Here is a 288,358-nt window from a genome sequence, read left to right on the forward strand (position 1 = left end):
TTCTGTCTCCCTTTCTGATATTTCCCACACATTTCTTCCCCCTTCCCTTATATTCCCTTTCACTATTATTTATATTCCCCAAATGAATGAGAACATATAATGTTTGTCCTTCTCCGACTGGCTTACTTCACTCAGCATAATACCCTCCAGTTCCATCCACGTTGAAGCAAATGGTGGGTATTTGTCATTTCTAATAGCTGAGTAATATTCCATTGTATACATAAACCACATCTTCTTTATCCATTCATCTTTCGTTGGACACCTTTCGAGGACATCTTTCGAGGTTGTGGAGAAAAGGGAACCCTCATACACTGTTGGTGGGAATGTGAACTGGTGCAGCCACTCTGGAAAACTGTGTGGAGGTTCCTCAAACAGTTAAAAATATATCTGCCCTACGACCCAGCAATTGCACTGCTGGGGATTTACCCCAAAGAAAATAAATATTTAATTTTAGAAACAATTTATAGAATTATAGAATGTCACAGCTGGAAATAACCTGTGAGATCATCCAGCTTGACTCTGTCACTTTACATAAAGGGAAACTGAGATCCCTGGCAGGTAGAATGAGGCTATCTGGCCATTGGGTAGAAATTTATTCATCATTTGGGAGGTTGGAAATACATTAATGTTCTATGAGTCTACTATCTATTCAGTAATGACTGCAATCATAATAATTGATATTCAAATACTTAGCAATAAAACTAGGTGCTGTAGTTTTTAAATAGGAAGTCTTTGTAACTTAAAAATGTAAAAATTATATAAAAACATATTTACAGAAAAATTGCCTATAAATCATAATTACATATATTGTATTTTAGTCTCTGAATTCTATTATAAACCCAGAACATCATTTCCATTAAAAACTTTAACATACGCAGTAAATTCTTCTAAAGGGCACATCTCAATAAAATGATTTCTGATGAAAATCTGCTCTGATTTTCTTTGGAATTATATTACTGCATACATTATATATATAATAAACTATATATAATATTATATATATTTATATATAATATAAATACATATAATAGTTACATATATAACTATTATATATTACATATATTATAACTATATATAACTAATATTTATATATAATATAAATACATATAATAGTTTCAGACCAGCTAAGCAGATTAATTTCCAAAATAGTCTCTAGAAATTATAGCATATTATTCTTTTGATATCACAGTCATCTCCTTATAGAATTGATAACCTAAGACTTCTTTCTGATGGCTCGTCATTGTCACACTCCATATGTTGGTTAATGGACTCATTTGAGGGGAATTGTGAATAAAATGGTATTGATTTAGCTAAGGAACATTACAATGGAATATTACACAGCCATAAAAAGGATGAGATCTTGTTATTTGTGACAACATGGATGAACCTAAGGGTATTATGCTAAGTGAAATAAGTCAGACTGAAAGAAAGAAATACCATATGATTTCACTCATATGTAGAATCTTAAAAAAAATGAATAGACAAACAAACAAAAAGCACAATCAGACCTGTGAAAAGAACAAACTAATGGTTGTCGGGGGGAATGAGCAAAATTTGGGAAGGGGAGAGAGAGATACAGGTTTCCAGTTATTGAATGAACAAATCATGGGAATAAAAGGCACAGCATAAGGGGAAAAAAGGAATAACATTTAGCAAAGGTTTCATGCTTTGTAAACACAGTATCATGTATCCCTAATTGTTTACTAACTAAGGCTATTTAAGCTGGAGCTTCATACCTTCCTACTGAGGAAATTAAAGGAATTCTGAAGTCTTTTTTTAAGATTTTATTTTTTTACTTATTTTATTTTTTTGTATTTTTTATTGGAGGTCAGTTTGCCAACATATAGCATAACATCCAGTGCTCATCCCATCTTTTTTAAAAAAGATTTTATTTATTTGAAAGAAAGGGGGAGGAGCAGAGGGAGAGGGACAAGCAGACTCTGTGCTGAGCATGGAGCCAGGTGCAGGTCCAATCCCATGACCCTGAGATCATGAGCAAAATTAAGAGTCAGATGCTTAATCAACTGATCCAACCAGGCACCCCTTGAACTCTTATAAATTGAATATTCAGTATTTATCTGTTCTTAAATTCATAGTTTTGTCCACAGTTGAATCTCACTAATTTGTGTTAATGGGGAAGTAGTTAAGTCTGAAATGTAGATAGGCACTGACTAATAGAACTTCCTATAATGATGAAAATAATTTTCCATGATGTCCAATATGATAACTACTATCCACATGTGACTTACATAGCACTTGAAATATGGCTAGTGTGATTGAGTAATTGAATTATTAGTTTTATTTACTTTAATAATTTAAATAGCAACATTTGACTAATGGCTACCATTTTGGGCAGCTCAGATAGAAACTATCAAAAGGTTAATTTGGTGATATTCAAGAAATAAGTATATAACTGTAAAGATTCATCCTATTAGACACATTTGCCTGAGTTGATAAGCATTTGTAATTAGTATGCTGTTTGTTTTGACATAAATAATTTTAGGCTAGTTTCTTATGTGAGTGAAACAAATCAAAATTGAGAAAGTGTTTATTTTCTTGATACATCCTTTTTTATAATGTGGGGAGAAATCCATCACCCTACACTCTATTAGTGCAGCTACATATTCTAAATTTATTAGTGTAGATATATTGTTTTCTCACAAGGACTAACAATAGAGAGGCACACAGTGATACAATTTTTTTTATTAAACATAAGGTATAATAATAATTTCAACATCAAAATAGAACAAAACCTACCAATCAAAATACTAGACCTCAAAATATTTAGTTCCTATGATAGAGTCTTAACTACATACCTGGTGTAACCATTTCTGTGACTAGGAAAAGGGATCTTAGAATTAAGTTAATCAGTGCCTAAACATTATCTGTGGTTTTTTACTGAGGTGCCATTTTCATTTAGGAAGCATAATAATGACCTTAATATGAATATGTAGGTTTCATCCATGAAAATATTGGTTTTTACAGTCTCTAAAGATCCATTAGAACTGGTTTGTAGGGGGACCTGGGTGGCTTTGTGGTTGAGTGTCTGCCTTTGGCTCAGGTTGTGATCCTGGGGTCCTGGGATCTAGTTCCACATCAGGGTCCTTGCAGGGAACCTGCTTCTCCCTCTGCCTACATTTCTGTCTCTCTCTGTGTCTCTCATGAATAAATGAATAAAATCTTTAAAAAACAACTGGTTTGTAAAGCAGGCCCTACATTTTCATTGAAAACTCTCAAAAAGAATGGTTATTTGTCGCTATATTCCTAAAATCAAAAGAGAATCTTTTTTCATTTACTGTTGGCTTCTAATCATGTGAAAAAGGAAACATTACCATTCTGTCCTAAACATTGGGCCACAATTAAGGCAAAATAGGTTTAGATCCTCAGTGTACTCAGGTTGTAAACAGTAGCCTGACATCAACTGAAAACAAGGAAATAGGGTGTAGGTTGGATTATTCCTACAGTGTAACAAGTGTAGTAGTCATGTATGATGTGGACATTAAAAGACCATGTTAAAACAACTTTACCAAAAAACCAAAACAGTTATCAGAAATGAAAAGTGAATTATCAAGTTTTAAAATGTTCAAGAGCTTTGGGAAGTGTGTATTTGTCATTATGTTTAATTTGCACATACTTCACTGAGGAAAAAGCCAGGGGAGCTAGGCTGAGAACACAGCTGTACAGGCAGCTCAACTAATTGCCTCTCCATCCTCAACCTCATTTATCTTCATTTCTTCCCAATTATATCAAATTATCAATAGTCTCTGTTGTATCAGTCTTAATCCCCTTTATTCAGGCAGCATTAGATAGTGGCAGATGAATTCTTGGAGGCAGTCAGAGTAAATAACCATGAAATGCCACCTCTGGCAGATGGCATTGCTCACAAGAAATGTGACAAAACATTAGGAATTTATAACTGGGCATTGGTATGAGGATGCAAGCTGTTAATATTTTTTTAAAGATATCAAGGTGGTACATGGTAAAAATGTACTGCATATTTCAAAGAAAAAATACAAAGGTGTAGGTGTTCATATCTCAAAAGATTAATACATTTTTAGATGGTATGTTCCCATTGAACACTGTAACCATGATATCCTTTCATGCCATATTTTATGATAATAAATGGCCTATTTTCATATGAAGCAAGGAATACACATTCTGCATTTAAAGATAGAATATCATTTATTTTTCTTTCTTATCAACAGACTGTGCAATATTTATTGTGTCTATTTCCAAATTGAAAATATGCTTTAAAATTGTAAAAAAAAGAAATGTCAATAAGAAAACAGTGTTTGGAAACATTTAAATTCTTTATTTGGAAAAGTAAGACAGAATAAAAATCATATTTGTGTCGTTTACAAAATAGAAGTAATAGAAATCTAAAGCGTTTCTCTTCAACAAATGTGTTGATTTGCCAAAATAATTACATAACACATTGTTTTTATGAATTTAATCTTCAGAATCATATGATCTTTAGATGTTATTACAAAGATGCAACAGTTGAAATAATAACGATCTTTAAAATGAAATATAAAATAATAAAATAGGACACTTATTGTATCTTATTATCAAGTCAAAGATCTTTTAGTAAGAGCTAGTGGATTTATATTTGACCTTTTCTATGACACAACCCTGGTTAGGGAGTGGGTGTCTCTGACATATTAACACTAGATGCTAAATTCAATGGAATGATGAAAAATTGGAATGATGACCCCTTTCTTCAGTGACAGAGAAGGGGTAAAGGGGACAAAACTATGAAGCTGCCTGCTTCCATGGCATCCCAAGGTACCAAATCTCTAAGCCCTTTTATCTTCTCCTTTTTAGGCTACTCTTGGGTAACTGTATCTTACATCGTCGTCTGTCTCCTGCATTGTCTTATCCAAGTTAAATCTCAGAAATATTCTTTCTCATCTCAGTTTCTTCAGTAGTTTAAATTTTGCATATTTTCTGTATAAAATGTATCTAAGCTGCATGAAGTAAACATGTATGAATTGAGTTGTTAATTGAGCTCAGAAAATAATAATTTCTAGCTTTTTTTCCCCCATACTTACTCTTGAGGCTTCTTAATTCGAAACCGAAATTTCAAGGCTACTTTTATATTGTGCAGCATTAGGTTGGGACAGTTTAGGAAATTTTCATGAAATCATAGGCTAAGTTGTCCCCACACTGATGTATCAACTGTTCATCTCACTTTTATTTAGAGTTTGAATCCGTGCTGTTTTTTTGCTCTACAACCTGGACAAAACATATTATTACCATTGACAACTTAATGCAAAAACATATTATAGACAAATCCAAACTTTTAAGATGTCTATGGTATTGTAATGTCAATAGCTCTAGAGCTACTAATATTTTATAACACTTTGAAAAGTTACTTTTAAAATGTAACATACTTTGCTTTCAGTGTGAGGCATAGGTGATATTATTTTTTCTAAATGTATTTATTATGTCAGATTGTCAACCTTGGAAACAAAAGTTTGTAAATTGGCCAAAAGTACCAGACATCTTTTGCTATTTTTGCTTCACTGCCAGTGCTAAAAAGCTGAGGTGTGTGGTGTGTCAGTGCATATTTAACTTTTCATTCTTACAGGAATGAGTCTGAGCTTAATGGTGTTTATGTGTTGGGATATAGTAGACTGAGAACAATAAATATATTATAAATAATAAATTGAATTATGCAACTGAATGGGCAAAATAGACTCATTTGTTTAAATTCTATTCCTCTTTTATTAGCATATCATATATACCATGAAGAGGCAAATTTAAATAATTCAATAATGTAAAAATTCAATTTTTATAAATTTTTAAAAAATTTTTTATTTATTTATGATAGTCACACACAGAGAGAGAGAGAGAGAGAGAGGCAGAGACACAGGCAGAGGGAGAAGCAAGCTCCATGCACCGGGAGCCCGACGTGGGATTCGATCCAGGGTCTCCCGGATCGCGCCCTGGGCCAAAGGCAGGCGCTAAACCGCTGCGCCACCCAGGGATCCCATAAAAATTCAATTTTTAATTAAAAATTTCAAACATTAAATTGTATTATTTTTAATATTAATTTTGCACCTCCATATTTGCTGAATTTTGAAAATGAATATTGAAACATAACCAAGAGGTTCTTAAACTTTTATAACTATTGCACTGCTCTTGACAAAATAAAACTTGTTAAAGATAACCAAGGATCATCTCATTGCAGAATATATAATCATATTTTGAAACATTTGCCTAATATGTATAAATGTGTGTATATGTATGTGTATTAAAAATTGCAGCTAAATGATTAACACATTAAGTATTTTTACACAATATTTTATTTCTTTCTTTGAAAAATGTATTCAAAGGAATAATCTGGAGTCAAACTATCAGACAATTTTTTTTTACCTTCCTGCCTATGGTGCATTGAATGGAAATTTGGAAAGCAAATAAATAATGCTTCTCCTTGATCACTAAAAAAATTAGGATATCTGAACTGCATTCACCACTATTTTCATTTAAAAAATCTTAGTGGCTTTTCCAACAAGTAAATTTATTTTATTTATTTAATTCATTATGACTTGATTTTAAAATGGTATTTCTTTATCTAGGACTCGGCTCACAGACAGTTGAAATCATGTGTTTCACACTCATAAATCTGTATGTATGTCTGACTCCATTCCATCATGCTTAATATGATTTTCTTGAATTTGTTTCTTTACGATATGGTAAGCATATAATATCAAAAGAATGCCACTATGAAAAGTATGTGCTCTTTTTTCCCCCATCTATCTATATCACTATATACTTCTCTCGACTTAAGGTATTTCTATTGTATTTTGAATTAGATATATTTTCATAACTTTAAGCCCATGGCTTTTGGCATCTTTTTCTGAAGATGCTTTCTCAGTTTTCTTCACAAAGTGTCTCATTTTGCTCCTCAGAGTCTAAACAGTATCATGCACATTCACAGTCAAAGCTTCAGTTAAAAGTATTAGTGTCAATATGCCTTGTATAAACACTATTGATAATAGTAGCTTGATGTGTGTGTTCTAGAGTCTGTTTTGATTCAACTCCTTACTGGCTGTGTGAGCTTGGACAAATTAATCTTTTTGAGTTAAGGTTTTTTTCTATAAAGTGTAACTGATTATAGTACCTACCATATAGGGCTGTTGTAAGGATTAGATGAATAGTTTCTGGAACATATCAAGTGCTCAATGTGCTTTGAACATTTTTCTGGAACAATTTAGGGTCTCAATAAATATGATTCCCATTGATATTAGATTTATATAATTTTTTCTAAGTAGTGACTCACAACGACTAATTGTAGTTTTAATTACTCAACATAGTTGAGTAAATAAATTGCATTTATTAACCGCTTTGATACCATCAGCAGTAAGTCATAAGTCCTTTCATATTAGAAGTGAAAGACTCATTCCATATATCCATAGGCACACTGAATGCAGGCCTAGTAAAATTTTCTTGTCAATTCTATAATTGTTACATGTTGTTTTGTTAATTGTTATATATTGTTATTGTTATTTTCATTCTATAATTATTTATTTCCATCTTCTGTACCATTTCCTTCTTTTTTTCCTTTTCATTTTTTAAAAGTTATGTTGCTCTACACTCTCTTTTATTCCATCTAAAGTTGTTTGATTTATTTAATGCTTTAGCTTAACAAAATATATGTCTCTTTCCCTTTGTATATTATGCTAGGCTCCTGCCTTATATTTCAATTCATTAACTTTTCCTCAGCTTTATAGATTTTAATGAATTTGAGTCTTCAGCTAAAAACATTAAAATGTAATCTGTCTCTCTAAAATAAATAAATGAGGGGCAAATGGGTGACTCAGTGGTTGAGTGTGTCTTTGGCTCAGATCGTGATCCCGGGGTCCTGGGATTGAGTTTCACATCTTCTTCTGCCTATGTCTCTGCCTCTCTATGTGTGTCTCTCATGAATATATAAATAAATAAATAAATAAATAAATAAATAAATAATCTTTGAAAATAAAAATCTTTTTTAAAAAAATGGGGCTCCTAGGTGACTTAGTCAGTTAAGCATCTGACTTTGGCTTAGGTCATGATCTCAGGATCCCAGGATCCAGCACCATGTGGAGCCCCTGGTGGAGCCCCATCAGGCTCCATACTCAGTGGGGAATTGCTTCTCCCTCTGCCCTGCCCATTGTTCTGCCCCCTTCTCATGTTCTCTCTCTCAAATAAATGAAAAATCTTTTATAAAATAAAATAAAATGTAATCTTGTTTCTCTAGTGTAGATTTTGGTCTTTATTTGAGTAAAATGACTTTTTTTTCTCCTGAAGTTCTCTTTTCCTCTGTATTTTGCACTTTCACATTGTCTGCTTCTTTCTTCTATATTTTATTATATCTTGCATTTGTTTTAGAGTGACATAAATTTTTTTTGAAAAAAGTTGTAATCCATTTTCTCTACCAAATTTCTTCTCATTTTAGTATGTATTCCATCTTATTAAATATGTTGCTTTTTCTGATGGTTCTTCTTTTGAGAAATACTAAGATTAATACCTACTGTATGCCAGCCAAATTCAATCTCCTTTGTACAGGGAGAAAGAGAAAAAAGAATCATCTCTTTTTGCTTTACCAAGAGGATATCAACATACATTGTTGTTTAGATCTCATGTACCCTCTTTAATACACAGTTTTTTTAAATGAAAAAAAATACATATATACACTTTCTGAAATGCCCAATATTTTTGTACCTTCTTTTATCTGCTTCTGAAATGAAGTTTGATTTAGCTAATATATCTTTCAAGAAAAAAATGTAATACACATTTCAATATTCAAAGGAGCTGGCTGGCACCATTTCCCTCCATCATCCCTCAGCATAAACACAGAACCAACTTCAGTAAAAAGCACATCCCTGACCCTGGCTGCTTAACCAGCTTACACCAGGTGCAACACCTCTGCACTCTGTTGGTATTGCCCTTCTCAGTCAAGTATGTCTCAGTCCCAACACAGTGGGCCCTTTCCCCAGAAGACAGCAGAAACCCCTGTCCACACCACTTCCCCCAACCAGAGACTTATGCAAGGCTTCATTTCTAGTGGAATTAACACCAGGTTTTATTTAACAAGCACACCAGAGCGCACTTAGTTAAAACTTGCAACACTCTGGCCAAGGACCAAACACTGCCCATGACAGACAAGGAGATCCTCTGCAGGCAACAGGCCTGAATGACAGAGCAACTTAAACACAGAAGCAGAGTGCATGCAGCACACACAAGAGACACTCCCTGAAGTGCCAGATCCTGGACACTATATGACGTTTTCTTCATAAAGCCATTACTCTCAGGAGCAGGAAACATAACAGGCTTTCTAACACAGAGAAGACAGAGACTTAGACAAAATACCAACATAGGGGAATTCATCCCAGAATGAAACAACAAGATAAGGTCATGGCCATAGATCTAAACAATACATATATACCTAATATGTCTGATGGATAATTTAAAGGTGTAATCATAAGGACACTCATTCAGCTTTAGAAAAGAATGGGAAACTTCAGGGAGGCCCTTACTACAGAAAGAAAAGAGCTAAAAAAACAATCATTCAGAAATGAAAATTGCAATAACTGAGATTAGAAACAGACTGTATACAATGAACACAAGGATGGAAGAAGCAGAGGAATGAATAAGTGATATAGAAGACAAAATAAATGAAAATAATGAAGCCAAACAAAAGAGAAAGAAGAATTATGACTCACAAGAATAGATTTAGGGAGCTCAGTGACTCCTTCAAATGTAATAACATTCATATTTTAGGAGTCCCAGAAAAAAGATAAAGAATAGGGGGCAGAAAATTATTTGAGGGCATAGTAACTGAAATCTTCCTTAATCTGGGGAAGAAAACAGATATTCACATCCAAGAAGCAGAGAACTACCATTAAAATCAATAAAAGCAGGCCAACACCAAGATATATTGTAATTAAATTAGCAAAATACAGTAATAAAAAATTCTAAAAAGTAAGACAAAAGAAGTCCCTAACTATAAGAAAAGACCCATCAGGACAGCTGCAGATCTCTCAACAGAAATGTGGCAGGTCAGAAAGACTGGCATGATATATTCATATGCTGAATAGGAAGAATCTGCAGCCAAGAATACTCTACTCAGCAAGGCTATCATTCACAATTGAAGGAAAGATAAACAATTTCCCAGACAAACAAAAACTAAAGGAGTTTGTGACCACTAAAACATCCCTGCGAAAAATATTAAAGGGGACTCTGAGTTGAAAGGAAAGATCTAAAGTGAAAAAGAAAAGAACAGAGAAAATCTCCAGAAACAATGACAAAACAAGTAATAAAATGGCACTAAAGACATATCTATCAATAATTACTCTGAATGTGAATGGACTAAACGGTCTGATCAAAAGAAAGAGGGTGTCAGAATGGATAAAAAATAAGACTCACTTATATTCTGCCTATAAGAGACACTTTCTAAACATAAACACACCTGCAAATTGAAAGCGAGGAGATGGAAAACATATATCAGGCAAATGTACTTCAATAGAGAGGTGGAGTAGCCATATTTATATGAGACAAAGTAGATTTTAAACTGAAGACTGTAACAAGAGATGAAGAAGAATACCATATTATAATTAAATGGACTATCCAACAAGAAGATCTAACAATTGTAAGTATTTATGCCCCCAATATAGAAGCACCCAAATATAAAACAATTAATAGTAAACATAAAGAAACTCATTGACAATAATACAACAATAGTATGAGACTTTGATTTTACATCAATGGACAAATCGTCTAAGCAGAAAATCAGAAAGGAAACAATGGCTTTGAATGATGCTCTAGATCAATTGGACATAACAGATATATTCAGAACATTCCATCCTAGAATAGCAGAATACACATTCTTTTCAAGTGCACATGGGATATTCTCTGTAATAGATCATATTCTAGATCACAAATCAGGCTTCATCAATAAGAAAAGTATTGAGATAATACCATGCTTATTTTCTGAACACATTATGAAACTTGAATTCAAGCACAAGAAAAAATTTGAAAAGACCAGAAATACATCGAGGCTAAACAACATGCTAATAAACAATAAGTGGGTCAACCAGGAAATCAAGGAGGAAATTAAAAAAATACATGTAACATATTAAAATGAAAATGCAATATTTTTAAAAACTTTGGGAAGCAGCAAAAGTAGTCCTAAGAAGGAAGTATATAGTAATACAGACCTAAGTGAAGAAGCAAGGCAAACCTCAAAAAAAAAACCCTAACCTTACACTTAAACGAACTAGAGAAAGAACAACAAATGAAACTTAAAGCCAGTAGTAGAAGTAACAACTAACAATAAGAGAATATTATGAAAAACTATATGCCAACAAACTGAAAAACCTGGAAAAAATGGATAAATTCCTAGAAATATATAAACTACCAAAAGTGAAACAGGAAGAAATAGAAAACTTCAATAGACTGGAAACCAGCAAAGAAATTGAGTCAGTAATAAAAATCTCTCAACAAACCAAATTGCAGGGCCACATGGCTACCCAGGGGAATTCTACCAAACATTTAAAGAGTTAATACCTATTCTTCTCAAACTATTCCAAAAAACAGAAATGGTAGGAAAACTCCCAAAATAGTTCTATGAGGCCACCATTACCCTGATACCAAAACAAGACAAGAACTCCACTAAAAAAGAGAACTGCAGGCCAATATCCCTGATAAAATGGATGCAAAAGTTCTCAATAAAATACTAGCAAAATGAATACAATAATACATTCAAAGAATCATTGATCATGATCAAGTGCGATTTATTCCTAGGCTACCAGGGTGGTTCACTACTCACAAATCAATTAATATGAGGGGATAGGTAACTGCTTGATGGGCATTAAGGAGAACATTTGATGTAATGAACACTGGTTGTTATATGTAACTGATGAATCACTGAATTCTACCACTGAAACTAATAATACACTATATGCTAATTACATTAAATTTAAATATAATTTTTTAAAGTGCAAGAACCATAATATCCTCTCAATAGATGCAGAAAAAGCATTTGACAAAGTCAAAGTCTAGAACAAGACAGTGATGTCCACTGTCACCATTGGTATTTAACATAGTACTGGAAGTCCTAGCCACAGCAATAAAACAATAGGAAAAATAAAAGGCAACCAAATCAGTATGGAGAAAGTCATACTTTCATTATTTGCATATCACATTGTATTCTATGTAGAATACCCAAAAGACTCCACCAAAAATTTGCTAAAACTGATACACGAATCAAATAAAGTCTCAGAATATGGGATCCAATGTACAGAGATATGTGGCATTTCTATACCCAATAATGAAGCAGGAGAAAAATAAATCAAGCAATCCATATTTACAATTGTCTAAAAAAAAAAAAAAAACAGAAGATACCTAAGAATAAAACTAACTAAAGAGGTAAAAGATCTGTATTCTGAAAAATATGAAACACTGATGAAAGACATAGAAGATGACACAAAAATGAAAAAATATTCCATGGTCATGGTTTGAAAGAACAAATTTTGTTAAAATGTCTACATTAGGCAAAGCAATCTACACATTCAAAGCAATCCCTATCAAAATACCACCAACATTTCTCACAGAGCTATAACAAATAATCCTAAAATTTGTATGGGATCCCAAAATACCATGAATAGCCAAAGCAATCTTCAAAAAGTAAAGCAAAGATGAATGTGTCACAATTCTGGACATCAAGCCATATTAAAAAGCTATAGTGATCAAAAGATTATGGTACTGGCACAAAAATAAACACACAGACCATAGAACAGAATACTAACCACAACTGTATGGTCAATTAATCTCCAAAAACACAGGAAAGAATATCCTATTGAAAAAAGACAAGCTCTTCAGCAAATGGTGTTAGGAAAACTGGACAGTCACATGTAAAAGAATGAAACTGGACTACTTTCTTACATCACAAACAAAAATAAATTCACAATGGATGAAAACACTAAATCTGAGACAGGAAACCATTAATACAAGAGAAGAATACAGCCAGTCACCTCTTTGACATTGGCTGTAGCAACTTCTTACTAGATATGTCTCCTGAGGCAAGGAAAACAACAGCAAAAATAAATTCTGGGACTCCATCAAAATAAAATCTCCTGCACAATGAAGACAACAATCAACAAAAACTTAAACCTATGGAACAGGAGAAGATATTTGCAAATTATATATCTGAAAAAGGGTTAGAATCCAAAATCTAGAAAGTATTTATAAAACTCTACATCCCAAAATCAAATAATCCAGTTAAGAAATCTGCAGAAGGCATGAATTTTTATGGAGAATACATCTAGATATCCAACAGAAACACGAAAGGATACTCAGCATCATTCACTATGAGGGAAATACATATCAAAACTGCTATGAGATATCACCTCGGAGCAGTCAAAATACCTAAAAGAATAACACAAGAAACCATAGGTGCTGGTGAGGATGAGGAGAATGGAAATCTTCTTACACTGTTGTTGGAAGTGCAGACTGGTGTAACCACTCTGGGGAAAAGTATAGAGATTACTCAAAAAATTAAAAATAGGCCTTCCTTAGGATCCAGCAATGGCACTACTAGGTATTTACCCAAAATATACAAAAATACTAGTTACTTCAAGGGGATACATGTACCCCAGAGTGTATAGTAGCACTATCAAAAATTGCTAAATGTCCATCAACTGATGAATAAAGAAGATATGGTTTACATATACAATGGAATATCACTCAGCCATCAAAAATGATGAAATCTTGCCATTTGAAAAGATGTGTATAGAGCTAGAGGGTATTATGTTAAGTGAAATACGTCAGAGAAAGACAAATACCATATGATTTTACTCATCTAAAATTTAAGAAATAAAACAGATGAACATAGAGGAACGGAAATAAAGAGAAGGAATTAAACCATAAAAGACTCTTAATTATAGAGATCATACTGAGGATTGATGGAGAAAGGTGAGGAGGGGATGGGCTATATGGGTGATAGTATTTGTTGAGTTGAGCACTGGGTGTTAATGTAAGTGATGAAAGACTAAACTCTACTCCTGAAATCAATTTTATTTTATATGATAAGTAACTAGAACTTAAATAAAACTCGAAATGAAAAAAAAGACAAATTCCATGATTACACTCATTTGTGAAATTTAAATAACAAAAAAGATAGGCAAACCAAGAAACAGGCTATTAACTATAGAGAACAAACTGATGGTTACCAGAGGAGAGGTGGGTGGGGAAATAGGTTAAATAGGTGATGGGTATTAAGGGGGCATTTGTGATGAACACCAGGTGTTGCATATAACTGTTAAATCATTAAATTCTACACCTGAAAATAACATTAGACTCTATGTTGACTACCTGGAATTTAATTAAAAATTTGGAAGAAACAAAAAAGTGGGCAGAAGACCTGAATCAACATTTTCCAAAGAAGACATACAGATGGCCAACAGACACATGAAAAGATGCTTGACATTACTAATCATCAGGGAAATGCAGATCAAAACCTCAATGAGATATCAGGTCAGACCTGTTAGAATGGCGATAATCAGAAAGATAAGAAATCACAGGTATTGGTAAAGTTGGTAAGAAAAAGAAACCCTCCTACAATGTTGATGAGAATACAGGCTGATATAGCCACTACAGTAAACAGTATGAGGTTCCTCCAAACATTAAAAATAGAAACACTATATGATTTAAGAATTCCACTTGTGGGCCTTTCTGCCCCTGGATGCTGCCGAGTAAGCATCATTAAAGTCTCCCGTCCCACCGCTGTCATGTCTAAGAGTCTCCCAAAGAGCCTGAGCAGATGCGGAAGCTCTTCATTGGAGGTTTGAGCTTTGAAAGAACCGATGAGCGTCTGAGTCTGAGAACCGATGAGAGTCAACCATTTTGAGCAATGGGGGACACTTACGGACTGTGTGGTAATGAGAGACCCCAACACCAAGCGCTCCAGAGGCTTTGGGTTCATCACGTAGGCCACCGTGGAGGAGGTGGACGCAGCCATGAACGCTCGTTGCACAAGGTGGACAGAAGAGTCATGGAACCAAAGAGGGCTGTCTCCCAAGAAGATTCTCAAAGACCTGGTGCCCACTTAACTGTGAAAAAGATTTTTGTTGGTGGCATTAAAAAAGACTGAAGAACATCATCTAAGATTATTTTGAACAGTATGGGAAAATTGAAGTGATTGAGATCATGACTGACCGAGGCAAAAAGAGAGGTTTTGCTTTTGTGACCTTTGAAGACCATGACTCTGTAGACAAGATTGTCATTCAAAAACACCATACTGTGAATGGCCACAACTGTGAAGTAAGGAAAGCCCTATCGAAGCAAGAGATGGCTAGTGCTTCATCCAGCCAAAGAGGCCGAAGTGGTTCTGGAAACTTTTATGGTGTTCATGGAGGTGGTTTTGATGAGAATGACAACTTTGGTCGTGGAGGGAACTTCAGTTGTCGAGGTGGCTTTGGTGGCAGTCGAGGTGGTGGTGGATACCGTGGCAGTGGGGATGGCTATAATGGAATTGGTAATGATGGAAGCAACTTTGGATGAGGCGGAAGCTACAACGATTTTGGCAATTACAACAATTAATCCTCAAATTTTGGACCCATGAAAGGAGGAAATTTTGGAGGCAGAAGCTCTGGCCCCTATGGTGGTGGAGGCCAATACTTTGCCAAACCAAGAAACCAAGGTGCCTATGGCAGTTCCAGCAGCAGCAGCAGCTATGGCAGTGGCAGAAGGTTTTAATTACTGCCAGAAAACAAAGCTTACCAGGAGAGGAGAGCCAGAGAAGTGACAGGGAAGCTACAGGTTACAACATATTTGTGAACTCAGCCAAGCACAGTGGTGGCAGGGCCTAGCTGCTACAAAGAAGACATGATTTAGACAATACTCATGTGTATGGGCAAAAACACGAGGACTGTATTTGTGACTAATTGTATAACAGATTATTTTAGTTTCTGTTCTGTGGAAAGTGTAAAGCATTCCAACAAAGGGTTTTAATGTATATTTTCTTTTTGCACCCAAGCTGTAGATTGCAAAATGTAATAGTCTGATCATAATGCTGAATAAATGTATCTTAAAAAAAAAAAAGAATTCCACTCTTGGGAACTAGGGGCAAGAAGGTGGAAGAGTAGGGTCCCCAAGTCACCTGTCCCCACCAAATTACCTAGATAACTTTCAAATCATCCTGAAAACCTATGAATTAGGTCTGAGATTTAAAGAGAGAACAGCTGGAATGCTACAGTGAGAAGAGTTTGTACTTCTATCAAGGTAGGAAGATGGAGGAAAAAAATAAAGAAATAAAAAAGCATCCAAGGGGAAGGAGCTGGGCTAAGGTCCCACCGCGAGTGCCCCCAGGACAGGAAAGCCCAGGCCCTGAGAAGCAGGAGCTTTACCAATCTTCCCAGACAGAAAGGCACTCACAGGGAGTAGGAGCTGGATCAGGAGGGGCAGGGATGCCCTCAGGCTCCCAGGGGCACTAACAGAGGAACTGCCCCCCGGGGGAGAGCCCACCACACCGGCAGCCGAGCTCCCTAAAGAGCTGAAGTGCATGCCAGAAAGGGGCAAGGGAACAAGCAGCTCTATTGCGGCTCGGCAGCGGTTCCCCGTGGCTGAGCTCCTTAAAGGGTTGGAGCGCACCCATCGGGGCCCTGGGAGCCGCTCGGTTGCCGGCTCAGGCGCTCCCTGAGACCGTGATTCCAGCAGAGCAGGCCCCGGAGCCAGGGCACGGGGGGACACAGCCCAGGTTCTGGCACTCCCCCCCGGACAGGCAGAGGCCAGGAGGGCACAGGAGCAAGGACGCTCCTGCCGCCAGCGGCCCCGAGCTATGCAGATCGGCACCCCCCGCCCCCGGAGCATCCAGGTCCCTGTGGCCTGGAAGCTGCAGTAGTTACTGCGGGAGCTGACTCTAGAGCTGGAGAGCTGGCCACCGCCACTGTTGTTCCTCGTCCTGGTGTCCCCTGGTACCTGGGATTGAGCAGGGGCCTCACAGGATAAATAGCTCCCACTGAGTGATGCACCTGGCAGGGGGCTGGGCAGTTCCCCACGTACACACATTCGAGAACCAGCACAGCAGGCCCCTGCCCCAGAAGACCAGCCGGAAGGACAGGGTAAAAGCAAGTTATTGACCAAGCAGCACTGGAAAGTTCCAGGGGAAGTGGAAGGGTTTACAGTATATAGAATCAGAGGATACTCCCCTTGTTTTTTGTTTTCTGTTTGTTTGCCCCCCACCTTTTTCTCTCCTTTTTCCAGTACAACTATTTTTTGGGCACTTGGCACTGAGCAAAATGACTAGAAGGAAAAACTCACTACAAAAGAAAGAATTAGAAACAGTCCTCTCTCCCACAGAGTTACAGAATTTGGATTACAATTCAAATCAGAAAGCCATTTCAGAAGCACAATTATAAAGCTACTGCTGGCTCTAGAAAAAAGCATAAAGGATTCAAGAGACTTCATGACTGAAGAATTTAGATATAATCAGGCCTAAATTAAAAATCAATTAAATGAGATGCAATCCAAACTGGAGGTCCTAACGATGAGAGTTAATGAGGTAGAAGAACAAGTGAGTGACATAGAAGACAAGTTGATGGAAAGGAAGGAAACTGAGGAAAAAAGAGAAAAACAATTAAGGGATCATGAGGATAGGTTAAGGGAAATAAATGACAGTCTCAGAAGGAAAATCTATGTTTAATTGGAGTTCCTGAGGGCGCTGAAAGGGACAGATCCAGAAAGTGTATTTGAAGAAATCAGAGCTGAGAACTTCCCTAACTTGGGAAGAGAAACAGGCATTCAGATACAAGAGATAGAGAGATCCCCCCTAAAATCAATAAAAACTGCTCAACACCTCAACATTTAATAGGGAAGCTTGCAAATTCCAACGATAAAGAGAAGATCCTTAAAGCAGCAAGAGGCAAGAAATCTCTAAACTTTATGAGGAGAAGTATTAGGTTAACAGCAGACCTCTTCACAGAGACCTGGCAGGCCAGAAAGGGCTGGCAGGATATATTCAGGGTCCTAAATGAGAAGAACACGCAGCCAAGAATACTTTATCCAGCAAGGCTCTCATTCAGAATAGAAGGAGAGATAAAGAGCTTCCAACATAGGCAGAAACTAAGAATATGTGACCACCAAACCAGCTCCCCAAGAAATATTAAGGGGGACTCTGTAAGAGAAAGATGAAGACCAAGGAAACAATCCACAAAAGAGGGACTGAAGAGGTATCATGATGACACTAAACTCATATCTTTCAATAGTAACTCTGAACGAAAATGGGCTTAATGATCTCATCAAACAGCTCAGGGTTTCAGACTGGATAAAAAAGCAAGACCCATCTATTTGCTGTCTACAACAGACTCATTTTAGACAGAAGGACACCTCCTGCCTGAAAATAAAAGGTTGGAGAACAATTTACCAATCAAATGATCCTCAAAAGAAAGCAGGGGTGGCCATCCTTATATCAGATAAATTAAAGTTTATCCCAAGGACTGTAGTCAGAGATGAAGAAGGACACTATATCATACTTAAAGGATCTATCCAACAAAAGTACCTAAAAATCATCAATATTTATGCCCCAAATGTGGGAGCTCACAAATATATCAATCAATTAATAACCAAAGTTAAGACATACTAAGATAATAACACACTACACTTGGTGACTTGAATGTAGTGCTTTCTACAATCAACAAGTCTTCTTAGCACAACATCTCCAAAGAAACAAGAGCTTTAAATGATACACTGGACCAGATGGATTTCACAGATATATACAGAACTTTACATCCAAACGCAACTGAATACACATTTTTCTCAAGTGCACCTGGAACTTTCTCCAGAATAGACCACATACTGGGTCAGAAAGCAGGTCTTAACTGATACCAAAAGATTGGGATCGTCCCCTGCATATTTTCAGACCTTTGAAACTAGAACTAAATCACAAGAAGAAGTTGGAAGGATTTCAAACACATGGAGGTTAAGGACCATCCTGCTAAAAGATGAAGGGGTCAACCAGGAAATTGGAGAAGAATTAAAAAGATTCATGGAAACTAATGAGAATGAAGATACAACCATTCAAAATCTTGGAGATACAGCAAAAGCAGTCCTGAGGGGGAAATACATCGCAATACAAGCATCCATCCAGAAACTGGAAAGAACTCAAATACAAAAGCTAACCTTGCAACTAAAGGGGCTGGAGAAAAAACAGAAAATACATCCTATACCCAGCAGAAGAAGAGAATTAATAAAGATTCCAGCAGAACTCAATGAAATAGAGACCAGAAGAACTGTGGAACAGATAAACAAAACCAGGAGTTTGTTCTTTGAAAGAATTAATAAGATAGATAAACCATTAGCCGGCCTTATTAAAAAGGAGAGAGAAAAGACTCAACTTAATAAAATTATGAATGAGAAAGGAGAGATCACCACCAATACCAAGGAAATACAAACGATTTTAAAAACTTATTATGAGCAGCTATACGCCAATAAATTAGGCAATCTAGAAGAAATGGAAACATTATTGGAAAACCACAAACTACCAAAACTGGAACAGGAAGAAAGAAAACCTGAACAGGCCGATAATCAGGGAGGAAACTGAAGCAGTCATCAAAAACCTCCAAGACACAAAAGTCCAGGGCCAGATGGCTTCCCAGAGGAATTCTATCAAAGGTTTAAAGAAGATACCATACCTATTCTACTAAAGCTGTTCAGAAAGATAGAAAGAGATGGAATACTTTCAAACTCATTCTATGAGGTCAGCATCACCTTAATTCCAAAGCCAGACAAAGACCCCACCAAAAAAGAGAATTATAGACCAATATCCCTGATGAACATGGATGCAAAAATTGTCAACAAGATACTAGCGGATCCAACAATACAGTAAGAAGATTATTCACCATGACCAAGTGGGATTTATCCCCAGGATGCAAGGCTGGTACAACACTCCTAGAGCAATAACCGTGATTGATCATATCAGCAAGCAGAAAAGGAACCATATGGTCCTCTCAATAGATGCAGAGAAAGCATTTGACAAAACACAGCATCCATTTCTGATCAAAACTCTTCAGAGTGTAGAGATGGAAGGAACATTCCTCAGCATCTTAAAAGCCATCTATGGAAAGCCCACAGCAAATATCATTCTCAATGGGGAAACACTGGGAGCCTTTCCCCTAAGATCAGGAACAAGACAAGTATGTCCACTCTCACCACTGCTATTCAACATAGTACTAGAAGTCCTAGCTTCAGCGATCAGGTAACAAAAAGAAATAAAAGGTATTCAAATTGGCAAAGAAGAAGTCAAACTCCCCCTTCCCAATTGACATGATACTGTTCGTAGAAAACCCAAAAGACTCCACTCTAAAATTGCTAGAACTCATACAGCAATTTGGCAGTGTGGCAGGATACAAAATCAATGCCCAGAGGTCAGTGGCATTTCTATACACTAACAATGAGACTGAAGAAAGAGAAATTAAGGAGTCAATCCCATTTACAGTTACACCCAAAAGCGTAAGATAACTAGGAATAAACCTAACCAAAGAGGTAAAGGATCTATACCCTCAAAACTACAGAACATTTCTGAAAGAAATTGAGGAAGACACAAAGACATGGAAAAATACTCCATGTTCATGCATTGGAAGAATTAAAATTGTGAGAATGTCGATGTTACCCATGGCAATGTACACATTTAATGCAACCCCTATCTAAAATACCACGGACTTTCTTCAGAGAGTTGGAACAAGTAATCTTAAGATTTGTGTGGAATCAGAAAAGACCCCGACTACCCAGGGGAATAATAAAAAAGAAAACCATATCTGGGGGCATCACAATGCCAGATTTCAGGTTGTAATACATTGCTCTGGTCATCAAGACAGTGTGATACTGGCACAAAAACAGACACATAGATCAATGGAAGAGAATAGAGACTCCAGAAGTGGACCTTCAGCTTTATGGTCAACTAATATTCGACAAAGCAGGAAAGACTATACTGGAAAAAAGACAGTCTCTTCAATAAATGGTGCTGGGAAAATTGGACATCCACATGCAGAAGAATGAAACTAGACCATTCTCTTACACCATATTCAAAGATAAACTCAAAATGGATGAAAGATCTAAATGGGAGACAAGATTCCATCAAAATCCTAGAGGAGAACACGGGCAACACCATTTTTGAACTTCGCCAGAGCAACTTCTTGCAAGATACATCCATAAAGGCAAGAGAAACAAAAGCAAAATGAATTATTGGGACTTCATCATGATAAGAAGCTTCTGCACAGCAAAAGAAACAGTCAACGAAACTAAAAGACAACCTATAGAATGGGAGAAGATATTTGCAAATGACCTATCAGATAAAGGGTTAGTATCCAAGATGTATAAAGAACTAATTAAACTCAACAGTAAAGAAACAAACAATCCAATCATGAAATGGGCAAAAGACATGAATAGAAGTTTCACAGAGGAAGACAGAGACATGGCCAATAAGCACATGAGAACATGCTCCGCATCACTGGCCATCAGGGAAATGCAAATCAAAACCACAATGAGATACCACCTCACCCCAGTGAGAATGGGGAAAATTAACAAGACAGGAAACAAATGTTGGAGAGGATGTGGAGAAAGGGGAAACCTCCTGTGGGAATGTGAACTGGTACAGCCACTCTGGAAAACTGTGTGGAGGTTTCCTCAAAGAGTTAAAAGTAGATTTGCCCTATGACTCAGCTATTGCACTGCTGGGGATTTTCCCCAAAGATACAGATGCAGTGAAACGCCAAGACACCTACCCCCGATGTTTATAGCAGCAATGTCCACAGTAGCCAAACTGTGGAAGGTGCCTCGGTGTCCATCGAAAGCTGAATGGATAAGGAAGATGTGGTCTATGTATACATTGGAATATTACTCAGCCATTAGAAATGACAAATACCCACCATTTGCTTAGACGTCGAGGGACTTGGAGGCTGTTATGCTGAGTTAAATAAGTCAATCGGAAAAGGACAAACATTATATGGTCTCATTCATTTGGGGGATATAAAAATTAGTGAAAGGGAAAGGAGAAAAAATGTTTGAAAATATCAGTGAGACCCCTAACTCTGGGAAATGAACAAGGGGTAGTGGAAGGGGAGGTGGGCAGGATGTTGGGGTGACTGGGTGATGGGCAGTGTGGGGGGCACTTGGTGGGACTTGGTGGGATGAGTAGTGGGTGTTATGCTATATGTTGGCAAATTGAACTCAAAAAAAAAAAAGAAAAAAAGAAAAAAAACTTGAACTCCAAAAAAAAAAAAAAAAAAAGAATTACTCTCGTGTATTTATGGAAAGAAAATGAAAATGCTAATTTGAAAAGATTAGAATTGCCAATGGCTAGCCACTTACTTTTCTGTGAGCTCCCATTTTTCCTTGCCATACCTTTGGTATTTGAGTGGTGTGCATATCGGTGATGATCCATATCTTAGATATTACTGAAACATAATATCGTACTTACTCTTTAGTTAAGATAAAAATAAAAATTGAAATTTTAATATTTTGCTTTATCTTCATAAATTATTTTTTATATTTTTTGAGATATGCATACCTCAGAGACCTTAAGGTATATTTCACAAATGTGTATGTCACAGGTTATGAATTCTAGTACTTATCTCTTTAAAATAAATACTTAGCAGTTTTTCTCAGCTGTTGTTCAGTATTTTAGAAATATAACAGAAAAATGGAAAAGGCAGATGTTGGTATTAAATGATCATTTATTGCAAGTGACTTGGTAACACAGTGTCATTTATACAGACCACATGCTATTAAGGTTAAAAAAGGAACCCAAATTCAAATAAGAAAGTATAGTTAACACCTTAAACTTGTGTTAGTTTTTAAGGATCCTTCAACTTGTACTACTTACGTGAGCAAGAAATGAATACAAATTTCAAAATACTATCTTGTCACACACATAAAAAAAGTTCTGAACTAATCATGATGCCCAGTGTATATGAAATTGAAGAATTTTTTTTGAATTTGGCTTCAGAAAACACAAAATTATACCAGAATATAAAAGGACAATCTGAAAATCTGTGGGGTTCATATGAGAGTGATTAAGATAAGCCTATCATTTTGAATTACAAAATAATATCACACAAAATGGTATTATTTTCTTCCTATGTCTATAGCAAAATTCCTTTTAACCAGGGTCTTTTTCAAGTTATACAAATGAACAGTTTGCAAGAGTTTCTCCAACCCTCTCATCATAATCAGCAGGTCATGTGGGAGAACACTGTGGCTTCATTATATGTGATTTAATTCCCTATATATCTGAACTAATCTTTGAAACTCAATAACACAGTGGATGTTCAGGTTTTAGCCACTGTGCTTTAAATGGCACACAGGGAATATGTACATCTTGTAGTATCTTCATTTAGAAACAAATGTATTGGGACTATGTTTGAGTATTATATTTATTTAGTGAAACATGTCAGCCTAATTCTTTGAATGATGTATAATACATGTGCAACTTCTGTGAGTAAGCCTGTGGTGAATATTTAATTTTTAATTATTTAAGTTTATTTTTAAAGTAATAGTTTCCCATGAAATCCAGATATAAACTTATTCAGTAACTATTAATTTTTTAAGCTTTTGGACCTGACTCCATATTCTTTAGGATGATGATGAGAAAAGAGTAGAGATGTTCATTTTTCTTAGCGTAATTCAGATACATTGAAACAGCAGTTGTAGACCTTGCTGGTCCATACTCACTCTCCTCTGCTAATGTTTATTGTATGTAAACTTCAATGTGGCCATTGAACAAATATATGGCTTTCTTGCTTTGTGGATACTGCTCTGCTCAGTTTTTTCTTCTGCTTTACCAATTTCACTTTCTAATACTTTCTCTTATTTATTTTTGTTTTTGATAGCTTACATTGGCAGCAGTGACAAGGGTCACTTTGAGAAGATTCTTGAAGTAGACAATTCACTTAAGAGGCTCTTAAGATAGTAAAGGAAGAGAGTAAGGAGGGTCCAAATGAAAGTTGTGGCAGTGGGAATGGAAAGATAACCAATGCAAGTTTGATATCAGGAACTTTGCTACTTTAGCAGCGACTGAAGAGATAGAGAGATGGTAATGATACGTATTAAACAGAGATCTTTGAGGGCAAAGACTGTTATCTCTGTATTCTCAGTAACTGAGAATAGCACCTGACACATATTAGGAACTCAAACTTTCCAATTAAAACAATTAAATTGTGCAAATGCCAGATAGAATCAAGGAGTGACATCTCTTTCATTGAATTTAATATTGACAATTAGATATGTTGAAGATATTTGGATACTCTGTGTATTAAACTGTTTTGTAGAAACTAACCAGTGACTCCTTGTCCTTTAGACTAGCACTAACGTAATTTTCTGCAATGAAGGAAATGACCAATATCTACCCTCCCCAGTATGGAAGTCATTCGCCAAGTACCATTTGAGCACTTGAAGTATAATTGAGGAGCTGGATTTATTTTACTTTTTCATTTTAATTTATTTAAATTAAAATTTAAATAGATGTGAAATGTATCTACTATATTGGAGAGTGCAATCATAGAGGTCCGTCAATGAGTGTTCATTGTAACTCTGAGAAAACTTGAAACTTCTAGCCTATAGCCTTAGAATGTGGCTGTTCCTATAGAAGTACTTCAAAGCAAAAGAGAAGACAGACTGATAAAAAGACCTCTTCAACATTTTTACTGAATATTTGTTATCTATTCTATCTATTCTATAACTGTCTTTCAAAATTCCAGATGCAGTGCATGTATTGCAGTAACAATCTGGTCCAATATACAAAGTCGCTAATTATTTGATTTTTGAATGCATATATGAAAATCAAAAAAGGGGCACCTGGGTGGCTCAGTTGGTTAAATGTCTGCCTTTGGCTTGGGTCATGATCCCAAGATTCTTGGATTGAGTTCTTCACTGGGTTCTCTCTCTCTCTCTCTCTCATGCTTTCTCTTTCTTTCTCTCTCTCTCAAATAAATGAAATATTTTTTAAAAAGAAAACCAAATAAAAGCATAATATGAGAAAGTTTGTAGAATATGACACCTCTTCACATATTCTAGTTTCCCATTAATAAATTCAATTTTGGAATGTTTTAAACTCTGAATTAGGGTCTGTCTCTGTATCTATCTATCTATCTATCTATCTATCTATCTATATGTATGTATGCAGACACACACATATACATATATCCTATCATTATTTAGAGAAAATAATGATGCTTTTACTGGTTTAATTATGACTTAATTTTGTTTTGTGTTTTTTTGTTTTTGTTTTTGCTTTTTACTACTAAGAGATACATACTGTTTCAATTCATGAAGCAATGTGCTTTCGGCTAGAACTCTAGCTAATCAAAATAGTCTATGAACGAGAAAAACAACTTGACTTAGATAATATGATACATAGACTTTGACTTCTTTCCATTTGGCTGCGTGTTCTGTGCCTTATGTATATAAGATTACTCAAAACATGATCAATTTAGGTCCATATTTTCAAATAATCTGAGTTATTTATTTTTTGTGGCTACAGAAATCTGAAACTAAGGACACTTGGTTATAAACAGTTATGTTTTTCATATCCAACCTCATAGTTTTAGTTTTATGAATTATAATTTCTCATTATATATGTCTTTTGCATTTCTTCTTTCTAAATCTATAGTAGCAACTCCTACTATATTTTACCTCTCAAATTTCTTTTTTTAAATTAATTTATTTATTTGAGAGAGAAAGAAAGAGAAAGAGAGAGAGGAAAGAGGTCATGGGGAAAAATAGACTCCCTGCCCAGCAGGAAGCCAGATGTGGAACTCAGTCCTGGGACTCCAGGATCATGACCTGAGCAGAAGGCAGACACTTAACCAACTAAGCCACCCAGGTGCCCACCTCTTAAATTTTAAAAGACAAATTCAACTTGAGTCAGAAGCAGAGATCCTTTTTAAATGTGAAACCTTTGCATATGATTCACTTAAACCTAGTAGTCTTAGAAAATCCAACCCACAGGGATCCCTGGGTGGCATAGCGGTTTAGCACCTGCCTTTGACCCAGGGCGTGATCTTGGAGACTCGGGATCGAATCCCACGTCGGGCTCCCAGTGCATGGAGCCTGCTTCTCCCTCTGCCTGTGTCTCTGCCTCTCTCTCTCTGTGTGACTATCATAAATAAATAAAAATTAAAAAAAAATCCAACCCACAGAAAAAGTAGCCTATGATTTTATAGATAATTACTAACACATAAATGGGGGATGATGAATACTGATTACTAAATTATGTAGATAACCTTCACTGTGATTTCAGTCAATGCTTTATTTGCACTTTTTACTCATTCTTAATAGCAAAGCACATTAAGAAAGTGAGGACCAGTGTTCTGATAAAATTAGAGTGCTAAGGTTAATAGTGATATTTGGTATTTTTATTTAGAACCTTAATGTTGTATTTCTTTTGCATACATTTGAATTACTTTTAGGTTTTGACTTGTAGTCCTATGATAATTTGTTTGAAACACATAATATTTTCCATTACTTTTCATGAACCTGGCTATAATAAGTATTCTGTTTTTAGATGTGTTGCAGAATGGAGCTTGGAAGAGTAATAGACAAAATTGTGGTGAATTAAAGTACTACATTGTCTTCATATGCTCCTGCTCCCTTTTCTAAATTATTACTTTCAAGTAAATCAATATAAAAGTCCTTTCAATCTCTGAAATTTTATGTGTCTATTATAAAGTCCCCACGACTCAGAGGTTTGTGCCCTCTGGCCACTTTGCCCACAAGAAAAAGCAGCAAAAATGAACAATCCTCTGGGAACCCTAATATTTAAAAAAATTTTTTTTAGATTTTATTTATTAATTCATGAGAGACACACAGAGAGAGGCAGAGACATAGGCATAGAGAGAAGCAGGCTCCCTGCAGGGAGCCTTATGTGGGACTTGATCTCAGGACCCCAGGATCATGACCTGAGGCACAGACAGACATTCAACCACTGAGCCACCCTGGTGTCGTTTAAAATGGGTTTTAAAGAACAACATTTAAAATTGCAGACTTAGGGGTTTCTAACTAAGGCAAGGAAAGGTTGACAAATGTTTTGTCAAATTAACATTTCCCCATAGCTCATCACTTTATTATTCTTACAGTGATTCTCATTATTATTACTAGGCGGGGGATTATAAACATGTAATTCCTTCTAGTTTTCACATCGAAAAGGCTGGGATTTAATTAATTAACTATAGGGACACCTGGAGGCTCAGTGGTTGAACATCTGCCTTTGGCTCAGGGCATGATCCTGAAGTCCCAGAATGGAGTCTCACATCGGGCTCCCTGCATGGAGCCTGCTTCTCCCTCTGCCTATGTCTCTGCCTCTCTCTCTGTGTCTCTCATGAATGAATGAATAAATAAATAAATAAATAAATAAATAAATAAATAAATAGTTAACTAATTATAGTATTAACACTGTAACAGTCTCAATTTCATAGCTTTCAGTTTTACTACACTTTGAGCTGCAAAAGTGATAAGTAGTTGACACAGAAACACTGAAATAATTTATTCAATTCATGAGGAATTACTGCACATTCCTTTTAAAAACGTTTTTAATTCCAGATGGTTATTATACTATGTTATATTAGCTTCAGGTGTATGATAGAGTGAATCAAAAATTCATGTATTACCTGGTGCTCATCATGACAAATGCACTCCTTAATCCCCATCACCTATTTAATCCTCCCCCACAACCCTCCACTCTGGTAATGATCTGTTTGTTCTCTACAATTAAGAGTTTGTTTCTTGATTACTATTTTTTCCCTTTTCATTTGTTAACTAAATTACACAAGTGAAATCATATGGTACTTGTCTTTCTCTGACTAATTTTGCTTAGCATAATACCCTCTAGCCCCATCCATGTTGCTGCAAATGGCAAGATTTCATTCTTTTTATGGCTGAGTAATATTATATATATATATGTGTGTGTATATATATATACATATATATATAGTGTGTGTATATATATATATAGGGTGTGTGTGTATATATACATATATACATATATACACACACACACATATATCACATATTCTTTATCCATTCATCAATCAGTGGACAATGGACACTTGGGCTGCTTCCATAATTTGGCTTTGTAAATAATCCCACTATAAATTTAAACATGTATCCCTATGAATTATTGTTTTTGTATTCTTTGGGTAAATACCTGGTAGTCCAATTGCTGGATGTTAGGGTAGTTCAATGCTTAACTTTGTGAGGAACTTCCCTACTGTCTTCCAGAGTGGCTGCACCAGTTTGCATTCCTGCCAATAGTGCATGAGGATTCCTTTTTTTTCACATACTCACCAATATCTGCTGTTTCTTGTGTTGTTAAACTTAGACATTCTGACAAATGGTGAAGTGATATCACATTTTGGTTTTGATTTGCATTTCCTTGATGATAAGTGATGATGAGCATCTTTTCATATCTGTTGGCCATATAGATGTCTTCTGTGGAGAAATGTCTGTTCATGTCTTCTACCCATTTTTAATTGGGTTATTTATTTTTGAATTTTGGGTTTTATAAATTCTATGTTTTTTGGTTATTAACCACTTATCAGATATGTCATTTGCACATATCTTCTCCCATTCTGTAAGTTTCATTTTATTTTTGCTGATTCATTCCTTTGTTGTGCAGAACCTTTTTCTTTTGAAGTTTCAATAGTTTATTTTTACTTTTGTTTCTGTTGCCTAAGGAAACATACCTAGAAAGAAGTTGCTAAGGCCAATGTCAAAGAATTTACCACTTGTGTTCTTTTCTAGGATTTTTATGGTTTCAGGTCTCAAAATTCAGATATTTAATCTATTTTGAATTTATTTTTGTGCATGGTGTAAGAAAGTAGCCCAGTTTTGTTCTTTTGCATGTGGCCGTCCTGATTTCCCAACACCATTTGTTGAAAAGACATTCTTTTTCCCATTGGATATTCTTTCCTGCTTTGTCCAAGATTAATTGACAATACATTATGGGCTCATTTCTGGATTTTCTAGTCTGGTCTATTGATCTACCTGTCTGTTTTTTTTTCAAATACTGATTTGATTACTATATCTTGGTAATATAACTTGAAGTCCAGAATTGTAATGCTTCTAGTTATGCTTTACTTTTTCAAGATTGCTTTGGCTATTCAGAGTCTTTTGTGGTCCCATATAAATTTTAGAGTTGTTTATTATACCTCTGTGAGAAATGATTTTGGTATTTTGATAGGATTTGAGAAGAATGTGTAGATTGCTTTGAGTAGTATAGACATTTTAACATTTGTTCTTTAATCCATGAGCATGGAGTGTCTATTTCTTGTGTCATTTTCAACTTCTTTCATCAGTGTTTTATGGTTTTCAGTGTGTAAGATTTTACCTCTTTTGTACATTTTCATATGTGTACAGGTATTTCACCTCTTTTGTTGTGTTTCACCCTTTTGTTACATTTATTCCTTATTATTTTCAGTACAATTGCAAATGAGATTGTTTTCTTAATTTCTCTATCAGCTGCTTCATTATTGGCATATGAAAATGCAACAGATTTCTGTGCATTGATTTTGTATCCTGTGACTTTACTGAATCCATTTATTTGTTCTAGTAGTGTTTTGGTGGAGTCTTTTGAGATTTCTATATACAGTATCCTGTCATTGGTGAATAGCAAAATTTTTACCCCTTCCTTGCGGATTTGGTTGCCAGCTATTTATTTATTTATTTATTTACTCAATTACTTACTTATTTATTTATTTTTCTGGATTGCTGTGACTAGCACTTCAAGTTCTATGTGGAATGCAAATGGGAAAAGTGGTTTCTGACCAAAGGGAGAAAGCTCTTAGTTTTTCCCCATTTAGAATTATACTAGCTGTGGGATTATCATATATAGTCTTTATTATGTTGAGGTATGTTCCTTCTACATCTACTTTTTTGTGGGTTTTTATCATGAATGTTTGTTGTACTTTATCAAATGTTTTTTTCTGTATCTACTGAAATGATCATGTGGTTCTTACCCTTTCTCTTATTGTTGAGATGAATAACATTGATTGATTTGTGAGTATTGAATCACCATTGCAACCCTAGAATAAATCCCACTTGATTGTGGTGAATGGTTCTTTTAATGTATGATTGAATTTGGTTTGCTAGTGCTTTTTTTCATGTTGCTAGTACCTTGTAAAGGAGTTTTGCATCTATGTTCATCAGGTATATTGGCCTGTAGTTCACTTTTTTATGATATATTTATCTGGTTTTGATATTGGGATAATGTTGGTCTCATAGAATGAATTTGGAATTTTTGCTTCCTTTTCTATTTTTGGAATAGTTTGAGAAGTATAGGTATTACTCCTCTTTAATCTTTTTGTAGAATTCACCTGTGAAGCCATCTGATCATGGACTTTTGTTGGTAGTTTTTTGATTACTGATTTAATTTCTTTGCTAGTTTTCAGTCCGTTCATATTTTCTATTTCTTCCTGTTTCAATGTTGGTAATATATGTGTTTCTAGGAGTTTATACATTTCTTGTAGATTGTACAATTTGTTGACAGAGTTTTTCATAATACTCTCTTCAAATTGTTAGTATTTCTGTGGGGTTGGCTGTTATTTCTTCTCATTAGTGATTTTATTTATTTGAGCCCTTTCTCCTTATTTTTTAAAGTCTGGATAATGATTTATCATTTTCATTGGTTTTATTTTTAAAGAACCAGCTCCCAGTTTCTTTGATCATCAATTTTTTTTAAGTTTCTATATCATTTATTTCTGCTTTAATCTATTATTTCCTTTCTTCTGCTGGTTTTACATTTTGTTTGTTGTTTTTCTAGTTCTTTTAGGCATAAGATCAGGTTGTTTATTTGAGATTTTTCTGTCTTCCTTAGTTGGCCTATATTGCTATAAACATCCCTCTTAGAAGCACTTTTGCTCCATCCTAGAAGTTTTGGACCATTGTGGTTTCATTTTCATTTGTTTCCGCGTCTTTTTAAAAAATATTTTATTTATTTATTCATGAAAGACACACATAGAGAGGCAGAGACATAGGCAGAGGCAGAAGCAGACTCCATAAAAGAAGCCCAATACGGGACTCAATCCCAGGACCCTTGGATCATGACCTAAACCAAAGGCAGATGCATAACCACTGAGCCACCTAGATGTCCCTATTTCCATGCCTTTTTAAAAGTTTTCTTCTTTTGTTTCCTGGTTGACTTATTCATTATTTAGTAGCCTATTATTTAACCTCCATGTATTTGTGTTCTTTCCAGATTTTTTTTTTTTTTTGTGGTTGACATGAAGTTTCATAGCATTGTGGTCAGAAAAGTCATATGGTATGATTTCAATCATCTTAAATGTGTTGAGGCTTGTTTTGTGGCCAACATGTGATCTATTCTGGAGAAGATTCCATGTGCACTTGAAAAACTGTATATTCTGCTGTTTTAGGAGTGAATGCTCTGAATATATGTGTTCAATCCATCTGTCCAGTGCCATTTTTCTTTGTTAATTTTCTATTTTTAAAAAAGATTTTATTTATTTATTCATGAAAGACACACAGAGAGAGGCAGAGACTCCCCTGTGGGGAAACCGATGTGGGACATGATCCTGGATCCCAGGATCACGACCTAAGCCAAAGGCAGACACTCAATGGCTGAGCCATGCAGTCATCCCGTTAATTTTCTATTTGGATGCTCTGTCCATTGATATAAGTGGGGGGTTAAAGTCCCATAGTATTATTGTTTTATTATTGATTAGTTCCTATATTTTTATTATTAACTCTTATGCATTTGGTTGCTGCTATGTGGGTGCATAAATATTTACAATTATTATATTTTCTTGTTGGATTGTCCCCTTCATTATTTTACAGTGTTCTTTGTCTTTTATTACAGTCTTTGTTTTTACATCTGAAATGAGTCTCTTGTAAGCAGCACATAGATCCATTCTGACACTCTACATCTTTTGATTAGAGCATTTATCCCATTTATATTCAAGTAATTATTAATAGATACATGTTTATAGTCTTTTTATTATTTGTTTTTTCTTGTTTCTGAAGATTTTCTCTGATCCTTTCTTCTGTTTCATGGTTTGCTGATTTTCTTTTGTGATATATTAGTATTCCTTTCTCCTTATTCCTTGAATGTTTATTAGTGGTTTTTGCTATATGGTTACCACTAGGTTTGTATATAACCTCTTCTATATATAGTAGTCTATATTAAGTTGATGGTCATTCAAGTTTGAACCCATTCTTTACCCCTCTCCTCCTCATGTTTTAGGTATATGTTCTTATACTCTATCTATTTTTATTTTTTGAGTTCCTTACCTGATTTTTTTACATAAATATTCATTTTTACTACTTTTGTGTTTCCTACTTTTACACTATCACTTTTGATCTCTCCTTTCCACTCAGTCCCCTTTAATATTTCTTGCAGGGCTGGTTTAGTACTCATGAACTCCTTCACTTTTTGTTTGTCTGAGAAACTCTATCTCTCCTTCTGTTCTGAATGATAACCTTACTGTATAGAGTATTCCTAGCTGCAGATTATTCCCATTCAGCACGTTGAATATATCATGCCACTCCCTTCTGGCTTGCCAAGTTTCTGCTGAAAAATCTCCTGCCAGCCTTATGTGTGTTCCCTTATAAATTATTGTATTCTTTCGTCTTGCTACTTTTAATTTTTTTCTTTATCACTATATTTTCCCAATTTAATTACAGTATGCCTTGGTGTGTAGTCTGCTTTTGTTGATTTTCATGGGAGTTCTCTGCCTTTTGATTCTGGATGTCTGATTCCTTCCCCAGATTAGGGAAGTTTTCAGCTATTATTTCTTCAAATAAATTTTCTGCTAGCTTTTCTCTCTTCTTCTGGTGCTCCTATAATATGAATGTTATTTTGTTTGATGGAGTCACTGAGTTCCTCAGTCTATTCTCATTTTGTATAATTTTTTATCTCTTTTGTTCAGCTTGATTACTTTCTATTGCTCTGACTCTATGTCATTAATTCATTCCTCTCCTTCCAGCCTGCTGTTCATTCCAGGAAATGTGTTTCTCATTTTGTTTATTGAGCCCTTTATCTCTCATGTTATTATCAGTCTCTATGTTAAGGTCTCACTCTTTCATGTTAATGTCTTCCATTCCTTTCTCAAATTCACTGGGTATCTTTACAATCATTACTTTAAATTTTCAAACATGTTATTTATATCTGTTTCACTTAGTTATCTGGCCATATCTTATCTTGTTCTTTCATGGGGCTAAATTTCTCTGTCCCTTCATTTTGTTTGCTTCTCTGTTTCTCTGTGTTAAGAAAGGCAGTTATGTCTTCTGCTCTTGAAAGTAGAGACTTTATGAGGAAAATATCCCGGAATGCCCTGCAGTGCAGTGTCCCCTGGTCACCAGAATTTTGCACTTTAAGAAAGTATCCTATGCATGCTGTTTATGTCCTGCTCTTGTGTCTGAGTCATTTTTCCTTCCAGTGAAATCATCTACACTGGCTTTATGCCTATTGTGGGCTGCCATTTCTATCTGCAGTGTTATTGGGACCTAGGAAGGCCAGCTTTGAGAAGGCATGCCTGCTAGGGAACCTGAAATTGAGTTTTGAGGCAGCCTTGTTAACAAAAATTTATGCTGAGCTATTAGTCCTCTGCTGGATCTCCCCTAGCAATGTGACTGCCGAAGTCTGCACACCAGTGTGGCTGTGGGTGTATTAAGTGAACTTGGTAATGGCTGGATGTAGCTGGGCATGGCACAGCGATATGGGTTGATGCTGCAAGTTGACTTGGCATAGCACATTGTGGCAGCTGTGCACCTAGCAGATGCGTGTGGTGCATATGCATCTTAACAAAATTTTTTGTGAGCCCAGAGCAGGCTTTGAATGGATGAGTTCTCAAGAGAATTTCTGGGCATGGTGTACTGCTTGTATATTAGGTAGAAAGTTTCTATACTGCCTAGGCTCCCACAGTTGGGCTTTATTTATGCTTGGAGGCAGGTGAGGTGAATGGCATCTGCCAGGTCCCTCATTTTCAAAGAAGTCCCCCAACACACTCGAAAATCTGTATGAACATATCTGTCTCCCATTTGTCTTCAGTATTGTGTAAATTGCTTTTTTAATTGTTGCCTTTTTTGCAGACTGCTATGTCTGTAGGGGTGGTGACCTGCTATCATTCATCCTCCCAGGTAACCCAATGCTGAGTAGCTGACTTTGAAATCTCCAGGACTCAAGTCATACTGGTTATACAAACTCAGGGGATATAGCCCTTCTGGTTTTCAAATCCAAATGTTATGGGGATTAATCTTCCCCTTGTGAACTACCTGGTATGAGGGCTCATTTCTCTACCTTCTCCCTGCATACGTCTCCCTCCCTTTTGCAGGCAGTCTTTCTGACTGACCTACACTTTCAGATGCAACTTCTTCTCTGTATTTAGTTGTGTACATTGTTCTGTCAGTCTTTGAATTTCTCTTTGGTTTATTGACTTGGATGTGGAAGATATATAGTTGTAAACATGGGACTGTGTTAGCTCAGGATCCTCCTACTCTTCCATCTTCCCACTATCACATCAGATTTCCTGCACTTTCTACATTATCTTTCTCTACTTAAGACTGTTTTGGTTTAGGTTTATAATTAACATAAATCTTCTAGAAGTAAAAATGAAGGCTTTGATGAGGTTTCTCTATCTTCCCTAAGCCATGGCCTACTTGGTTTCTTAGACATCCTTTGTTGAAATGCTATCCAAAAAAAAAAAAAAAAGAAATGCTATCCAGTTTTTCTCTTCACCAGAGCAATTACTTCACAAAGCTAGTATGATCTGGTTCAGTAAAGGGTGCATACTCTAGTGTTATGGGCTGAATTATGTCTCTCTCTAACATCCATATGTTGAAGCACTAACTCTCCATACCTCAAATTGTGATTTGGAGATAGCATCTTTTAAAAATGTGTTTAAGTAAAAATAAGGTCATTAGAGTAGGCCTTAATACAATATGACTGGGGACCTTATAAGAAGTGAAATCTTGACATACAAAGAGATTCCAGAGATGTGTACATACAGAGGAAAGACCATGTAATGACACAGAGAGAAGGAGGCTAACTGCAAGCCAAGAAGAGAGGCCTCAGGAGAATCTAAACCTGCTGACATTTTGATCTTGGACTTCTAGCCTCCAAAACTGTGTGAAAATAAGTTTTTCTTATTTAACTGCCCATTCTCTGTTGTCTTAGTCCTTTTGGACTTTCATAATAAAAATACCATAGAGTGGCAGATTCAGTATATGTCGAGTACCTATTTTCTGGTTCATAGATAGCCATATCCTCACTATGTCCTTCCATGGCATAAGGGGTCTCAGGAGTTCTTTGGGGTCTATTTTAAAAAGGCATTTATCCCATTCATGACCTCTTAAAGGCTTGACCTACAAATACTGTTACATTGGAGATTAAGATTTAACATATGAGGGGTACCTCGGTGGCTCAGTTGATTGTGTTGACTTTTTATTTTTGCTCAGGTTATGATATCAGGGTCATGAGACAGAACTCCATGTTGGGCATAGAGCCTGCTTAAGATTCTCTCTCTCTGTCTCTCTCTCTCTGTCTCTCTTTCACTCTTCCTCTCTCCCCTGCTCATGCATACTCCTTCTATCTTAAAAAAACATATGAATTTTGAGAAACACAGTATTCAATCTATAATATATCATATTTTGTTATTACACCCATAGAACACTAATATATTTAGAGATAGATAGATAGATAGATAGATAGATGATAGATAGATAGATAATAGATAGGTAGATAGATAGATAGATAGATAGATAGATAGATAGATAGATAGAAAAAGGCAAGTGGATATCCAAGTCCTCCACACAGTGTTAAAACAATTTTAGCCCTAGATTAGATAGGTAAAAATATTTTTTTTTAACTTTAAGGGCAGTGTATGTTAAAATCAGATGTAATAAATTAGAAAAGAGGGGGGAAGACAAAGGACAAAACAGATTCTGAATTAAAGAGACCAAACTGATGGTTACCAGAGGGGACACAAGAGGGGAATGGGGGAAATAAGGGATGAGGATTAAATAGTGCACTTATCATAATGAAACTAAAATAAAATAAATGGTATATCAGGTATTATTTTAATGTTTTATACATCACATACTTCAAATTATCAAGGGTGTCCCTCATTCCTTGGTAACTTGCTTCATATATAGTTGCCTTCAGGGCACACGAAAATTACATTATGAGTATACTCAGTGAACCTAGAAATAGCTGGTAACCACTCTCTATCATTTTTAACACAGTAGTTAAAAGAAAGAGTTATTGGAAAACATTAATCTAAAACTCTCAACGGAGTATACACAAATACCTTGGAATCCCTAATAAGGTTTTTAAAAATATTTCTATTCAAGTTTATTTGAAATATGCACTCATTATAAATCTACTTCTTAATTCCCATCACTTATTTAACCCATGCCTCCATCTACTTCCATCCGGTAACCACCAATTTGTTGTCTATAAATAAGAATCTCTATATTGGTCTGTCTCTCTCTCCCTTTCTCCCTTTGCTCATTTGTTTCTTAAATTCCACATATGAGTGAAATCATATGGTATTTGTCTTTCTCTGACTCATTTTGCTTAACATTATACTCTCTAGCTCTATCCATGTCATGGCAAATGGCAAGATTTCATTTCTTTTGATGGCTGAATAATATTCCATGGTATGTTTATACCACATTTTCTTTATCCATTCATCAGTCAAAGACACATAGGCTGTTTCCATAATTTGGTGATTGTGTGTGGATAAAACTTCTATGAACATCAGGTACATGTATCACTTTGAAATATTATTTTTGTATTATTTGGGGGTAAATACCCAGTAGTGTGGTTCATGGATTATAGGGTAGTTCTAAATTTCATTTTTTGAGGAAATTTCATACTGTTTTCCCCAGTGGCTGCACCAGTTTACATTCCTACCAACAGTGCAAGAGGATACCTTTTTGTCCATACTCTTACCCACACTTGAGGTTTCCTGTGTTTCATATTGTAGCCATTCTGACAGATATGTAGTGATATTTCATTGTGGTTTTGATTTGCATTCCCCTGATGATGAATGATGTTAAACATATTTTCATGTGTCTGTTGGCCATCTGGATGTCTTCTTTAGAGAAATGTCTATTCATGTCTTTTACCCATTTTTTAATTGCAGTATTTGTTTTTTAGGTATTCAGTTGTAACATACCATTTAATATTACATGTGGATTAAAGATTTTTAGTTTATAAAAATATTGACATGTTAGCCTTAATACTGCTGTGTGCTGTTGCTGCTGTGATTGTACAATACCACAGTAATATCAATGATATAAATTAGTGCCTTCTAAATGAACCTTTCTTGGTCAATGTTTTACCCATTATTATATAATGTACAGTTCTGGAATGGTAAGGTAATTCATATCTTGGACATAGTGTTAAAATGATGGTGTGGTTCTGTTTTTGCTCAGCAATTGATCTTTCAAATTTTTCCATTTTCTAGTATTAATCATGTTTATTGGCCCAATATTACTATCAAGAATTGTTCAGTGTTGCAATGTGATTTCTGTAGTTGCATATTAAAATCTCTTCCTTCATCTCACCATTCCTGTTCATTACAGCATAACAGTTTCTTATTGATTTTAATTGGAATTTCATATTTGTTAATGCAAAATTATGTCAATGTATCAACCATAAATTATTTCCCTGCTCCTAGGCAGTCACTATACAACAGCAAACATCTGGATGAAAAGAGAGAATAATTGGTGTAATCATAGGAGGGTGGTTTTCAATGAATATACCAAGCTTCAGCATGGTCAAGAGAATGCTTTCTGGCTCATTAAGCCAGTCTATGATATTCAATCTTATTTCCTACCTTCTAAGCTTCCATGCATGTAAACTGAATGGCTTATATAAAAACCAGAACAATTAATTACTTATTTCTTTCACATTTGATTGGAAAATTTTTATTCATATAGGCAGGGTCAGGTACCCCTTAGGCTTTATAAAGGCTGCTAGAGAATCTGATGTTTTCTGTTTGGTTTGTTGGTTGGGGTTTCTCTTTGTTTTTGTGTGTTTGTTTGTTTTGGTCTAGTATTCCTCTAGTTGGAAATTGGCCAAGACTCACTTTAGAATTAAAGATTGACTTCAGCTACAACGGGACTTGAGTCCCAAGGAGGAGATAGATTCCCAGAGCTGGAGTAAGAGTAGATGAATGCAGGGGTGCCTGGGCGGCTCAGTCAGTGAAGCATCTGCCTTCAGCTCAGGTCATGATCAGGGTCCTGGGATCAAGTGCCTGCAATAGGCTCCCTGCTTCATAGGGAGTCTGCTTTTCCCTCTCCATCTGCCTGCCCACTGCATGTTCTCACTCTGTGTCTCAAATAAATAAAAAATATTTAAAATTTTTTTTTATTTTAAAAAAATAAATAAAAAGATGAATGAATAGAAAGGTTAAAAAAGAAACCTATCAGAGATTCTAGGAGTACTTGGCTTAAAAAAATTTTAAATCTTTAGAAAGAATACCAATTGGCCCTGAAAGCAATTCCATAAAAAGTCTAGAACCTTACAAATGGCTTTTGTAAATGTGGTGGATAAAAGCAAAAGTATAAAGAAAATGTTCAATCTTTTTGGCCCAGAAATTCCACTCCTAGGAATTAATTGTTTCTAAGAAAAAATTCAAATGAATGTTGTTGATACTGTTGATTCAGAATAGTGACAAGTTTAGAGCAAAATCAAAATCCAATATTTAGTAAACTATGAGTACAATAACTCAGTAGACTACTTTGTAGCCTATACATATTATTTTATAAATGTGATACCTGAAGCAACATGGTAAAGTGTTTCAAAAGTAATAATTGGTATCCATATGAACAAAGCACTAAAAAAAGTGAAAATATTTACGACGTTGAATATTAAGAATATGAGCATGAGGGACGCCTGGGTGGCTCAGTGGTTAAGTATCTGCCTTTGGCTCAGGGCATGATCCTGGAGTCCTTGGATTGAGTGCCACATCGGGCTCCCTGCATAGAGCCTGTTTCTCCCTCTGCCTATGTCTCTGCCTCTATCTCTCTCTGTGTCTCTCATGAATAAATAAATAAAGTCTTTGAAAAAAAGAATAGGAGCATGTGATTTTTATCTTTTTGTATAAATGATTAAATGCACACATTTTACAAAGTGTCCAAGATTCTCATACCCACACCTCTTCACAAAACAGAGTCAGTGTTTTAGGCAATATATGGGATAGAGAAATTCAAGTGGAGACAGTAATGACACTGTTCCAGAAAGGGAATGGGAACAGAACTACTGACCTCTGAATGAGTGAACCACTTTACGCAAACAAACGGGGCAGCCCACACAACTATTTTCTTTTCTTTTTCCCCCCAATTTTATTTAAATTATAGACAGTTAAGTTATAGTGTAATACTGGTTTCAGGAGTAGAAGTTAGTGATTCATCAATTACATATAACACCTAGCTCATCACAACTCATGCCCTACTTTATGCCCATCACCCACCCATTTCATTCAATCAACCTTCAGTTTTTTCCTCTGTCATTAAGAATCTCTTATGGTTTGTTCCCCTCCCCTCTCTCCTCTTCCCCTCTTCCTATATGTTCATCTGTTTTCTTTGACTGAATTGTTTGCTTAGTATAATATACTCTAGCTCAATAAATGTCATTGCAAATGGCAAGATTTCATTCTTTTTGGTGGCTGAGGGATATTCCATAATATATATATATATATATATATATATATATATATATATATATATCCCGCATCTCCTTTTTCCATTCATCAGTCAGTGGACATTTGGGCTCTTTCCATAATTTGGCTATTGTTGATAGGGCTGCTATAAACATTGTCTTGCATGTGCCCCTTTGAGTTATTTTTGAATCCTTTGGATTACTATCTAGTAGTGAAATTGCTGGATCATAAGTTAGTTCTATTTTTAACTTTTTAAGAACCTCCATACTGTTTTCCAGAACTGGCTGCAACAGTTTGCGTTCCCACCAATAGTGTAAGAGGGTTTCCCCTTTCTCTGCATCCTTGACAACATTTGTTGTTTCCTGACTTGTTAATTTTAGCCATTCTGACACTGTGTAATGTGATATCTCAATGTTGTTTTGATTTGTATTTCCTTGATGATGAGTGAGGCCGAGCATTTTTTCATGTGTCTGTTAGCCATCAGTATGACTTCTTTGGAGAAATGTCTATACATGTCTTCTGTCCACTTCTTAACTGGATTATTTATTTTTGAGGTATTGACTTTGATACGTTCTTTACAGATTTTGGATACTAGCCATTGATCAGATATGTCATTCACAAATATTGTCTCCTATTTTGTAGGTTATCTTTTAGTTTTGTTTATTGTTTCCTTTGTTATGCAAAATATATTTATTTTGGCAACGGGTTTGCCACCAGAACACAGGTGTCATGAAAACCACCACTAAACTTAAACCAAAATGGGAAGGGAAAAGACTCACATCAACATCGTCATCATTGGACACGTAGATTTAGGCAAGTCTACCACTACTGGCCATCTGATCTACAAATGTGGTGGGATCGACAAAAGAACTATCAAAAAATTTGAGAAGGAGGCTGCTGAGATGGGAAAAGGCTCCTTCAAGTATGCCTGGGTCTTGGATAAACTGAAAGCTGAACGTGAACATGGTATCACCATTGATATCTCCCTGTGGAAATTCGAGACCAGCAAGTATTATGTGACCATCATTGATGCCCCAGGGCACTTTATCAAAAACATGATTACAGACACATCTCAGGTTGACTGTGCTGTCCTTATTGTTGCTGCTGGTGTTGGTGAATTTGAAGCAGGTATCTCCAAGAATGGGCAGACCCGTGAGCATGCCCTTCTGGCTGACACACTGAGGGTAAAACAACTGATTGTTGGTGTTAACAAAATGGATTCCACTGAACCACCCTACAGCCAGAAGAGATATGAGGAAATCATTAAGGAAGTCAGCATGTACATTAAGAAAATTGGCTACAACCCTGACACAGTAGCATTTGTGCCAATTTCTGGTTGGAATGGTGACAACATGCTGGAGCCAAGTGCTAACCTGCCTTGGTTCAAGGGATGGAAAGTCACCCGTAAAGATGGGAACCCACACTGCCTGAAGCTCTGGATTGCATTCTGCCACCAACTCGTCCAACTGATAAGCCCTTGCATCTGCCTCTCCAGGATGTCTACAAAATTGGTGGTATTGGTACTGTCCCAGTGGGTCGAGTGGAGACTGGTGTTCTTAAGCCTGGCATGGTGGTCACCTTTGCTCCAGTCAATGTTACAACTGAAGTAAAGTCTGTTGAAATGCACCATGAAGCTTTGAGTGAGGCTCTTCCTGGGGACAATGTGGGCTTCAATGTCAAGAATGTATCTGTCAAAGATGTTCATCATGGCAACGTGGCTGGTGACAGCAAAAATGACCCACCAATGGAAGCAGCTGGCTTCATGGCTTAGGTGATTTTCCTGAACCATCCAGGCCAAATCAGTGCTGGATCTGCACCTGTGCTGGATTGTCACACAGCTCACATTGCTTGCAAGTTTGCTGAGCTGAAGAAGATACGTCGTTATGGAAAAAAGCTGGAAGATGGTCCCAAGTTCTTGAAATCTGGGGATGCTGCCATTGTTGATATAGTTCCTGGCAAACTCATGTGTGTTGAGAGCTTCTCTGACTATCCTCCTCTGGGCCATTTTGCTGTTTGTGACATGAGACAGACAGTTGCTGTGGGTGTCATCAAAGCAGTGGACAAGAAGGCAGCTGGAGCTGGCAAAGTCACCAAGTCTGCCCAGAAAGCTCAGAAGGCTAAATGAATATTATCCCCAATACCTGCCACCCCAGTCTTAATCAGTGGTGGAAGAATGGTCTCAGAACTGTTTGTGTCAATTGGCCATTTAAGTTTAATAGTAAAAGACTGGTTACTGATAACAATGCATCGTAAAACCTTCAGAAGGGAAGAATGTTTTGTGGACCATTTGGGTTTTTTTGTGCGTGTGTAGCAGTTTTAAGTTATTAGTTTTTAAAGTCAGTACTTTTTAATGGAAACAACTTGACCAAAAATCTGTCACAGAATTTTGAGACCCATTAAAACAAAAGTTTAATGAGAAAAAAATCTATTTATTTTGATAATGTCCAAATAGTTCATCTTTGCTTAACTTCTATGACGTGTCTAGTAAGACATTATTACAGCCCATGTCAAATGGGTTGATGCCTATGCTCTCCTCTAGGATTTTGATGTATCCCTGTTTCACATTTAGGTCTTTCATCCATAGTGAATTTATTTTATTTATTTATATTTATAAAAAATATATATTATATTTATAATATTTATTTATTGTGTAAAAAAGTGGTCCAGTTTCATCCTTTTGCATGAGGCTCTCCACTATTCTCAAGACCATTTGTTGAGGAGACTGTTATTATCCTCTTCGATATTCTTTCCTGCTTTGTCAAATGAGTTAGTCATATAGTTGTGGATCCACTTCTGGGTTCTCTATTCTGTCCTATTGATCTATGTGTCTGTTTTTGTTCAAGTACCATACTCTCTTCACAACTACAGCTTTGTAATATAGCTTGAAATCCAAATTGTGTTGCCTCCAGTTTTGCTCTTCTTTCCCAGATCTGCTTTGGCTATTTGGGGATTTTTGTGGTTTCATACACATTTTAAGATTCTTTGTTCTAGCTCTGTAAAAAATGCTGGTGGTATTTTCAAAGTGATTGCAATCAGTGTGTTGATTGCTTTGGGTAGTATACACATTTTTACAGTATTTGCTCCTCCAATTTATGAACATGGAACTTTTCCCATTTCTTTGTGTCCTCTTCAATATCTTTCATAAGTGTTATATAATTTTTAGGGTACAGATACTTTATTTTATTAGGTTTATTCTTTTGGTGTAATTGTAAATGGGATCAATTCTTTTATTTCTTTTTTTTACCCTGATGCTTCATTAGAGTATAGAAATGCAACAGATTTCTACATATTGATTTTATATTTTGTGACTTTACTGAATTCACATTTCCATTCTAGCAATTTTTTGGTAGAGTCTTTTGGGTTTTCTATATAGAGTATCATTTCATCTGCAAATAGTAGAAGTTTAACTTTTTCCTCACTGATTTGGATATCTTTTATTTCTCTCTGTTGTCTGATTCTTGACGCTAAGATTTCTAGTACTGTACTAAATAGCAATGGTAAAGGGGACATCCTCTTTTGTTCCTGACCAAAGAGGAAAAGCTTTCAGTTTCCTCCATTGAGGATAATATTATCTGTGGGTTTCTTGTACATGGCTGTTATGACGTTGAAGTATTTTTCCATCTATACCTACTTTGGTGAGGATTTTTATCAAGAATGAATATTGTAATCTGTGGAATGCTTTTTCTGTATCTATTGACAGTATCCTATGATTCTTATTTATGTATTTATTCTTAAGGATTTTTATATATTTATTTGAGAGAGAGAGCGCATAAAGGGGAGGGGCAGAGGAAGAGGGAGAAGCAGACTCTTCCCTGAGCAGGGAGCCTGAAGTGGGGCTTGAACCCAGGACCCAGGGATCATGACCTGAGCTGAAGATAGATGCTTAACTGACTGAGCCACTCAGGCACTGAGAACATCATATGATTCTTATCCTTTCTTGTATTAATGTGGCATATCACACTGATTGATTTGTGAATATTGAACCACTCTTGCAGACCAAGAATAAATCCCAATTAATCATGCTGAATAATTATTTTACTGTACTTTTGGATTCAATTTGTTAGAATCTTGAGAATTTTTGTGTCCATGTTCATCAGGTATGTTGGCCTATAATTTTTCTTTTTTTATAGCGTCTTTGTCTTGTTTTAGAATCAAGATATTGCTGACCTTCTTTAATAAGTTTGGAAGTTTTCCTTCCATTTCTATATTTTGGAACACTTTGTAAAGGTATTAACTCTTCTTTAAATGTCTGGTAGAATTCTCCTGGGAAGCCATCTGGCCCTGGACTTTTGCTTGTTGGGAGATTTTTAGTTGCTGATTCAATTCTTTGCTTGTTAAGGATCTGATGAAAATTTCTATTTCTTCTTGTATGTTTTCAGAAATATGCCCATTTCTTCCAGATTGTCCAGTTTTTTGGCATATATTTTTTCATAATTTTTGCTTTTAATTGTTTGTATTTCAGTGGTATTGGTTGTGCTCTCTCCTTTTTCCTCATGATTTGTTTATTTGGTTCTTTTTTCTCTTTGCTTTTTGCTAAGTCTGGCTAGGATGTTATCAATTTTATTAATTTTTTGAAGAACAAGATCTTAATTTCATTGCTCTTTTATACTGTTTTGTTTCTCTATTGTTTCTTTATGCTCTACTGTTTATTATTTTCCTTCTTGCTGGCTTTAGGCTTTACTTACTCTTCCTTTTCTAGTTCCTTTAGGTGTAAGATTAGGTTGTGCATTGGAGACTTTTTAATTTCTTCAGGTAGGCCTTTTTTTGCTCTTTATTTCCCCTCTTAGGATCTACTTTCCTGCTTCCAAATGTTTTGGACACTCATGTTTCCATTTTCATTTGTTTCCATGTATTTTTTTTTATTTCTTTAATTTCCTGGTTAATCAATTCACTCACTTTTTTAAAAAAATATTTTTTTTTATTTATTTGAGAGAAAGAGCATGAAGAGAGGTAGAGGGAGAAGCAGGCTCCCCGCTGAGCCAGGAGCCCTATGTGGGGCTCCATCCCAGGATTCTAGGATCATTACCTGAGCCAAAGGCAGACACTTAACTGACTGAGCCACCCAAGGGCCTCTAATGCATTCATTCTTTAGAAGGATATTCTTCAACATGTGCTTGTGGCCTCTCCAAATGTTTTCTTGTGATTGACTTCCAGTTTTATAGCATTGTGGTCTGAAAATATTAATGGTATGATCTCAGTCTTTTTACACTGGTTGAGACCTGATTTGTGACCCAGTATGTGATCTGGAAATTATTCCATGTACACTCTAAAAGAATGTGTATTCTGCCGCTTTAGGATGAAATGTTCTGAAAATATCTGTTAAGTCCATATTGTCCAGCGTGTCATTTAAAGCCATTGTTTTTGTTAAATCTTGTGGATAGACTGGTTTATTATGACATAGCCCTTTTTCTTGTTTTGATACAGTCTTTGGTTTAAAATCTAATTGGTCTGATATAAGTATGGCTCCTCCAGCTTTCTTTTGATCTCTGTTAGCATGATGTATGGTTCTCCACCCTCTCACACTCAATCTGGAGGTGTCCTTAGGTTTAAAGAATGTCCTTTAAGCAACATATGGATGAAGCTTGTTTTTTTTGTTGTTTTGTTTTGTTTTGTTTTGGTTTGGTTTATTGTTGTTTGTTTTACCATTCTGATTACCCTACATCATTGATTTTTTATTTATTTATTTATTTATTTATTTATTTATTTATTTATTTTACCCTACGTCTTTTAGGCGAGATTGGGTGCGTTCAGGGTGGTATGGCCGTAGACCCCTACGTCTTTTAATTGGAGAATTTAGTCTATTTATATTCAGAGTAATCACTGATAGATATGAATTTGGTGCCATTGTATTACATAGAAAGTCACTATTCTTGCATATTGTTTGTGTTCCTTTATAGTCTTTGCTGCTTTTGACCTCTTTTTCCTGCTCAGAGGGTCTCCTTTAATATATCTTGTAGATTTGATTTAATGCTTATAAACTCCTTAAATTTTTGTCTGAGAAACTCTTTATCTCTCCTATTCTGAATGACAGCCTTGTTGGATAAAGTATTCCTGATTACATATTTTTGCCATTCTGCACATTAAATATACCATGCAACTCTCTTCTGGCCTGCCATGTTTCTGTGGACAGATGTGTTGTGAACAAGATATGTCTTCCCTTGTATGTTAAGGACTTTTTTTCCCCTTGATACTTTCAGCATTCTTTCCTTGTCTGTGTATCTTGTATATTTGACTGTCTTGGTGATGGTCAGCTTTTGTTGAATTCTCTGTGCTTCTTGGATTTTGCTATCTGTTTCCTTTCCCAGATTAGGCAACTTTTTGTCTATATTTTGCTTAAATTAAACTTCACCCCCACTTTTTTTTCCCCTTCTTCTGGGACTCTTATGATATGAATGTTAGTATGCTTTAAGAAGTCACTGAGTTCCATAAGTCCACATTTGTGATCCAATTACTTTTCTTCCCTCTTCTTTTTACCTTTATTATTTTCCATAATTTTATATTCTAAATCAGTGATCTTTTTCCTCTGCTTCTTCAATCCTCACAGTCATGGCATCCAGTAGGGTTTGCATCTCAGTTATAGCATTTTTAATTTTGACCTGACTAGTTTTCAAGGTTTTTTTTTAATTTTTTTAATTTTTATTTTTTTATTGGAGTTCAATTTGCCAACATATAGCATAACACCCACTGCTCATCCTGCCAAGTGCCCCCACAGTGCCCATCACCCAGTCACCCCAACTCCCCGCCCACTTCCCCTTCCACTACCCCTTGTTCATTTCCCAGAGTTAGGTGTCTCTCATGTTTTGTCACCCTCACTGATATTTTCACTCATTTTCTCTCCTTTCCCTTTACTCCCTTTCACTAATTTTTATATTCCCCAAATGAATGAGACCATGTAATGTTTGTCCTTTTCCAATTGACTTATTTCACTCAGCACAATACCCTCCAGGTCCCTCCACATCGAAGCAAATAGTGGGTATTTGTCATTTCTAATGGCTGAGTAATATTCCATTGTATACATAGACCACATCTTCTTTATCCATTCATCTTTCGACGGACACCGAGGCTCCTTCCACAGTTTGGATATTATGGACGTTGCTGCTAGAAACATGTTTTTTTTTTTTTTAATCTCTGCAGTAAGAGATTCTTTAGTGTCTTCTATGCTTTTCTCATACCCAGCTAGTATCCTTTTAATTGTTTTAACATCTGTTTCATACATCTTATATCTGTATTGAATAAATTCCTGGCCATCACTTCCTCTTCTTTCTTTTAAGGTGAATTCCTACATCTTGTCATTTTGTCTAGGTCACTGTTTTTGTTTGTTTGTCTGTTTGTGATTGTTAGGAAAGCATTTTATAGTCTTGCTCCTGAGAGTAATGGCTATATTAAGAAGAGATCTGCAAAAGTGGGGAGGGGTCTTATATGCGCTCTGCTATTGTTTTTTGGTTGCTCCTATTCTCAGGTCAGTCCTCTGCAGAGTTTCTACTTGCCTGTAGAGAGGGGTGTTTGGACCTTGTCCACTGTGTGGCAAGTTTTGACTAGTGTGTTTTGTCTTCAATAAAAGAATCCAGATCAAAAAGGAAGCTATATATTATTTCCTGTAGAGCTGGAGCTTTGTAGCACTCTATGATCAGTAGCCTTGGGGCATGTGAGGGATTTGATCTTCTGGGGAAAGGGTCTGCTGGGCCAATTTTCAGACCAATTTGCCTTAGTAAACATGCACTTGTAGGATATAGGTTGGGGGGAGCTTAATGTAAGCAGCAGCAGTCTCCATTGCAGGGTGCTGTGTTTCTCACTGAAGTTGGTCTGTGCTGCAGTGCAGAGGGTGGGAATGTCATTGCTCCTCTGTCTCCTTCCCGGAGTAAGGAGTTTGAATCCATCACTCATCAGGAAGCGCTCACAGAAGAGTAAACAAGCACCCCTCCTGTGTCCCCAGCTTCCATCAGATCCCTGTCTTCACCTTTTCTGTGTCTGAGTTGTCTGCCTGCCAGGCAGCATAGTATTCCTGTGTTTTATCTCAGGCACGCAGATGGGTTTCAAAACTCCAAATTTTAGGGACTCACATGGTGCAGACCTGCAGTGATCCTCTAGGGCAGAGTCACTGCACTTTCCCCATTTGCTAGTTTGTCCCAGTAAAGCAGTTGCATGCAGTGGTTGGGAGTTTATGGTAAATTATAGCAAAAAGCTGGCACCAAAGTTTGCTGTCCCCAGCCAGTGTCTTTGTTCCTATGCTAGGGAACAGGGCAGCACATTGTCACCACCAGTTCTTTTATCCCCAGAAAGGCCATGCCACCTGGCCCAAATACACTCCAAGAAGGGAAACTCTCTCTCTCGATATAATCCAGGGAATCCTCAGACCACATTTCCCACTCCCATGTGTCTGCCCTCCTTCTTCACAGCAGCATCACTAAACCTACCAAGCAGGACCCTGGCGATGTCACAGACTTCTAAAGTTTCAGACTTTGTGCTCCATTGCTTGTAGTAATTTGCAGTTGTCATACCCTTGCCTTTTCCTAGCCATTGTTTTGGGGGAAGTTTTTCTTGTGTAATCCTCTGCCTGCTGCTTCTCTCTCCTCCTCTCTCTTCACTCTATCTTCTCTCCTCTCTGTAATCATAGCTCCGTGCCTTCTGTAGCACCTGCAATTCTTTTCTCCCCAAAATCAACTCTCTGCATCTCCTACCTTCCATGAAATGGTCATTTTTCTACCTATAGATGTCCAGTTTTGTTCTCTCAGTCCTCAGATGGATGTTTTTGTTGTTAAGAATGATTTGATATTTAACTAGCTGTGTTTGAAGGGTGAGGCAAGCTTAGGGTCCCCTACTCTTCCACCATTTTAACTCAATCCCTAACCATTTTTTTCTTTTTTCTTTTTTTTTTTTGGCAGTTTTATACCTTTATTTGACAATCAGCGATTAGTTCTCATCCACATTAACGGTCTGTAGATTTTTGAAAGTGGTGACAGGTATGTAGGTAACCAGCATGTAGAGCTTGTTTGGTGAATCTTCATCCTCGTTAACGTTTTCTGGACAACTGCACATGGATACAGTATGGAACATTCCTTATTCCTTTGGTCCAGACAGCTTTGTTGAGCCTGGCATTAATGCGCACATCTGGAGTTCCCATCTCCATCGTGGCAAATTTCCGGATCTCTTTGAGTGCCCGAGGATCACACTTCGTGAAATCTACTCCATGGATACATTTGTTAATGTTGATGGTGTATTCTATGGTCACTACCTCCTTGATGGCAGAACGGCCCTTCTTCTTCTTGCCACCCTTCTTTGCAGGAGCCATTCTGGCAGGCCCTAGTTGGAAAGCCCATTTTCTTTTCTAAAGCCAGATTGTTTGCTATTGCAGTGATTGGAAATCAATCCCTTACCCTTCTTTTTTGAAACATTCTCCTTAAAAGGATGTCCTAGAGATAATTCTGTGGTTGTTTTGTGTATGGTTTTAAGCAGTGGTTCTGTCTTCACAGTATTCTAAGTCCTAGATGAAATAGCTGTCATCGTAGATCATTATGGTAATATAGTAGTCTGCACCTATACACTCTTTACGTCATTCTCTAGTATGGAAGATCAAAATAAAGTAGAATTTCAAATTGGGGGCCATGGCTTTATGTTTTATCCTATTTTGTACAAAATCCTGCTATGTATGAAGAGCTTATCCTTTGCAGGACTGGATCTGAGAACAAAATAGCTGATCATTTCCTTTCTTATCCCGTATTTTTCCATATTATTATGTTCTTATGTGTGCTCTTTTTGAGTAAAGAAAACTGTTCTTCATTAAAACCTAGCATATGTATGTTAAAGCATCAAAATGGGAGACAGTAATGGTTAGTTAATGGCCTACCACAAACTTTCAAAAGCTATCCATTATGACTCCTGACTTATTTAGACTACCTGTAACTATATCATTATTGAGAGTTGTTTATTCTTCTCAGAAGCAGCTTAAGTACAAGGCTATTGAAAGTTTTTGGAATGATTATAAAATTGAGTTACCTATGTTTAATAATAATTTTCTAAGAAGTAAGATTAATAATTTCAACCCTAAAAAGGAATTTTCGAAAAGTCTTCTCATAGAAAGTTGCCAAATTGCAATCTGTTCATACAAATGTTTTTCAGGTGGAAGTGAATCCTCCTGGGATAAGGATAAGATGCAATCTTCTCTTGCTGCTCCTGGACCCCAACATGGACTTGCTCATACATCCCTGGCTAACCAGCCAAGCTTTGGGGGTGCTCCTGCCCTCAATCCACTGCAGCAGAACCACTTACTGACCAATAGTATGTATGCTGTCCTTTCAAAAATTGGTGTGTTGAGAAAAATACCACACAAGACCCACTGGATAACTTGGGCTATAGGGATAATGTATTTTTCTTCCATAGCTTTAATAGTTTGAAATCAGAAGGATAGATTGAAAGGGATTCATCTGAAAGTGTAAAGTTCATAGAGTAAAGACAGATTGAGAGGGCATGTAGCAAATTAAAGATCCATAGGAGTCTATGTAACAGAGTAATTAAGAAAGATGTCTGTAGTCACATAAACTTGAGTTTGAAATCCACATCGTTTGAATTCCATATAACTGTTGACCTTGGAGAATGCACCTAAATTTTTGAAGTCTCAGTGTCCACAACTACAAAGTAGGAACAAAAATATACCTATTAAGTAAGGTTATTATGAGAGTTAAAAATAATAAAAGAAAAGCTATTAGTGACTTGCATATAGTAAGTACTGTATGAATTAGAAGAATTACTGATACTCAGTAATCAAACTTCAGGAATGTGTACAAATTCAGGTGTAGATGATTTTTTTGTTGTTGTTTTTAGGAACTGCAATAACTCAGAAGTCTTTCTGCAGGAAATTGTGTCTTATATACATTACTTGACTAAAACCCTATTTTTTCTTTTTTTAAAGATTTTATTTATTTATTCATGAGAGACAGAGAGAGGCAGAGACATAGGCAGAGGGAGAAGCAGGTTCCATGCAGAGAGCCTGATGTGGGACTCCATCCAGGCATTCTGGGTGGGATCACTCCCTGAGCCAAAGACAGATGCCCAAGTGCTGAGCCACCTAGAAGTCCCTCTTATTTTTTTTAAACCTACTTTTCTCCTAAGCAGAAATCTGAGAGAAAACTTCAATTACTCCTTTCCTTGAGATTTTCATTCCCTCACTAAACCCTAGGATTAAAATAACGGAACAGTCAAATTCTGAGGTATCTTAATATGATGTTTTAAATATTAATTAAATTAATCAGTTTTAAGCATATAAAATAAGTTATGGTATCTTTAAAATTATTACAAACTCAAGTGTGAAGTGTCTTATAAAATAGGAATGTTAAGCAACGGCCAATAAATAATGGCAAGAAATTTATGAATATTATGTTATAAGAAGACAAAAAAGGACTGATTATGGTAGACTTACTTCTTAAAGTAAGAGAACTTAGAAGACTTCTGGTTTCTGATTGGACATGTAAAGAGGTTTGAAGTTGTCACTCTTCCTCAAAGCAAGAGCAACAATTCGTTTAAATCAATCAGAGATAGGCAGATACAGAGAATCAGAGCTTATAGGGAGCAGAAGCCACAGCTGGAGTCAGGTAGAAACCTTTAAATTTCTGGAGATTCAGTGAGGACCTAGCTTGAGAGATAAAAACCACTGGGGGCCAATTCTTAGTGGGTCCCTGCACTTTCATGAGTCTTAAACTTCAGCAGCCCCTTAAGGTTCTCTGGATGAAAATCTGAGAAACTTCCCCTCTTGTCTCTGGCTGGGGGGCAAGAAAAGTACCCATTTCAAAATATTCCCAGAGTGTTCTATTCTTAACAAAGGCCTGCTCTCAAAGGAAACTATTTTACCAGAGTTAAACAATTTATTTTACCAGAGCCTAACTGATGTGGGGGAAAGGATATATTAAAATCCAACACCCTGTAGCCATTGATGTGAGGTTAGGGAGATGCACATCTCCAGCCCCTTTAACATTTCCTGTGGGGAAAGAGAAATATTCAGCTCTATCCCCCTCTATCTTTCTTCTCTCACTTGAGGGAAAAAGCTAAAATTACTTGTGAAGATCATAGCTCAAGGACACATGCTCACTAAGAGACTGAAATCTAATTATATGTTTCTCCTTCTTACTCATTTTCCCACCACCATAATAGGTTTTTTTTTTTATAAGAACCGGGATTACAAATGAAAAAATTAGTCTTCAGACCCAATTGAATTTGGCTTCTTTAGGGTACACCAAAGATAACTCCATCACTAATACAACAGCTACAGCAAACAGTAAATTTAACCTAATGCCCTGACAGATAAAAATAAAGCCTCCTACGTAAAGCCTGTTTACCTCAGTTGCCTTCAGCCAATGCACCATTTCGGCTTTAAAGCAAAAATTGCAAGGCATGAAAAAGAAAAAAAAAAAACAGTCTAAAGATATGAAGCAAACATCACAATAAGAATTAGATATAACACATATTTTAGAATTATCAGACCTCAATTTAAAATAACTGTAGTTAATATACTGAGAGAGTGGAAAACATACAAGAACACATGGAAATATTAACACCGAAATAATTATACTTGAGAAAAAATAATATGTGGGAAATAGAGGCAGAGAGACGAATTTTTTTGTATATTTTTATTGGAGTTTGATTTGCAAACATATAACATAACACCCAGTGCTCATCCCGTCAAGTGACCCCTTCACTGCCCATCACCCAGTCACTCCATCTCGCTGCCCACCTCCCCTGCCATTACCCCTTGTTCATTTCCCAGAGTTAGGAGTCTCTCATGCTCTGTCATCCTCTCTGATATTTCCCACTCATTTTCTTTCCTTTCCCCTATAATCCCTTTCACTATTTTTTTATATTTCCCGATTGAGTGAAACCATATAATGATTGTGTTTCTCCAAATGACTTACTTCACTCAGCATAACACCATCCAGTTCTAACCACATTGAAGAAAATGGTGGGTATTTGTCATTTCTAATGGCTGAGTAATATTCCATTGTATACATAGACCACAACTTCTTTATCCATTCAACTTTTGAAGGACACTAAGGTTCATTCTACAGTTTGGCTATTGTGGATATTGCTGCTATAAACATTGGGGTGCAGGTGCCCAGTGTTTCACTGCACCTGTATCTGTGGGATAAACCCCCAGCAGTGCAATTGCTGGGTCATAGGGCAGTTGTATTTTTAACTCTTTGAGGAACCTTCACACAGTTTCCTAGAGTGCCTGTACCAGTGGCTGTACATTAACACCAACAGTGCAAGAGGGTTCCCCTTTCTTCATATCCTCTCCAACATTTGTTCTTTCCTCTCTTGTTAATTTTCACCATTATCACAAATGGGGGTGGTATCTCATTGTGGTTTTGATTTGTATTTCTCTGATGGCAAGAGATGCAGAGCATTTTCTCCTTTGCTTGTTGGCCATGTCTATGTCTTCCTTGGTGAAATTTCTGTTCCTGTCTTTGGCCCATGTCATGATTGGATGGTTTGTTTCTTTGATGTTGAGTTTGATAAGTTCTTTATAGATCTTGATTACTAGCCCTTTATCTGATACATCATTTGCAAATATCTTCTCCCATTCTGTAGGTTGTCTTTTACTTTTGTTGACTGTTTCTTTTGCTGTGCAGAAGCTTTTTATCTTGATGAAGTCCCAATAATTCATTTTGCTTTTGTTTGTCTTGCCTTCATAGATGTATATTGCAAGATGTTGCTGTGGTTCAAAAAAGGTGTTGCCCGTGTTCTCCTCTAGGATTTTGATGGAATCTTGTCTCCCATTTAGATTTTTCATCCATTTTGAGTTTATCTTTGTGTATGGTGTAAGAGAATGGTCTAGTATCATTCTTCTGCATGTGGATGTCCAATTTTCCCAGCACCATTTATTGAAGATACTGTCCTTTTTCCAGTGGATAGTCTTTCCTGCTTTGTCAAATATTAGTTGTCCATAGAGTTGAGGGCCCATTTCTGGGTTCTCTATTCTGTTACATTGATCTATGTGTCTGTTTTTGTGCCAGTACCATACTGCCTTGATGATGACCACTTTGTAGTACAACTTGAAATCTGGCATTGAGATGCCCCCAGCTCTGGTTCTCTTTTTCAATATTCCCTTGGCTATTCAGGGTATTTTCTGATTCCACACAAATCATAAAATAATTTCTTCCAACTCTCTGAAGAAAGTCCATAGTATTTTGATAGGGATTGCATTGAATATGTACATTGCCCTAGGTAGCATAGACATTTTCACTATATTAATTTTTCCAATCCATGAGCATGGAATATTTTTCCATCTCTTTGTGTCTTCCTCAATTTCTTTCAGAAGTGTTCTGTGGTTTTTAGGGTATAGATTTTTACCTCTCTGGTTAGGTTTATTCCTACGTATCTTAGGCTTTTGGGTGTAACTGTGAAGGGGATTGACTCCTTAATTTCCCTTTATTCAGTTTCATTGTTAGTGTATAGAAAGGCCCCCTGGTTTCTGGGCATTGAATTTGTATCCTGCCACACTGCCAAATTGCTGTATGAGTACTAGCAATCTTGGGGTGGACTCTTTTGGGTTTTCTACGTACAGTATCATGTCATCTGCGAAGAGGGAGAGTTTGACTTCTTTGCCAATTTGAATGCCTTTTATTTCTTTTGTTTCCTGATCACTGAGGCAAGGACTTCTAGTACTCTGTTGAACAGCAGTGGTGAGATTGGACATCCCTCTCATGTTCCCTATCTTAGGGGAAAGGCTCCCAGTGTTTCCCCATTGAGAATGTTATTTGCTGTGAGCTATTCTTAGATGGCTTTGAAGATGGTGAGGAATTTTCCCTCTATCCCTACCCTCTGAAGAGTTTTGTTCAGGAATGGATGCTGTATTTGTCAATTGCTTTCTCTGCATCAATTGAGAGGATCTTATGGTTCTTGTTTTGTCTCTTGTTGATATGATCTATCATGTTTATTGTTTTATGAGTGTTGAACCATCCCTGTATCTCAGGGATAAATCCCACTTGGTCATCGTGAGTAATCTTCTAAATGTATTGTTGGATCCTATGGGCTAGTATTTTGTCGAGAATGTTTGCATCTGTGTTCAACAGGGATATTGGTTTATAATGCTTTTTGGTGGGGTCTTTGTCTGGTTTTGGAAGTAAGGTGATGCTGGCCTCATAGAACCAGTTTGGAAGTATTCCATCCCTTTATATCTTTCAGAACAGGTTTAATAGAATAGGTATTGTTTCTTCTTTAAACATTTGACAGAATTCCCCTGGAAAGCCATGTGGCCCTGGAATTTTGTGTCTCAGGAGGTTTTTGATGATTGCTTCAAATTCCTCATTGGTTATTGTCTTGCTCAGGTTTTCTATTTCCTCCTGTTCCAGTTTTGGTAGTTTGTGTTTTTCCAGAAATGCATCCATTTCTTCTAGATTGCATAATTTATTCATGTAGAGCTGCTCATAATATGTTTTTATTTTTTTTATTTTTTTTAAATTTTTATTTATTATTCATTTATGATAGTCACACAGAGAGAGAGAGAGGCAGAGACACAGGCAGAGGGAGAAGCAGGCTCCATGCAGGGAGCCCGATGTGGGATTCGATGCCGGGTCTCCAGGATCGCGCCCTGGGCCAAAGGCAGGCGCCAAACCGCTGCGCCACCCAGGGATCCCTCATAATATGTTTTTAAAATCATTTGTATTTTCTTGGTATTGGTTGTGATCACTCTTTTTTCATTCTTGATTTTATTATTAGAGTTCTTTCTCTTTTGCTTTTAATAAGGCTTGCTAATGGTTTATATATCTTAATTATTTCAAAGAACGAACTCATGGTTTTGTTGAGCTGTTCTACAGTTCCTTTGGTCTATATTTCTGTTTGGTGTAGGTTTTATTTGCTTTTCTTTCTCCAGTTCCTTTAGGTGCAAGGTTAGCTTGTGTATTTGAGTTTTCTCCAATTTTGGGGGGGAATGCTTGTATTGCAATGTATTTGCCTCTTGCGACTGCATTTGCTGTATCCCAAGGTTTTTAAACGGTTGTATCTTCATTCTCATTAATTTCTTTTTTTAATAATAAATTTATTTTTTATTGGTGTTCAATTTTCCAACATACAGAATAACACCCAGTGCTCATCCCGTCAAGTGCCCACCTCAGTGCCCATCACCCATTGACCCCCATCCCCCAACCTCCCCTTACATCACCCCTAGTTCGTTTCCCAGAGTTAGGAGTCTTTATGTTCTGTCTCCCTTTCTGATATGTCCCACACATTTCTTCTCCCTTCACTTATATTCTCTTTCACTATTATTTATATACCCCAAATGAATGAGAACATATACTGTTTGTCCTTCTCCAATTGACTTAATTCACTCAGCATAATACCCTCCAGTTCCATCCACGTTGAAGCAAATGGTGGGTATTTGTCATTTCTAATGGCTGAGCAATATTCCATTGCACACATAAAACACATCTGTTTTATCCATTCATCTTTCGATGAACACCGAGGCTCCTTCCACAGTTTGGCTATTGTGGACATTGCTGCTAGAAACATCGGGATGCAGGTGTCCCGGCGTTTCATTGCATCTGTATCTTTGGGGTAAATCCCCAACAGTGCAATTGCTGGGTCGTAAGGCAGGTCTATTTAGAACTTCTTGAGGAACCTCCACACAGTTTTCCAGAGTGGCTGCACCAGTTCACATTCCCATCAACAGTGTAAGAGGGTTCCCTTTGCTCCGCATCCTCCCCAACAAATGTGGTTTCCTGCCTTCTTAATTTTTCCCATTCTCACTGGTGTGAGGTGGTATCTCATTCTGGTTTTGATTTGTATTTCCCTGATGGCCAGTGATGCAGAGCATTTTCTCATGTGCATGTTGGGCATGTCTATGTCTCCCTCTGTGAGATTTCTGTTCATGTCTTTTGCCCATTTCATGATTGGATTGTTTGTTTCTTTGCTGTTGAGCATAACAAGTTCTTTATAGATCTTGGAAACTAGCCCTTTATCTGACATATCATTTGCAAATATCTTCTCCGATTCTGTAGGTTGTCTTTTAGTTTTGTTGACTGTATCCTTTGCTGTGCAAAAGCTTCTTATCTTGATGAAGTCCCAATAGTTCATTTTTGCTTTTGTTTCTTTTGCCTTCGTGGATGTATCTTGCAAGAAGTTTCTGTGGCCAAGTTCAAAAGGGGTGTTGCCTGTGTTCTCCTCTAGGATTTTGATGGAATTTTGTCTCACACTTAGATCTTTCATCCATTTTGAGTTTATCTTTGTGTATGGTGAAAGAGAGTGGTCTAGTTTCATTCTTCTGCATGTGGATGTCCAATTTTCCAAGCACCATTTACTGGAAACTTTCTTCCAGTGGATAGTCTTTCCTCCTTTATCGAATATTAGTTGACCATAAAGTTGAGGGTCCACTTCTGGATTCTCGATTCTGTTCCATTGATCTATGTGTCTGTTTTTGTGTCAGTGCCACACTGTCTTGATGACCACAACTTTGTAGTACAACCAGAAATCTGGCATTGTGATGCCCCCAGCTATGGTTTTCTTTTTTAAAATTCCCCTGGCTATTCGGGGTCTTTTCTGATTCCACACAAGTCTTAAAATAATTTGTTCTAACTCTCTGAAGAAAGTCCATGGTATTTTGATAGGGATTGCATTAAAGGTGTAAATTGCCGTGGGTAACATTGACATCTTCACAATATTAATTCTGCTTCCCATGAGCATGGAATATTTTTCCATCTCTTTGTGTCTTCCTCAATTTCTTTCAGAAGTGTTCTATAGTTTTTAGGGTATAGATCCTTTATCCCTTTGTTTAGTTTTATTCCTAGGTATCTTTTGGTTTTGGATGCAATTGTGAATAGGATTGACTCCTTAATTTCTATTTTTTCAGTTTCATTGTTAGTGTATAGAAATGCCACTGACTTTTAGGCATTGATTTTGTATCCTGCCAGGCTGCCAAATTGCTGTGTGAGTTCTAGCAATCTTGGGGTGGCGGCTTTTGGGTTTTTTATGTACAGTATCATGTCATCGGCGAAGAGGGAGAGTTTGACTTCTTTGCCAATCTGAATGCCTTTAATGTCTTTTTGTTGTCTGATTGCTGAGGCTAGGACTTCCAGTACTATGTTGAGTAGCAGTGGTGAGAGTGGATATCCCTGTCTTGTTCCTGATCTTAGGGGAAAGGCTCCCAGTGCTTCCCCAATAAGAATGATATTTACTGTGGGCTTTTCGTAGATGGCTTTTGAGATGTTGAGGAATGTTCCCTCTATCCGTACACTCTGAAGAGTTTTGATCAGGAATGGATGCTGTATTTTGTCAAATGCTTTCTCTGCATCTAAGGAGAGAATCATATGGTTCTTGGTTTTTCTCTTGCTGTTACGATGAATCACATTGATTGTTTTACAAGTATTGAACCAGCCCTGTGTCCCGGGTATAAATCCTACTTGTTCATGTTGAATAATTTTCTTAATGTATTGTTCGATCCTATTGGTCAGTATCTTGTTGAGAATTTTTGCATCCATGTTGATCAGGGATATTGGTCTATAATTCTCCTTTTTGGTGGAGTCTTTATCTGGTTTTGGATAAAGTTGATTCTGGCCTCATAGAACAAATTTGGAAGTACTCCAGCTCTTTCTATCTTTCCAAACAGCTTTAGTAGAACAGGTATGGTTTCTTCTTTAAACGTTTGATAGAATTCCCCTGGGAAGGCATCTGGCCCTGGACTTTTGTGTCTTGGGAGGTTTTTGATGACTGCTTCAATTTCCTCCTTGGTTATTGGCCTGTTCAGGTTTTCTATTTCTTCCTGTTCCAGTTTTGGTAGTTTGTGGCTTTCCAGAAATGCGTCCATTTCTTCTTGATTGCCTAATTTATTGGCGTATAGCTGTTCATAATATGTTTTTAAAATCGTTCGTATTTCCTTGGTGTTGGTAGTGATCTCTCCTTTCTCATTCATGATTTTATTAATTTGAGTCTTCTCTCTCTTCTTTTAAATAAGGCTGGCTAATGGTTTATCTATCTCATTAATTCTTCCAAGAACCAACTCCTGGTTCTGTTGATCGGTTCCACAGTTCTTCTGGTCTCGATTTCATTGATTTTGCTTGAATCTTCATTAACTCTCCTCTTCTGCTGGGTGTAAGATGTATTTGCTCTTTTTTCTCTAGCTCTTTTAGGTGTAAGGTTAGCTTTTGTATTTGAGTTCTTTTCAGTTTTTGAATGGATGCTTGTATTGCGATGTATTTCCCCCTCAGGACTGCTTTTGCTGCATCCCAAAGATTTTGAATGGTTGTATCTTCATTCTCATTAGTTTCCATGAATCTTTTTAATTCTTCCTTAATTTCCTGGTTGACCCTTTCATCTTTTAGCAGGATGGCCCTTAACCTCCATGTGTTTGAAGTCCTTCCAAACTTCTTTTCGTGATTTAGTTCTAATTTCAAGGCATTACGGTATAAGAATATGCAGGGGATGATCCCAATCATTTGGTATGAGTTCAGACCCAATTTGTGACCCAGTATGTGGTATTTGAAGAAAGTTCCATGTGCACTTGAGAAGAATGTGTATTCAGTTGAGTTTGGATGTAAAGTTCTGTCGATATCTGTGAAATCCATCTGGTTCAGTGTATCATTTAAAGCCTTCGTTTCTTTGGAGATGTTGTGTTTAGAATACCTATCGAGTGTAGAAAGCTCTAGATTGAAGTCATCAAGTATAAGTGTATTATTATCTAAGTATGTCTTCACTTTGGTTATTAATTGACTGATATATTTGGCAGCTCCCACATTCGGGGCATATATATTGAGGATTGTTAAGTGCTCTTGTTGGATAGATCCTTGAAGTATGATATAGTGTCCCTCTTCATCTCTCACTACAGTCTTCGGGGTAAATTTTAGTTTATCTGATATAAGGATGGCTACCCCTGCTTTCTTTTGAGGACCATTTGAGTGGTAAATGATTCTCCAACCTTTTATTTTCAGGTTGTAGGTGTCCTTCTGTCTAAAATGAGTCTCTTGTAGACAGCAAATAGATGGGTCCTGCTTTTTTATACAGTCTGACACCCTGCTCCTTTTGATGGGGTCATTAAGCCCGTTCATGTTTAGAGTTACTATTGACAGATATGAGTTTAGTGTCATCATGATATCTATTCAGTCCTTGTTTTTGTGGATTGTTCCACTGACCTTCTTCTTAAAGGGGAATTTTAAGAGTCCCCCTTAAAATTTCTTGCAGAGGTGGTTTGGAGGTCACATATTCTTTCAGTTCCTACCTGTCTTGGAAGCTCTTTATCTCTCCTTCCATTTTGAATGAGAGCCTTCCTGGAAAAAGTATTCTTGGTTGCATATTCTTCTTATTTAGGACCCTGAATATATCCTGCCAGCCCTTCCTGGCCTGCCCGGTCTCTGTGTAGAGGTCTGCTGTTACCCTAATACTCCCTGCCCATAAAAGTGAGGGCTTTCTTGTCTCTTGCTGCTTTAAGTATCTTCTTTTTATCTTTGGAATTTGCAATCTGAACTATTAAATGTCGAGGTGTTGAAAGTTTTTTTTTTTTAATTTTAGGGGGGGATCTCTCTATCTCCTGGATCTGAATGCCTGTTTCCCTCCCCATTTTATCAAAGTTCTCAGGTATGATTTGTTCAAATATGCTTTTTGGCCCTCTCCTTCTCAGCGCCCTCTGGAACCCCAATTAAACATAGATTTTTCCTTCTGAGGCTGTCATTATATTCTCTTAACCTTTTGTCATGGTCTTTTAATTGTTTTTCTCTTTTTTCCTCAGTATCCTTCCTTGCCATCAACTTGTCTTCTATGTCACACACTCTTTCTTGAACATCATTAACCCTCATCATTAGGTCCTTCAGTCTGTTGCATCCATTTATTTGATTTTTAATTTTGGCTTGATTAGATCTAAATCCTGCAGTCATAAAGTGCCTTGAATCCTTTATCTTTTTCCAGAGCCACCAGTATCTTTATAATTGTGCTTTTGAATTTGTTTCCTAATATCGAATTGTAGTGCAAATTCTGTAACTGTGTGGCAGAGAGGACTGTTTCTTTCTTTTTTTTAATATTTATTTATTTATTTATTTATTTATTTATTTATGAAAGCCAGAGAGAGATAGAGAGAGAGAGAGAGAGAGAGAGAGAGAGAGAGCAACAGAGTGACAGAGAGGCAGAGACACAGGCAGAGGAACAAGCAGGCTACATGCAGGTACCCCGATGTGGGACTGGATCCTGGGACCCCATGGTCACAACCAGGGCTGAATGTTGTGCTAAAAAGCTGAGCCACTGCGGCTGCCCAGAGTGTACTGTTTCTCCCTCAGGACTGCTTTTTCTGCATCCCAAAGATTTTGAATGATTGTATCTTCATTCTCTCTAGTTTCCATGAATCTTTTTAATTCTTCTCTAATTTCCTGGTTGACCCTTTCATCTTTTAGCAGGATGGTACATAACCTCCACGTGTTTGAAATCCTTCCAAACTTCTTCTTGTGGTTTAGTTCTAACTTCAAAGTATTATGGTCTGAAAATATGCAGAGGATGATTGCAATCTTTTGGTATCAGTTAAGACCTGATTTGTGACCCAGTATGTGGTCTATTCTGGAGAAAGTTCCATGTGCACTTGAGAAGAATGTGTATTCAGTTGCTTTGGATGTAAAGTTCTGTAAATATCTGTGAAATCCATCTGGTCCAGTGTATCATTTAAAACTCTTGTTTCTTTGGACATGTTGTGCTTAGAAGACCTATCGATTGTAGAAAGTGTTACATTCGAGTCATCAAGTAGAAGTGTATTATTATCTAAATATGCCTTAACTTTGGTTATTAATTGATTGATATACTTGGCAGCTTCCACATTCTGGGCGTAAATATTGATGATTATTAGGTTCTCCTGTTGGATAGATCCTCTAAGTATGATATAGTGTCCCTCCCTCTTCATCTCTTACTACGGTCTTTGGTATAAATTTTAGTTTATCTGATATAAGGATGGCTACCCCTGCTTTCTTCTGAGGACCACTTGAATGGTAAATGGTTCTTCAACCTTTTATTTTCAGCCTGGATGTGTCCCTATGTCTAAAATGTGTCTCTTGTAGACAGTAAATGGATGGGTCTTACTTTTTTATCCAGTCTGATACTCTGCACCTTTTGATGGGGTCATTAAGCCCATTCATGTTCACAGTTACTATTGAAAGATACGAATTTAGTGTAATCATGATACCTATTCAGTCCCTGTTTTTGTGGATTATTCCCCTGGACATCCTCTTTCTACTACAGAATCCCCCTTATCATTTCTTGCAGAGCTGGCTTGGTGGCCACATATTCTTTCAGTTTCTGCCTATCTTGGAAGCTCTTTATCTCTCCTTCCATTCTGAATTATAGCCTTGCTGGATAAAGTATTCTTAGCTGCTGTTGTTCTCATTTAGGACCCTGAATATATCCTGCCAGCCCTTTCTGGCCTGCCAGGTCTCTGTGGAGATGTCTGCTGTTACCCTAATACTTCTCCCTATAAATATTAGATTTCTTGTCTCTTGCTGCTGTAAAGATTTTCTCTTTATCTTTGGAATTTGCAAGTTTCACTATTAAATGTTGGTTGACTGAACAGTTTTTATTGATTTTGGGGGGGGATCTCTTTGTCTCCTGGATCTGAATGCCTGTTTGTCTTCCCAAGTTAGGAAAGTTCTCAGCTATGATTTGTTCAAATACATATTCTGGACCTCTGTTCCTTTCGGCGCCCCCAGAACTCCAGTTAAACATAAATTTTTCCTTCTGAGGCTGTCATTTATTTTCCTTAACCTATCATCATATTCTTTTAATTGTTTTTCTCTTTTTTCCTCAGTTTCTCTCCTTGGCATTCACTTATCTTCTATGTCACTCACTTGTTCTTCTCCCTCATTAACGCTCATGATTAGGACCTCAAGTTTGGATTGCATCTCATTTAATTGATTTTTAATTTCAGCCTGATTAGTTCTAAATTCTGCAATCGTGAAGTCTCTTGAATGCTTTTTTTAATAAATTAATTTTTTATTGGTGTTCAATTTACCAACATACAGAATAACACCCAGTGCTCATCCCGTCAAGTGTCCCCCTCAGTGCCCGTCACCCATTCACCCCCACCCCCCGCCCTCCTCCCCTTCCACCACCCCTAGTTCGTTTCCCAGACTTAGGAGTCTTTATGTTCTGTCTCCCTTTCTGATATTTCCCACATATTTCTTCTCCCTTCCCTTATATTCCCTTTCACTACTATTTATATTCGCCAAATGAATGAGAACATATACTGTTTGTCCTTCTCCGATTTATGCTTTTTTCTAGAGCCACCAGTATCTTTATAATTGTGCTTCTGAATTGACTTTCTGACATTGAATTGTAATCCAAATTCTGTAACTCTGTGGGAGAGAGGACTGTTTCTGGTTCTTTAGAGGTGAGTTTTTCCTTCTAGTCATTTTGCTCAGTGCAGAGTGGCCAAAAATAAGTTGTACTGGAAAAAGGAGTAAAAGACAGAGGAGAAAAAAGAAAAAAAGAAAAATAAATAAAAAAGGAGAAGAAGGGAAAAAGAAAAAAAGAGGGGGAAGCAAACAGAAAACAAAAAACAAGGGGTGGTTTTCTTTGACTCTATATACTGTAAATCCCTCGACTTCCCCTGGAACTTTCCAGTGCTGTTTGGTCAGTAACTTGCTTTTCCCCCGTCCTTCTAGCTGTTCTTCTGGGTGAGTGGCCTGCTGTGCTGATTCTCAGGTGTGTGCACCTGGGGGACCTGCTCAGCCCCCTGCCTGTTTCAGGGCTCAGTGGGAGTTGTTTATCCTGTGAGGTCCCAGGAGGAACAACAACAATGGCAGTGGCCAGCTCTCCAGCCCCAGAGTCAGCTCCCATTGTAACTACCACAGCTCCCGGTCTGCAATGGCCTGGATGCTCCTGGGGCGGGGGCGGAGGTGTGGGCCGCCGATCTGCACAGTTCAGGGCCACCCTGCAGCAGGAGTGTCCTCGCTGTCCTATGTCCTCCCGGCCTCTGCCTGTCCCAGGGGGAGTGCTGGATCCTGGGGTGTTTTCCCCGGTATCCTGGGCTCTGGGTCCTGCGCTGCTGGAGTCACGCACCTGGGGCCGCAGCCCCCTTCGCAGGGAACCACTGCCGAGCCGCAATAGAGCTGCTTGTTCCCTTGCCCCTTTCTGGCATGCACTTCAGCTCTTTAGGGAGCTCGGCTGCCGGTGTGGTGGGCTCTCCCCCGGGGCGCAGTTCCTCTGTTAGTGCCCCTGGGAGTCTGAGGGCATCCCTGCCCCTCCTGGGATCCTGCTCCAACTCCCTGCAAGCGCCTTTCTGTCTGGGAAGATTGGTGAAGCTCCTGCTTCTCAGGGCCTGGGCTTTCCTGTCCTGGGGGCACTCGCGGTGGGACCTTAGCCCAGCTCCTTCCCCTTGGATGCTTTTTTATTTCTTTATTTTTTCCCCCATCTTCCTACCTTGATAGAAGCTCAAACGTTTCTCACTGTAGCATTCCAGCTGTTCTCTCTTTAAATCTCAGACCGAATCCATAGGTTTTCAGGATGATTTGAAAGTTATCTTGGTAATTTGATGGGGCCAGGTGACTTGGGGACCCTACTCTTCCACCATCTTGCCCCCTCCCCAAGTGTACTATTTCTAATTCATCCTTTTGTAGTGAGTTCTTCTTTCTAGTTATTTTGCTCAGTGCAGCGTGGCTGTATGAGCAGACTGCTTCAAGAATATCAACCACAACCTAAGTAAATTTGACCCTAGATGATTCTGCCCACTTCAGACACCAGAAATTGATATCAAAGATCAGAACAAAATAAAAGGACACTAAAGTGAAAGAGAGATGAAAATTTTAAGAAGCAAAGTAAATCTTAGAAATCAGAAACACTCAAACAAAATGAACCTCTTGATGGGCTCATTAGTAGACCAGAGAATGTCAACATTTGAAGACTTTCAATAGAACCTTCCCAAAATGGAAAAAAAAAAGTGAAAAAAAACATTGAAAAAAAAACCAACAAACCTGAGAGCTGTATATTAAGAATTTTGCAACGGTTGCAAAAGGTGTCACATAAATGTAATGGGAATACCAAAATAAAAGGAATGAGGGAACAGAATAGAAGAAACATTTAAAGTATCAATGACTGATAATTTTCTTGAATTAATGAGAGACACTGAGCAAAAGATTCAGGAAGCTCAGAGATTAGTAAGAAGGATAAATATTTTAAAAATCTACATTTATACATATAATACTCAAACTGCAGTATCAAAAACAAAGAGAAAATCTTTTTTTAAAACACCAGAGAAATAAATCCTCCTTACCCATACAAGCACAATGATAAGAATTACGTTGAACTTAACAGAAACCAAGCAAACAAGAATAGAGTGTGTGAAATAGGTACAGTGTTGAGAGAAAAAATAAAATAAAAACCCAACGTAGAATTCTGAATCCAGTGAAATTTCCTTTTAGTAGTGAAGAAGTAAATAAAGACTTTCTCAAACAAAAATTGAGGGAATTTTTACCATACCAAAGATCTACCTTAGAAAAAACTGTTAAAAGAAGGTCTATAGAGAGAAGGAAAATAATTTAGGTCAGAAACAGAACTACATAAATGAAGAATGTTATAGAAAGAATAAATTAAGGTAAATATTTTTTTCTTACTCTTAATCTGTTTTAGAAATAATACTATATTCGGGATCCCCGGGTGGCGCAGCAGTTTGGCGCCTGCCTTTGGCCCAGGGCGCGATCCTGGAGACCCGGGATTGAATCCCACGTTGGGCTCCCGGTGCATGGAGCCTGCTTCTCCCTCTGCCTGTGTCTCTGCCTCTCTCTCTCTCTCTCTCTGTGACTATCATAAATAAAAAAATTTTAAAAAAAGAAATAATACTATATTCAAAATAATAATATTAACAATATTTTGGCAAGTGATATAAATGGCAATAATGTTATAAGGGATAAGAGGGAGGGATTGAAATTATTCTGTTAAAAGATACTTGCACTACACATGAAATGGTATAGTGTTATTTGCAAGTGAATTTATAAGTTGTAAATGAAAACTGAAAACTCCAGATGAACCCCATAAGGTTTTTTAAACAAGTAAAATTAGTATGCTAAGAGAAGAAAGAGAATAATATAAAATATTAACAGCAGAGAATACAAGAATGGAAGACAAGGTTTACAAAACAAAACAAGGGCAATGACTAGAAAACACTAACAAATATTGTAACTACCTATCCAATTATTAATAATCACTTTAATTATTGGTTTATATACACTTATTAGGGACACCTGGGTGGCTCAGTGGTTAAGCGCCTGCCTTCAGCTCAGGGAGTGATCCTGGAGTCCTGGGATAGAGTCCCACATCGGGCTCTCTGTATGGAGCCTGCTTGTCCCTCTGCATATGTCTCTGCCTTTCTTTCTCTTTGTGTGTCAAATAAATAAATAAATAAATAAAATTTTTGAAAAGAGACACACTTATTAGAGATATAGATTTCCCGATGTACTCCAGTGATCAGGGCTGTTGATGCTTTTGGCCATTACTTACAATATACCTCTTATATAATTATGTATCAAGCAAAAACAACCAAATCAAAACAAAAATTAAAAAAATGAAAACTGTCAGAGTAGATAACTTAAGACCAAACTATTTGTTGACTATAAGAAACTAAATTTAAATATAAAGACTACACGTTGATTCAAAGTAAGGGAATGGAGAAATATATACTATGCTAAAATCAATCAAAAGTTGGTGTAGCTATATTAATTTCAGACAAAGCAGATTTCAGATCAAGAAAAACTGTCAAGGATAAGAGAGGTATGGTATAATGACAGGTCAATTCTCCAAGAAGACATTTACAAGCCTTAATGTGTTTGCTCCTATTAACAGAGTGTCAAAATATATAAGGTAAACACTGATAAAACTGTCAGAAAAAAAACCTGATGAATCCACTCTGATAGTTGGAGACCTCAATACTCTTCTATCTGAAATGGACATATTAAATTGATAGAAATTCAGGAAGTGCATAATTGAACTGAAAAACACCATTAATCAACTGGATCTAATGGACATTTATAGAATATTTTATCCAACAACAGAAGGATATACATTCTTCTTAAGTTCACCTGGAACATTTACCAAGATAGATTTGTTAGAGACAAAAAGCAACCTTAGCTTTGCAATAGCCAGACATCCAGGATTCTGTAAATCTTCTTTAACATATGAAAATCCCGGGGATCCCTGGGTGGCGCAGCGGTTTGGCGCCTGCCTTTGGCCCAGGGCGCGATCCTGGAGACCCGGGATCGAATCCCACGTCGGGCTCCCGGTGCATGGAGCCTGCTTCTCCCTCTGCCTGTGTCTCTGCCTCTCTCTCTCTCTCTGTGACTATCATGAATAAATAAAAAAAAAAAAACATATGAAAATCCCTTTAGAAACTTCCTTTATTTCTACCCCCCAACCTAAAAGTATATAATCAATTGCTCCTCACAATCATATTGCAGTTCTTTCTGCCCATGAGTTCTTTCCCTGTGCCTAAAAAAAGCACATTTTCACACTGAATAAAAAAGACAAATTACATTTCAAGTGATTACAATAATAGAAATCATACAAAATATGCTCTTAGTTGCAAATTCAATTAAGTTAGAAACTAATAACAAAAGACAGCTGGAATATACAAAATATGCAGATATTAAACATCATATAAAGATGGGCATTACATAATAATATAGGGATCATTCCAATAAGAAGATATAACAATTTTAATTATCTGTGCATGCACCCTGGGACACCTAACAGAAAAGTAAAAATAAGGAAAAAAAGAGATTTTGATGTTAATACAGCAATAAGACAAGACCTTAACATCAAGGAAGACAATCAATAAGGAAACAGTGTCTTTGAATGATACATTAGACCAGATGGATACAACAAATACATACCACATTCCATTTCCAAACAACACAATACACATTCTTTTCAGGTACACATGGAACATTCTGAACAGATTATATGTTATGCTGCAAAACAAGACTCAATAGATTTAAAAAGACTGAAATATTATCACACATCTTATCACAATATAAAAATTAGAAATCAATCACAAGAAAAAAATTTGAAAAAATGCAAACATATGAATGTTAAACATAGTAAACAACTAATGTGTCAGCAAAGTAATCAAAGAAGAAATTAAAAGATACATGGAAACAAAACCACAAAGGATAATAAGAGAATATTATGAAAAATTATATACCAATGAAATGGACAACCTAGAAGAAATGTATAAATTCCTAGAATCATACAATCTTTCAAAACTGAACCATGAAGAAATAGAAAATCTAAACAGACTAATAACAAGTAATGAAACTAAATCAGTAATGAAAACACTACACTCTCCCCTCCAAAAACTCCTGGACCAGATGGCTTTAGAGGTGAACTCTGCCAAACATTTTTTTAAAGATTGTATTTATTTATTCATTACAGAGACAGAGACATAGGCAGAGTGAGAAGCAGGCTCCCTTCAGGGAGCCTGATACAGGACTTGATCCCAGGACCTCAGGATCACAACCTGAGCCAAAAGCAGATGCTCAACTACTGAGCCACCCAGGTGCCCTCAACCAAACATTTAAAGAAAAGTTAATACCTACTGTCCTTAAACTATTCCAAAAAATAGAAGAGGAAGGCATTTTTTCAAATACATTATACAAGGCCAGCATCACCCTGTTATCAAAACCTGGCAGGCACCATTAAAAAAAAGAAAGAAAGAAAGAAAACTACAGGGTGATATCCCTATTGAACATTGATGCCAAAATAATCAACAAAATACTAGCAAGCCACATTCAACAATTTATTAAAGGATTATTCAGCAAGATCAAGTAGGATTTATTCTGGGGATGCAAGTATGTTTCAATACTCACAAACCAATCAACATCATACACCACATCAACAAAACTGAGAATAAAACTCATATGATAATTTCAATAGATGCATTAAAAGCATTTGACAAAATTTAACATCTGTTCATGATAAAAACTCTCAACAAAGTGGTATTGTAGAGGGAACTAGCTCAAAATACTAAAGCCATAGATGAAAACCTCACAGGTAACACCTTAATGAAGAAAAGCTGAGAGCTTTTCTTCCAAGATTAAGAGCAAAAAAGGATGTCTAATCTTGTCACTTTTATCAACATAGTATTAGAAATCCTAGTCACAATAATTAGATAAGAAAAATAAATATTCAAATAGATAAGGAAGAAGTAAAACTCTTATTACTTGCAGATGCCATGATACTATAAGAAAACCCTTAAAACTCCAACAAAAAACTACTAGAAATAGTAAATTAATTCAGTAAATTTACAGGCTACAATAATAAAATGCAGAAATTGGTCGCAATTCTTTCTTTTGTGTGTGTGTGTGTTAAAACTTTACACACACATTTATTTTATTATTTTATTTTTTTGTATTTTGTATTGGAGTTTGATTTGCCAACATATACTATAACACCCAGTGCTCATTGTGGAGGCTGAGAAAAATTAAGGCCATCCCACCTAAAGTTTAGCATTAGCACAAGTACAGCCATCTTAGGCCCCTGTGAATAAGAGCTGAACTGTACAGGAAAAACTGCAGAATGTCCTTGGCAGGGAATCCCATATCAGAAAGACAGCAGAGCCCAGCCTGTGGTAGAAAGTCCCATATTAGAATGAGAACAGAGCTCAATGCTCTTGAAAGCCCCATATCAGAATGTAAACAGAACTTTAGAAATTCCTCCACCCCTTCTGAAAATCCCCTAGACCAGCCTATAAAAAACCCAGCTGTAACCCACTTCGGGGTCCAAGTCCCTGCTCCGCTGTGTTGGGTATACTTGGACCTAAGCTCGAGCTTGCTAATAAACCCTCGTGCGCTTGCATCGGTGTTGGCTCCTTGGCGGTTTCTCGGATTTGCAATCTTGGGCACAATATTCATCCTGTCAAGTACCCCCCTCAGTGCCCATCACCCAGTCACCCCATTCCCCTACCCCCCTCCCCTTCCACTACCCCTTGTTTCCCAGTTAGAAGTCTCTCATGGTCTGTCACCCTCTCTGATATTTCTGACTCATTTTCTTTTCTTTTTCCCTTTAATCCCTTTCACTATTTTTTATATTCCCCGAATGAATGAAACCATATACTGTTTGTCCTTCTCCAACTGACTTAACTTCACTCAGCATAATACCCTCCAGTTCTTTTCACGTTGAAGCAAATGGTGGGTATTTGTCATTTCTAATGGCTGAGTAATATTCCATTTTATATATAGACCACATATTCTTTATCCATTCATCTTTCAATGGACACCTAGGCTCCTTCCACAGTTTGGCTATTGTGGACATTGCACAGCAATGCTTTACACACATAACAAAGAAGCAGAAAGAAATTTTATGAAAATTCCATTTACAATTGCACCAACTAGAATAAAATACCTAGGAATAAAATTAAAGAAGTAAAAGGCCTGTACTCTGAAAACCACAAAATACTGAGGAAAGAAGCTGAAGAGACACAAAAAAATTGGGAAGATATTCCATGCTCATGGATTGGAAGAACCAATGTTGTTAAAATGTTCATACTACACAAAGCAATCTAGAGATTCAATACAATCTCTATAAAAATACCAATAGCACTTTTCACAAATCTAGAACAAATAATATCAAAATTTTGCAGCACCGTAAAAGACACTAAATATCCAAAGCAATCATGAGACAAAACAAAGCTGGAGGTATAACAATTCCAGGTTTCAAGATCCACTACAAAGCTATAGTAATCAAAATAGAATGGTACTAGAGCAAAAATAGACATAGATTAAAAGAGCACAATAGAAAAACCAGAAGTAAACCTATGATTATATGGTCAATTAATCTATGACAAAGAATGCAAGAATGTACAATGTGAAAAAGACAGTATCTTCAATAAATGGTCTTGGGAAAACTGGACAGTTACATGAAAAGAATGAAATTGGACCACTTTCTGACACCTTTCATAAAAGTAAGCTCAAAGTGGATTAAATAACTAAATGTGAGACCTGAAACTATGGAAATCTTTGAAAAGAACACAGGTAGTAATTTCTCTGACATAAGCTGTAACATTTTTCTAAGAGTGTCCCCTAAGGAAAGGGCAATAAAAACAAAAAATAAATGATTGAGACTACATCAAAATAAAAAGCTTTTTCACAGCAAAGGAAAACATCAACAAGACAAAAGGCAGTTTACTGAATGGAGGAATATATTTGGAAATGATATGCCCAATAAGGCAAAAGTACCCAAAATATATAAATAACTTATACAAAAAAAAAATAAATAAAAAAAAAATAAATAACTTATACAGAACTTAGAAGATGATGGCAGAGGACTCTAGTCTCACCTCATCCCACAAACACAACTATATAACTATCAGATCATCTTAAATATCCCAGAAGTCGCCAGAAAACTGAGAGAACAAACTCCATAACTAAAGGCAGAAAAGAGGCCACATAAAGAAGGTAAGAAGTATAGAGCTAAGGGTTAGGGGAGAAGCAGATCACAGCTACTGCAGAGGAGGTGGGGAGCCATGGTCTTGGAGAGGGGCACAAGAGAGTGGAACAAATGCAGGAACACTTAAGGAAAACATTTCCCCATAGCCATTGAAAAAAGAGGGACTGAATTTTGTGAGTTCTTGCAACCAGCAGGGCTTAAATTCTGAAGTTTGAAAGGTCAAGAGGTGTCCCTGGGATAGAGCCTGGAGGGCACTTCAGTGATCTGAAGAATGCCTAGGGCACACAGTAGAGAGACTTCACTGTTTGCTGAAGAGTTCCCTGATTGACAGCATTCCTGGAGACTGCTCTAGAAACAAAGGAGCTGGCTGGCACCATTTCCCTGCCAAGTATCTCAGAATAAACACAGAGCCACCTGCAGGAAGCACTGTAGTGCTAACACTGGCTACCTACCTTGCTTAAGCCAAGTCCCATCCCCTGTGCTCTTGCTCTTGTGGATCTACCCTACCCAGTCAAACATGCCTCATCCAAGCACAGAGGTCTTCTTACCCAGAAGACTAATACAAACCACAGCCCACACCACCTCTCCTCTACCAGAAAATTTTACAGGGGCTCAGTTCTGGTGGAGTTAGTGTTAGGTCTCATTTCACAAGCCGACCAAAACACACCTAGTTAAAATGGACCACATTTAAGCCAGGGACAAAACACCACCCACAGCAAGCAAAGAGAACCTCTGCAGATTAATGGCCTGAAGGAAAGAGCAGCCAAAACACAATGGCAGAGTACATGTGGCATTCACCAGAGAGATATTCTTTGTTATAAAAGGCCCTTCACACTACATGACCTCTTCTTCATAAGGCCATTACTTTCAGGAGCAATAGACATAACTTCATTTTCTAATACAGAAGAAAGCAGAGACATAGACAAAATGCCAAGATGGAGGAATGAAAAATAAAAGTTAAAGCCAGCCAGTGATCTAATTGGGAAAAAAATGTATAATTAACATGCCTGAAAGAAAATTTAAAGCAACAATGATAGGGAAATCACTGAGCTTGAGAAAAGAATAGAAGACATCAGTGAGACCCTTAGCACAGAGATAAAAAAAAGTTAGAAAAGAATAAATCAGGATTAAAAGCCCAATAAATCATATTAAAAACATGCCTGATGCAATGAACAACAGATTGGAAGAAACAGAGGAGCAAATTAATGACCTGGAAGACAAAGTAATGGAAAGCAATGAAGTTTAACGGAAGAGAGAAAGAATTATGGAAAATGAGAATATACTTAAAAGAACTCAGTAACTCCATCAAATACAGAAGCATTCATATTGTAGGAGTCCAAGAATAAGAGGGAGAAAAGTGGGCAGAAGATTTATTTGAAGAAATAAAAGCTGGCTACTTCCCTAATCTGAGGGAAGAAACAGACATCCAGATTCATGAGGCACAGAGAATCCCCACCAAAATTTATAATAGCAGGCCAATACCAAGACATATTGTAATTAAAAGGGGGAAATTTTGTGATGAAGAAAGTATCTTAAAAGCAGCAAGACAAAAAAAAAAAAGCCAACTTACAAGGAAAGACCCATAAGACTAGCAGGATATTGTCCAACAGAAACTTTGCAAGGCAGAAGAGAGTGGCATGATATATTCAAACTACTGAATGGGAAAAATCTTCACCCAAGAATATTCTATCCAGTAAGGCTACCATTCAGAATAGAAGGAAAGGTAAAGAATTTCCCCAGACAAACAAAATCTTAAGGAGTTCATGACCACTACACCAGCTCTATGAGAAATATTAAAGGGGACATTTTGAGTGGAAAGGAGAAACTAAAAATTACAGTATAAAAGTAGGAAACACAAAAACAGTAAAAATGAAATTTTTGTAAAAATCAGTCAAGGAACTCACACCAAAAATGTTATAAAGTATAACATATACCTAAAACATGGGATGAGGATGAGAAAAGAATAAGAACAAAACTGAATGACCATCAAATGAATATAGATTTCTATTTGTAGAACGGGATATATACAAACCTCATAGTAACCATAGTGCACAAACCACTAATAAACGTGCAAAAAAGAGAAAGTTATCTGAATATATCACTAATAAAATGTCAACAAAACATGAAAGAAAGACAAGAAAGAATCAGAGAGAATCTCCAGAAACAACCAGAAAATAAGTTTTAAAAAGACAATAAATATACATAGCTATCAATAATTACTTTGAGTGTAAATGGACAAAATGCTCCAATCAAAAGACAGAGGGTGTCAGAATGGATAAAAAGGACCAATCCAAATGATTCTTTCAAGAGGCTCGTTTTTCACATAAGTTGCTGGAAGATTGAAAGTGAGAGTTTGCAGGAACATTTTTCATTCAAATGGATATCAAAAGAAAGCCAGAGTAGCCATACTTATATTAGACAAACTACATACTAAAAATGGTAATGAGATGGGCATTAAGGAGGGCACATGATGTGATGAACACTTGGAGTTATATGCAACTGATAAATTACTAAACTTTACATCTAAAACTAATGATGTACTATATGATGGCTAATTGGATTTAAATTTAAAAAATGGTAATGAGGGGCACTATAAAATAATAAAGAGGAGAATCCCAATAGAACATATAAGAATTATAATATTTATGCATACATGCAACCATCCAAATATATTAAAAATTAATAGCAAGCATAATGGAGCTAATTAATAATGCTACAGTAATAGTAGGGGATTTTAGCATCCCAGTTAGATCCATGAACAGATCATCTAAAAAGAAAATCAACAAGCAAAGAAAACCTTTGAAAAACACACTGGCCCAGATGGACTTAATAGATATATGCAGAACATTCCATCCTAAAATAACAGAATCTGCATTCTTTTCAAATCAACTAGGACATTTTCCAGAATAGATCACATTGTAGGTCAAGAAAAAGGCTTTGACAGGTACAAAAAGATTGAAGTCATACCATGCAACTTTGCTGACCACAAAGCTAGGAACATAGTAGTCAACCACAAGAAAAAAACCTGGAAAGATCACAAATACATGAGAAAAGCTGATTAAAATATATACTAGTGAGCAAATGGTGGGTATTTGTCATTTCTAATGGCTGAGTAATATTCCATTGTATACATAAACCACTTCTTCTTTATCCATTCATCTTACGTGGATGGAAATGGAGGGTATTATGCTGAGTGAAATAAGTCAATCGGAGAAGGACAAACATTATATGGTCTCATTGATTTGGGGAATATAAAAAATAGTGAAAGGGAATAAAGGGGAAAGGAGAAAAAGTGAGTGGGAAATATCAGAAAGGGAGACAGAACATGAGAGACTCCTAACTCCGGGAAACGAACTAGGGGCGGGTGGAAGGGGAGGTGGGCAGGGGTGGGGGTGACTGGGTGATGGGCACTGAGGGGGGCACTTGCTGGGATGAACACTGGGTGTTATTTTATATGTTGGCAAATTGAAGACCAATAAAAATAAATTTATATAAAAAAAACAAATGAGGTAGAATAATAACTATCAGAATGTATTTTATGCTAGAATAAGTATTATTTTGTTAGCTTTTGTTTTTTATGTATCAACATATGTATTGGGTTGCAACTTAGAATGTTTCTTAATACAAATATATATATACTAGTAAACAATGAATGATCAACCAGGAAATCAAAGAAGAAATTTAAAGATATATAGAAACAATTGAAAATGTAAACACAATGCTCCAAAATCTTTTGTATGCAACATAAGTGGTCCTTAGAGGCAAGCATATAGCACTACAGCTGTACCTCAAAAAACAAAAAATCACCAATAAAAAAAACCTTACACCTAATAGAGATCCAATTAAATAAAATCACAAATGAGAGAGGAGAAAGAACCAACAATACAGAAATACAATCATAAGAAAATATTATGAAAAAATATATACCAACAAATTGGTCAATATGGAAGAAATGGATGAATTCCTAGAAACATATAAATTACCAAAACTGAAACAGGAAGAAGTAGAAAACTTGAACAGACCTATAACCAGCAGAGAAATTGAATCAGTAATTAAAAACTCCCAACAAACAAAACTCCATGACCCGATGGCTTCACAGGTAAATTATACCAAACATTTAAAGACTTAATTCCTATTCTTCTCAAACTACTCCAAAAAATAGAAAAGTAAGTAAAAATTCCAAATTCATTCTCTGAGGCCACCATTACCCTAATACCAAAACCAGATAAAGACACCACTAGAAAAGAGAACTTTAGGCAAAAATCCCTGATGTAAATAGATGCAAAAATCCTCAATAATATACTAGCAAATCAAATCTAACAATACATTAAAAAAATTTTTACAACTAAGTGGGATTTATTTCTAGTTTGCAATGGTAGTTCTATATTCACAAATCAATCAAGGTGCTATATCACATCAATAACAGAAAGAATAAAAACATTACAATTAACAAACTCAATAGATGCAGAAAAAGCATTTGACAAAGTACAGCATCCATTCATTCAACCTCAACAAAGTAGGGTTAGAAGGAACATACCTCAATATAATAAAGGCCATGTACACAACAGCTAGCATTATCCTCAGTGAGGAGGGGTCAGGAAGAAGGCAGGAATGTCCACTCTCATCACTGTTATTTAACATAGTATGGGAATGCCTAGATACAGCAATCAGAAAGCAAAAAGAAATAAAAGGCATCCAGATTGACAAGGAAGAAGTAAAACTTTCAATATTTTCAGAGGGCATGATACTATATATAGAAAACTCAGAAGACTCCACCAAAAATTTGCTAAAAGTGATAAACAAATTCAGTAAAGTCACAGGACACAAAATCAACATACAAAAAGCTTCTGCATTTCTATACACTAATAATAAAGCAGAAAAAAAAGAGAAATTAAAGAACCAAATCTCAGTTACAATTGTAGCAAAAATAGTAAGATATCTAGAAATATACCTTACCAATGAGGTGAAAAAACCTTTACACTGAAAAATATAAAATATTTATGAAAGAAATTGAAGATGACACAAAGAAATAGAAAGACATTCCATGTCCATGGATTGGAAGAACAAGTATTGCTAAAACGTCTATACTACCCAAAGCAATCTACACATATAATGCAATCCCTGTCAAAATACCACCAGCATTTTTCACAAAGCTAGAAAAAATGATCCTAAAATTTGTATGGAATCACAAAAGTCTCCAAATAGCCAACACAATTTAAAAAAAAGAAAAGCATAGTTAGAGGCATTACAATTCTGGACTTCAAGTTATATTACAAGTTATATTTAGTAATCAAAATAGTATGATACTGGCAAAAAATAGACACATAGATTAATGTAATAGAATAGAAAACCATGAAATGAATCCACAAATATATAATCAATTAATCTTTGACAAAGCAAGAAAGATTATCCAATGGGAAAAAGACCGTCTCTTCAACAAATGGTGTTGGGAAAACTGGACAGCCACGTGCAAAAGAAAGAAACATGAATACTTTCTTACACCATACACAAAAGTAAATTCAAAATGGATTAAAGGTCTAAATGTGAAACCTGAATCTAGAAGAGAACACAGGAAGTAATTTTTTGATAATGGCCTTAGTAACTTATTTCTAGATATGTCTCTTGATGCAAGGGAAAAAATAAAGACATATATATGGCTATATCATAATAAAAATTTCTTGTGACTATATCATAATAAAAATTTCTGCACAGCAAAGGAAATAATCAACAAAGCTAAGTTGCAACAATGGAATGGGAAAGGATATTTGCAAATACTATATCTGATAATGTGTTAGTATCCAAAATATGTAAAGAACTTATAAAACTCAATGCTGAAAAAACTAATAATCCAATGAAAAAATGGGCAGAAGACACAAATATATATTTTCCAAAGAAGACATATAGATGGCTAAAAGACATGTGAAAAGATGCTCATCGTTATCTATCAACAGGGAAATGCAAATCAAAATTACTATGAGATATCACCTCACACCTATCAGAATGGCTAAAATCAACAACACAAGAAACAACAGTTGTTGGCAAAGATATCAAGAAAGGGAATTCTCTTATACTCTTGGTGAGAATGTCAACTTGTGCAGGTACTCAAGAGAAAATTATTGAAATTCCTCAAAAGGTTAAAAATAGAATTTCTCTGTGATCCAGCAATTGCACTTCTAGGTATTTACCCCAAAAATAAAAAATAACTGTTTCAAAGGGATACATGCACCCGGATATATATATAGCAGCAGTATCTACAATGGCCAAATTATGGAAATAGCCCAGTATCCATGGACTGATGAATGGATAAAGATTATATATATAATGAAAAGAATGAAATTTTGCCATTTGCAACAACATGGGTGGAGCTAGACAGTATTATGGTAAATGAAGTAAGTCAGTTAGAGAAAGACAAAGAGCATGTGATTTCACTTATATGTGGAATTTATAAGAAACAAAACAGAGGGGAAAGAAAAAGAGAGACAGAGGCAAACCAAGAAACAGACTATTAACTATAGAGAACAAACTGTTGCCAGAAGGGAGTTCGGTGGCAGGATGGGTTCAATGGGCGATGGGGATTAAGGCAGTACAGTTATTGTGGTGAACATTAGGTGATGTATGTAAGTGCTGAATCACTTCATTTTATACATGAAACATATTACACTGTGTATCAACTAACTGGAATTTAAATGAAAACTAAAGAAAAAATTATACAACTCAACACCAAAACACAAACAAGCAAGCAATCTAATAAAAAATGGGCAGAGACACTGAATAGGTATTTTCCCAAAGATGCATACAGTGTCAATGTACACATGAAAAGATGCTCAACATCATCAATCATCAGAGAGAGGCAGATCAAACTATAGTCAGCTATCACCATACACTTGTCAGAATGGCCAGCATCAAAATACAAGAAATAGGTTTGGTGAGGATATGGAGAAAACAGAACCTCTATGCACTGTTAGTGGTAATGCAAATTTGCACACCAATTTGGAAAACAGTATGGAGGTTCCTCAAAAAATTAAAAATATTAATATAATATCTAATAATTCCACTATTGGATATTTGCCCCAAAAATGAAAACATTAAGTCAAAAGATATATTCAGCCCTATCATATATATTCACCACCACATATATATTATATATATATATATACATATATATATAATATATATATATTCAGTCATCTTATTCAATGATAAAAAAGGATGTGATCTTGATATTTGCAAAGCAGGGAGGGACCTAAGGGTATTATGCTAAGTGACCTAATCAGAGAAATATAAATACCATATGATTTTACTCATTTGTAGAATCTTAAAAAATAGAAATAAACAAATGAAAAACAGAATCATTCTTGTTAGTAGAGAATAAGCTGATGGTTGCTGGTGGGGAGATGGACAAAATGGGTGACAGGGCTGGGAGATACAGCCTTCTAGTTATGGAATGAAAAATCATAGGAATAAAAGGTACATCATGAGGAATGTAGTCAATGATAATGTAATAGTGTTGTATGGTGACAGATGGTAGCAATACTTGGGGTGAGCATAACATAATGTATAAACTTGTGAAATCACTATCTTGCACACCTGAAACTAATGTAACATTGATTAACTGCACTTGAAAAGAAAAATTTTTTCAAAAAACAGTCTTGGAAGAACTGTAAATGTTTCTAAGTGAAACAAAGCCAGTCTGAAAAAAATAGTTTATGACTCCACCTATATGGCATTGAGGGATAGATATATCTATAAAGAATTAAAAACGAAGGGGGAAAAACCCAAGGTAATAATGAAGGGATGAATCTGTGGAATGCAAGAGATTTTAGGGCAGTGGAACCTGTCTGTATGATACTGTAAAACATGATACACGGTATTATGCATTTGTGAAAAGCCATAGGACATAGGACGTGCAATACAAAGAATGAACTCAAATACAAACTATGGACTGTAATTAGCAAGAATGTATCAATATTGGGTGCCTGGGTGGTTCAGTGGTTGAGCATCTGCCTTAAACTCAGGGTGTGATCCCAGGGTCTGGGATCGAGTCCCGCACCGGGCTCCTTGTGGGAGGCCTGCTTCTCCTTCTGCCTATGTCTTTGCCTCTTTCTGTGTGTCTCTCATTAATAAATAAATAAAATCTTAAAAAAAGAATGCATCAATATTGATTCATTAGTCACAGCAAATATACCATACTAATACAAGATGTTAATAAGCAGAGAAACTGCTGGTGGAGAGGGGATATATGGAATTTCTCAGTAATTTCTGCTGATTTTTGCCATATAGCTAAAACTTTTCTAAAAAGGAAGTCTATTGATTTAAAAAGGAAGAAATTTTACCACACCTAAATAAATAGGGTTAAAGAGGTAGTTTCCAGACAGGGGCATGAGTAAGAGTAAGGCTAGGGTGAATTCAAATTGTAGAGTGCTACAATTAGTCTAGTGAGGCTAAAGTAGAGCATACATAGAAGAATATTCTGAGATAGTGAAGCTAGAAAAGTAACTTCACATGGAACCAAAGAGCTTATATTTTATTTTGGAGATATTAAGTAGCCACTAAAGTCTTAAAATTGGAGTGGAAAGGCAAGTGAAATGGCATAGGAGAACCAACTGAGAAAACAGGGTACCAAATTGTTATGATAGGATTAGTACTTGACTGTAGAAATGGCAAGATATTACAGAGGTCAACATGACTTGGAAATTAGGGAGTGTGGGATTTTAGAAGGAGTATTAGAGTATTACTGAAGTTTATAGCCTTAGTAGCTAGGAAGAAGTGGTGCTATTCATTTACATAAAATTTATAGGAGTTACTGGAATACCAGGATGCTTTAGAAATATGCTTATAGTAGCTAGCCTGATGACCTTGAGGTTAACAGGAAAGAGATGACTATTTCGGTGATTTAAAAAAATAATTTAATTACCATACTATTAAAAGTCTATGTATTTCTGGCATGTTACTAAAAGAGCCAGGTTGTTAGAGTGTGGTGTACTTTTGATGGCTCTTAATTTAATGTTTTCAACTTTGGGTAAATGTTGACTTACATAATTCAGTTTTTGTATATGCTTTGCATGTGCAGCTCATGTGGGGTCACTGTTAAACTAGCCAGTGATGTAAATATTAGCTTAGAGTCTAGGGTATTATAGTCAACCGACAGTTATTTCAGGTCATGATCTGAAAGTGTAACTTTTAAGTAATTCATGGTCTATTGAAATGTTTGATGAATTGTATTTTAAAACTATCAATAGGCTGTTAAACTCTGTAATCTGTATTTAGTTTGCACATCAATTGGACTGTAAGTAGGCATATGACTTGATATGGCCAGATGGTATCTGAATGATGCTGAAAATCTTTGGAGACTGAGGACAGATTATTACACTGTTAAGGGAAATGTAAATTGATCAAAGGCTTATTTAAGTATTGTGTGATTAAAGGAGGCACTGATGGCTACTTTTCATTTCCAGTTTGATCAATTTTCTACTAAAACTGAGTACACAAAGAAGAATTGAGATCTATAATTATCTTGGGTAAATGAGAATCTTGTATAGAAACCTATTTATGTCATTCATGGTTACTATTATGTTGAGTATAAAGTAAAGCTTTTGGGAAAAGATAAACAGTGATTAATTTAATATGTGTTACGTAACATCTTATTATAGCAAAGTCATATGATGAGTATAGTATAAAAATGCATATACATCAAAGTAATTCTGGAAGGCTAACTGAAAAATGTGTATTTTAAAAGGGGATGCAGAGGCCATTTTTAAATTCAGTGTTTACACTATATTGAGGCTTCTTTAATGAATTAATACAGTAGGAAATTTTAAAACTGAAAAGTTGGATTTGGCAGATTGTTCCTTATAAGTATTTAGATATAGTGAGCCATAAGTAAATTGATAGGGGGGAGTTTAAAATATTTTATTAAAATTCTGTGGGAATTAGCGGTCATAGGAAGTACAGAGTATGTTCCCCTTCTTGATTTCCATGCAGAATTTAAGTTTCTAACCTTTTTAAATCCTTGTGAAATTCTATTAATACATTTTACGGCTGAATTTATCACAAATATTGGTGAATGTTGTGTTCTTTATATAGGAGTTTTTTCAACTGAGATGATTACTTTAGTGTTGCATGGGACCTGTTAAGTATATATTTGATTCTATTGCACAACTTTATCTTTTTGTTGTTGTTAATGGCTTTAGTTCAACTATCAGTGTTGAGGCCAGGAGACAGATGTTAAATCAATTAACGGCATTATGTTTAAACCTGCTTTTTGTCCTAAACGTATGTGTTTTGAGAGTTTGTGTTACTGTTACTATTGTTTTGAGAAATGAGATTTAGTGGGACTCTGAATATACTTCCTATTGCTTTGTTGTTGTTCAATAGCTATTGTGATCTTTGAAGCAAGGAAAAAAGAAGATGGCAAAGAGGATAAAAAGATATTATTAATAGTGAATAATTGTGTGTGATATCAACATAAACACTATCCATTGTAGATTTCTATAATCTATAACAATGTAGGAAAAATTATAGACGAGGATGTTTCAGACTATCTGTTAAAAATTATTAACAAATACCAACATCATTGAGTAGTATCTAGAATTCTATTATTTTTATGGAAGATAAAATAGTTTCTGGGCTTCTGCCCAAATGAAGACAAGATTATTGTTGAGGCAACAGTTTAAGATACATTGTAAAGTACTATGGTTTACTTATCGTAGTGATGTTAATATCCATAATGTTAGACAAACCCTCACTAGCCTCTGCTCAAAGATGTATCCTCACAAATCCCAACCTCATCAGGGGTAAGTAGACAACTATTTTAATTTGTTAGCTTTTCCATGATGACATATCTGCAGATACCACAAGTGTAACATGGATAAGACTGGTTTAAATATCCAGTAGTGCAATTGCTGGGTTGTAGGGTAGCTCGATTTTCAACTCTTAGGGGAACCTCCATACTATTTTCCAGAGTGACTGGACCATCTTGTATTCCCACCAGCAATGTACGAGGGTCCCCTTTCTCCACATCTTCACCAAAATCTGTCGTTTCCTGACTTGCTAATTTTAGCCACCTCACTGGTGTGCGGTAGTATATCATTGTGGTTTTGAGTTGTATTTCCTTGATTCCGAGTGATGTTGAGCATTTTTTTCATGTGTTTATTGGCCATTTGTATGTTTTCTCTGGAGAAATGTCTGTTAGATGTTTTCTGCCATTTCTTGAATGGATTATTTATTCTTTGGGTGTTCAGTTTGATAAATTCTTTATAGACTTTGGATATATTAGCCTTTTATCTGATATATCATTTGCAAGTATCCTCTCACATTCTGTCAATTGTCTTTTGGTTTGTCAATTGTTTCCTTGCGGTACAGAAACTTTCTATCTTGATGAATTCCCAGTAGTTCATTTTTGCCTTTGTTTCCCTTGATTTGGAGACATATCTAGTAAGAATTTGTTCTCTAGGATTTTGATGGATTCCTGTCTCTCATTTAAGTCTTCTATCCATTAATAATAAACAAACAAACAACAAACTTATGGTGGCTATTTATTATACTTTCTTAAATTCAAAATGTGTTTGTACATTGTATATTTAAATATATGGAATATGTAAATAAGGAAAAAAGGAAAGCGTGTGAAAACTATTTTATCTTGCATAAGAAAGCAAACAGAATTCTAGATACTACTCAATGATGTTGGTATTTGTCACCAAATTAAAAATAGGTTGAATATTTTGATAGGGGAGTTACTCATTATTGATAAAGTTTTAAATTAGAGCCATACTATTCATTTTAGAGATTATAACTAAAAGGGTAGGACATATTCCAAGGGGTACCTGGGTGGCTTAGTTGGTTAAGAGTCAGACTCCTGGTTTCAGCTTAGGTAGTGATCTCAATAACGTGAGATTGAACCCCACATCGGGCTTCATGCTCAATGTGGAATTTGCTTCAGATTCTCTCTCCTGCTTCTCTCCTTACTTGCATGCTCTCTCTCTTAAATAAATAAATAAATAAACAAATAAACAAATAAATAAATAAATAAAATCATTTTAAAAAGAACATATTCCAAGTCCTATTTACTTCAATAATTCTGAAGCCTAGAGAATATACATCCTGTCTTACCAGCACCACTATTATATTTTTAAAGAAGGTATTAAGTTATAAGCTAACACATCAATATATTATAATTATTAAAAATAAAATTATTTCTTAATTAACAAAATGTCGTTTTGCTTAAAGATTTTTATTTGTTTTTATGAGTAAAAAATTGCGTCTTATAAATATTTTTAGAGTGAGAGCAAGAGCAAGGAATAGGTAGATAAAAGTTTATGGATATAAGAACAATTTTAAAAATATAAAGCAATATTCAATCCTAGGTACCATTAATTGCCTAAAGAGATACTAGGATATAATAAAACTTGATTTAAAAGAAAAGCCAACAAGAATGAATTCAGACACTTTTTCTTACTATTTCATAGCATCAATTTTGATGTGATTTTCCTTTTCCAAATGTAGTAATTTAACATGCACTGTATCTTTTAGGACTGGATCTGCCATTTATGATGATGCCTCATCCCCTACTTCCAGTCAGCTTACCTCCTGCATCAGTTGCCATGGCAATGAATCAGATGAACCATCTCAATACTATTGCCAACATGGCTGCTGCAGCCCAGATTCACAGTCCACTCTCCAGAGCTGGGGCCTCTGTTATAAAGGTAAGAATCATGATTTGGAGGAGGACACAGGTTTTAATTGTATGTAAGTGTTGAGAAAATAATAGCAATACCACTGAATCTTCAGTATAAACACACAGCTCATTGACTCAGTTGTTTATCATATAGTATTGATTTTATTTCTGACTAGGCCTGCTAAGGTGTTTTGTTTGTTTGTTTGTTTGTTTTTATTCCATGACTACAGATCTCACTTTTAATTCTAGTTTCATGTCTTGCAATCATGAATACAGTTGTGGGAGGCATCGCTAAACAATGGAAGAGTAGAATAATGTACAAAAAATCATTACCATTTGTAGGGTGAAATAAACACTGCACATTTTTGGTGTTTGGGAGGTAGTTCTGGGGTAATATATACCATACAGGACTTATAGTTAGAAAGACCGAAGTTTCAATTCCAATCCTGTCACTTTAGCTCAATAACCTTGGATATAACATTAAAACTGCATGAACCTGTTTCCTCAACTGTAAACTAAATGTTATAGTAATAATCTATCCCACTTATTCATTGGCTGTCCAGAGATAATGTGAGTAAAATGTAGGCTAAAAACTTGAAACATTAAGCATTTTTATGATAAATTATAGCATTATCATTATCATCATTATACTATTTTTTTCAAAATTTCATGACCACTGAGTAATGAAACATAAATAATATTTTGTAACCTGTCCTGATGTCTTCTATTAGTCTGGCATAGGGCCTTTCTGCCCTCTCTCTAAGTGTCATGGGAACTTGGTTTTTAAATTTTTTTTCTTTTGGCAAGGAGATAATAAAAGGGTATATAGAATCAAAAGAGTAGTTAATAAGAGCAACCCATTGACTGGTTCCTTTGTTTCTTTATTTATTCAACAAATATTATACCCTTAATGTATACATGTTGTATTGAATGATATGAGATATAGGTAAAGAATACATAGTTCTTGACTTCCAGTACTCACAAACAAAATGTGATACAAACAACAAGTACCGATTTAGCTTGCACTAACAAGACGACTGTGATGAATGGCATACAGCATCACCAAATATTATAGAAATTTAGAGGAGGGAGTTATTATACTTCGCTTGGCAAAAAGAGGAGGAAAGGATCACGAAAAGCATTACAGTTGTTGGATTTGAACTGGACTTTGGTAATTTTGATAAGATTATAATAAGTGTACATAGGGAATTGTGAAAGAAAGGGAGAAGAAATGTGAGATCCTGGACAATTTTGTTTCATTTTAAATTAGCTTCCAGTTTTGGGGATTTTTTAAATAATGAAAAAAATTTGAGGAAAGGACAAGAAAAATTGATAATTTTTATTAAACTCCAAATATATTTCCACTGCTAAGTATAAATAAGCTACCTGCAAAGATTGTGGCCCTCAATAAATCAGTCTATCCTAGCTAATCAGAACTTTGTTGTCTGAATATTTGATTAGAGGCTAAACCAGGAAACAGAGTTATCTTTGAGAAAAAAAAATCATCCATGAACATATTTAAAAGATGAAATAAGTTTTCCATGATTTTGAAACTGGGTGATTACTAATATGTACATTACATATATAATTTATATAATATGTATTGATATATCATTAATATTATTATAATATATATTATTAATATTATATATTATAATATATAATTTATATCACTTTGTCCATTCATCGGTTCATGGACACAGGCTGTTTTCATAATTTAGCTATTGTAGATAAAGCTACTATAAACACTGGGGTGCATATATCCCTTTGAATTAGTATTTTTGTATTCCTTGGGTAAATACCTAGCAGTGCACTTGCTGAGTTGTAAGATGGTTGTATTTTTAACTTTTTGAGGAACCTCCATACTGTTTTCCAGAGTGGCTGCTCTAGTTTGCATTCCCACCAACAGTGCGAGAGGGTTGCCCTTTCTTCACATCCTTGCCAACACCTGTTGTTTCTTGTGTTGTTGATTTTAGCCATTCCGACAGGTGTGAGGAGACATCTCATTGTAGTTTTTATTTGCATTTCCCTGATGGTGAGTGATGTTGAGCATTTTTTCATGTGTCTGTTAGCCATCTGTATGTCTTCTTTGGAAAAATATTCATTGATGTCTTCTGTCCATATTTAACTGTATTATTCTTTTTGGGGTATCGAGTTTATAAGTTCTTTATACATTTTGGATACTAATCGTTTATCAGATATGTCATTTGTATATATATTTTCTAATTCCTTAGTTTTCCTTTTAGTTTTGTTCACAGTTTCCCTCATTGTGTAGAGGCTTTTTATTCTGATGTAGTTCCAATAGTTTATTTTTGCTTTTGTTTATCCTGCCTCAGGAGACATATTTAGAAAGAAGTTGCTATAGTCTATATCAAAGAAGTTATTTCTTGTGTTTGCCTCTAAAGTTTTAAAGGTTTCATGTCTAATATTTAGGTTTTTATTCCTTTTTGAGTTTACTTTTATGTTTGGTGTAAGAAAGTAGTCTAGCTTCATTCTTTCACAAGTTCCTGTCCAGTTTTCCCAATACCACATGTTCAAGAGACTGCCTTTTCCCCATTGCATATTCTTTCCCTCTTTGTCAATGATTAGTGCTAGATATGATCGTAGGTTCATTTCTGGGATTTATCTTCTGTTCCTTTGATCTATTTATCTGTTTTTAAAACAGTACCATACTGTCTTGATCACTTCAACTTTGAAATCTTTTTTTTTAAATTTTTATTTATTTATGATAGTCACACAGAGAGAGAGAGAGAGAGGCAGAGACACAGGCAGAGGGAGAAGCAGGCTCCATGCACCGAGAGCCCGATGTGGGATTCGATCCCGGGTCTCCAGGATCGCGCCCCGGGCCAAAGGCAGGCGCCAAACCGCTGCGCCACCCAGGGATCCCCGATCACTTCAACTTTGTAATATAACTTGATGTCTGGAATCTGGAATTGTGATGCCTTCACCTTTGCTTTTCTTTTTCAAGATTGCTTTGGCTATTCAGGATCTGTTGGGGTTCCATACAAATTTTAGGATTGTTATAGCTCTGTGAAAATTACTATTGGTATGTTGAGAGGGATTTCATTAAATGCATAGATTGCTTTGGGTAGCACAGACATTTTAACAATATTTGTTCTAATCCATTAGTATGGAATGTTTTTCCATTTCTTTGTGACATCTTCATTAATGTTTTATTGCTTTTAGAGTACAAGTCTTTCATCCCTTTGGGTAGGTTTATTTCTAGGTATCTTATGGATTTTGGCGCAATTGTAATTGGGATTTATTCCTTAATTTCTCTTTCTGCTGATTCATTTTTGCTGTATAGAAATGAAACAGATTTCTGTACATTGATTTTGCATCCTGTGACTTTACTGAATTTATCACTTCTAGCAGTTTTTGGTGGAGTGTTTTGGACTTTTTATATATAGTATCATGTCATCTGCAAATAGTGACAGTTTTATGTCTTCCCTGCCAATTTAGGTGCCTTTTATTTATTTTTATTTCCCAATTGCTGTGACTAGGACTTCCAGTAATGTGTTAAATAACAGTGGTGAGAGTGGACATTCCAGTCTTGCTCCTGACTCTGGAGGAAATTCTGTCAGGTTTACCCACTGTGGATGATAATATCTGTGAGTTTTCATACATGGCCTTTATTATGTTAAGGTATGTCCCTTTTTTTCTTTAAAGAGTTATTTATTCATTTATTTATTATTTATTTATTTATTTATTTATGAGAAAGAGAAAGAGAGAGAGAGAGAGAACATTGAGTGGGGGAGAAGCAGAGGGAGAGCATCCTCAAGTAGACTCCCTGTTGAGTGTAAAACCCAACTCAGGGCTTGATCTCAGGACCAATTAGGTCATGATGTGAGCCATGTATAAGAATATAAGAGTCAGACAATCAACTGAGCCACCCAGGTGACCCAAGGTATGTTTCTTCTAAGTCTACTTATTTGAGGTTTTTATCTTAAATGGATGTTGTGCTTTGTCAAATGCTTTTCCTGCATCTGTTGAGATGATAGTATCATTCTTATCCTTTCCACTATTGATGTGATACCTCATGTTGATTGATTTGTGAACATTGAACCACCCTTGCAACCCAGGATTAAATGCCATTTGATCATGGAAAATATTTTTTAATGTATTGTTGGATTCACTTTGCTAGTATTTTGTTGAGAAGTTTGCATCTGTGTTCATCAGGGATATTCACCTGTAGTTCTCCTTTTTAGTGAAATCTTTACCTGATTTTGGTATCAAGATCATGCTGGCCTCATAGAATGAATTTGGAAGTTTCTCTTCCTTTTCTATTTTTTGAAATAGTTTAATAAGTATAGGTATTCAATTGTCTTTACATGTTTGATAGAATTTGCCTCTGAAGCCATCTGGCCCTGGATTTTAGCTTGTTGGGAGCTTTTTGATACGGATTCAATTTCTTTGCTGGATATTGGTATGTTCAAGTTTTCTATTTCTTCTTATTTCAGTTTTGGTAATTTATATATTTCTAGGAATTTGTCCTTTTTTTCCAGGTTGTCCAATTTGTTGGCATATAGTTTTTCATAATATATTCTTAAATTGTATTTCTGTAATGTTGATTTTTATTTCTTCTCTTTCAATTGTGATTCTATTTATTTGGTTCCTTTAGTCTTTTCTTTTTGTTAAGGGGAGCTAGAGATGTATCAATTTTATGATTTTTTTCAAATATCCAGCTCCTGATTTGTTTTATCTGTTTTTTTTTTTTTTTAGTTTATCATTTATTTCTGCTCTAGTACTTACGATTTCCTTCCTTCTGCTGGCTTTAGATTTTATTTGTTGTACTTTTTCTAGCTTTTAGGTGTAAGGTTAGGTTTATTTGAGATTTTTCTTGCTTCTTGAGTCCTATAATGCTATATACTTCTCTCTTAGAACCACTTATGCTGCATCCCAAAGATTTTGGACCATTGTGTTTGTTTTGTCATTTGTTTTAATGGTTTTTAAAAATTTATTATTTGATTTTATTGTTGACTCATTCATTGTTTAGTAGCATGTTGATTATTTATAGTCGTTCCTTTTTTTCATTTTTGTAGTTCATCTCAGGTTTCATAGCACAATGGTCAGAAATGATGCTATAATTTTTGAGGCCTGATATGTGACCTAGTATATGTTCTATTCTGAAGAATGTCTCATATATGCTTGAAAAGAATATGTACTTTCCATTTTAGGATTGAATGTTCTGAATATATCTGTTCAGTACATCTGTTCTAGTGTCATTCAAAGCCACAGTTTCCTTTTTTTAAATTTTATTTATTTATGAGAGAGAGAGAGAGAGAGGTGCAGAGATACAGGCAGAGGGAGAAGCAGGCTCCATGCAGGTAGCCTGACCTGGGACTCGATCCCAGGTCTCCAGGATCATGCATTTGGCTGAGGGCAGCACTGAACTGCTGAGCCACCCGGGTTGCCCTCCTTCTTGATTTTCTGTTTAGATGATCTGTGCATTGATGTAAGTGGAGTGTTAAAGCCCCCTATTATTATTGTATTATTATCAATGAATTCCCTATGTTTGCTGTTAATTGTTTTATATAATTACATGCTTCCAAATTGAGGGCATAAATATTTACAATTGCTAGACATTTTGTTTTTACTTGTCTGGGTATATCTCTCCTTCTATACTGAAAGATAGTTTTCCTACATACAGCAGTCTTGGTACCAGGTTTATCCCATTTAGCACTTTGAATATATTATGCCATTCTCTTCTGGCTTGCCAAGTTTCTGTTGAGAAATCCCCAGCTAGCCTTCTGGGTCTTCCATTGCATGTTATGGACTTCTTTTGTTTTGCTGGTTAAGATTATTTATTTACCACTATATTTTGCAAAATTAAGCATAATATGTGTTGATGTGGGTCTACCTTTGTTGATTTTGAGGAGTGTTCTCTGTGCCTCCTGGATCTAGGTGTCTTTTTCCTTTTCCAGATTAAGGAAGTTTTCAGTTATTATTTCTTCCAAAAAAATTTCTGTCCCCTTTACTCTTTATTCTTTTTATGGGACTCCTATAATACAAATGTTATTATGTTTGATGGAGTCACTGAGTTCCCTAAGTCTATTGTCATGTTTCATAATTATTTCTCTTTTGTTCAACTTTATTATGTCCCATTATTTTCTTTTCTAGATCACTAGTTCATTCTGCTTCTTCCAGATTCCTGTTCATTGTATCAAGATTATTTCTAATCTTTATTGCCTTCTTCATGTTTGATCAATTCATTTTTAAATCTTTTATCTCTGCAGTAGGGTATCAGTGATGTCTTCTATTCTTTTCCCAAGCCCAGTGAGTATTCTTATGATTATTGCTTTAAATTCTCAATCAGGCTTGTTACCTTTATTATTATTATTATTATTATTATTATTATTATTATTATTGCTTGTATCTGTCACCATGGCCTTATCTTGTTCTTTCATTTGGGATAAATTCCTTCATCTTCACATTTTGTCTAAATATCTATCTTCTCTGTTAGAAAAGGCACTTACGTCTCTTGCTCCTGAAAGTAATGGCCTTATGAAGAAGTCATGTAATGCCCATTGCCTGGTGCTTCAGGAAGTGTCTCCAGTGTGTGCTGTGTGTGTTCTGCTATTGTGTTTTGGCTGCTCTTTCCTTCAGGCCAATTGTCTGTATAGTATTTACTTGCCTGCTGTGGACAGTGTTTGGCCCCTGGCCTGAATGTATCAAGTTTTATGCAGGTGAGCCCTGGTCTTTTTGTTAAATGAGATCTGACATAACTTCCACCAGAACTGAGGCCCTGTGGAACTCTCTGGTCAGGAGACGTGGTGTGGGTGGGTGTTTTTGCTCATTTTCTTTGGAAGGGGCACTCTGTGGTGAGACTGAGGCAAGTTTAACTGAGACAGGAAGACCTGCTACAGAGCACGGGGTTAAGCTTGGTGAAGCAAATTAGCAACTTATTGTTGGTTCTGGGCTGCTTCCTGCAGGTAGCTTTGTGTTTACGCTGAGGTGCCAGTGAGACAGATGGCACCAGCCAGCTCCACTGTTCTAGAAGAAGCTTCTCTGTGAATGCTGACACTCAGGGAAATGCTCCAATAAGAGCAAATAATATCCCCACTCTATTCCCAGTCATTCTTCAGATCAATGTTTCCATGATATCTGCCCCTGGGTTATTTGCCTGCCTCCTCTCCAGGAGAAGGGCAGTGCCCGCAAGGCTCTATCCTAGCCAAGACTTCTGATCTTTAAAACTCTAGGTTTTAAGCCCTGATGGTTGCAAGAACTCACTGAATTCATCTCAGTTCATTTTCTAGATCGATGGCTATGGGGAAATGTTCTCATTGTGTGTTCCCCTGTGTGGTCTTCTCTGATGGTCACTTCTCTGCAATCATAGCTCCCTACTTTCTGTAGCACCCAGGATCTATTTCTTCTCTAAACCACATCTCTGTACTCTGCTTCCTTTGATGTAGCCTCTTCTATGCCTTTAGTTGTGGAATTTGTTCTGTCAGTATTCATGTCTATTTCTGGGGTATTTAGGATGATTTGATAATTATCTAGTTGTGTTCATGGAATTAAAGGAGCCTAGGGTCCTCCTACTCCACCACCATCTTCCTCTTCTATTTACAGTTTTTTTTTTTGTCCCAGCATTTTGGCATAAAAAAAATGGAAATTTTAGCTAGTATTATTCATTGTTTTGCAAAATATTTGAAATGAGGTCACCGTACCTTTTATATGATGTTGACCATCTAAGAGTCAATTGACCTCCCAGAATACCATTAGAAAATTTAACATTTTGAAAGGAATTTCATAATTATGAAATTTGATTTCTTTCTGACAAATGCACTGTGAATTTGGGAAAGTCATAACAACCTGATTAACCCTCTTTGCTGTGTATTATATTGTCTTAGCTTAGTAGTTTGCTATAACAAAATACCATAGACCAGATGGTTTAAATATGATAAATTTATTTCTCATAGTTCTAGAGACTGGAAAGTCCAAGATCAAAGTGCCTTATGATTCCTGGTGAGAGCTCTTTTTCTCATTTGCATATTACCACTTTCTCACTGTAGTTCTCACATGGCAAAGACAGACAGGAAGCAAAATTTCTTATATCTCTTCTTATAAGGGTATTAATCCCATCATGAAGGCTATGCCTCCCCATGACTTCATTAACCCCCCAAAATTCCATGTCCAAATTGTTGTGCCCAAGATTGCGAATCCGAGAAACCACCAAGGAGCCAACACGGATGCAAGCGCATGAGGGTTTATTAGCAAGCTCGAGCTTGTCCAAGTATACCCGACACAACAGAGCAGGGACTTGGACCCCGAGGCGGGTTTCAGCTGGGTTTTTATGGGCTGGTCTAGGGGATTTCCAGAAGGGGTGGAGGAATTTCTTAAGCTCTGTTCTCATTCTGATACGGGGCTTTCAAGAGCGTTCTGCGGTTTTTCCTGTAACTGAAGTAGGGTAAAGTTCGCTCTTATTCACAGGGGCCTGAGATGGCTGTACTTGTGCTAACGCTGAACTTGAGGTGGAATGGCCTTAATTTTCTCGGCCTCCACACAAATACCATCACATTATGGTTAGAGTTGCAACATATGAATTTGGGAGAAATAATCAGTTCACAGAATATACAATTTAATGTGATTAGAGTGCCACCTGTGCTAGCAACTCTACAGTTAATGATCTCCTGGTATTTATATTATATCCTTATTTCCAGCATTTTTATTTTATTTTATTTCTTTTAAGATTTTATTTATTTATTCCTGAGAGACAGAGACAGAGAGAGACAGAGACAGAGACACAGGCAGGGGGAGAAGCAGGCTCCATGCAGGGAGCCCGACGTGGGACTCGATCCCGGATCTCCAGGATCACACCCTTGGCTGAAGGCGGCGCTAAACCGCTGAGCCACCTGAGCTGCCCATTTCCAGCATTTTTTTTTTTTTCAATGAGCTCCCTGGTTTTTATTTGTTTTTTTTTTTAATTTATTTTTTATTGGTGTTCAATTTACTAACATACAGAATAACCCCCAGTGCCCGTCACCCATTCACTCCCACCCCCCGCCCTCCTCCCCTTCTACCACCCCTAGTTCGTTTCCCAGAGTTAGCAGTCTTTACGTTCTGTCTCCCTTTCTGATATTTCCCACACATTTCTTCCCCCTTCCTTATATTCCCTTTCACTATTATTTATATTCCCCAAATGAATGAGAACATATAATGTTTGTCCTTCTCCGACTGACTTACTTCACTCAGCATAATACCCTCCAGTTCCATCCACGTTGAAGCAAATGGTGGGTATTTGTCATTTCTAATAGCTGAGTAATATTCCATTGTATACATAAACCACATCTTCTTTATCCATTCATCTTTTGTTGGACACCGAGGCTCCTTCCACAGTTTGGCTATCGTGGCCATTGCTGCTATAAACATCGGGGTGCAGGTGTCCCGGCGTTTCATTGCATTTGTATCTTTGGGGTAAATCCCCAACAGTGCAATTGCTGGGTCGTAGGGCAGGTCTATTTTTAACTCTTTGAGGAACCTCCACACAGTTTTCCAGAGTGGCTGCACCAGTTCACATTCCCACCAACAGTATATGAGGGTTCCCTTTTCTCTGCATCCTCTCCAACATTTGTTGTTTCCTGCCTTGTTAATGTTCCCCATTCTCACTGGTGTGAGGTGGTATCTCATTGTGGTTTTGATTTGTATTTCCCTGATGGCAAGTGATGCAAAGCATTTTCTCATGTGCATGTTGGCCATGTCTATGTCTTCCTCTGTGAGATTTCTGTTCATGTCTTTTGCCCATTTCATGATTGGATTGTTTGTTTCTTTGGTGTTGAGTTTAATAAGTTCTTTATAGATCTTGGAAACTAGCCCTTTATCTGATATGTCATTTGCAAATATCTTCTCCCATTCTGTAGGTTGTCTTTTAGTTTTGTTGACTGTATCCTTTGCTGTGCAAAAGCTTCTTATCTTGATGAAGTCCCAATAGTTCATTTTTGCTTTTGTTTCTTTTGCCTTCGTGGATGTATCTTGCAAGAAGTTACTATGGCCGAGTTCAAAAAGGGTGTTGCCTGTGTTCTTCTCTAGGATTTTGATGGAATCTTGTCTCACATTTAGATCTTTCATCCATTTTGAGTTTATCTTGGTGTATGGTGAAAGAGAGTGGTCTAGTTCATTCTCCAGCATTTTTAATAAAGATTTTATTCATTCATTTGAAAGAGAGACAGAGAGAGAGCAAGAGCAGAGAGAGAGGCAGAGAAGGAGGGAGAAATAGATTCCCTGCTGAGCTGGCAGCCTGATGTGAGGAGGCTTCATCTCCCGCCTCAAAGATCATGACCTGATCTGAAGGCAGATGCTTAACCATATGAGACACTCAGCTGCCCCTATTATCAGCATTTTAAAACTCAGTTGCAGAAAAATAAATTTATATCAGAAACAATATACACAGAAAGAGATTAGGAGCATTATACAAAAAGTCCAAAATATGTGTTTAGTTTATTAAAATTTATGAAAGTTCACCAAAAGACCTACCAATTTATTCATATGTTCGAATTATTCTTATTGTTTACATATCTTTTTATTTGCTTTCAAGTAAAACTTTACCTTTTCCTCATATCATTTAAAAATGTTCCTGGAATTTAAAAAAATGCTATGATATTAAAAGAAAGTTTTGTATCCTAAATGCAGCTACTCTTCTTTAGCATAGTTTATGTTAAGCTGATACCTGTGCCTTGCCACTGATGATCATGAGACTGTGATCTCTATCTCCTTTGGAAGCTGGTCTTACATCACGTGATTTGAGTATTAGTACTATATGATAAATAGAGGTTATCAAGTTAGTGAATGACTGATCTACAAACCATATTTAATTACCAGCACTTAACATTTTAATTAAAGGTCTGGAAGCAACTATTTTAATATTTCTGCACTTCAATTTTCCTTCCTGCAAAATTGATCTCACTTTCTTTACATTTATTTCTGTGTTTATACATTTCTTCTGATTGAGTCTACATCAAAAAACTCTTTAGGTTAATGTATAAGTCATGTTAACTCCTCATTTTAATTCAGTCCAGCCCAATTGGCATTTGTTAGCAAGCCCATTTGTTAACTAATTGAATCAGAATAAGCCACTGATACCTAGTTTTAAAAGTTTTGGGGTCCATCTATATTTTTTGTTTTCCAACAATTGAGTCCCGATTATGTATCAAGAAGTTTTAAGGTTTATGATCTAATGAGGAGAGACAAACAATAAACAGACTTAATAGTTTTATAATTTTTGATTGGAATTTAAATAGACAAATGAACTCATGTACTTGAAAACATGGTTTTGCAGATTTTGTTTTATACTTTGTAAGACCTGGGTTCCTAATCATAGCAAGAATGGAAACTAATATAAAGATTTGAATTTTCCTACAGACTTTGTTTAATATTTTAATAGATGTTTTGTTACTGCACTAATGTTGGTTTCCAATTTTTCAGGTTCTTTAAAGGGAACTACATGGGATGCAGACAACTATAATTGAGTGCATATTTACCTAACATGTATTTTTATCATATGACACTCTATTTGTATTCCTTTGAATGCTCAAAAACTCAAATGACTACAGCATTTAGTGTACTTATTCATATACTTAATATTTGTCTAGTCAGATAATGTTGAATATTACAATGAAATAAAACCCCCAGATTCCTATAAAGGACTTAAACATTCTATGTTTTTTATTTGAACCAGCATCCAATAGTATGCCTGTAAACCAGATCTAAAAATAAATAAATAAAAATGAAAAGCTCTGACTTATAACACTTTCCAATTTCTGTGTTGTAAATATTTCCATCAGGAGTGATTTCAAGTTACCATCATTTTAATACCTGACTCACAAAATTGCTGTGGATATTTAATAATTGGCCCTAGTTTGAACAGGCTTCACTTCAAGATAAGACTTTCCTTTTAAAGCATTATATGAAATATGAAATGTTTATCAAATCAAACTCTTCATGCCAATCTCCCTTCATATCCATTAAACAAAACCAAAACTTTTGAAACCACTTTGTCTACTAATTTCTATTTCTTCAGAGTAACATAACATGTTAACTAAAAGTTTGAGAAACCTCTATGAAAATTAATGACTAAGCAGTTTGTTTCACCATTGAAATTATACCATCTTAACAAAGAATGATGTCAAACTGAAAGGAACATGTTTGCCTTTGAGTATTTTTCTTCTACCAGTGTGTAAATGTTTCTACCTCAGTGTGAGAAACATTTGGTAATTAGAGATGTGGATTCCTGCAAATGCCCTCAAATAGTGAAAACTAACATGAAGAATAGACATGGCTGTTTATTCACCACCGCTGTCATCTTTTAAAAATTTTCTTTTCACAGGTAGGAGAGAAAAAACATAGCTTTTTAGGGATCTGAGAAGTGAGGTGACTTTTAGAAACTTGTACTTCTAAATTTTATATATACATATATAAAATTTTTATATATATATATGAATATATATATATATAAATTTGCTTATAGTTTAATACAATTCCCTATCTCCATGGATGTAAACCATGTAACCATTATAAATAACAATGTTTTTTAAAATATTTTATTTATTTAAGAGAGAAAGCAATCATGATGGAGGGGAAGGGCAGAGGAAGAGGGAGAAGCAGACTCCTGTTGAGTAGGGAGCCTGTGAGGCTTGATCCCAGGACCCCAGGATTATGACCTGAACTGAGGGGAGATGCTTAACTGACTGACACACCCAGGGAGTCCAGCAATGAGTTTTAGATACATAGACATATCCGTGTAACAACACTGTTCAATAGAGCAGCCACTAGACATATATGGCTATTTCAATTTAAATGAATTAAAGAAAATGAAAACTTCAGTTGCTCTGTTGCAAGTAGTCACATTCCAAGTGCTCAAAAGTCACACATCACTTGTGACACATATTAGACAATGCAAGTGCAGAACATTGCATCACTGCAGAACATTTTATTGGATAGCACTGTTTTAGAGCATTAAGTAGGGTGGGCAAAAGGTTGTGAATCACTGGTGATCTTTGAGGAAAAGGGTAATACAGACTAAAAAAATCAAGTATATTGCAATTAGCCTTGCAGTTGGCTAAAAAGGACAGTTATTGCTGAATACTGGCTTACTGTATTATTATTATTTCATCATTTTTTCGTTAGAAAAGAGGGCAAGAACACAGAATTCACTGATTTTGCAAGATTTGATATGTGCAAATGAGTATGTCACATTGCTTTGTCAAAAACACTAAAATGAAACATATGTAAGCTCCACCTTCAGAATAATTTATAGAATTATATACTGTTTCTGGCTAGAACCATCATAGTTTATTAGCGAAGTTAGATCAATTAAGAAGCAGATTTCATTGGAGGCAGTACGTCCTAATGGGTAAGAGTATGGGCTCTGAAGTCAGAATGCCTGCCTGTATTTGATTTTTGGTTTCACCATTCCTTTTTATGTGACCTTAAGCAAATTAGTATACCTGTATCTCAGTTTGCCTCATCTTCCTGTGAAATGGCTAGAGTAATTATACCTACCTCATAGTGTTAACATGAAACTAAATGAGACAAGGCTTGTCAACACACTTAGAACACTGTTTGGCATTTAGTAAATAGCCAGTGTATATTAGAAAATATTGTTTTATTTTACTATGTTTTATATTCAAGGATCCATATCAATAAGTAGAAACCAATATCATGGCCAAGATCTAGCCTGAGAAAAGAGTCACTTCCTTTATATACATTCCTCTGTGTAACCCTTATCAGTACCAGAACTAAGGGTTCCCTCACCATTAGATACATATACATGTATTGGACTCTCTCTCTCTCTGCAAAGCATTTATTTGTTCACCTGTCATGGCTGCTTTGATCTCCACGCAGGAAAAAAGAGTTAGGAATTTGGTGGGGACTGGAAAGGAGTGTCCATTCTAATACCCAAATTGATCTGATTTGTATTTTATTTTGAGCCATCTTTGAATGTTTATGGGGAATTGTTTAGTCTTTAGTTTGAACTATGAACATATACATCTCATGTGAAAATATCCATGGACCTTCTTTCCATCCCCAATTGGTACATTAGATTCTTAATAAATATTTGTTGCATGAATTAAAAATGATTAATTGGATATTAAACTTTGGGGAGAATTTCTAAAATAAATGATAGTGATGCAGAATTTAATTTCAAAACTAGAAAAGACATTACAAGTTGCAATTTTTTTTCTTTTTTTGGTTTTTGTTTTTACAAAAATTAGTTGGAAATATTGTTACTCCAAGCACAATTCTTTAGTTCTGCTGCAGATCCCTTTACCATTGGCTCCACTAGTAGCATTTGTATTTCATAACTCATGTAGCTATAACAGGAATTGGAATCTGCATTATGATCAGTAGGCTTGCAAGGCTATTCATCATTCAGTTATATCACTGAGTGTGGCAAGATCCTGAGAGCAAAATAGGTAAAATATACCTGACTGGTATAAAAACCTATTTCCTATTTGACATTTAAGTACCTTTTTTTTTTTTTATCTGTGGGAAACTGTTTTTAAATTTTTATTTTAATTGCAGCTAGTTAACATAAAGTGTTATATTAGTTTCAGGTGTACAATATAGCGATTCAACAATTCCATACATCATGGGATACTTTGTAATATCCGTGTGGCATAGTTTTCTCTGACAAGAAATTTGAGAAATTTACATAGGACGCAGTTATTTGGCTGTTTACCAGTACCATCTGACTAGCTCTGTTTTTTGTTTGGCCAAGCAGCTGGCAATTAATGAATTGATAGGAAATGGTCACAAGGCAGTGGCATTAACATGTGAACATCTGGTATTAAAATTAACACAGGATTCTTTATGATAATTCAAATTCACTAAAAAAATCACTGGTTGAGGCTTTATTTTGAATTATACATCTGAAACTAATATTATACTTTATGTTAACTAACTGGAATTTAAATAGAACTTGAAAAAGAAAAACAATGCTCTATGAGAAGACAAAGCAATTACTATCTTTTAGAACATGAGGTGAAGATATATTGAATGAGAACTGAAGGGTGTGTGTGTGTGTGTGTGTGTGTGTGTGCGCATGTGTCTGCGTGTCTGTGTGTCTGTGTGTTTGGGTGGGTGGTGGTGGTCCAAGCCCAAAACACAATTTGGAAACTCTGCATTTTCCCACTGAATTAATATATTTTCCCACTCAAGGGCATTTGTAAGCCATGAGTAGATATTATGACTGATTCCTTAAAATGTCACCCTCTTCCAGAACAAGTTGATCATATTGAAGGTGCGAAAGGATCCTTTGCCCTAATATAACTTATATCACATGTAGACTGTGCCTATGATTTTGCAGTGTTTCATGGTTTTGTGTTCCAGCTGCAACCTCAATGTGCCTATATTATCTAAATTCATGAAAATCCTGCCATAGTCACCTATGTTAACATTCATAATTGTTAATCATGGAATACAGACTTTTTTATAATAAAAACTTGTTTATTTTAGAGAGATAGAGCATGAGCAGGGGGCGGGGCAGAGGGAGAGGGAGAGAGAATCCACAGATTCCCCTTTGAGCACAGAGCTTAATGTAGGGCTTGATTCCAGGACCTCGAGATCATGACCTGAGCTAAAACCAAGTGTTGGCTGCTTAATTGGCCACCCAAGTGCCCCCAGAGAGTAAATCTTAAATCAATTTGTAAAGATCCATAAGTTGTCATGTTTCCAATGTTGTTCAGAGATACCAAATTTGGGCATCAGATTCTTCCTCAGGATTAATAATAAGGTAAATTAACAGCAACAATGAATAAACTTTTCATTTCCCTGTCCTTGATTTTATTATTAAAGTCTGTCAAGTTTCAATCTGTTCTGTTTCTGCAAAACTCTGGTGACAATAGAGAAGGAGCACATCAATTAAATATGAAATATCATGACAAATGCATGAATAAAAAATATCTAGCACTCAGAGAAACTTCCAAAAGCCACTCCTCAGTAGTGAAGCCATTAAATCCTTTAGGAACTCATTAACAGATTACTATTTGGAAGCATAATTATAGAGAGTTGAATTCCAATTAAATAAAAATTATAAAAAATTATATAATAATCACACTGACTATTTGATAACAATATAATAAGATGTCAGTGGTAACAATTTAACATTGATTGATACAGTTGTTAGTAAAAGTCAACTATACACATGTACACACACATATAAACACATGTTTAATATGCATTTATTAGTACTTCACACATTCCATGTATACTACCATATTTCCAAGGATGTAAAGGAATATATTGAGATGAAATAAAGAATATACATGAAAATCGGCAGAGTTGATACTTAAGTGCCAAAAAACTAAATCCTAAACCAAATTGATTGTGTTAAACCTTGTATAAAAATGAATTTTCTAAGCATTGACCCTATTCTTTATTAAGGTTCAAATGTACTTTCAAATGATTTAATATGATGAATGTCTCCTTTGACTACTTGTGATATATGCCCCCCGAAAGGGGAAAAGTATGATAAAAGAGGGCATAGTATGTACTAAATAATAACATTTTCTGTAATGTTTCTTATTAGGCATAAGCCCTGAACTATAAACATACATGCTAGAATTTGAGTTATTATCACAGATAATTTTACTAATTGCAGGGGGAAATGGGCATTTGATTAAGTATTTATCAATCTTGGAAATGTCTCCCCTTGGCTACTTTGAATCTAGAGAAGAACTGTAGTGTTTCAGAAGAGCTACAGCTGTTGTCAATGGGGCCCAAATGAAATACATGAAGTGTGACAGGGTTGTAAAAGTCATAAATACCAAATAAAATGAACTCATCAATGACTATAAGTGATTGGAGTTTTAGAGTTGCAATTTTCCTTTTTAAATGCCCTTATTGATTTGTTGCAATTACCGTTAACCCTGTATTTGGCAAATGATGAGGACATTATCACTTGTGTTCTCATTTGTAATAAAACAGATTAACTTGCTGTGAAATTTTAACTAGGCTGAGACACAAGAGTAGCCACCTAATGAACCAAAGCACATTGCAATTAAATAGCTAAATAGATGCATACCGATTACAAGGATGAAAAATTGATCTGTTTATTGCAAATAAATTGTTCATAGAACTATTAGTTACTTTAAGAGAAATTAAATATTCCCAGTTCCACACAGACATATATATTTTTAAACCCACCTAACTCTTAATCAATATAAGGCACTGAAGTTATCTAATACAGTTTACATGGTGAAAAAGTCAGACCTCTGTGATGCCTTAGGAAAACAATAACAATGAACTGAACCTTGACTGAATTTGGAAAGTGTAATATCTTAAAGGAGAAATATTACTTTATGAGAATATTATGAGAAATATTACTTTATGAGAATATTACTGTCACCCTAAATCATGTTTTCAAAGTTATTTATCACCTAATATGGTGTTGAAAATGTCAAAGAAAGAGTTGAAGAGTAGGTTGAGTTTATATTATTTGATCATTTGCTAATCTTAATCATTTGAGGGAATCTTCCTTTGTAGTATTGTATCTTTTCTCATTTTCGTAGCATTTTCTATTTGTGTAGATGTTCTTTCAATTTTTTTTTTAAATTCAAAATGAGCTTTAATTTTTTATTAGGTGGAGTGAACAAGAGCAATGATCACTGTTAGTTGGATTCTCTTGTTTTTCCAAATCATCGATTTTATGAATCATTTAAAAATTTTCCATTTTTATTATGGCAGCATATATTTCTATGTGTATGATTCCTGTTTGCCACCATACAGTGATTTTTTTCAGTTCTAGTTTAGCCTACTAACTGCTGTACATTGTCCCTGTCCATTCATTCAGATGTCCATCAAACTTAAAAGTAGGACATTGAATTACATATTTTTTCAACACATTTTCAATGTTACAATTCAAAGACAAATACTGAATGTTTTACAATTTATGTACATATTTTGGCATAGAATCATTGAGTCTATGCAACAGTGAAAACCAAAAACTAATTTTGATCTTATATCAAAAATTCCTTGCATAGGTGTTGTCTGTGTACATATGCTATTTAAAGAATATATTTTCAGTCATGACAATTTTGGTTTAATTTCACAACTAATAAACTACTAGTTTATTAGAAAGTAAAGGAATCAGTACAAGAGCTGTATATACTTTGCTGTCTATCCTTGTCCCATCACTCCAGAATACAAGGGTAATTGTTTAGAAAATAAAAACTCTTCTGCTTTGCTTATATGTTCATTTTGTACTATAAATGTAGCTTTACAACTAGATATTTATCTTTAGTGTAAATATAAATGAAATGTATATTAAAAACATTGAAACATTGTTTTTGAGGTATGAAACCAGTTATAGAGCATTTAAAGTGCAACATAAGTTTATTATAATTATCACTATTTAATTAGGAATAATACTGCAACTAATATACGCAAAGTCTACTATTCATTTTATTAAAATTATCAGATGTTAATTATATGCTAAACAGTAATATAAAACACCATTAAAAATAAAACTACTTCATTGAAGACTGTATTAGTGTTTTCTTGCTGCTATAGCAAAATATGATAAATTTAGTGGCTTAAAACAATGCACATTTATTTTCTTATGGTTCTGTAGGTTGGATGTCTAACATGGGTATCACTGAGCTAAAATCTAAAAGTGTTGGCTGGGCTGCATTTCTTTCTGTAGCTTCCAGGGATGAATCCATTTCCTTGCATTTTTCAGCTTCTAGAAGCCACCCACATTTCTTGGTTCATGGTTCCATAATATTTCCCTCTGACCTTTCCTTTCGGCCTCTAAGTATAATTTATCTATCTCAAGATTCTCAATCACATCTGAAAAATCCATTTACTATGTGATGTAACATATACACAAGTGATGTAACATATTCAGAGGTCTCAGTCATTAGGATGTGGAGTTAACATTTTGGGGGCCCCTATTCTGCCTGCCACAATGATAGACATTGCAAAATGTTGACTTCTACTAATGAAATAATAAGCTTTAACTCTCATGCTATTACTTTTGTATTTAAACAAACAATAGTTTTCTTTAAGGAATTTATAAATTTTAGGTCTCATGCAAAATCAATATGAAAATGCACAAGCACATTTTTGACAAACTAATTCTTAATATTATGATGATTAGAATGCTGATGTCATTACAGATAATTAGAACTTTTAAGAAGCCTGTTATGGATGAATTAAATATTTTATAGAACAAACATTCTCTGTCCCAACTTGCCTATTACCCAGTCACATTTATTGCATATATGCATAAACACAGCAATTTGGTTCTTTTACTGATCAATTTAGTTGAATGATTGTCAGATTTACTCATCAAGTTGTGATGCATAAACATAGTGAATAATTTCAGAGTTTTATAGCATTATCCAGAGTCACAAAATTTTTGAGAACTACAACAGTTACTGTAGAGGTATGTAAAATGAATGTTTTATTTTTATTCAAACTTATTATTTAAAACCATAAAAATCTAAACAATACAAATATTGATACTGATAGGTTTTAGTGTGAGTTTGGAAAATTCATCATTATGTCCTGTGTCTACCAAACCATTTTGGTGGCAGAATTCAACATATATTCCTGAGGTCTAATAGAGTGCATGTATATTTTCTCCATAATTTTTATTTGTGCAGAAAGACTCAATATGTACCAGATGCCACTATCGGTGAGTTTTATTCCTTGGCTCTCAAGTGTTTACTTTTGGGAGATCTTAGAGAGTAGGACCACCCTCTAGGCTTTGGTATATTCTTTATGTAAATATAAAAGTTTATAATAACACCAATCCTCACTACCCACCTATGTTCGTAATTCTTCATGAATTTTCTAGGAAAGGAAATGGAAACTAGCCTTTCTTGAATCTCTATATATATCCAGCATGACACTGAGCCCTTTCATGTTCTCTTATTTAGCCCTCATAATATCCTACTAATTTCACAAGAACAAAAATTATGTATTTGTCTAAAGATACACATTTAAGATCAGGTATTATGAACATGCATACTTTGGGGATAAGTGAAAAGTCAAAATTTCAAATGTTATGGACTCAACCAACATAAAAAAAAACCTTGGTGAACAGGTGACATTTCCTTTCGTGTCAGGAACGGATCCCAGAGAGTCCTTCTCCTGTTGCCTCTCTGGAAGAGAACCATCATCCTGGGAGTCAGGCTTCCTCCCACCCCAGCAGCAGTGTGTCCAGCTCTCCCTCTCAGATGGATCACCATTCAGAGAGGATGGGTAAGTGTCTCATCTAAAACAGAAATTAGATATATTCTTTCAGGAAATTCTTCATTATTAAGAAAGAAACTGGGGGAGTTGATCTCTCCTTAAAAAAGGGGGGCTTTTTGAAGTGGTCATTTTTTATTGCTGAACAACAAAATGAAACTTAAAGTGTTACAAGTTTCTTCTCTGGAAGGGACTTCGTTTACTGCATCACTGGATTCAATGGGAACAATATGATGGGATATTTTTAAGCGTATATGTTAAGATAGTTCAATATATTGGTATTTAACAGTTCAGGTGATATAATACATTTGCTACATTCACTGCATCTTTGAATAATGAAAGATAAAATATCTTTTAAACAGTTGATCATTTAAGAGTGACTAAAATGTGAATCAATATATAATTTGCTGTAATCTCAATAATTTAGATCACAAGTATTTAACATTTTGTTGCTTTTTATTATCTCAGAAGTCTTATACCATAGACACTATTCCAGAAATACTATGCTTTTGTCAGTGATGTGGCATATTGGAGACTTGAATTAGCCATGGTTCTGGCACTGACTAGCTATGAGATCTTGGGTATGTCACTTAACCATAATGAGTTTATTTACTTAATATATGGAAATAATTACTGCCATGCCTAACACACTGGATTTTTGTGAGGTCAAATGAAATATATATGGAAAAATACTTTAGAAATTTAAAATGCTAATGAAGTGTGAGGGATAAGCACTGTTTTTTGCTGCGTCTTTACCATGATTTTTTAAAAGATTTTATTTATTCATGGAGACAGAGGGAGAGAGGGGCAGAGACACAGGCAGAGGGAGAAGCAGGCTCCATACAGGAAGCATGACGTGGGACTCGATCCCAGGTCTCCAAGATCACACCCCGGGCTGCAGGCGGCGCTAAACTGCTCCACCACCAGGGCTGCCCTGTCTGTCATAATTGCTTATCATTCCTTGCTGCCTGATTTTACTCAGGTATACAGATGTTACCAAGTGCATTCACTTGTAACAAGTTCTCATTTAGTATATAACAATTATGAACCAAACAAGATGGTAAAATCTTTATTTTCTGTATCTACAGAACCTAATTTCCTAAATATCCATCTCCTCTAGGAAAAATGATTTCTGCTCCGCTTTTAGTCTTACTCTATAGGGATGTTCCTTATATGCACTCTAAGATTTTATGCTTCATAATAGTGACTGCTTGAAGCCTCTCCAAAGTGGTGTTTTTTTGTTTTTTGTTTTTTTGTTTTTTGTTTCTGTTGTTGTTGTTTTTTTGTTTTGTTTTGTTTTGTTGGGGAAAGTGGTATTTGAGAGATTAGCAGAGGTGTTAGTTTCTGAAACTCTCCTGGGGAAGGATGAATATTATTTCTCCCTTCTGGAAATTCTTCCACGTCTCAGTCTGCCAATATTATTTATTGTTTGCAGCTTATAGTAAGCCCAGTGAGTCTTAAATCTGGCTTCCCATTATAACCACCTGTGGGGCATTTACAAATCTGGATGCCCAGGTTACATGCTCCAATTCTGATTTACCTAGTCTGGAATAAAACCTGGAGGCACTTTTTTTTTTTTTTCAGTGTCTCATAAGATTCTAATGTGTAGCCAGAGTTAAGAATCACTGAGCTAGAACTTGAGGTTAGTGGTCTTTTTTTTTTTAATTTTTATTTATTTATGATAGTCATCAGAGAGAGAGAGAGAGGCAGAGACATAGGCAGAGGGAGAAGCAGGCTCCATGCACCGGGAGCCCGACGTGGGATTCGATCCTGAGTCTCCAGGATTGCGCCCTGGGCCAAAGGCAGGCGCTAAACCGCTGCGGCACCCAGGGTTCCCGAGGTTAGTGGTCTTAAGGGAGTGAATTTAATTCCTGGAAGAGGTAATGGGTCTTCTAGCTTTATTTTGTCATAGCTTTTGGTTGTTATAATACTGTGTGCAACTGATTTAAGGCAGTCTGAGCAAGACAAAGAGATATAGCCAGATGACCATTAATGAATCAAGAAACCAAAACACATATTATTCTGTTAGGATAATCTTTGTATTGATGAGGGGAGGGGCCAAAAAGAGAGAGAGAAATAAATATTGAGAGTTGGCTAAAAGCAGCATAGGGAAATATACTATGTGATAGATATATTGTAAGGGAATGGTATCTTACATTTAGAAGTAAAATCAAATATTTCTAAAGCAATGTGTTATTCTAAAAAAAATACATTAACCACATAAAACATTTCTAACCTCGCTGGTAGTAATTAGGCTGTCTATGCACATTCCCAGTTGTCTGAGCATGATAATGAGATAGACTATAGCAGCAACAAAAAAAAAATTGAGAAATTTTGGTGTAATGTGACCATATTTTATTTAATAAAGCAATACAATGTTTTAATAAAATATAACAAAAAAGAATTAAATGATAAACTATGAAAATTGGCATGTTTTTCCTCTTTCAATAGAACTGTTTTTGTGAAGAAGTATTTATAATAATTACCAGAAAGTTATACTTAACCAATTAATTTTGCTATATGTATTTGCAAAATACTCTGTAAAGTGAGTTGAATCTGTAATTATTTTAAACTCAGGAAATTAAGTAGTAATTATTTCTAGAAACATTTTGGGAAGTAGATTATTAATTATGCAGATAAATAGCTAATTTGCTATGTATTTTAAAAGAGCAAACTTTTAAAGTGATTTAAAGAAAATCTGTGGGCAATTATATATGCTGTATATATTAATTCCAATTTAAAAATTCACATGGTTGAGCAGCTTATTGATTTTTAAATTATATATTCATCAAACCAGCACAAATGATTCCACTATTTCAGAATTAGAGATGTATACAATTCATGCTAATTGTTATTGGAGTAAAATAGATATTTATGTAATACTTTTCTACCTTTCTTTTGGATGTTTTGCAAGAAAATTACTGAGTTTTATCTTTATTTATAGCTATAATGTCCAACAATAGAGAGGAACTTATTGTTGATCAGGATAATGGACCAACCATCAAAAAATTCCAAAAGGATAATAAAAGTAAAATTATTATTGCTTATTTGATGGGCATATAAATATTGGATAGTAACTAAATTAACATGCCAGTGCTGTATATTGCATCCACATTTCCTAATCAGAATATATTTACACTGGCTTTAGATAAATTCTTTTAGTAGTAAAAAAAAAAATCCTTACCTAAAGTTTATTTAATGTTAATAAATTACTTTTCTTTTTTTTTTTTTAATTTTTATTAATTATTTATGATAGTCACAGAGAGAGAGAGAGAGAGAGAGAGGCAGAGACACAGGCAGAGGGAGAAGCAGGCTCCATGCACCGGGAGCCCGATGTGGGATTCGATCCCGGGTCTCCAGGATCGCGCCCTGGGCCAAGGGCAGGCGCCAAACCGCTGCGCCACCCAGGGATCCCCTAAATTACTTTTCAACCTGAAGTTTTTCAGTGCCTGTGGTTGGAAAGTTCACTTTAAGTCCTATTATTATGCCTGATCAGAAACATCTGACTCTTTTTATTATATATGCACTTTGTTAACTATGTTTAAATGACTTAGAATTTGATAATTACATTTGAAAAACTGGGTTGCTGTCATGGAGAAAAGATGTTTCTCTCAACCATAAAAAAGAGATTTTTTAAATATATGCTTACTTGGGCATTTCAAATGAAAGCTTAGCAAGTTACTCCAACCAAGTATTTATTTACCTAGAATTTTGATAGATATGATACCAATCTAGTTTTCGATCCACTGAGGTACATGTATCATCTCTGCACAGTATCTAGTTTTTTTTTTTCCTTTGGATATCAGTTTAAATAAGGTAGGGAGAGTAAGAATTTCAAAGTCATGTTATCTTTGTATGAAAACTGAGTACAATTTTGTTTAAAAGGCTAAAAGATAGGGATCCCTGGGTGGCGCAGCGGTTTGGTGCCTGCCTTTGGCCCAGGGCGCGATCCTGGAAACCTGGGATCGAGTCCCACGTTGGGCTTCTGGTGCATGGAGCCTGCTTCTCCTTCTGCCTGTATCTCTGCCTCTCCGTGCGTGTGTCTCTCATGAATAAATAAAGTCTTTTTTAAAAAAGGCTAAAAGAGAAAAAAAGAAAACATATTGGCGTATCTTATAGGCTATACATTATGTCTAACATGAATTAAACAGTAACTCTAAGCTAAAGAACATAAACTAACATGTAATTTATCAGATCATCAAGCAATCAGTTTGTACTTCAGTATAGGGTGCATTTTTCTAACCCTACTAAAAATACTCCTAATATATAGAAAAAAAAAAAGACTCCATAAGCTGAATAGTTAATGGAGAAATTTATCTTTCTTCTCTATACCGAACTTGCTTCCTAATTACATAAATGGGCATTTTAGTTAGAATTTGGAATCATGTATGATTTTAATTTCATTGATCCATTGTTGATTTCCTTGCCACACGTTTAGTCATTTCTTATCCAAACTCTGAAAGGCTATACCCTCTGGATCTCTGACATGTAAATGATTGATTTCAGAATACTTTCCAGAATGGAAGAAGTCAGTTTAAAATACCTAAACTCTTACAAGTAATATAATTCTAGTTAAAGATCAAATTTCATTCTTAGCCCAGCAACAATTTGTTCCTGAGACCTCCTTCCCACCAAGTCAAAACTATTTGAAGGACAGTGTAGTAGTAAAGCAACTTTTCTAGGAAAATCTCAAGCTGTACATGATACATGTGATTCAATCAGAACTGCAAACCCCATAAGTCAAAATGGCATTTAGGCCTGGTCTGTGTGCTGCAGTGCTCAAGTACACACTATTGTGTCTTATGAAAAATCAGCTGAAATGCTAGTACAGATGTACAATAACTGATTTTCATAAAATGTGCAGTAGTATGTACTGGCACTTCTGAATCTTTTAATGTAGAATGGGAGTTTTACTCATTTCAATCAAATAGGTTGATCACACATTCTGATGAGGATATTAGTAGATAAGAGTGGCATATTACGCTGCATCCAGGCTAAGTGGAAAGCTTTCTTTTAAATGAGTTTTTCAATGTCAAATTCTGCCAGTTATATATGTGATATTAAGGTAAAATATATTTTCTTCAATAGATTCATTAAAAGGAAATGAAGTTAAAATAGAGGTCTCAACATTATTAAATATGACAAATAAGCAGTTTACACACTTGTGGCAAACATGTTTTCACATCTGTTTTGAGTAGTATCATCATGATTTAAAAGTGATTTATAGCTCTGGAAATTATAAAATGCCAACTTTGCTATTATGTGGAAATTTCAGAAAACTGAAGAAATATCATTAGAGTATGCTTCATGTAGCCCACCTCTTGCTGTACCTTGTAAAATTGGGTGACAGTACATGTCTCAATAATTTGCATTTTCTCTTGAATTTTCATATGCAGACATTTAAATCTCTGTATAGTCTGGGATTTTCCTGGCAGTGATGTCCTTTTAGACTTTGACCAAAATTACTTAACTAAAATTGGTATTTTAGTTTTGACTCAAGTATTTTGAGTAAACTGACTTATCAGCTAAGAGAAGCTTTTGATTTTATTTTTCCACAGACTTTGTCAAAGAAATTGAGTAAATTAATTGCATGTTACAGCATTGTGTTACATGGTTTTTAACTGTCAGTTCTGGAATTCCTTAAAGCAGTCATGACTATTCATTGTAGTTAAAGCATGTGGAAGCAGAAACACAAAGCAGGCACAAAGATCCTCTTCCTATGGCAGTCAGTGGTCTACTAAGCCACTAATAGGAATAGAGGTTTTTGATATTTTGCATTTTGTATTGAATTTATTTATTGAAAACTTTACATGTGCAAGAAGCACTGATGATGAAATCTGAAATTCTATAGAAACAGTGGAACAATAAATTTATCATCTAGCCCAAGACTGGAGTCGACTGACCCATTGTATTTTATATCTATCAGTCCACAGGCTACAGATGAAAAGCTAATAATTTTAATTTACTATGATCATAAGAATCTAAAGTACATCTAGTATATCTCATCTAGAATAAAAATATCATATTCGTTTTTATACAAATGGACTAATTTCAGTTTAGAGGAAGATTGGGCTATGTATTGACACTATAATAATTTAAATGTCGTCTATTCAGTCGAGTGCTTTTTTTTTATTCCTGAGACAATGTTAGATACTATATTAACTTTTCAGACCAAGTGGCACTATTTAGGTTTTTGGAAATGATTATTGACTCTGATTAAAGTGGAAAATATATCTTCTGAATAATACGTTACCTTGAATAAGAGAGACAAATGTATTGGGCCAACTAAAATACAAAAATCATTACAAATAAATTTTATCATGAAGCCAAAATACACAAAAAAAGAAATATATAGTTTCATCCATTTTAAGCTTTTCAGTGATTCTAAATAGAAATGAGAGGGAAAAGGGATATATATCACTGGAAATTTTCTTTTAGCAAGAATCATGCCTTAGATAAACCTCATTGGCTATACTTTCACTGCCTAAAGCTGGGAAAATTTCTTTGAATTTCTTTCATTTATTTTTTTATTTAGAAATAATTGTAGATTGACAATAAGTGCAAAAAGAATATAGAAAGGCCTTGTGTTTCCTTCAACTAGTTTATCCCAAAGGCAATATCTTATATAAGTATAATACAATATGAAAATCAGAAAATTTACAGTACTGTAACCAAAGACCTTATTCATATTTCACCAGTTTTATGTATACTTACTGGTGTGTATATCTGTGTGTGTGTCTTTCTATGGAATTATATTGCACATATAGATTTGTATAACCAACACCACAAATCTATACATGTTCCATCACCACAGGGTTCTCTCCTGCTATTCCCTTATTGTCCATCTCCACCTCAGATCCCTAATTTCTGAGAACCACTAATGTGTATTCCATCATTCTAAGAATTTTCTAAAAATGGAATAATACATTATGTGACTTTTTGAGATTAGCTTTTATTCCACTCAGCATAATTCTCTTAATATCCATCCATATTGTTGCATGCATCAATAATTTTTCCATTTTCTTGCTGAATAGTTGTGTAACCATTCATCTATTTTAGGACATCTTGTTCCCAGTTTTTTTGGGGGAATTATTATTATTTATTTTTTAAAGAGTAATGTCACAGTTTTTATTTTTATTTTTTAAAATTTTTTTATTGGAGTTCAATTTTCCAACATATAGCATAACACCCAGTGCTCAGTTTTTCCATGTTATTAATAAAGCTTCTATGAACAATTATATACAGGTGTTCATGTAATATAACTTTCATTTCTCTGGGACAAATGCCCAAAATTGCAATTGCTGGGTCACATGGTATGTGTATGTTTAGTTTATAACAAACTGCCAAATTGTGTCTGAGAGTAGCTATTTTTATATTCCCACCAGCAATATATCAGTCGCTCAAGTTTTCCACATCCTTGCCAGCATTTTGTGTTGTCCTTTGTAAATTTAGCTGCTCTCATAGGTGTGTGTAGTGATGTCATTGTGATTTTAATTTGAATTTCTTTAATGGCTAGTGATATTGAGCCCCTTATCTATATCCTTTTTGTTTAAATGTCTCATCATGTCTTATCCCCTTTTTCTAATTGGTTTGCTTGTTTTCATATTGTTGAATTTTGAAAGTTCTTTATATATTCTAGATACAAGTCCAGTAGGCAAAGAGAACTCCCATCAAAATCCAATAAAAGTAGGCCAAAATATACCAAGACGTATCAAAGTAAAATTTTCATAATATAGAGATAAGGAAAATGTCCTACAAGCAGGAAGGGTAAAAAAATATCCCTAACTTATAAGGGAAGCCAAATAAGATTAGGAGCACATTTCCCCACAGAAACTTGGCAGGTGAGAAGACTGGCATGGTATATTCAATGTGTTGATTGGGAAAATTCTACAGCCAAGAACTTCATCGATCAAGGCTGTCCTTCAGAATAGAAGCAGAGATAATGAGTTTCTCAGACAAACAAAAACTTAAAAAGTTTATGACCACTAAACCAAACCTTCAAGAACCATTAGAGACTCTGAGTTGTAAAGAAAGACAAAAAGCAACAAATACTAGAAAGAATCAGGGAACATTTCCAGAAAAACGGACTTTATAGGTAATACCATAACACTAAATTCATATCAACAATTACTCTGAATGTAAATGGACTAAATGCTCCAATCAAAAGACACAGGGTATCAAAACCAAGACCCATCTATATACCATCTACTAAAGATTCATTTTAGACCTAAAGATGTCTCCAGAATGAAAGTGAGGGGATGGAGAACCATTTATTATGTTAATGGACATCAAAAGAAACTCAGAGTACCAATGCTTATATCAGATAAACTAGATTTTAATCCAAAGGCTGTAACAAGGGCAGCCCGGATAGCTCAGCGGTTTAGCACCGCCTTCAGTCCAGGGTGTGATCCTGGAGATCCCGATCGAGTCCCGTATCAGGCTTCCTGCATGGAGCCTGTTTCTTCCTCTGCCTGTGTCTCTGCCTCTCTCTCTGTGTCTCTCATGAATAAATAAATAAAATCTTTAAAAAAAAAGGCTGTAACAAGAGTTGAAGAAGGGCACTATATCCTAATAAAGGGGTCTATCCAATGAGAAGATCTAAATTGTAAATATACCCCCAACTTGGGAGCAGCCAAATATATAAATCAGGTGATAACAAACATAAAGGAACCCATTGATAATAATAATAATACAATAAAATTAGCGGATTTTAACACGCCACCAATGGGCAGATCTTCTGAGCAGAAATTCAATAAGGACAAAGGACTTTGAATGACACATTGGACCATATCACCTTAACAGATATATTCAGAATATTTCATCCTAGAAGAGCAGAATACACATTCTTTTTGACGCATGAACATTCCCCAGAATAGATCACATACTTGTTCACAAATCAAGCCTTAACAAATACAAAAAGACTGAAGCCATACCATGCATTTTTCCAGGCCAGAACTCTATGAAACTTGAAGTCAATCACAAGAAAAAATTTAGAATGACCAAAAATATATGCAGGGTAAACAAAATCTTAATAAGAATGACCTAGTTTAAAGAAAAAATTTAAAAAGTACATGGAAACAAAAATGAAAATATAATGGTCTGAAGCATTTGAGCTGCAGCAAAGGTGGTCCAAAGAGGGAAGTATATAGCAATGCAAGCTTACCTCAGGAAGCAAGAAAAATCTCAAACATACAACCTAACATTTCACCAAAAGGAGCTATAAAAGGAAAGAAAATAAAGCCTAAAGCCAGCAGAAGAAGATAAATAATTAATATTGGAGCAGAAAAAAAGATTGGAGCAGAAATAAATGTTATGAACAGAACATATCAGTGAAACAAGGAGCTCATTCTCTGAAAGAGTTAATAAAATTGATAAACCCCTAGCCAGACTTATCAGAAGGAAAAGAAAAAGGATCCAAGTAGATAAAATCACAAATGAGAGAGGAGAGATCACAACCAACAGCACAGAAATACAAACAATTATAAAAGAATATTATGAAAAATTAAATGCCAACAAATTGGGGAACCAGGAAGAAATGGATCAATTCCTAGAAACCTATAAATTACAAATGCTGAAACAGGAAGAAATACAAAACCTGAACAGACCCATAACAAAGAAATTGAATCAGTAATCAAAACTCTCCCAAAAAACAAAAGTCAGATAGCCAGATGACTTCCTATATCATAAAGGTTGCACACAAAAAACGCACAGGTAATATCATCCTAGTTGGAGGAAAACTGAGAGATTTTCCTGTATGGTCAGGAAGAAGACAGGGATGTCCACTCTAAGCACTTATTAAACATAGTACTGGAAGTCCTAGCCTCAGTAATCAGACAACAAAAAGAATTAAAAGGCATCCAAATCAGCAAGGAAGAAGTTAGACATTCACTATTCATAGATGAGATGATGTTCTAGGTATAAAACACAAAAGCCTTCACCAAAAAAATTACTGGACATGATAAACAGATTCAGAAAAGTCGCAGGATACAGAATCAATGTGCATAAATCTGTTGCATTTTACACACCAATAATGAAGCAGCAGAAAGAGAAATCAATGAATCAATCCCATTTACAATTGCACCAAACCCATAAGATACCTAGGAATAAACCCAACCAAACAAGTAAATGTCCTGTACTCTGAAAACCACAAAAAACTTATGAAGGGAATTGGAGATGATACAAAGAAATGGAAACACATTCTATGCTTATAGATGGAAAGAATAAATATTGCTAAAATGTCTATACTACTCAAAGCAATCCACACTTTTAATCCAATTCCTGTCCAATCCAATCACCAGCATTTTGAAAAGCTAGAATAAATAATCCTAAAATTTGTATGGAACCACGGAAGTCTCTGAATAGCCAGAGCAATCTTGAAGAAGAAAAGAAAAGCTGAAGGCATAAGAATTCTGGACTTCAAGTTATATTACAAAGCTGTAGTCATCATGCAGTATGGCACTGGCACAAAAACAGAAACATTGATTAGTGGAACAGAATAGAAAGCCCAGGAATGCACCCTTAGCTATATGGTCAACGAATCTTTGACAAAGCAGGAAAGAATATCCAATGGAAAAAAGACTGTCTATTCAACAAATGATGTTGGGAAAACTGGACAGCAATGTACAGAAGAATGAAACTAGACCACTTTGTTACACCACACAAAAATATATTCAAAATGGATGAAAGTCCTAAATGAGAGATTTAATTATAAAAATCATAGAAAAGACCACAGGCAGTATCATCTCTGACATCTGTCAAAGCATTTTTTTTCCTAGTGAAGTCCCCTATGGCAAGGGAAACAAAAGCAAAAATGAACTATTGGGACTTCCTCAAGATAAAAAGCTTCTGCAGAGCAAAGAAAACAATCATCAAAACTAAAAGGCAGCCTACAGAATTGAAGACCACATTTGCAAATGACATATCTGATAAGGTATTATTATTCAAAATATATAAAGAACTTATCAAACTCAATACCCTAAAACCAAATAATCCAGTTTAAGAAATGGCAGAGGACATGAATATACATTTTTCTAAGGAAGACATACAGATAGCTAGCAGACACATGAAAAGATGCTCAATGTCACTCATCATCAAATAAATATAAATTAAAACCATGATGAGGATACCTGGGTGGCTCAGTCAGTTAAGCATCTGCCTTCAGCTTAGGTTATGATCTCAGGGTCCTAGGATCAAGCCCCGCATCAGGTTCCCTGCTCAGCAATGAGTTTGCTTCTCCCTAATCTTCTCCCTTTGTGTTCTCTCTCTCTTTCTCTCTCTCTCTCTCTCAAATAAAGAAATAAAATCTAAAACAAAACAAAACACAATGAGATACCACCTCATACGTCTCAGAATGGCTACAATTAACCACACAGGAAACAACACATGTTGACGAGGATGCAGAGAAAGAGAAACCCTCTTACACTGTTGGTGGGAGTGCAGGCTAGTGCAGCCACTCTTGGAAACAGTATGGAGATTCCTTAAAAAGTTAAATATAGAACTACCCTAAGACCCATCAATTGCACTACTAAGTATTTACCCAAAGGACCAAAAATACTGATTTGAAGGGGCACATGCATGTGTGTGTGTGTGTGTGTGTGTGAGTGTGTAGAGAGAAAGAGAGAGATAATAAAATGAATGAGTTCAGCAATAAAATGAATGAGTTCTTGCCATTTGCAATGACATCAATGGATAGGATTTCTCATAGTAAGTGAAATAAGTCAGAGAAAGACAAATACAATTTTATTTCACTCATATGTGGAATTTAAGAAACAAAACAGATGAACAAAGAAAAAATAAAAAAGGGGGGAGAGGAAAATAATAACAAACTCTTAACTATAGAGAAGAAACTGAGAATTGCTGGAGGGGGTGGTGGGAGTGATGGGTATTAAGGAAGGCACTTGTGACGAGCACTAGGTGCTGTATGTAAGTGACTTTTCCTCCAATAAGTAATGGGCTGTTATCCTCTGGCTACCTTACAGGATTTTCTTTGATAGTTTTAAATTTTGGCTATGATGTGTCTGATGAGGATTTCTTTGTATATATTCTTTTGGAATTTATTCAGTCTTGAATCTGTTGGTATATCTTTTGAGAAATTTGGGAAGTTTCAGACTTTATTTCTTTGAGTAGCTTTTTAGTCTTGCCTTCTTTCTTCTTTCCTGAGACCCCAATGACACAAATGTTGGGTCTTTGATATAGTCCCACATACGCCTTTAGCTCTTTCTCTCACATGTTTTTTGTTTTGTTTTGTTTTGTTTTTAGTACATTTTTTCCCTCTTTTTCATATTAGGTAATTTCTGTTTTTCTCTCTTGAAATTCACTGATTCTTTCCTCTAACCTCTCCATTCTTTCCATTGAGCCTTCCTATTGAGTTTTGAAATTCTGGTTATTACAGTTTTCAGTAGTTATTAATTTATTGCCTCTTGAAATTTTTATTTTTATTTTTTTTGCTGCAACTTTCCATTTCTTTACTGATATTTATATTCTTTCATTTGTTTCATGTATCTTTGTAATTGTTTACTGAACTTTTTTATAATACTGCTTTAAAATCCCTTTCAGAAAGCTAAAATGTCTGAGAAATCTTAGTGTTGGTGGCTGTTCACTGTCTTTTATCATTCAAGTAGAGATATTCTGAGTTTCTTGGTTTGACAAGTGATTTTTTTAATTGTCACCTGGAAAATGTAGGTATTGTGAAACTCTGGATCTTATTTAAATCTTGCATTTTCTCTTACCTTTGTTGACAAAGCCCCACTGGAGTAATGGAGGCAAAATTGCCTCATTTTTACCAAATGTGGATGGGAGTCCAGATTCTCCATTATGTTTCCATTGATATCTTGGAATGAAGTGGTACTAAGTTAGTGTTGGGTGGAGCAGGAGTTCAGGCTCTTCATTCTAGTGATACCACTCTGTCTGGAAGGGGTTACCACTCTCCCATGTGGCTTTGCCTCCCACTGTTGGAGCAGGTAGCCTCATTCCCACTTGGCTATGGTGATAATCTTGACTTTCCAGTATCTTTTGTCTGATATCACCCCAGGTAGGAAGGTGAAAGGTATCGGTTAGAAGATGGAAGTCTAAGCTTTCCATGTAGTCTCCACTGGCACTGTGTGTGTTTGTGGGGGCTGAGTGGTCTCATTACTGCTAAGCATGCCTGAATCTCTACTGAGGTTCTTCTCTAACACCAGCCTTGCTGGATGAAGGAGGGAAAGAGTTTGAAAGGCATTGGCACACCTCATTACAGCCTGGCAAGAGTGAAGGTTAGGTTTTCCATTTGGCCTTTGCTGGTATGGTGGGGGTGGGACTGTAGATTTTTCTAGGATATTTGTTTGAAGTAGAGTAGTTCTCTAAAAGTTTTTAGTATTGCTAAGCTACCCATTCCTAATCTTTTGGCTAGAGAGAGCTTGCTATTCTTGAGGAGTGTATGTGTATGTGTGTGTGTGTGTGCATATATGCTCACATGCGTGTGCATGCCTATGGGTGTTTCTGAATTTCTGTCTTTTCTATTATTCAGTCAGGGACATATGAGAAAAAAAAAGGCCAGGGGTATCATTTCCATGTTATTCACTAGGTTCCAATGACACTAACTGATCTTCCTTTTTCTGTGTATTTTCAGAGTATTCTTATGTTTTATCTAGAAAATGCCCAGAGGTTTTAGTGGTACTTAGAGGAATACTATGTATATATATATATATATATATATATATATATATATATATATACTCCATCTTTGGAGGTAGAAGCCTCTCTACCGTTCCTTTATTTTTTAAACAATATTGAATTATACCCCATATATAACAGAGCTCACCCATTTATTTATTTTTTTTAAATATGGATTTTTTTAAATTTTTTATTTTTTATTTATGATAGTCACAGAGAGAGGGAGAGGCAGAGACACAGGCAGAGAGAGAAGCAGGCTCCATGCACCGGGAGCCTGATGTGGGATTCGATCCGGGGTCTCCAGGATCGTGCCCTGGGCCAAAGGCAGGCGCCAAACCGCTACGCCACCCAGGGATCCCAAGCTCACCCATTTAAAGTGTGAATTTTAGTGTTTTTTTATTGTACTATCAAGGTTGTGCAAACATCAGTACCATCTAACTCAAGAACATATTCATTAACCAAACCAAAACAAAACAATCCTGTACCTATTAGTTGTCACTGCCCATTCCCCTTCCCTCAGCCTCAGGAAACCACTAATCTGATTTTCTTTCTGTAGATTTGCCTAATCTCGATATTTAAAATGGAAATGATACAATATGTGTCTTTTTGTGTCTTGTTTCTTTCACTTTTATGATTTCACGGTTCATCCAAGATGTAGAATGAATCAATATTTTCTTTTTTGTGTCTGAATATTATTCTATTATATGGATATACTACATTTTGTTTATCCATTCATCAATGGATGGACATTTGGAATGTTTCCACCCTTTGGCTATTATATATAAAACTACTATAAATGTTTGTGTAATTTTTTTGTATTCACTTATATTTTATTTCTCTTCTGTATATACCTAAGAGATGAATTGCTCAGTCATATGGTAACTTTACATTTAACCACTTCAGGAACCACCACACTGTTTTCCAAAGTGGCTACAGAATTTTATATTCCTACCAGCAATGTGTAAGTGTTCCAGTTTCTTCCCATCCTTTCCAATGCTTGTTATTATTTTCCTTTTTAGTTATAGCTATTCTAGTGGATATGAAGTATTAATTTGTGGTTTTAATTTTCATTCCTTAATGAATAATGACTTGAGGCATTTTTTGAGGCATTTATTATCCATTTGTTTATCTTTTATGGAGAAACATCTATTTATGTCCTTTTGCCATTTTTAAATTGAAATGCTTGCCTTTGTTGTTTTCAACTTTAAAAAATTCTTTATATATTCTGGATATATAAGACCCTTATCAGACACAAGGTTTGCAAATATTTTATCCTATTCTACAGATTGTCTTTTCACTTTCTTCACAGTATTTGTCAATGAATAAAAGGTTTTAATGAAGTTTATCTATTTTTTCTTTTGCCAGATATACTTTTGTTGTCATATATGAATCCTTTGCAAAAATCAAAGGGTATTCCTTGAAAATATAGTACTGTTCTTCGATTCTTAAGGAAAAAAACATACTACCTGAAAATGGACTCCAATTCTTTGAGATAAGAGTGTTATAGTTTTAGCTCTTATACTTAAATCTATGATCACTTTTGAGTTAATTTGTGTGTTTGGTGTTAAATAGGGAACCAATTTAATTATTTTGCATGCAGATATCCAATTTTACTAGCACAATTTATTGAAAACATTTATTTCCTTAATGGATTATGTTAGCAACCTTGTCAAAACCATAAAGTAAGGTTTATTTCTGGACTCTCAGTTATATTCTATTATCTATGTCTATCCTTATGCCAGTATGCAATGGCTGGAATACTGTAACCTTATAATAAGTTTTAAAATTTGGGAATTTGAGTCCTCAAACCTTATTCTTTTCTTTTAAAGTTTATTTTGGAAATTCTGGGTCCCTTTTACATTTACATAAGAATTTCACAATTGAATTCTGCTAAAAAGCAACTGGAATTCCAATAGAAATTATACTGAATCTGTAGAACAAATATTAGGAATATTGTCATCTTAACACTACTAAGTATTTTGATCCATGAACATGAAATGTCTTTCCATTTATTTTGGTTCTCTTTAATTTCTTACAATACTTTATAGTTTTCAGAGTATGTTTTAAATTTATTTTAATGTTTATTCCTAAGTACATTATTTTTCAATATTTTTTATTTTTGTTTTTTTTAATTTATTTTTTATTGGTGTTCAATTTACTAACATACAGAATAACCCCCAGTGCCCGTCACCCATTCACTCCCACCCCCCACCCTCCTCCCCTTCCACCACCCCTAGTTCGTTTCCCAGAGTTAGCAGTCTTTACGTTCTGTCTCCCTTTCTGATATTTCCCACACATTTCTTCTCCCTTCCCTTATATTCCCTTTCACTATTATTTATATTCCCCAAATGAATGAGAACATATAATGTTTGTCCTTCTCCGACTGGCTTACTTCACTCAGCATAATACCCTCCAGTTCCATCCACGTTGAAGCAAATGGTGGGTATTTGTCATTTCTAATAGCTGAGTAATATTCCATTGTATGCATAAACCACATCTTCTTTATCCATTCATCTTTTGATGGACACCGAGGCTCCTTCCACAGTTTGGCTATCGTGGCCATTGCTGCTATAAACATCGGGGTGCAGGTGTCCCGGCGTTTCATTGCATTTGTATCTTTGGGGTAAATCCCCAACAGTGCAATTGCTGGGTCGTAGGGCAGGTCTATTTTTAACTGTTTGAGGAACCTCCACACAGTTTTCCAGAGTGGCTGCACCAGTTCACATTCCCACCAACAGTGTATGAGGGTTCCCTTTTCTCCGCATCCTCTCCAACATTTGTTGTTTCCTGCCTTGTTAATTTTCCCCATTCTCACTGGTGTGAGGTGGTATCTCATTGTGGTTTTGATTTGTATTTCCCTGATGGCAAGTGATGCAGAGCATTTTCTCATGTGCATGTTGGCCATGTCTATGTCTTCTTCTGTGAGATTTCTGTTCATGTCTTTTGCCCATTTCACGATTGGATTGTTTGTTTCTTTGGTGTTGAGTTTGAGAAGTTCTTTATAGATCTTGGAAACTAGCCCTTTATCTGATATGTCATTTGCAAATATCTTCTCCCATTCTGTAGCTTGTCTTTGAGTTTTGTTGACTGTATCCTTTGCTGTGCAAAAGCTTCTTATCTTGATGAAGTCCCAATAGTTCATTTTTGCTTTTGTTTCTTTTGCCTTCGTGGATGTATCTTGCAAGAAGTTACTATGGCCGAGTTCAAAAAGGGTGTTGCCTGTGTTCTTCTCTAGGATTTTGATGGAATCTTGTCTCACATTTAGATCTTTCATCCATTTTGAGTTTATCTTTGTGTATGGTGAAAGAGAGTGGTCTAGTTTCATTCTTCTGCATGTGGATGTCCAATTTTCCCAGCACCATTTATTGAAGAGACTGTCTTTCTTCCAATGGATAGTCTTTCCTCCTTTATCGAATATTAGTTGCCCATAAAGTTCCGGGTCCACTTCTGGATTCTCTATTCTGTTCCACTGATCTATGTGTCTGTTTTTGTGCCAGTACCACACTGTCTTGATGACCACAGCTTTGTAGTATAACCTGAAATCTGGCATTGTGATGCCCCCAGATATGGTTTTCTTTTTTAAAATTCCCCTGGCTATTAGGGGTCTTTTCTGATTCCACACAAATCTTAAAATAATTTGTTCTAACTTTCTGAAGAAAGTCCATGGTATTTTGATAGGGATTGCATTAAACGTGTATATTGCCCTGGGTAACATTGACATTTTCACAATATTAATTCTGCCAATCCATGAGCATGGAATATTTTTCCATCTCTTTGTGTCTTCCTCAATTTCTTTCAGAAGTGTTCTATAGTTTTTAGGGTATTGATCCTTTACATCTTTGGATAGGTTTATTCCTAGGTATCTTATGCTTTTGGGTGCAATTGTAAATGGGATTGACTCCTTAATTTCTCTTTCTTCAGTCTCATTGTTAGTGTATAGAAATGCCACTGACTTCTGGGCATTGATTTTGTATCCTGCCACGCTACCGAATTGCTGTATGAGTTCTAGCAATCTTGGGGTGGAGACTTTTGGGTTTTCTATGTAGAGTATCATGTCATCGGTGAAGAGGGAGAGTTTGACTTCTTCTTTGCCAATTTGAATGCCTTTAATGTCTTTTTGTTGTCTGATTGCTGAGGCTAGGACTTCCAGTACTATGTTGAACAGCAGTGGTGAGAGTGGACATCCCTGTCTTGTTCCTGATCTTAGGGGAAGGCTCCCAGTGCTTCCCCACTGAGAATGATATTTGCTGTGGGCTTTTCATAGATGGCTTTTAAGATGTCGAGGAATGTTCCCTCTATCCGTACACTCTGAAGAGTTTTGATCAGGAATGGATGCTGTATTTTGTCAAATGCTTTCTCTGCATCTAATGAGAGGATCCTATGGTTCTTGGTTTTTCTCTTGCTGATATGATGAATCACATTGATTGTTTTACGGGTGTTGAACCAGCCTTGTGTCCCAGGGATAAATCCTACTTGGTCATGGTGAATAATTTTTTTAATGTACTGTTGGATCCTATTGGCCAGTATCTTGTTGAGAATTTTTGCATCCATGTTCATCAGGGATATTGGTCTGTAATTCTCCTTTTTGGTGGGGTCTTTGTCTGGTTTTGGAATTAAGGTGATGCTGGCCTCATAGAACGAATTTGGAAGTACTCCATCTCTTTCTATCTTTCCAAACAGCTTTAGGAGAATAGGTATGGTTTCTTCTTTAAACGTTTGATAAAATTCCCCTGGGAAGCCATCTGGCCCTGGACTCTTGTGTCTTGGGAGGTTTTTGATGACTGCTTCAATTTCCTCCCTGGTTATTGGCCTGTTCAGGTTTTCTATTTCTTCCTGTTCCAGTTTTGGTAGTTTGTGGCTTTCCAGGAATGCGTCCATTTCTTCCAGATTGCCTAATTTATTGGCATATAGCTGTTCATAATATGTTTTTAAAATCGTTTGTATTTCCTTGGTGTTGGTAGTGATCTCTCCTTTCTCATTCATGATTTTATTAATTTGAGTCTTCTCTCTCTTCTTTTTAATAAGGCTGGCTAATGGTTTATCTGTCTTGTTAATTCTTTCAAAGAACCAACTCCTGGTTTTGTTGATCTGTTCCACAGTTCTTCTGGTCTCGATTTCGTTGAGTTCTGCTCGAATCTTTATTAACTCCCTTCTTCTCTTGGGTGTAGGATCTATTTGCTATTTTTTCTCTAGCTCCTTTATGTATAAGGTTAGCTTTTGTATTTGATTTCTTTCCAGTTTTTGAATGGATGCTTGTATTGCGATGTATTTCCCCCTTAGGACTGCTTTTGCTGCATCCCAAAGATTTTGAACGGTTGTATCTTCATTCTCATTAGTTTCCATGAATCTTTTTAATTCTTCCTTAATTTCCTGGTTGACCCTTTTATCTTTTAGCAGGATGGTCCTTAACCTCCACGTGTTTGAGGTCCTTCCAAACTTCTTGTTGTGATTTAGTTCTAATTTCAAGGCATTATGGTCTGAGAATATGCAGGGGACAATCCAATCTTTTGGTATCGGTTCAGACCCGATTTGTGACCCAATATGTGGTCTATTCTGGAGAAAGTTCCATGTGCGCTTGAGAAGAATGTGTATTCAGTTGAGTTTGGATGTAAAGTTCTGTAGATATCTGTGAAATCCATCTGGTCCAGTGTATCATTTAAAGCTCTCGTTTCTTTGGAGATGTTGTGCTTAGAAGACCTATCGAGTATAGAAAGAGCTAGATTGAAGTCACCAAGTATAAGTGTATTATTATCTAAGTATTTCTTCACTTTGGTTAATAATTGATTGATATATTTGGCAGCTCCCACATTCGGGGCATATATATTGAGGATTGTTAAGTCCTCTTGTTGAATAGATCCTTTAAGTATGATATAGTGTCCCTCTTCATCTCTCACTACAGTCTTTGGGGTAAATTTTAGTTTATCTGATATAAGGATGGCTACCCCTGCTTTCTTTTGAGGACCATTCGAATGGTAAATGGTTCTCCAACCTTTTATTTTCAGGCTGTAGGTGTCTTTCTGTCTAAAATGAGTCTCTTGTAGACAGCAAATAGATGGGTCCTGCTTTTTTATCCAGTCTGAAACCCTGCGCCTTTTGATGGGGTCATTAAGCCCGTTCACATTCAGAGTTACTATTGAGAGATATGAGTTTAGTGTCATCATGATATCTATTCAGTCCTTGTTTTTGTGGACTGTTCCACTGAACTTCTTCTTAAAGGGGAATTTTAAGAGTCCCCCTTAAAATTTCTTGCAGAGCTGGTTTGGAGGTCACATATTCTTTTAGTTGCTGCCTGTCTTGGAAGCTCTTTATCTCTCTTTCCATTTTGAATGAGAGCCTTGCTGGATAAAGTATTCTTGGTTGCATGTTCTTTTCATTTAGGACCCTGAATATATCCTGCCAGCCCTTTCTGGCCTGCCAGGTCTCTGTGGAGAGGTCTGCTGTTACCCTAATACTCCCCATAAAAGTCAGGGATTTCTTGTCTCTTGCTGCTTTAAGGATCTTCTCTTTATCTTTGGAATTTGCAAGCTTCACTATTAAATGTCGAGGTGTTGAATGGTTTTTATTGATTTTAGGGGGGGATCTCTCTATGTCCTGGATCTGAATGCCTGTTTCCCTTCCCAGGTTAGGAAAGTTTTCAGCTAGAATTTGTTCAAATACATATTCTGGCCCTCTGTCCCTTTCGGCGCCCTCGGGAACCCCAATTAAACGTAGGTTTTTCTTTCTCAGGCTGTCGTTTATTTCCCTTAATCTATCCTCATGGTCTTTTAATTGTTTATCTCTTTTTTCCTCAGTTTCCCTCTTTGCTATCAACTTGTCTTCTATGTCACTCACTCGTTCTTCCACCTCGTTAACCCTCGTCGTTAGGACTTCTAGTTTGGATTGCATCTCATTCAATTGATTTTTAATTTCTGCCTGATTAGCTCTAAATTCTGCAGTCATGAAGTCTCTTAAGTCCTTTATACTTTTTTCTAGAGCCACCAGTAGCTGTATAATAGTGCTTCTGAATTGGCTTTCTGACATTGAATTGTAATCCAGATTTTGTAACTCTGTGGGAGAGAGGACTGTTTCTGATTCTTTCTTTTGAGGTGAGGTTTTCCTTCTAGTCATTTTGCTCAGTGCGGAGTGGCCAAAAGCAAGTTGTATTGGGAATAAGAGAGAAAGAGAGGAAAGAAAGAAGGAAAGAAAAGAGAAAGAGAAAAAAAAGGGAAAAAAAAAAACGAAAAAAAAAAGAGAGAAGAAAAAGAGAAAGAAAAAGAAAGGAGAAGAAAAAGGGGGTGGGGGAAGGAAACAAATCAAAAACAAAAAAAAAAAAAAAAAAAAAAGAACCACGGGGGAGTATCTTCTGATTCTGTGTACTTTAAGTCCCTTGGCTTCTCCTGGAAGTTGTCAGTCTAGCTGGTGTTCTGGGGGAGGGGCCTGTTGTGCTGATTTTCAGGTGTTAGCAGTTGGGGGAGCTGCTGTGCCCCTGCCTGGTGCAGGGCTCAGTGGGGGTTGTTTACCCCATGAGGCCGCAGGAGGAACAGCCCCAGTGGCGGGGCAGCTCTGGAAACCTGGATTCAGCTCCGGCAGGAACTCCGTCTGCAGGGCCTGGAGGCTCCGGGGCGGGGCCGCTGATCTGCTCAGCTGGGGCAGGAGCTTCCTTGCTGTCCTGGGCCCTCCCGGCCTCTGCCTGTCCCGGGGGAGGCCGGATCCTGGGCTGTGTCCCGGCGCCCTGTGCTCCGGGGCCTGCGCTGGTGGATTCGCGCTCCCGGGCCGCGCAACCCCCTCCGTGGAGCTGCCGCCCGAGCCCCCCCGAGCTGCTCCTGGAACCGCGCAGCCCCCTCCGCACGGAGCCTCTTCCTCTGCCCGAGCCCCTCCGAGCTGCTCCCGGGGCCGCGCAGCCCCCTCCGAGGAGCCGCCCCCCGAGCCCCTCCGAGTGCGCGCTGCAGCCCTTGGGGAGCTCGGCGCACTCTCCTGGGCGCGCAGTTGCTCTGTTACTGTCCCAGGGAACCCGAGGGCATCCCCGCCCTCCTGGGTCCTGCTCCAACTCCCTGGAGCCCCTTTCTGCCCGGGAAGGTCGGTGCAGCTCCTGCGTCTCCGGGACGGGGCTCTCCTGTCCTGGGGACACTCGCCCCGGCCTCAGCCCGGCTCCTCGCGGGGCCCCTCCCCCTTGGAGGCCTCTGTTTCTTTACTTCTTTTTCCCCGTCTTCCTACCTTGATAGAAGCGCGAACTCTTCTCACTGTTGCATTCCAGCTGGTCTCTCTTTAATTCTCAGGCCGAATTCATAGATTTTCAGGATGATTGGAAGGTTTTCTAGGTAATTTGGTGGAGACAGGTGATTTGGAGACCCTACTCTTCCGCCATCTTGCTCCTCCCCCTCTATTTTTCAATATTTTTTAAAAAGATTTTATTTATTTATTCATGAGAGACAAACACACAGAGAGGCAGAGACATAGGCAGAGGGAGAAGCAGGCTCCCCACCAGGAGCCTGATGTGGGACTCGATCCCAGGACCCCAAGATCATGACCTGAGCCAAAGGCAGATGCTCAACCACTGCGCCACCCAGATGCCTCATTTTTTTTCAATATTTTTTATTCAACTGTAAATGGAATTGTTTTCTTAATTTCTATTTTGAACTGTTCACTGCTAATGTATAGAAATGCAGTTGATTTTTTATATTGATTTTGTATTCTTCAACCTTGGTTATTAGTTATAATGGTTTTTCTGTAGATTCTTTAAGATTTTCTACGTATAAAATCATGACTTCTAAAAATGTAGTTTTACTTCTTTTCCAATCTGTACATCTTTCTTTTTCTTATCTAATTCCCCTGGTTAGAGCCTTTAGTATAATGTTGAACAGTAGCAGTGAGAGTGGAAATTCTTGTCTTATTCCTGAAATTAGGGGGAAAGCATTCAGTCTTTCATCATTAAGTATGATGCTATCACTGGGTTTTCAATAGATGCCTTTTATCAGGTTGAGGAAGTTTCCTTCTGCGACTATTTTGTTGCATGATTTTTACCATGAAAATTTGTTAGATTTTGTCACGTTATTGTTCTGCTTTTATTGAGATCATCATTTGGATTTTGCCCTTTATTTTATTAAAAAGTGCATTACATTAATTTTTAAAAAATTTTTAATGAAAATTTCATTCATAATAATAAGTAATTTTATCATTTTATCATAAGAATATTTTTTAAAGATTTTAAAAATTTATTCATGAAAGACACAAAGAGAAAGGCAGAGACATAGAGCAAGAAGCTGGCTCCCTGCAGGGAGCCTGATGTGGAACTTGATCCCAGGACCCAGGATCACAATCTGAGCCAAAGGCAGACGCTCAACCACAGAGCTACCCAGGTGCTCCATGATAAGAACAATTAACATGACATCTATCTTCAACAAAATTTTAAGTGCACAATACATTATTTTTCACTATAATACTATAGGCACAATGTTGTACACTGTATCTTTAGAATTTATCTTGCATAACTGAAACTTTGTATCCATTGAACAACTTTCCATTTCCCTTTCTCCAGTCCCACACAATCATGATTCTCCTCTTTGTTTCTATGAGTTTCACTATTCGAGGTACCTCCCATTGTGGAATCCTATAACATTTATGTTTCAGACTGGCTTATTTCACTTAGCATAATGTCCTTTAGTTTCATCCATGTTGCATATGCCAGGATTTTCTTGTTTTTAAGGCTGAATAATATTGCATTGTGGATATGTATCACATTTTCTTTATCCATTCATATACTTATGGAGATATATGTTGTTTCCATATCTATGGTATTGTGAATAATCTGTAATGAATTTGGAATACAAATATCACTTCAAGTTTTTAATTTTGATTTTTAAATATATACCCAGACATGGGATTGCTGCATCATATGGTACTTATATTTTATTTTTCTTAAGGACCCTCCATATTGTTTTCCATAGTGACTGCATCATTTTATGTTCCCACCATTAGTGTACAAAGATCCAATTTCTCCATATCCACACAAATATTTGTTATATTTTCTTTTTAAGTTTTATTTAAATTTCAGTTTTATTTAAATATTAGTTTTAGGTGTACAATACAGTGATTAAGCACTTCCATAGAACATGCTATATTTATCACAAGTGTGCTCCTTAATCCCTATCACTTATTTAATCTATCCCTCCATCCACCTCTTCTCTGGTCACCATCAATTTGTTCTCTATAGTGAAGCGTCTGTTTCTTGGTTTGCCTCTATCTTTTTTTTTCCTCCTTTACTCATTTATTTTGTTTCTTAAATTCCACACGAGTGAAATCATATACTCTCTAGCTCCATCCATGTTGTGGCTAATGACAAGATTGCATTCTTTTTTATGGCTGAGGAATATTCTACTTTAGATATGTATAATTTCTTTATCCATTTATCAGTCAATGGATATTTGGGCTGTTTCCACAATTTGCTTATTGTAGATAATGCTGCTAAAAACATTGGGATGCATGTATCCATTTCAATTAGTATTTTTGTTTTGTTTTTTTGTTGTTGTTGTTGTTGTTTTGGTAAATACCTAGTAGTGAAATTACTGGATCATAGGGTAGTTCTATTCTTAACATTTAGAGGAAACCCCATGCTGTTTTCTAAAGTGGTTGCACCAGTTTGCATTCCTATCAATCATTCAAGAGAGTTTCACTTTCTCCACATGCTCACCAACATCTTTCACTCCTGTGTGGTTAATTTTAGCCATTCTGACACGTGTGAAGTGATCTTATTGTAGTTTTGATTATCACCTTTGTGATTATGAGTGATGTTGAACATCTTTTGTATTCCTATTGGCCATCCATATGTCTTCTTGGAAAAAATGTCTATTAAGGTCTTTGCCCATTTTTTACTGGATTTTTGGTTTTTGGGTGTTAGGTTTTATAAGTTATTTATATATTTTTGGATACTTACCCTTTATCAGATAAACACTTGTTATGTTTTTTTTTTTGTGTGTGTGTGTGTGTTTTTGTTATGTTTTTAAATAACTATCATAACAGGTGTAAGGTTATATCTCATTTTGATTTTGATTTGAATTACTTTGATGATTAATGATATTGACCATATTTTTATATACCTGTTGACCATTTGTATGTCTCTTTTGGAGAAATGTCTGTATAAATAAATTTTATTTTTTAAAAAACAGATTATTTATTTTACTTTTTACTTGAGTTGTAAGAGTTCTTTAAATATTTTGAATGTCAACTCCTTATCAGATATATGTAGTTTGCAAATATTTTCTTCAATTCTATGGGTTGTCATTTTAGTATGCTGAGTTTTTCTTTGACAGTATAGAAGTATTTTTGTTTGAGGTATTCACACTTGCCTTTTTTGCTTCTGTTGCTTGTGCTTCTGGTGGTATAGTCAAGAAATCATTGCCATGCCATGTTTTCCCCTATATTTTCATCTAAGTTTTACAATCTCAGTTTTTAAGTATTTAATTCTTTTTGAGTTTATGTAAGATGCAAGATAAGGATCTAATTTTATTATTTTTCATGTGGATATCCCATTTTCACAGCACCATTTGTTTGAAGAGTCTATCCTTTCTCCATTATGTATTCTTGGGGTCTTGGTCAAAGATCAGTTGAGCATATATGAGCAGATTTATTTCTGGAGTCTTTATTCTGTTCCATTCATCTGTGTGTCTGTATTTATGCCAGTACCATACTGTTTTGATTACTGTGGTTTTGTAGTATAATTTTAAGCCAAGAAGTATATTTCAAGCTTTGATTTTTTTTCTCTCAAGATTGCTGTGGATATTTGGGATATTTTGTGATTCCATATGAATTTTAGGATTGTTTTTCCTGTTTCTGTAAAAACTGTCATTGAGTATTTGCTAGAGATTGGATTGAATCTGTAGATCACTTTGAGAAGTATGGACATTTTAACAATGTCATGTCTTCCAATTCAAGAACATGAGATGTCTTTCCGTTTATGTGTGTCTTCTTTAATTTATTTCAACAACATTTTGTAGCTTTCAGTGTACAGGGTATGTTTTTTAACAACCTTGATTAAATTTATTCCTAGACATGTTCTTTTTGAAAAAATTGTAATTGGGATTGTTTTCTTAATTTCTTTGTCTGATATTTCTTTATTAGTATGTAGAAACACAGTGGACTTTTGTATGTTCATTTTCTATCTTGTTACTTTAATGAATTTGTTTATTAGTTCTCACAGGATTTTGTGGAGCTTTTAGGGTTTTCTACATATCAGATCATGTCATCTGCAAAAATAGATAGTTTTAATATTTTTGTATGTTGAAATTACATTTTGTCTTTGGATAAGACATTCTTGGCTATGGTGTATAACCATTTTTACAAGCTATTGAATTTCAATTGCTCATACTTTGTTGAGCATTTTTGCACTAATATTCATAATTGCTTTTTCTCTATGCCTTTTTTTTCCTTTTCTTGTGATATCTTTGTCTGGCTTTGGTATCAAGGAATTATTGCCCCATAGAATGAGCTGGAAAACTAGTCTTATATAATTAGTTGGAAGTGTTTTCTACCTTCATTTTATCTCACAGATTTCATTAGTGGAGAAATATATTGCATAATTTGAGGTACTTCTTTGACAAATAATTAATTTTTTACACTGATGAAAGAAGGGTAGATAAAGCATGTACACAACACCTGAAACATCAATAGGCAAATGTGATATGAGGATTAATTCTCTAGAAGTTTTTTTTTGTTAAGGATTAAACTTAAAGCATCCAGATAGGGTGAAAAAGGTACAAACAATGAGCTGAGAAACCAAGGTATATATTAGATTTAAATATTTTTAAGTGTGATGTTATTTTATAACAACTACAACATGTTTTGCCCTATTATTATTTTGGATTAGTTGTGACCTATGAGCTAGAGACTATTATTCACGTCATTTTCAATGTAAATAGTTCAAGGCATGATTTTCTATTTGTCCTAAAGGATGTTTTTGATGATAAATATACATCTTTATATCTATTTCTATTACAATCTTATCTCAAGACTAGACATCAATCTCTCCTTTTTCCCATTTTGTAAGATCATGGCAAACAAAGCCTTTAACATTAATAATTTAACATTGCAGATTAAAATGACAAGGTGTTTTGAAATAAACTAACTTAATCTCAGTTCCTATTACCCATATCTGAAAATCACATTAGAAAGGAATCTAATGCTATTTGTAAGGATGTAGTTATTATGACGACCACTTCTGGGAATAACTTGACAATCTCAAATAAGGCAGATCAAGCTAGTAGTTTTTACACCTTTTAGAAACCCCCTTTTGGATCTTTTTTTTCCTTTGTATCAAAATCCATCAGGGTCAACTGCAACACTTTTGACACTGTCTGACATATTTTGATCAATATAACAGAATTTCACTTTTAAAAAATCACTTGCACCTGATATACAGATTTGTTATAGGTCTCAAAGCATACTTATTTAAACCATCAGCTGGAAAACCAGTAATAACACATAAAACAAACTGAACATAATCAGAGTGTATTTATGTTCTCTTTAACCTACAGCCTTTCTTAAATGATGAATAAACCATGGTGAGTGTGTGTGAAAGTATGTCTGCATGGGCACACATACACACATGTATTTTTATGAATCTAAATTCCAAAAGCAACTTTTGAGATTGTATTGAATTAAAATATGAGAGCTCAAATAATATAAACTTACTTGTTATTACTAATTTTACATTAATAGTCTCATATACATAAAGCTCTGGCCTAAGAGATTTCCTATGGAATTATTAGAGTTGTATTATTCAGTTACATGTCTATATTCAGGTTTAAACTAATTGAAAATATAGTCATTTGAGTACAAAAGTAAACAAAATGATCAGTTTTCTTGATTCTTCCCTATTATAAAACATAGCACTTTTAAATACATTTTACTCTTCTTTTTTTTTTAAAGCTTTCATAGTTACCTATCATTCTAGGGGTGCCTGGGTGGCTCCATTAGGTAAGCATCTACCTTAGGCTCAGGTCATGATCTCAGAGTCCTGGAATGGAGCCCTGCTTTAGGTTCCCCACACAGTGGGGAGCTTGATTCTCCCTCCCCCTCTGCCCATCCCCACTGCTCATACTTTCTCTCTCTCTCTCAAATAAATAAATAAAATGTTTTTTTTTAAAAAGCCTTCCATAGTTATCTATAATTCTAGCAATATTTGTTATTCAAGGATAAAATATACTGTTAATATTTATGAAACTGATATATTCTGGTCCAAAATAAGTGATTTATAATTTCAGTGACAAATCAAGTAGTCATAGTAATGTATCTTTATTTATTCTAATTTATTTTTTAAAGATTTCATTTATTTGTTCATGAGAGACACACAGAGAGAGAGAGGCAGAGGGAGAAATAGGCTCCATTCAGGGAGTCAGATGTGGGACTCCATCCTAGGTCTCCGAGATCACACCCTGAGCTGAAGGCAGATGCTCAACTGCTGAGCCACCCAGGTGTCCCTATTTGTTTTAATTTAAATATTCTTGTCATTTTGACAAGAATTTATTTGAGATAAGAGTACTACATGTTAATATAATCACAGAATAATGTGTATTTTTAAAAGTAAAAAAACTTCAATTTATACAATTTATAGGCTGAATCTTCAAATAATTAATATTTTAAAGGTTTTTATTTATTCATTATGAGTGCACTTGTCTGCATAATCATAGTTTACAGGTCCCTAAGTACATTTTTAAAAGTATTTAAAAGTCTTTTATGAATGAAAGTGTAGTTAGATATATTAGTTACTATGTAGATATTTATAAACAGAAAAATCTTGATGATTTCAACGGTGACAAAAGATCAAAGCTGATTTTATTAAAGTATTATAATACTGAATGTTATAGAAATTGAATTAGCATTTGATATGGCAATGATAGAATAAGAAAAATAGTTTACACATGCATACTTTTTTTTCAAGGTTACTATTTGGGTCCTTTCTGTGATTTCAGTTGATTATTTATATAAATAATGTTTTTTCTGTCTCACATTAATTCAGGCTTTGGAAATTCTATGATGAAGGATATCTTGTCCTCAAGTAGCTCACCAATATGGTTATAAGTCTTTTGAAATAAGTGATATATTCTCTAAATAGAGATTATTTTCTGTGAGCTTTGTATTTAGCATAAGAGTCTATACATTTACATGAATATTTCTAATAGATATATTTAATATTATTTGTTTTTAGAATATTTAAAAATGTTCTAGCATATTGGTAGGTGTCTTCTAAAGTAACATTTTCATAAATGTGTTATACAGTGAGCTTAAACTTACAGTAACCCATGTTTATTCATTTATTCATTCATTGTAAACATATATTGAGAGTTCAGCTTTCAACAATATCAAGTTAGATACACTGAAGAGATCTCCTGCTACAATATAATTAAATCTTCACTAAAGGAACATACTTTTTAATGCATTGTTGGACTCACAAACGGTAATTCCTAGTGAACAAGAAAAAAAGGAAAGAAAAAGACAGGAACAGAGAAAGGCAGAAAAGAATGATGAAAGGAAAGAATAAAGTATGCATGGAATTGAAACCAAGAGTCCAAGAAAGTTGCTCTAAACAATGACTGGGTGACAGGCACTGAGGTGGGCACTGAGGTGGGCACTTGACAAGATGAGCACTGGGTATTATTTTATATGTTGGCAAATTGAACACCAATAAAAAATAAAGTTATGAAAAAAATAAAGGAAAGCTTGGCTGCCATCAAGATAAAGTAAGGTGGGGATGCTGAACTGGAGATTCCTGCATCAAGCCAGTTCCCTATATCAGTAGCATCACCTAGCTCCTAACATAAACAAAAAATTTTTCTCTGAAGAAATGCATCTTCATTGTAGGTTCTTGGAATTCTCACAATTTAATTTAACCAGATATGGGAGGAGGGGCAAGATGGCAGAAGAGTAGGGTCCCCAAATCACCTGTCCCCACCAAATTACGTCGATAACCTTCAAATTATCCTGAAAATCTATGAATTCGGCCTGAGATTTAAAGAGAGAACAGCTGGAATGCTACAGTGAGAAGAGTTTGGGCTTCTATCAGGTAGGAAGATGGGGAAAAAGAAATAAAGAAACAAAAGGCATCCAAGGGGGAGGGGCCCCGCGAGGAGCTGGGCTAACACTGGGGCGAGTGCCCCCAGGACGGAGAGAGGCCCTTCCCGGAGAAGCAGGAGCTGCACCAATCTTCCCGGGCTGAAAGGCGCTCCCAGGGATTTGGAGCAGGACCCAGGAGGGCGGGGAAGCCCTCAGGCTCCCTGGGACAGTAACAGAGGAACTGCCCCCAGGGAGAGCGCGCCCACCTCCCTGAAGGGCTGCAGCGCCCTCAGCTGGACCCGGGAACATCTCAGAGGGGCTCGGGCAGCGGCTCCACGGGGGAGGCTGCGTGGCCGGGGAGCAGCTCGGGGGAGCTCGGGCGGAGGAAGAGGCTCTGGCGGAGGGGGCTGCGCTGCCCGGGAGCAGCTCAGAGAGGCTCGGGCATGGCTCTGCAGAGGGGGCTGCGGATCGGGAGCAGGAATCCAACAGCACAGCCCCAGGAGCACTGGGAGCAAGGACACAGCCCAGGATCCGGCCCTCTGCCTGGGACAGGCAGAGGACCGGAGGGCCCAGGACCACAGGACGCTCCTGCCCCAAGCTGAGCAGATCAGTGGCCCCTCCCCGGAGCTTCCAGGCCCTGCAGACGGAGAGCTCTGTAGTTCCTGCGGGAGCTGACTCCAGGGCTCCAGAGCTGGTCACCGCCACTGCGGTTCCTCCTCATGGGGCCTCACGGGGTAAACAACCCCCACTGAGCCCTGCACCAGGCAGGGGGCAGAGCAGCTCCCCCAGTGCTAACACCTGAAAATCAGCACAACAGGCCCCTCCCCCAGAAGACCAGATAGACGGACAAGTTCCAAGGTAAGTCAAGAGACTTAAAGTAGACAGAATCAGAAGACACTCCCTAAGGTCTTTTTTTGTTTTGTTTTGTTTTGTTTTGTTTTTGCTTTTTGATTTGTTTGCTTCCCCCACCCCTTTTTTCCTTTCTTTCTTTTTATTTCTTTTTTCTTCTCTTTTTCCGTTTTTTTCTTCCTTTTTTCTTTTTTCTATTTCTCTTTTCTTTCCTTTTTTTCTCTCTCTCTTTATCTCCTTTTCCGAATACAACTTGTTTTTGGCCACTCTGCACTGAGCAAAATGACTAGAAGGAAAACCTCACCTCAAAAGAAAGAATCAGAAACAGTCCTCTCTCCCACAGAGTTACAAAATCTGGATTACAATTCAATGTCAGAAAGCCAATTCAGAAGCACTATTATACAGCTACTGGTGGCTCTCGAAAAAAGCATAAAGGACTCAAGAGACTTCATGACTGCAGAATTTAGATCCAATCAGCCAGAAATTAAAAATCAATTGAATGAGATGCAATCCAAACTAGAAGTCCTAACGATCAGGGTTAACGAGCTGGAAGAACGAGTGAGTGACATAGAAGACAAGTTGATGGCAAAGGGGAAACTGAGGAAAAAGACAAACAATTTAAAGACCATGAAGATAGATTAAGGGAAATAAACGACAGCCTGAGGAAGAAAAACCGACATATAATTGGGGTTTCCAAGGGCGCTGAAAGGGACAGAGGGCCAGAATATGTATTTGAACAAATCATAGATGAAAACTTTCCTAATCTGGAAGGGAAACAGGCATTCAGATCCAGGAAATAGAGAGATCCCCCCTAAAATCAATAAAAACCGTTCAACACCTCGACATTTAATAGAGACGCTTGCAAATTCCAAAGATAAAGAGAAGATCCTTAAAGCAGCAAGAGACAAGAAATCCCTGACTTTTATGGGGAGGGGTATTAGGGTAACAGCAGACCTCTCCACAGAGACCTGGCAGGCCAGAAAGGGCTGGCAGGATATATTCAGGGTCCTAAATGAGAAGAACATGCAACCAAGAATACTTTATCCCGCAAGGCTCTCATTCAGAAAGGAAGGAGAGATAAAGAGCTTCCAAGACAGGCAGGAACTGAAAGAATATGTGACCTCCAAACCGGCTCTGCAAGAAATTTTAAGGGGGACTCTTAAAATTCCCCTTTAAGAAGAAGTTCAGTGGAACAATCCACAAAAACAAGGACTGAATAGATATCATGATGACACTAAACTCATATCTGTCAAAATTAACTCTGAACGTGAATGGGCTTAATGACCCCATCAAAAAGCGCAGGGTTTCAGACTGGATAAAAAAGCAGGACCCATCAATTTGCTGTCTAAAAGAGACTCATTTTAGACAGAAGGACACGTACAACCTGAAAATAAAAGGTTGGAGAACCATTTACCATTCAAATGGTCCTCAAAAGAAAGCAGGGTAGCCATCCTTATATCAGATAAACTAAAATTTAAGCCGAACACAGTAGTAAGAGATGAAGAGGGACACTATATCATACTTAAAGGATCTATCCAACAAGAGCACTTAACAATCCTCAATATATATGGCCTGAATGTGGGAGCTGCCAAATATTTAAACCAATTAATAACCAAAGTGAAGACATACTTAGATAATAATACACTTATACTTGGTGACTTCAATCTAGCTCTTTCTATACTCGATAGGTCTTCTAAGCACAACATCTCTAAAGAAATGAGAGCTTTACATGATACACTGGACCAGATGGATTTCACAGATATCTACAGAACTTTACATCCAAACTCAGCTGAATACACATTCTTCTCAAGTGCACATGGAACTTTCTCCAGAATAGACCATATACTGGGTCACAAATCGGGTCTGAACCGATACCAAAAGATTGGATCGTCCCCTGCATATTCTCAGACCATAATGCCTTGAAATTAGAACTATATCACAACAAGAAGTTTGGAAGGACCTCAAACACATGGAGGTTAAGGACCATCCTGCTAAAAGATGAAAGGGTCAACCAGGAAATTAAGGAAGAATTAAAAAGATTCATGGAAACTAATGAGAATGAAGATACAACCATTCAAAATCTTTGGGATGCAACAAAAGCAGTCTTAAGGGGGAAATACATCGCAATACAATCATCCATTCAAAAACTGGAAAGAACTCAAATACAGAAGCTAACCTTACACATAAAGGAGCTAGAGAAAAAACAGCAAATAGATCCTACACCCGGCAAAAGAAGAGAGTTAATAAAGATTCGAGCAGAACTCAACGAAATCGAGACCAGAAGAACTGTGGAACAGATCAACAGAACCAGGAGTTGGTTCTTTGAAAGAATTAATAAGACAGATAAACCATTAGCCAGCCTTATTAAAAAGAAGAGAGAGAAGACTCAAATTAATAAAATCATGAATGAGAAAGGAGAGATCACTACCAACACCAAGGAAATACAAATGATTTTAAAAACATATTATGAACAGCTATATGCCAATAAATTAGGCAATCAAGAAGAAATGGACGCATTCCTGGAAAGCCACAAACTACCAAAACTGGAACAGGAAGAAATAGAAAACCTGAACAAGCCAATCACTAGGGAGGAAAATAAAAAACCTCCCAAGACACAAAAGTCAAGGGGCAGATGGCTTCCCAGGGGAATTCTATCAAACGTTTAAAGAAGAAATCATACCTATTCTACTAAAGCTGTTTGGAAAGATACAAAGAGATGGAGTGCTTCCAAATTCGTTCTATGAGGCCAGCATCACCTTAATTCCAAAACCAGACAAAGACCCCACCAAAAAGGAGAATTACAGACCAATATCCCTGATGAACATGGATGCAAAAATTCTCAACAAGATAATAGCCAACAGGATCCAAGAGTACATTAAGAAAATTATTCACCATGACCAAGTAGGATTTATTCCCGGGACACAAGGCTGGTGCAATACTCGTAAAACAATCAATGTGATTCATCATATCAGCAAGAGAAAAACCAAGAACCATAGGATCCTCTCATTAGATGCAGAGAAAGCATTTGACAAAATACAACATCCATTCCTGTTCAAAACTCTTCATAGTGTAGGGATAGAGGGAACATTCCTCAACATCCTAAATCCATCTATGAAAAGCCCACAGCAAATATCATTCTCAATGGGGAAGCACTGGGAGCCTTTCCCCTAAGATCAGGAACAAGACAGGGATGTCCACTCTCACCACTGCTGTTCAACATAGTACTAGAAGTCCTAGCCTCAGCAATCAGACAACAAAAAGACATTAAAGGCATTCAAATTGGCAAAGAAGAAGTCAAACTCTCCCTCTTCACCGATGACATGATTCTCTACATAGAAAACCCAAAAGCCTCCACCCCCACATTGCTAGAACTCATACAGCCATTTGGTAGCGTGGCAGGATACAAAATCAATGCCCAGAAATCAATGGCATTTCTATACACTAACAATGAGACTGAAGAAAGAGAAATTAAGGAGTCAATCCTATTTACAATTGCACCCAAAAGCATAAGATACCTAGGAATAAACCTAACCAAAGATGCAAAGGATCTATACCCTAAAAACTATAGAACACTTCTAAAAATATTCCATGCTCAAGGATTGGCAGAATTAATATAGTGAAAATGTCAATGTTACCCAGGGCAATTTACATATTTAATGCAATCCCTATAAAAATACCATGGACTTTCTTCAGAGAGTTAGAACTAATTATTTTAAGATTTGTGTGGAATCAGAAAAGACCCCGAATAGCCAGGGGAAGTTTAAAAAAGAAAACCATATCTGGGAGCATCACAATGCCACATTTCATGTTGTACTATAAAGCTGTGGTCATCAAGACAGTGTGGTACTGGCACAAAAACAGACACATAGATCAATGGAACAGAATAGAGAACCCAGAAGTGAACCCTGAACTTTATGGTCAACTAATATTCGATAAAGGAGGAAAGACTATCCATTGGAAGAAAGACAGTCTCTTCAATTAATGGTGCTGGGAAAATTGGACATCCACATGCAGAAGAATGAAACTAGATCACTCTCTTACACCATACACAAAGATAAACTCAAAATGGATGAAAGATCTAAATGTGAGACAAGATTCCATCCAAATTCTAGAGGAGAGCACAGGCAACACCTTTTTTGAACTCAGCCACAGTAACTTCTTGCAAGATAAATCCACGAAGGCAAAAGAAACAAAAGCAAAAATAAACTATTGGGACTTCATCCAGATAAGAAGCTTTTGCACAGGAAAGGAAACAGTCAACAAAACTAAAAGACAACCTGCAGAATGGGAGAAGATATTTGCATATGACATATCAGATAAAGGGCTAGTTTCCAGGATCTATAAAGAACTTCTTAAACTCAACACCAAAGAAACAAACAATCCAATCATGAAATGGGCAAAAGACATGAACAGAAATCTCACAGAGGAAGACATAGACATGGCCAACATGCACATGAGAAAATGCTCTGCATCACTTGCCATCAGGGAAATACAAATCAAAACCACAATGATATACCACCTCACACCAGTGAGAATGGGGAACATTAACAAGGCAGGAAACCACAAATGTTGGAGAGGATGCGGAGAAAAGGGAACCCTCTTACACTGTTGGTGGGAATGTGAACTGGTGCAGCCACTCTGGAAAACTGTGTGGAGGTTCCTCAAAGAGTTAAAAATGGATCTGCCCTCCTACCCAGCAATTGCACTTTGGGGATTTACCCCAAAGATACAGATGCAGTGAAACGCCAGGACACCTACGCCCCGATGTTTATAGCAGCAATGTCCACAATAGCTAAACTGTGGAAGGAGCCTCGGTGTCCATCGAAAGATGAATGGATAAAGAAGATGTGGTTTATGTATACAGTGGAATATTACTCAGCCATTAGAAACGACAAATACCCACCATTTGCTTCAACATGGATGGAACTGGAGGGTATTATGCTGAGTGAAGTAAGTCCATCGGAGAAGGACAAACATTATATGTTCTCATTCATTTGGGGAATATAAATAATAGTGAAAGGGAATAGAAGGGAAGGGAGAAGAAATGTGTGGGAAATATCAGAAAGGGAGACAGAACATAAAGACTCTTAACTCTGGGAAATGAACTAGGGGTGGTGGAAGGGGAGGAGGTTGGGAGGTGGGGGTGAATGGGTGACGGGCACTGAGGGGCACTTGACGGGTGACCACTGGGTGTTATTCTTTATGTTGGTAAATTGAACACCAATAAAAAATAAATTTATTAAATCAAAAGGGAAAAAATAAATTTAACCAGATATGAACTCTCAAGAAAAAATCTTCAAATACCCAAAGAATCAAACCACCATATTAGATATTCACAGGATCAACAAACCATAGATTTATATCCCTAAGGACTTCAGATATATAGTTATCTCATACTTTATATGAACTCCCTTAAGAAAGAAAAAAAATGAGGTTAGTGAGTAAGAAACTAGAGATTTTCCAAAATTGCTCAACATATGTTTCTTGATTGAGGGTTAGTAGCCACTCTGAAGAAATCATCTATCAAATCATCTAGCTAATGTAAATGTGCCCAGTAAATGTTTATGTAACCCAAATCCTGGGTAGAAAAGAAATCCCATATTTTATTAATAGCCTAGCTGGATTGGGTTATACTAAATGAGAATGCAGTATTTTTTACATCCGTGCATTAACTGTACTCTACATTTGGAATCTTTATCTTGGCTGAATTCAGTAACCTTTAAATTACTAATGGTTTACTTCTGTGAATGTAGAATTACGTGTTAAACATCTGTTCTCTTGGATTTATTTATTGAAATCCAGACAATACAGAAAGAGATATAAAATGCAAAAGTATATGAAAATATAATCTTTACTGTTTCAAAAACGATGTAGAAATTGAAAGACACTGAAGACAGAAGCCATAGTGCCAATTATTATTTTAACTACTTTAATACACTTCTTTGATTAAATTTGTACTCAGCATGCTGCTTTGAAAACACAATCTAATTTGTTTACTTCTCTTTCTGTTTTAATCTATATAGGATTTTAGCATCAATTTTCTGTAAGACAGAGTTCATTTCCTCTCAAGGAAAGCAATTGAGAGTTTAATAAATAAACAGTCAATAGAGACAGGAACAGCTTCAAACATGGACTCCATTTTGTTCGCTATTTTAAAATATAGGATACTATTATAAAAATGCTCATATAGATCCATTTTGTAGATACATAAGTATATGTTAGGCTTGATATCATTCTATCTCTATCCATATCCATATAACTAATACACTGCTTCCAAGCAAAAGAAAGGGAATGCATATTAACAGATAAACGCAAGTTGCTATTCATCTTTTGAATATTTGTCATAATGCCTCAAGCATTAAAAATTAAAAGGAATTAAATGGAAGAGAAATAAAAGAAACTATTTTTAAAATATTTTTAGATTGATTGATTGATTGATTGATTGATTGATTTTAGAGAGCAAAGCAGCGCAGAGAGAGAGCACAGGAGTGGTGGGGAAGGGCAGAGGGAGAGGGAGAGGCAGGCTCCCCGCTGAGCAGAGAGCCAGATGTGGGGCTCAAGCCCAGGACCCTGAGATCACAACTTGAGCTAAAGGCAAATGCTTAACCGACTGGGCCACCCAGGTGCTCTTTTTAAAAGATTTTTTTTTTAATTCTCAAAAATACAATAAAGAATTTAAAAAATTCTCATTAAAGGTAAAAAAGATGAAGAAACAAATGAAAGATTCAAACTATCGTGAATTCAAGCCATCTTGATAACTGCAAATGGATCAAAAAAGAAGTGCCTATGTCACCTCATGAACTCACCAAAGCTCCCTTAAACAGCAATAACCTGAAAGCCATTACTTAGTTCAGTGGAAACAAATGACTGACAGAACCTATATCTTTAAATAAGTATCAATAAGCAATTATTCTTAAATAACGATTTTTTATATAAATGTTCGTGAATCTCATTGCTCAGTGGGTGTTGAAATAAGAGAAAGCTAACTTTTTTCCCAATCCCTTCATATTCTTTCTTTGAAAGTTTTTAATTTATAAGATGCTTTGCTAGTCCCTGAAATTGGGAAGCCATCTCCCAGGTAACGGGAAAAACTGAGGAGTATTTTCTATTCTCTATGATGAGTAGAAATATTAGAGATCTGTTTGCATGTTGCTATTTCCGAGTAAGAAAGACATAATCTTTGTTAAGATGTCAACATCCCACTTAAAGAAATATTATCAGAAGCAAAGTAAAGTAGGAAACTTACATCTAAGTCCTTTTCCCAGCTTTCCTACACACTAACCATTGTATCTAGTCATAATTGGTCCTTGATAATGTTGAATGAAATAGTGAAATAATTAACCAATAATACACTAGACAAATTAAAGTTTCTAAGCCTTAGTTTCCTTATCTGCAAAATGGGAATATGTGGCATCTCAGTGTTGAGCTCAGCATTGGTATTAATGAATTTGAGACTATTTTTTTACACTGTCAATTTAGAGTTATTTATTTGGAGAGTAGTGCTGGGTTTGATTTTGTTTTAAAAATGAGTTCTAGGGGCACCGAGATGGCTTATTTGGTTAAGCACTGGACTCTTGTTTCAGCTCAGATTTTGATCTCATGGATTGTGGGATCGAGCCCTGCTCCATGCTCACCACAGAGTCTGCTTGGGATTCTCTCTCCTTTTTTTTTTTTTTTTTTTTGGGATTCTCTCTCCTATCCCTCTGTCTCTCTCTGTTTCTGTCTCTGTCTCTCTCATAAATAAATAAACAAACCTTGAAAACAGTAAAATGAGTTCTAAAGATATAGTTTCTCCATTTTTTCAAAGATGTTGTTTATTTAGCCTCTGCCTTCAACTCAGGTCATGATGATCTCAGGGTCCTGGAATTGAGCCCCACATAGAGCTCCCTGCTCAGTGGGGAGCCTGCTTTTCCCTCTCCCTCTACCCTTCCCCACCACTCCTGTGCTCTCTGTCTCTCTGCATCCTCTCTCTCTCTTTCTTTCTCTCTCTCAAATAAATAGATTGAAAAAAAACTTAAAAAATAATTTATTTTATTTCTCATCCATTTAAATTCCTTTCAATTTTTAAATTAAATAAAGAGCGAGAGAGAGAGAAAGAGAGAGAGAGAGGGCACAAGTGGGGAGGAGGGTGAGAGGGAGAGGAAGAAGCAGAATCCCTACTGAGCAGGGACCCTACATGGGGCTCAATCCTAAGCCTCTGGGATCATGACCTGAGCTAGAGGCAGGCATTTAACTGACTGAGACACCCAGGCACCTCTGATTTCTCTATTATTACTACTATTGCTATTATTAATTATTAATTATTATTATTATTTTATGATTATTAGTAAAATAAACCATTGAAATCAGATTTTTGAGCTCTTAGAAAAATAGAAACAGATGTATATTAATTGTTTTAATCTCTCATGTGCCATACATCAGTATAATTAAATATCTTCAATGTTTGTCAGTGTAGGTGTTTCTGCTTCAAAATACTTAGCTAAAATTCCTTTTCCAGATAGTAGCCAGAATTTCATTTTCAGGAAAAAAAAACCTTCATATTTAGGCATATGGATTATATTCCTACTTGTTTTAAAATATCTGCAGTTTCATATATTTTAATTGATCCAAGTCAAATGATTATCTTCCATTTGCCTCAGTGAGGCACATAACAAATAAGAATGGCCACATTTTTTTTGGTGGCTGCATTTTTTATAGTCACAGATAATAGAAAGATGATCCTTATGAGGTCCAAAATTTATTTGTCTTTATTCATCTTTTCAAGGAAAATTAAAGCAAAATCTCTAGAAGTTATTTCCTGTATGAAATGATAAAGAGTATATTATGTTTCTATTGTTATAATAACAAATTACCTCCAACTTGGTATCTTAAACAATAAAAATTTATTATCTTACATTTCTGTAAGTCAAAACTTAGGTATGGGCCTCACTAGCCTAAAATTAAGGAGTTGGCAGTCTGTTTTATTTTCTAGTAACTCTAGGGGAGAATCTATATCCTGGTATTTCAAATTGCTGGCAGAATCAGTCCCTGTGGTTGGTTGTAGGACTAAGGTTCCTGCATTTTTTCACTGGCTGTCTCTGAAGGCTGTTTCCAGTATCTACAGGCCATCTATGTTCCCTGGTTTATGTCTCCCCTCCTTCATCTTCAAAGCCAGCACTGGTGGATTTAAACGTTCTCATGTTGCATCTCTCTGACTTTCTTACTTAATCATTCAAGTGATTACACTGGGCCCATTCTGATAATACAGAAGTTATTTGATCTCATGTCCATAAGCTTAATCACATCTAGAAAATTATTTTTTCCCATGAAAAGTCACTCAATTAAAAAGAGAAAGGCCACACAAAAATAAAATCATAAGTGAAAGAGAAGTAACAACCAACACCACAGAAATACAAAGATTATATTACTGTTAAAGTTATATTAAAACAAATTGAAAAACCTAGAAGAAATGAATAAATATCTAGAAATGTTAAGTCTTCCAATATTGAGTCAGCAAAAAATAGAAAAATCTGAATAAAAATATAACTAGCAATGAGAATTAATTGGTAATCAAAAATACCCTCAAATAAAAATCCACAACCAGATAGCTTCACAGATGAATATTTCTAATATTTAAAGAAAAGTCAATACTTGAACTCCTCAAACTATTCCAAAAAATAGAAGAGGAAGGAAAGCTTCCAAATACATTCCACAAGACTAGAGTAACACTGATATAAAAATGAGACAAAGACAACACACACAAAAAAATACTACAGGCCAATATCCCTGATTAACATACATGCAGAAATCTTCAACAAAATATTAGCAAACTGTATTCAACAATACATTTGTAAAGAACATTCACCATAGTCAAGTGGGATTTTTTCCAGGGATGCAAGGATGGTTTAATATTCACAATTTAATCAACAGCACACCATGTTATGAAAATGAAGGATAAAGGGACACCTGTGTGGCTCTGTGGTTGAGCATCTGCCTTTGGCTCAGGGCATGAGCCACAGTTACAGGATTGAGTCCCACATTGGACTCCCTGCATGGAGCCTGCTTCTGCCTCTGCCTCTGCCTCTGCCTCTCTCTCTCTCTCCCCCTGTGTTTCTCATGAATGAATAAATACAATATTTTAAAAATGAGGATAAAAATCATATGATTATCTCAATAGATGCAAAAAAAACTAGAATTTGACAATGTTTAATATCCATTCACAATAAAAACTCTCAACTAGGTGGTTTTAGAGGGTACATACTTGAACATAGTAAAGTCCATGTATGAAAAACCCATACCTAACATCATCCTCAAATGTGAAAAATTGAGAACTTTTCCTTTAAGATCAAGTAAATGGCAACATTGTCCTACTCTCATCACTTTTATTCAACATAGTGTTAGAAGTCCTAGCCACAGCAATAAGACATGAAAAAGAAATAAAAGGTATCTAAATTGGTTAGGAAATCATTAAACTGTCACTATTTGCAGGTAACAGTATATAGAGAAAACACTAAATACTCCACCAAAAATATTGGAAATAATAAATAAACAGTAAAGTTTCAGGATGCAAAATTGATATACAGAAATCAATTGTATTTGTGTACAATAATAACAAAGTTGCGGATGTTGAAGAAGACAATCACATTTATAATTACAGTTATAAATTGCACCCAAACTAATAAAATATCTAGGAATAAACTCAACCAAAATAGTAAAAGACCTGTACTCTGAAAATGACAAAACTTTGATGAAATAAATTGAAAACAACACAAACAATTGGAAATATATTCCATGCTCATGGTTTGGAAGGATTAATATTATTAAAATGTTCATACTACCCAAAGCAATCTACAGATCAATGAAATTCTTGTTAAAATACTAGCAGCATTTTCAACAGAACTAAAACAAATAATACTAAAATTTGTATAGAACCTTGAAAATACTCCAAATAGCCAAACTATTCTTTAGAAAGAGAGACAAAGCTGGAGGTATCACAATTAAAGATTTTTAAGATATACTACAAAGCTGTAGTAATAAAAACAGTATGTTTCTGGCACAAAAATAGCCAAAAAGGTCAATGGAACAGAGTAGATAACCTAGAAATAAACCTACACTTATATGGTCAATTAATCTGTGACAAAGGAAGCAAGAATATACAATACAGAAAGACAATATCTTTAATAAATGGTGCTGGCAAACGGGACAGCTATATGCAAAATAATGAAACTGAACCACTTACATCATATACAAAAATAATCTTAGATCAATTAAAAACCTAAATATGAGACCTGAAACCATAACATTCTGGAAAAAAACATAGGCAGTAATTTCTTTGACATCGGACTTAGCAACACATTTCTGGATATGTCTTCTCAGGTAAAGGAAACAAAGACAAAAATAAACTATTGGAACAACACCAAATAAAAATATTTCTCACAATGATGGAAACCATCAACAAAACAATTGGAAGAAGATTTTTGCAAATGAGATATCTAGCAAGGGGCTATTACTCAATACATATAAAGGATTTGCCCAGCCCAGCACCAAAAATCCCCAAATAATCCAGTTAAAAGATAGAAGATCTGAATAGATATCTTTTCAAAGAAGACATACAGATAACCAACAGATACATGACAAGATGCTCAGCATCACTAATCATCAAGGAAATGCAAATCAAACCACAATGAGATATCACCTCACAGCATTCAGAATGGCTAGAGTCAAAAAGAGAAAAAATAACAAGTTTTAGGATGTGTAGAAAAAGGAACACTTGTGCACTGTTAATGGGAATGTAAATTTGTGCAACCACTGTGAAAAACAGTATGGAGGTTCCTCAAAAAATTAAAAATATCATCTGATCTGGCAATTCCACTATTGGGCATTTGCCCAAAGAAAATGGAAACATCACTTTGATGACACGTGCACCCCTATGTTTATTGAATCATTATTTACAATAGCTGAAGTATGGAAGCAACCCAAGTGTCCATCAATAGATGAATAAAGAACAAGTGGGATATACATATAAGGGAATATTACCACCCATAAAAAAAGAATGAGATCTAGCCATTCAAGATAACATGGGTAGAATTAGAGAGTGATATGCTCTGTGAAATCAGTCAGAGAAAGACAAATACCATTTAATTTCATTTATATGTGGAATGTAAAACACAAAACAACCAAAAAGCAGAAATAGACTCATAAATACAAAGAATTAACTGATGATTGTCAGAGGGTAGGGTTGTTGGGCACATATGCAAAATAGGTGAAGGAGATACAGGCTTCCAGTTATTGAGTGAATAAATCATTGGGATAAAAAGTACAGTATAAGAAATATAGTCAATGGTATTATAATAGTGTTGTATGATAACAGATGGTAGCTACATTTGTGGTGAGCATAATATAACTCAGGGTTATCTAAACATTATGTTGTACTCCTGAAGCTAATGTAACAAAAATTAAAAATAATAGTTAAAAAAAAAAGAAAAGAGTAGGTTTTATCTCCAGTTCACAGGATATATTCTTATCTAGTAAGTCTCAGTCACTCTTTACATACCAAGAAAGTGTACCAAGTTATTAAGTTTAATTACATTAAAGAGCATGTCTTGCCGTTTAATAAGTACAAAGACAAAGGGAGGATGTGACACAGTATATTGCAGGAAAAATTATTCTGGCCTTGGAATGAAAAGGCCTGGGGATTGCCTGGGTAGCTCAGTTGTTTAAGCATCCAACTTGACTTTTGGCTCAGGTCATGATCTCAGGGTCATGAGATCAAGTCCCACTTTGGCCTCTGCACTGGGTGTGAAGACTGCTTAAGATTTTCCCTCTCCCTCTGCCCTTCCCTGCCTCTATGCTCATGCTCTCGAAGGAAAGAAAGAAAGAAAGAAAGAAAGAAAGAAAGAAAGAAAGAAAGAAAAGAAAGAAAGAAGAAAGAAAGAAAGAAAGAAAGAAAGAAAGAAAGAAGAAAGAAAGAAGAAAGAAAGAAAGAAAGAAAGAAAGAAAGAAAGAAGAAAAAGAAAGAAAGAAAGAAAGAAAGAAAGAAAGAAAGAAAGAAGAAAGAAAGAAAGAAAGAAAGAAAGAAAGAAAGAAAGAAAGAAAAGAAAGAGGGGGTCCCTGGGTGGCGCAGCAGTTTAGCGCCTGCCTTTGGCCCAGGGCGCGATCCTAGAGACCCGGGATCGAATCCCACGTCGGCTCCCGGCGCATGGAGCCTGTTTCTCCCTCTGCCTGTGTCTCTGCCTCTCTCTCTCTCTCTCTCCTCTCTCTCTCTCTGTGACTATCATAAATAAATTTAAAAAATGTAAAAAGAAAGAAAGAAAGAAGAAAAAGAAAGAAAGAAAGAAAGAAAGAAAGAAAGAAAGAAAGAAAGAAAGAAAGAAAGAAAGAGAAAGAAAGAAAGAAAGAAAGACAAACGCCTGGGTTATGGTTCCACACTCTTTCTTGTCAGATGTTTGAATTTGGATAAATCACTTAGTATTTCTCAGCCTTGCTTACATCATAAGTAAAATGGGCGTTATACTTACTTCATTGTGTTAAGAAGGTTAAATGAAATGATGTACATGAAAGTGCTTTGTACTATACACATGTTAGATATAAATTTTAAGTCTAAAAAGGTTGGTGAGGGCTCATTGCCAGTAGTAGAACACTTGATAATAAGAATTATTCCAGGGTAAAACCACAGAACACCATATTTAATGCATAGTATTAATATGAATCTTGACGTTTTTACTCTCTTCTGTTTCTTTTATATATGAATTGCTATTTAAAATGAGATTATTCTAGGCCTTTTTTAAAAGACTTTATTTATTTATCTGAGAGAGAGAGAGAGAGCGAGCACAAGCAAGGAGAGAGGCAGAGGGAGAGAGAAAGGAAGAAGCAGACTCCCTGCTGAGCAGGGAGCCAGATGTGGGGCTCAATCCCAGGACCCTGGGATCATGACCTGAGGCAAAGGCAGACGCTCATCCCAACTGAACCAGCCAGGCACCCCAGATTATTCTAGACCTTAATCACATTCTAGGAAAATCCATTTTATACTTGATCCACAGTGACCTTTTGTTTAATAATGTGTAATATACTTGTATGACTGTGTGTTATGTAGTAAATGTACAGTAGTAGTCTATGTGACCCCTACTATGTCATTTTGCTCATTTTCTTTTCCTTAGGGCCTTTTCTAAACGTTAAGGATGCTTGAAAGTTAATGTCTTTTAGAAGTTAATGTCATTTCATTCTTGAAACCTTTATTTTATGAATTGACTTTTAAAAAAAAGATTTTATTTATTTATTCATGAGAGACACACAGAGAGAGGCAGAGACATAGGAAGAGGGGGAGGCAGGCTTCCCACAAGAAGCCTGATGCAGGACTCAATCCCTGGATCACACCTTGAGCTGAAGACAGACTCTACACCCCTGAACCACTCAGGTGTCCGATGAATTGGCTTTATTTTAATCTTCCTTTTACTGGCTCCTGTTCTTCTGTATTTCTTTGGTAAGCTCCTTTTCTCCTTTAATTTCAGATTTTTCTAAACATTTTTCCTCAGAACCCTTTTTTCCCTAAACACCTACTTTCTTGGAAACACTGTCTATGTCTGTGTCTTTAACTTACAACTCTAGGGAAATGACTCTGAAATCATGTCATTTCTCTGCTAATATTCTTCAACACCTTACATATGTTTTCTAGATAAAAACTTTCCTGAATCTAGCATTCAGATTCTTAAAGACAGTAGTATCCTGAAAAGTGTTTATCAGTGAATCAATCAATAGCTCTGTTGCACAGCATTTGACAAAATGGTGTAAATTCTCCTTCTGTGACCAGTTTCAAGCTTGTAACAACATGATGTCCCTGAATGCAGACATGATAAGAGATGTCAATAGTCAACTTCAGAAGCTGGTGTGAGGCCAGTTCCAATATACCACTGCCTTTTTACCACCTGTTTTCAAATTCTATCTCCAGCCTTATCTTGTCTTTTTGCCCCAAATTAGATTAAAAATGTTTGCTATATGTGCACCATACATTTCTACTTATATGACTTATGCATTGTTATGTTGTTCATGCCATTGACTAAATTTGGTAAAACCTTGCACTCCACGTTTATCTACTAAAATGCTAATAAGCTTTTCTAGGCCCAATTACTTGAAGATTTTCCTGGTATTCACATGAACTTACTCTATATTATACTCTTCTGTGAGTTGTGTTTACTAATTGCAAACCTCTGTATCTTTATTTTCACCACTAAGGGTCTAAATATCTTTACTCCCGGGATTTGTTCTTCCTCCCTGTAGTTCTTCCTCCCAGCCTCTTGGTTACCCTTAATACTACACCTGAAATGAATTAATTGCTGATGGGCAGATCAATCTCTCAATCACAGCTCGTTAATATGATTTAATATTTTAGTGGTATATTTAAACTCTCTCTCCTCATTTTGTAAAGTAGCAGAAACATGTTTCCGGAAACATATCACCTATACCCACCAAAACCAGTTTAATCTTGTATAGACTTGACCTATATGCAATGAATTCTTGCTGCAGACAATTGTTTTTAATCATTAATTTAACATTAGGGATTTAATTGACCATAGAATGTCATTATTGTGGGAAAATTAATACCACTGAACTCCTGTGCTTTATCTAATTTTGGGTTACATAAGATGTGAACAAGAGTTAATTCATTGGCTAGAACCTCACAAGCAATATTTATTTCCTATAAGGATGCGAATTTGTATTTTACTTGTGGCATTGTTTAAACATGTATTTTTTTCCTACCTCGCTAGTTTAAGCAAAATATCACAAAGAAAGGAATGTCCCTTAAGTATTTAAATGATATTTGCATTTTCCCTACAAAGCATCAAAGAAGGAGGGCACCTGCCAGAAATGTGGGTGAGTGGATACTCTCAGAATCCATTTGTATAAATAGAGTGCAGATTTTTAGGGAGTTTTCCCTTCAGGTACTATTAACTGAATTATAAGGTAGCACACTGATGTCAAATCTTAATTTGACCTTTTGTGTTATTTGCCACTCTGAATTCTCTGGCAAATTTAAATATGAGAACACTCAGGTGGTCTAGGCCATATGTATCTTTTTTTAAGTCCCAATATATTTACCATCCAGTGTTATATTAATTTCAGGCGTATAGTATAGTGATTCAAAAATTCCATATATTACTGGCTGCTCATAAAGATAAGTATACTTTTAATCTTCTTCACCTCTTTCACACATGGCCCCATCTACCTCCCTCCCCTCTGGTAACCAATTATTTGTTTTCTATATTTAGGAGTCTGTTTTTTTAGTTTGTCTTCTTTTTTTCCTTTGCTCATTTGTCTTTCTCTGGCTTACTTTATTTAGCATTATACTCTTTAGATCAATCCGTGTCATTGGAAATTGAAAGATTTTGTTCTTTCTTGTGGCTGAATCATATATAATCTATTTATCTATCTATCTAGTGTATGTGCTATAGTGTATGGTATATACACTCCATTTTGTTTAACCATTCATCTACCAATGGATACTTAGGTTGCTTCCATAATTTGGCTATTATAAATAATGCTGCGATAAACATAGGAGTGTATGTATCCCTTTGAATTAGTGTTTGTATTTTTTTTTGATAAATACCCAGTAGGGCAATTGCTGGATCATAGGGTAGTTGCATTTTTAACTTTTTGAGGAAACTCCATACTGTTTTCCAGAGTGGCTGTACCAGTTTGCATTCCCACAAACAGCACAAGAGAGTTCCCCTTCCTCCATATTATCACCAATATCTGTTGCTTCTTGCGTTGTAGATTTTAGCCATCCTGACAGGTGTGAGGTGATATCTCAGTGTGTTTTGATTTGCATTTTCCTGATGATGATGTTGAGCATCCTTTCATGTGTCTATTGTCCATCTGTACGTCTCCTTGGAAACATGTCTTTTTATATCTTCTGCCTATTTTTAATTGGATTATTTATTTTTTTGGTGTTGAGTTATATAAGTTCTTTATATACTTTGCATATGAACACTTTATCAGAGATGTGTCATTTGCAAATATTCTCTCCCATTCAGTAGATCTTATTTTCGTTTTGTTGACTGTTTACTTTGCAGAAGATTTTCATTTTCATGTACTCCAAACAGTGTAATTTTATTTTGTTTCCTATGTCTAGGAGACATATTTAGAAATATGTTGTAATGGTTGATGTCAGAGAGATTGCTGCCTCTACTCTCTTCTAGGATTTTTATGATTTCAAGTAACACATTTAAATCTTGAATCCATTTTGAGTTGATTTTTGTGTTTGGTGTAAAAAGGTGGCTCAGATTCATTCTTTTGCACCTAGCTGATCAGTTTTCCCCATAACATTTGTTGAAGAGACTTTTTCACATTGCATATTCTTGCTCCTTTGCTGAGTATTAATTAATCCTCTAATTGTGGATTTATTTCTGGGCTTTTTATTCTGTTTTAAAGACCTATGCATCTATTTTTTTTATCAGTACTCTATTCATTTGATTACTACAGCTTTATAATATAACTTGAAGTCAGGAATTGTGATGCCTCCAGCAATGCTTTTCTTTTTCAAGATTGCTTTGGTTATTCAGGATCTTTTTTGTGGTTCTGTACAAATTTTAGGATTGTTTGTTGTACCTCTGTAAAAAATGCTGTTGGCATTTTGATAGGGATTGAATTAAATGTGTAGATTGCTTTGTATAGTATGGACATTTTAACAATATTTGTGCTTCTGATTCATGATGAGTATGGAATGTTTTTTTATTCTTTGTCTTCCAGAGTTTTCAGAATACAGATATTTTACCCTTTGGTTAGGGTTATACCTAAGTAGCTTATGTCTTTTGGTGCAATTGTAAATGGAATCAATTCCTTGATTTCTCTTTCTGCTGATTCATTATTGATGTGTAGAAATGTAATAGATTTCTGTACATTGAATTTATATCCCATGACTTTGCTGAATTATATCACTTCTAGCAATTTTTTGGTGCAGTCTTTTGGGCTTTCTACATAGAGTATTACATAATCCGCAAATAGAGCATCTTTGACTGCTTCCTTGCTGATTTAATGCCTTTCATTTCTTTTTTTTTCTGTCTGATTGATGAGGCTAGGACTTCCAGTACTATGTTAAGTAACAATAGTGAGAATGGACATCCTTGTTTTGTTCTTGACCTTAAAGGAAAAGCTCTCAGTTTTTGCCTGTTGATGATATTAGCTGTGGGTCATTTGTATATGTCCTGTATGATATTGAGGTATGTTCCATCTATCCCTACTTTATTGAGGGTATTTGTCAAGAAGGGATGCTATATTTTGTCAAATGCTTTTTCTGCATCTATTGAGAGGATCATGTGATTCTTATCATTTCTTATTAATGTTGTTTATCACATAGATTGATTTATGAATATTACAGCCTAGAAATAAATTCCACTGGATTGTGGTGAATGGTTCTTTTAATATATTGTTCAATTTTATTTTCTAGTACCATGTTGAGAATTTTTGCATCCATGTTCATCAAGGATATTGGTCTGTAATTCTTTTCAGTGAGGTCTTTGTCTGGTTTAGAATCAAGGTAATGCTGGCCTTGTAGAATGAGTTTGGAAGTTTTCCTTCCATTTCTATTTTTTGGAAGAGTTTGAGGAGAATACATATTAACTCTTCTTTAAATGTCTGGTAGAATTTCCGTGGGAAGCCATCTGGCTCTGGTCCTTTGTTGGGAGATTTTTGATTAATTTTTTTGCACATTATGGTTCTGTTCATATTTTCTATTTTTTCCTGTTTCAGTTTTGGTATTTTGTATGTTTCTAGGAATTTTTCCATTTCTTCAGGTGGCCCAATTTGTTGGCATATTATTTTTCATAATATTCTCTTATGATTGTTTGTATTTCTGTGGTGTTGGTTGTGATCTCTCTTCTTTCATTCATGATTTCATTTATTTGGGTCCTTTCTCTTTTCTTCTTGAAAAATCTGGCTAAGGGTTTAGCAATTTTTTTCTTCAAAGAATCAGCTCTATGTTTTGTTGACCTTTTCTATTGTGGGATTTGTTTGTTTCTATATCATTTATTTCTTCTCTAAACTTTATTATTTCCCTTCCTCTGCTGGATTAGGCTTTATTTCCTGTTCTTTTTGTAACTCTTTGAAGTATATGGTTAGTTTGTATATTCGAGACTTTTGTTGCTTCTTGAAGTAGGCCTGTACTGCTATATATTGCCCTCTATGACAGCCTTTGCTGCATCCCAAAGGTTTTGGACTATCAAGTTTTCATTTTCATTTGCTTCCAAGTATTTTTTTTTATTTCTTAGTATTCCGGTTAACTCATTCATTCTTTAGCAGAGTGTTCTTTAACCTCCATGTATTTGTGATCACTCCAATTTTTTTCTTGTTGACTTTAAGTTTAATAGCATTGTTGTCTGAAAATATACATGGTATGATCTCAATCTTTTTGTACTTATTGAGGGCTGATTTGTGACCCGGTATGTGAGCTATTTTGGGGAATGTTCCATTTACCCTCAAAAACAATGTGTATTCTGCTGCTTTAGGATGAAATGTTCTGATTATCTCTGTTAAGTTGTTCTGGTCCAGTGTGTCATTCAAAGCCATTGTTCCCTTGTTGATCTATTTAGATGATCTTCCCATTGCTGTGAGGGGGTGCTAATGTCCCCTACTATTATTGCATTATTATCAATGAGCTTCTTTATGTTTTTTATTAATGTTTGTATATATTTGTGTGCTCCCAAGGCAGCATAAATATTTACATTTGTTAGATCTTCTTGTTGGATAGACACCTTCATTATGATATAGTATACCCTTTTTCATCTCTTGTTACAATCTTTGGTTTAAAATCTAGTTCAGCTGATATGAGTATGGCCACTTGGCTTTTTTTTTTTTTTTTTTGACATCCATTAGCATGATAAATGTTTTGCCATTCCTTCACTATCATTCTGGAGATGTGTTTAGGTCTAAAATGAGTCTTTTGTAAGTAGCATATTGATGGGTCTTATTTTTTTTATTCATTCTAATACACTATGTCATTTGATTGGAGCATTTAATTTACTTACATTCAGAGTAATTTTTAATAGATAAAAGTTTAGTGCCATTGTATTACCTGTAAAGTTGGTATATCTGGAGATTTTCTCTGTTCCTTTCTAGTCTTTATTGTTTTTGTTCCTTCTTCCCCACTCAAAGCATCCCCTTTAATATTTCTTGCAGGGCTGGTTAATAGTCATAAACTCCTTTAGTTTTTGTTTGGGAATCTCTATCTTTCCTTCTATTTTGGATAACAGCCTTGCTGGATAATTATTCTTAGCTGCTGTTTTTTCTATTCAGCACATTGAATAAACCATACCACTATCTTCTGCCCTGCCAAGTTTATTTATTTTTTATTTTTTAAATGATTTTTATTTATTTATTCATGAGAGACAGAGAAAAGCAGAGACACAGGCAGAGGGAGAAGCAGGCTCCTCTTTGGGGAGCCTGATGTGGGACTCGATCCCAGGACCCCAGTATCATGACCTGAGCCAAAGGTAGATGCTCAACCACTGAGCCACCCAGGTACCCCTGGCCTGTCAAATTTCTGTGGAAAGATCTGCTACTAACTTTATCTTCTCTTGTAATTTTGAGATTTCTTTCCCCTTGCTACCTTTAGGAATTTTTCCTTATCTCTGTAGTTTGCAGATTTTACTACAATATGTCCTTGTGTTGGCCTGTTTGTTTGTTTGTTTTTTTATTTTGGTGGAAGTTTTCTGTGTCTCCTGGATTTGAATGTCTGTTTCCTTACCAACATTAGGGAGGTTTTCGGCTATAATTTGCTCAAGTAAATGTTTTGCCTCTTTTTCTCTGTCTTGTTTTTCTGGGACTCCTATGATATGAATGCTATGCTTTATGGAGTCATTGAGTTCCTTATGTCAACATTCATGATCCAATACTTTCATTTCCCTCTTCTTTATAGCTTTATTATTTTCCACAATTTTATCTTCTATATCACTAATTTGTTCATCTCCTTCATTCATCTTCAATGTCATTACAGTCAGTTTTACATCCTGGTTATAGCATTTTTCATTTCAGCCTGACTAGTTTTTAGTATTTTATCTTTGCAGTAAGGGACTGCTTTTATGTCTTGTGTCTTCTATGCTTTTCTAAAGTCCTGCTAGTATCCTTATAATTGTTATTTTAAATTTTGGCTCAGGCATATTACTTATATCTGTTTTGATTAAATCAATGACCCTAACCTCATTACGTTCTTTCTTTTGGAAAGAAATCCTCCATATTGGCATTTTGTCTAGGTCACTGTGTGTGTGTGTGTGTGTGTGTGTGTTAGGAAAGCATGTTAAATTTTCTGCTCCTGAGAGTAATAGTGATATTAAGAAGAGGTAATATAATGTCCAGGGCCTGGCACTTCAGAAAGTGTTTCAGAGTGTTTAATCTGCTGATGTATTTTGTCTGCTTTTTCCCTGTGGTCTGTCTTCTGCAGAGTTTCTCCTTGCCTGCTGTGGGAATGCTTGGACCTTGTCCAGTGTGGTTGCATTTTAACTAGTTGTCCTTTGGCATACTTGTTAAAATAAACCTGATCCTATTTGCACTAGAGCTGAAGTTTTGCAGGACTCTATGATCAGTAGACTTAGTGTATTCTTGTTTTTGGGGGGAGGCGCTGTGCTGGTTCTAAAGCCAACTTCCCCTAGTAAAGATACACCTGTAGGCACAGTGGGGCAGGGGTTGGTGTAATTGGTGTGAGCCTCCACTGGGGTGTGCTGTGTTCCTTAGTGAAGTCTGTCTCGATCTGCAGGGGAGAAAAATGGCATCACTCCACTCTCTCATCCTTAGAAAGAAGAGTTTGCACTTGCTACTGTTCAGAAAGCCATCACATAAGAGCAAACAATCTCCCCTCTCGTGTCCCAGGCTTCCTGAAGAACCCTGCTTTCACTCTGTGTCCAAGCCATGGGCCTGCCTAGTGGCTCAATACCCCTGTGTTTTATTTCAGGCATGCAGCTGGTTTTCAAAAATTACAAATTTTAGGGACCTGTTGCAGCACAGACCTGTGCTGGTCCTCTAGGGAAGGGTCTTCCCCCACTGTGGCTGTTTGTCCCAGAAAAGCAGCTGCATGACTGTGAAGAGTCTTGGTGTTTATGATAAAGAGGAACCAAATTTAGCTTCCAAGCTAGCTGCCTTCAGCAGTTGCTTCTGCTGCTATCCTAAGTAATGGGGCTTCTCAATGACATACACCTTCTATTTTGTCCTCTGAGAGTCAGTGCCACCTCTCCCAAATGCACTATAAGAATGGGAACTGTTTCTCCCTATGACCCAGGGATCCTCAGATCAAGCATTTTGCTCCCAGGCCTCTGCCCTCCTTTCCCACAGAAGCACCTCTAATCCCACCAGGTGCAATCCAGCAATGGCACAGACTTTATAACTTCAGACTTTAAGCTACCCTACTTATAAAAACTTGCAATAATCAGCCCCTCTCCTTTTCCTAGTCAATGTTTTGGGGGAAGAGTTTTTTTTCTTGTGCAATCTCCTGCATGCTGCTTTCTCTCTTTATCACTCTCTCTCTTTTCCTCTTTCCTCTCTCCATAATCAGTGCTCCCTCCATGCCACAGTACCCACAGTTCTTTCTCCCTCTAATCAGTTCTCCACACCTCCTATCTTCCACAATGTGACTGTTTTTCTCCCTCTATATCTGCAGTTTGTCCTTTTAGTCCTCAGATTGGTTTCTTGGGTGTTCAGAATGATTTGATATTTACCCAAACGTGTTCAAGAGACAGGCAAGTGTAGGGTCCCCTTACTATTCCATCATCTTAACTCCAAGCCACAATAAACTTTTCTGTTAGAAATGCTTTTGCTGCATCTCAAATATTTTGGATCATTGTATTTTTATTTACATTTGTCTTTATGTATTTGTATTTTTTTTAATTTCTTGGTTAACCTATTCATTGTTTTATGATCTACTATGTCATCTATTCTGGAGATTAATTCATACTTGAAAGGAATGCATATTTTGCTGTTTATGATAGAATGTTCTGAATAGATCTATTAAATCAATCTGGTCCAGTGTGTCATGAAAGCTACTGTTTTCCTCTTATTTTTCTTTACTTTTTTCTCATTTAAATTCCAATATAGTTAACATACAGATTTATATTAGTTTCAGGTGTACAATAAAGGGGCTCAACAATTCCATGTATCACTCAGTGCTCATCACAACAAATACACTCTTTGTTGATTTTCTTTTTCAAGTGCATATGAACTAATCTTTCCCTTGATGTAAGAGGAGTGTTAAAGTCTTGTACTATTATTATATTACTGTCGATTAGTTCCTTTATATTTGTTATTAACTATATTATGTGTTTGGGTTACTGATGTTGAGTCTTGGATTGTTCTGTTTATGATCATAGTGTTCTTTGTCTGTTTATAGTCTTTGTTTTAAAGTGAATTTTGTCTGATAGGAGTATTGTTACTCTGGCTTTCTTTTCACAACCATTTGCATTATAAATGTTTTTTCTTCTCCTCACTTTCAATCTTCATGTGTCTTTAAGTCTGAAGTGAGTCCCTTTAAGCAGCATATAATTTTTTTTCATTCCATCACCCTATGTCTTTTGATGTGGGCATTTAGTCCATTTACATTCAAGGTAATTAATTAGTATGTATTCACTACCATTTGGTTATTTGGTTTGTGTTTGTTTTTGTTAAACTTCTCTGTTCCATTCTTCCTTTACTTTCTTCTCTTACTATAAGTTGACTTTCTTTAGTGATATATCTGGATTTCTTTCTCTTTATTCTTTGCATATTGACTTGGGGTATCATTAGGTTTTTATACAACATATTCTGTATATGGTAGTCAATCTTAAGTTGATGGTTGCTAAGTTTGAACCCATTCCTTAGTCCTTTCCTCACGTTTTAGGTTATGTGATGTCATACTTGACTTCCTTTTACTCTGAGTCCCTTGACTGATCTTTAAAGATATACTTATTTTTACTGCTTTGTGTTCCTACTTTTCTTAATCTTATGCTCTTTCCTTTCTACTCACAGATTCCCCTTTAACATTTCTTGTAGGCTGCTTTTGTGTCCATGAACTCCTTTAACCTTTGAGAAATTCTTTATATTGTCCTTCTATTCTGAAGGACAGCCTTGCTGGATAGAATATTCTTGGCTGCATATTTTTTTCCTTTTCAGCACTTTGAATATATCATGCCATTCCCCTCTAGCCTCTAATGTTTCTGTTGAAAAATATGCTGATAGCCTTATGAGGTTTCCTTTGTATATAACTGTCTTCTGTTCTCTTGATGCTTTTAGAATTCTTTATCATTGCTTTTTGCCATTTTAATTGCTATGTGTCTTGTTGTATATGTCCTTGGGTTGATTTTGTTGGGGGAACTCTGTGCTTTCCTAGTCTGAATTTCTATTTCCTCACTCATATTTAGGAAGTTTTATGCTATTATTCCTTCAAATAAATTTTCTGCTCCCCTTTCTCTCTTCTTCTTCTTCTGGGATCCCCATAATGCATACATTATTATGCTTGATGATGTCACTGACTTCCCTAAGTGTATTCTCTTTTGCATATTTTTTTCTCTTACTTGATCAGCTTGATTAATTTTCATTAGTCTATTCCTCCAGGTCATTGATTCATTCTCCTGTATATTTTAGCCTGCTATTTATTCCATGTAGTCTATTTGTAATTTCATTTATTATGTTCTTCTCTGATTGGTTCTTTTTCATCTCTGTGGTAAAGGTGTCACTGATGTCTTCAACCCTTTTCACACATTCAGTGAGTATATGATAATTTGTAAAAATTCTCTATCAGGCATATTACTTACCTCCATTTTGCTTAGGTCTCTTGCTATGATTTTTTTTTTCTTGCTATGATTTTGTCCTGTTTTTTCATTTATGAGATATTCCTCCGTGTCTTCATTTTAATTAACTTTCTGTGTTTGTTTCTTTGTGTTAGGAAAGTTACCTATGTCTCTTGGTCTTGAAAGATGTAGTCAGGCTATGCACTTTTAACAAGATAGTTGTGGTTCTTTTCCATATGATACACGGTTCCTGTCAAGACCAGGGCTAATTATTGGTGCTCCATAACACAGGTGTGGGCAGGAATGTAGTGCCCATAAGTTGTGTATGCAGGTCTTCTTCCACAGGGTATACACCTCCACTGCAGAGGCCCAGGTTGGCTAGGGCACTCCAGAAAGAACATGCTAGCAGGGTGTGTAGCTTTAACAAGGTGCAAACACCCTTCCTGGAAGGTGACCAGCTGCTGCTGCTAGGACCAAGGCCCAGCAAAGCATGCAATTGGAAGATACATTGTTGGCAAGTTTTGTGCCAATCTTCTGGTGGAGAGTACCTTTAGAGCTGCACTGAGTCAGGCCAAACTGGGGAGGGGGGGCAGGGAGTGATGTAAGCAGGGTAGTTACTTAATCAGATGTATCTACATTGAAAGAATTAAGTGATCAACAAATGTACACAAAACATTTAATAGATGGGTTCTGTTCAAAGAAGTATCTAAGAATATTGGTGAACAGAAAATATAGGCAATTTTGCCACTTTGACACAGCTAATAGGCATTACACCAGAATTTGAACTCAGTTGTGCAATTGCCCTATAGCACACTTCTGGTCCATGAGATATCTTTAGGGAAGTGAGCCTGCCTTTTTTCCCAATGAAAAAGGGTTCATCCATTAGAAACTTGTAGCTGAAATGGCAAGAAAAGTCAGTGGGATCCAATTGTGGAGTATCAGGATTTTCAGGGTAAAGGGTTGATATTTTACTTTATAGGCCTTAGAATAATGTGATCAAAATATTGTTTTTTGAGTGGTAAGTCTATTGGTCATTTGCAGGATGGATTATAAGGGGAGAAAACAAAACCCATGTTTGCTCAGAAAATTGAAATTTGTAAATATGCTGTAGTTTAAGTAAATAATTAGAAAGGAAAATTTTCTTAAGATCGTATATTTCACAATCAAAAGAATGTGCTACTTTGGATTATTTTCTATGTTATATTTTCCTTCTCTTTTATGAATAATTAAGAGTTGGCTCTGTTATTATTATAACATATAACAAATATTTTCCCTGTAGGATAGTATATGGAATAGTATTTTTACATGACACATCATTCACAGCTTTAATTCAAACTTAAACATGAGTCCTCTCATCATGTTTGATATTTCTAAAGTGATTAATGAACTTTTGTAATACCAATAAATTATCAATGTAAACAACAAAGATAAAGATATTGTGTTAGGGAGAATTTCATGATTAGCAATGTCAACTTCTAAAAATATTATATTAAAAAATAATAAAATAAAAATATTATATTTACCTTTCCTATTTAAGAATACAAATTTTTCAAATTTGTTCTAGGTAAAACACTGAAAACTGTCTGTTGTATTTACAGTCCATGTTTTTCTAATTGTCTCTTCCTGTGTAGAAGCAAATTTCAGTAATATCTAGAGTTTGCTTGTAATTATTTGAAAATAATTGATCTTGCAGAAGGTTCAGAATAGTAAGACAGAATTAAATAATAAATCAATACATCTTAAAATAAGATTATTTGTAGTATTTTCCAAGTAATTTTTAGAAAAATTTGAGGTTATTTATATTACTAACTCATTTGAGACAAGATGGACTATTATAATATTAGTTTATGCTTTTTTTAAAATTCTAGGAACATACATCTATAATCATGTAAGAATAAAGTCATATAATCATATAGGGATTGAGGACATAGTAGACATACTCATGTTCTTGGCAGTATCAAGAGTAGATTGGGATAGTCATTTCATTATATGGGTCACATTTATTGGCACCTGTGGCTCAGTAGGTTAAGCATCTGCCTTCAGCTCAGCTCATGATCCCGGAGTCCTAGGATCCAGGCCCACATCAGGCTCTCTGCTCAGTGAAGGGCCTGCTTCTCCTTTTCCTCTACCTGCCACTCTGGCTACTTGTGCTCTCTCTCTGTGTCAAATAAATAAATAACATTTTGAAGGTCACATTTATTTTTTTAATGGCAAGATGCTATCATTGATTTTGACACACAGAATGATACCGGAAGCTCTGTGTGATTCCTTAGATAGTCTAGTAGTAGAAACCTTTAGGTAAAATGATCCTTTAGTCTGCTTTCATTTTATACAGGGAATACTCAGTGAAATCACTTGCAATTTTAAACACATGTACACATACAAACATACACTCATCAGTGACTATATTTTAGGAATTCACTTATTTTTTCACTCAAGCACTAATATGCACATATATTCATGTGGGTGGCTACATTTTCACAGCACAATTATGGAGTATCATTCCTGACTCTAAATATACTGTGGAGCCCTAAAAGAAGAACCTTAATTCAAGGTGTCTAAGAATTCTCAAATGTTAGTCCCTTAGCTTCAGAACATCTTGTGAAGAAACATGAACTTTTGTCTGCTTTTGAATTGAGATACTTGTAAGCAATTGACTTGAATTGCCTATGGCTTTCCCAAATCATATTAGCCTATTTTTCCCAGTCAATTGCAAACATAAAACAAAATCCTTCCTTTTCTCCTTGTCCAACTCTCACTTTCAAATGGTAAATAAATATAAATAAATTAATTAATTAATTCTTTTACTTGGAGATGTCTAGAGAGTGTATCTCACCTGACACTTTCTATCACTAGACCAGTTGACAAGGTCAAACTATCAAATGTAGCCAAATAACTTAGTTTTCAGAGGAAAATAACACATTTTGATGCAGAATTTAACTATATAGAAATAATTGATTCTGTATTTTTTTAGTTCTGGGATATTCTGGGGCCCTAATAATAAGAGCAACTAAAATACAAAACATTCCTTGAAGGCTATGTACTTATTTTCTGTTGAAGTGCTAGTGCCTGATACAGAGTCATATTCCCCACTTGTACTCAACAAATACTATTTAAATATAGATGATAGCCCGGTGGCTCAGCGGTTTAGTGCTGCCGTCGGCGCGGGACATGGTCCTGGAGACCAGGGATTGAGTCCCCGGTCAGGCTCCCTGCATGGAGCCTGCTTCTCCCTCTGCCTGTGCCTCTGCTTCTGTGTGTGTGTGTGTGTGTGTGTGTGTGTGTGTGTGTGTGTGATGAATAAATAAATAAAATCTTAAAAAAAATTAAATATAGAGAACTTTGTAAAGTGTTCAGTGCATAATTCCTTGGAAAAGGCTATTGTCCACAAGCATTGAAATCTTAATGTATAGCATTGGTGCATGCTTACATTCCATATATTGGCTATTTTATTTTTGTGTTTATATTGACATTTACTAGCGAACACTTGAAAAACAGTACAAAAATTGTCAAGGTCTTATTACATGAACATTATGGAAATGTTATATGGCTTCCTTAACTGAGGCTCATAGTGACATATTATCTAGGACTTGAGTTCAGTTTTGTTTACAAGTCAAGTTGATGCTGAGTCCACTAATGTTTTACTTACATTGCTTTTGTTAGCTGAATTGATTTGATTATTAAATTGATTTTGGATGTCTTTCATTTGTTATTGATCTAAAGTGAGAATGAAAATATTTCATGTTTAACTGTATTACCTTTAATTGCTAAACAAAATATACAAAAAATTAAAGGTAAACAATGAAAAGCCTTTCTTCATTACAATTCATTAAAATATAAATTCAAACAAATATCTGAAGAAACTCTAAGGTTTATGTGGACAAGAATGATACTAAAGTTAATACCATTGTGTTTGCTTTGCAAGAATAATTTGAAGTTAATATTGATGCTACGGTATGAAACTATTTAAGTGGGAAGATAATGTTAACTCAGCAGTATCATTGCTGTCATCTTTGTTTAAAGTCATAAAACCAGACTGCTATTTGATTGACAACCTTGTCAAAGAGTGAATGAAGACTGACACTATAATATTGAAAACGCAGCATTTATAAAACTTGTAAGCCAAGTTTTTTCCATGACATTGCTTCTTTTGTGGAAGACTGCATTTTACGCTTAAAAAAAAATGTGTATGCTGTTAGATACAGTTAAACCTGTATTTTTGTATCTTCTCTTCCTGGATCCCTTTCACCTAATCAACCACAAATGCTGATGAAAGAATTAGTAGAACAACTATTTATCTTATTTAGTTGTCTTGATAACAAGACTGACTAGTAATCAGTCTCAGTTACCTTCCTGGGTTTACAAACCTAGTTTTTATTTTGTGGAGCTTAATTTCAATCTTATAGAAGTATTCATGCCATACAAGCAAACTGTAAATATAAATTTTTAAAAAAATTAGGCATGAGTGCTTTGTTTTACTCTTCATCAGGGAATAGTGGTGATATAATACTACATTTGGAAAGGGTAGGAGATATAGAGGAAGAAAGGCATTGTCAGAATTCAAGTTCCCTTTTTAATTACCAGAAATATACCAGGTTATATTTCTACTCCTATTGTATAGAACTAGTGTTCTGATATGGCTTCACCAAACACAAAATGTGAGATAGAATCCTGGGCTGAATTACTTTAAGGGAGTCACATCACTGTCAGTAAAAGCATTTATGGAATTCCTAAGGACAGATTTTCTTCTCTGCTATATGGGACAGTCATATTTCTAGTGTTGTTGTATTAAGGAAATCATCATATAACCCCCATGCACACTGAATATTTGATCAAGTGATTCTGTGGAAACATAAGACCTACACAAGGCTATCTTCTGTCAAGGATCTTAAAATATGAGAAAATTAAAATTTCTTTCACAAATGCAATCTTAAAATATTTCTAATTATAGTAATGATTCTTTCTATTCCAAAGGACCAATATATAGGGGTAACCAGCTCAGCTCATTTTTATTTTTTTAAACCTCAGGAACCAATTTAATGTTCTGAAAACGGTTCTAGTTTTTATTCTAATTCAGTAGGGACTGAGAGAGTTTAACATAATGTCTCAGAATCTTAGCTTGAAGTATTAATACCTGGATATTAGAACATGTAGGTAATTAGCTTAATTTTCATTGCTTGCATTTCTTTATGGGATTTTCAGAGTAAGATTTAGGTATTGGTTTTAGTGCAGCAAAATTGCATTGTTCCTGAAGGAAAAACTCTCTTAGAATGAAATGCTGAAAATTAATTTGTTTTGTATATAATACATATGCTTTAGGCTTGGTTTAAATCACAGATATGACTTTAAATCTGTGTATTTTATTGCAAACAATTGTTCATTTTCTTTCAAAGTATTTTTATTATCATGATTTGATCATTTTTGCACTTTTACGATTGACATTTACAACTTGAACTAAACTTGTAAATGTCAACATAGTATAAATGAGAACAATTCCAAGACCATGGTATTTTTTCAATATTTATGTCCTTTGTCTGTTTACTATTTCCACACATTCCCAGAGTCACCTATCAGTGTCATTGGGAAGAGGCAATAAAACTCATTAGACTTATATCTCACTGTCAGCACCTTTACCATCACATTACCACCACCGCATATAAGAGCCTTTTAGCATCAGCTTTTGTTATTTTTTATTCCCTTTCTGATCATGTCCATTTATTTTTTTGTGATTTATTCCTATCTTTCATCATTGTAAAAAATGTTTAAGTTAGGCATTTATAAACTAGTTAAGTTCTACTTGGAAAATAAATATTCCTATGGTATTTCAATTAATAAATTAATCTTAGAAAAGCTATTAAATTTTCCCTGAGAATTGTATTTGCAAATGAAAATTATTCCTTTATAAATAACAGTTAAATACCTCCATGGTGCTTTTTGAGCTTAGGATAGTTCCTTAAAAAGATATGTTACTGCCATCCTTCTAAAACATGAGCCTTCATTTACTGTTTCCTTTCATCTGTTTAAATAATTACTCTTCTTTCCTGTCTTCAATAATCTATTCTGTTCATTAACATTTCTGTAAAATTAAGTTTGAAAGGTGCTTTGAATGTTCAGATAGACTGCAGTGCACATTTGGCTACTAAAATCAACCTACTTAAGGCTGAACTAATGTTTAACACTCACAGCTATTTGAAGTAGTTCACTACTAAGTTTAATGATGCTGCTAAGGGCATTGTTCATATTACATGCCATTATATTTTTGGGGAGTTGTTATTCCAGTAATAGAAACTATCAATGGCATTTCTGAACAGTGGTTTGAATCCCTTACGTAGTGCTTTCCCACTAACAAGCTACAAATTGTAATTTCAATGGAAATAGTAAGTGGAAGTCATTACCTGATATCTATTCCAAGGAAATTCATTGAGAAAATTAATTATATCAATGATAATATTATTTATAACTGTGTGTATGTGCTTGCTTACATGCCCACAAATGAGATCCATTTATATATGCATGATGATTATAAACTCATGAGACAGGTTTTTTTTGTATATGAAATTTAGAGAAATCAACATTATTATATTATTACCTTATGCAAAACAGAATGGAATAAAACAACAGACAATTATTGTGAATCTACAATGTCTGCACAGGAGTGTTCTAGGTGCTCTTTGAATGTAAAGGAGTGATTATGAGAGAAGAGGCCTAAGGACTGAGCCTTTAGGCACCCATAATATGTCTTGGAGATAAGAAGAACTTGTGGATGAAACTCAGAAGGAATGGTAAATGAATAGGAAGAAAACTCATAGAAGGGTATCTCAGAATTAAAATGATGTACATACATTAATGGCATGATTTGCTGCTAAGTCAAGTAAGATTGGGGCTAATAACTGACCACTGGATATAGCAATGGAAATAACTGGCCACTTTTATAAGAGTACTATCTGTGGACAAGTGGGAACAAAAGCTTAATTGAAGTAAGTTTTCAAGAGAATTGGCTACCACAAACATAGACAACTCTTGAAATGATTTTTTCTCTAAAAGGTAAGAAGATAAATGGTGTCAATAAGAAGCAAATCTTTATAGGAATGCATAGGAGAAGTCATGGATAGAAGTTCGAACTCCCCTCCGTCTTTCCATAACCAAAATAGACCACTAAGTACTCCTTAATACCAGACTACCACATACACTTAGGTCATGGGTTTTGAGGAAGGGTAGGAAAGAGGAGGCAGAAAGGAAGAGAGGCAGATAATCACTTGGAAGTGGGGTGACAGATTTGAAATAAGAAAAATACGCATCTTGGCTCTTTCCCATACCTTCAAATTGGAGCAGAGATCAATACCAGAAGTTTCTGTAATAGTAAGTAGGAGAGTGGAGATGCACATGCACATATGAACCTAAAGAGCAAGCTGCTGCCCATTAGATTTTGAGTGCTTGGTAATGATTATATCACAGCTGATACAACAGCAACCTGCAGGGACCCAGGAACGAGCCAGGAACAATTAGTGTTGGTGTCGTGGTTATCATTGTGATAAGGAGGCAGCCAAACTAATTAATCTAAGTGATGGATGAGGATGTGGATGGAAACAGCATGTCCAAATTATTGTGATGAAAATTCTTACTGATTATGTGATAAAAACATGGCATCTCAAATATTCACAGTAGTCTTGGTTAAGTGTTTATAAATTACTTATAAATACTTGTAACATTTTTGTATTAGTATTTTATGTGCCAATTATGACAGAACATTGTGGCTATTGGATTTGGAAACCTTTTTTATTTAATGAAAAGGAACTGTGAATAAATTTTAGACTAACATAGTAAACAATATTTTCCTGCTTTCATCATAATTGCCTTTAAATTAGTTGATAATTTATTTGAGAGAGAGCAGAGAGAGTGAGAGAAAACATGAATGGGGGGAGGGGCAGAAAGAGGGAGAAGCAGGCTCGCAGCTAAGCAGGGGGCCCGAGGTTGGGTTCAATTCCAGGACCCCAGGATCATGACCTGAGCCAAAGGCAGACTCTCAACCACTGAACCACCCAGGTGCCCTGTTTTTCCCCCTCTTGATAAAACATCTACTTAAAGTTGAATGATATTCTAAGAATATGTAGGTGTTACTCATTTTTTAATGTAGGCTTGCTTTACTCCTAAGGTACATCTAATTACACATTTCTTCTTTCTGATTTGTCCTTTTTCTGACTTGTTCTTTCTGATTTTGTCCTTGTGGGGCTAGCTTTCCAACTTGTGAGAATTTTTTAATATAAATTTATTTTTTATTGGTGTTCAATTTGTCAACATACAGAATAACACCCAGGGCTCATCCTATCAAGTGCCTCCTTCAGTGCCCATCACCCAGTCACCCCCACCCTCCCGCCCACCTCCCTTTCTACCATCCCTAGTTCGTTTCCCAGAGTTAGGAGTTTCTCATGTTCTGTCTCCCTTTCTGAAATTTCCCACTCATTTTTTCTCCTTTCCCTTTTATTCCCTTTCACTATTTTTTATATTCCCCAAATGAATGAGACCATACAATGTTTGTCCTTCTCTGATTGACTTATTTCACTCAGCATAATACCCTCCAGTTCCATCCACGTCGAAGCAAATGGTGGGTATTTGTCGTTTCTAATGGCTGAGTAATATTCCATTGTATACATAAACCACATCTTCTTTATCCATTCATCTTTCGGTGGACACCGAGGCTCCTTCCACAGTTTGCCTATTGTGGACATTGCTGCTATGTGAGAATTTCTTTTTTTTTATGTGAGAATTTCAAGATGTCTTTTTAAAAAGATTCTATGTATCTACATTTGCAGATTTATATTTAAGGGTTTTTTTCTAGTCCAAAGCTTTATTCTCAACTTATGTAACACCAGACCATTTTTATCATGCATCTAAAAATATGTGTAGCCATGATTAATGATTCACAAAACAAGAACAAAGCTCTTATTGTTATTGCAAATGTATAAATTTTAGAGTTTTCTCTGTGGTTTGAGTAATAGAAAAGAACAGTGGCCCCCATAGGGCAATTTTATCTTCCTCATGAAAGGAGACCCTTATCTCTGATGGACATTTTTGCAAGGCTTTCCATTTTCAAGTACTTCATAGTAGGTTAGTTCTTAAAAGGGTGGTTGACAATTTTTATTTTGTCTTATTTGCATGGTTAACACAGGCATATTTCCCCTAACTTTTGGGTAGTAACAACCTTTTGAAAACTATAGAAGCTCAAAAGATTATATCTTAGTATTAATAATTTGTTTTTCTTTTTTGAACTTTTTTATTTAAATTCAATTAATTAACATATAATGTATTATTGGTTTCAGAGGTAGAGGTCAGTGATTCATCAGTCTTATGTAATACCCAGTGCTCATAATTTTTTAATTGTAAAAACAATGGAGCTAATTTCAAATGCTATGTACAATTTGGAAAACATCCCTGTTTTTAAATTGTCTTTAATTACAATTTAAAAATATTATTTTTATTAAAAAAGTATAAAAAATAGTCTAGTATCTTAAGCCCCAAGTAAAATCGTAGAGCTCTATCTATCCTGGTTCTTCTAAATGAAATTGAACAGGTTTGAGATACACTGAATGGAGATAAGAGACAAAAGACAGTTAAATTTTATAAGTTCATGTGTAAATACCTTGTTTGTATACAGAGATACTGTAGCAAAGAATTAATATTGTCTTCTGCATATAAGGGCCAAAATGACTTATAAACCTAGCTTTTTCTTAAGGTATTAGAAATGTCACCTATTTCACAAATGATGAATAACTTGACAAAAATAGAGGGGTGAAATCAAATGAAGGAAAATAAATAATAATAATTGAATTAATTAATTTCCCAGTTGTAATTCAATTTAGAATAATAATATTAAGTGCTACAGAAATTTATTTGTATAGAAAGAAATATTTCACACATGTACCTTATTTGTGATTCTATCACATACACATATACACACACAATTTGGTCATTAAAATTGAAGTGGACAAATCAATTCAATCTGAAAACATGTCAACTCTGTAAGATAATTGATTGGTTTCTTATTCCTCTCAATTTGCTAAATACTTTATACCAAATTGGTTCAGTGAAAAGAATCAAACTGGTTGTTATGCATAGAAACAGCCTATGTTGCATACTACTATAGTCTCTTTTAAAACTGTAGTATTAAAGATTAAATTCTATTTTTTGTATATAATAAAGAACAAGTACAGAAGAGCTTAGAAACCACAAATTAAAATTTCACTTTTTCAAAATGTTAGAAGTTGAAATGAAGAATAACTTCAGTTTAAATTATAAATAGCATGTTGTTATTAAGGATGAAAAACACTTATGTAATCAACTGTAAGAATAAGAGTAAGAACCTAGTTCCTACCAAGTGTAGAATGTTGCTTAAGGAAAATATTAAGTAATGGTAGGAAAATGATACATTTTCTTTTCCACCTATAAAAACCTATTCTGTTTGGATTTAGGAAATTAAGATCTGTTCAGGATTGAATCAATACCTCAAATTCCTAACCTCATTAATGACTTTCTGACAACTAGACATGTCCACAGCTGTCACAATCTCATTCCATCCACAAAACAAATGTTATCCTGTTGAGTGCCCTTTCCTTAAATTGAGGATCTTGGGAAGTTTCCAAAGAGTCAAAGTCTAGGACTCTATGCTTCTGTGTTCTAAGTCTTCATGAGTGCTCTTTAAATAGCCCTAACCTCTTTAAAACATTCTTGTTGTCTCCCATTCTATGTAATTTAGAAATCAAACTACAAATATGTATTGAATGAACAGTGCGTATGGCAAAATAGTAGTCTCTGCAGAGGAAAAAGAGAATAAGTAGACAACATTCCATGCTCTCAAATTATTCAATGTCTAAATGTCTAATTAGGGACCTTAACCATTAATATATAAATATTTAATTACTAATAAAAGCTGTCAATAACACTGTGAGGGATATATTTTTAGTAGAATAATATGCTTCTATATGTGTGGTTCAGAAAATTAACTATAGGATTGAAGAAAAGTGGAAGGTTATTATGGGCTGAAATAGTCAGGAAAAGCTTCAATGGAGGATATTAATTTAGATCTTAAGTGAAATATAATATGTAGAAATGTGGAGGATATGGGCTAATATTCTAGATATGTGTGTTGAAGAAAATTATAGAAATGAGAAAGCTTTGAGAGTAGTAGGCAGCAGGGAGTTAAGTAGGTTGATTAAAACTGAAATTTTTGTAGAGGAGTATTTGCAGGTGAAATACAAAAGGTAGGATAAAATTATGGAGATCCTTCAGGGTCTTTTGTTTTTTTCACAGAGGATAACATTTATTTTGAGCATTTTAATCTAGTGTTATTGTACAAAAGTGGCATAAAACAGGGAAGACCAAAGCTATGGATTCCAGGTAACTATCCAAGTGTGCGGTAGTTGGAATAGGAGATATTCTAAAGGTAGTATTAAGAAGATATGTTTACAGATTAGATATGATGAGAGAGGCAAAAGAGAGAAGAGTCTAAGTGATTAGGAGGACTCAAGCCTTGGAAAGAGTGAATATGATTAAGAATCGCGATATGAAGTCATATTTGGTTGAGGCCTGTAGTTGGATAAGTGATCTTAATAAAGTGATGGGTTTGCTTTCTGAATAGTTTCATGTAATGATATAATATCCTGATGAATGTGTCCAGTGAAAAGTAGAAAGTGAAAAATTGGAGCTAAAAGTAATTGCTAAAAACAGATTGGAATAGATCTAGGTACTCTCTCTTTCAAAGAAAAACAAAGAGAGTAATATAACTTTTTTTCTTCCATAGTGTGGACATCTTTAAAGGCAGGGAAGAATAAATATTTATGACATGTTTAAGATGTTTCAATATTTTGCCAGACATAACATAATTGAAAAAAAGTCAGCTGGATAAAAAAGTAATTGGTGGAGGTATTACATTTCATGATTATATCTGTATTCATTTGGACAAACAATTGGGAATCACAAAAAATTTTGAGGAAAAGTGCTAGTTAAAAAAAATTGGTTGAAATGCATAAAAGAATAAATTCTTTGGTATAAAGCAAGGAGGTGTAAAGTGCCCTTTTATTTTACCTTGAATTATAGGAGAGAACACACACACACACACACATGCTTACCATTCCCAAATATGAAAATTTATGAGGACTGAGTAGAAGGCAATATTCAATAGTGAGGAACTTCATTTTTAATTAATTCCTAAGACTTTCTAAAAATAATAAAGCATAAGAATGAAAACAAATATCCCCAAATTTCAACCCCAGAAAACCTGAATTTAGGATTTGACTGTCTTTGCTTCTAATTTAAATTTTAATCTACTCTACCATAAGGAACATATTGGGCATTTTTCCCTACTCTGGCTTATTTGGAACTTACCCAAACATATACAGCATGTTAAATAGGTATAATTTCATTTTTCTTTGCTAAGTTACAGTCATCAAACAATATCCTGTGCATAAGCATAAAACTTATGTTTAAGGGAAAATGAATTTTCTGGTTTCATTTTGGTAAACATTGTAATATTGCAAATTTGTGGGCAGCTTTTTAAGTATCATACTTGCATACAGATTGCATTGCACTTAAAATATTTTTAAAATTTCACGAGCAAAGCTTGTGAAAAGTCAAGAATATTGAAAGAATCTGAACTTTAGTATGTAAGACCTATTCTATTCCAGCTCTTAAAACTTTTTAAACAAGTGCTATGGGAAGCCATTTCCTTTATATGGCTTTTAAGATGTTTACAGTAAAACATTTTTCCCTGTGATTGAATTTTTCAAAGTACTAAAATACTGTAGAGAGATATGTTTTCCATCAGTTTTATGGCTCCCTAGATGCATTTTCTACAAACCTTGTATCTGCTTGGACACAAGCAGTATTGCAAAAATATGCCATGCCATTTGAACAAAGTATATAGCTTTGAAACGGTATGCACAACATACAAATGGGAATGTCAGTATCATAAGAGTAATACAGTTTAAGTGATACTCTTTTATTAAAGTGGACCTGAGCAATTTGTTCCTATTTTATATATCTATTTTATTAGGAGTATTTTACATCTGCAAAAATACTACTGTTGTGTCTATACTTTTTGGATTCAGTGGATGACATGGAATATATTTCTGGTCTAAGACATAATAGTAGAATTGTCCCTTACAATATGATTCATCCCATAGGAAAATAAATTAAAAATAATTATCTGGTACCTGAAAATGCAGCTTCTGTATATTTTAAATGTTTGGAAGAGTTGACAAAATTTAAAGAGCTGTGAAGTGTGTTGAATAGAATTTTGCTAATCACAGAGCCCATATTCTAGGCAAGTGGGGAAGATACCATTATAGCTGAGTCAATAGAGCAATATATACCATAATTCAAACTTGAATAGTATTATTTCATTGCTTTTACACTCTGATAGTTTTTCTTATAACATCAGACTGTCTCAGAGACAGTGTAGGTAAATATTAGGTCGTTTCTTAGGTTTTCAGTAAATTCTCTCAAGATTCTGTGATACAGTTTGTACTTGAGAATCATAGGCTAACTATAGCACATTTCACTATCTTTTAATACAGGTACTTTAAATGAAAATAAGATGGAATCCATTGTCAGTAACCAAGGAGGTAATTTCAATGTCATGTAAAAAATATGGTATTTTCACATTGGAGAAATGCAAAATAGGAACTGAATAATGGTTGGGAGGTAACAGGGGACACAGGCAGTAGCAAAGTGATTTTCCTAATGATCAATTCAGATTAGGAAAATGACAATCTCTAAGGGAATTAGGTAGATACAGCTGCTCAGGGGGTGGAGGCATGTTCCTTAAAGTCATCTAAAGTGAACATGAAGACAAATACAGATCAAATGCAGAAATGGAAAACATATGGTACTAAACTGAATATAACTACACTGGAAGCAAATGTTATAATATTGATCCTTAAAGCACTTAACCAAATAACTGAATCATTAAAATAGAACAATTTCATAAAATTGAAATCTGGGACAGAAAGTTCAAATGATTTGTTCAAGTCGGTTTCCAAGATTTTAGTGTTATAAGATATTAGATATTAGTTCTTGATTTCCTATTTATTTCCATTTTTTCACATTACAAGTTTCCTTGTAACTCTGGCTGAGTTCACAATATTTAAGCATTCATAAAAATAGAAAATGTTAGATAACTGCATTTCACATTCATTCTTGATTTTTGTCAGCCTTTCTGGAAATTAAATCTTTAAAATAATTTTTCCTCTAAAAAGTATCATTTACTTTGAGGATGTATAAGGATAGGATCAGATACAGAAAGAAAAGAGGAGAAAATCATAATGTGGTACTGTCACTGGAAGTAGACGGCTGAGAAATTATTCATGCAGTTTGGATCAGTTTCTGCAGTTTTAGAGAAATTTGGATTACCCAAACAAATTTTCCCTTTTTATTTCAAGCTTTGAAATATATAAATGTATATCTGCTTGCAGGCTAATAAAAATATCAAACTCTATTTTGTCTGTATAGACCTACACTCAGCATAGATATAATCTTATATAATGTTATATTCAGTAAATGTATTATATTCTGCATTCAGACTAAAGCCCTTATGATAGAAGGTGAAAATAAAATCCTCAAGTACTAGAGTTATTAGCAAAAGTGAAAAATATCTGCAGTATCTTGTTTCAATACCTGCCATTCCATAAATATTTGTAACAATTCGTGGGTAAAGGAATTTCAACATTAATAAAATAAGGATCAATTTGCCAGGAAAATTTAAGAGACATTTTCCTGTTTTTTTTTTTAATAGAAGGCATAATCTCATTAATTTTCAATTTTCCATATGGATAAAAGTGTAGCCTAAATTAAATTTAAGGGAAAAAGAATGTGACTCAAATAATGTGAGCCTGAAGTCTTCCAACTACCTTTGAATTAATCTGAGAGACTTTAGTTACAGAATTGCAAGTTTTTGTCTGATATTAGGAAAACAAATACAATAAAACCTTAATTGATGATTGCTACATTAACTAAGTCCTTTAAACAATTTACTAGATGAAATTGAAGAAAAGGAAATTTCATGGGCAAATCAATGTATACTCAATGCAGTTTTTTTATCTTAAACATTCCATATCTACAAAGATAGCATAGCTTCAGATCTAACGAATTTTAACTGAGGATCAAGTATATTAATAGGTAATTCCACTTTTTGTTTTCTCTTTTTTTAAAATGTTTTTATTGGAGATCAATTTACCAAAATTCAGCATAACACGCAGTGCTATTCCCGCCAAGAGCCTCCCTCAGTGCCCATCACCCAGTCACCCCAACCCCCTGCCCACCTCCCCTTCCACTACCCCTTATTCATTTCCCAGAGTTAGGTGTCTCTCATGTTTTGTCACCCTCACTAATATTTACACTCATTTGCTCTCCTTTCCCTTTATTCCCTTTCACTAATTTTTATATTCCCCAAATGAATGAGACCATATAATGTCTGTCCTTCTCCGATTGACTTATTTCACTCAGCATAAAACCCTCCATTTCCAACAATGTCAAAGCAAAGTGTGGGCATTTGCGTTTCTAATGGCTGAGTAATATTCCATTGTATACATAGACCACATCTTCTTTATCCATTTGTCTTTTGATGGACACCGAGGCTCTTTCCACAGTTTGGCTATTGTGGACATTGCTGCTATAAACATCGGGGTGCGGGTGTCCCGGCGTTTCATTGCATCTGTATCTTTGGGGTAAATCCCCAACAGTGCAATTGATGGGTCATAGGGCAGGTCTATTTTTAACTGTTTAAGGAACCTCCACACAGTTTTCCAGAGTGGCTGCACCAGTTCAAATTCCCACCAACAGTGCAAGAGGGTTCCCCCTTCTCCACATCCTCTCCAACATATGTTGTCTCCTGTCTTGTTAATCTTCCCCATTCTCACTGGTGTGAGGTGGTATCTCACTGTGGTTTTGATTTGTATTTCCTTGATAGCCAGTGATGCGGAGCATTTTCTCATTTGCTTGTTGGCCATGTCTATGCCTTCCTCTGTGAGATTTCTGTTCATGTCTTTTGCCCATTTCATGATTAGATTGTTTCTTTACTGTTGTGTTTAATAAGTTCTTTATAGATCTTGGATACTAGCCCTTTCTCTGATAGGTCATTTGCAAATGTTTTCTCCCATTCTGTAGGTTGTCTTTTAGTTTTGTTGACAGTTTCCTTGGCTGTGCAGAAGCTTCTTATCTTGATGAAGTCCCAATAATTCATTTTTGCTTTTGTTTCTTTTGCCTTCATGGGTGTATCTTGCAAGAAGTTACTGTGGCCAAGTTCAAAAAGGGTATGGCCTGTGTTCTCCTCTTGGACTTTGATGGATTCTTGTCTCACATTTAGATCTTTCATCCATTTTGAGTTTATCTTTGTGTATGGTGCAAGAGAGTGGTCTAGTTTCCTTCTTCTGCATGTGGATGTCCAATTTTCCCAACACCCCTTATTGAAGAGACTGTCTTTCTTCCAGTGGATAGTCTTTCCTGCTTTGTCAAACATTAGTTGACCATAAAGTTGAGGGTCCACGTCTGGAGTTTCTATTCTGTTCCATTGATCTATGTGTTTTTGTGCCAGTACCACACTGTCTTGAGGACCACAGCTTTATAGTACAACTTGAAACCCGGCATTATGATGCCCCCGGCTCTGGTTTTCTTTTATAATATTCCCTTGGCTATTCAGGGTCTTTTCTGATTTCACACAAATCTTAAGATGATTTCTTCCAACTCTCTGAAGAAAGTCCATGGTATCTTGATAGGGATTGCATTAAACGTGTAAATTGCCCTGGGTAACATTGACATTTTCACAATATTAATTCTGCCAATCCATGAGCATGGAATATTTTTCCATCTCTTTGTGTCTTCCTCAATTTCTTTCAGAAGTGTTCTCTAGTTTTTAGGGTATAGATCCTTTACCTCTTTGGTTAGGTTTATTCCTAGGTATCTTATGCTTTTGGGTGCAATTGTAAATGGGATTGTCTCCTTAATTTCTCTTTCTTCAGTCTCATTGTTAGTGAATAGAAATGCCACAGATTTCTGGGCATTGATTTTGTGTCCTACCACACTGCCGAATTGCTGTATGAGTTCTAGCAATCTTGGGGTGGAGTCGTTTGCGTTTTCTATGTATAGTATCAAGTCATCTGTTAAGAGGGAGAGTTTGATTTCTTCTTTGCCAATTTGAATGCCTTTTCTTTCTTTTTGTTGCCTGATTGCTGAGGCTAGGACTTCTAGTACTGTGTTGAAAAGCAGTGGTGAGAGGGAACACCCTTGTCGTATTCCTGATCTTAGGAGAAAGGCTTCCAGTGTTTCCCCATTGAGAATGATATTTGCTGTGGGCTTTTCTTAGATGGCTTTTAAGGTTATGAGGAATGTTCCCTCTATCCCTACACTCTGAAGAGTTTTGATCAGGAATGGATGCTGTATTTTGTCAAATGCTTTCTCTTCATCTATTGAGTGGAACATACGGTTCCTTTTTTTTTCTATTGTTGATATGAACTATCACGTTGATTGTTTTATGAGTATTGAACCAGCCTTGCATCCCACGGTTAAATCCCACTTGGTCATGGTGAATAATCTTCTTAATGTATTGTTGGATCTTATTGGCTAGTATTTTGTTGAGAATTTTTGCATCCATGTTCATCAGGGATATTGGTCTATACTTCTTTTTGGTGAGGACTCTGTCTGGTTTTGGAATTAAGGTGATGCTGGTGTCATAGAATGAGTTTAGAAGTACTCCATCTCTTTCTATCTTTGTGAACAGCTTTAGTACAATAGGTATGGTTTCTTCTTTAAAAGTTTGATAGAATTCCCCTGGGAAGCCATCTGGCCCTGTACTTTTGTGTCTTGGGAGGTTTTTGAGGAGTGCTTCAATTTCCTCTCTGGTTATTGGCCTGTTCAGGTTTTGTATTTCTTCCTGTTCCAATTTTGGTAGTTTGTAGTTTTCCAGAAATGCGTCCATTTCTTCTAGATTGCCTAATTTATTGGCGTATAGCTGCTTATAATATGGTTTTAAAATCGTTTGTATTTCCTTGGTGTTGTTGGCGATCTCCACTTTCTCATTCATTATTTTATTAATTTGAGTCTTTTCTCTCTTCTTTTTAATAAGGCTGGCTAATGGTTTATCTATCTTATTAATTCTTTCAAAGAACCAACTCCTGGTTTTGTTTATCTGTTCCGCAGTTCTTCTGGTCTCTATTTCATTGAGTTCTGCTGGGACCTTTATTAATTCTCTTCTTTGCTGTTTTTTCTCCAGCTCCTTTAGGTGCAAGGTTAGCTTTTGTATTTGAGTTCTTTCCAATTTTTGAATGGCTGCTTGTATTGCGATGTATTTCCCCCTCAGGACTGCTTTTGCTGTATCCCAAAGATTTTGAACGGTTGTGTCTTCATTCTCATTAGCTTCCATGAATCTTATTAATTCCTCTCTAATTTCCTGGTTGACCCTTTCATCTTTTAGCAGGATGGTCTTAACCTCCACGTGTTTGAAATCCTTCCAAACATCTTGTGGTTTAGTTCTCGTTTCAAGGCATTATCGTCTGAAAATATGCAGGGTAGAATCCCAATCTTTTGGTATCGGTTAAGACCTTATTTGTGACCCAGTATGTGGTCTATTCTGGAGAGAGTTCCATGTGCACTTGAGAAGAAATTGTATTTAGTTGCGTTTGGACGTAAAGTTCTGTAAGTATCTGTGAAATCCATCTGGTCCAGAGTATCATTTAACGCTCTTGTTTCCTTGGAGATGTTATGATTAGAAGATCTGTCAATTATAGAAAGCGCTGTGTTCAAGTCTCCAAGTATAAGTGTATTATTATCTAAGTATGTTTTAACTTTGGTTATTAGTTGATTGATATACTTGTCAGCTCCCACATTCGGGGCATAAATAATCTTGATTGTTATGTCCTTTTTTTTAAATTTATTTATTCATGATAGACATAGAGAGAGAGAGGCAGAGACACAGGCAGAGGGAGAAGGAGGCTCCTTCACGGGAGCCCGACTCGGGTTCGATCCCGGGACTCCAGGATCAGGTCCTGGGCCAAAGGCAGGCGCCAAACCACTGAGCCACCCAGGGATCCCCTGTTACGTCCTTTTTTTGGATAGATCCTGTAAGTATGATATAGTGTCCCTCTTCATCTCTTACTACAGTCTTTGGGATAAACTTTAATTTATCTGATATGAGGATCGCTATCCCTGATTTCTTTTGAGGACCATTTACATGGTACATAGATCTCCAACCTTTTACTTTCAGGCTGTAGGTGTCCTTCTGTCTGAAATGAGTCTCTTGTAGACAGCAAATAGATGGGTCTTACTTTTTTATCCAGTCTGAAACCCTGCGCCTTTTGATGGGATCATTAAGCCCATTCATGTTCAAAGTTACTATTGAAAAATATGAATTTAGTGTCATCATGATACCTATTCAGTCCCTGTTTTTGTGGATTATTTCCTTGGACTTCCTCTTTCTTGTACAGAGTCCCCCTTAGTATTTCTTGCAGAGCTGGCTTGGTGGTCACATATTCTTTTAGTTTCTGCCTATCTTGGAAGCTCTTTATCTCTCCTTTTATTCTGAATGATAGCTTTTCTGGATAGAGTATTCTTGGCTGCGTGTTCTTCTCATTTAGGACCCTGAATATATCCTGCCAGCCCTTTCTGGCCTGCCAGGTCTCTGTGGAGAAGTATTCTCTTTACCTAATACTTCTCCCCATAAAGTTTAGGGATCTCTTGTCTCTTGCTGCTTTAAGGATCTTCTCTTTATCTTTGGAATTTGCAAGTTTCACTATTAAATGTCCAGGTGTTGAACAGTTTTTATTGATTTTAGGGTGGGAATCTCTCTATTTCCTGGATCTGAATGCCTGTTTCTGTTCTGAGGGAAGTTCTCAGCTATGATTTGTTCAAATATACTTTCTGGTCCTCTGTCACTTTCGGCGCCCCCGGGAACCCCAATTAAATGTAGATTTTTCCTTCTGAGGCTGTCACTTATTTCCCTTCACATATCCTCATGATGTTTTAATTGTTTTTGTCTTTTTTCCTCAGCTTCATTCCTTGTCATCAGCTTGTCTTCTATGTCACTCACTTGGTCTTCTACCACATTAACCCTCATGATTAGGACCTCAAATTTGGATTGCGTCTCATTTAATTGATTTTTAATTTCAGCCTGATTAGATCTAAATTCTTCCATCATGAAGTCTCTTGAATCCTTTATGCTTTTTCCTAGAGCCACCAGTAGCTTTATAATTGTGCTTCTGAATTGGCTTTCTGACATTGAATTGTAATCCAAATTCTGTATCTCTGTGGGAGAGAATACTGTTTCTGATTCTCTTTTGTGGTGACTTTTTCCTTTTAGTCATTTTGCTAAGTACAGAGTGGCCAAAAATCAATTGTACTGGAAAAAGGAGAAAAGGAGAGGGAAAAAGGGAGGGGGGAGGAAACAAACAGAAAACAAAAAACAAGGGGGAGTATCCTTTGATTCTGTATACTGTAAATCCCTCGACTTCCCCTGGAGGTTTCCAGCGGTGCTTGGTCAATAACTTGCTTTTCCCCTGTCCTTCCTGCTGGTCTTCTGGGGGAGGGGCCTGCCGTGTTGATTCTCAGGTATGCGCACCTGGGGGAGCTGCCCCGCCCCCTGCCAGGTGCATGGCTCAGTGGGAGCTGTTTATCCTGTGAGGCCCCTGGTCAGTACCAGGTACAAGGTGACAGAAGGAGGAACAAGAACAGTGGTGGCGGCCAGCTCTCCAGCTCTGGAGGCAGCTCCCACAGTAACTACTGCAGCTCCCAGTCCCCAGGGGCCTGGATGCTCAGGGTGGGGGTGGGGTGGGGGTTCCGATCTGCTGGGTGCAGCCAAGGGGCAGGGGAGTCCTTGTTGCCCTGTGTGCTCCCGGCCTCCCCCTGTCCTGGGGGGAGCGCCGGATCTTGGGCTCTGTCTCCCAGCCCCCTTGGCTCCAGGGCTTGCGCTGCTGGAATCGTGCTTCCAGTGCCTTGCAGCCCCCTCCACGTGGAGGCGCTGCCTGAGCTGTTCCCAGACCCTGCAGGGTGTGTGCTCCAGCCCTTTAGGGAGCTCAGCCAAGGATGTGTGGCACACTCTCCCCGGGGGCGCACTTCCTCTCTTAGTGCCCCTGGGAGCCGGAGGATATCCCTGCCCCTCCTGGGATTCTGCCCGAGCTCTCTGTGCCTTTCTGTCCGGGAAGATTGGTGAAGCTCCTGCTTCTCAGGGACTGGGCTTTCCTGGGGGCACGCTCTGCGCAGCCTTAGGCCAGCTCCTCGTGGGGGCCCCTCCCCCTTGGATGCTTTTTTATTTATTTTTTTCCTTCTTCCTATCTTGATAGAAGCGTGAACTCTTCTCACTGTAGCATTCCAGCTGTTCTCTCTTTATATCTCAGGCTGAATTCGTAGATTTTCAGGACGATTTGAAAGTTACCTAGGTAAGTTTGTGGGAACGGGGGTCTTGGGGACCCTACTCCTCCACCATCTTGCCCCACCTTCTCTCTTTTTTTAATTGAAATTCAATTTGCCAACATATGGTGTAACACCCAGTGCTCATCCCATCAAGTGCCCTCCTCAGTGCCCATCACCCAGTGACCCTTACCCCCAGCCCACCTCCCCTTCCACAACCCTTTGTTCATTTCCAAGATTTAAGAGTCTCTCATGGTTTGTCTCTCTCTCTCTAATTTTTCCCACTCAGGTCCTTCATTGAGCCCTTTGAGGTGGTTCTTCCCACTCTAAAATAGGGACACTAAGGTTTAGAGATATAACATCCCAAAATACAGAGAGATCTAATCATATTCATTGTGTTGTGAGTAAAATAACAGACTCCTACATTTTAGGGGGAAAATGTTTTAAAAAAAGAAAGTGGGGATATTTGGTGATTAACCCTTGAATAACCACTGAAATTAAGCTGAAAAATACATCTGTGAAAATTCTTTAATTGATTGAGATTTTTTGGAATTATTTCTCTTTGTCACACAGGCAAAGTATAATTGTCTAATATAGTTATTAGAAGAAATCACTACCACACACTTTAATTTAAAATTCTGTGAACTCGTCTTAATTTTCATCACAATACCATGCCCACCAAGTATTCACTAAATGTTTCTGATAAATGTCCTTAAGTTATTGCATTTAGAAACAATAATTTGAAGCAACATTATAACTAGTTTGATTGGTGATCTTTGTTCTGGCTTGAAGTAGTTAATGAATTTAGGAAAAATAATATCTGCTTTTACCAAGGCAATCCTGTGGATTTGGTAGCAATTATGGAGACCAATTAGAAATTGAAACACAGCTCTTTTTTTTTCAATTTAAATTCAATTAGCCAACATATAGTACATTAGTGAAACACAGTTCTTACTCTATAGAAACTTACAGCAGAATAGGAAAATAAAGGCACAATCAAATACATAGTAATACATAATAAGTAGAAAATGCCCTAAGAGAGTATCCAAATGTGCTTTGAGTGTTCAGAAAACAAATGGATTAAGAATTTATAAGTTACATCATAGGATTGAATACAATGAAATCACTAAAAGAATACTGTGTACCAAGATGCCTGGGTGGCTCAGCCCGGGATGCCTGACTCAGCAGTTGAAAGTCTAGCCTTCAGCTCAGGGAATAACCTCAGGGTCCCGGGAATTGGTTCCCACATCAGGCTCCTCACAGGGAGCCTGCTTCTCCCTCTGCCTTGGTCTCTGGCTCTCTCTCTCTGTATCTCTCATGAATAAATAAATAAAATCTTTAAAAAATACTGTGTACCATGAATGTATGTTTACAACAAAAGTATTTCCACAATATACTGTCAAATAAAATAAAGTTTCATAAATAAAAAAATTAGATACAAATATTGAAAATAAAGAGAGTAAAATGGAAACAAGCCCTCCAATGTACCTATAAATGAAGATGAGGAAGAACAATGTTGAAACATGAAATAAAATGGCATATTAATATGTTCTACTGATTGTGTTTACCCTGCCCCTTTAACTGTATCTTATAAATTATCATTTTATCCAAAAAAAAAAGAGCTTGTTCAATGGATAAAGTAAGTTCTCAGGGCAATAGACAACATCTAAAAGGAGGATTGTACATTTGGCAAAGGTTGTTGAGTGGAGCATTACTGATAGATGCCTGCTTCTTTGATAAAATTGTAGAAGTTTTCAGAGGGCTTCAACAGGTTTGAGAGTCTTAATGCCTCCATTACACAAGAAAGAAAAATGTGAAAAACACAGTGCTTTGCCCTAATTATTAATACTTATTTTAAAAATTCAGCTTTGTAAAATAATTAAATTAAATGATATTATGAACTGGCTAGGTTTATAACAGTGTTGCTATTATGATTGCTCATCTATTAAGAAAACATTTCATAATTTTTATCATAAAATTATGGTGCCTTAGTTCCTCAGTTGCTTATTTCTTAGCTAAAACAAAAAAATCAACATATATTCTCACCAGTGTGTGTATGGAGGCATTCATGTATGCATGTGCATGTTTGTGTGTCTGTGAGAGGGAAGAGAGAGAGATAACCAATGATAAAAGAGTATTCTTAATTTTCTATAATTGGTATGGAGGTAAAATAAAAAATATGACTATGCACAGATTATAAATAGGTATAATTGCCATTATTAGTGAGGATATCTATATAAATGTCAAACCTGTATATCTATTCATTTCTTATTAAAGATTTTATAGGAAATGACAAATTATAAACTGCTATATAGACTATTATTGACAAGTTTTCTATGACAGTGTAATTCTGATTTTGAACTATCTTTATTTTTAAACCTTAATCCTACCAGAATACTCAGTTTCCACCTTTCCTGAATATAGGGAAATACTATGTAAGGATTAATCCATAGGAGTGTGATTTTCCTTATTAAACAATTGCTTATGTTAAATTCATCCTTGGAAAAGAATTTTGCTTTAAACTTTGTAGACTCACATTTGTTTTTTTTTATTATTTTGTTTCCCAATTCTATGTTTTTTTTAAAGGTTTTATTATTTATTCATGAGAGACAGAGAGAGAGAGAGAGGGAGGGAGAGAGAGAAAGAGAGAGAGGTAGAGACACAGGCAGAGGGAGCAGCAGACTCCATGCAGGGAGCCTGACGGGGGACTCAATTCCAGGTCTCCAGGATCAGACCTTGGGCTGAAGGCGGCACTAAACCACTGAGCCACCCCGGCTGCCCAATTCTGTTTCTAAATAGTTTCCATTATACACTTCCTTTCAGTGCAGTGTAAATTGATTTTTAGAATCTCTAGGTCTGTAGAAGAGGCTCATTGATGTGTCTTTAATTTCATGCAATTCTTAAAGCTGTGAAAATATATATTTAAAATATAGTTATCATTTTGAAAAGATTTTTAAAAATTGTACAGGCTAGCTTAAAAAGATATTGTGATAAGAGGGAGTGATCTGGGAGAGCTAGATTCTTGTCTCACAGAGTGGAAGAATGAAATCTCGTGGACAACAGAGAGTGAGCAAAAGATAGAGGTTTATTGAGCAGAGATACAGAGAAAGCTCTCAGAAGGGACAGGGGCCCCAGTAGGGTTATCACTGAGAGCTTTTAGTGGCAGTCTTTTATTGAGAAACTAGCCAAGGAGCCCGAGGCCTTGAGATTCTTGTGCAGTCTTGGTTTGAGCAGGGACTATTGATAACACCTCAATGACATATTTGTTTGTGGTCTGGTGAGTTTCTGTGATTACTTAGTAGCCATTAAAGGGAGATACTCCCTAACATTTTGGAGCTAGGGAGCCAGGCTTATTATTTTCTATATTTTTACTGTCTTATCTCTGTTTTCTTGGGATAGGTAGAAGCCTGACTCTGGGCCTTTTGGTGTCCTTGTGGTTTAAGGGAGCCCACAGATTTCTGGGAGCCTGACTCTGGGCCTTTCCCTTATCTTTCCCTGCCTAGCCCCATCTACCCCTAACTCATTCCTACATCAGCAGTATTAATCATGTTTAAAGGTAGCAAAATTTGACTTTTATATAATCCAATGGTTTCTCAAGCTGTGGTCCCCAAACCAGTAACATCAACTATCAATTTGGGCACCTAGAAATTCGAGTAGACAGGCCCTACCCCAGGCCTAATAAATCAGAAACTTTGGGAGTTGGGAACTTTTTAAAAAACAGGACATTCTGATACATAATACAGTTAAAGAACTCATGCTGTTAAAGTGCTAGATATTAGGATCATGTTCCATTGTACCTTCCACCAAACCTCTCTAGTCAGATATGTTAAGTCAAAACAACAACAACAACAACAGTGATTTTAAAGTTAGCACCTGAATTTCCAGGTCAGAACAATAAATTTGTCTTCCTGATTTGTGCCAGATTTAGAAGAGAGCTTTCTAGTTGATGGAAAGTCTTGCACATTTCCTGGCAGAGAAACAAAATGAGAAATCTGCTTTATAGCCTCTGCAGTCAGCCTGATCAGCCTGATGACCAAACCCCTAGTAAGGGTAAAAGCAGGGTTATATTGAAGCTCTGAGGCCATTTTAAAGATAAGTCAGCATAATAAAACATTATCACCTGAAACAGTCAGCTAATTGATGGAAATGTGTGCCCTCCCCAGAATCTTTCCTAAACACATGCTTCCTTCCCATTTTACCTCTATGCCCACTCCTGCCTCTTGTTTGTCAATTTCTAATGCAGATTGTTACATTCTTACTCTCCATTCAGTTAATGTTATCTCTGCAGCCTTATTCACAGAAGTAGCCAGGGTAGTTTTCTGGAGAAGGGACTTGCACATGGCTCTGGTACTGTTTGTTTTTTTATGTTAGAAATTTTTGTCTGTCTTGCAGTTTTCAGAGCAAATCCTGGTCTGTGTGTAAGATTGCTTTTCATTCTGGATCCTCAGCCTTTTTTTTAATTTCTAGGCTCTAGTAAATATAGATATACTTCTAAAAATCAGTCAAGTTTGCTTTATTTTTGATGCAATAATATATCATCTCAAAGATGATGGGAAAGTATGTGTGTGAGCCAACTATTTATATTTTACTATTTTTTGCTCAAAGGACTATAATATGTAGACAAGTTCAATAAATATACAGTAGGCATGTTATGACAACTATATCAACTATTTTTCAAAATTACAAACTTTCAGTTTGTCACATTATATATATAGTAATCATTGACTTTATTGAAAAGGCTGAGATTTGACCAGAAGCTCCTCACCTCCACCCTCTTTCTTCCTTTCTGACCATATACTTATATAAAAAAATTCAAATTACATATTCATTTACAATATTGTCTTTTTAAATGGAAAAAGATAATGGAATCATTTTGATGAGTAAAAATATTACCTCAAGATTTAAGATTACCATTTGGCACATCCAAAGTCAGTACATGTGCCGTAGACCCAGGATAGTTACTATTTAGATACTGAGAAAACAGCATTGGACAAATTTTTAGAAAAACAAAGTTCCCATTTTCCTAAAGAATATATTGTAGTGAGATAAAATAGATAACAAAAATAGTTAATAAGTAAGTTATATTGTATATTTTTGGTGATACATTTTCCAGGAAAAAAGAAAACATGTTAAAGGAGTGAAAATAGGAGTGCAAGTTGCAATATTAAATAGGGTGTTCAGTATAGATTTCAATAATAAGGTGGCATTTGAGCAAAGAACTGGAGTTAAGTACCCAAAATTAAATGCATAAGATCTATAAAACATACCTTGTAAAGTATTATGTTCTAAATCACAAAGTATCTTATTAAGCTTATTAAACTCTCTAGTAGAAGCTCAGTGCAGAAAGATGCCAGTATCACATGCTCCTACCCCCTCAGTTCTGACAGTCAAAAATGTCTCCAGCCATTGCCAAATGTCCTTTGGACTACAAAATTACCCCCAGTTGAGACACTGACCTTGACTTAAGAAGTCTCTTCAGACCTTTGATAACTGAAAAAGTAACATTGGCATAATTTAGGGTAAAGCCAGGCTTATACAATTACTACCTAAGAAAAGTATTTTGCCACATGTTTTATGAGGTGTTGATGGATGCTTAGGTGTTCAAATATTTTATTTTAGGCTCGTCTCCCACTCCTGGGAATTTTCAATCGCTCTTTAATTTTTCTAAGATTTTATTTATTTACTTGACAGAGAGAGCACAAGCAGAGGGAGAGAGAGAGAAGCAAGCTCCCCACAGATCAAGGAGATCATGTAGGGGTCAATCCCAGGACCCTGGGATCATGACCTGAGCGGAAGGCAGGCACCTAACCATCTGAACCATCCAGGCACCTCACCATTTAGTTTATTTAACAAACAATTATTTTGCATTTCCTTTGGGTCAGGTATTGTTGTAAAAGCTTTACAAATAGTAGCTCATTAATCTTTATAACAAACAACCTTATGAGATAGGTATTATTATCTGAACTTTACAGATGAGGAAATTGAGGCACAGAAAAATTAAGTAACTTTCTCAGGGGCTAGTAAATCACAGAACAGAGTTTCAAACCTACACAGTCAGAGTTTGGCATCTTTTGCTGTTCATCATTATGCTCTCGGCTGCCTAAACTAATATGTAACATATGCTTATATTTAGCACTAGCTTTTTAAAGGACCTGAGTTGTTTGCTTTAATATACTTTGCAAACAAAAAAGAGAACAACATGTCCAGTGATATTTGAATCAGATAAACAACATATTATTATCATCTTAAAGATTTGTTTATTAGAGAGAGAGAGTATATGCATGCATGGGGTGTAGGGGCAGAGGGAGAGGAAGAAAGAGAATCTGAAGCAGACTCCCCACTGAATGAGAAACCTGAAAGGAGGCTGGATCTCATGACCCTGATTTGATTTTTTAAAAAAGATTGATTTTATTTATTTGAGAGAGAGAGGGCACGAGAGAGCACAAACAGGGGGAGGGAGAGGGATGACACAGACTCTCCATTGAACAGGGAGCCCTATGTGATGCTCAATCCCAGGACCCTGATATCATGACCTAAGCTGAAATTGACTGAGCCACCAGGTGCCCCAAGAACAAATTATTCTTTTAGTATAATGATGACCCATGGAGTATTTTTGGACAAACATTGAACAATCATTTGCTATTTATCCGAAAATCAAATTTCACTAAGCACCTTGTAATTTATCTGCTAACCCTTGCTTTAATTAAAACTGTTTATTATTGTTTAACCCAGTTTGTTCACTATTAGTTTGAGTAAGAAACACTGTTGGCATACCTAATATCTTAGGGAAATCCATGGGACTTTAAGGATAGTGGGAACACTTCTCAGCTATAATGAATGGATTAGTTTAAGTGCTTACTCCAGACTGAAGTATTCTTCCCTTTGAGAGGCACTTAACAGCCTAAGTCACATGATTTCACACTTAATTGTCTGCTTCTATAACTCATTGACTTTTATTCAAGGTGTATCAGCTCCTGAACAGCAAGCGCTGGGTATCATACTTCTTCCAATCCTTCACTGGATATAATATTTGTTATCAGGATAATATTTTATCTGAAAGTTGACTTCTTTCTAATTCATAATTTATAAAGGGACCTATTATGTCAAATTGATCATATAAAGATCCAGAGTAAAACAGAGCCATTCTAGTTTTAGAAGTATCATATCATACTTTCTCAGGCTGGTGACCCTTCATCTGCTCACTACTAGTTTTTGGTTTTCATTTGTCAGCATAATTTCTTTTTCATTTCCCTAAAGAAATGTAACAATTTAGGGATCAAGTTTTTCTTTTCCACATTCAGGAAGGGCAACATTTGAATCATTCATTGTTAAACTCAGACGATGAACACTTTCTTATATTCATGCAAGTCACATCATTACACAGCAGTTGGTCATTTTGTTGTTATTGTTCATCTGTCTGGAAGAGGGAAGCAGGTGTCTTGCTTCTGCCAAATGTAATACTGATGGCACCAACAAAAGAAAGTCTCTTGACAGCTCTATTTAGGGGAAAGCACGCAAATCAAATAGAGAAATATAATTTATTTGTTAAAGAATAAAAGCTGATGACCTGATGGCAGGTGGCTGCATTTTTCCACTGCTGAGTGAGTCAGTGGTGTTCATTTTCTAATCCTGTATTATAATCCTCAAAGCCCAGAGGAAAGAAGAAACACTGAACTATGAAAAAGTGGGAAAATAAGCACTACGTTCATATAGAAAGTCTAGCAGTCTTGATTTTAATTCTTAGGGGAATTTCTTCATTCTGAGTAATTATCAAATGTTTATCTTTTTTCTACAAATAAAGTTCTTGTCAAGTTTAACATCTATTCATCCGGGCCCTAAGGAAGAAATTAAAATTAAGAGTTTGTTCAGCAAATAGATTTCCAAGTGCTATACAAATTATAGCAAGTTTAGCCAACAGGCTCAATAAAAGCAGTCTCCACTTTGCTTCAATGAATGAAGAGGTTGCTGATGTCCTCAACTAGATAACAGTTGTCCTATCTTTATCTTTTAGTTTATACCATTGCATCATATGTGTTGATAAAGGTTTTAATATACACATTTTGAACACCAGCCTTTTAAATCAAAATGCTCAGCCAAAACCCTTTCTCCCTGGCTTACAAAGAGTTACTCTTATTTACCTGACAATCTATGGTTCTAGTACTTGTCTATATTTAATTTCATTAACAATTAGGATTTATCAGGTCTATGGGAAACATTTGTACATAATAGTGAATGTCTTTAAATTCTGAGCAAAATGTTGATGTCATTCAGATGTGAAGACCTATTACAAGATTGAAATAGATTTCTAATGCATTTGTTATACATTTTTGTAGCGTGGAATTTAAATCAGAAAAAAAAAGACAAATGGTTTGATATTTTCACTCATTTACACCAAAACATAATACACTTCGACTAGCTTTAGGCTATTATGGACCTTAACATGCAATGTGACCTTGGTCTGAAAAAGCATGTTTGGTTATCACAGAAACTTAATCATAAGAAGTCATAAGTAGAATCCTTCTTCTTTACTGCCTTTTTCTAGGTCTAGGAAATTTATTGCTTGTGGGACAAGTAGGATATGAACAATGGGCCAAATAGAGTCCAGGGTTATCTCATCTGTGTGAAAACTGCTTCTGAAAATCGATGTGACCCCTGCTACACTGTCATCCCAATTCCCACCCTCTGTGTCCTATTTGTCTTTTGGTAGAAGCTTAGATCTGTGTGCTGTCTCTATGTGTCTCTCTTGGGCCAGATTATCAAAATGAATCATTGCCTGCATACCTCTTATATTTCTATTTATTTTCCTGGTGTTGACTAGGTCCGATGAAATATGATTCTTTGTGCATTTGATCCTCACTGTGGCAAGCAACACCTAATTCAACTGTGTCCATCTCTTTTAAAAAGAGTAATGCTATTTTGAAACTTCAATCTACTATACAGCAACATTACAAAGTATAGACCATGCGACCTGTTTTCATAGTCCATAATAATTTTCCTTTCAGCCAACTTAATAGCATTTATTTCATCTCCAAATAGGTGACTTCTAGGAATTTTAATATAGTTTTAATTTTGTTTTATGCATGATGAATGTATTGCTTTTCTTTTTGCATATCTTGTTTGTAGAAAACTCCTCAGATTCTTATTAATGAGGTTACTTGTATATAGAGTGATACAGAACAAAGGATCTATTAATTTTAAGAATTCTGCCCCAGATAGAAAATATTTATTCAGGGGAAAGATTATATTATCTTAGACTCAGCAGGATGTCAATGTTCTAACTTTGTAGCAGTTCGTTTTGTAAAAATAGATCTTCCAGACTAAATAAATTCATACTTTAAGATTTATAAACAACAGTGCAAAAGCATAAAACCTCTCCAGTTATTATCAATAAATCATTATGAAGTTATTTTTTTAAAGATTTTATTTATTTATTCATGATAGTCACACAGAGAGAGAGAGAGAGAGGCAGAGACACAGGCAGAGGGAGAAGCAGGCTCCATGCACCCGGAGCCCGATGTGGGATTCGATCCCGGGTCTCCAGGATCACGCCCCGGGCCAAAGGCAAGCGCCAAACCGCTGCGCCACCCAGGGATCCCCATTATGAAGTTATTTGATCCACTTATAAAGTGCAGAAAACAAAATACTATCTAAATACAGACTTCAAACCATAGAAATAAGACATAATATTGCTTGGTTAGGTGTTGAGAAATGTACTTTAGAAGCACTAGAGATGCTGCCTAAGACATTTTAGAATTTAGTTTCTTAATAACATATTTCAAATGTTCAAACATTGTAGTTGAAGTAGATCATAGAATTTCTAATATTGTGCTCACTCCCTCTGGAATAGTTACCTCTTCCAAAACCACCACTGGGAAGGAAGGAAGGAAGGAAGGAAGGAAGGAAGGAAGGAAGGAAGGAAGGAAGGAAGGAAGGAAGGAAGGAAGGAAAGAGTTTAGGGTTAATTTCACAACAGTGGAGTTGTACAAGACACATGCATCATGCATTTATAATCAAAATATTATTTTTTATGTTTTATGATAAAACAATTCCTGAGAATATGTTTATTATAGATTCCTGTGCTAAAAGAAAATTAATAGGTTAATTTATACATTTTATTGAATTCCTTTTTTAAAAAAACATTTTATTTATTTATTTGAGAGGGAGCAAGAGAGAGTACAAATGGGGTGGGAGGTGCAGAGGGAGAGGGAGAAGCAGACTCCCCACTGAGCAGGGAGACCTATGCAGACTGATCCTAGGACCGTGGAATCATGGCTTGAGCTAAAGGCAGATGCTTAACGACTGAGCCACCCAGGTGTCATTTTATTGAATTCTTCAAGACCAATAAACAAATGCTTTTTATAACATTTTGGATTCAAATAATATGGGGGGGAGGAGCAAGATGGCGGAAGAGTAGGGTCCCCAAATCACCTGTCTCCACCAAATTACCTAGAAAACCTTCCAATCATCCTGAAAATCTATGAATTGGGCCTGAGAATTAAAGAGAGACCAGCTGGAATGCAACAGTGAGAAGAGTTCGCGCTTCTATCAAGGTAGGAAGACGGGGAAAAAGAAGTAAAGAAACAAAGGCCTCCAAGGGGGAGGGGCCCCGCGAGGAGCCGGGCTGAGGCCGGGGCGAGTGTCCCCAGGACAGGAGAGCCCCGTCCCGGAGACGCAGGAGCTGCACCGACCTTCCCGGGCGAAAAGGGGCTCGCGGGGAGTGGGAGCAGGACCCAGGAGGGCGAGGATGCCCTCGGGCTCCCTGGGACAGTAACAGACACCTGCGCCCCGGGAGAGTGCGCCGAGCTCCCTAAGGGCTGCAGCGCGCACGGCGGGACCCGGCGGGACCCGGAGCAGCTCGGAGGGGCTCAGCCGGCGGCTCCGCGGAGGGGGCTGCGGGGCGGGAGCAGCTCGGAGGGGCTCGGGCAGAGGAAGAGGCTCGGTGCGGAGGGGGCTGCGCGATTCCAGGAGCAGCTCGGGGGGCTCGGGCGGCGGCTCCGCGGAGGGGGCTGCGCGGCCCGGGAGCGCGAATCCACCAGCGCAGGCTCCGGAGCACAGGGCGCCGGGACACAGCCCAGGATCCCGCCTCCCCCGGGACAGGCAGAGGCCGGGAGGGTCCAGGACAGCGAGGACGCTCCTGCCCCAGCTGAGCACATCAGCGGCCCGGCCCGGAGCCTCCAGGCCCTGCAGACGGAGTTCCTGCCGGAGCTGATCCAGGTTTCCAGAGCTGCCCCGCCACTGGGGCTGTTCCTCCTGCGGCCTCACGGGGTAAACACCCCCCACTGAGCCCTGCACCAGGCAGGGGGCACAGCAGCTCCCCCAACTGCTAACACCTGAAAATCAGCACAACAGGCCCCTCCCCCAGAACACCAGCTAGACTGACAACTTCCAGGGGAAGCCAAGGGACTTAAAGTACACAGAATCAGAAGATACTCCCCGGTGGTTCTTTTTTTTGTTGTTGTTTTGTTTTGCTTTTTGATTTGTTTCCTTCCCCCACCCCCCTTTTTTTTTCTCCTTTCCTTTTCTTTCTCTTTTTCTTCTTTTTTTTTCCGTTTTTTTTCTTCCCTTTTTTTTCTCTTTCTCTTTTCTTTCCTTCTTTCTCTCCTCTCTTTTTCTCTTTTTCCCAATACAACTTGCTTTTGGCCACTCTGCACTGAGCAAAATGACTAGAAGGAAAACCTCACCTCAAAAGAAAGAATCAGAAACAGTCCTCTCTCCCACAGAGTTACAAAATCTGGATTACAATTCAATGTCAGAAAGCCAATTCAGAAGCACTATTATACAGCTCCTGGTGGCTCTAGAAAAAAGTATAAAGGACTCAAGAGACTTCATGACTGCAGAATTTAGAGCTAATCAGGCAGAAATTAAAAATCAATTGAATGAGATGCAATCCAAACTAGAAGTCCTAACGACGAGGGTTAACGAGGTGGAAGAATGAGTGAGTGACATAGAAGACAAGTTGATAGCAAAGAGGGAAACTGAGGAAAAAAGAGACAAACAATTAAAAGACCATGAAGATAGATTAAGGGAAATAAACGACAGCCTGACTAGAAAAACCTACGTTTTATTGGGGTTCCCGAGGGTGCCGAAAGGGCCAGAGGGCCAGAATATGTATTTGAACAAACCCTAGCTGAAAACTTTCCTAATCTGGGAAGGGAAACAGGCATTCAGATCCAGGAAATAGAGAGATCCCCCCCTAAAATCAATAAAAACCGTTCAACACCTCGACATTTAATAGTGAAGCTTGCAAATTCCAAAGATAAAGAGAAGATCCTTAAAGCAGCAAGAGACAAGAAATCCCTGACTTTTATGGGGAGGAGTATTAAGGTAACAGCAGACCTCTCCACAGAGACATGGCAGGCCAGAAAGGGCTGGCAGGATATATTCAGGGTCCTAAATGAGAAGAACATGCAACCAAGAATACTTTATCCAGCAAGGCTCTCATTCAAAATGGAAGGAGAGATAAAGAGCTTCCAAGACAGGCAGCAACTAAAAGAATATGTGACCTCCAAACCAGCTCTGCAAGAAATTTTAAGGGGGACTCTTAAAATTCCCCTTTAAGAAGAAGTTCAGTGCAACAATCCACAAAAACAAAGACTGAATAGATACCATGATGAGACTAAACTCCTATCTCTCAATTGTAACTCTGACCGTGAACGGGCTTAATGACCCATCAAAAGGCGCAGGGTTTCAGACTGGATAAAAAAGCAGGACCCATCTATTTGCTGTCTACAAGAGACTCATTTTAGACAGAAGAACACATACAGCCTGAAAATAAAAGGTTGGAGAACCATTTACCATTCGAATGGTCCTCAAAAGAAAGCAGGGGTAGCCATCCTTATATCAGATAAACTAAAATTACCCCAAAGACTGTAGTGAGAGATGAAGAGGGACACTATATCATACTTAAAGGATCTATTCAACAAGAGGACTTAACAATCCTCAATATATATGCCCCGAATGTGGGAGCTGCCAAATATATCAATCAATTATTAACCAAAGTGAAGAAATACTTAGATAATAATACACTTATACTTGGTGACTTCAATCTAGCTCTTTCTATACTCGATAGGTCTTCTAAGCACAACATCTCCAAAGAAACGAGAGCTTTATGATACACTGGACCAGATGGATTTCACAGATATCTACAGAACTTTACATCCAAACTCAACTGAATACACATTCTTCTCAAGCGCACATGGAACTTTCTCCAGAATAGACCACATATTGGGTCACAAATCGGGTCTGAACCGATACCAAAAGATTGGGATTGTCCCCTGCATATTCTCAGACCATAATGCCTTGAAATTAGAACTAAATCACAACAAGAAGTTTGGAAGGACCTCAAACACGTGGAGGTTAAGGACCATCCTGCTAAAAGATAAAAGGGTCAACCAGGAAATTAAGGAAGAATTAAAAAGATTCATGGAAACTAATGAGAATGAAGATACAACCGTTCAAAATCTTTGGGATGCTGCAAAAGCAGTCCTAAGGGGGAAATACATCGCAATACAAGCATCCATTCAAAAACTGGAAAGAACTCAAATACAGAAGCTAACCTTACACATAAAGGAGCTAGAGAAAAAACAGCAAATAGATCCTACACCCAAGAGAAGAAGGGAGTTAATAAAGATTCGAGCAGAACTCAATGAAATCGAGACCAGAAGAACTGTGGAACAGATCAACAGAACCAGGAGTTGGTTCTTTGAAAGAATTAATAAGATAGATAAACCATTAGCCAGCCTTATTAAAAAGAAGAGAGAGAAGACTCAAATTAATAAAATCATGAATGAGAAAGGAGAGATCACTACCAACACCAAGGAAAGACCAACAATTTTAAAAACATATTATGAACAGCTATACACCAATAAATTAGGCAATCTAGAAGAAATGGACGCATTCCTGGAAAGCCACAAACTACCAAAACTGGAACAGGAAGAAATAGAAAACCTGAACAGGCCAATAACCAGGGAGGAAATTGAAGCAGTCATCAAAAACCTCCCAAGACACAAGAGTCCAGGGCCAGATGGCTTCCCAGGGGAATTTTATCAAACGTTTAAAGAAGAAACCATACCTATTCTCCTAAAGCTGTTTGGAAATATAGAAAGAGATGGAGTACTTCCAAATTCGTTCTATGAGGCCAGCATCACCTTAATTCCAAAACCAGACAAAGACCCCACCAAAAAGGAGAATTACAGACCAATATCCCTGATGAACATGGATGCAAAAATTCTCAACAAGATACTGGCCAATAGGATCCAACAGTACATTAAAAATATTATTCACCATGACCAAGTAGGATTTATCCCTGGGACACAAGGCTGGTTCAACACCCGTAAAACAATCAATGTGATTCATCATATCAGCAAGAGAAAAACCAAGAACCATATGATCCTCTCATTGGATGCAGAGAAAGCATTTGACAAAATACAGCTTCCATTCCTGATCAAAACTCTTCAGAGTGTAGGGATAGAGGGAACATTCCTTGACATCTTAAAAGCCATCTATGAAAAGCCCACAGCAAATATCATTCTCAGTGGGGAAGCACTGGGAGCCTTTCCCCTAAGATCAGGAACAAGACAGGGATGTCCATTCTCACCCCTGCTATTCAACATAGTACTGGAAGTCCTAGCCTCAGCAATCAGACAACAAAAAGACATTAAAGGCATTCAAATTGGCAAAGAAGAAGTCACACTCTCCCTCTTCGCCGATGACATGATACTCTACATAGAAAACACAGAAGTATCCACCCCAAGATTGCTAGATCTCATACAGCAATTCGGTAGCGTGGCAGGATACAAAATCAATGCCCAGAAATCAGTGGCATTTCTATACACTAACAATGAGACTGAAGAAAGAGAAATTAAGGAGTCAATCCCATTTACAATTGCACCCAAAAGCATAAGATACCTAGGAATAAACCTAACCAAAGATGTAAAGGATCTATACCCTCAAAACTATAGAACACTTCTGAAAGAAATTGAGGAAGACACAAAGAGATGGAAAAATATTCCATGCTCATGGATTGGCAGAATTAATATTGTGAAAATGTCAGTGTTACCCAGGGCAATATACACGTTTAATGCAATCCCTATCAAAATACCATGGACTTTCTTCAGAGAGTTAGAACAAATTATTTTAAGATTTGTGTGGAATCAGAAAAGACCCCGAATAGCCAGGGGAATTTTAAAAAAGAAAACCATATCTGGGGGCATCACAATGCCAGATTTCAGGTTGTACTACAAAGCTGTGGTCATCAAGACAGTGTGGTACTGGCACAAAAACAGACACATAGATCAGTGGAACAGAATAGAGAATCCAGAAGTGGACCCTGAACTTTATGGTCAACTAATATTCGATAAAGGAGGAAAGACTATCCATTGGAAGAAAGACAGTCTCTTCAATAAATGGTGCTGGGAAAATTGGACATCCACATGCAGAAGAATGAAACTAGACCACTCTCTTTCACCATACACAAAGATAAACTCAAAATGGATGAAAGATCTAAATGTGAGACAAGATTCCATCAAAATCCTAGAGAAGAACACAGGCAACACCCTTTTTGAACTCGGCCATAGTAACTTCTTGCAAGATACATCCACGAAGGCAAAAGAAACAAAAGCAAAAATGAACTATTGGGACTTCATCAAGATAAGAAGCTTTTGCACAGCAAAGGATACAGTCAACAAAACTCAAAGACAACCTACAGAATGGGAAAAGATATTTGCAAATGACATATCAGATAAAGGGCTAGTTTCCAAGATCTATAAAGAACTTATCAAACTCAACACCAAAGAAACAAACAATCCAATCATGAAATGGGCAAAAGACATGAACAGAAATCTCACAGAGGAAGACATAGACATGGCCAACATGCACATGAGAAAATGCTCTGCATCACTTGCCATCAGGGAAATACAAATCAAAACTACAATGAGATACCACCTCACACCAGTGAGAATGGGGAAAATTAACAAGGCAGGAAACAACAAATGTTGGAGAGGATGCGGAGAAAAGGGAACCCTCATACACTGTTGGTGGGAATGTGAACTGGTGCAGCCACTCTGGAAAACTGTGTGGAGGTTCCTCAAACAGTTAAAAATATACCTGCCCTACGACCCAGCAATTGCACTGTTGGGGATTTACCCCAAAGATACAAATGCAATGAAACACCGGGACACCTGCACCCCGATGTTTATAGCAGCAATGGCCACGATAGCCAAACTGTGGAAGGAGCCTCGGTGTCCAACAAAAGATGAATGGATAAAGAAGATGTGGTTTATGTATACAATGGAATATTACTCAGCTGTTAGAAATGACAAATACCCACCATTTGCTTCAACGTGGATGGAACTGGAGGGTATTATGCTGAGTGAAGTAAGTCAGTCGGAGAAGGACAAACATTATATGTTCTCATTCATTTGGGGAATATAAATAATAGTGAAAGGGAATATAAGGGAAGGGGGAAGAAATGTGTGGGAAATATCAGAAAGGGAGACAGAACGTAAAGACTGCTAACTCTGGGAAACGAACTAGGGGTGGTGGAAGGGGAGGAGGGCGGGGGGTGGGAGTGAATGGGTGACGGGCACTGGGGGTTATTCTGTATGTTAGTAAATTGAACACCAATAAAAAATAAATTAAAAAAATAATATGAAACTGTTAATTCTATAAAATAATTGCTTAGCATTTTTATCAGTATAGATTTTGGGAAATTGGAAGTTGTAAAAGAAAAGAATTTGGAAAAGGTGATCTCTATTAAAAACATTTTATTCAGAGATAATGCTGTCCCATTACAAATCTCACAGAAGTTTCCCAGAATTCTATGCCACAGCTTTCCATACAGTAAATAGGGCATGTCATTTGCTATGCAGCAAACAATGATGACTATGAAATCTGTGTGGTTCAAGACTGCATACTAGATGTATAGGCTGCTTGCAATTACAAAATTAGCTATATCTGTACAATAAATCCATATTTCTATCACCACTGGAACCAGAACCAATAGCTAGATTTTTGTGGAAATTGTTTAGGTCCAGATTCAAGCCTAGGTTTTTCTTTTCTTGGATGATTTTTGTAATATATGGGGTCACTGAAAATTTTTCTGACCAGGGATATGCATATTTTCAAACTTTGTTTGTGGCCCATTACTGAAGTAAAGAGACTGTGGTGAGTAGAGTAATTTTGTCTGAGGTACTATGATTTACCCCTCATGCACTGTAGTTGAAGGCATTTAAGAATTCCAGGGTTTGGGGACACCTGGGCAGCTCAGTTGGTGAAGCAACAACTCTTGGTTTCAGCAAGGGTCATAATCTCAGAGTCCTGAGATCGAGCCCTGCGTCAGGCTCTGTGCTAGGTTGGGTGTATGCTTGAGATTCTCTCTCTTCCTCTTCCTTTGCCCCTTTCTCCCATTCTCTCTCTTTCTCAAAAAATAGGTGAATGAAAAAAAAAGAGAGAACACCAGGGTTTGTTTGATTACCTTCCAAGATCACTTCTTTGTAGCCTTTTATACTTACCTATGTTAAAAAAGAAAAAAATCTCCAGTTTCTAATTGCAGGGAAAACTTTGCTATCTGGTTCATACATCTCACATAAAAGATTTGCAATCAGAATTCAAAGATATAGTCATGTAGTTAGGTTCCCAGTGTAAGAGAAAATTCCTTTTGTAATTAGATAGATCTGTTCAAGACAAATTTGAAACATTTTATTAAACAAAAATTCTATTGGAAGCTAAGAAAGAATCTTGTTAATGTAATGAAGATGTGAGAGAAGATAATATAAAAATAAAAGGAGAAAATACAGCTTGTGTTTATATGCCACAGGTGATATTTTTTCATAAGTAATATTCTTCAAAATAAAAGGTAACACCAGAAATAATCAAAATTCCTGTCAGCTAGTAAATAATTAAACAGAGGGCAATGTATCCATGTAATGGAATACTTTTCAGCAATATAAAGGAAGAAACCACTGAAACATGCTACCACATGGATGAACGTCAAAAACATTCTGCTAAGTAAAAGAAGCCAGACATAAAAGACCACATATTGCATCTATTTGTATAAAATATCCAGAATAGGCAGTCCTATAGAGATAGAAAGTAAATTAGCTGTTGCCAAGGGCTGGGGCTGGGGCAGGAGATTAACTGTAAGTGGGCATCAGGAGTATTTTTGTGGTGATCAAGCTGTTCTAATATACATTTGTGATGTATTTTACATCTAATTACTCACAATTATAGGAAACTACTCTGTACTACTCTCATATCCACTGAAAATCATTGAAATGTACACTTAAGATAGGTGAATTTTATTATGTATGAATTATACTTTGATAAAGATATTAAAGAATGGAGATGATAGATAGATGATAGATAGATGACAGTTTTTTAAAAAAATGCAGTGTATGCTTTACAAGAAGGTGATCTGGTTATTTAATTTATAGGTATTCATAAACATATCATAAATTTGTTTCTCCAAGTCTCATGCCTCTTTAGCAGCAAATGTTGTTTCATTTTCACTGATTATTTACTGAAACATTTATTTTAAGAAAGTAGAGGCAGCTGGGGGATAGGTATGAGTTCCAATTGAGAGTTTTCCATCATCTAGTTATAGAAATAAAATATTTATAGATGCTATTAGAGGTAAAGGAAACACAGTGAAGTTTTTGAGCTCTTAATTCGTGAATGCTCTGATATTAATTTTCTTTTTGCAGAAGAGGTACCATTTCAAATTCCAACAATGAAGTCACCCTTGGACAAGATCCAACTGACTCCTGGGCAGGCATTGCCTCCTGGATTTCCTGGACCACTCATTTTCGCTGATAGTCTGTCCTCCGTGGAGACACTGTTGACCAACATTCAGGTCAACAATATTTCTATAAACAAAATAAATGTAATACAAGACATTAGCATCTACATAAATTATTTCACATTTGAGAAACTAAAACAGATAAGATGAACTGCATGTCATTTTCTGTACTTTGACAGGGTCTGCTGAAAGTGGCTTTGGATAACGCTCACATCCAGGAGAAGCAGATTCAACAAGAAAAAAAGGAACTGCGAATGGAGCTCTATAGAGAGAGAGAAATTAGAGAAAACCTTGAAAGACAACTTGCAGTTGAGCTTCAAAGCAGAAGTAAGTTTAACAAGTTCAATTACAGAATAAACATTTTGTTGTAAATATATTCAATAATAGTAGAAATATTCTTAGGGATAGCTTGGAACTACTGAAAAAAATGACAGGCTAAGAATCAAATACTGTGTGCAATTCACAAGGTAAGATATTTATACTCTTTCTCTTTAATTATAAAAGATAATGAAATATATCTGACTTCAGGCCACTTGCAGATTTAGAAAACATGAATATTCTTAGCTTCCTCACAATTTCATAAAATATTCCTGGATGCAAATAATCTAATAATTTCTTGTAGACGAAATGCTCTTTGCCAAGAACAGTGATAGATAAATAAGATAAATAAAACTCAGTCCTTGTCTTTGAGAGATTTACATTTTAGAGGGCCAGCACAACCAACCAGTTAATTCAAGACAATGTGGCAAGAACAATGAAGCACAGTATATATGGCTATACAGAGAAGGGGTAGTTAGTTCAGTTTGGTGGGGAAGTGAATAGTTGAGGAAGGCTCCCTGTTGCTGACACTTGAACCTGAGTATTGAAGATTGGCAGGCTAAGTAAGGGCAGGAAAGTATCTGAGTGATTTGGACATTCTCAATAGAGGTATCAGTAAGCATAGGCATGAAGGCAAGAAGCTTTATACATGGGCAACTATAAACAGATTGTTATTACTCTGAATTTAATGAAGTGAATCATGGGAGATGATGTAGAAAGATGAAAGTAGAAGCTAAATTGTGAAGGAAATTTTTAACCATGTAAAATTTTAGCTTGGATTTTATCCTATAGGTAATGGGAAGTAATAAAGAAATAAGCAGGGGGATGATCTGGTCTGATATCAATTAAACCACTTTAGTGTTGGGAATAGAGAGAGGGCTTGGAGTAAGACTACAAACAAGGAATTTATGTAAAAGGAGTTTGCTCTCATCCTGGCAGTGGAGATGAGGACTGAATTTGGATAGCATAAGTAGGGATGGAGATAAAAGAGAGAGAAAGGAGAGATAATCTTCACAAATAGAATTAACTTTCAAACCATGGGTAGACATTAGGTCATGTACAGATGTGGATAAAGACACTAGTTCATATAAAAACCAGGAAAATTTTAAATCTTCACTTCAGCCAATAATTTTCACCTTTTCCTTACATTTACCTTAAATACTAAATAGCAGCAAGAGTGTCGATTGTGAATTTCAACTTCTTCTCTTCTCTGCTTATTCTTCTATGGAAGGGTAACAAAGTAAATGCTAAATAAAATAGAGAGTGAGAAGGGGAAGGAAAAAAAGAGAAAATCCACAAGATAGATAATGCCTCCTTAACCAAGGAAGAATAATTCCAGTTGAGTGAAATCCACTAACTTTACCTTATTCCAAAGTTGTATATTATATTCCAAAATTTTTGGCAAGCAATTGAAAACTTACAGTATATTTTCCTTAAGGCCCAGGAATCATTATTAGTCCAGTTCAAAATATAAATTCAGTCACTTCATTTAAAAAGAATTAAATGTCTTTAAAAAATAAAATCTTAAAAAAATGGAGGAAACCTGGTTGGCTCAGTTAGTAGAGCATGTGACTCCTGATCTCAAGACTATAAGTTCAAACCCTACATTGGGTGGAGAGTTCAAATAAATAAACAAACAAATAAATACAATCTTAAAAACAAAAGAATTAAACCTCTCATTATCTTGTCAAAATCATTAAATACTATTAAGCAAAACCTAACTTGTCTTTTTAAAGTTTAGAAAAATCCATTTATATCTGGTGTTTGATATGCAAAATAATTATAATTAACAATCATAAAAACACACATTTTTAGTAGAATGATTTTTTATACTAAAGAACTTAATAATCATATGTCAAATATAACATTCCCAGATTAGCATATGTGTAACTACTACATAGAGTAAAATTGGCTTCTAACTTTTAGAGTTATACCAATTTCTGTTCATTAACTCCTCTTAGATTCTTGAGGTATATCTTTATAATTACTATCACATCTATTATCTTTTAAAAAGGTCTAGACAGGGACACCTGGGTGGCTCAGCAGTTGGGCATCTGCCTTCCAATCAGGGCATGATCCCGGGATCCTGGATCAAGTCCCACATCAGGCTCCTTGCAGGGAGCCTGCTTCTCCCTCTGCCGATGTCTCTGCTGTGTCTCTCATGAATAGATAAATAAAATCTTTAAAAAAAGGCTAGACATGATAGGGGCACCTGAGTATCTCAGTTTGTTGAGCACCGGCCTTCAGCTCAGGTTATGATCCTGGGGTCCTGGGATCAATCCCCAAGTTGAGCTCCCTGCTCAGCAGAAAGCTTGCTTCTCCCTCTCTTCTCCATCTTTCTCCCTTTCCCTCTACCCATGCTCCCCCATCACCCTTCGTGCTCTCCCCCCATTCCTGCTCCTGCTCTCTGACACACCATGTTGTCTCACTTGCACTCTCAAATAAAATCTTTAAAAAAATAAAAAGGCCTAGACATGGTTGACGTAATATTATATCTATTATCAAATTTATTCTAAAGTATTTGTATTTAATAAATGTAGCACATTATGATGTAATAATAATACCACTGCTACTATCATTACATACCACATTATCACTACTACTATCATTACTGTCACTACTACTACTACTACTACTACTACTACTGGTGGGTAATGCTTATCAATTGTTATGTGCTAAGCACTGTTTTTAACATTTTACATCTAATTACTCACAATTATAGGAAACTACTCTGTTATCCTCAATTGATGTAGAAAAATTATGTACTTCATCTCTATGAAGCTCAGTATTCTCATCTATTACAATAGTTGAACTGGATAATAACTTAAATTCCTTTCTAGTTCCCTAAATATCTCATATCCACTATAACTAACTTTTTATTACAAAAGGGGAACTTTTTATCTGAAGTCATATGATAGAAAAGAAAGAGGGGGAGGAATTGATCTTATGCTTAGAAGTAACAACAGTCCAAGTATATCAAAAGAATAGTAACTATATATTCGTATAAAACTACATGTGTAAATATTATATTATTTAATGCTATCATTAAATGCATGTAGTTAGTGAAAGTAGAAAATAATTTTCTACCACTTCTACCATTGCCATACAATTGGATGTTTATTATAAAGCATATGCACTGGAAAGGTGAAAGCAAAAAGAAGTAAATTGTATGTATAATTCTGGTTATAATAAAACTATTATTTTATATATAATATTATATATTATTATCTTTTTTTCCAATTAAAATGTAATGAGATATAGTCCCAGAAAATGCTCAGTACATATTAGGTCCAAAATACATGAAAGTTATTATTATTTATTTATATATTTAAAAATGTAATATGCTAATGCTGTGGGATTGTTGAACACGGTGGTCAAGAGAGAATTCTTGAGACATTTTATGGTGCAACTTAATAAGTTTATTGAAGTAGCACGAGGACAGGACCCACGGGCAGAAAGAGCTGTACTTTTTGCTATATGAAGCTGGTGGTTATAAGCTTAGTACTCAAAGGGGAGGAGATGTGCAAGGATTATTATAGCATAAATGTCTTCTTCAAATAGCTTCACATAAAACTGCTTTCACAAGATTTCTCAGATGCTAATCATTCAGTTCATATTAGCTATGAGTGGGTTTACCCACAGTCATGAGATCCTTTAAAAGTGTAGCAGTCAGCACATATGTGATCACTATCAAAACAACGCAGTCTATAGGTCAGTCTTCTGAGCTAAAGGTGAACATTTTTTCTGCTTCTATCTCTCCTCACTGTGCCATTGTAATATACATAATCATAAATTTCAAGAAAAACTATATTATAGAATACTTTTGAGCCAATAATTTTACTGGAAGCAAAATTGTGTATTATCAAGGACATTAAGTTATAAATTATTTTTAATAAATTAAGATTTCTGATTTAAGTAATTTGTTAAATGCTTTATATTAATGATGATAAATAAGTATAATTAAAATAGAAAAACAGCTTTATGTTGAACCTCATTTAATAATCTTTTACCCAAACCAACAGAAACCAGGGGTGCCTGGGTGGCTTGTCAGTTAAGCATCAGATTCCTGGTTTTGGCTCAGGTCATGATCTCCTGAGTTGTATGATAGATCCCACACTCAGTGGGGAGTCTGCTTGAAGATTCTCTCCCTCTGCCCTTCCTCACTCTCAAAATAAATAAATCTTTTAAAAAAATAACAGAAACCATACATTCTCAGTGTCTTTGTTTCAAGTTTTCCAATTTTGTTATTACCTCAAAGCTCTGAATTTTTGTTTCACATGAATGTAAATTTACATGGGTGTCTAATTCTTTTCAAGTTGCTGAAGGTTACTTATTTATTTATTTATTTAGATTTTATTTATTTATTTGAGAGAGAGAGAGAGAGAGAGAGAGGCAGAGACACAGGCAGAGGGAGAAGCAGGTTCCATTCCATGCAGGAAGCCTGATATGGAACTCCATCCTGGGTCTCCAGGACCACATCCTGGGCTGAAGGTGGTGCTAAACTGCTGAGCAACTGGGGCTGCCCAGCTGTAGGTTATTTATGTGAAAGACATTGAACTGTGAAATAAATACAAGTGAAACAAATTAGCATCATAATTAGTTTAAAATATATTTTAATTATATGTGAACACTTTAAACATTTTTTAAATGCCAAAATTTTAAAGTTTGCATATTTCTTGAATGTTTTTCTACTTTCACAATAAAAAATATCTTCAATTTTTAAAAACTGATTCAGGGGGACCTGGGTGGTTCAGTGGTTAAGCATCTGCCTTTGGTCAGGTCATGATCCCAGGGTCCTGGGATCAAGTCCCACATCAAGCTCCCACTGGGGAGCCTGCTTCTTCCTCTGCCTGTGTCTCTGTCTCTGTGTTTCTCATAAATAAATAAATAAAATCTTTAAAAAAGTAAAATTAAAAAGAATGATTCAGAAAGACTGTAAAGATTGGTAGGCTTAAAACCCTTCTATGAGCCAATATATTGAAGGAACCCAATAATTCTATCTAAGAAATTATCAAACATTTAATGCTATCACTAAGTGCATGTAGTTAGTGAAGGTACAAAATAATTTTCTACCACGACTACCATTGCCATACAAATGCATGTTTATTATAAAGCGTATGAACTGGAAAGGTGAAAGCAAAAAGAAGTAAATTGTATGATTTAACACTCTGGTTGAACCTAATGAGATCTGGAACCAAAATAAACTAATGATATGCATTTATGTCTCTCTCAGTATCTATTTATGGTTTATAATCCACCAAAATAGGCAACATTATTTTATTGACTAAAGTTTTGCCAACTAATTACCTTTTCACGTTTCAGCTACCATGCAAAAACGTCTGAAGAAGGAGAAAAAAGCCAAGAGAAAACTGCAGGAAGCCTTGGAATATGAATCAAAGCGCCGGGAACAAGTGGAACAAGGATTTAAGCAAGCCACTACTAGTGACAGTGGCCTGAGAATCTTGAAAGGTAGTATTTGTTTTTTTTTGTTTGTATGTTTTGTTTTTTTTAATAAATTAATTTTTTATTGGTGTTCAATTTACCAACATACAAACACCCAGTGCTCATCCCGTCAAGTGTCCCCCTCAGTGCCCGTCACCCACTCACCCCCACCTCCCGCCCTCTGCCCCTTCCACCAGTCCTAGTTCGTTTCCCAGAGTTAGGAGTCTTTATGTTCTGTCTCCCTTTCTGATATTTCCCACACATTTCTCCTCCCTTCCCTTATATTCGCTTTCACTATTATTTATATTCCCCAATGAATGAGAACTTATCATGTTTGTCCTTCTCCGATTGACTCATTTCACTCAGCATAATACCCTCCAGTTCCATCCACCTTGAAACAAATGGTGGGTATCTGTCATTTCTATTTCTAATGGCTGAGTAATATTCCATTGTATACATAAACTACATATTCTTGACCCATTCATCTTTCGATGGACACCGAGGCTCCTTCCACAGTTTGGCTATTGTGGACATTGCTGCTAGAAACATTGGGGTGCAAGTGTCCCAGCGTTTCATTGCATCTGAATCTTTTGGGTAAATCCCCAACAGTGCAATTCCTGGGGCGTAGGGTAGGTCTATTTTTAACTCTTTGAGGAACCTCCACACAGTTTTCCAGAGTGGCTGCACCAGCTCACATTCCCACCAACAGTACAAGAGGGTTCCCTTTTCTCCACATCCTCTCCAACATTTGTGGTTTCCTGCCTTGTTAATTTTCCCAATTCTCACTGGTGTGAGGTGGTACCTCATTGTGGTTTTGATTTGTATTTCCCTGATGGTAAGTGATGCAGAGCATTTTCTCATGTGCATGTTGGCCATGTCTATGTCTTCCTCTGTGAGATTTCTCTTCAGGTCTTTTGCCCATTTCATGATTGGATTGTTTGTTTCTTTGGTGTTGAGTTTAATAAGTTCTTTATAGATCTTGGAAACTAGCCCTTTATCTGATAGGTCATTTGCAAATATCTTCTCCCATTCTGTAGGTTGTCTTTGAGTTTTGTTGACTGTATCCTTTGCTGTGCAAAAGCTTCTTATCTTGATGAAGTCCCAATAGTTGATTTTTGCTTTTGTTTCTTTTGCCTTCGTGGATGTATCTTGCAAGAGGTTATTGTGGCCGAGTTCAAAAAGGGTGTTGCCTGTGTTCTCCTCTAGGATTTGGATGGAATCTTGTCTCACATTTAGATCTTTCATCCCTTTGGAGTTTATCTTTGTGTATGGTGAAAGAGAGTGGTCTAGTTTCATTCTTCTGCATGTGGATGTCCAATTTTCCCAGCACCATTTATTGAAGAGACTGTCTTTCTTCCAATGGATAGTCTTTACTGCTTTATCAAATATCAGTTGACCATAAAGTTCAGGGTCCACTTCTGGGTTCTCTATTCTGTTCCACTGATCTATGTGTCTGTTTTTGTGCCAGTACCACACTGTCTTGATGACCACATCTTTGTAGTACAACCTGAAATCTGGCATTGTGATGCCCCCAGATATGGTTTTCTTTTTTTAATTCCCCCTGGCTATTCGGGGTCTTTCTGATTCCACACAAATCTTAAAATAATTAGTTCTAACTCTCTGAAGAAAGTCCATGGTATTTTGATAGGGATTGCATTAAACGTGTAAATTGCCCTGGGTAACATTGACATTTCCACAATATTAATTCTGCCAATCCATGAGCATGGAATATTTTTCCATCTCTTTGTGTCTTCCTCAATTTCTTTCAGAAGTGTTCTATAGTTTTTATATAGTTTTATAGATCGTTTTATAGTTGTATAGATGTTTATAGTTTTATAGATCCTTTACCTCTTTGGTTAGGTTTATTCCTAGGTATCTTCTGCTTTTGGTTGCAATTGTAAATAGGATTGACTCCTTAATTTCTCTTTCTTCAGTCTCATTGTTAGTGTATAGAAATGCCATTGATTTCTGGGCATTGATTTTGTATCCTGCCACGCTACCAAATGGCTGTATGAGTTCTAGCAATCTTGGGGTGGAGGCTTTTGGGTTTTCTATGTAGAGTATCAGGTCATCAGCGAAGAGGGAGAGTTTGATTTCTTCTTTGCCAATTTGAATGCCTTTAATGTCTTTTTGTTGTCTGATTGCTGAGGCTAGGACTTCCAATACTATGTTGAATAGCAGTGGTGAGAGTGGACATCCCTGTCTTGTTCCTGATCCTAGGGGAAAGGCTCCCAGTGCTTCCCCAATGAGAATGATATTTGCTGTGGGCTTTTCGTAGATGGCTTTTAAGATGTTGAGGAAAGTTCCCTCTATCCCTACACTCTGAAGAGTTTTGATCAGGAATGGATGCTGTATTTTGTCAAATGCTTTCTCTGCATCTAATGAGAGGATCATATGGTTCTTGGTTTTTCTCTTGCTGATATGATGAATCACATTGATTGTTTTACGAATGTTGAACCAGTCTTGTGTTCCGGGGATAAATCCTCTTGGTCATGGTGAAAATTTTCTTAATGTGCTCTGGATCCTATCGGCTAGTATCTTGTTGAGAATTTTTGCATCCATGTTCATCAGGGATATTGGTCTGTAATTCTCCTTTTTGGTGGGGTCTTTGTCTGGTTTTGGAATTAAGGTGATGCTGGCCTCATAGAACGAATTTGGAAGTACTCCATCTCTTTCTATCTTTCCAAACAGCTTTAGTAGAATAGGTATGATTCCTTCTTTAAACATTTGATAGAATTCCCCTGGGAAGCCATCTGGCCCTGGACTCTTGTGTCTTGGGAGGTTTTTGATGACTGCTTCAATTTCCTCCCTGGTTAATGGCCTGTTCAAGTTTTCTATTTCTTCCTGTTCAGTTTTGGTAGTTTGTGGCTTTCCAGGAATGCGTCCATTTCTTTAGGTTGCCTAATTTATTGGCGTATAGCTGTTCATAATATGTTTTTAAAATCGTTTGTATTTCCTTGGTGTTGGTAGTGATCTCTCCTTTCTCATTCATGATTTTATTATTTTGACTCTTCTCTCTTCTTTTTAATAATACTGGCTAATGGTTTATCTATCTTATTAATTCTTTCATAAAACCAACTCCTGGTTCTGTCGATCTGTTCCACAGTTCTTCTGGACTCGATTTCATTGAGTTCTGCTCGAATTTTAATTAACTCTCTTCTTCTGCTGGGCGTAGGGTCCATCTGCTGTTTTTTATCTAGCTCCTTTTTGTGTAAGGTTAGCTTTTGTATGTGAGTTCTTTCCAGTTTTTGAATGGATGCTTGTATTGCGATGTATTTCCCCCTTAGGACTGCTTTTGCTGCATCCCAAAGATTTTGAATGGTTGTATCTTCATTCTCATTAGTTTCCATGAATCTTTTTAATTCTTCCTTAATTTCCTGGTTGAACCTTTCATCTTTTAGCAGGATGGTCCTTAACCTCAACGTGTTTGAAATCCTTTCAAACTTCTTGTTGTGATTTAGTTCTAATTTCAAGGCATTATGGTCTGAGAATATGCAGGGGACAATCCCAATATTTTGGTATCGGTTCAGACCCGATTTGTGACCCAATATGTGGTCTATTCTGGAGAAAGTTCCATGTGCACTTGAGAAGAATGTGTATTCAGTTAAGTTTGGATGTAAAGTTCTGTAGATATCTGTGAAATCCTCTGGTCCAGAGTATCACTTAAAGCTCTCGTTTCTTTGGAGATGTTGTGCTTAGAAGACCTATTGAGGGTAGAAAGAGCTAGATTGAAGTCACCAAGTATCAGTGTATTATTATCTAAGTATTTCTTCACTTTGGTTATTAATTGGTTTAAATATTTGGCAGCTCCCACATTCGGGGCATATATATTGAGGATTGTTAAGTCCTCTTGTTGGATAGATCCTTTAAGTATGAGATAGTGTCCCTCTTCATCTCTCACTACAGTCTTCGGGGTAAATTTTAGTTTATCTGATAGAAGGATGGCTACCCCTGCTTTCTTTTGAGAACCATTTGAATGGTAAATTGTTATCCAACCCTTTATTTTCAGACTGTAGGTGTCCTTCTGTCTAAAATTAGTCTCTTGTAGACAGCAAATAGATGGGTCCTGCTTTTTTATCCAGTCTGAAACCCTGCGCCTTTTGATGGGGTCATTAAGCCCATTCACGTTCAGAGTTACTATTGACAGATATGAGTTTAGTGTCATCATGATATCTATTCAGTCCTTGTTTTTGTGGATTGTTCCACTGAACTTCTTCTTAAAGGGGAATTTTAAGAGTTCCCCTTAAAATTTCTTGCAGAGCTGGTTTGGAGGTCACATATTCTTTCAATTCCTGCCTGTCTTGGAAGCTCTTTATCTCTCCTTCCATTTTGAATGAGGGCCTTGCTGGATAAAGTATTCTTGGTTGCATGTTCTTCTCATTTAGGACCCTGAATATATCCTGCCAGCCCTTTCTCGCCTTCCAGGTCTCTGTGGAGTGGTCTGCTGTTACCCTAATATTCCTCCCCATAAAAGTCAGGGCTTTCTTGTCTCTTGGTGCTTTAAGGATCTTCTCTTTATCTTTGGAATTTGCAAGCTTCACTATTAATTGTCGAGGTGTTGAACGGTTTTTATTGATTTTAGGGGGGGATCTCTCTATTTCCTGGATCTGAATGCCTGTTTCCCTTCCCAGATTAAGAAAGTTTTCAGCTAGGGTTTGTTCAAATACATATTCTGGCCCTCTGGCCCTTTCGGTGCCCTCTGGAACCTCAATTAAACGTAGGTTTTTCTTCCTCAGGCTGTCGTTTATTTCCCTTTATCTGTCTTCATGGTCTTTTAATTGTCTGTCTTTTTTTTCTCATTTTCCCTCTTTGCCATCCACTTGTCTTCTATGTCACTCACTCCTTCTTCCACCTCGTTATCCCTTGTCATTGGGACTTCTAGTTTGGATTGCATCTCATTCAATTGATTTTTAATTTCTGGCTGATTGGATCTAAATTCTGCAGTCATGAAGTCTCTTGAGTCCTTTATGGTTTTTTCTAGAGTCACCAGTAGCTGTATAATAGTGCTTCTGAATTGGCTTTCTGACATTGAATTGTAATCCAGATTTTGTAACTCTGTGGGAGAGAGGACTGTTTCTGATTCTTTCTTTTGAGGTGAGGTTTTCCTTCTAGTCATTTTGCTTAGTGCAGAGTGGCCAAAAACAAGTTGTATTGGGAAAAGGAGAAAAAGAGAGAGAGAGAGAAGGAAATAAAAGAGAAAAAGAAAAAAGGAAGAAAAACAGGAAAAAAGAGAAGAAAAAGAGAAAGAAAAAGAAAGATGAAAAAAAGGGGGGGGGAAGCAATCAGAAAAAAAAAAAAACAACAACACACGGGGGAGTATCTTCTGCTTCTGTGTACTTTAAGTCCCTTGACTTCCCCTGGAACTTGTCCGTCTAGCTGGTCTTCTGGGGGAGGGGCCTGTTGTGCTGATTTTCAGGTGTTAGCACTTCGGGGAGCTGCTCTGCCCCCTGCCTGGTGCAGGTCTCAGTGGGGTTTGTTTACCCCGTGAGGCCCCTGGAGGAACAACCCCAGTGGCGGCGGCAGCTCTGGAAACCTGGTTTCAGCCCCTGCAGTAACTGCGGAGCTCTCCGTCCAAAGGGGCCTGGATGCTCCGGGGCGGGGCCGCTGATCTGCTCAGCTTGGGGTCGCCTGGTGGCAGGAGCGTCCTTGCTGTCCTGGGCCCTCCTGGCCTCTGCCTGTCCAGGGGGGAGGCCAGATCCTGGGCTGTGTCCCGGCGCCATGTGCTCCTGGTCTGCGCTGTTGGATTCGCTCCCGGCCTCGCAGACCCCACCGCGGAGCCGCCGCCCGAGCCCCTCCGAGTCCTGCCGTGCGCGCTGCATCCCTTTAGGGAGCTCGGCGCACTCTCCTGGGACCGCAGGTGTCTGCTAGTGTCCCAGGGAGCCCGAGGGCATCCCCGCCCTCCTGGGGTCCTGCTCTAACTCCCTGCGGGTGCCTTTCACCCGGGAAGGTCGGTGCAGCTCCTGCTTCTCCGGGACGGGGCTCTCCTGTCCTGGGGTCACTCGCCCCAGCCTTAGCCCGGCTCCTCGCGGGGCTCCTCCCCCTTGGATGCCTTTTGTTTCTTTATTTCTTACCCCCGCCCCGCCCCGTCGTCCTACCTTGATAGAAGCGCGAACTCTTGTCACTGTAGCATTCCAGCTGTTCTTTTTTAAAATCTCAGTCCGAATTCGTAGATTTTCAGGATGATTTGAAGGTTATCTATGTAGTTTGGTGGGGACAGGTGATTTGGAGACCCTACTCTTCCTCTATCTTGCCCCTCTTGAAAGGTAGTATTTGATTTGACTTTAACTCTCAAGGTACAGAAAGAAAAAAAAAACCAACCTGATTTATTTTTTTATAATATATATATATATTTTTAATTTTTATTTATTTATGATAGTCACACAGAGAGAGAGAGAGAGAGAGGCAGAGACACAGGCAGAGGGAGAAGCAGGCTCCATGCACCGGGAGCCCGACGTGGGATTCGATCCCCGGTCTCCAGGATCGCGCCCTGGGCCAAAGGCAGGCGCCAAACCGCTGCCCTACCCAGGGATCCCAAAAACAACCTGATTTAAAAAGAGAGAGGAAGAGAGAAAGAAAGACAGAAAGAAGAAAGAAAGAGAGAGGGAAAGGAGGGAAGGAAGGAAAACCTAGAAAAAAAAAGAAGGAAGGGAGGGTGAAAAGGAAGGAGAAAAGGAAGAAAGGGAAAGAGGAAGGCAGGGAGGAAGGGAGGAAAGAAGGAAAAGAAGGAAGGAAGGAAAGAAGGAAGGAAGAGGCTTTGTTCAACAATAATTTAAAAATCAATTTGAGGCCAGGCTCTTTAGGTTATGAATTAAATGTGTCAAAATAATCCCTATTCTGGGAGATACAAATATCCTAGGAATAACATGAAACCCTGCTGACTTTTGCAATAGAAACAGTAATGCTGATAACCTTCTTGTTTTTAAAATGTAAGTATTTTATGTCCACTCATTTTAAAATATGCTGATAATTGGTCTACTCTTTTTAAATAAGTTATAGGATGCTGATTTATTTAATGTAGATTGTATCAGTGTTGGGGGTTTAAGGAGGGCCTGGATGAAAAAAAATGTTCTAAGTACATTCCTAGGGACGTCTGGGTGGCTCAGCAGTTGAGCATCTGCCTTTGGCTTAGGGCATGATCCCGGAGTTCCAGGATCAAGTCCCATATTGGGCTTCCTGCATGGAGCCTGCTTCTTCCTCTGCCTGTGTCTCTGCCTCTTTCTCTCTGTGTCTCTCATGAATAAATAAATAAAATATTTTTTAAAAAATTTAAGTACATTCCTGGAGATTCTGTTAGAAGAAATGCTTCTGTCATGAATTTTCTTAATTCCAATATTTTTCTGATTACACTGTCAATTATGAAACTCCACAACATCATCTCATCTCATAGAATATTCAGGTTCTTCTTTCATTGCACACTAACAGCTTGTGTTTTTAACTGACATGTTAAATATACATATGTATATTAACTGCTATGTGTGTGTAGCAAATATAAACTGAAGAATTTTACACAAACATGCACACATACCCCATATACATGCATGACACACACATAAGACTAAAAGGGTGCTTCAGTGTCCTATACTAAGAATGAGTAAGGGATTTTTTTTATAAATGTGAATCATATTCTTTCTTTCCAAAAGTTCAATTTCCTTTTCACTGTGACTGTCTTGGATCATTGTGTTCACAATCAATAGAAATAGTGTTACATTATTACCTCATCTTAACCATGCCTCATTGAAACACAGAAAAGAAGGAGTAATTATACATTAATATCTTACAAAATGGGACATCTCAGTGGGAGCCAGCATCCTTGCTTATCAAAGGTTTTAAAAATAACATTACTTGAGTAGCATGGGACATATGTTCTGTGCACTCATTATTATCATTCGAGGCCCTTGTCATTCTGAGGTGGCTTGAATTTTTTTACATATTTAAAATTCACCCATCCAGGTCTAGCTTTTCTATTATAGAGGAAAAACAGCTGTTTCTACAGCATGGTGGGTATCTTGTATTCAAATCATTTTATTCTCATATTAATCTTTGATGGCATTGGATGATATATTGGCATCTGTTGCCACATTACCCAAGGGTGCCCAAGCAAATGTGTATATATAGAAATGCTCATATAAAGCTGTGCTTCATGGATATGGATAGCTTTTAGATAATCACATCTCTTATTTAAAATTGAAAATAAAAACCTAACTTCTTATTTCTTTTTCTCATTTTTTTTCAGAAACAGTTCATGTATCTCTCTCTGCCTTTATAGCCAGTACTACATAAAGACCACAAACCACAACTGTGTTCTGATGTTCAGTATGCTTAGCATAGAGATATTCTCATCATCTATCATATTTTACAATTAAAAATATACCATAAGAATAGGGAACTTCCATTTATGTAATTGCATCAGTCTTTTTTCTTATTCTATAGTCAGGTCGTGTTACCTGATAGTATGAAGTAATTTTTATGGATAGATTATTTTCCTGAGAATTATCTCTAGAGAATGAAATAAAGAAGTATTTACTATATACTTGAAAATATATGTGAAATTGTAGAATTCAGCCATAGTTTATAATTCTCCCTCTTACCATTAAAAACAGACATACAAAAACAAAACCAAAAATGCCATCCAGAGTCTTGTGTTATTGATAGGACCAAATTACTGGTTTCACTTTAAATAGAATCAGAAAAAACAGAATTGTACCTTAATCTTGAATGTCCCTTCTTTCAGATACTGGAAATCCAGATGTTGAAATAGAAAACAATGGGACTCCTCATGATAGTACTGCTGTGCAAGGTACAGTAAACAGCATACTTCTCTCTATAACTGTGTGATATGGGGTGGGTATGTGCTCCTATATTGGTATTCTTTGTATGAATAAAATAAATAAGTTTAATTCTTCTTACTTTATGTCAGAGGCAGAAATCTTCAGTGATACATATATACATATAAAAAATATATATACATACATATATATGGACTAATAATTTTACATATACAATGTGGGCAAATTTCTTATATGTTTAGCTGTTACAAGTATGTATATTTATGTTTTAGGCATATTCTAAAAATGCTTAGCTGTGAATATAATTTACCTTTATGAGGTGTACAAAAATATACTTCAAAGAAATCTCACTACTGTTTGTAAAACTCACAGGTAAAATAATCATAACCTATCACTATGTTTAAAGCGTTCAAGGCAACACTTTTTATCAACCTTTAAATTCCAGTGCTAAATATAGATAACTTTAGAAACAATCTAAATATGGAAATAAAACCACGACTTTTAATTCATGATTTTCAAGATTCCCATAAATGCCTAGATCCTTTAAAGTATATAAAAATATTTAGTAGTAAGAAAATCGGTGAAAAAATTCAGTATAGAATTTCATTGGAGTGCAAAACAACCTGAAAATAGAAATTGAATTTAACCACTGGAGTTTTTCTAGTCTGATTCTAATGCAGTTTTCTAGCCCTCTGTATGCAGATTACTTTTGTTTTCATGTTTAATATGAAAAGATGTCTCACGCTAATAAAAAAGAAAAGACATCTCCATGAAAAAGTGATTTCCTAACTTCAGAAAGCAAGACAACAACCATGGATATGTTGTTGATAGAGGATTAACTAATCAATGCCTTTTCGTTATGTGATGTCTGGATCTACATGAAGGCAACAGAACTGGATGTGAAAAAAAGATCCATTCGTGTTCATTTGAGGGTCTCCATTTATGTGGCAGCTTTAGAATATTTAGAAACCCTGTTTCATGTAGATTTGCCCATCATTTTTACAGAACAAAGAATGTCAGAGCTCATGGATCTTCTGTTAATACCTGTCTCTGCTGAAGTTGAGTAGACCTAATTAATGCATTAATTTTGCTACGTGTGAAAATCATGTACGTTTATTTCATTCAGTGAAGATTTTGCTATTTCTTATTCTTCTTTTGCTTGCCTGCTTTCTTCCCTCAATTTAAAAGGTGTGTCTATGTGACCAAAACCAATATGGATGAGACGCTGTATTTATCCAATTAATTCACACCACAGTTAAATTTATGAGGAAAGCCCCACTAGTTGTGGGCTACCACTAGTTGAGTTTGCTACCACATATCAGGCCAAGGTAGAACCCTAAGCCTGAAGTGTTTAATGCCTTCTTAATTTGTGGCACACAAATATAATCCCAGTCTTTCATGGAATATTGAGCTCGATTGTGCCTCTCCTTTGATAGGATGTAAGGTCAGCTTTGGAACTGAGGATGTTAAAGCAAACATACCATCAGTGGTTTATATATTTCTTATCCTTTAATCCTATATTTCAATTCATTGCTGTTTGTTTAATGTATATTATTCCTTTAATTTGCAGCAGTAACATCTTTCCCAACTCTGAAATAAATACAAGCTTTTTTTTTTTTTTTTTTTTTACTGTTCTAAAGTTATTTCATTTCCATGCAACAAAAAACACATACCTTATTCATGGGAAGTTAGTTAGATGATATAAATTAAAAGCCTTCCATTTGATTTAAATTTTCTTATTTTAAACAAGTCTGTAAAGAATGGCTTTTGAATATTAATTTGTGGCTAGGGGTAGGGAACATTTAATATTTATTTTCATTGAGCATACTTTTAGTAAGTTCTATTCTTGCTGGCTAAACATGAGAGAATAGTACACCTTTAAAAGGATTAATGGGATTTATTTTAAAGCAAGGAAATCAACTTTTATTATTTTTTGAAATTATAAATCAAATTGTCTAATATATGTCTAATATATGTCATTAATAGTGTCAATATATGGTAAAAGTATGGCATATTAATGATTACTTGTTGAATGTCTGCATTTTAGTTTATGTTAAATAATCTTGATAAATGTAATGAAAATGGAAAAGTACACATTCTCATCTCTCATAGCATAGTATTAAAGCACTACAAATAATAAAGTTCCCATCATCAGTTTATGGAAAACTAGAGTGAATTATTTGTGTTAATATGACAGTAAAATCATAGTTTAATATCTAAAGTAAGTTTATTTTTTGAGCAAAAAAGAAAAAAAGATTTATTAGACAGTGAAATAGGTGCCTGAAAATATTATCAGAACTATCTTGAGTATAGGTCACAAAATCAATCAGTTCAAGTAACTACCTGAAAAGTCCCAATAATATTACTTATTATTTAATAGGCTCGGAATTGATAAAATACTTTTATATGCATATACGAACTTCAGAAAATGTATAATGCCAGAAAACATAAAATGAAACATTAGCCAATATTTTTTCATTCTTCCTAATGGATTTGCTCTTGTGTATTATAATTTTTATCTTTCAGGACATTTTTTTGATACTGATTTCATCTTTTCATTTCCCTCAATTACCCATTTTTTATTTGGGAAAAAATAATCATTTGCTAGCATTGTTTATGAGGATGAATTCATGCATGCCAATCTAATGCCATTTCCAAAACTCATCTTTTCATAGCAAACAATTCCAGCACCAGTGAATTCTTCTTTTTCTGTTGTCAATAGCTCTGCTGGAGAGAAATCTATCAATCTCCCAGTGCTCTCTCTTTTGAAATTAAATTAGTTCCAATGGGATATCTCCTTAAGAGAGTTCAAAGAGGACTAGGAAGGATGTTGCTTGGCCAGCTTTAAAAGTAATAAAGTCACATACAGTTTTATGATAATTATCACTTGGACTTTATTTTTTTTATTATTTTTTTTTCACTTGGACTTTAGTACAAAGATTCTTTGCACTAAGATTCTTTTTTTTAATTTTTTAAGATTATATTTATTTATTCATGAGAGACACACAGAGAGAGAAAGAGAGGCAGAGACACAGGCAGAGGGAGAAGCAGGCCCCATGCAGGGAGCCTGACACAGGACTCGATCTTGGGTCTCCAGGATCAGGCCCTAGGCCGAAGGCAGTGCTAAATCGCTGAGCCACCCAGGCTGCCCTGTACTAAGATTCTTATATATATTCTAAACCTCTTTAGCTTAGTTATTTCATGTCCTTTATGCTTTGAATGTTGTTTGATAGACAAGGTATGCATAAATCACCTTCTGTATCCCTTATCTTAGAAGGCTATTATAGCAGCTCCCTCTGAATATTTTAAAGTGATCAAACAATGAATACATACTCTGATGGCTCTGTCCACTATTGCTGGAGGTGAAGGATTCGGTGAAGCATATACACTAACATTCTCCCACCCAGATTCACAGAACTCAGTTGAGGGCCTGCAAGACAGCACATTAGCCATCTTATCAACCAATCTCTGTTTCACGTAAAATAAACATACTGGGTGTCATTAAGTGCACCTTCAGATCAATGGTTCTTGCAAATGACTTTCAAGTACCATTTGCGTAGTGCATTTTTGCTGATAAAAGCAAATTGAATTAGCACAACTACAAGTGCACTGATAAAAACTAAAACTGAACTGAACGGCAGTACCATCAGCTAACAAAGTAATATTTTCTCTTTACCATGTTCTGCCATTTAGTTATTATTCTATTGGAAATCTAATTATAACCCTTTTACTCCCTAGTCAAACTTCACAGTTTTTGCAAGCTTAGCACTGACAAGTGATTTCATTATATTTGATTGCCTGTGCCCAGATTGACTTAACTTCATGTAGAGACCTCTCAGTTTCTCAGATTCCCTATTTGCACGTTATAGCAACATCCTTTAATTAATCGGCATTAACAGCAGTAACATTAACTGCTGAACAGAAAATAACATCATTTTATGATCACAGGGAGAATTCTTTTGCGTGTTTATACCTGAGTTAACTTTTATATGTCTATATTTCATTGTTTAGGGCTACTGGTATAGTTGACAGTGCATGTTTCTTAAATTTTTGAGAATTGACATCATCATCTTACTAATAACAGATAAAATGAACCTAGGATATGAAGCTCTTAAGTTCTAGAAAACATACAACAGCCTTCATGAACTGACTTTCTAGATAAAAAAAAAAGTTCAAGGGAGATAGCATCATAAAGTGCAAGGTCTAAGTGACACAATGCTCCTGTTCCTGACATTGTATTTGTTCGGGGAAAACAAAACAAAACAAAACTTAAAAAGCAAACAAACTAGGAACTGCTTTTGCAAGGGTAATGTCCATCTGTATGACCAATTTTTACATTTGTGGGGGAGTTTTGTTTGTTTTTGTTTTTGTCTTGCCTACGTGTTTGACCATGACACAAAATGATTCACCACTGGAAGGTATTTTTCCATAAATATGGTGGAATCAAATAATTTTCCTTCCTTTTGCTACTAACACAACAGAAGTAGATATTAAATCTCATCTGCATGCTAAATGTAAACCAAAATTTGGTGCAAAAGATAAACCTATTAAATGTTTCCCTGCTGACCCATTTTTGCTAAAAAAAATTTGAAAGCTTATTCAGAGAATATGGACTAATCATTCTAAAATACAAAAAGCATGATCTCATCAATGCAGCACTTGGTGAAGATGCCACTGAAGAATTTTTTTTTGAAAAATTAACAGATTTTACTATATAATTTTTTTAAACAGAAAAGCCTTCTATATGGTGAAACACAGAGTCAGAGTTAAAAGAAAGCAAAGAGTAGTAGGGAATGGTTGCAGCATATTCAACCAAGAACTATTGCACCAAACATATGAAGAATTTCTACAGATATGTAACAAAAACACAAAGATGCCATAGACTCCAGGTCAATGGGATGGCCAGGTAATTTCTAGAAGAAAATGACTATAGTGGTGGCCTTGGAGGTGAGTTGGTTAGATCTCCCTTCAAGAGAACTTTCGATTAGTAGAGAAAAAGCTGATTGACAGCCTTAAGCTAGAGGATCTTTGGATCCACCGTGGTGGACATGCTGGGCCATGCTTCCTGTAGGCTGTTCCCAGCCAGTGACAGAGCATGGTGGGATCCTGGAACAAGGCCACCTTGGAAACTCGCCACTAGTCTGCTTGAGCCACTGATGAATTAAAAGCAAGGTGACTAAAGTGCCATTTGGCTCTAAAAGCAACAGACACAGTTTAATACTTCTATGCTAAAAAAACCCCACAATTATTATATATTACAACATGATTTAACATACATGTCTGTAATATAGAAAATCTAATATATATTTATACTATGAAATATATTTGAATATGTATATTCTCATCTACTCTCTCCAAATCAATTTGAGCAATGTCTACCCTTCCTTGATTTTTGAAACTTCCTTATAGTCCATCTTTGCAGCTCACTTGGTAACCCAGGATAACATCCCTCCTATGAGCTTCAGATGGCGTGCCAATATTTATTGGAAACACTTACCCATGGACTAAGGTTGTCATTGCAGAATCTGGTAGGATAGCAATGAAAGTGATGTTAGGAGCAAGTAAAGAGACTGGAAAAACTAAATTGCATATGATTACCAGCCGTGTATATGGCTTGACAAGAAAAACTAAAAGGAGATCAGATAGAATTTCTCTATAGGCTTTTCTACTCATTTCCACCAGATTGCGCTCTACATCTTTCTCTTGGGACTCCACAACTTCCGACTCTATCCTCATCAGTCATTAATTGTCCTCCCCTTTTATGTCTTATACTATGTTGAAAGGTATACGTAGGCACTTTAATATTCCCTTGTAAAGTGGAAATGTTCTTTTGTAAAGTGTATTAGCATGTCAGAGATTAGATTGTGGGAAGTGGGTCTTCTCTCCTCTTAAGTGCAGGAGCCTTTTACTACTCAGAGAAACTTTAGTGCAACTGCCATCATAGAGTGAAAAAAGACTAGGTAGTACACACCCCACAGAGTAGATTTTAGCATCTTTCTCTAAAGCAGCAGTATTATTTTTCCTGTAAGATTCATTAGGTGGCTCAAGTCATTTTATTTTCTCCCCCAGGAAGTATTTCTCTCATTTTCTTCATCCTTCACAGGATTTTTATCTTGATTGATGGTACCTCCCAGACCACATCATACCTTTATCTGTGAAATACCTGTCAGATTGTAGCACACATTATGTTTTTAGTTCTTTCTAAGGAGGATGTAAACAGCTTATATTATTTGAGAATTTACGGCTTGGTTGTCAAGGGGTGGCTTGCACCACCTACCACTACATTGTTAAAAGAATATTTGCAATGACTGAAAGGCTGCCACATGATGCTAACATAAAATCCCATCTACAAATCTAAGACTTACAATTCCAGTTATATCTCACCTACACAATATATGGATTTGGAGTCGTAGTGATAGCAAGACAGTGAGACTTGCAAGCCAAAATAGGTTGCTCTGCTACTCAGCATTTTGGAAGTCTATAGAAATAATTCATCAATCAAATATTTTTCTGACTATTATCTAGGAAGGATTGTTTAGCCTAACTCTGTAACTGCTTAACCAGTTACTTTATGTTCCATTCTCTGTACTTAGACAATATATTTTTAAGTTGAAATTTCTCTCTATCCCTCCCCAAACCCAGATAAGCTTGAGGAAAATGCAAAAGGAAAGCCTTTCTCTGACCCAAAATTCCTGTTTCACATTTGTGTCTTATTTTTTAAAATATTTTATTTATTTATTCATGAGAGAGAGAGAGAGAGAGGGAGAGAGAGAGAGAGGCAGAGACACAGGCAGAGGGAGAAACAGGCTCCACGCAGGGAGCCCGATGTGGGACTCGATCCCCGGTCTCCAGAATCACACCCTGGGCTGAAGGCAGCGCTAAACCGCTGAGCCACCCGGGCTGCCTCACATTTGTGTTTTAAATAAAAACACACGGCATTTTCATAGAAGGTTGTAATAACATGCTATTGTTGTCATACCATTTTTTAAAAATAAGTAGTAGAATAAAATGAAAAAAAAAGCAGAATGATGTTGCAGTCACATAAATGTGTTGTGGTTCTATGCCAATATGCTTATTGGATAATCCTAAAACAGGAATATTGAGAAAAAGAAAGGCAAGATCTAGTGTTTGTATACCCTGGTAAACTCTGTGCCATTCTTTTCTTTTTGGGACTTTAAGGAGGGGGAGGGCTTAATTTAAAAATGTAACTTACTGAGTGACTTAACTGAAACTTCTGAGAATATATTCAGGCATGGCTTCATCCAGGAACTCAAAGAATACATCAATTTAAGATATTCCCTTCCCATTCCATCCAGTGTCCCTACCCATGGAAGACTTTTTTTTATATTTGGCTAAGTTTTTCTGCTCCATTTAACAACATGTGGCAAGCCTAGGCTTATTTTTAGTTATTTCATTAGTAACAATTCCATCAGAAAGAAGATTTTGTCTTTGTGCCACTCTTAATACACATCCTCTACCAGGATTATCCCTGTATGATAGTTAAGAAAGGTATGATTAACCCCCATTTCTTAAGTAGGGAAATATCCTTGGAGAAGTTGATTGGCTTGCTATTGATAGTGGGTTCTAAAACATAGGAATCTTAACCCCCTCACCCATTAACCTCATTGTCAATTCATGTTGATATTATCACTTTCAATCCATCCTGTTATAAACTCTCATAGTCAGCTAGCTAGGATGTTTAACTAGACTGTAATATTATCCTATGCAAAACAATGCATTGGGACCTAGGTGGAAGAAAGATTTTCTAGTTTTAAACAAAAATAGTCTAAAACCAACTCTAATTAAATAATCACCTTTGCCTTAAAACTTTGCAGAGAGTGGGATAGTAGTTATAAAAATTACACAGATAAAGCTCTCTTTCCTATTTAAAACTGTGTAGAGAAGCTGAAATAAAAATAGGAAGAAATATTTCTATTTGTGGCAAAACTCACATCATCTATCAGAACAAACCTTAACAGATCCTCAGTTATATAACTTAAGCCAGAATTCTTTACTGTGGTCCATTAGCATAAAGTGTTATTTGTTTGCTATAAGGAACTTCTTTCTCATTTATAATAACCATATAGCAATCAGTTTTGGAAATTAAAGTAAATGTAAAGAAAATCATTCTTTAAATTTTATACAGACCTTCTTGACATCCCCCCAATCTGTTGACCCCCCCAGGTTTATAATTTACTTGTTTAGTGCATGAAAATTAACCTTAGTAATAATCTGCATACTTAAATTGAAATCTACTTTATATCAATAATGCAAATGATTATTTGGACAACATTTTCACCAATTTCTCTTTTAAGTTTAAAGAAAAAAGCCTGTTTATAAACATGTCTTCACTATTTCCTTATTATAAAGGAATAATAAACATAAATGTTTAAATGCTCTTATTTTTTAAAAAATACAAATGAATATCATGTTGATCTCAACATTGGAGAGTAGCCATTTAAATGAGTGAAGCAAAAAAAAATAAAAAAATAAAAAATAAAATAAAATGTGTGAAGCAAAATCTGCAACTCAAATTTCAAATTTCACAATCTCCTGGTAACTGCATTCCAACTGTCTATGGGAAATGTTGGATGTGGCTATTTTTAATGTTCAAGTAAACATTTAATGTTTTCCCATTACTTCCATTTTTATTTTCCTCCATATTTTGATTGTACATTTTGATTCCTTTGAAATGTAGGATTATGGTGTTTTTCTATTAGTTAAACATACAAAAGGAGTAGTTAAAAGTTATAAAAAGAACTTAATTGTATTTCTAAATATTATATTAAAATATTTACAATATTCATCCTAAATAAAACTCAAATAAATTTGTCCTTTATTTACAAAATATTTTGTGATTTATACACTTATGGAAGATGGGTAATATAACCTTAGATTTTTAGAGGAATGACATAGAAACATAAGCAACTTTTCACCATTTATAAGAAGTAGTTTAAAAATATGGCATTCCATATGTGACACAAGTGCTTAGAATGGCTTAATGTGGCTCCTAACATAGTCAGTGTTCCATAAATACTAGTTTTCATTTATTCTGTCTTTTCCTTTCTTTTCTCTGCAGGAAAGTAGAATTCAAGTACATCTAGAGCTCTTAGTGTGACTCAAATTTGCAAATCTGTGTACTAGACACATGCACTTTCACTGACATTTTATAAGTGGTCTTTGGAAGACACAATGTAGGAAGAGCACTTGTCTAGTAGTCAGAATTTTTCAGTCACTAACTGGCTAACTCAGTTACTAAGCTTGAGAAGTAATTTAACTTCTCTCTGCCTTAATTTTAGTAAAATAGTAATTATAGTATTTGCCTAATTATTCTCTTCAATAAGTTAGATCCATACTTTCTGACAAGTATGACAAATACTGGATTTTATTATTACTGTGCCCAATAAAATACATATGAAGTTAGCATTTGTTTTCATGTGTAGATTTTAGTAGGAATGAAATATTTGGCATGTAATTGACGTATAAAACTTCCTTTAAAACGTATTCTCTTCCGTATACAGTTACAGTAAATATATTTTTTATAATTTATCCTCATATGAGAATAGAAGTGTATCCATTCCACCTTTTTAGGGTGGGTCTTACAAAGACCAGGGATTAAATAATAGTGAAAAAGATAAAGAATTAATTCACAAACAAAATGAGTTAAAAGTGAGCAAGAAAGTTTCATGTTCCATTGTGATACAATTCGCAAAGAAAAGAAAACCTGTACTGATCTTTGTTTTGATTGGAGTATAAATATCAGAAATTTTGGGGAGCTAATAGTCAAGTGATTATGATTTTCAAGAAACTTTGATTTTTTTAGGACTTATAAAATCAATGTAAGACCGTGTTAAACAATGACTCTAAAACAATGCTTTCTCTAGACAAAGAGTAATCAAATGCTATACTATTCTATTATCTGCCCCATTCTTGCATTAGTCTACTTTTCCTATTCTCAAATTAGTAGCTCCATATTTAACTGGACCCCAAATTATTATCACTTATTTGATTTGCAAGTGCAAATCTCCAATGCCACATTCTGAATATGTTTCCACAAACAGGTAGAGCTCATAATTGACTGAATATTTAATTTGGATTGAACCTAAGAGTGAAGTGGAGCAGTAACCAGCACATTGTTTTATCTCTTTCTTATTCAGGCTAGAAAAGCATGGCCTTTCAGATGTGATCTTATTTAGTACCAAATAACATAGCGCCCATTTGAAGATTAGAAACACATCACTAGTTAAGCGATGTAAAGAAAACATAAAACTTACTACTTAGCTGGAGAAATCATTTACAAAATATTGTCATTAGTTCATGAATAAGGCAGATACCCCAAAAGAAAGTTTTGATAGCCCAAAGTATGCCTGTGATGAATCCTATCAGTTCTTAAGGAAATCTCATTGTCTTTTTTATAGTTTTTACTTAAATTCCAGTTAGTTAACATCAGTGTAATATTAGTGTACAACTTAGTGATTCAACAGTTATATACAATACCCAGTGCATATCAACACAGGTGCACTTTTTTTTTCAATTTTTTATTTAAATTCCAGTTAGTTAACATACAGTGCAATGTTGGTTTCAGGAGTAGAATTCAGTGAATCATCACTTGCATACAACACCCAGGGCTCATCATATCAAGTACACTCCCTAATCCCATTGTTTATATAAGTGATTAAGTGGTGAAGAAACACTTGGAAGAAAACATGAGCTCTGAGTAGGAAAAATAGCTTTTTCAAAACATAAATTAAACCTTCAAAAGCATAATAGACTAATTTCTTTGCAGCTTTTTTATTTTTTATTATTATTTTTTAAATATTTTATTTATTTATTCATGAGAGACACACAGAGACACAGGCAGAAGGAGAAGCAGGCTTCACACAGGGAGCCCGACGTGGGACTCAATCCCAGGTCTCCAGGACCAGGCCCTGGGTTGAAGCCAACGCTAAATCGCTGGGCCACTGGGGCTGCCCTTCTTTGCAGCTTTTTAAAAAGCAAATACAGGCTTCCAATTATGGAATGAACAAGCCACAGGAATAAAAGACAAAGCATAGAGAATAGTCAATGATATTGTAATAGCCCTGTGTGGTGACAGATGGTAGCTACACTTGTGGTGAGCATAAAACAACATATAGAGGTATTGAATCACTATGTTGTACACCTGAAGCTAATGTAACCCCATGTGTCAACTATATTTAATATGTTGGCAAATCGAACTTCAATAAGATAAATAGATATATGGAGATATAGAGATATATAACAAAAAATAAACAGTGAAAAGTTACTTTTAAATTACCATCCTGTCAGGGAAGGAAATCTCATCCAGAGGGGAAACTGCAATCATTAACAAAGATTTTGATTCAGGGAAAATGGTGTGGCCATTTATTCATGTTTTAGATCATGAAGGGGGAAAAACATTTCTTAATGCCTGGCTTGTTAAGCTAGTCATGCATTTCACTGCAGGTTGTAAAAACAGTAGAACATGCACAAGAGGCTCATAAGCATATTTTAGAGTTAGGAAATATCATTTACACTATTTTTATATTGTCAGTATCACCCCTAGATAATAAGAATAAGCTTTAAACTACTGTAAATCTACAGTTTTGCTCACCTTTGTATGATTTCATTTTTAATAGAATGAAACTCACATCAATGAATATATGTTTAAGGGCTAAGCCTAATAAAGTAATACATTTACTACACAGAGATTTATTCAAATCTTGAACATATATAGCACAGCAAAATACTATAAAGCCAGTTTGTGGTTTTCAGTGAAGTTCATTGAGTAGATGGATTGAGGATTTTCTTTGTCGTAATAAAATTTTGACCAGGTCTTATTGTTTTTTCTGTGCAGCCTGAACACTGATGCCGGAACTCCAACTGATCATAGGCACGAGTAGAGTGCTGTAGCAGTTACCTGCTTATCTAGTGCTGTAATTCTTTAGAATTAATACTCAAATTCTTAAAATATGGAATCTTCAATTAGTATTTGTTCACTAGGGATAAATAGAACCTTGCACGTACTGGGAAAATGTGCTAGTGAATAGGTTTCATAAGTTTTTAGGGGATAATCATAATGATGATTGAAAATGATACTTTACACTTTTATAACCCCTTTCTTCCATGGAGTTCATAGTGCTTCATAAATGTTATCACATCAATCCACACAGCATTGTAGTGGGGTAAGTAGGTGCTATAATGTTTGAGACAGAGAAAATGCTATTTCTAAATAGTGTGGCAGAAACTTAAATGTAGGCACATCCACTTTAAGCTGTGATTACTGTGAAATAGCTTTATATTTGGCTGACCTGGGATTTAACAGGAAATATGTGAGGAGGTAACTCATTTGTGCAAATGACCAATATTTGTTATCACTGAATTGGAGCTCACTTTTCTAAACAAAAACAAAAACAAACAAATAAAAAACACACTTGTAGTGTTCTTTAAGGGAATATAGACAGATCTAGTTTGCAGATTTTGCCATATCTAGTTCTTCCTTTGAACTTTTGAGAGTAAAGCAAGTCATTTAATCCCTTTATACTAGCACATTCTTTATTTATAAAGAAGGCAATGATAAAAACACATACCCAAGCTGCTAAAAATATCCCCTTTATTCTTTTCTGCTCTCCTCCCATCTCCAATCCTGCTTCCTCTTTATTAAGCTATCAACAACTAAACAGACTGAAAAATCTATAGACATAAGAAAGGCAGATATGATGGACCACTCACATCATGGTTATTTTCTATTGTTCACTCTATGATCTAGATATGACCAGATGCCTAAGATGTTCCAGTAATTAGAATCAAATGGATCATTTGGCTTGAATTGTCCAGGAAATTGCCTTACATATCTTTAACCATTTACTAAATGGAGATCTGGACAAAGGCTGGTGGCAAATACCTGTCATTATTTTTATGCCTCCTGAGAATGTAATAGAGCAGTATTCCAATGTGTTAAGTGGCATTCTAGTGATCAAAAAGTTTCAATGTCTCATCCTAATATGCCCTCCTTACACCAAGCAAAATATAATCTATTATGTTATTTTTACATCTGCCCTACAATTAATTGATGATGTGACAAAAGCACCACTCATCCTATGCAAAATTCCAACTGCGTTTTTAATCCATTCTCCAATAATCAGTTCCCTTTTTTGCACAACAGTACATACAATGGCCACCTACTCTACACAGTTTTAAATGTTACATTAATTCATATCAATGTGACATTCGAGTCATTCCATGCTCTAAAGGAATCTCTTAAGGCACAGGAATTTGACTTCCTGTGTTCTTGATAGACTATAGAAAGTCTACGTCCATAGAGTAGGTGTGCCGCTTCAATCTACTTCAGGGAAACAATGCCAAATTAGAAATAAATCATGGGTAAGAAAAACAATCATGGATTGAGGCAAATATAATTTTTTAAAAAATTATTAATATCAGATATCTGAACTGCATAACAAATAGGTGTGATTAAAAATACAGCATCCAGAAATGTCTCATTATTATCTGATAGTCAAACGTGTACTAAACTATAGGGGAAATTGAAGAGCATTTTCAAATTAACTAAGTCACTTAAAAACAAACAAGAGTCTTTTAACAAATAGATGTGTTTCATTGTGCTTGACTGAACTATAAGAAATCTTTTTGTTGTTGTTGTTGTTGTTTCTGGCCTTTTCCCACATATCTGCCTTTTTTGTGACACGTGATTTTAGCTTTTTACTTTCATAAGCTTCAGATGTATGCTACAGAAGGCAAGTCTCACACTTTCTGGGTTTGAAACAACCAGGCATGTTCTTTAAAGATAATTCAATTGATCAGCAGAGGCTCACCTCCTGTAGGAAGGGGGCCACACCAGACTCCTGTGCCATGGTGTATGCCTATATCAGGCAATGCTGTGCTAACAGAAGGACTATATGGACCTTCATTTTTATTTTAAAAGATCACATTTGTGTATATCAAATCCCCCTTTGACTTATCTGGTAAATCTTAAAGCAATAAACTGCAGCAGCTCTTTCCAAATGTTAGTGTTTATTGCTCCTTATAAATTCTCAAGCTTCCTAACATTCTTCTAAAGAGGTTTTGTTGGTTGCTCTCCCTGATCTTTAATTTTGTTTATATCTAGAATGAATATTAGATAATCTCTTTTGGAACTCAAGTGCAAACCTTCTTAAAAACATGAAACATTTAATTACTAATTGGCTATTTCCTGTTCCAAATGAAATGAGCACGCTGGGTTTGGATTGAAATTCAGCGACAGCTCTCCTCTATTTATGGTTCCAGATGTTTTTGTTTTATCTAGTTTACTTTGACAGCTACTACTAAATGATAAATCACTCATATTATAGCGAAATGCATTTTGAAATTGAAATGTGGCAAACATTGAGATTGCTGTAAGCATCAATGTCAATTAGCAGGTCAATATTGGCTCCTTCCTTATGATCACTCAGTATTGATATATGTAAAACAGTAACAATCTCAGCCATTATACAGCATGCTGCACAAGAGTCTATTTTGCTAGTATCATCTAAGTTAGGAGAAAAAGTTTTACCACTATGAAATCTCAATTTATTGTATTCTGGGTGGGAAAATTAATTCATATTAATACTGTCATTTTCTTGTTAGCCTAGTTTTTCTTTGGATTTTTGAGCTTCTGTAGAAATAGCTCCTAGGTAGGCCTTCTAAACAAGCATATTTAATGAAGGGTATGGGCAGATATGTTTGTCTTTTTTTTTTAAGGCAGTAATTAAACATAATAAGAGAGATTTTTCAGAAATCATTTTTCTAAAGGGAAATGGTGATTGCTTTTTACCATTTGTTACTGTGCTTATGGGCCTTTTTTATAAGATTATTTTGTTTTGTTTCAAGTTTGTAATGTTCACAATTTATATTGCATGATTTTAGCTTTAGCTACATTGTATAAAATTCAATCCTGTTTTCCATTTGATGCTGAAGAGCTTTCCTTTGACATTCAGGCTGTTTACACAGAAGATGAGGTAGACTGGAAAACAGCAACGATCTGGCGAGTTTTCATAATGACTATTCTTAGATGCCACAAAGGAATTTGACCAATTTTCTGGGGTGACAGACTACTAAACAGTTCCCCCAAATTCAAACATTGTTTTCTTCCGGTCCTAGGTAAAGTTCAAGTGAATTCTACAGGATTTTTGGCAAAATATCTGGTTGCCCTCTAATGAAGTTTGGCCCTCTAGGTCATCTGACTAACATAGACTTTTATTCTTCTATTACTTTACCATTATCTTTATTTTTGGTTCTGAAGTATTATCCAGATAATTCCACTCACTCAACACAATATCTATATAGAGAAAAAAAGAAATATTTTAAAGATTTTATACACAAGGCTTAAAAGATATATTTTCCTCCTGACAATGCTAAATTTTGACCAGACTGAATTAATATCTTAGACTAAGCATATCAGTCCAAAAATGATAATGTACTTTCCTTTCTATGTAAATTTTATATATTCGGCTCACAAATAGAGACTTTCATTGTTTCTTAAGCATGGGTGATGGACTTGTACATCCCACTTTATTTCCTGGTTCTTCTTTTGTGACCAAAGTCAAATTTTTATGATGTAGTTGGATAGAGACTCAGGTCATAAGCCATGACTATCAAAAAGAGCAAGGTTAGACAAAAGGAGGTAGAATTCCTTTTGGAAAATTGTTTCCAAGTATAATTTTATCCATACAATCAAATATGGATAGTATGCATTCTTTTGATTGCCAACATTTAAGTTTGACCAAACACATGGTTAAATTGGTAATCAGAACTAGTCCCCCTTCATGCAGTATACATAGTCTCAGGGTTAGTCTGGGGAGGGGAAATTCTAAATGTACAAAGCTATCATTACCTTAGATGATAGCCAGACACTCTTTTCTCCTTGTTGTGGTAAATCATAGGGATCTTGAACATATCATTATATGCAAAACGTGACAGTCATGTGGATAACTGTAGATATCACATTTTATGAAAGAAGTCTTCTCAGTCTTCAAGGTCTTAAGTGCAGTGAGAAGAACAGATGCTGTACCAAAAAATGAGAGATCTTTGAAAACTTACCCAATAACAATAGATGTGTTAAGAAATTTTAAATTTTACCAATATTAAATCAATCCTGTTACATCAGATCATTTAGGTTCCTGAAAATAGAAGTTCAATATTTTTAAGCACATATCAGAATTATTCCTCAGAAGAACTAACTTGTTTTCTTTTTTTTAAAGGAGGTAACTATTACTGTTTAGCAATGGCACAACAGTTTTATTCGGCCTGAAAGGTCCTCGCTGGCTTTACATAAATGAAGATGCTTGTGATTCCAGTTTATCTCTGAAACTATTCAACATGGAATTATTGCAATTGTGTTTATCAACAAAGCTTTGTTTACTGAAGCATCTATTCAGTCTGTTACATTAAAATAGGAACATGTGTACAGTTTAAATGCAATGATGTAAACTCTTTCCTTGCATTCGATTGATCAGTTTAAGAATATGAGCTAAATCCTAATCTAATGGGTAAAGTAACCTGACCATATATGATGCTTTTCTATGCTCACTTCAGCTTGATTTTTGTCTTTTAAGGAAAAACAATGCAGTAATGTGTTAGAGACTAGAAACATATGTATGGTTTCTCTGTTCTGCCATATATAAGTTAAAGTACACCTTCTTTGTTAAAAATGTACTTGCTAAACCTCAGTATAAATAAAAGCATTTTGATTTTGTCAGTTGTCACTGAGTTTTTATTTTCAAATTGCCAACTGCAGTCATTGAAGTAAAGTTATAATGCAAATCAAAATTCAGGAACTAGGTTGGTATTTGCAAAACTTTCTCTGGTTTGGTTATTTCCAAACAAATATGAACATCCATCTTATTTCAGTTCACTAGTTTAAATAGGCCAATATTCTTGTCCTAAATTGTTCAATTGAATCACACCAGATTGCCATTTCCTGGCTGTGTGTGCTTAGTGAACTTGCTTTTAGGAGGAAGGGTTGTATTGGGAAACAGAAAAAATGTGGTAAATAAAAAACTGTAAAATCATTTCTGAACATCTGTTATTTCTAAAAAGTTTCTTCTTGAGAACCACCTTCAGTGAATAACAAGAAAATGGAAAGGGCATGTATCTATTCTGGCCCAAAGAAATTTCTGTACATCCAAATATTCATTGTAGTCTAATGAAAAACCAAGGCTAGATTTTTAAAAAGCTTAATGAAAACCAAAACCAAAACTGTGGCCCTACCCTAGTTAATCTAAAATGTCTTCACCTTCTCTTTGGTTTATTCCCACTAAAATCCTTGAGTCTATCTAAATTCTGGTTCATCAAAGAGCCTCTCAGTTACTCCTACACATTGCTACTTCTACTCTTCACCGTGCCTTATAAAAGATGTGTTGCATTCCACAGCTGGCTCACCACAGACTGTAGGTCTTCTAATTTGGAATCATATTGCTTACTTCCAGATGTTTGTTCTCACCATCACCTCTTTATCACCCTTATTTATGGAAGTTTTAAGAGTCCTAAGATGACTGTAAGCTCATCCTCTGCTTTGGAAGAGAAATATCCCTCAGAGTTTTTGGTGGCTAAACAGGCCTGCTCTGGTAGTATGACCTCCTTCCACCATAACACAATAAAAAGGGTACCAAAGAGTCAATCACATGATATGCAGGATTGCATAATTCAAAGTTGAACGCAATGACCAGAGGAAGCATGTGCCCTTTGCTGCCCAACCCTCAGGGTTCCAGGTGCTCAATACTGTCTGTGGTTTAACCTCATCTGGAAGCAGTTATCCACACTGGCTTAACGTTGTTGGGGCAATTTGATTCTGAGTCTGGTGGATAGCTGGTACTTCCTAGGAAGTAGAAGCAACTATAGGATTCTTCTGATTATTTGAAGCTTACCTCATTGGCCCATCTGAGGAGAATGGGAGCAGAAAATACTGGAATTGAAACCCACTCTGCACCCTCATGTTTCCTGGGATAGGATTGCTTTCTATTTCAATGCGAACCCTTGACCACCCTTCCACCACCTCCTCCTCACCACTACCTCCCCCTCCTCTGACAACATAAGAACCTTAGTCTTGAGAAAAGAGCACAAGACAGGAATTCCTTCATTGCAGGGAAGTGGATTCACTGTATATCAATTATTTCTTAGGTATAAGCTGTCTTCTAGGGTTGGGAGGATCAGCATTACATCATTTCCCTCTCCTTGGAGATTGTATAATTTACATTTATCCTGAGACTGGCTAGAGAGGCTTGATTAGCTGCATGCAAATTTCAGGGACTGTGATCTCCAGTTCACTGCTTATGCACTAGTGGTGGGGGGAAACAACTGCTCCTACCTCCAGGCATAATCATAAGACTGTCATTCTTAATGATAATTCTAGTATAAGGGTCTTCTCATCTCTTTTAAAGTACCTAAAATTTTTGGAGATCCAATTGTCACTCTTCCCAACTACTACGTGTATAAATGAATGCTGAGGGATTTGGTCATGAAGGCTCCCCTTCATCAACAAACACCAACGTTGTGCCTTCTTACTCAGGGAAAAGTGTCTCTGTGGATGATGATCCAAAAATAACTTATAATAGAATCTTAGACTAAGGAGTGTATGGGAGGACCTTTGAAGATCATCAGTAGCCTGATATCTCAAAGGGAGGCACATAATTAGTATTTGAACAATTACAATGCCAAGAAGATAATTCTTTCATTAGCAGCTTTTAGTATAGAAAAGTGTAAACTGATAGTGAACCAAAATTTTGTCATTTCAACTTGAACTTGATAGAGAAAAACTAGCGCAATCATACACATAGGTAAGTGATTCCTCATTAAAAATGATAGAAATCCATCAGATGTTAGATGTTATAGGTAATGGAAACAAATCAGCATGGTTTCTTCGTGTTTGCACTCATGTTCATGCATGTATGCCCACACACAGTATATAGACACAAAACACAACTTTTCTTTCTCAATGAGTTATTGAAATCAAATCTGAACCTTTTATAAATTTTACATGGTTCAATTGTCTCTTGGATAATATGAGCAGCTACATTATGAGATTGTAAAAAGAAAGGTAGGTATGCAGCTAGTAAGCTATCATCAGAAAAGGTGGAAGTAATCTTATATATAAAATGCCTAGATGTCGATGATAATTCTGAAGCTCAGCTCCTTAATGTTTTAAACAAAGTCCCCTCTATTGACCTCATACTATCCATGTGAGATTTCCCCTTTTATGCATTATCTCAGTTACATTGCAATCTTTCTCTAAAGTTTCTAGTTTTAAACTAAATGATAGAACTGAGAACACAGCCTGGGGCAATGTTTTAAGTCCTGATACATTAGACATATGGAAGACGGAAATTTCAGGAAAGTAAACACACTGATTTAGTAAAAGTAAGACTGCCTAGGATATCCAGGAATATTTATTAAAATTTTTGGAATTGATTTATGCTCCATCAACAATTTCCCTTACCTATCTGGGTTTTTTAATTTTTATTTTTTAAAAATAATTTATTTATTTATTTATCTGAGGGAGAGAGAACTGTCAGGAGCCATAAGCAGGGGCAGGGGAAGGGCAGAGTAAGGGGGCAGAGAAAGGGGGGAAAGAAGGGGAGGGAGTCAAAGGAGGAAGAGGGACAAGCAGACTCCCCACTGAATGGGGAACCCTGCATGGATCTCTTTCCAGGATCGAAAGATCATGAACTGAGCTGAAGTCAGATGCTCAACAAACTAAAACACCCAGGCACTCTCTCCCTTACCTATTTGAATCAGAGAGTTGTGACAGGATGCACTACAATAAATGCAAATGCAGTTAAACCTTAATAATGAACTTTCCAGGCCATGACTTGTTAATTAATTGTGTTATGATGGGGGGAATGTTTTCTCATCTTTAGACGACTTTTCTTGAAGCAAATTAAACACATTATACTCAGTTAATTTTATGCTAAAAAATACAATAAGTAGCAATAAACATATAACAGGAACTCATTAGAGAGATTAATCTGAGGGCAGTGTGGGATGGATTGAATGGAGATGGTACAGGAAGAGACACAGTTACCTGTCATAAAATAACACTTTTAAGAGGAGGGGCAAGATGGCGGAAGAGTAGGGTCCCCAAGTCACCTGTCGCCACCAAATTGCCTAGATAACCTTCAAATCATCCTGAAAATCTAGGAATTTGGCCTGAGATTTAAAGAGAGACCAGCTGGAATGCTACAGTGAGAAGAGTTTGCGCTTCTATCAAGGTAGGAAGACGGGAAAAAGAAATAAAGAAACAAAAGGCATCCAAGGGGTAGGAGCCCCGCGAGGAGCCGGGCTGAGGCCGGGGCGAGTGTACCCAGGACAGGAGAGCCCCGTCCCGGAGAAGCAGGAGCTGCACCGACCTTCCCGGGCGGAAAGGAACCCGCAGGGAGTTAGAGCAGGACCCAGGAGGGCGGGGATGCCCTCGGGCTCCCTGGGACAGTAATAGACACCTGCGCCCCGGGAGAGTGCGCCGAGCTCCCTAAGGGCTGCAGCGCGCACGGCGGGACCCAGAGCAGCTCGGAGGGGCTCTGGCGGCGGCTCCGCGGAGGGAGCTGCGCGGCCCAGGAGTGCGAATCCAACAGCGCAGACCCCGGAGCACAGGGCGCCGGGACACAGCCCAGGATCCGGCCTCCCCCCGGGACAGGCAGAGGCCAGGAGGGCCCAGGACAGCAAGGACGCTCCTGCCCCGAGCTGAGCAGATCAGCGGCCCCGCCCCGGAGCATCCAGGCCCCTTTGGACGGAGAGCTCCGGAGTTCCTGCGGGAGCTGAATCCAGGGCTCCAGAGCTGGCCGCCGCCCATGAGGTTGTTCCTCCTGGGGCCTCACGGGGTAAACAATCCCCACTGAGCCCTGCACCAGGCAGGGGGCAGAGCAGCGCCCCCAAGTGCTAACACCTGAAAATCAGCACAACAGGCCCCTCCCCCCAGAAGACCAGCTAGACGGACAAGTTCGAGGGGAAGTCAAGAGACTTAAAGAACACAGAATCAGAAGATACTCCCCCGTGGTTTGTTTTTTTCTTTTTCTTCTTGATTTCTGATTGCTTCCCCCACCCTTTCTTTCACCTTTCTTTCTCTTTTTCTTCTTTTTTCCTTTTTTTCTTCCTTTTTTCTTTTTTCTTTTTCTCTTTTCTTTCCTTCTTTCTCTCCTCTCTTTTTCTCCTTTTCCCAATACAACTTGCTTTTGGCCACTCTGCACTGAGCAAAATGACTAGAAGGAAAACCTCACCTCAAAAGAAAGAATCAGAAACAGTCCTCTCTCCCACAGAGTTACAAAATCTGGATTACAATTCAATGTCAGAAAGCCAATTCAGAAGCACAGTTATAAAACAACTGGTGGCTCTCGAAAAAAGATAAAGGACTCAAGAGACTTCATGATTGCAGAATTTAGATCCAATCAGCCAGAAATTAAAAATCAATTGAATGAGATGCAATCCAAACTAGAAGTCCTAACGACGAGGGTTAATGAGGTGGAAAAAGGAGTGAGTGACATAGAAGACAAGTTGAGGGCAAAGAGGGAAACTGAGGAAAAAAGAGACAGACAATTAAAAGACCATGAGGACAGATTAAGGGAAATAAACAATGGCCTGCGGAAGAAAAACTTATCTTTAATTGGGGGTCCCGAGGGCGCCGAAAGGGCCAGAGGGCCAGAATATGTATTTGACAAATCCTAGCTGAAAACTTTCCTAATCTGGGAAAGGAAACAGGCATTCAGATTCAGGAAATAGAGAGACCCCCCCCCCAAAATCATTAAAAACCTTTCAACACCTCGACATTTCATAGTGAAGCTTGCAAATTCCAAAGATAAAGAGAAGATCCTTAAAGCACCAAGAGACAAGAAAGCCCTGACTTTTATGGGGAGGAGTATAAGGGTAACAGCAGATCTCTCCACAGAGACCTGGCAGGCCAGAAATGGCTGGCAGGATATATTCAGGGTCCTAAATGAGAAGAACATGCAACCAAGAATACTTTTTCCAGCAAGGCTCTCATTCAAAATGGAAGGAAAGATAAAGAGCTTCCAACACAGGCAGGAACTGAAAGAATATGTGACCTCCAAACCAGCTCTGCAAGAAATTTTAAGGGGGACTCTTAAAATTCCTTTTAAGAAGAAGTCCAGTGGAACAATCCACAAAAACAAGGACTGAATAGATATCATGATGACACTAAACTCATATCTGTCAATAGTAACTCTGAACGTGAATGGCCTTAATGACCCCATCAAAAGGCGCAGGGTTTCACACTGGATAAAAAAGCAGGACCCATCTATTTGCTGCCTACAAGAGACTCATGTTAGACAGAAGGACACCTAAAACCTGAAAATAAAAGGTTGGAAAACCATTTACCATTCAAATGGTCCTCAAAAGAAAGCAGGGGTGGCCATCCTTATATCAGATAAACTAAAATTCACTCTGAAGCCTATAGTGAGAGATGAAGAGGGACACTATCTCATACTTAAAGGATCTATCCAACAAGAGGACTTAACAATCCTCAATATATATGCCCCGAATGTGGGAGCTGCCAAATATTTAAACCAATTAATAACCAAAGTGAAGAAATACTTAGATAATAATACACTGATACTTGGTGACTTCAATCTAGCTATTTCTACCCTCGATAGGTCTTCAAAGCACAACATCTAAAAAGAAATGAGAGCTTTAAATGATACACTGGACCAGATAGATTTCACAGATATCTACAGAACTTTACATCCAAACTCAACTGAATACACATTCTTCTCAAGTGCACATGGAGCTTTCTCCAGAATAGACCACACACTGGGTCACAAATAGGGTCTGAACCGATACCAAAAGATTGGGATCGTCCCCTGCATATTCTCAGACCATAATGCCTTGAAATTAGAACTAAATCACAACAAGAAGTTTGAAAGGATTTCAAACACGTTGAGGTTAAGGACCATCCTGCTAAAAGATGAAAAGGTCAACCAGGAAATTAAGGAAGAATTAAAAAGATTCATGGAAACTAATGAGAATGAAGATACAACCATTCAAAATCTTTGGGATGCAGCAAAAGCAGTCCTAAGGGGGAAATACATCACAATACAAGCATCCATTCAAAAACTGGAAAGAATTCACATGCAAAAGCTAACCTTACACATTAAGGAGCTAGAGAAAAAGCAGCAAATAGATCGTACACCCAGCAGAAGAAGAGAGTTAATAAAGATTTGAGCAGAACTCAATGAAATCGAGACCAGAAGAACTGTGGAACAGATCAACAGAACCAGGAGTTGGCTCTTTGAAAGAATTAACAAGATAGATAAACCATTAGCCAACCATATTAAAAAGAAGAGAGAGGAGACTCAAATTAATAAAATCATGAATGAGAAAGGAGAGATCACTACCAACACCAAGGAAATACAAAAGATTTTAAACACATATTATGAACAGCTATATGCCAGTAAATTAGGCAATCTAGAAGAAATGAATGCATTCCTGGAAAGCCACAAACTACCAAAACTGGAATAGGAAGAAATAGAAAACCTGAACAGTCCAATAACCAGGGAGGAAATTGAAGCAGTCATCAAAAACCTCCCAAGACAGAAGACTACAGGGCCAGATGGCTTCCCAGGGGAATTCTATAAAACGTTTAAAGAAGAAACCTTACCTATTCTACTAAAGCTGTTCAGCAAGATAGAAAGAGATGGAGTACTTCCAAATTCGTTCTATGAGGCCAGCATCACCTTAATTCCAAAACCAGACAAAGACCCCACCAAAAAGGAGAATTACAGACCAATATCCTTGATGAACATGGATGCAAAAATTCTCAACAAGATACTAGCCAATAGGATTCAACAGCACATTAAGAAAATTATTCACCACGACCAAGAAGGATTTATCCCCGGGACACAATAGTGGTTCAACACTCATAAAACAATCAATGTGATTCATCATATCAGCAAGAGAAAAACCAAGAACCATATGATCCTCTCATTAGATGCAGAGAAAGCATTTGACAAAATACAGCATCAATTCCTGATCAAAACTCTTCAGAGTGTAGGGATAGAGGGAACTTTCCTCGACATCTTAAAAGCCATCTACGAAAAGCCCACAGCAAATATCATTCTCAATCGGGAAGCACTGAGATCATTTCCCCTAAGATCAAGAACAAGACAGGGATGTCCACTCTCACCACTGCTATTCAACATATTATTGGAAGTCCTAGCCTCAGCAATCAGACAACAAAAAGACAGTAAAGGCATTCAAATTGGCAAAGAAGAAGTCAAACTCTCCCTCTTTGCTGATGACATGATACTCTACATAGAAAACCCAAAAGCCTCCACCCCAAGATTGCTAGAACTCATACAGCCATTTGGTAGCGTGGCAGGATACAAAATCAATGCCCAGAAATCAATGGCATTTCTATACACTAACAACGAGACTGAAGAAAGAGAAATTAAGGTGTGAATCCCATTTACAATTGCACCCAAAAGCATAAGATACCTAGGAATAAACCTAACCAAAGAGGTAAAAGATCTATAACCTAAAAACTACAGAATATCTCTGAAAGAAATTGAGGAAGACACAAAGAGATGGAAAAATATTCCATGCTCATGGATTGGCAGAATTAATATTGTGAAAATGTCAATGTTATCCAGGGCAATTTACAGATTTAATGCAATCCCTATCAAAATACCATGGACTTTCTTCAGAGAGTTAGAGCAAATTATTTTAAGATTTGTGTGGAATCAAAAAAGACCCCGAATAACCAGGGGAATTTTAAAAAAGAAAACCATATCTGGGGGCATCACAATGCCAGATTTCAGGTTGTACTACAAAGCTGTGGTCATCAAGACAGTGTGGTACTAGCACAAAAGCAGACACATAGATCAATGGAACAGAATAGAGAACCCAGAAGTGGACCCTGAACTTTATGGCCAACTAATATTCAATAAAGGAGGAAAGACTATCCATTGGAAGAAAGACAGTCTCTTCAATAAATGGTGCTGGGAAAATTGGACATCCACATGCAGAAGAATGACCTAGACCACTCTCTTTCCCCATACACAAAGATAAACTCAAAATGGATGAAAGATCTAAATGTGAGTCAAGATTCCATCAAAATCCTAGAGGAGAACACAGGCAACACCCTTTTTGAACTTGGCCACAGTAACTTCTTCCAAGATCCATCCATGAAAGGCAAAAGAAACATAAGCAAAAATGAACTATTGGGACTTCATCAAGATAAGAAGCTTCTGCACAGCAAAGGATACAGTCAACAAAACTCAAAGACAACCCACAGAATGGGAAAAGATATTTGCAAATGACCTATCAGATAAAGGGCTAGTTTCCAAGATCTATAAAGAACTTATTAAACTCAACACCAAAGAAACAAACAATCCAATCATGAAATGGGCAAAAGACATGAAGAGAAATCTCACAGAGGAAGACATAGACATGGCCAACATGCACATGAGAAAATGCTCTGCATCACTTGCCATCAGGGAAATACAAATCAAAACCACAATGAGATACCACCTCACACCAGTGAGAATGGGGAAAATTAACAAGGCAGGAAATAACAAATGTTGGAGAGGATGCGGAGAAAGGGGAACCCTCTTACACTGTTGGTGGGAATATGAACTGGTGCAGCCACTCTGGAAAACTGTGTGGAGGTTCCTCAAACAGTTAAAAATATACCTGCCCTACGACCCAGCAATTGCATTGTTGGGGATTTACCCCAAAGATACAAATGCAATGAAACGCCGGGACACCTGCACCCCGATGTTTATAGCAGCAATGTCCACAATAGCCAAACTGTGGAAGGAGCCTCGGTGTCCAACGAAAGATGAATGGATAAAGAAGATGTGGTTTATGTATACAATGGAATATTACTCAGCTATTAGAAACGACAAATACCCACCATTTGCTTCAACGTGGATGGAACTGGAGGGTATTATTCTGAGTGAAGTAAGTGAGTCGGTGAAGGACAAACATTATATGTTCTCATTCATTTGGGGAATATAAATAATAGTGAAAGGGAATATAAGGAAAGGGAGAAGAAATGTGTGGGAAATATCAGAAAGGGAGACAGAACGTAAAGACTGCTAACTCTGGGAAACGAACTAGGGGTGGTGGAAGAGGAGGAGGGCGGGGGGTGGTAGTGAATGGGTGACGGGCACTGGGGGTTATTCTGTATGTTAGTAAATTGAACACCAATAAAAAATAAATTAAAAAAAATAAAAATAAATAAAAATAAAGTATAAAATGCAATGATTTGCTATAAAAAAATAACACTTTTACATTTTCTTCTACATATTTCTAATTTAAAAGCAGTTTTCCTTTAATTAGAGATGGCACACTTGCTACCAACTTTTATAGATGTTTAAAATCTTAATTATGAAAATGTCAGTTATTCTGTCGGTTGATCAATATGAAGTAAATGTTCTTAGCAAGGTTTAATATTTAGACTTAAGCTTCTACAAACATTAATAAAATCATTTGCCACAGAAAGTTTTATTTGAAATAGAACATTTCAACTAAAGACTCAATTAACTTAATTCTTTCACCTTTACTCATACAGTCAATCCTTGAATGTTTAATTGCATAACAAAGGATCATCCTTCATGTATAAACTATGGCTCCAGCTTGTCTCACCTTTTTTTCCTACCACCCAGTTTCACTCCGTTTGCTACTTTTAGATGTTGGCTGTTCTACCACCTGAGAAGGCATGCTCCCTCTGAACCCTCATCCACTCTCTGTCACCTATACTTTCTTGTCCAGGATAACCCCAAAGTCAGTACTTCTACAACATTAACAGCCCCATGAGATTCCTTACTCTCATCACTCAATACATTGAAATGGAGATGAAATAATTCCATATCTTGCTATTAAGGATACCATGGTTGTTATATTCTTTGGGCTTATGATGGAACTCATAAGGAGGACAATTTTTTCCCATGGACAATATTATTAGATTTGATAGGTAGCTGGGAGTTTTAAAGCACTGATGTTTCTATCTACAGATCAACTATTCTAGTAGTTCAATTGTATTTTTTTTTTTTTTGGTTTAAGAAAGCAAACGTTACAAATGACAAGATTGGATCCCTGGGTGGCTCAGCGGTTTTGTGCCTGCCTTTGGCCCATGGCGCGATACTAGAGTCTCGAGATCGAGTCCCACGTTGGGCTCCCGGCATGGAGCCTGCTTCTCCCTCCTCCTGTGTATCTGCCTCTCTCTCTCTCTATGTCTGTCATAAAATAAATAAATAAATCTTAAAAAAAAAACAAATGACAAGATTGATATAAAAATGTATTTTTTATTCTGAACAACTGAATCATCACTGAAACTCTTGAACACTTTCCAGTTGGAAATCAGAGGTTGCCTAGCAGTAATAACATGTAATTAGACTGTAACAGGAAAGAAAGTGAGGCACATAAATAGATTTTCCCAATTATTAAAATATGTTTTAATTTAATAATCACCATGCTGTACATTATATCCTAGAACTTATTTATACCTGGAAGTTTTACCTTCTGACCTCTTTCACTCAGTTTGTCCATCCCCATCCCCATCTCTGGAAACCACCAATATGTTATCTGAATCTATCATCTTAGGTTTTTAGAGATTCTACATCTAAATGAGATCATACAGTATTTTTCTTATATATATATATATATATATATATATATATATATATATATATATAATTTCATTCATCATTGATGGACATTTAGGTTGCTTCCATGTCTACCATAAATAAAGCTGCATAAACATGGGGATGCAGATATCTTTTCAAGATAGTGATTTCATTTATTTTGGATAAATACCCAGAAGTGAGGTTTTTGGATCATATGGTAATTCTACTTTTAATTTTTTGAGGAATCTCCATTCTGGTTTCCATAGTGGCTGTGCCAATTTACATTCCCAACAGTTTACAAGGGTTCCTTTTATTCCACATCCTACCAAACTCTCATAATTTCTTATCTTTTTGATAATAGCTATCTTAAAAAATATAAGACAGTAGCTCATTATGATTTTGATTTATATTTCCCTGATGATTAGTGATTTGGGGCACCTTTTCATGTATCTGTTGGCCATTAAGATATCTTCTTTGGAAAAATGTCTGTTCAGTTCTGTCCATTTTTAAATTGGTTTCTTTTTCTGATATTGAGTTGTGTGGGTTCTTTATATATTTTAGATATTAATCCTTTATCAGATATATGCTTTGCAAGTATCGTCTTCCATTCTTTAGGTTTCTTTATCATTTTGTTGATGGTTTCCTTTGCTATACAAAAGCTTTTTGGTTTGATGTAGTCCCACCTGTTTATTTTTGCTTTTGGTGTCAAATTAAAAAATAAATTATTTCTAAGACCACTGTCACAGAGATTATCCCACATGCTTTCATCTAGAAATCCTATAGTTTCAGGTCTTATGTTCAAATCTTTAATTGATTTTGAGCTGAATTTTGTGTATTCTGTAAGATTATGGCCCAATTTCATTCTTCTGCATGTGGCTGCCCAGTTTTTCCAACACCATTTATTGAAGAAACTATCCTTTCCCTATTATATATTCTTGACTTCTTTGTTGCAAATTAATTTATCATATATGTATGGGTTTATTTCTGGACTATCTGTTCTGTTCCATTCTTTGATGTGTCTGCTTATATGCCAATACCATATTGTTTTGATCACTAAAATTATTTTAAAGATTTAAATATCAGAGGGGGGTTATTTGGGATAAAAAAATCAATCACACAGAAGCACCTGGGTGGCTCAGAGGTGCAGCATCTGCCTTTGGCTCAGGTCTCAATCCTGGGGTCCTGAGATGGAGTCCCACATCAGGCTCCCCACAGGGAGCCGGCTTCTCCCTCTGCCTATGTCTCTGCCTCTATCTGTGTGTCTCTCATGAACTGCCTATTTCTCTGCCTCTCTCTGTGTGTCTTTCATGAATAAATAAAATCTTTTTAAAAATAAATCACATATGTACCATGTATGCTTTATTTTCAAACTTCTGACACCTGATTTGTATTTTCTTTATGATCCAGGATTATAATTTTGATGTTTTCTTTTTTAAGATTTTATTTATTTATTCATGAGAGACACAGAGATAATTTATATTTATATATATTTTTATTTTCAATATACAAAATGTAATAAATGTGCCTACATGGAATTTGCATGGAATTTGCGAGTTTAATTTTTGAGAGAAACCATATAAGTAATTAAGCTAATATAGATTATTATCTATATTGTGTTGTGAAAATAAAGACTTCTCTAAGTATAACCCCTAAGACAGAAACCATAAAGGAAAAGATGGAGGAATCTTAGCAATCAACCACATCTGCATAGTAAACACACTATAAAACAAAAAAGTTAGGGGTACCTGGGTGACTCTGACAGTTAAGCATCTGCCTTTAGCTCAGGTCATGATCCCAGAGTCCTGGGATGGAGCCCCACGTTGGATCAGCGGGAATCTGCTTATCCTTCTCCATCTCCCTCCAACCCCACTCATTCTCTGTCTCTCTCTGTCTCTCTCTCTCAAATGAATAAATAGAATCTTTAAAAAAAAGTTAAAGAAAAATAATAGGTAAAACAAAAAGAAAAGAAAAGACAGGCAGGCAATATATTTGCAATATAGGCTGATAAAGGGGTAGTAACTTTATCATATAAAGAGTTATTGCCAAATAATAAGAAAAAGTCAAATGAAAAGTGGACTAACCACTTTATTAAAAAATTCAAATTTGAAGCATACTCAACATCACCTTTAATAAAATACAAATTGAAATGAGAAACCCTCTCTTACATATAGTATTAACAGAAAGGAAAAATAATAATTCTGTGTAGTGTTAATGAATATTATGTGGAAAAATTAACTCTCACATTGCAATAGAAAATGTTTACTGTTAAACTTTTTGGAGGAAAATTTACCAATGTTTGAAAAAGCTTCATAAATTCACATATCTTTGACTTAGTAATAATCTTTAAAAATTTATTCTATAAAATCTTTGCCATAACTATATAAAAATGGATACAAAAGATTATTCACATTAGCACTTTTTTGTATCAAGAGAAAATGAAATAAACTTTAAATGTCCAGCAATAGGTATTAAATAAATAATGATACCTCCATTGAGGGGACTTCTCTGAAGCCATGGATATTTTCTATATATGATAGACATAAGAAAATGTTCACAATACATAAATAAATGAAAAAAGTCAAACTATGAAACTGTGGGTACCATAATCACACAGAAACACACACAGACACATACACCTGTATGTCTATAATTACTACATTGTAAGGTTGGAAGTGTTACTGTATAAAAGATGATTTTTTTCTGTTCTTAAAATTTTTTAACTGTGCTGTAATGTATATGGAATGTTATTATAGATGCTTACTTTTTAATAAGAATATGTATTAATAAGAATTGTGTTAAGAATATCCAGAACTAGTGTCAGCCATATTTTATTATTCAGGTTGGGTTCTAATTCATAGATAACTCTCTAAATAAAAGACACTGATTTACAAAATGTGCAAAAGTTTCCAATTGCATTGTTATTTTCATAAAATTTATTGTTCTTTTCTCATTACAAAAACAATATCATTTTATTGTTGATGATTTTCAAAGTATGTAAAAGACAAATCAAATAAAAACTGCCTACAATTTTACCACCAATATATAATCACTTTTATTATATTTTTGAGTTATACCCTTTTCATCTTATTTTTGTTATTAAAATAAAGATACAGATGTGGATCTAAAGCTTTTAAAAGTTGGAGGCTTATTGTACATACAATTTTGAATACAGCAAGTGTTTGGGTCTTGTTATCCACTCTGGCATTTTCTCTCTTTTAATTAGTGTATTTAGACCATATTTAATGTTTTTTATATTGAATGTTATTATTAATATAGTTTGTTTCATCTACTACATATATATCTATGTTCAATTCATTGTTCCATTTTTTTCTCTTGTCATTTTGCCTTCTTCTTTTCTTCTTTGCCTTAATTAAGCATTTTATATGATTAAATTTTGTCTTCATCCTTAGCATTTCAAATATATATATTTTTTAATTCTAAGTGAATGTCCTAGAGATTGCACTGTACATTTACAACTAATCCAAATCAACTTTTAAATAACACTATTCTTCTTCATGGGTAGTGTAAGTACTTTATAACATATTATTCCAAATTCCTCCCTTCCATATCTTATCATATTATTATTCATTTCAGTTTTCCATAAACTATAATCATTGAATACATTGTTGCTATTATTATTTTGAATAAATAGCTGAGACTGTCAAATCATTATTTTTATCTTTGCATTTATGCTTTAGATGTATCTATGGACATATTTTAAAGCTCACTGATTCTTTCCATAGTCATGTTTACTCTATTGATGAACCTATTGAAAACATTCTTTGCTTCTTTTTATATTATTGTTGATTTCTAGCACATATTTTTTATTCTTTTTTATCATGTCCATCCCTCTACTCACATTACTTATGTGCTTTCCCATGTTATCTTCTTTTTCTATTGGGGCCATTAGCATATTTATCATAATTATTTTAAATTCTATTGATAATTGCAAAATTTCTGTCATACTTTAGTCTGATTTTTAAAAGATTTTATTTATTTATTTGAAAGAGTGTGTGTGTGAAAGAGAGAGAGAGAGAGAGAGAGAGCAGGAGCAGGGGGGAGAGGTAAAGGGAGAGACAGACTCTGTGCTGAGCAGGAAGTCCATTGCAGGACTCTATCACAGCACCCTGGGATCATGACCTGAGCTGAAGGCAGATGCTTAACCAACGGAGCCATCCAGCCACCCCTTTAGTCTAATTTTGATCCTTTTTGTCTTTTCAACTGTCTTATTTGCCTTTTAGCATGTCTTGTTATTTCTTGTTCAGTCAAACCTGATATATTGGTGAAAGGTTTTGTTTTTCTGGCTGAGAGATAGTCTGTGTTTACCATTTGCTGTAGCTACCCTTAGGAATGGCTAAATTTTTCTCTAGTGTGCTTGTTTTTATCTCCATTGTTGTCTTTGGATTTTCCTAAGAGAGTCCATTTTAAATAGAGTCTGAAACTTGTAGTCCTTTAAGTTGTAGTCCACTATTATCATACAGTAGCCAGAATTATATGATGGTATGGTGTGAAGGAGAGGAGGAATTCTATACTCCTATGGCTAGTCCTCAGTAATTTAAGAGCATGTGTCACTGTACTGTGACTTTCACAAGTGCTTCTTATATTTTTCTTTCCTTCGATGAGTCAGAGCAACCACAGGAGACTGAAGTTGGTTATTTCCCTTCCTCCAGGTTAGTTAGGGTCTATCTATTCATTTGAGAGAGACAGAGAGAGCACAAGCAGGGGGAAAGGCAAAGGCAGAGGGAGAAGTAGACTCGCAGCTGAACTGGGAGCCGGATGTGGGGCTCAATACCAGGACCTGGAGATCATGACCTGAGCTGAAGGCAGATGCTTAACCATCTGAGCCACCCAGGTGCCCTTAGTTAGGGTCTAGTAAAAAAAATAATAAGTGGGATTAGTCTCTAATGAATAGTTTCTTTTAAAGATGTTCCATAATTAAGAAGAACAGAATCCTCTGATGTTTTTCAAAACAGCTACTTTTCCCTTTCCTGTGCCATAAGCTGAGGGGATTTTCCTCCAAAGTTCATCCAGTGGACATGGAGGGGCTTCAGAAGATAAAATTTATAACATTTTGAAAGCCTTGCTAAGACTAGACATGCCAAGTTTTTAATTCTCAAGTTAGGCTACCCCAAGCCTCCAGTAATTCATCAATTAGAGTTTAAGTGTTACAACCAGTACTAACTTTAATGGTAGACTTCTGCTACTGGTAAGCTGTAATTATCTGCATCAATTTCTCCAATTTTCCTGGCAATTGTTTGCCCTCTGATCTCAATTTTCTGATGAATATAAGAAGAGTTGTTGACTTTCAGATCACCTTCTTCTTGTGAGGACAATAGCAACAACTTGTAATCTCTTTACCCATCAGATCCAAACCCTGAAGTCTCCTTGTACATACTATTTTAGAATCTCTTTTATTCACATAGCAATATATAACATCACTTTTTACAATATGTTTTTTAAAGATTTTATTTATTTATTCATGAGAGACACAGACAGAGAGAGGAAGAGACAGAGGCAGAGGAATAAGTAGGCTCCATGTAAGGAGCCTGATGTGGGACTTGATCTCAGGACTCCAGGATCACACCCTCTGCTGAAGGCAGACACTCAACCATAGCCACCCAGGTGTCCCAATACAATATGTTTTTTAATGACTTTATTCTATTGCACAATTCAGAGGTACAATAACTCAACTTATGTCATATTGTTAGATATGTAGGTTGTTTAAAATAATATCATTTTGAGCAAAATGGCAGAATAGAAAGTCCCCTGCTCATATCCCTCCACAACAGCAATTTGACTTACATTCATGGAAAAAAAAGTGCCTTTGTGGGAGATTTGAGACCCATGTAGGAGACTGTGAAACACTAATCCAGCCCAAGGCTAAGCAAGGTGATTTTAGGAAACAGGCTCATGCCCAGGTCACAAGACCCTTTTTGTAATCTTGAATAAAGACCTAGAAACCCTGTGTACTTAGCTGCAGCCCCATTTGGCTTTGGTCCTGCCACCAGCACAATCTGCCATGAGACCTTGGAGGAGCCTCACCTGCCCCTGCTTCAGGTAATAGACTAACTGAATCTGGTCCTGGCTATGGGCACTGAAGAGTCCTAGCCTCACTCAACTGTGATATGGGAGCAGTTCTGACTACCCAGGGACTCAGCAAAAGACATACCCATCCAGGCCCCAGTAGACAGGCCTACTGACCATGGTCTGATTGCAGATCCTGAAGCAGACCTGTGTACTGGATTTAGCCTTTTTTAGACATTGACCATGGTCTGATTATAGACCCTGAGGCAGACCTGTGACCTGGATATAGCCCTTTTTAGACATAGTCCAGGGAGAGTTTTACCTGCCCAAGAACTTGACAGAAGACATGTCTCTCTGTAACCATGGAAAGAAGATGGAAGACTTCAGTCCCAGGTGTTGACCCTGATGTTGCACTGAAATTTGGTTCCAGTCTTTCTCAGTTATGGCCTGAATCAAGGCCTGTCACCCAGTGACTTACTGGGGTTACCCACCTGGTAACAGGCCCACCATATGTGGACCCAACTTCCCTGAAGGAGACTTATGTCCAGCACTAACCCTACTGACCAAGTCCTGGAGGCAATCCTGTTCATCTATCACTGAAGGAGGATCCAAGGCCACCCAAATGCCAAGTAACAGTTGTACAAACCATAGATCCCACTACAGATGTGTTTGTTGACAGCCATGTGACCTGACTCAAGCCCTGCTTAACTGTGATTCTGGAAGCAATCCCATCAGTCCAGGGACCTGACAGGAGGAAGTCTTTACCTGCTGAACCAGTCTGTAAATATGGGAATGAGTATTTGCACTTTCAAATGCACGAACAACACAAGACTACATGGATCACAAAGATTCAGGCAACTATATCATCACCAAAGGAAACTAATAAACTTCCAGTAATTGACTCCAAAGAAATATCTACAAATTACTTGACAACAAAATAAAAAAAATAATTTTCTTAAAGAATTTCCAAGAGATGCAAAAAAAAAACCCCTCAAAAACCCCACAGATAGACAACTAAATGAAATTAAAAAATGAATGAACAAAATGAAAATCTAATAAGGAAGTGAAAACTGTACAAAAGAACCAAACAGAAATTCTGTAATTGATTAACAGAAATTCTGTAATTGATTAATATAATTATTGAGATTTGAAAATTCAATAGAAGTCTTCAACAAACAGACTCATTCAGAAGAAGGAAACAGTGAATTCAAAGGAAGTTATTTGAAATTAGAGGAACAAAAAGAACAAAGAATGAAAAAGGGTGAAGAAAAAAATACAGCCTATGGGGCACTGGATGAATGAATATATTTTTAAAAATATTTTATTTATTTATTTGAGAAAGAGAGACAGAGAGAGACAGTGAGAGTAAGAGCACTAGTGTGGGGCATGAGGTAGAGGGAGAGGGAAAAGCAGACTCCCAGCTATGCAGGAACCCCCCCCCCCATGGAGGGCTTGATCCCAGGACCCTAGGATCATGACCTGAGCCAAAGGCAGACACTTAAATGACTGAGCCACTCAGATGCCCCTGAATTAATATATTTGCTGTGGGAGTCCCAAACTTGTAAATTAGAAAAGGACAGAAAGCATATTTAAAACATAATAATAGCTGAAAACTTCCTTAATCTTGGAAAATATATGGACATTCAGATTCATGGAGCTTAAAGAACTCCAAGAAAGATAAACTCAAAGAAGATCATTCCAAGATACATTATAATGAATTTGTCAAAATTATAAGGTAAAGATATAAGTTGGAATGCAGCAGGAAGAAGCAACTCATCATGTACAAGAGAACCTCAATATGGCTATCAGCAATTTCCTAAGCAGAAAATTTGCAGGCCAGTATGGAGTAGAATTATATATTCAATGATTTGAAATAAAGAATACAACCTTGACAAATAAGAATACCGTACCTGTCAAAGAGAAACAAGATATTACCAGACAAACAAAAGCTGAAGAACTTAATCATTACTACTTCTGACTTATAAAAAATGCTAAAGAGAGTTTTTCAAATTGAAATAAACTAATGCTAGTAACAACATGGAAACACCGGAAAGCATAAAACTCACCAGTAAAGGTCTAAGTACATAGGCAAATTCAGAATTCCCTACTACTGTGATGATGGAGTGTAAATCACTTTTAACTCTAGTATAAATTTACAAAAACAAAAGTATCAGTGTGTCTGGGTGGCTCAGTCAGTTAATCTTCCAATTCTTCTCTGCTTCTCCCTTGCCTCTGCCCCTCTCCCTGCTCATGTGTTCTCTCTTTCTAAAAATGAATAAACAGACCTTTTTAAAAACCTCAAAGTATCAGAAATAGCTACATCCACAATAAATTATTGACTGATACACAATAGAAAAAGATAGAAATTCTTATGTCAATCACATAAAAACTAGGGGAAGGAGAAGTGGAAGTGTGGAGCTTTTGTATGGGATTGAAAATCAGTTGCTGTCATCTTAAAATAGACTATTATAATTATGGTTTTTAAAATATTTTATTTACTTCTTCATGAGAGACACACGGAGACAGAGAGGCAGAGAGAGGCAGAGGGAGAAGCAAGCACCCCTTGGGGACGCTGATGCAGGACTCAATCTCCAGACCCAGGATCATGCCCTGAGCCAAAGGCAGATGCTCAACCTCTGAGCTATCCAGGTGTCCCTATAAATATGTTTTATGTAAGTCTTATGGTTACCAAAAAGAAAAGAAAAAAATTTCTAGTAGATACACAAAGGATAAAGAAAAAGGAACCAATGCATACCAGCACAAAATTATCAACAAATCACAAAAGCAACACAACAAAAGAGGAAGATGGAAAAAATAAGAACTAAAATACAGTAGGAAAACAACTAAAATAATAGCAACTGTACAGCCTTACCTATCAATAATTACTTATGTAATCATACTAAATTCTCCACTCAAAAGACAAGAGAATCTGAATGGATTAAAAAAAAAAAACAAACAAACCACATTCCATCAATGCTTTGCTTACAAGAGATTTAATTTTTTCACATTTTATTTATTTTATTTTTTAATTGAAGAAATATTTAACTTCTAGTTAGTTAACATACAGTGCAATGTTGGCTTCAGGAGTAGAATTCAGTGATTCATCACTTACATACAACACCCAGGGCTCATCACAGGAAGTGCCTTCCTTAATACCCATCACCTATGTAGCTCATGGCTGACCCACCTCCCTGCATCATAAGAATCTCTTATGGTTTGCTTCCCTTTCTCCTTTTTTTTTCTTTTTTCCCTTTCCAATATACTCATCTCTTTTGTTTCTCAAATTCCACATATGAGTGAAATCATATGGTATTATTTTTCTCTGACTGACTTATTTCACTTAGTATAATACAGTAACTCCATTTATGTCCTAGAAAATGGCAGGATTTCTTTTTATGGTTGAGTAATATTTGATTGTAATGTATAATAATATAGTATGTATAATAATATATATTGTAATGTATAATATTGTAATGTATAATAATATATATTTAATATATAGCATTTATATATAATACTATTTATATATATTTATAATATAATACTATATATGCATAAAAAATCTTATTTATCCTTTCATCAATTGATGGACCTTTTGAACCTCCCCATAATCTGACTGTTGTTAATAATGCTGCTATAAACATGGGCCTGCATGTATCCCTTTAAATCTGTATTTTTGTAACATTTCGGTAAATACCTAGTAGTGCAATTGCTGGGTCACAGGGTGGTTCTGTTTTTAACTTTTTGAGGAACTTGCTTACTATTTTCTAGAATGGCTGTGCCAGTTTCAATTCCCATCCAACAATGCACGGGGGTTCCCCTTTTACACATTCTCGCCAACACCTGTCATTTCTTGTATTGTTAATTTTAGCCGTTTTGACAAGTGTGAGATAATATATCACCATGTTTTTTTATCATCATGTTTTGATTTGTATTTCCCTAATGATGAGTACTGTTGAGCATCTTTTCATGTGTTTCTTAGGCAACTGGTTGTATGCTTTGGAATATTGTTTGTTCATGTCTTCTATTCATTTCTTAACTGGATTATTAGTTTTTAGATGCTGAGTTTGATAAGCTCTCTATTGATTTTGGATATTAACCCTTTATCAGATATGTCATTTGCAAATATCTTCAACATTCCAGAGACCACCTTTTTGTTGATTGTTTCCTTCACTGTGCAGAATATTTTTATCTTGATGAAGTCCCAATAGTTCATTTATGTTTTTGTTTCCGGGGCCTCTTGAGACACATCTAGTAAGAAATTGCTATAGCTGATGTCAAAGAGATTGCTGTCTATGCTGTCTTCTAAGATTTTGATAGTTTCTTGTATCACATTAGGTCTTCCAACCATTTTGAATTTATGTTTGTATATGTTGTAAGAAAGTAGTCTAGTTTCATTCTACTGTCCAGTTTCCCAAACACCACTGCTTAAAGATATTGCATTTTCTCCAATAGATATTCTTTCCTGGTTTGCCAAAGATTAGTTGACCGTACAGTTGGGGTAAATTTCTGGATTTTCTATTCTGTCTCATTGACCTGAGTGTCTATTTTTTGTACCAGTACCATACTGTCTTGATGACTATAGCTTTGTAATATAGCTTGAAATCTGGATTAATGATGCCTGTTTTTTCTCTTTCAGCGTTGCTTTGCCTATTAAGAGATATTTGTGTTTCCATAAAAATTTTAGGATGGTTTGTTACACCTCTGTGAAAAATACTGGTAGTATTTTCATAAGCATCGCATTAAATATACAGATTGGTTTGAGTAGTTTAGGCATTTTAACAATGTTTGGTCTTCCAATCCAAGAGCATGAAACGGCTTCCCATTGTTTGTGTCCTCTTCAATTTCCTTAATAAGTCTTCAATAGTTTTCAGAGTATAGCTCTTTTATCTCATTGGTTAGGTTTATTCATAGGTATCTTATTGTTTTTGGTGCAATTGTAAGTGAAGCTGTCTTCTTTTTTCCCCCTTCTTTTGGTGTATCTTTTTATTGGAGTTCAATTTGCCAACATATAACACCCAGTGCTCATCCCATCAATTGCCCACCTCAGTGCCCATCACCCAGTCACCCCCATCCCACTGCCAAGTTCCCCTTCCTCTACCCCTGGTTCATTTCCCAGAGTTAGGAGTCTCTTATGTTTTGTCACCCTCTCTGATTTTTCTCACTCATTTTCTCTTCTTTACCATATGATCCCTTTCACTATTTTTTATATTCCCCATATGAATGAAACCGTGTGATGAATGTCCTCCTCTGATTGACTAACTTCACTCAGCATATTACCCTCCAGTTCCATCCACACTGAAGCAAATAGTGGGTATTCATCCTTTCTAATGGTTGATTAATATTCCATTGTGTGCATTCCACTCTTTATCCATTCATATTTTGATGGACCCCAAGGCTCCTTCCACAGTTTGGCTATTGTGGACATTGCTGCTATAAACATTGAGGTGCAAATGTCCTGCTGTTTCACTGCATCTGTATCTTTGGGGTAAATCCCCAGCTGTGCAATTGCTGGGTTGTAGGGTAACTCTACTTTAGCTCTTTGAGGAACCTCCACACAGTTTTCCAGAGTGGCTGTACCAGTTCACATTCCCACCAACAGTGTAAGAGGGTTCCCCTTTCTCCACATCCTCTCCAACATTTGTTGTTTCCTGTCTTGTTAATTTTCACCATTCTCACTGATGTGAGGTAGTATATCATCACAGTTTTGATTTGTATGTCCCTGATGGCAAGTGATGAGGAGCATTTTCTCATGTGCTTGTTGGCCATGTGTACGTGTTCTTTGGTGAAATTTCTGTTCATGTCTTTGCCCATTCTATGATTGGATTGTTTGTTTCTTTGCTATTGAGTTTAATAAGTTCTTTATAGATCTTGGATACTAGCCCTTTATCTGATATGTCATTTGCAAATGTCTTCTCCCATTCTGTAGGTTGACTTTTACTTTTGTTGACTGTTTCTTTTGCTATGCAGAAGCTTTTTTATTGATGAAGTCACAATAGTTCATTTTTGCTTTTGTTTCCCTTGCCTTCATAGTTGCATCTTGCAACAAGTTGAGGTGGGAGAGACCAAAAAAGTTGTTGCCTATATTCTCCTCTAGGATTCTGATGGATTCTTGTCTCACTTATAAATATTTCATCCATTTTGAGTATATCTTTGTGTATGGTGTAAGAGAATTGTCTAGTTTCATACTTCTGCGCATGCCTGTCCAATTTTCCCAGCACCTTTTATTGACTGTCGTTTTTCCAGTGGATAGTCTTTTCTGCTTTGCCTAATATTAGTTGACCATAATGGAAGGCCCATTTCTGGGTTCTGGATTCTGTTGCATTGATCAATGTGTTTGTTTTTATGCCAGTACCAATGTCTTGATGATTACAGCTTTGTAGTACAACTTCAAATCCGGCATTGTGATGCTCCCGCCTTTCGTTTTCTTTTTCAACATTCCCCTGGCTATTTGGGGTCTTTTCTAATTCCACACAAATCTTAAGATAATTTGTTCCAACTCTCTGAAGAAAGTCCATGGTATTTTGTTAGGGATTGCATTAAACGTGTAAATTGCCCTGGGTAACATTGACATTTTCACAATAGTAGTTCTTCCAATGCATGAGCATGGAATATTTTTCCATCTCTTTGTGTCTTCCTCAATTTTTTTCAGAAGAGTTCTGTAGTATTTAGAGCCTAGATCCTTTACCTCTTTGGTTAGGTTTATTCCTAGGTATCTTATGCATTTGTGTGAAAGTGTAAATGGTACTGACTCCTTAATTTCTCTTTCTTCAGTCTCATTGTTAGTGTGTAGAAATGCCACTGATTTCTGCGCATTGATTTTGTATCCTGCCACAGACCAAATTGCTGTATGAGTTCTAGCATTCTTGGGGTGGAGTCTTTTGCGTTTTCTATGTAGAGTATCATATCTTCTAAAGAGGGAGAGTTTGACTTCTTCTTTGCCAAATTGAATGCTTTTATTTCGTTTTCCTGCCTGATTGCTGAGGCAAAGACTTCTAGTACTCTGTTGAATAGCAATGGTGAGAGTGGACATCCCTGCCGTGTTCCTGATCTTCAGCCAAAGGCTCCCAGCGTTTCCCCATGGAGAAAGATATTTGCTGTGGGCTTTTTGTAGATGGCTTTTAAGATGCTGAGGAGTGTTCCCTCTATCCCTACACTCTAAAGAGTTGGGATCAGGAAATGGGTTGTATTTTGTCAAATGCTTTCTCTGCATCTATGGAGAGGATCATATGGTTCTTGTTTTTTCTCTTGTTGATATGATCTATCACATTGATTGTTTTATGAATGTTGAATCAGCCTTGCATCCCAGAGATAAATCCCACTTGGTCAAGGAGAATAGTCTTCTTAATGTACTGTTAGATCCTATTGGCTAGGATCTTGTTGAGAAGTTTTGCATCTGTATTCATCAGGGTTTTGTGTCTGGTTTTGGAATTAAGGTGATGCTGGCCTCATAGATTGAGTTTAGAAGGATTCCATCCAATTTTATCCTTAGGAACAGCTTTAGTAGAATAGAAATTACTTCTTCTTTAAATATTTGATAGAATTCCCCTGGGAAGTCATCTGGCCTTAGACTTTTGTATCTTGGGAAGTTTTTGATGACTGCTTCAATTTCCTCCCTGGTGATTGGCCTGTTCAAGTTTTCTATTTCTTCCTGTTTCAGTTTTGGTAGTTTGTGTTTTTCCAGAAATGCATCCAATTCTTCTAGATTGCCTAATTTATTGGCGTATAGCTGTTCATAATATGTTTTTAAAATCATTTGTATTTCCTTGGTTTTGATGGTAATCTCTCCTCTTTCATTCAGGATTTTATTAACTAGAGTCTTTTCTCTTTTGTTTTTTAATAATGCTGGCTAATGGTTTATCTATATTATTAATTCTTTCAACTACTGAACTCCTGGTTTTGTTGATCTGCTCTACAATTTTTCTGGTCTCTATTTCATTGAGTTCTGCTCAAATATTTATTATCTCTCTTCTTTTCCTTGGTGTAAGTTTTAATTTCTGTTCTATCTCCAGATCCTTTAGGTGCAAGGTTTGCTTGTATATTTGAGTTTTTTCCATTTTTCTGAGGGATGCTTGTATTGTGATGTATTTTCCTCTTAGGACTGCTTTGCTGTATCCCAAAGATTTTGAACTGTTTTATCTTCATTCTTACTAGTTTCCATGAATCTTTTACATTCTTCTCTAATTTCCTGGTTGTCCCCTTCATCTTTTAGCATGATGTTCTTTAACCTCCACTTTTTTTAATTTCTTCCAAATTCCTTCTTGTGATTGAGTTCTAGTTTCAAAACATTATTGTCTGAAAATATGCGGGGGACAATCCCAATCTTTTGGTATCAGTTGAGACCTGATTTGTGACCCAGTATGTGGTCTATTCTGGAGAAAGTTCCATGTGCACTTGAGAAGAATGTGTATTCAGTTGCCTTTGGATGTAAAGTTCTGTAAATATCTGTGAAATCCATCTGGTCCAGCGTATCATTTTTAGCTCTTGTTTCTTTGGAGATTTACTGCTTATTATATCTGTCATTTGTAGAAAGTGTTATGTTGAAGTCTCCCAGTATTAGTGTATTATTATCTAAGTATGTCTTTACCTTGGTTATTAATTGATCGATATACTTGGCAGCTCCCACATTAGGGGCATAAATATTCATGACTGTTAGGTCCTCTTTTGGATAGTTCCTTGAAGTAAGATATAGTGTCCTTCTTCATCTCTTACTACAGTCTTTGGGATGAATTTTAATTTATCTGATATGAGGATGGCTACCCTTGCTATCTTTTGAAGGCCATTTGAATGGTAAATGCTTCTCCAACCTTTTATTTTTATGCTGGAGGTGTCCTTAGGCCTAAAATGAGTCTCTTGTAGACAACAAATGCATGGGTCTTGTTTTTTATCCAGTATGAAACCCTGTGTCTTTTGATGGGATCATTTAGCCCATTCACGTTCAGAGTTACTATTGAAAGATATGAATTTAGTGTCATCGTAATACCTAATAAGTCCCTGTTTTAGTAGATCATTTCTTTGGGCATCCTCTTTCTTTTTCAGAGTTGCCATTATTTCTTGCAGAGCTGGTTTGGTGGTCATATATTCTTTCAGTTTCTGCCTATCTTGGAAGCTCCTTATCTCTCCTTCTATTCTGAATGAGAGCCTTGTTGGGTAGAGTATTCTTGGCTGCAGGTTCTTCTCATCTAGGACCCTGAATATATCCTGCCCTTTCTGGCTTGCCAGGTCTCTGTGGAGAGGTCTGCTGTTAATCTCATATTTCTCCTCATATAAGTTAGGGATCTCTTGTCCCTTGCTGCTTTAAGGATCTTCTCTTTATCTTTGGAATTTGCAAGTGTCACTATTAAATGTCGAGTTGTTGAATGGTTTTATTGATTTGGGGGAGAGTACCTCTCTATCTCCTTGATATGAATGCCTGTTTCCCTTCCCAAGTTAGGGAAGTTCTCAGCTATGATTTGTTCAGTTATGCCTTCTGGTCCTCTGTCCCTTTTGGCGCCCTCTGGAACCCCATTTAAAGTAGATTTTTCCTTCTGAGGCTGTAATTTATTTCCCTTAACCTTTCCTCATGGTCCTTTAACTGTTTTTCTCTTTTTTCCTCAGCTTCCTTCCTTGACATCAATTTGTCTTCTATGTCACTCACTCGTTCTTCTACCTCGTTAACCCTCGTCGTTAGGACCTCCAGTTTGGATTGCGTCTCATTTAATTGATTTTTAATTTTGGCCTCATTATATCCATATTTTGCAGTCATGAAGTCTCTTGATTCCTTTATGCTTTTTTCCAGAACCACCAGTAGCTTTCTAATAGTGCTTCTGTGTTGGCTTTCTGACATTGAATTGTAATCCAAATTCTGTAAGTCTGTGGCAGAGAGTAGTTTTTGATTCTTTTCTTTGAGGTGAGTTCTTCCTTCTAGTCATTTTGCTCAGTGCATAGTGGTAGTATGAGTGGGCTGAGTCAAGAATATCAACCACTACCTAAATAAATTTCACCCTAGATGATTCTGATGATAAATTGAAAACAAAGATCAGAACTAAATAAAACAAAAGGACCACTAAAGTGAAAAACAAATTTTAAAAAAGTAGTAAAAAATAAAAGGCCAGGAATCCTAAATATGAAGAGAAAAAAAAGAAAAGAAAACAAAAAAAGAAAAAAAGGAGAAAAAAGGGGGTAGACTGGGAGATGATGCTGGTGAAGTAGTTGTAGTTGAGGGAGAATGTAGTCTGCCTGAGGGATCATAGAGGGTGATCCTCTTGTTTCTGAGTATATTAAGTTCTATATATTAGAAGATTCTCAGTCTCAAATTTATATAAACCAGAAGTACTAGTAGAGGGCCCCAACATTGACCACCAAAACATAAATGAGATAAAAGATAGGGCCAAATGACAATGAGAAATCTCACAGAATGAACCAGCACAGTATACCTCTTGGTTCTGGGTGCATACTTGTCATCTTTTAACTTCTGCCTTTGGAGAACAAAATGAGGTAGAGAAAACAAAAAACACAAAACAAAAAATATATCTCTTATAACTCCCAAAATTAACTTGAGTATGTTGAGGGGAATCTAGAATTGGAAAATATATCTAGGACCTGTAATTGTAGATATATGAATGTCAAAATGGAAGAATCTTAAGAATGAAGAGGTGGTAAAAATTGTATTTAAGGTGGGAAAAGAGAAAAAAAATTGGAAATTTACAGTCTGATATAAAAACGAATTGTGGGATCCCTGGGTGGCTCAGTGGTTTAGCTCCTGCCTTCGGCCCAGAGCATGATCCTGGAGTCCAAGGATCGAGTCCCACATTGGACTCTCTGCATGGAGCCTACTTCTCCCTCTGCCTGTGTCTCTGCCTCTCTCTCTCTCTCTCTCTCTCTCTCTCTCTCTCCGTGTCTCTTGTGAATAAATAAATAAAATCTTAAAAAAACAAAAACAAAAACGAGTTGTACTTGAAAAAAGAAGAAAAAAAAAGGAGGGGTATCCCTGGTTCTATATACTGTAAATCCCTCAACTTCCCCTGGAGCTTTCCAGTACTGCTCAGCCAAGAACTTGCTCTTCCCCTGTCCTTCCAGCTGGTCTTCTGGGGGAGGGGCCTGCTGTGCTGATTCTCAGATGTGTGTACCTGGAGGATCTGCCCCGCCCCCTGCCAGGTGCACGGCTCAGTGGGAGCTGTTTATCGTGTGAGGCCCCTGCTCCCTGGTGGCCCCACTCTTTCCCAGGCACAGGGTGACACAGGGAGGAGCAACAACACTGGCAGAGGCCAGCTGTCCAGCTCTGGAGTCAGCTTTCACAGTAACTACCCCAGTCTCCCAGTCCTCACTGGCCTAGATGCTCCAGAGCAGGGAATGCTTTTATGCACAGCCTGGTGGCACCTGGGGGCAGGAGAGTCCTAGCTGTCCTGTGCTCTCCTTACCTCCGACTGTTCTGCGGAGAGTGCAGGATCCTGAGCTGTTTCCGCTTGGTGCCCTGGGATCCGGGGCCTGTGCTGCTGAAATTGCACTCCTGCGGCCTCATCTCCCAAAAGCATCAGGGCGCAGCCCCCATCCATCCAGAGCCAGCACCTTAGCTTCTCCTGAGGCCCCACTGGGCCCACGCTCCAGCCCTTTTCAGAGATGACCCCACAGTCTGTGGCATGCTCTCCCCTGGGCACACTTCCTCTGTTAGTGACTCTTGGAGACTGGAGGCTCCACTACCCCTCCTGAGATTCTGCCTGTGTTCCCTGCTAAGCGCCTTTCCATCTGGGAAGAATCCGGTGCAGATTTTTAAGGTTCTCACTTTCCCAGGGCTGGGCTTTCCTGTCCCGGGAGGCTTTCACCATCTGCCTTAGCCCGGCTCCTCGTGGGACCCCTTCCCCTTGGATGCCTTTTATTTCTCCCCCACCCCCCCACCCCCCCACCCCCGTCTTCCTACCTTGTTAGAAGAGCAAACTCTTCTCTCTGTAGCATTCCAGCTATTCTCTCTTTAAATCACAGGTTGAATTCGTAGGTTTTCAGGATGAAAGTTATCTAGGTAAGTTGATGGGGACAGGTGACTCGGGGACACAACTCCTCCACCATCTTGCCCCCCCCATTCATTCTTTAGTAAAATGTACTTTAACCTCCATGTATTTATGGTCTAACTTTTTTTCTTGTGGTTGACTTCAAATTTCACAGCATTGTGGTCTGAAAAGATGCATAGTATGTTATGAATATTTTCATACTTGTTGAGTCCTGATTTTTAATCCTGTATGTGATCTATTCTGAAGGATGTCCCATTAGCATTGAAAAAAATGTGTATGAAGCTGCTTTATGATGAAATATTCTGAATATATCTGTTAAGGCCATCTGGTTCAGTGTGTCATTAAAAAGCCAATGTTTCTTTGTTGATCTTCTGCTTAGGTGATTTGTCCATTGAAGTAAGTGGGATGTTAATGTCTCCTACTATTATTGTATTATTATCAACAAGTTTATGTTTGTTATGAGTTGTTCTTTATACTTAGGTGCTCTCATGTTAGGGGTATATTTTCCTTCATTAGATCTTCTTGTTGCACAGACCCCTTTATTATGACATACTGCCCTTCTTAATCTCTTGTAACACTCTTTGTTTTAAATTTTTTTTTTACTAATAAATTTAATTTTTATTGGAGTTCAATTTGTCAACATACAGAATAACACCCAGTGCTCATCCCATCAAGTACCCCCCTCAGTGCTCATCACCCATTCACCCCCACCCCCTGCCCTCCTCCCCTTCCACCACCCCTAGTTCATTTCCCAGAGTTAGGAGTCTTTATGTTCTGTCTCCCTTTCTGATATGTCCCACACATTTCTTCTCCCTTCCCTTATATTCCCTTTCACTATTATTTATATTCCCCAAATGAATGAGAACATATCATGTTTGTCTTTCTCCGATTGACTTATTTCACTCAGCATAATACCCTCCAGTTCCATCCTTGTTGAAGCAAATGGTGGGTATTTGTCGTTTCTAATGGCTGAGTAATATTCCATTGTATACATAAGCCACATCTTCTTTATCCATTCGTCTTTCAATGGACACCGAGGTTCCTTCCACAGTTTGGCTATTGTGGACATTGCTGCTATAAACATCGGGGCGCAGGTGTCCCAGCGTTTCATTGCATCTGTATCTTTGGGGTAAATCCCCAACAGTGCAATTGCTGGGTCGCAGGGGAAGTCTATTTTTAACTCTTTGAGGAACCTCCACACAGTTTTCCAGAGTGGCTGCACCCATATTATGAACAACTATACGCCAATAAAGTAGGCAACCTAGAAGAAATGGACGCATTTCTGGAAAGCCACAAACTACCAAAACTGGAACAGGAAGAAATAGAAAACCTGAACAGGCCAATAACCAGGGAGGAAATTGAAGCAGTCATCATAAACCTCCCAAGACACAAAAGTCCAGGGACAGATGGCTTCTCAGGGGAATTTGTTTTAAAATCTATTGTGTGATATATGTATGGCTAGCCTGGCTTTCTTTTGACGCCCATTAGCATGATAGATGGTTCGCCATCCCCTCACTTTCAATCTGCATGTGTCTTTAGGTCTAAGATGACTCCTATGGGCAGCATATCAATGGGTCTTGGTTTTGTTATCCATTCTAATACCCCATATTTTTTATTAGACCATCTGCCCATTTATGTACAGAATTATTGATAAAGATGAATTTTGTGCCATTGTATTATCTCTAAAGTTGATGTGTCCAGAGATTTTTCTCTGTTTATTTCTGGTCTTTATTGCTTTTGGTCTTTCTCATTCAAAGTGTCCCCTCTAATATGTCTTGCAGGGCTGGTTTAGTGGTCATTAATCCATTTAGTTTTTGTTTGTCTATGGCTTGAACACAACCCTGAGATCAAGACCTGAGCTGGGATCAAGAATCAGTTGCTCAATCGACTGAGCCACAAAAGTGCCCCTGTCTGAGTAACTCTTTTTCTCTCTATTCTGAATGACAGTTTTGCTGGATACAGCATTCGTGGCTGCGTATTTTCCCCATTCAACATATTGAACATATCATGCCACTTTCTTCTTTCCTTCCAAGTTTCTGTTTTGAGATCTGTTGCTAAAATTATCTTTCTTCCCTTGTAGGTTAGGGATTTCTTTTTTTTTGTTGATTTCAGGATTCTTTCCTTTCCTCTATATTTTGCAAATTTACTATAATATGTCTTGGTGTTGGTAAGCTTTTGTTGATCCTGATAGAAGTTCTCTCTGATTCCCAGATTTTTATGGCTGTTTTCTTCTCCTGATTTGGAATGTTTTCATCAATAATTTCCTCAGATAATCTTTCTGCCCCATTTTCTTCTCTTCTTGAGAGTTCTATAATATGAATCTTAATATATTTTATGGATTTGATTATTTCCCTAAGTCTACATTTGTGATCCAACGTCTTTCTTTCCCTCTTTTTTTCAGCTTCATTTTTTTCCATAATTTTATCTTCTAAATCAGTGATTTGTTCCTCTGCTTCTTCCATCTTTGTGGTCATTACATTCAGTTGGTTTTGCATCTCGGCTATAGCATTTTTAATTTCAGATTGACTAGTTTATATTTTTTTTATCTTTGTAGTAAGGAACTTCTTGGTGTCTTCTATGTTTTTCTGTAGCCTAGCTAGTATCCTTATGATCGTTTTAAACTCTGGTTGAGGCATTTTACTTATATCTGTTTTTATTAGATCCTTGACTATCACCTCTTCTTGTTCTTTCTTTTGGGATAAATTCCTCTTTGGAATTTTGTCTAGGTTTCTATCCCTTTGTGTGTTAGGAAAGTCTATTACATTTCCTGCTTCTCAGCATAATGGCTATATTAAGAAGATATCATATACTGTCCAGGACCTGATGCTTCAGGAAGTGTTTCTGGCATATGCTATGTACACTCTGCTGTGTTTTGCTTGCATTTCCCCTCAGGTTAATCCTATCCAGAATTTTTCCTTTCCTGTAATATGGAGTGTTTGGGCTTTATCCACTGTGTGGCAAGTTTTAACGTATGTTTTGATATGCTTGTTAAAGAAGGCAAATCCTACTTCCTCTAATGCTGAAGTTTTGCAGCACTCTATGGTCAGTAGACTTGGTGGGTGCTAGGAGTTTGTGCTGTTCTTCTGAGGGAGGCCTGCTGCTATTCTCTCAGACACACTTGCCCTAGTGAAAAAGAAGCTGCATAGTGCAGGGTGGTGGGATTTGATATGAGTCCCTTGTTAGTCTCCTATAAGTCCTTAAGTTTTATCTAGCCTTTTTAAAATTACTTTTCTTGTAGTATGTCTGCCTGGATAATTTCAAATGATCTATCTCCAAGTTCACTGATTATTCTGCTCAATCAATTCTGTTTTTGTTGAAACTCTCTATTCAGTTTTCCTGTTTTCTTTATATTCATCAGCTCCAGAATTTCTGTTTTTTTTTAATGGTTTTTATCTCATTGTCAGTATTTTCATTCATTTTTATATCATCTTCCTGATTTTGTTTAGTTGTCTCTATGTATTGTAACTTATTAGGCCTCTTTAACATGATTTAAAAAAATCTTTGCTAGTAATCCTAGATTTCTATTTCATTAAATTTAGTTACTGGAAATTTATATTCTTCATTTTGATTTGTCATGTTTTCTTGATTCTTTGTGTTCCTTCTATCTTTGTGTTGGTGTCTATACATTTGAAGAAACAAGCCTTCTCCCAATAATTATGGACTGAATGTAAAAAGAAAGAGTCATTTCAGGAGAGATTCTGGGAGACTTTCAACCCATTTTTAAGAATGTACACACTAACCCCATCTTCCTACATCTTGGGAGAATTTTCAGTTTTGTGCACAATTTGCAATCTTGTAGAGCCATGCCATTTACAGTAGACAGGCTGTTCATTTTACCTCTAGGTCCACTGAAAGGCTGTTGTGTTGGATGAACACTACACTTCTTTCTTACCCTTCTAGTGGACTTTCAAGGTTGTGTGTCTTGTCTCCATTTTGCAGAGCCTTGCCTGATGCAGTAAGCCACACACTATTTTTTTCTTTGTTCTTAGTTGCTCCTAGATATCTGAACTATGCTAGTTCCTTCAGAACTCTGGAAGGGAGTGAGACAGAAGCACACCATTCAGGAAACATCCTGAAGAAACAGGAATATTCTATTTATACTCCACTCTCTCTTTCCACTGAAGCGATATCATAGGACAACACAATATCTCAGTACTGTGCTTGGGGGAAGGTCTGATATAAGTAAATTGAAAATACTTTTATTACCCACTTCAATGTAGTTATTCTTGATTTTGTTCCTCTGTTTTACTGCAAATTCTAAAGCGGATTCTCAACCCCTCATAAAAGTGTTATGGTCTGCATATCATTGTTAATCAGTATTTCTATGGGGGAAATAAGTGTGGGGAGATTATATTCTGTCATATTGTTAACATATCTTTTTCATCTATTCTGTATTTATATTTTTCCATTTTATTGTTTTAAATACTTATTATTTGTATCTTCTTTTTGTCCCTGAGAATATTTGTTCTGCCAATCAGTGAACATAAAATATCTTTCCATTTCTGTTATTGAAGAATTTCTTTTATCAGTGTTTTATAGTTTTCAGAGTATGTATTTTTACCTCTTTTATTAAGTTAATTACTAAATTTTTTTATTCTTTTTGGTGCATTTGTCAATGGAATTATTTTCTTAATTTCCCTTTTTGCTACTTCATTATTAGTGTATAGAAATGCAACAGATTTCTGTATATTAATATTGAATCCTGTGACTACTGAATTAATTTTTCAGTTCCAGTAATCTTTTGGTGAAATTTTTAAGGTTATCTGAATAGTATCTTGTCATCTGCAAATAAAGAGTTTTACTTCTTTTTCTAACCAATATAAATGCCTTTAATTTCTTTTTTTCTCTAATTGGTGTGTCTAGGACTTCCAGTATTAGGTTGAATAAAACTCAGAATGGACATCCTTGTAGGGGGAAGGTTTTTAGTTTTTATTTCATTGAGTAGAATATTAGCTCTGGGTTTTTCATATATGCCTTTTATTTTGGTGAGGTATGGTACAATCAACCTACTCTGTTGAGTTATTATCATAAGACTATGTTACACTTTATCAACTTTTCTTCATAGCTTTTTCTCCATCTATGGAGATTATCATTTTTTATCCTTTTTCTTCATTTTCCTTTTGTTAATTTTTAATTTAAATTGCAGTTACTTAACATATAGAGCAATATGTCTCAAGTGCAATTTAGTGATTTAATACCTATATGTAACACCCTATGATCATCACAAGTACACTCTTTAATCTCCATCACCTATTTTACCCATTCACCCACCCACTTTTCCTCTGATAACTATCAGCTTGTTCTCCATAGTTAAGAGTCTGTTTCTTGGTTTGCCCCCCCCTCTCGCTATGCTCATGAATATTATTTCTTAAATTCAACATATTAATGAATAATATGGTATTTGTCTTTCCCTTACTGACTTACTTCACTTAACACAATACTTTCTAGATACACCCACATCTGCAAATAGCAAGATTTCATTCTTTCTTATGGCTGAGTAATATTCCACTTTATCAGGGGTTCCTGAGTGGCTCAGTCAATTGAATGTTTGCCTTCAGCTCAGTTCATGATCTCAGGGTCCTGGGATCAAGTCCTTCGTTGGGGGGTGTCCCTGCTCAGTGGGGAGTTTGCTTCTCTCCCCCTGCTCCTGCACTCTCACTCACTTGTGCTGTCTCTCTCCCTTTCAAGTAAATAAATAAAATCTTTAAAAAATTCCACTTTATCTACTCATAAGTCTTCTTTATCCACTCACAAGTCAATGGACATTTGGCCAGTTTCCATGTTTTGGATAATGTAGATAATGCTGCTACTCACATTGGGGTGTATTTATCCCTTTGAATTAATATTTTATTATTATTTGGGTAAATACTTACTAGTTAAATTGTTAGGCAATAAGGTAGTTCTATTATTAACTTTCTGAGGAAACACCATACTGTTTTCTAGAGTGTCTGTACCAGTTTGAATTATTACCAACAATGCAGGAGGGTTCCCCTTTCTTCACATCCTTGCCAAAACATATTGTTTCTTGTGTTGTTAATTATGGCCATTGTGATGGGTGTTAGATGATATCTCATAGTAGTTTTAGCTTGCATTTCCCTGATGAACAATGATCTTGAGCATCTTTTCATGTGTCTGTTGGATATCTGGATATCTTCTTTGGGAAAAAATGTTTATTGATGTTTTCTGCCCAATTTTAAATTGGATTAAATTATTTGTGTTTTTTTTAATTTAAGTTTTATAAGTTCTTTGTGTATTTTGGATACTAACACTTTATCAAATATCATTTGCAAATATCTTCTCTCATGCTGAATGTTCCTTCTCAGTTTTGTTGATTGCTATTTTCACTGTGCAGAAGTTTATCTCTTGATGAAGCCCCAATAGTTTATTTTTGTTACATATTAACCTAAAACAGTAGAATAAACATTATTTATAAGTACATATGAAATATTCTCCAGAATAGATAATATATTAGGTCAAAAAACAAGTCTCCACATATCCACAAGGATCAAAGCCATACCATGGATCTTCTCCAACCAGAACCCTATGAAACTAGAAGTGAACCATAAGAAAAATTTGAAAGACCACAAGCACTTGGTAGTTAAGCAACAATAAATGACTCAACCAGAAAATTAAGGAAATGAAAACATACATGGAAACAAATGAAAACAAAAACACAGTGGTCCAAAGCTTTGTAATGCAGCAAAAGCAGTCCTATGATGAAAGTATACAGTAATACAGGCTTACCTCAAGAAACAAGAGAAACCTCAAACAATCTAACATTACACCCAAAGGAGCAAGAAAAAGAACATCAAACAGAACTGAAAAACAGCTGATGGAAGGAAATAATAAAGATTAATGCAGAAATAAATGACATAAAAGCTAAAAAAGCATTGGAACCCATCAATGAAATATAAGCTAGTTCTTTGCAAAGCATCAATAAAATTGATAAGCTTCTAGCCAGATTTTCAAAAAGAAATGAGCATTGACCCTAAAAAACAAACCACAAATGAGCCAGGAGAAATAACCAACACCACAGAAATATCAACAATTATGAGAGAATATTATGAAAAACTATATGCCAATAAGTTGGACAGCCTAGAAGAAATGAATAAATTCCTGGAATCTTATTAACTACCAAAACTGAAACAGGAAGAAAATAGAAAACCTGGATAGTCCAATAAGCAGGAAAGTATTAGAATCAATAATCAAAAACTCCAATCAAAATCCATGACCAAATGGCTTCACAATGGGATTCTACCAAATATTTTAAGAGTGAATACCTATGTTTCTCAGTATTTCAAAAATAGAAAAGTCAGGATAACTTCAAATTCGTTGTATGAGGCCAGTATTACTCTAATAGCAAAATCAGATAAAGACACCACAAAGAAGGAGAACTACATGCTGATATGTCTGATGAATAAAGAAGCAACCAAAGAATAATTCTATACAAAATGCTAGGAAACTGAAACTGACAATACATTAAGAGAATCATTTTACCTTAATCAAGTGGGGTTTATTCTTGTGTTGCAAGTGTGGGCCAATATTTACAAATAAGTGTGATACATCATATCAATAACAGAAAGAATATGAACTATGTGATCCTTTCAGTAAAATGAAGAAAAAGAATTTGACAAAATACATCATCCACTCATTACAAAAACCCTCAGCAAAGTAGGTTTATAGGGAAACAACCTCAACATAATAAAGGCCATATATGAAAAACTCACAGCTAATATCCTCAGTAGGGAAATCTGAGAGCTTTTCCTTAAGGTCAGGAACAAGACAAGTTGCCCACTCTCACCATTGTTGTTCAACATAGTACTGGAAATCCTAGCCACAGTGATCATAAAACAAAAAGAAATAAAAGGCATCCAAGTTGCTAAGGCAAAACAAAACTTTTGCTATTTTCAAATACCAAAATATCAAGATAGGCTATATAGAACTTGTAGAGACTCCACCAAAAAAAATGCTAGAATTGATAAATGAATTCAGTAACATTGCAGGATACAAAATCACTGTAAAGGAACCTGTTGCACTTGTATACACCAATAATGAAGAAACAGGAAGAGAAGTTAAGAAAAAAACCCATGTACAATTGCACCAGTAATTACAATCACTCTGGAAAACAATAAGGAGTTTCCTCAAAAAGTTAAAAATAGAACTACACTATGATCCTGTAAACACACTATTGGGTATTTACCCCAAAATACAGAAACATTAATTCAAAGGGGTACATGCACTCCTATGTTTATTACAGCATTATTTATAATAGCCAAATTATGAGATCAGCCTAAGTACACATGATCAAAGAATATGTGATGCATATATAATATATATATATATAATGAGATATATAATATAGATATATACCTATATAATGTAATATATAACATATATCATAGATCTATGTAATATATAATATATGTATATTATATGATGAGATATATAATACATATATATTATATGAGATATATAATATATATTATAATATCATATCACATTATATGTATTAACCAGTCATAAAAAAGAACGAAATCCTTTTCAGTACCATGGATAGAGCTAGAAAGTACAATGTTATGTGAATGAACCCAGTCTGAGAAAGACAAGTACCATATGATTTCACTCATATGTGAAATTTAAGAAAACAAACAAAGGAGCTAAGTGTTAGAGAGAGAGATAGGGATAAAAAGACTCTTAACTATAGAGGACAAACTGGAATGAAGGTGGGTGGGAGTTTGGGTGAAATAGGTGATGGGGCTTAACGAGTACAAATATCATGATGAGCACTGAGTAATGCATGGAAATGATGAATCCCCATATTGTGCACCTGAAAGTAATATAACACTATATGTTAAGTATACTGTAATTTAAATAAAGTATTTAATAAAATATTGTCTTTCAAAAAACCATAAGGAATCAATAAACATACCCCCAAATGTATGTTTCCTTGGGCTCAATCTTATTTCATTTTTGGGTACATGTGTTTTCTTTTCATTTCTGGACTTCAATTGTCCCTGTCCTTTTAGGTGGCAGGGAGGTTAGCGAGGAGAGTGGGGTTGGTTTAATCTAGTAAAAATACTCCCTCTGTCCCCATGTTGGTCACTGAAAGTTTCTGTTACATAGAATAAATACTTTTGAAAAATAAGCAGCATCTAATTCCTGTGTGAATAAAGGAATCCTAAATTACTTAAAATCATTATTTGAAAAAGAAAAATTAATTGTAAATAACTAGAAGTCAATTAAAGCAGCCATCAGCAAGTAATGAAAATATTTTATAGTTTTGTTTCAGTTAACTGCCTCATTAATGATTTATAGATGTGCATATAGCTGGGGGAACAATAGCATTATTTAATATACCCAGAGACTAATTGCATATTTAAAAAAAAAGCTATGTTGCTCAAGGGAAAATCTCTAAAATTACTTATCGCCTTAACTTCAACCATAGTAAAATGCAAAGCATTTAGAAAATGACTGTGATGTTTTAACATGTTTTTGACTCATAATGTTGCCAGGTTTTTAAAGAAAAAATAAGATTTTCCATCATATTAAATTATTTGCATACTTCTCCAGTGCACAGTATGCATAAACATTGGGCTTATCAAACAAATAAAGTAAGCAATTTATTTTTTAGAACAATTCATAAAATATTTCCTTTTTGTGCATCTGTTATGTATGAAGAGTGAGAATTTGTACAGTAAAATAATTGATACACAAAACCATTCTTCTTCTTCTTCTTCTTCTTCTTCTTCTTTTTATTATTCAATGCAGACAATTTTAAGATAAAAGCCATAGAACATCATTTTCCACCATATTATTTCTAGTGCTTTAGGTGAATATTTTTACCACATCCAGTACTTTTTACCTCCAAATTTTTCCAGATCTATTTTAACATTACCTTTTCCAATCCTTACCCATTTTTTCTTTGGTACAGTTACTGTGTTTTAACTGCCTTAAATGATACTATAAATCACTGGTGACTTCTTGACTATTTTTGTTTCTGCATTTGATAAGCATACATATAACTTTGGAATGAAGGTTCTTAATTCTGGCTTTATATTTATAAATAATGTGTACTCATAATTTCAGAGATCTCTATGTACTGCTGTGAAAATTTAATGTAAATTGATTTCTGGTTTTCCAGGGATTGAAAAAAAAAGAATGGAAATTGATTTTAAAAATTTAAGAGAGAAGTTAAAAAGCTATACATTTTTGGTTATTAACACACTGCCTATGAAATGTATCCCATTGCTTAATTAGACAGAAGTACAAGTTGTTATTGGCTATAAGATTCTTACTAAATGCAATTAGACCTCGCTCTCTTCCTGTCAAAAGTTCTACTAAGTCAGATTTTAGGTGGAATTAAAATAGCTTGTAACTCATACACAGTACTTTCCCACTGAAGAGAATAATAGAAGGCATACATGATCACTAGGAAAACAAAATGTAAATGCATAAACTCAACTGAGAATCATAAACTTAAAATAGGATTTTGTATTGTCCATTAGGACTGAATTTTTATTTAAACCTTTGGCATTAGACCAAATCAGTGTCTTTTCTGTTTCACAGAAAATTCATAACTCTTATTAAAACCAAATATATATTTAGAAATCATGGAGGATATACAAGATGATCAATATGCTGTTTTCATTTCTATTTTATATGATTAGATGATAAATATTCTCTGCATGTTAACATTAATGCCATATGAGTTCATATCTAAAGATCAAAATGGCATCACATGAATAAATTTTAATATTTTGATATTAATAATATAGTGGATAAGACAAAAATTAAGTAATAATGAAAAATAAGCATAAATTATTCCAAAGAAGCATCACAGATTTTGGTTTGTGGCTTTAAATAAGATTTCTGAAATTATTTGCATGCATAAAACATGTTCAATGGGAAGAAATTATAATTTTCATATAATTTTGTGTGATTTAGATTTCCACTATTTTTAAAAATATTTTATTTATTTATTCATGAGAGACACAGAGAAGAGAGAGGCAGAGACAGAGGCAGAGGGAGAAGCAGGCTCCATGCAAGGAGCACAATGTGGGACTTGATTCCGGGTTTCCAGGATCAGGCCCTGAGCTGAAGGTGGCGCTAAACTGCTGAGCCACCTGGGCTGCCTGATTTCCACTATTTTTTAAAAAGATTTTATTTATCCATCCATGAGACACAGAGAGAGAGGCAGAGACACAGGCAGAGATAAAAGCAGACTCCCCACAGGGAGCCCAATGTGGGACTCTATCCTAGGACCCCAGGACCACCCCCTGAGCCAAAGGCTCAACACCTGAGCCACCCAGGAGTCCAAGATTTTCATTATTTTTTTATGAGAGGCAAATTTCATGTCTCACAGCCAATTTTCAGTAGTTCAAAAGGTATTATTTACAATTAGACTTTAAAAAAATCACTCAACCATGGGACATGAAGCCATTTTCTCATTTCCTAATAACTCTAGACTTGGACCATATAAAAGCAAATTTTCAGGTTTTCAGTTTTCAATGGAAAGGAAAACACTACTTGAAAATATTCCCCCCTTAATCCTCAGATTTTTTCATTAAAAGAACAAGTAATAAAATAACAAATATTAATAAAAACAGCAAAAATATAAGAAAAAGATAAAAAGTAATACAAAAAAGCTAGTAAACCCTAGACAAGGAAATAGGCACAGACCAATGTAATTAGCTTCAAAAAATGACAGCTAAGAAAAAAAAAAAAGAGGTAACAATGTGGCAGGACACACCTTAGAGAGGGACACAACAAGGCCTATTTCATCCTTATCGGTGAGAAACTGTAATGGTGATTCCACAAAAACCTGAGAACTTTTACTAATTTTACCAAATGTGTAATAACAGACTATTTGGATATCCTTACTTTGACTCTCTTAGGAAAAAAAGATGCTGGAGAGATACTTGTGAAACAGAGGAAATTACGAGACTGGATTTTTCTGTCAGAAAGAAAGATTCTAAGAATAAGAGAACAATTAGTTGAGTAAATTTTATGTTGAAAGCTACATCAAGAAAATAAATACACTTCACAACTAGGTCATCTTGGTACAGCAGATATAACAAATCTTGGGAAAGAAAAGCCAATTTCAACATTGTCCTTTCTTCTCTCCATGGATGCAGACTACATAAAAGTATGGATAGAACAAAACTAACTGTCTTTAAATAACCTCTTCTTGGAAAACTTAACTATCAGAAGCATTGGCAAGGAGTTAAAGTCATCCATATTATATGAGAAATAGAAAAAAAAAGATTTAGACAAACTTAAAGGAGCTCCATAGTGTGAAAAGCTAAAAAGATTTGTCATGGAAATTATGGAATGTGTTACCGAAAAAAGAAAACAAAATAGTGAGATACTTTTATTTTTTATTTTTTAAAGATTTTATTTATTTATATGAAAGGGAGAGAGAGAGTGTGTGTGAGCATGAAGCGGGGGGAGCAGAGGGAGAAGCCAAGAGAGAAGCAGGCTCCCCACTGAGTGGGGAGTCTGAAGAAGGGCTGGTTCCCAGGACCTTGAGATCCTGACCTGAGCCAAAAGCAGAAGTACTTAACTGACTGAAACACCCAGGTGCCCTGAGACACTTAATAAAAGGGACAGAGAAAGAAACTATACTAGAAGAAAACATAACCAAAGGAACATAAAGTCACCACAAATACTTTGTATTTTAGAACAAAATGGATTAAATAAAATGAAGAGGTAAAAAGTGAGAGGAAAAAAATGAGGTTGTTGACTTAAGATAATAAATCAAGGGCCAAAACATTTTTATATAATTAACAAACCAGAAAGAGCAAAGAATAAATATGGATAAAACAAATTAATAACAAGAAAAAAGTTTAGATATAATTATTAGTTAACATAGTTGTGAAAGACCAAGGAATCAGAAAACAATATAGAAAAGACAAAATCTGCTGTGCAAATTGGTGTTTCTAAAGTAAAAAAAAACCTCAGCGTATTAATGAGGAAAAATATTAAAATACTTGATAAAATTAAGTTTACATGCAATTAACAAAGAGTTATAGATGATTCCAGAAAAAAAAAATGATACTGACTGGTCACACTAGTATATATTTCATGGTGAAATGATCAATCTTCAAGATAAAGAAATTCTTTTTTCTTAATGAAATAAAATGCGATTCAAAATCCTTTACCCAGAAAAAAAAATGTTGAAACATGAAAGCAATAGTCATTCTAAAATATAAAATAATTAGAGAAGTAACACTACTGAAATCTTGAAAAAAACTCTACTTGATGATAAAACCAAGTGAATTAAGAGATAAATAAAAATAAAGAACAAACCATACAATTATACAACTGTGAAAATTATGGTAAAAGTGGAGAATATAAATGCTATAATCTTGGTGGTATAAAAAATATAAATATCAATTCAGGAAGCGGAAAGGAGGAAGGAAAATCTATAAGAATTCCAAAGTCTATCTTTTACAGCAGAGCCAATTGGTAATGTGTAAACTTTAAAACAGGAGTTAAAGATACAAAATGAAAACAACTAGTTTTAAAAAGTCGTTTAAAAAAAAATAAATAAATAAATAAAAAAAGTCGTTTATATTTAGAAATATATATATCAAAAAACAATTTCCTTTCTAAGAATCATTTCCTTGAGGTATAATTGACATACAAAAATATGGACATAATTAATGTGTAAAATTTGATGAGTTTGGGGATAAGTATACATGCATTACACTCTCACCACAACTTGTGATTTAAACATATCCATCACTTCCAAAGGTTCCTTTCAATTTCATCATTATTATTATTGTTATTATTATTATTAATTTTCTCACATGTGATAAGAACATTTAACATAAGAATCACCCATTTTTAAAATTTTTAAGTGATTACATAAAAGGTATTAATTTCTAATACGATAATGTATTGTTAACTACAGGCACATGTTGTATAGGAAATCTCTAAGACAGACTAAGTGAAATAAGCCAGACACAAAAAGGCAAATACTTCATGATACTACTTACATGAAAAATCTAAAATAGTCAAACTCATAGAAGCAGAGTAGAATGGCAGTTGCTAGGGGCTGGGAGTGTAGAAGGAAAAAAACTAGGAGTTACTATTTGAAGGAAATAATTTCTTATGATGAAGTAATATTTATGTGAACCTTCAGCATTTACTTCAGTTCCACTTCAGTTTGTTTGGTTAAATTCATATATACTTACCAACTTATTTTTTAAAGAAATGAAAGTGTTAGAATCTGATATTTATAAAACAATTTTATTATCAATTAATTTATAATATAGCTATGTCTCTATTTGTCTGTCATCTGTTATCTGTCATCTATCATTTATCTATATTTACCAACCTATCTCTCCACCTATCTATAAATTCATCTATCTTTATATTTTTATAATTCATTGCCTGGAATGATATCAGCTGGTGGTAAAACATACTGTGTTTTTTTCTTTAAAGATTTTTTTTTAATTTATTCATGAGAGGCAGGGAGAGAGAGAGAGAGGCAGAGACACAGGCAGAGGAAGAAGCAGGCTCCATGCAGGGAGCCCGACGTGGGACTCAATCCCAGGTCTCCAGGATCAGGCCTTTGGCGGAAGGCAGCGCTAAACCGCTGAGTCACCCGGGCTGCCCCTTTTTATTCTTCAAAGTTATTTTTTGATGTACACAATGTCATCTCCTGTGACATAACTTTCTATTCAATTCTTCAGAAGTATCTGGCAATTTTAATTTTTTTCTTCTTTTAAAGTTTTTACTTAAATTCCAGCTAGTTCGCATACGGTGTGATATTAGTTTCAGGTGTACAATTTAGTGATTCAACACTTCTATATAACATCCAGAGCTTATCACAAAAAGTGAACTCCTTAATCTCCATTATGTATTTAACCTATTCATTCAACTCACCTCCCTTTTGTAACCATTACTTTGTTCTCTATTGTTAGGAGTCTGTTTCTTGGTTTGTCCCCCTCTCTCTTTATTCCATTAGCCTCTTTGTTTTGTTTCTTAAATTCCACATATGAGTGAACATAATATATTTCTCTTTCTCTGACTTTTTTCGCTTAGCATAATACTCTCTAGCTCCATTTACGTTGTTTCAAATGGAATGAATTCATTCTTTATTATGGCTGAATAATATTGCATTATAAATACATACCACTTCATCTTTATCCATTTATTAGTCAATGTATATTTGTGCTCTTTCCAAAATTTGACTATTGTTAATAATGCTGCCATAAAGATCATGGTCCATGTCTTCCTTTGAATCAGTATTGTTGTATCCTTTGGGTAAACACCTAGTAGTACAATTACTGGATCATAGGGTAGTTATATTTTTAAATTTTGGGGGAACCTCCATACTGTTTTCCACAGTGGCTGTACCAGTTTTTATTCCCAACAGTGTAAGAGGGTTCCCTTTCTTGACATTTTTGACACCATCTGTCATTTCCTGTATTGTTAATTTTAACCATTCTGACAGATGTGAGGAGATATATTATTGTAGTTTTGATTTGCATTTCCCTGATGATGAGTGATGTTGAGCATCTGTGTTTGTTATTCGTCTGTATGTCTTCTTTGGGAAAATATCTCTTCATATCTTTTGTCCATTTCTTAACTGGATTATTTTTGGGAGTTGTTGAGTTTTATAAGTTCTTATATGTTCTGGATACTGACCCATTATCTGATATGTCACTTGGTGGTCATTGCTCGAATTTTCTATTTCTTCTTGTTTCAGTTTTGGTAGTTTATACATTTCTAGGAATTTATCCCTTCTTCCAGATTGCCCAAATGTTAGTATATAATTTTTATAATATTCTCTTATAATTGTATTTCTGTGGTGTTGGTTGTGACCTCTCCTGACTCATTTGAGATTTTATTTATCTGGGTCCTTTCCTTTTGATATGTCTGGCTGGGGTTTTTTCAATTTTATTTATTCTTTCAAAGAACCAGCTCCTGGTTTCATTGATCTGTTCTACTGTATTTTAGTTTCTGTATCATATATTTCTGCTTAATCTTGATTATTTCCCTTCTTCTGGATTTAGGCTTGTTTATTGTCCTTTTTCTAGCTCCTTTAGGTATAAGGATAATTTGTTTATTTGAGGTTTTTCTTGCTTCTTGAGGTAGGGCTGTATTGCCATGTAATTCCCTCTTATCAATGCTTTTTACTGCATCTCCAAGGTTTTGGACTTTTGTGTTTTTATTTTAATTTTATGTATATTTTTAATTTCTTCTTCCATTTCCTGGATGACCCATTCATTCTTACTAGGATGTTCTTTAACCTTCATATTTGTGATCTTCCCAATTTTTTCTTGCAATTGACTTCAAATTTCATTGAATTGTGGTCAGAAAAGTGTCATGGTATGATCTCAGTCTTTTTGTAATAGTTGAAACCTCATTTGTCACCTAGAATGTAATCTATTCCAGAGAATAGATTCCTCTAGTGAACTCAAACAAAATGTGAATTCTGCTGCTTTAGGAAGATTATATCTGTAATCCATCTTGTCCAGTGTATCATTCAAAGTCATAGCTTGTTAATTTTCTGCTTAGATGATATGTCTGTTGATATAAGTGAGGTCTTTAAGTCCAGTAATATTATTGTATTATTATCAACAAGTACCTTTACATTTGTTATTGTTTTATGTATGTGAGTATTCCCAAGTTAAGGGCATAAATATTTACAATTGTTAGATCTTATTTTTGGATAGACACCTTTATTGTGTTATAGTGTCCTTCTCCATCTCTTGTTACAGTCTTTGGATTAAAATCTACTTTGTCTAATACATCTATGGCTATTCCACATTTCTTTAATGTCCAATGGCATAATAGATAGTTTTATTTCTTGTTTTGTTGTTCTTTCTGGAGATTTTCTCTGTTCCTTTCTATTCATTGTCACTTTTGGTCTTTCTTTCCCACTCAAAGAGTCCTCTTTATTATTTCTTGCAGGGCTGGTTTAGTGGTCACGAATTCTTAGGCAAGAATTTATTTACTTTTTGATTTTATTTTGTTTTTGTTGTTGTTTTTATTTACTTGAGAAAGACTTTATCTCCCCTTCTACTCTGAATGATAGCCTGGCTGGATATAGTATTCTTGGCTGCAGTTTTTCCCATTCAGCATGTTGAACACATAGTGCCCTTCTCTTCTGGCCTGCCAACTTTCTGTAGAGAGATTTTCTATTAATCTTATTGGTCTTCCCTTTCAAGTAAGGGACTTCTTTTGACTTACTGCTTTTAGTATTTTTTCTTTATCTGTATATTTTGCAATTTTAACTACAATATGTCTTAATGTCGGACTGCATTTATTGATTTTGAGAGGAATTCCCTGTCCCTCCTGCATTTGGATATCTGTTTCCTCCCCCAGATTAGGGAGGAAATATACCTTGTGCCACTTTTCTCTCTCTTCTTCTGGAACTCCTATGATATGAATGTTATTATGCTTGATGGAGTCACCAAGTTCCCTAAGTCTACTTTCATGATCCAAGATTCTTTCTTTCTTCTTTTGTTCAACTTCATTATTTTCCATAATTCAGTCTTCTTTATCACTTACTTGTTCCTCTGTTTCTTCCATCCTTGAGTTCATTATATCCCATTGGTTTAGAATCCTGGTTATTGCATTTTTCGTTTCACCTTGATTCATTTTTTGCTCTTTTCTCTCTGTGGTATGCACCTCCCTGATGTCATCCATGCTTTCCTGAAGCCCAGCAAGCATCCTTATGATTTTTTATTTAAATTATGAATTAGGAATATTACCTATATCTGTTTTTATTAAATCCCTGTCCATGACCATTTCTAGTTTTCTTTTGGGATGAATTTCTCCACTTGGTCATTTTCTCTCTGCTAGGAAAGCCTGTTATATTTTCTGCTCCTGAGAGTCATGGCTTTATGAAGAAGAGGTCATACTGTGTCCAGGGTCGTGTGCTTCAGGGAGTGCCTCTGGTGTGTGCTTCTTGCATTCTGCTCTATTCTACAGGCCAGTCATCTGCAGAGTTTCTCCTTGCCTTCATTGGACAGCATTTGGTCCTTGGGCAGAGTGTGGTGAGTTTAAGTAGGTGGCCTCTGTTCTACTTGTTAAAAGAGACTCAATGCTATTTCCTGTAAAACTGAAGTTTTGCAGAACTCTATGCTCAGTAGACATCACACATGTGGGCATTAGTGCTTGTCTTCTTTGGGAGGGTCCAACTCTGCTGGTTCTTAGGCACACTTGCCTAAGAAAAGCAGTACCAGTAGAATGCAAGGCTGCAGGAATTGTCACACGCAGGTTAGGCAGTCAGTGTTGAAGCTGTGATATTTACTGAAGTTGACTTATGCTTTGAGATTGGGTGGCATTAGCACCAGCCAGTTCTTTTGTTTCTGGACAGGGGAGTTCATGCTTGCTGCTGTCAGGGATATCCTCCTGGAAGAGTGAATAATTTCTCTTTGTACATCCTTGGCTCTTCTCAGATTGCTGTTTTCACACTGTCTGTGTTGAGTGTGCTTCCCTGCCTGGCACAGCTCAATGCACTCTGGGCTTCATCCCAGTCAGGCTGGCTGAGTTTTAAAACTCCAAACTTTTAGGACCTGATGTGGCAGGGACCTGCTCTGATCTTCTCAGGAAGCATCTCACCATGCTGGGGTTGATACAGGTTTAACCCAGAAGGGCAGTAGCACCACAGCACAGGAGTGTGGGGTTTGTCGCAAAGCACACTACACAGCCAATATCTAGGTTAGCCACCCTCAGCAGGTGTCTCTGTGCATATGCTGAGGAACAGGGGAGGGAAAAGGCGTCTTTTGTCCCCAAAGAGGCAGTGCCTCCTCTCCCAGATGAACTCCAGGAAGATGGAATGGTCTCTCCCAGTGCATCTTAGCCAATCCTCAGATAGTGATGTCTGCCCCTGGGGTTACCTGCCTGAATTTTCTACTGCAGCATACTCAGAGCTCCATACCAGCCATGCTACAGACCTCTAAAACCACAGTCTTTTGAGCAATGCTGATTGCAAAAACTCAGGAAAATCAGCCTCTTTCATTTTCCCAGTCAATGACTTTGGGGGAGTATTCTCCTTGCTCAACCCCTGTGCTCCTCTCTCACATCTTTCTCTGTGACTAGGACTCTGTCTTCTCCACCTGCAATATGTTTCTCTCCCAAACCAGGTGTGCTCTTCTCTTTCACACATCTACCATTTAGATGAAGACAAAATTAGTCTTGCCACCATTTTATATGACAATTTTCTAATATTTGAAAGAGATATAATATTTATATTTAATTTTCTCTTTTCCAGGTTAACATATAAGATTACTTCAAAATTTCCAACATGGGCATCATTATGAAATATTTCAAATGCTAAACATATAGAAAATAATATTATGAACAACCATGTACCTACTTCAACTTTTTAAATACTGTAACAAATTTACTTCCAATTACTTTTAAAAGAAATGTTACAGATAGGGTTATAGTGCCGTGTAACTACCTTTTTCATTTGTTTTCCTCCTCATAGGTGATGGCTATATTGAATTTTATTTAATTCTATATTCATCATTCATACATATAAGAGTTATGTAATCACTTTTATTATATATCTGTGCATTCATTGGTGATATAATGAATTGCTTTGATGTTGTAAGACGTTAGATACATAATGTCATTCTGTCCTTACATATGCAATTTATGTATTTTATCTAATATTATATTAAAGATTTATCCATATTGATGCATTGAATCTAGTTCATTCATTATCACTGCTAGATAAATTTCATTGGATATAAATATCAAAGTATATATATCCACTTTCCAATTAATGCATTTTTAGGTGCACTTATTCTCTCAACAATTATTTATGGAGTCTTTACTATGTATGAAACATTTTTCTAAGTGTTGGTTATTGATATTTATTTTCCTTTCTGTCACCAACAATCTTACTATGTACATTTTTATACATACATCATTGTGCAAATGTTTGAGTATTGTATAGGTTAAATTAAATTCTTTGAAAGATGGAAATCTCAAGTTGTTATATATGTGTTTTGGCTTTACTAGATATTGAGAATAGTTGTATCAATTTATACTCACACATTCTTTATTTTAGATATTCTGTTTTCTCCATCATTGCCAACATTTATTCCCTGATTAATTTTTTGCCAATCATGTGAAATCATATCTTCATTTTAAAAGTTGCATTACTTGCTTACTAATAACATTGAACATTTTTAAAATGTTTGTCATTCTTTCTCTTTAGATTTACTCATTTTATTTATATTTATGTTACTATTCAGAAGTGTTCTTTTCTGCCAGTAATGTGCACTCCAAATGTAGTAATTTATGACTTTAATTTTGCTTTGATGTTTTATTGTGAAGTTAATTAAAAGTTAGTGTCATCAGTTTATCATTCTTTTTCATTTTTGTTGTGAATTTTCTTTGTGTATAAATCCTACCTTACATAAAGGACATGAAGATAGTATCCTGGATTCCTCTTCAAATATTATAAAGATTTTTTCACATCTGTTTTTTATTTTTTAATTTTTTGTGTTCTTTTCTTTTTTTTTGGTATATTTTTTATTGGAGTTCAATTTGCAAACATATAGCATAACACCCAGTCAAGTGCCCCCCTCAGTGCCCATCACCCCAACTCCCTGCCCACCTCCCTTTCCACCAGAGTTAGGGGTCTCTCATGTTCTGTCATGTTCTGTGATATTTCCCACTCATTTTCCCTCCTTTCCCCTATAATCCCTTACACTATTTTGTATATTCCCCGAATGAATGAGACCATATAATGTTTGTCCTTCTCCAACTGACTTACTTCACTCAGCATAATATTCTCTAGTTCCATCCACGTTGAAGCAAATGGTGGGTATTTGTCATTTCTAATGGCTGAGTAATATTCCATTGTATTTATAGACCACATCTTTTTTATCCATTCATCTTTTGATGAACACTGAGACTCCTTCCACAGTTTGCCTATTGTGGACATTTCTGCTATAAACATTGGGATGCTGATGTCCTGCCTTTTCTCTGCATCTGTGTCTTTGGGGTAAATCCACAGCAGTACAGTTGCTGAGTCCTAAGGCAGTTCTATTTTTAACTCTTTGAGGACCTCCACACAGTTTTCCAGAGTGGCTGCACCAGTTCACATTCCCACCAACAGTGCAAGAGGGTTCCCCTTTCTCCACATCCTCTCCAACATTTGTTGTTTCCTGTCTTGTAAATTTTCTCCATTCTTACTGGTGTGAGGTGGTATCTCATTGTGGTTTTGATTTGTATTTCCCTGATGGCAAGCGATGCGGAGCATTTTCTCATGTGATTGTTGGCCATGTGTATGTCTTCTTTGGTGAAATTTCTGTTCATGTCTTCGGCCCATTTCATGATTGGATTGTTTCTTTGCTGTTGAGTTTCATAAGTTCTTTATAGATCTTGGATACTAGCCCTTTATCTGATAGGTCATTTGCAAATATCTTCTCCCATTCTGTAGGTTGTCTATGAGTTTTGTTGATTGTTTCTTTTGCTGTGCAGAAGCTTTTTATCTTGATGAAGTCCCAATCATTTTTGCTTTTGTTTCCCTTGCCTTCATAGACGTATCTTGCAAGAAGTTGCTGTGGTCAAGTTCAAAAAGGGTGTTGCCTGTGTTCTTCTCTAGGATTTTGATGGAATCTTGTCTCACATTTAGATCTTTCATTCATTTTGAGTTTATCTTAGTATATGGTGTAAGAAAATGGTCTAGTTTCATTCTTCTGCACGTGGCTGTCCACTTTTCCCAGCACCATTTATTGAAGTGACCATTTTTTTTCCCAGCAGATAGTCTTTCCTAAACCAAAGAGGTAAAGGATCTATACCCTAAAAACTACAGAACACTTCTGAAAGAAATTGAGGAAGACACAAAGAGATGGAAAAATATTCCATGCTCATACATTGGAAGAATTAATATTGTGAAAAGGTCAATGCTACCCAGGGCAATTTACTCATTCAATACAATCCCTACCAAATACCATGGACTTTCTTCAGGGAGTTGGAACAAATCATCTTCAGATTTGTGTGGAATCAGAAAAGACCTCGAATAGCCAGGTGAATATTGAAAAAGAAAACCAGAGGCGGGGGTATCACAATGCTGGATTTCAAGTTTTCTACAAAGCTGTGGTCAACAAGACATTATGGTACTGGCACAAAAACAGACACAGAGATCAATATAATAGAATAGGGATCCCAGAAGTGGGCCCTCAACTCTATGGTCAACTAATATTTGACAAAGCAGGAAAGAGTATCCACTATAATTGTGCTTCTGAATTGGCTTTCTGACATCAAATTGTAATCCAGATTCTGTAACTCTGTGGCAGAGAGTACTGTTTCTGATTCTTTCTTTGGTGGTGAATTCTTCTCTCTAGTCATTTTGCTCAGTGTAGAGTGGCTAAAAACGAGTTGTACTGGAAAAAGGAAAAAAAAAGAAAAGAAAAAAGAACAAAAACAACAACAAACAGAAAAAAAGAAAAACAACAACAACAAAAAAAAAACAAAACAAGGAGGGGTATTCTCTGGTTCTATATACTGTAAATCCCTCGACTTTCCCTGGAGCTTTCCAGCGTTGCTCAGCCAAGAACTTGCTCTTCCCCTGTCCTTCCAGCTGGTCTTCTTGGGGAGAGGCCTGCTGTGCTGATTTTCGGGTGTGTGCACCTGGGACAGCTGCCCTGCCCCCTGCCAGGTGCACAGCTCAATGGAAAGTTTTATCCTGTGAGGCCCCTGTTCCCTGGTGGCCCTGCTCTTTCTCAGGCACAGGATGACACAAGGGGGAACAACAACACTGGCGGCAGCCGGGTCTCCAGGTCTAGAGTCAACTCCCGCAGTAACTACCGCTGTCTTCCAGTCCGCACTGGCCTGGATGCTCCCGGGTTGGGGGACACTGATCTGCAGAGCTTGGGGGCACCTGGCGGTAGGAGCGTCCCCCCTGTCCTGTGCCCTCCCCACCTCCGCCTGTCCTAGGGGAGTGCAGGATCCTGGGCTGTGTCCCCCGGTGCCCTGGGATCCGGACCACAGCTCCCGAAGGCAGCAGGGCGCAGCCCCTCCACCTGGAACCTCTGTCTGAGCTTCTCCTGAGGCCCCGCCCAGCGCCTGCTCCTGCCCTTTACCCAGATCAGCCCGTGGTGTGTGGCATGCTCTCCCCCGGGGTGCACTTCATCCGTTAGTGACCCCAGGAGACTGGAGGCTCCAGTGCCCCTCCTGCAGTTCTTCCCGAGTTCCCTGCTAAGCACCTTCCCATCCGGGAAGATTCCGGTGCGGATTTTTAAAGTTCCTGCCTCTCCAGGACCAGGCTTTCCTGTCCTGGAGGCTTTTGCCGCCAGGCCTTAGCCTGGCTCCTCACGGGCCCCTCCCCCACTTGATTCCTTTTTTTTTCTGCCCTCTTACCTTGTTAGAAGTGCAAACTCTTCTCTCTGTAGCATTCCAGCTGTTCTCTCTTTAAATCTCAGGTCGAATTCATAAGTTTTCATGATGATTTGAAAGTTATCCAGGTAAGTTGGTGGGGACAGGTGGCTTGAGGACCCTACTCCTCCACCATCTTGCCCTGCCCCCCATGTATATTTTTTTAACTTTTCCAAACTTGCTTATTTGTTCATAAATTAGATATTTATATACAGAACTTCTGTAAGAATTTATTTATATATATATTCCTGAGAAGAACACTGCCACTTTATAGTCACAAATGCAGGCCTAGCCTTTACAAAGACATCAGCAACAATAAACCAAGGGGAGAAGGACACAAACTCCTAGTAAGAGATGAAAAAAATGATTTTCACAATGTGTTCTCCTTTCTCTATTCAATGAACTATTATATTTAAAATGTTTAATAGAGACAAATTAATTTATCTTATTTTTCATATAGCTTAAGTCAAACTGTGGGAATAAGATTTTGTTATTCATGAAAACATTCATAAATGTAAATGAAAACTGAAAAGAGACCTTCTAAAGATTATCCATTGCAAAATGAATGGTAGAGAAGGCAAATGTTTGTGTGTGTGTGTGTGTGTGTGTGTCTGAGTCTGTATGTGTATGTGACATTAAAGTCTTTGGTAATTGTTCTAAAAATAACTAGAAAACATTAAAGAAAATGTTGGTGAGAACAGCACTTGTGCCATGCTTTTTTCATATTCACCCCCAGCTCAGTGTGACAGAGATTCTACTCTAAGCAATTGTGGTCAAGGATATAGAAATTCCTATGCCATACAATTTCACTCCAGGGCTCTGGTAAGCCCTGGAAGGTGCAGGTCATTATCATTTTATATTTCTCAATCTCTGAGGAGATGTTACATTGCAGGTGAGTGCAGCTCAAGGGTCAGAGATTCCCTTCTTCCATATAGACTACAGCTATGTGACAGAAGCAAACTGAGAATACTGGGGTCCTAGTAATCTTCCTCATTCTTATGGTACAGTTTCCTTTTGAGGAAATGCAAGGAGAGACCAGAGGCTGCCACCCCTGTCCAGTGACACAGTCATAAATTAGGTGTGTCAATAAGAAAGAAACATGCTACTGGTCTTATCCAATCTCCAGAGTAGTAGCACAGACATTTTATGAAGAGAAAGTAGCAATCCATACAAGGTAACTGACTATATTTGTAACAGAGTGTAGAGAAGTTCAAGTTTTATGGTACTATAGAAAATAATGTAGATTTTAGTATACTTTATGTCTCCATTATTTTCTATTATTATTATCTCTTAAGCAACTAGGAGAGTGGTGTCAGCTCCATGAGAACAGTGAAATAACTCAAAGGTTAGCTGGTTGATAGGAAACAATCAGGGATGGAGCTAAATAGAAATTTTCTCTGGTTAGAAAAAAAAGGTCAACATGGCCTCAAAAACCACCCTTATAAAGGGGACTGTGGCTATATCAGATTGTGGAGTAATTCATGCCCCCAAGGCACTGTAGAAAACAATAAAATATCCAAGTAGCAATTATGAAGGCTAACAATTGAGTCTAAAAGATACTAAAAGATACTAGTAAAAGATATCTTAACAGAGCTATCAGAAGAAAAGACAAGTAAAATCCTGATGAAACTACCATGATTCAATGGTGACAGTGCACCTGCCCTTATGAGGAGAGACACCAGAGGCTTCACACTGTGGAGTAAATAAACATCACTAAAATATTCCACTAAAATCACCCCAAATTGAACAATATAAAGCACCAGGAAGGTTGGAGGAGTTGAGATGGTGGAGGAGTAGGGGTCCTAAGTTTGTTTCATCCCTCGAATATAACTAGATAGTTATCAAATCATTTTGAACACAAGAGGAATCAACCAGAGGTCTGAGAAAACAAATGCTGCAAATCTATAAGTAGAAAAGTGACCACCACTTGGAAGGTAGGAAGTGGGGAGAGCTGAATCAGGTATGATATAACTGAGGATATGGCAGTAGGGAGAGCCTGCTTAAGGAGACTACCACAAAATATTATAAGAAGCAGAGTGCCAAATCACAACTTTTAGTGTGCTACATGTGGGACATGCCTGGCTTAAAGGTATTCAGGTGGTAAAACGGGGTAGAATCCCAGGTGTGACAGCACGGTCTCAGGATCCGCAGAGTTCCAAGAAGAATGGATAGTGCCTAATTGTGGCAAGTTTCTCAGGTATAGGATCATGGAAGCCAGCTGAGAACAGCAAGTCTAGGTGCTGACTTTCTGCTCTGTGTTGCCATAAACTGTCAACCACTGTGCAGTCATACAACTACTTTCTTGGAATAGGTGGAGCAATAGGCGGAAGCAGGGTAAGACTCTCCCCAGGAAGGGTCCATGCCACAGAAATCCTTAAAACTGGAGTTTTGAAGTTCAGTTGCTTGCTTGAGATAAAAGCACTCAAACAGAGGGAGGGTGAGCACAGAGTTCTGACAGAAACCAGGGAGACAAGAATAATTGATTGTTCTTCTGTGAGGGCTCACTGAAGAGTGAGGGACCCAAATTATCAGCTCTGGGGCAAGAGAACTGGGTGCTGCCATATTCATTTCACCTATCAGCATTGAAAGCCCTCAGGGAGCAAAACAGCACCACCTAGTGGAGTCTGGAGCTACATACACTGAGCCCTGCCGCCCTGTGCACTGGAGGCTCATTTCACCAGAGCCAGTCCATTTGAGAATCAGTGTTACAGGCCCCTCTTCCAGAACACCAACACAAACATATCACTGGTGCCAAGTTTACTGATCTTAGAGGGCTGAAAAGTTTCAGCTCTAGAGGAAAACAGTATATAATATTCTTTGTATTCTTTAAAATAGTTTATTTATTTGAGAGAGAGAGAGAAAAAGAGAGAGAGAGATAAGAAGGGGAGGGGCAGAAGGGAAGCAGACTTCTCACTGAGTGGGGAACCTAACGGGACCCTGGGGTCATAACCTGAGTTGAAGGCAGATACTTAACTGACTAAATCACCTAAAAGCCCTTTGTATTTTATTCTTTAGTTTTTAATTATTTGTTAGTTATTTTCTTATTTTTCAATTATTTTTAATTTTTATATATATTTTATATAATTTTTGTTTTTGTTTCTTTGTATTGCATTTTCTTTCTTTCTTATTTTGGGATCTAGTTTCTTTTAAGAAGCATGCCAATACACACCCAGGATCAAGTTTTATTTTGTTTGTTGTTGTTGTTGTTGTTGTTGTTGTTGCTGTTGTTAGTGCTATATATTTTTCTTTATTCCTGTCTTTTCTGGACAAAATGATGAGATGGGGTAAGTCACCACAAAAGAAAGAACAATAGCTAGTATTTACAGCCAGGGATTTAATCAATGCAGATATAAGATGTCTGAACTAAAATTTAATGCAATGGTTATAAAGATACTATCTGGGCTTTAAAAAACATAGAAGGATCTAGAGCACCACATACTACAGAGATAAAATAACTAAAATCCAGTAAGGCAGAAATTAAAAATTCCATAACCTACAGAGATGCAATCCCAAGTGGAGGCCACAAAAATGAAGGTGAATGATTCAGAAGAGTGAATTGGTGATATAGAAGATACAATTATGGAAAATAATGAAGCCACAAAGAAGAGGAAAAGAAAACTATAAGATCATGAAAGTAGACTTAGGGAATTCAGCAATTCCATAAAATTAAATAATATCCATATCACAGTAGTTCCAGAAGACAAAGAGTAAGAAAAAGATGAAATATTTATTTGATTAAATTATAGCTAAGAACATCCTTAATTAGGGACATAGGCATTCAAATCCAAGAGTCACAGAGAAATATCTTCAAAAACAAAAATAGGTCAATACCACAACACATTATAGTGAAACTTGCAAATTACAAAGATAAAGAGAAAATTCTGAAAGCAGCTCAGGAAAAGAGGGCTTTAACCTATATGAGTAGACACAAAGCTGTCAGCAAACCTGTATGTAAAGACATGGCAGGACAGAAGGGACAAACAATATATTTAACGTATTAAATTGGAAAAATATGCTGCCAAAATCACTTTGTCCATCAAGCCTGTCATTCAGAATAGAAGGAGAGATAAAGAATTTCCAAGATACACAAATAAATTAAAGAATTCATGAACACTAGACTAGCCTTAGAAGACATATTAAAGGGGAAACTTTGAGCCGAAATGGAGACCAAAAGTAACAAGGACCAAAAGTAACAGAGAAAATCTACAAGAACAATGAATATACAAGAAATGCAATCCCACTAAATTTACATTTTTTCAATAATTACTCTGAATGTAAATGGACTAAATGCTTAATTAAAAAACATCTTTTTTTTTTTATTCTAGCACACATCTGGATCCCAAGGTTTTAAGGGAGACATTTATGGATACCATATGCCAGTTCTTAAAAAAATAACGAAGTATGGCAGGGGTCAGGGGAGGCTGTTCTAAGCCAATGTTGTCCCTTCTTGTTGGACATCCTTGGCCTAATCATAAAGAGGGTCACATGAGCAAAATATCCCAGGGGACTCCTTGTTTCCTCTCAGGACCTCTCTCAAAGCTTTATATTCACATCGTTCTCTGCTGAAAGCCTATTGGGATACCTTCCCAGAGATTTTTCTCCTCTTCTGAGTGCCAGCCTCTCCCTGCCAGGCCCTCGTAGGCCCACAGATTCTTATATCAGACAAACTAGATTTTAAACAAAAGACTGTAATAAGAGTTTAAAGAGGGCACTATATCATAATAGCAGGGTTATTCCAACAATAGGATATAACAATTGTAAATATTTATCCCCTTAAACTAGGAGCATCCAATATATAAATGAATCAATAACAAACTTAAAGAAACTCATTTATAATCATACAATAAGTGTAAGGGGCTTTAATACCCTATTCACAGTAATGGATAAACCATCTAAGTAAAAGATCAACAAACAATGGCTTTTAATTGGACACAATGGACCAGGTGGACTTAACAGAGGTGGACTTAACAGATACATTCAGAGCATTTCATCCTAGAGGACCACAATGCACATTGTTTTTGAGTACATGGTCTATTCTTCAGAATAGATGACATACTGAGTTACAAATCAGGACTCAACTGGTACAAAAAGATTGAGATCATACCATGCATATTTTAATACCATAGTGCTTTGAAACTTGAAGTCAGTCTCAAGAAAACATTTGCAATAACCACAAATACATTGAAGTTAAAGAACATGCTAGTAAGGAATGAATGAATCAACCAATAAATTAAAGAAGAATTAAAAATATACATGGAAGCAAATGAAAATGAAATCATGACAGTTGAGAACCTTTAGAATGAGCAAAGATGGTCTGAAGGGAGAAATATATAGCAATAGTAATAACAGGCTTTCCTCAGGGGGCAAGAAAAATCTCAAATATGCAACTTAACCTTATATCTCAGGGGGCTGGAAAAAGCACAGAAAATAAAGACTAAATCCAGCAGGAGAAGAGAAATAACAAAAATTAGAGGTGAATACAATGATAAAGAAATTTAAAAAACACAGAAAAATGAAATGAAGAGATGGTTCTTTG

General features: G+C 36.1%; 1 protein-coding gene and 3 pseudogenes across 2 annotated transcripts; 3 read left to right on the forward strand and 1 right to left on the reverse strand.

Annotated features, from left to right (window-relative positions):
• Positions 1–14,887: 14,887 nt before the first annotated feature.
• LOC118353678 (heterogeneous nuclear ribonucleoprotein A1-like) lies at positions 14,888–15,990 on the forward strand (annotated as a pseudogene).
• Positions 15,991–40,408: 24,418 nt separating this feature from the next.
• On the forward strand, positions 40,409–41,911 carry LOC125754634 (elongation factor 1-alpha 1-like; annotated as a pseudogene).
• A 6,623-nt stretch (positions 41,912–48,534) lies between these two features.
• Positions 48,535–48,948, reverse strand: LOC112649481 (60S ribosomal protein L31-like; annotated as a pseudogene).
• An 825-nt stretch (positions 48,949–49,773) lies between these two features.
• Positions 49,774–230,579, forward strand: DACH2 (dachshund family transcription factor 2). 2 transcript variants are annotated; one of them, XM_049107473.1, is made up of 8 exons: positions 49,774–49,925; positions 83,553–83,725; positions 103,764–103,899; positions 199,211–199,359; positions 199,485–199,632; positions 204,946–205,092; positions 213,797–213,862; positions 225,706–230,579. In XM_049107473.1, the coding sequence occupies exons 1-8, from the start codon at positions 49,799–49,801 to the stop codon at positions 225,708–225,710; spliced, it is 951 nt and encodes a 316-aa protein (XP_048963430.1). In that variant the 5' UTR covers positions 49,774–49,798; the 3' UTR covers positions 225,711–230,579. The 2 variants fall into 2 exon arrangements, with proteins under 2 accessions (XP_048963430.1, XP_048963429.1); XM_049107472.1 differs by having other exon boundaries at positions 230,087–230,579.
• The last annotated feature ends 57,779 nt before the right edge of the window (positions 230,580–288,358 follow it).

This window comes from Canis lupus, chromosome X (genome assembly GCF_003254725.2).
Source record: "Canis lupus dingo isolate Sandy chromosome X, ASM325472v2, whole genome shotgun sequence".
NCBI lineage: Eukaryota > Metazoa > Chordata > Mammalia > Carnivora > Canidae > Canis > Canis lupus.

Coding starts and splice junctions, on each gene's coding strand:
- DACH2 (XM_049107472.1), top strand. CDS start 49,799: ATGCAATCTTCTCTTGCTGCTCCTGGACCCCAACATGGACTTGCTCAT. Junction 83,726..103,763: donor CTGGGGCCTCTGTTATAAAG/GTAAGAATCATG, acceptor CTTTCGTGTCAG/GAACGGATCCCAGAGAGTCC. Junction 199,360..199,484: donor CACTGTTGACCAACATTCAG/GTCAACAATATT, acceptor GTACTTTGACAG/GGTCTGCTGAAAGTGGCTTT.